The sequence below is a fragment of the Papio anubis genome, chromosome 4 (assembly GCF_008728515.1).
Source record: "Papio anubis isolate 15944 chromosome 4, Panubis1.0, whole genome shotgun sequence".
Classification (NCBI taxonomy): domain Eukaryota; kingdom Metazoa; phylum Chordata; class Mammalia; order Primates; family Cercopithecidae; genus Papio; species Papio anubis.
The window spans coordinates 161,747,866-162,036,223 of NC_044979.1; the positions used below are offsets into that span (position 1 = coordinate 161,747,866).

Below are 288,358 nucleotides of genomic sequence, written 5' to 3' on the forward strand. Positions count from 1 at the left end.
CACAACGCTTCTTGTCCCTATCCACTCTCCATAAAGTGAATGAAATCAGCAGTGAATCTTTGTGTAGTATCATATGGCTCATAAGCATCCAGAAGTGTAGACAGAACCATACAAAGAACCCAATTCTCCAGTCCAGGAAGTGGCAAACAGGCTAGTAGAAAGTCCAAAGAGAAGACCCAAGGATTTTTAAAAATGAAAATAAATTTTCGAGACCTAATCTTGTGCTGGGAAGTTTTATTTCTGGGTGTACTTTTGGTGGATAGGCTGAGAAGGGCTGCTTAGAGTTTTGCCAGCATTCTCCAGGCACAAGGAGACATTTTGAAGTAAAAAAATATCTCCAGGGAACCATAACACTCTACTTTGAATTACTCCTAATTTTATTCCAGTACCACCTCTCTAGCAGCCATCCCCAGCTGCTACTCAACAACCCAGCTACACCTCCAACTCCTTCAAGATCCATGGCAATGATATGATTTCCAAGATTTTCTTTTTTGTTTATCATTTGTACGTATCTACTAGAGATGTGCTAGAAGAAGCACTCTGCTGGGACGTTAATGTATGTTGTGATGGGACAGATAACCATGACCAAATTTGAAATGGTATCAGGCTGTGTATTTGCAAATGTGCCTTAATCCTATATCTTCGTTTTGCACCTCTCTCTCTCATGTGCCACCATCAAGCATCTGTAACAGGAGGATAAAAATGCAGTTAGAGAAATCAGAGCATTTTGGAATCTTAAGAGCAGTATATTAATACAAGTATTATATATTGCAGCAAAGAGATATATCTTACACAATTTTGTCATTTGAAACAAACACACATTATAGTAACTCTCTGTATATATATATACACACACACACATATATATATATATATGTTTAAGGTAAGCTAGGCTAAGGTATGAGGTTCGGTAGGTTAGGTGTATTAAATGCATTTTCTTTTTTTAAAATTTTTATTTTGCTTTAAGTTCTGGGATGCATGTGCAGAACGTGCAGGTTTGTTACGCAGGTATACGTGTGCCATGGTGGTCTTCTGCGCCCATCAACCCGTCATCTAGCTTTTAAGCCCTACATTTCAACTTAACAATATTTTCAACTTACAGTGGGTTTATCTGGATGTAGCTAGTATTAGAAGTTGATGAGCATCTATAAGTATGTACTATATATCTATATGTATACATCACTCTTTGCCTCAGTATCTTCCACTGACTTCCCAATTCATTCAGAATAAAATCCAAAATCCTTACCATGGCTTACAAGGCTTTACATGACCTGTGTTCTGACACTTATGTGACCTTATCTTCATCTTCTCTTCCTTTCACTCATGATGCTTCAGCCACAATGGCCTCCTTGCTCTTCCTCAAATGGGCTGAGTGTTACCCTACCTCAGAGGGTTAGCTTTTGCTGTTTCCTCTTCCAGGTATACCTTTGTCCTAGATACTGGCAAGTCTCATTTCCTTGCTTCTTTAAGTTCTCTGCTTAAATGGCACTGTATCAATAGTTCCTTGATCATCCTATCAAAAACCCAGGCTTTTGGTTTCCCAATCCTGTTACTGTCTTTCCTTTGAGCTTGCTCTTTTCTCTCAGAGCTTTTTCACAGTCGATGCACTATTTATTTGTTTATGTTTTCTTCTCCTCCATTACAATGAAACTCCAGGGAGTTATTTGTTCCCTGAAAAATCTCCAGCTTCTAGGACCACGGCTGACACATAGTAACGTGCTCAGTCAGTATGTGTTGAATGAATGAAGGAATATTAACAAAGTTAGGCCTATATAGCACAACTCATCTCCTTGTTTACTGAATTGATGATCTGTGTCTTTATAAAGGACTTTTACCACTGTGAAATAGTTGAGCCTTGCTACATCCAACCAACTAACCAATAGACAAGTGAGTAAAGGACAGATGTATAACTAATAGGTTTAATAAACAAAATGAAATGAAAACAATCATTATTGGTTACAGTAAAACAGGAAATGAAAGCCTCTCAGATTGTCAGACTTTGAAGATACATGTTCTTAAGGACAACTCTTTAGATGACATTATCTATGAGCCTGACTTTAGCCAAAGCAAATGTACAAATGAATTTTGCCTTTTGATCGTCTCGTCAACTTGATGTCTAGAGACGATTCCATCTACTTCATCTATGTTGACCAGTGTGACCAATGTGTCTGCTGTATTCTCTGTCTACATTCAGCTAAGACTTTTCACTTCCCACAATTTCAGTATTCTCACCTTTGAGATCACAGGGTCACGCTTAATGACCTCTAAGGTTGCATCCTGTGCTAATGTGTCTTCACAGCACTTCCTACAATTGAATTTGATGAATTAACTTTGTAGTGACCTTTTTTCATGTACCGTACATAGAGATTTACTGTATTCTCTATGAGTTAAAGGATCATGCCAATTTTCTTCATTGCTATACCCCCAGCATTTAGTGTCTGACACAGTAAGTTCCCAATAAAAATCTGTTGATTGAATAAATGCCGGCATGAATGAAATAAATGAATGAAAGCGATTCTAAAAAGGGTGTTCACAAACATACCAAGCTTACTTTTTGATAACTTGTGGGAAGAGGTTATCATCTTCTTCCTACGAAACCTACCAATCTTATTTTATTTATAAACTTGGGCTTTGAGATGTCATGATATCAATGGACCCATTTTAGTAATTTTCTGTTTCATTCTTCTTAAGTAGAAATCTTGCCTTTAATATTTTAATGTTAATGCTATCTTACAGGTACAGGGTCTAACTCACTTAAATCCATGCTCAGCACACGTAAAAAGCCAATGTTTTAATTTCCAAAGACACACTTCAAACCTGGTGACATGAAAACAGTGCTGCCTGATTGGATTTTCCCCATAACGAATGGAGGCCATAAAAAGGACTTATGTCTAGTATCAATTATTCATACTCCAACAACTTGTGCATCCACAAGTTACAGCTCAACCTCTTTACCAACAATAAAATGCATCTTTTCTCTGAACAGAATGCAGGTTGCTGTCAGGTAAAAATATATCTTGACTTGAACAATGGATATTTGCATCCATCCCTGGGAGTCATGGACACAAGGCCATTACTTGGGTGAAACAGAACTGTCAAAACAGAACTGCGGCAAGAGAGGCCAAAGCACAACTTGAGATATTCTTGCTATTGAAACACCAGTCTATAAAGTTTGAAGAAGAGAAGGGAAGTAGAACATTTCTTAAACCCACCTGCTCCTCAGATCAGCACAGTCAACTAAGCGATTCATTGCTAATAGCATGTTAGCATCATTAAATAATCAAAATATTTTAGAAGTAATGACCCCTCTGTAATTATAGGTTTTTTTTTTCTTTGGGGTTGATAGTGAGGTAACTGAGGAAGTGAAATCTTGAGAAAAATTTAGGGCAGGAAAATTCTTTTTTAATGCAATTGTCTATTGTGGTGCACTAAATACCAGTAGCATCTCCCTAGATGGTGCATCACCTGGGGTCCTACTGCACTGTTTCAAAAACTCCTTGGCCTGGGGTGACAGCGATGGTACCATTACTCATGGTGAATCATACCCATTTAAAAAGCCAGCATAGAAAAGGGGTAGAAGGGGAGGAGGAGAGCTGGTTCTTATAATCACTTCGAATTTGAGAACTTTGGACTTATATGCAACTTTGCCCTTATTAGAGTATTTGTGCAACTACATTCTACACCGTACATTATAGCTCTATAAAACACATTTGATAATTGATTCAACATATACTTCTTACTCAGTGCCTACTCTGGGTGCTAGGTATAGAGTCGTGCATTGAGCAGACTTACCCCTGTTCTCAGGGAGTTTACAGTCTAGTGGAAGAAGGGCACAGAGCAGAAAGAAGTAAACACACATTTGTTTAACTACATCTTGGGATAAGTGCTACGAAGGCAGCATATAGGGAATGTTGATTCAGAAAAATGAACAAGATTTTGTTGGAGACCTGCTCAGATCAGGTTGTCAGAGAAGGCTTATTTCATGGTTTGGCATTTAACATGCGATCTGGCCTACATAGCGGCTCTTGTCTGTAATCCTAGCACTTTGGAAGGCCTGGGCAGGGGTATCGCTTGGGGCCTGGAGTTGGAGACCAGCCTGGGAAACATTGTGAGATCCCAGCTCTACAAAAAATAAGTAAAAAATTAGCTAGCCATGGTGTTGAGCACCTATTGTCCTAGCTACTCCAGAGGCTGATGCAAAAGGATTGCTTGAGCTGAAGAGTTGGAAGCTGCAGTGAGTCACTATTGCATCACTGTCCTCCAGCTTAGGCAACAGAGTGAGACTGTGTCTCTAAAAAGAAAAATAAAAAAAAGTAAGACCTGAGGAATGAGAAACAGTCAGCTATGTTCCAGATAGGAATCAGAATGTGCAAAGGCCCTGAGTTTGGAAAGAGCATGTCAACAATAACCTGAACCAACAGTTGTGTAGAGAAGTGGCACAGCGCAATGGATAACAGCAAGGATGCTGTGGTCTCCCTGCTCAACTTTGCATGCCATGGTTAGATGTGTGACCTTGGAGAAGGTACTTAACCTCTCTAAAAATCAGTTTTTTCACCTGTTAAATGCAGATAACATTATAATTATATGAGGTAACATTTGTGAAGAGCTTAAAATAGTGCTTGATACACATTAAGTGCTATGTGTTTGTTAAATTAAAAAATAATATGTAGGAGAGTGGAAAGAAGTGTCAAGTAACTGGAGTCTATATCCAAGGATTGCTACCAAAAAGCTGTCCCATCAGCAGTAACTTTGAACAAGTCTCTCATCTCTTCTGTGTCTGTTTTCTCACTTAATAAGTGTTACACAAAAATGTCCTATGGTGTCTCTAAGAGTCTATATGATTCCTTTTTATTGGTTTGTTCATCCTTGACTGCTGCCATGCACATTTTATTCTTTTTTTAATTTTAATTTTTTATTATACTTTAAGTTCTGGGATACATGTGCAGAACATGCAAGTTTATTACACAGGTATACATGTGCCATGGTGGTTTGCTGCACCCATCAACCCATCATCTACATTAGTGTTTCTCCTAACGCTATCCCTCCCCTAACCCCCCCACCCCTCAACAGGCCCCAGTGTGTGATATTCCCCTTCCTATGTCCATGTGTTCTCATTGTGCAACTCCCACTATAAGTGAGAACATGCAGTGCTTGGTTTTCTGTTCCTGTGTTCATTTGCTGAGAATGATGGTTTCCAGCTTCATCCATGTCCCTGCAAAGGACATGAACTCATCCTTTTTTTATGACTGCATAGTATTCCATGGTGTGCCACATTTTTTCCATCCAGTCTATCATTGATGGGCATTTGGGTTGGTTCCAAGTCTTTGCTATTGTGAATAGTGCTGCAATAAACATATGCGTGCATGTGTCTTTGTTGTAGAATGATTTATCCTTTGGGTATATACCCAGTAATGGGCTTGCTGGGTCAAATGGTATTTCTGGTTGTAGATCCTTAAGGAATTGCCACACTGTCTTCCACAATGGTTGAACTAATTTATACTCCCACCAATAGTAGGAGCATCTGCTGTTTCCTGACTTTTAATGATCGCCATTCTAACTGATGTGAGATGCTATCTCATTGTGGTTTTGATTTGCATTTCTCCAGTGACCATTGATAACGAGCTTTTTTTCATATGTTTGTTGGCTGCTTAAATGTCTTTTTTTTTTTTTTTTTTTAAAGACAGAGTCTGGGTGCAATCATAACTCACGGCAACCTCCAACTCCTGAGCTTAAATAATCCTCCTGCCTCAGTCTCCAGAGTAGCTAGGGCTATAGTTGCTCACCACCATACCTGACTAGTTACAAACTTCGTGTGTGTGTGGAGATGGCATCCCACTATGTTGCCCAGACTAGTCTTTAACTCATGGCCTCAAGCAACCCTCTTGGCTCAGCTTCCCAAAATGTTGGGATTACAGGTGTGAGCTGCTGCACCTAGCCATTTTGTTCTTAAGAACACAGTGGCCTTGCAGAAGTTTTCATCATCTGAAAGTTGGTTAGTGGTAGAGTTGAGACTAGAACCCAGGTCTCCTGCTTGCTTTCTCAAATAAACACATAATGCAAACACAGAACAGTTGAGAAGAGATGCTGGTCTATTTTAATATATTGGTTGATATTAAAAGATATTTTAATATCGGATATTTTAAAATATTTTTAAAAGATATCTGAAAGTGTTGGATGAACAAAATGTCGAATAGAAACAAAAGATAAGTTGACCATTGACATTAAACCTTTTTTGTACTGTGTACACATCCCTTTTCCCTTTACAGATCCACTCTCCACACCCTCCCCTCTATTTCTGCCCAGGATTCTACACTGCTTGGACTGCATCAAGGACTTCCCTTGACACTTGTGCTTCTGGTTGGATATTTTTAAATATCCACATATTTTTAAAAGAATGAAAGTGTCTCAACCAGGGCCTTGGGAAGAAGTAGATGGCCACCCATACTGAGTAATTTGAAGAGAGTTCACGTGGATAGAGTGAAGTGAAACTATAAGCAGTAGTGCAGTACTCCATGACTAGCAGCAATAGGGAAACTTGGCAGCCCTGGGTCTAAAAGGGCAAAGAGAAACTAAGAAATATAGCTGTTTGGAGAAGGCATGTCATGGGAATTGGAGTTGTGTTTGAGAGGCACCATCCAAATAAGTACTTCAAATAAGTATTCCATCCTCACTCTCCTTTTTCCTTCTGCTCTCCTGAATGGCCTCCCCATTGGCCAAATTCAACCAGGAGCACAAGTGTCAAGGGAAGTCCTTGATGCAGTCCAAGCAGTGTAGACTCCTGGGCAGAAATAGAGGGGAGGGTGTGGAGAGTGGATTTGTAAAGGGAAAGGGGATATGTACACAGTACAAAAAAGGTTTAATGTCAATGATCTTCTTACCTTTTGTTTCTATTCAACATTTTGTTCATCCAACACTTTTAGATATCTTATGTCATGCCAGATATTTGCTCAAAAAATCATTATATAATGAAGTGATGTCTGGTCCTCATTTTTATTTCTGCTGACATATTGTAAAGAACTTGTGCCAATATGATGGTCAATTCACATAAAAATTAAATAATGAGTTCATCTAAATTGTTTGATAGAATTATTCTATTAATTCATTTGAGTTTGGCAAAATCAATAGTTTCAGGTAAGTACTACTTTATGGCTGCTTATGCTGTACTAGGAGAAAAGGGTTAGTCATTGAAATCATTGTATTCTGCATGTAACACGGAAGGCAGGAGCCCAGGCTGAGCTTAACTGCTCACTCTCAGTATTTGAAGGACTGAGCACGGGGAGCGGTTCTACCAAGATTTTCTTTGCATGAGAGAATAAGAAGTCTCTTAGGCAAGGTTCATCCTAGAGGAAGAAAAAGTTAGAATTATGTTCGCATAAAAATGTCCTGTTTTTCAGAATTGTTTTAATATAATAAAAGCACAATGCCTATCACTAGAATTTGCCTAAAGATTATGAATTGACATATTTACAGTATCCAAAGCTGCAAAATGGGGATAATAAGAATACCTATGCCATGGGTTTGAGAGAGTTAAATGTAAATTAAATGTAAATTGCTTAGATCAGTGCTTGGTGCACGTGCACACGCGCGCACACACACACACACACTTACTGTTGTTATTATTTAAGGTAACACATTTCTAGGGACTATTCCATTGAGAATCAACGTTTTTACAGTGGCATTACTGCTTTTCAGAACATGGATAAATGCACTATTTCTCTCCATACATATTAAATAATAATAGCACAAAAGCTGGATGCAATTTTATAACCCATTTTCAGCCAATTTTAGTGTTTTTGTTTCTTTTCAGAATATTCAGTAGTTTTTCAGCATACCCTGGAGAAATGGTAATGTGAAAACTATGGCATCTTATTTTAGTAAAATACCTTTAGTGTATCCTTTGGACATTGCTTCTGAAGTCTAAATTGCATTAGTATCTATTCTATGGAAATACAATTCGTGAAGCAATTATTTTCTGATATTTGGTTGGTATTCTTTTTATGTAAAAATGAGAAGCTTAATTTTGAGAATTATGAAAGTGCCTCTCCCAAACTGACATGTTGTCCTGTTCCCACTGAGTCATTCAAGATGAGCACATTCCTCTCATGAAGGGACATGTGTTAATACTGCACTTAAAGGCACGATCTAACTCTATCTGTACTGACATGTATCATCAATTAAAAACTATGAAACTACAGCCTTTGTTCAGTTGTCTGACTCATACCTTAGATTATGGACTACAGTTAGAATATGTTACTCTCTATAAACTCACTTCCTCTCATTCTTAAAGTTATTTTAATATTCCTTCATGTCAAATATTAGTTGCTTACTTAATATATTCAATCATTTTTACCATGTCCCAAATATCATGTAGGTACTCCCTGAGGACTACAAATACCCAAGGGACAGTCTTGGCTCTCAAAGAGCTTAGAATCTAATGGAGGAGACAGACATTTACACAAACCTATTACAAGGCTACAAGAGGGATATTGGATTAGGTACCAAAATGGCTGGAGGTGGGAAATGATTAATTCTGATTGAAAAATTTACCAGAGTCCTCTTCTCCAGATATCAGCTCTTTACCTAGATCTGGAAAGATGAGGAGGGTTTCTGCAGCATAAGTGAGGGTTTATCTATCCTCAGGCTAGGAGGTAAGGGAATTAGCACTGTGCCTTCAGGTGGTGGCAAGGGACACAGAGGGTGGTCTCCAAATTCATTTCACAGGTAAAGCAGGAGTTGAACTCTGAATGTTTTATCCCTTTGGATGGCTTTCAAGTTCCTTTCAGGTCAGTAGGGAAGATGATATGCAAAATGTGTGATAATCAAGACATTAACTGATAAGGTACAAAAATGGGGAATCAGATCTCTTGGATCTCTTCAGATTTTAGTCAGAAAAAATTATTCATCTTGCAGGGTATGGAAACAATGCAAGGTATCTTATTCATTTATCAGCCATGACCAAACGAGATTCAGAAAATGATTCCCTTGCTTCTTCCTCACGCTCAGAAATTGCAGGTACGGACCAGGTGTGGTGGCTTACACCTGTAATTTCAGCACTTTGGGAGGCCGTGGCAGGAGGATTGCTTGAGGCCAAAAGTTCGAGATCAGTCTGAGCAACATAGCAAGACCCTGTCTTTACAAAAAAATAAACAAATTCGCCAGGTTTCATGGCGCGCACCAGTATTCCCAGTTACTGGGGAGACTGAGGTGGGAGGATCATTTGAGCCCAGGAGTTGAGGCTGCAGTGAGTCAATGTCATTCCTCTGCACTCTAGCCTGGGCGACAGAATGAAACCCTGTCTCTAAAGAAAAAACAAACAACAATTAAAAAATAAATGACAGGTGATACACACTCAAAAGCTATTCATGACTGGGTTAGAAAAAGGAGAACAGAGGCTGGGCACGGTGACTCATGCCTGTAATCCCAGCACTTTGGGAGGCCAAGGCAGTTGGATCACCTGAGGGTCAGTAGTTTGAGACCAGTCTGGCCAAGATGGTGAAACACTGGCTCTACTAAAAATACAAAAATTAGCTGGGTGTGGTGGCTCGCGCCTGTAATCTCAGCTACTCGGGAGCCTGGGGCAGAAGAATTGCTTGAACCCGGGAGGTGGAGGTTGCAGTGAGCTGAGATCATGGCATTGCACTCCAGCCTGACCAACAAGAGCAAAACTCCATTAAAAAAAAAAAAAGAAAGAAAGAAAGAAAAAAAGAAAAGAAAAGTAAAAGGGGAGCAGAGCAGAAATAGAAATCAAAGTCTAATTTTTAAAAAACCAATTTCTCCTTCATGCATCCAGAGAAGGCAAATATTCCTAACACATCTTCCCACAGTTCCAAATATTTCCTTGGATTGGATGTTATTTTTAGGGAAGGCATTCAGGATTAGGTTAGGTAGCAACTTGATCCACTGAACACTCATCTGGGAACTTGTCTTGGAATTATTTTCTTGTTGAAGACTAAATATCTTGGAATGGAGTTGAAACAAAGGTTAGAACTGGCACTATTTTAAGACTCGTCCGTAAAGGTATGTGGTATGTGCTGTACTTCACTCCCTGCCTAATACGATGGGCCTTAGTCTAGCTCATAAATGAAGTTCATGAGAAACACAAGCCTTGTGTGTATCTTTTCAATATTTCTTAGGAATGTAGCACTTATCTAGTTAATGCAGCCCTTGAATGTTGCCAGCTCCATTCTGCTCTTGTCGGTTCAATGAAAGCAATTTGATCACAGTCAAGCATGGCCTTGGATTCTTTCAGCTGTTGAGTTGGTGCATTCTCATTAGAAGGAAGGTATTATTTTCTATGTTGCCTAAACTCTAAATAATCAATTTAAGGAGAAAAAGATAAAATATCTTTGCTATGGTACACCCACTACTAAGATGGCCCTCAAAGCTCTCTGCCTTTTGGTTTCCATGTCCTTGTGTAATTCCCTTCTCTTTTATGTGAGATGAACTTAGTGTCCTGGTTCTAAAGAATGGATTATGGCAAAAGTGATGGGATATCACTTCCAATATTAGATTTCAAAAGTCTGTGGCTTCTGTCTTCCTAGCATTCTCTTCCACTCCATGGTTCTTGTTTGATTGCTTGCTCTAGGGGAGCAAGTTGACATATTTAAAGTTGTCCTATGGAGAGGCCCATATGCCAAGGAATTGAGGGTGGTTTCTGGCCAATAGCTAGTGAGAAAATGAAGTCCCTAGCTCAAAGCTTGGAGGGACTGAATCCTGTCAGTGACCATGCGTGGGAGTGAGCTTGGAAGCAGATACTTTCTTAGTTGTACATTGAGATGACGGCAGCCTGTGACAGTCCCTGAGTCAGAAGACCCAGATAAGCCACTCTCAGATTCCTGATCCATAGAAACTGAGATAATACATGTTTCAAGCCACTAAGTTTTGAGTTAATTTGTCACACAGCAATGGATGATGAACGCACCTGTTTATAGAAGTGGTAAGGCTTAGGAGTGGGGCATAAAAGAAAGAGAATATGTCTATTCAGTTGCATCTGTCAGAGTCACCAACCCAGGTAGGATCTTTGTGACAGATGTTCTACATATACTGTTTATAATCATTGCAACCACCTGGCAAGGATGGTGTTATTCATACAGTTTGGATGAAACTGAGGTTATGGAAATGTTGTTATTTGGCTCAGAACATGTAGTTAGAAGATGACAGATGAGCGAGGAACCAAAGTCTCCCTTACTCTGAAGCCTTGGTTCTGTCCTCTGTATTAGAGGGGTGTTAGAGGCCTGAGTGGGGTTAAGTAGGCTGGAAATCAGAATCACCTGTGGGTCGTTTTATAGTTAATCATGTCACTTTCCTTTTCTGGAGGTCCTGACACTGTTTAAACTAACCATACTACACAGTACAGTTGCACCCGAAGAGTTTTGCCCTTGTACAAGTTCAGCCATATCCCATGCAGCTTGGGCCCCAAATCAGAGAACAAAAACTATGCATTGCAGATAGGTTTTGATTGAGAATATGGTAGTCTTTGGATGCCTCTATGGTGATTAACAAGGTGACCATATGACTTTGGCATTCTGGTGTTAGGTCATTTTAATTAAGTGAAAAATTAAAACAATAGTACCCACAGCTCCACTATTTGATGAGCTTCATATATAGTCTTATGTGTCCCAGTCCCTTCCTCACCTACAACCAAAAATTGACAAAATGAGTTTGGTTAAAGAAGGACAAGTTGGAAGTAGACTGGATGTATGATGAGTGCTGCCTTCATTTGGTTGTGGGAACAAGATTATGAAAAAACAGAAGGGTAGCCTACACCTTAGGAAGATGTAGGTAGCCCCAGATGCTCCTGTAGTGGCAATTTGCCTTCTGAAGCTGGGTAGGCAGCTGCAGAACTGATTGGACTCTGAGAACAGGCTGCGGCTCTGTTTCACCAGCTCTAACGTCAGGTCTAAGGTCTCTCTCCTATCATCAGCCCTTCAGCTCTTGCAACAGCTTTCCTGCCCATGGCTCTGGAGAGGGCCAGATAAGCCTCTGGCTGCTCATGGTTCTCACGCAAGTTATGGTCTTGCTTCCATGGGAGTGGACTCTCCACACACATAAGTGAAAGACATCACAATTAGCTGACAAAGTCCATAGTTTCTCCTGGAGGAGGCGATTGGAGTGGTCTCTTTTTCAATGACTTCCTACAATTTCACTGTGTTTTTGCATAGATTTCTCTAGAGCAGCAGTACCCAATAATGTAGGTAGCCCCTAGCCACATGAGGCTATGCAGCATTTGCAATGGGGTTAGTGAGATAGATGAAGTAAATTTTTCATTTAATTTCATTTCAATTAAATTAAACTTAAATGACCGTATGTAGCTGGTGACCGTTGTGTTGGATAATACAGTTCTAGAGGTTGTTCTCATTGTATTGTTGTTTTGTTAATTTATTTTGGGCTGATATTTACTGGACACTTTCTATGTGCCTGGCACTATACTTAGAATTTTCTATATATTCATCCAGTTTTTGCAGAATGCGATGAGATTGATAATATTATTTACATTTTCCAGAGCAGAAAGTTTAATCTCAGAGATGAAGTAGCCTGCTTCAGATCACACAGGCAGGAGACAGGATTCAACATAAAGTCTGTCTGGCTCCAGCCCTATGTTTCCTGTACAGAAGAATGAGGCAAAGTCGGCAGGAATAGAGGGTTAAAAAAATGGACACAAGACAATGAAAATATACTCTGCGTTATAATAGGTTCTTTCATTTTATTGCTTATTGTAAACACTTTGGCCACAGCAAATGTTAGTTTTTAAATAACCATAATTCAAAGCTTTCACATCCTATACTGTTTTTCCCCAAGCATCATCATCTATGAAAACACCCAGTGAACTCCAACAGTCTATACTTGTAATGTGCGCATTTATGCTATTATGCCACTTAATACAAATAGTAAAAATACTCATCTATTGTAGGCTTATGGGTTTGTAAAATGCCTTATGGGAGGCCATAAACAACTCAAAGAAGAGAGATGGTGTGGACTGAACTGGCTTCTATTTGGGGAAAATTTGCAGAACGTAGAAGGTATGCAATAAATGTTTATTGATGGTGAAGATGATAAAACTCTATTTCTGCTGGCCTTTCCTTTCCATTTTTCTGAAAGAATATATGGTATATTTGTATTCAGCATTCTCAGACTCATCACAGGGACCCTGGCACTTTGAGAGTCATAGCTGCAGTGTAATTGGGTCTGACCATATGCAGAAGAAAAATAAATTAAAGCATAGGTACTATTAAAATTGTGCTGAAAACTTTATGTAAGTCAGGGAGCCCCTCACTAGAACAGGCTGAAACTCCTGAATGCTTCGCATCCTCATGTATAAGAAAATAATCAGTGCTTAAAAATCAAGGAAGTCATTCAAAACAAATTCAGCTTTTGGACCTTACTGACAGGTAGATTATATTTCAGTCAGATCAATATCTTTCTAATATAGGTATTTGAAAGTAATATATACTACTTATAATAATGATGTAGTAAGCTTCTTATCTGCAAGTATAGGTACTATAACTTAAACCTTAAAATGCTTCATTTGATTCTTTCATTCAGCAAAATTCTTGGCACTTTTTGGGATTTCACTGAATTTTGATGATGACATTGGATTAAACATTTTAGATTTAATCGCAAAATGACATAAAAATCTAATCATCTATTTCCAATGTTCAATATATAATTTTTATAAATACCTGAAACAACTCATATAAAAATATAAAATGTTAAGGTCACTCACAGCAAAATACAGCACATTAGAATTATTTATTATACATATAAAGGTAGGCACTTCATAAAATTTGCATTTTGGCAAAAGGCAACAGTTTGATGTCAGTATCTTAATTTTGTTATTAACTTTTTTAAGAGAATAGATTATCAAAATTTTACAAAAAGAAAAAAATAATAGTTTCAAAGATTTCCACAGAAGGGAATCTGAACTTCATTTCCCACTCTTCCTTCTTTTTGCAAGCCTATTGTGTATCTTCATGGTCAAGTTCTGAGATTTTTGCTCCCTGACCTGAAATCCTGTGGGAATATTTGATTTCTCATCTTTTACTCAGAAGTGATGTGTCTGCTACCTGTGGAACGTGATACAATTTTTTTTTCTCCCCACAGTTGGAATAACCTTTATTCTGATCTACTACACAGTCAGATGATGTTTAGGTGGTAGTAGCTGGCATTGAAGAGTTCTTGGCTTCAAGTGGTTGTTCAGTCTTTTTGGTCTTGTTTTAACTCCGTAATTAAATAAATAAGATCCAACTCTTTCTGTTGTATTCACTATTGAACACATAGAAATTCACTTCACACCCACCTAAAACACAAGCAGAACTTCTGAGGCCCAATGAACCCATCTACTATTTGATTTTGTTATCCCTTCTGGAGCATGTCTCTACCAAGAGCTTCACAAAGCAATCTAGTCGTTGCTCTTTCTTGTACTAAAACCAGAGCACCCATCCTGTAACTTCCACCAGGACCTCAAATAGTGCTAGGCACATAGTAAGCTCTTAGGCATTTAAAATACATTTATTGATGAATGAAAGAATGAACAATTCTAGTTCTGACTTTTAAAGCTACGTAGAATAAAGTTGCTTCCTTGTGTAGGCCAAATCATTCTCCCATCCTACTTAGATCTCCTTTTTTCCAGGATCAATACTGAAACTTCCTTCACGTTGGCCTTAAACAACATGATTATCAGATATTTTGTCAATTACATTACTCTTCTCTGAATGTGCTTAGGTGGATCAGCGGATCTCTTAAAATATGGTTCCATAGAACCAAACATTAATACTCCAGATGAGGTCAGCTTTGAGCAGGGTAGAAACCCTTTATCTCCTAGCAGGGATATTCCACCTGACATATTATCTGACCCCAAAAAGTATTCCTTGGAGCAATTCTTTCCTGCCTGTTTCTGAGTAGATGCATTTTATTCCAGGCAAGATCACCCATTGGCACATGTTCCATTCTGGGAGATAGATTATTTCCTTGGGTTTCCAGGATAAGGAGGGGGTGGAGAATGCTGTGCTGAGCCCTGTGGGGTGGCAGAGTATGGAGGAGGCAAGTCTGCACAGTATTCCATCTCATGGTCGTAACCATAGGGAGGTGGTGCTGCTGAAAAAGAAGGGGAAGAGAACATCAGGGAGTTAGCAAGTATTTGCATTTCTACTGTGTTGAAGCCACTGGGCTAGACACTTTGGGAAGGGACATAAATTGTGGCTGCAAAAATCTTAGTTTTATTAGGTCAAGACCACATATGTATGAAAGGGTAAGTGCTCTAAAATGTGGTATCATGGGTCAAAGTGTTAAGAATTGGTTGTTTAGAGAAAGTTTCTTGAAAATATGATGCTGAAGGGGCAGAAAGAGAAGCTGAGGGACAATTCAGGTTGATCAAAAGCACTGAAGTGGGAGAGCCCTTCAGCTCAAGCAAAACGTGCATGAAAGGGAGAATGGGAAAAGACAATGAGGAGTCTAGTTGTATCACCATGGTGGGCTCTGAATGCAATGTAGAATGTATAACATGTAGTTATCAGAGATTCTTTGATCATGGTAGTGAATATGCTTTGGGAAGACCACTCAGCAGTTGACAGAGGCAGAGGTAGATGAAAGAAAAGCTGCAACAATGTAATGGCATATGTGAGGGATGATAAGGGACTCATGACAGTGAGGGGAAAAGCATCCTAACAGTCCTTGAGCAGCCAAGTCTTTAGGTGATGACTGGGTGTGTGGAGAAAGGGGAGAAAATGAAAGAAGGGGTTGAGGTATTGGGTACCCAGTACAGGACTCCTATAATTGGAGGGGGGTGGAACCATTACAGAAATATGAAGAAGAAGACAAAAAAGGAGAACAAATAGGTTAGGAAATAAAGATGAATAATTTAATTTTCTGCATCTTATTTGAACATTTTTCTTAAATTAACTTTTTACTGTACCATACGTCAGTGTTTTTAAAAAGTTTTTAAATTTTAAATTATTTTTTGAATCGACAAATAATAATTGTACATATTCATGGGGTATATAGTGATATTTTGATATGTATAATGTATGATAATCAGATCAGGGTAACTGGTATACCCATTGTCTAAAACAGTTATCATTTCTTTATGCTGGGAACATTTAGCATCTTCCTTCTACCCATTTGAAACTATATTATTATTGATTATAGTCATCCAGTGGTATAGAACACTGGAACTTATTCTTCCTATCTAGCTGTAATATTATATCCCTTAACAAATTTCTCCCTATCCATCCCTTTTTCCTACCGTTCTCAGCCTCTAGTATCCTCTGTTCTACCTTTTAATACACTTTATGACTATGCATAAATGTCTATTTTGTAGTGGTCTCAGTTCCTTTCTCTAGTGTTGATAGAGAAGTACTCCTGGAGCTGAAATTTATCCGTGCTTCCAAGAACTGAATCATTTTGCAACATCTGAGCAACTCCCTCAGCAACCAATCTGATGAATTGCCAGTTGCTGAATCATCCTCAGGATCCTGATTCTGCTTGGAAACGGACATGCCTTAATTGCCTACTGTGAATGTAACCCAACTCACAAGACCAGTGTCATAATAATGCAAATAAGTGGGCAAGCTTTTAATACTAGAATGGCAGAAAAGAACAGACAACATTTCAACAAACTTTTCTAAATGTCTTCTCTTAGGTTGATGCGAAAGTAATTGCGTTTTTTGCCATCAAAGTAATTGCAAAAACTGCAATTGCTTTTGCATGAACCTTAATTTGTACTCTTTCCAATAAGAATTTGACAGTGTTCTGATAAACAGACATAGACATACATAGCACTTCCACCGATATGCTGACAAAAACTATGTTTTTGATATGGTTTGGCTCTGTGTCCCCACCCAAACGTCATGTCAAATTGTAATTCCCAGTGTTGGGGGAAGGACTTGGTGGGAGGTGATTGGATCAGGGGGGTGGATTTCCCCCTTGCTGTTCTCAGGATAGTGAGTGAGGTTTTACAAGATCCAGTTGTTTCAAAGTGTGTAGCACTTCCCCCTTCTTTCTCTCTTCTCCTGGCCACGTGAAGATGTGCTTGCTTCCCCTTCACCTTCCGCCATGATTACAAATTTCCTGAGGACTCGCCAGCCATGCTTCCTGTACAGCCAGTGGTACTGTGAGTCAGTTAAACCTCTTTTCTCCATAAATTACCCAGACTCAGGTATGTCTTTATAGCAGCGTGAGAATGGACTAATACAATTTTCTTCTGGATCTTTTTAGTTTGCCTATCTTTACCAAGAGCTTGATGATTTGAACCGCTTACTGATTGCCCTGTACTTGGAGGATGTGAGGAAGCAGAATTGAGCCACTGAAGAGAAGAGGAAGACGGAACCACAGAACTGAGTGGGATGTCCCCTGAGCACTCCTTTGTGGACCAAAAGTCTTGCAAGTCTCTAGTGGGCTGGGCAGGCTGAGGGCGTTCGGCCGAGAACATAGCTCTGTAAATAAATCAGCAAGGATGCACACACAGTTTCCCCAATGCGCCCTCAGACCCTTGGAGGCTGGGCTACTCCAAACTCTGTTTCCTGCAACAAAATGGAGTAAGTCCTGTGGAGTCTAAATACACATTCCCTCTGCATTATACCCACTCCTTAACTTCATTATATCTAGGAGCACTGAGACAAAGAGATTTATAATAAACTTCATCCAAGCCAAGAATGAAACACTGCAGCCTCCATGGAAAATAGGAAGTTGCAGCAGGAAACCCTTTGAACTGTTTCATATAAGCATGTGGTTCTATGCTGCTTTTCTGCCAAAGCTTTTCCCTGCCTCCCACTTGAGGAGCACACACCAACTGATTCTGCAGATTGACTCTACATCATTCTCTGTCATGAAGCCATGGCATGTGTTTATGCATCTCTAACAAAGCGTTTATATTCTGCCATCTGCATAAAAACTGCTGGAGGACATTTCAGCAAGAATCCCTATGGTTTATGCAGCTGCATGTTGAACATGAAAATCTAAGATAGGACAGTGGTCTTTCATATAATCTTTGAACTTCGATAAAGTTCTGATGTAATATTAAAAAGTGGTATTTTGAGGACTAGCCACCAAGAAATAAACATGGCACATCTTTTCTAATAGCCACTGGAAGACGTTTGAAATAATGTTTGTATAACTGTTGGCTGTATTATCATTCGTTCTTGCACATAATAAAGTTTCACTGGAAGTAAACTTTTCAAAGTATCAATTTTAGAATTCCTGATTAATCCTAAGAGGTTTTGTTCTTTTTTTACAGTTCAAATCATACTTACAAGTTATATGGATGCAGCTGGAGATATGGTGCTTTTGAAATCCTTTCATAACCAATATTCTAATCTCCTATTTAAGTAGGGTAAATAGGCCATTTATCCTCAATGTCTGATACAGCTGTCTACAGTATTTAAAACATTTAGCAATGCCATGAAATTCGGAGAAGAAATGTAATGTTTTCTATCCACTCAGTCCAATATTTCTAAAGCTAATGTGATGGGAAGATGCATGGTGTTACCCAAACGCTTCACGATTATTTCAGAAAATTTGGAAGCAGAAGAAAATCATCCATAATTTTGTCACCCCAATTTAACAAATAATATCTTTGTATACTGTCTCTTAGTCATTTGTGTGTAGTTGCATCCTTGCAGTCACAGAGCATGGTCTATACTTTTTATTATATATTATATATAATATATATTATATATACTTTGTATAACATAAGTCTTTTCATTCTGCTGCATATTCTTCATAAGCTTTATTAATGGCTGCCTTAGAAGTTATTCCATCCACCATTCACTATTTTGAGGTTAATTTTTTATTATAATTAATGTAGTGATGAATATCTCCTTACACATAGACTTTTTTATTATTTTGATTTTTTTAAGAATAAAATTCCAGAAATTAATTAACTGGCTTAAATAACACATACATTTTATTGCTTAGAACACATTATAAAACTACTTTCAAAAAGAATTGTTTCAACTTGTAAGGGTATACAAGTACATTATCATTTAATATTTTAGTAAATTCAGTGAAAATTTTAGGTCTTTATTTTACTTGATAATTTCTTTGCTAATAGCTAGGTCTGACACTGTTTTACATCTTGTCCACTGTTTATTACTCATATTGAATGAATTTTGTGCTGTTGTTCTGGACTGGTGATAGTTTCTAAATGATGATCTTAATTTCAGTGAAGATATAAGTAAGATATTAAAAAGTACACAAAATTATATGTCTTTTAATAAAAACCCTTCGTCAAAATGGTTTATTCTATAATTTTTACCTTACTGACATTCTGAAGTTTAAAACCTATGCATAACAAAACATATGGTTATTCATTTAAAACATCTCTTCTGTGTTGTTTCCAAGTTTAAAAATTAGTCTTCTTTTTCAGATAGTTGATACATAACTATCCTGTTTCTGAGTTTACCTATTTAAATTTATATATTTAATGCTTCTCTATATCTGTTATTTTATTTGGCATATTTTTGCATCAAAGTTTATGTTTTCTAAGATTTAAATTTTGGTTAAGCCAAATTATCTAAATGTGGCTTATTAAATAATGCTCACATTTTGCATCCTTTGGCTATGTCTTCTTTAGAGAATATATAATTCTAAACTACCTATTCTGTTCCAATGACCAAGGTATATCTTTTTGTACCAGACACACCTCAGTTTAATTATTAATGATTTTAAATAGTTTTAATACCTGGTAGAACTGATGAATCTCATGCCTTATATTTAAAGACAATTTCTTATTGTAAACCTTCTCATCTACTCTCCCCCAAAGCCCACTACTCAACACTTTCCTAACCCTACCCAGAACAGAGGGTTTAAATAAAGGCCCACACAGCTCCTGGCAAGACCTCCATTACCCCCATCCCCAGCCACATAAACTCAATACTGCCCATTTATCCTCTACAATGGCCTAGTATGCAAAGATACAGTATAACCTATTGTTCCCCTTCCACTCAGATAGCATCAAGACAAATTCCATCAAGCCTCACATCCCTCTGTCATCATGAGAAAGACAGGTTTCCTTATTGCAGACCTTTAATTCTGGAAGGCTTTGCACATTGATTTATTACTTTTCCAGACGTTCCCCACCCGCTTCACTGTGCTCAGTGGAGCACAATCTGTCACTTCACCCTCTTTCACTGTCTCCACTGTGCAACTCCGGCTTTCAGAATGAGAGTTCTCTTCTGACCCTGTCTGTTTTCTTGAGAAATTAGATCTGCTGAGAAATAATCTACTGAGAGTGAGAAGGCTGAGGGGATTTTTGAGTTTTGAGATGAAAGAAGATGCATGAGACGGTTAACTCAGGAAGTGGAAAGGAACATTCACATCACCTTTTTACTCTAATTAAAATCTGATTTTCCAGGAGACGATGGCTTCCTCAGCAGCACTACCAAAGCAGAGCTATTCTTTTTCTCCCACATCCTACCACCTATAGGGCCAGGAGGTGCTCAGGCTCTTCATAATCTTCATATCCACTTTTCAAACTATTATTTATTCTTACTCTTTAAAACATTTTGTAGCATATAAGCCATGTTTTTTTGTTTCGTTTTGTTTTGTTTTTTTGATGGAGTCTCATTCTGTTGCCCAGGCTGGAGTGCAATGGCATGATCTTGGCTCACTGCAACCTCCGCCTCCCTGGTTCCAGTGATTCTCCTGCCTCAGCCTCCCGAGTAGCTGGGACTACAGGCACCTGCCACTATGCCTGGCTAAATTTTGTGTTTTTAGTAGAGACGGGGTTTCACCATGTTGGTCAGGCTGGTCTCAAACTCCTGATCTCATGATCCACCCAGCTCGACCTCCCAAAGTGCTGGGATTACAGGCGTGATCCACCATGCCCAGTCTGCCATGTGTTTTTTTGTAGTACATATGCCATGAAAAGAGAAGCATATACCATGCCTTTTTTTTTTTTGGATGGAGTAGGTGCCTTGCTATTTTGCCCAAGCCAGAATCAAACTTGAGATCTTCCTGCCTTAGCCTCAGTAGTAGCTGGGGCAATCTTATACTACTTCTTGTTATCAATATCTGTGGTCTGCCCTACCCCAAACCTTCATTCACTGAAGACTTAACATCTGGCCTATGGTCTCTCTTTCCTCCACAACTTCTCTTATCATTCTTGTGATTTCAACATCCACCTAGCCCTGCCTCTCAAGTCCCTTGACTATTTTTCCTTCAAAATCTCTTCACCCTTGTTGTTGGCAATAACAGTGCTATTTCGTAAATGTTAATTAATAAATCTGACCACCACCCTTTAGTATCTTTCTAGAATACTCATTCCACCGCATCTTGGACCTCACCTGCATTTCCAATTTACTAATGGCAGTTTTAAAGGAATTCAAACTGATGTCACCTCTTTCCTGTCATGGTGTCCTTTGTTATTCAGCACTGATTTATGGGCCATCACTAAAATTACTCTTTTGCACCTATTGTCAATGTTCTTATCTCTTTCTCCATTGCCTGGAAGAACCCCAACCCTTATTAAACCCAACACTTTGGTTATCCTGGATCAATAGCTAGGAGCTTAATGTGACTAGAGAAAAATGCACAATCATGCTGAATGATTTCACTTTGAGTAAATGACCATTTTCATAAGTGTTGTGGCCTTTGCCCTTGCTTGGAAGCTATACATTTCTTTGGGCATCTTATACTCTTCATTTTCTGAGATTCCCATTTCAGGCTTTTTTTTTCTTCTTAACCTCAAATACCTCCTCAGTTTTCCCCACTCTCAGCAGAAGACTTGCTTCTTATTTCACTGAGAAAATTGGCATGAGCAAAAGAGAACATCCTTTGACCACCAAATCTACAACTCATTGAAACTGTGTTTATGTTCTTACTGCCTTACATACGCTGTACATAATAAAGTGTCTCTGATCGCCCTGTACATAATGAATTGTCTCTGATCCCATCAAAGGCTAGCCCCTCTACTTGTGTAATGAATGCCTTTCTTCCTCAGACTTAAGGATGCTGATTTTCAACAATCCCTTCTATCTTCTGTATTTATGAGTTTCCTCTTTTATCTTTACCATCAGTGTACTTGCAAAATACAAGTCGCTACCATCTGGATTTCTCAATAAGAAAGAAACAAACAAACAAAAAACAAAACAAAACAAAAAAACCCTCTTGACTTAATGTCCATCTCAGTCTAACCATTTTATAGCAAAATTTTGTACTTTCTAGTTCTACTTCATCATATAATATACTCATACATTTTGTCTGCAGCATTAATTCTGTAGCCATAGTTAATATGACATCAAAGAGGGTTTTCTCAGTTCATGTTTGAATTCTCTGATTTGTACTAAAAACGTTTGCCTGGGCAAAGACTTGACCACATTAATGTATCCATTTTGTTTCATTCCAGTGTCTTCAAGGTGAAGCCATTTTCATAGTCACAATGTTATTATAGAGAATCTTTCCAGTATGCATTTTTGATGTGTAAAGAAGTTACACATCAGATGAAGGTTGTTTTTAATATTCAGTACAAACACAGACATTTTCTTTAGTATGAACATGAACTTGTGATCTCTAAAAAGGTTTGATGAGTACTCAAACTTCTTCTCATGTCACTGCACATACTAATAAGGTTTCTGTCATGTGTGAAATCAGTGATGCAAATGGGATATTTATTTCTTAATGAAGTATTTCCAAGAGACTTGGAAGACTATAGGCCAGTTGTTTTATTGAATGTTCCTCAACTTGGGTTTCTCAGATACTTTGTCATGCTGAGATTTAGGCTGTGATCTTCCAGGTGGAACCTACATACATGAAATTGTGTTGTCCTCAGAATAACACACTCAAAGGTGCATGATCTTTATCTGTCCTTTAGTAACTGTAAAGTTACTATTTTTCACCTGATAACTGACAAGAAATCTGGTGGACACTTTAAGACCTGCAAATATCCTTCTCAGCACATTCTCTTCTAGATTTAGCATCTGTTGATGATTTTTGACTAACTCTTTCTTTATGATGGTTTTAAAATAATTTTTTTTCAATTCTATAACTCCCTTCTACATTTATTCTTTGACATTCTTGTGTTAGGAAGAGCCCCCATTCCCCTCTCCAATTGTTTACCTATCCTATCTATCATCTGTCTGTCTATCTATCTATCTATCTATCTATCTATCTATCTGTCTGTCTGTCTGTCTGTCTGTCTGTCTATCTATCAATCAATCAATCAATCAATCATCTACCTACCTACCTATATCTATCATCTATCATCTTCAGAGGACTCAATAATATACCTCAAATCTCAATTTTCTTGATGGCACTGAATCTCTTGCTTTCCTTTTGTTAGCATTTGACTTTTATATCTTTGCCAAGCCTTTTGTTACAGTTTTACTGTATCATTTTCTTTCAGATGTGTAGATCCCAAACCTGCTGTAAGACAAGGGTTAATATGATCACTTTCCTTTGTTTACACTGAAGTTCTGAAAAGTAGTTGAAATGGAAAACTTGAAAATTCTTATCTTCATGTGGACAATTTAAAAAATAATTGCAATTAAAGAGGACATCTGTTCATTCTACCCAATATGGCAAGAATGAAAAACTTTTGGAAGGTCACTGTCCAACATAGGGTCAGGGATGACAGCTGAATGACACTGTTTTCACCTTGTGTAGAGTAATAATGTTCACTTTAGGGCTCCCCACTGTACACTTTCACCTTTGCTAAATTATGCTCTCTGCATTTATCTGACCTGTGGGCTGTAGGACTATACAATAAGTTGGGTTGTTATCTCAATTATCGTAGGGTTAATTAATTAGTGTGGGTAAAAGCATTTTGTGTTTCCATAGATAAAAGACTTGAAAAATATTCAATACTATTATGTGTTGCTTCCTAAACCTTTAAGCAAAAGCTTAATTAGCGACTTTGAGAAGGAGATGAGATGTAATAATGCACATTATGTTTTGAAGACCTAGTCTTTTTGGCTGTAAAAATGTTTTCAGCATGAGGTTCATTATGTTTCTTCCATTATTCAGTTCTGAGAAGAATGCATTTAATAAAAATGCAACATATTCCTGTGATCTGAAAGTATAAATGATGCTACTATAAAGTTTAAAAAACATGTTTCCATCTGCCAAGTGAAATTTCAAACCCAAGAAAACATGTGACCTTACATTACTATAGTGACATTTAGTATCTTCTAACTTTATTCAAAATTTGAACTTACAGAAAGGTAAAATAAAATATTAAACATTTTATAAAAATATTTAAACATTACTTTCAATTAAACTTTTTTGATCAAGCTAATGAGTATCTAGAACGTTATCTGCAAAGCAATTCTTTGTACCTTCTCTACAATTGATGTCTTTGCTTGACTTTCTTTTGTTTTTCTCTTGGGTTATGGGTAGACCAAGGGAAAAAAACTGACAGGTATAAATAATAATAAAAATAATTCCATCTATTTTTTCCCTTATATTCCAACATCTTTATAGTAACCCTATCAATATTCTTGCAAGTTGGGAATACTTGAAATTGCATGTTGCTTTTGTAGTGAGTACATTCCAGGGTGAAACTTAAAGTCAGTTCCCTAGGATATTGATATATGATTAAATCAGGTCTTTTCATAAGTTGTGTTCGTCATTCATTCAGCTGAGTGCCCATTATGTGCCAGGCCTGGTCTTACATGCTTGGAATAGAGTGTTGAACAAAATAGACCAAGATCTCTGCCTCATGGAGTTCATATTCTAGGAAGAGGAGATGAATGATAAACAGTCAACATAATGATTAGCTAAACTATACAATATCTTAGAAGATTAAAAGCACTCTGAATAAAAAGCAGAGCAGCACAAAGAGAATTGGGATGCTGTCAGGAGGGATGCATTACAATCCTAAATAAGGTGATCAGGGCAGACCTCATTCAGGAGGTGACCTTTGATTAAAGACTTCAAAGAAGTGAGGGAATCAGTATTCTAGGCAAAGCCCTATGGTGGGAGTGTAGCCTTGTGAGTTCATGGAACAGCAAGGGAAAAAATGTGGCTGGGGGCAGAGTATCCAGGGAGACAGTAGAAAAAAAGGAGGCCTGGGAAATAAAAAGAGCAGCCAATTCATGCAGTACCTTGAAGGCCTCAGTAAAGAATCTGCCTTTTACGTTGGATAAAATGAAGAACCACATGCTTTAGTGCCTCCTCTGCGGGAAATGGGGAACCACTGCAAGATTTTTGAGCACAGGAGTAATACGATCTGACATCTACTTTAAAAGGTTCACTCTGGCTACTGGATTGAGAATAGACCCCAGGGGGCAAAGGGCGGATGCTGGGAGAGCAGCCAGGATGTTATTAGAGTAAAGGAAGTGAGAGCTGAGGAAGTTCTCCAACTGGGGGAGTAACAACATCTACTTCTCACTGTGAGAAGTCGTCAAAATACTGTATTTTGAAGGTAGAGCCAAGAAGTTTTCCTGGTAGAGTACATGGTTTCTGGTCTGAGCAACTAGAAGGATAGAGATGTCATCAAGTGAAATGGTAAAGGCTGTGAGTGGAGAGGGATTTGGGGGGAAATCCAAAACTTGGATCAGAAATCCAAGTTTAGACATGTCAAATTTGGGATATTTATGAGACACTCAAATGGAGATGTTCAATAGGCACTGGGATAAAATGACTTGGTTTGGACTGAAGATACATAACTTTGGGAGGCATTAGCATATAAATGGCACTTACTACCCTGAGGTTGTAATACTCAATACAAGCAAAGAGGTAAGTGTCGATACAGTATGGAAGAAAAGACAAGACTGACCCATCAAGTACTCCAGTATGAAAATATTATAGAACAAGAACTGACAAAAGAGGAACAAGAGGAATTATCATACTCATATTGATCTGAAATTTGCTGCCTCAAGTTGAAGATGATAGAGGAAAAAAAAGTTGACAGAGCAAGGACAGTACAGGAAATACAAATACAAAGCACAGTTACATGTAGAAGGTACTCTGTTCTTTTCCTGTAGAGACAGAGAAAGAAAAGACATGAGTGTGGATGGGAAATTAACTTCCTCAGGGTGTGTTAAATTTAGAACTTGCCTGCCTTTTATATGTCAAATTGTACATGCACAGATTGACTTAGAAAGCATTATTGAAATCCTTTAATGCAAAATGCAATATTTTGTTTATGAAGTCACATGTACTCAATATCTTTTTATATACGGAACTTCTAGCATATTCTCAGTAAATATTTGTCAAATTATTAATATATTACCCGTGCTCTTTGTTGAACTTTTTTTTTCTTTTGTAGTTTTAGTAGAGACTGAGTTTCTCCAAGTTGGCCAGGCTAGTCATGAACCCTTGCCCTGAAGTGATCCAGCCACCTTGGCCTACCAAAGTGCTGGGATTACAGGCGTGAGCCACTGTGCCTGGCCTGTTGAGAATTTCAATATCATGTTTAAAGTTGTTCTCTTGACATAATGAAGATATATGAAAATTTTCTTCAATACTTTTTCTCAAGACATATGTATCTATTGGATCAGATGCCAGTTTATTGAGACATACATTATACTTTATAATTACTTGTCAGTACTCACAGCAGGTAGACACAGTGGGTGTGAATTGCCTATTTATCTTAATTCTGGCTGACTGGCAACTGTAGTCAATGAAACAAACATTGAAAATATGAATATCTTCAAAAAAAGAAATGGATTATATTACTTGGATCTAAATAATCTTGATTCAGCTAGAACTTCAATCTGTATGTACCTAGAAATACTCTATGAAATTGGAGGTGTTTTAGTGACCATGTAGAATATTTCCTTCTCTCTGTGAGGAGCAGAGGATAACTAACAAATCTGAACCTTCGAGAGTCAACAGTTTAGCTCACCAGGATAGGAGGAGACAGTGTTGATGTGAGTTGTCCTGAGGATGCCTACGCGGGTCGCCCTGTGGTTCTTCATGCACATGCAGATGCATATGGCAATCCCAGCAATGACTCCCATGATAAATACTATTCCAAAAACAATGCCCGCAATTGCAGTGCCCCTAAAAAGAAAAACAAGTACATTTACTCGGAAGGCTTGTAAGCATTCTTTGGACTTTCTAGTACCGCTCCATGATTATAGAACAAGTGTTTCCTTACAAATGTTCTTAAGGATAATTTTTTTTTTAACCCAGAAGTTCCCTGAATTGGTAAAGCAAATAGTCTGTATTTCAATAGATATGAAAAAGTTATAAAAATCCTCTTCTGGCACAGTTGACCAACTCACCATTCAGATTCTGGTTCTTAAAATTCATGGTTTGATACAAAGCACAATTCATTAGATATGCTCTCCAAAGTAACAATTTTAAAAACCATCTGCTGTGTATCTAAACAGTAAACAATTTATTTATTGGGCATAGCATGCATGTGTTTAATGAAAACAACTTGGTAGATGTCAGAAAATTAAGGGAAATTTAACACTCATTCCTGATTAACACTCTTCATAGAACAAGAATATTTGTTTCTTAATAAAAGAAAACCAAACCAAACTTCATATTTTTAAACTACCCAGAGAACATTATGACAAACAAGTATCCCATTAAATTCAGGAAGAATGTAAATAAAACTTCGATTTCTACTAATGTTAATGGTTTCTTTCCCCTAGAAAGTTTTAGCTCATGCAACAAAACCATAAATAGAAAAAAAGCCGAACAGCATAAAAGAGTCAACATTATGATTGTTTGTGGGGAATATAATTTGTAGGTATCTACATTTTTCCATTATTTTGAAAAGCAATGGGGGAATCTTTATCAAAATATAAATTTTGACCAAGAAGCATCATTTTTAGCAATGCTCCCTAAGGAAATATAGCATATGAGCATAAATATTATAACAAGGATGTTCATCACAGTGTTGTGGCTAATAGTAAAATAGAAGAAACATCCTAATGTCCGCAAAAAGAGGACTGACAGAAAAAAAATCATCAGAAAATGAATCTTACATATTGATTAAAAAGGTCAAGAGATCCACATGGATTGAAGTGAAATGTTTATGATACATGGTTAACTTAATAGTGATGCTATTACTATTGCTACTAATTCATATTCATTCAGTTAATTAGTGTTAGCTTCCAGCTCCATCCATGTGCCTGCAAAAGACATGATCTTGTTCTTTATGGCTGCATAATATTCCACGGTGCATACGTACTACATTTTCTTTTTCCAGTTTGTCGCTGATGGGCATTTAGGTTGATTGCACGTCTTTGCTATTGTGAACAGTGCTGCCATGAACATTCACATGCATGTGTCTTTATGGTAGAATGCTTTATTTTCCTCTGGGAATGAATTAGTATTAATTGAATACTAATTCAATTAATTAGTATTTTCAATACTTACTAGTGTTGAATGCTAGTAATTAGTATTGAATGGAAAAGCAAGTATTAACAGGATGCTACCAGTAATAACGGAATAATTGCCATGAGGTAAAACTGTATTTCTATGTATCAAGTTTTTTATTATCTATAGTGATCATCTTGTAAATATGGAAAAATAAAAATATTCACTTTCTCATTTGCATATTCACCAAAAGCAACCACTTCAACCCTTTCAGTTATTTTTTCTAATGCCGTTTCTCCTATTTCTCAATATTATTATTACATTCTTTAATTTTTTTGTTTTTACTTCTTACAGTATTTGGGAATGTAGATCTCTCAGACAAGCTTTATCGCTGGTTAAATCAGTCTTCAGTATTTACATTACCATAACTTTGCTATCTGTTGAGCCAAGCAATGAATCCTGGTTACCTTTTACAAATTATTATTGCATTTCTTTTACAACTTGTAATTTTTATTTTTTATTTTATTTTATTTATTTATTTATTTATTTATTTACTTATTTTTTTAATTTATTTATTATTATTATACTGTAAGTTGTAGGGTACATGTGCATAACGTGCAGGTTTGTTACATATGTATACTTGTGCGTTGTTGGTGTGCTGCACCCATCAACTCGTCATTTACATCAGGTATAACTCCCAATGCAATCCCTCCCCCCTCCCCCCTCCCCATGATAGGCCCCGGTGTGTGATGTTCCCCTTCCCCATCCATCATTCTTAGCAAACTATCACAAGAACAGAAAACCAAACACCGCATGTTCTCACTCATAGGTGGGAACTGAACAATGAGATCACTTGGACTCGGGAAGGGGAACAACTTGTAATTTTTAAACAATTTCCATGAATTTTAATTTTTCCACATACATATTGATATCCGCTCCTTGCAAAAATTCCTAGAAATCTTTCCCACATTATCAGTAGCTTTTTCTTACTCAAACACAGTAAAATAGCTTATCAGTTCTGTTCTGTTCCCATGACGATTTCCTTCTTACAGCAACTAACTGACTGGTTGTTCTGATCCTGGAACTGTTCCCCTTGATCCCTGTTTGGTGGTCCTCATATTTAGTTTCTGGACCCAATTCTTGCTAATTCTTGGTGAACTGCATTGTTTGTTGAAGCACATTCCTGAATGGCTTCTTAAAAATGGACTCAAAGGAAAGTAGATTTTTCAAGTCTTCGAATGCCTGAAAATGACTCAATGCTTCACTCTCACGTGACTGATAATTTATCTATGTATGAAATTCTAAACTGAAAGACATTATTTCTTAGAAATATGAGGGCATTGCTCATTGTCTTCTAGAATTTGGAGCGGCTGTAAAGAAGTCCCATGGCATTATAGTTACTTTTCTTTGTGTGATACTGTTTTTTCCTTTTCTGTCTTTCTGGAAGTTCTTAGCATTTTCTTTTTACTCTTGGCATTCTAAAATTTCATAATGTGCCTGGATTTAAAATATACATATTTTGCCAGGTCCTTTTGATTCTTTATGTTCAGAGGCTCATGTCCTTCACTTGTTGAAACTCTTCCATACAATGTTAAGTTTTTCTTCACTATTTTCTGTGTTCTTCTTTCTGGAAACTCATTCTGAAATAAGCTTCTGAACTTTCTGGATTGATTCTCTAACTGTTTTTTAAAATCCTTTTTAAAAAACTACTTTCTGAAGAATTTCATTGACTTTATCTTCCAAAGTTCTACTAAGCTTTAAATTACAGTTATCTTTTTTTTTTTTTTTTTTTTTTTTTGAGACGGAGTCTCGCTCTGTCACCCAGGCTGGAGTGCAGTGGCCGGATCTCAGCTCACTGCAAGCTCCGCCTCCCGGGTTCCCGCCATTCTCCTGCCTCAGCCTCCCGAGTAGCTGGGACTACAGGCGCCTGCCACCTCGCCCGGCTAAGTTTTTGTATTTTTAGTAGAGACGGGGTTTCACTGTGTTAGTCAGGATGGTCTCGATCTCCTGACCTCGTGATCCGCCCGTCTCGGCCTCCCAAAGTGCTGGGATTACAGGCTTGAGCCACCGCGCCCGGCAGTTATCTTATTTTTAATTTTCGGGTGCTTTATCTCATCCTCTATTGCACTCCCCTCCCTGTTTTCATTGCCTGTGTTTCTTCCATTCATGCAGTCTCTTAATCTTTGAAAGCACCAATGATATGTTCTTTGATACTGTCTCCACTGTTTGTATTTCCTCGTCCTGTCTAGGTTCTTTTTTATTGATTGTTCATTTGATCTCATTCACGTTTGATGTTTTCTTCAAATGTCTGGTGATCCTTGAATTCTCTCCTATTAAAAAAAAAATGCTTGAAGTAGCTACTTGGAAGTTTAGTGTGCAAGCCAGAATTTGACAGGTGAACTCCAAGGAACAGGACAAACTGGGATCAGTCCCCATAGATCTTTTCCTTGGGGCTATTCATTTTTCTCCATGAAAGGATTCTCCAATTTCATACTCGGGGAGCATCAGCCTCACTGCCGGTATCCCAGAGCTTGGAGTTTTACTTGTAAGGATACGAACTTTTATGAAATCCTTATGCTTTCATCTCAGAGACCCAGTCTCTGGCTCCACTTTGACTGCTGTCTTTTGGGTTACCCTGTGGAGGCTTACAGGTTTAAGTCTTCACAAACCATTCTTTGTGGTGTAAAAGCATGATCTCTAAAGGCAGATCACCTAGGTACCAACTCTAGCTGGGGAACCTTGGGCATGTTTCTCAACCTTTCTGCGCCTCAGTTTCCTCATTTATAAAGTGAACGTCAGTTTGGTGCTCATTTGACTCTCCTCCCAAATTTCTTGTCATGAGTCTTGTGCTCCTGGACTTATCTGTTGGACAAATAGGTCCTTATTCTCAGTGGTACCTGAACATCGATCCTATACTTTTCTGGGACTGGCCATAATTTCTTACCCCAAACCATTGGGGCCAGATCTGTCTCACAGTCAGAAATGTTCAGATTTTGTAAAGAAAATACGTACACTACACATCGTAAAATATACCCAGGGGCAGCTAGGACAGCATCTTGAGAACGTTTATATTCCTACAGTGAAGGTGGGAATATTAACGCTGTTAGATTATATGGGGACTAGACAAAAGCCCCAGGTTTGTTCAGGTCAAGTCTGGCCACCAACTGACCTTCATCTGCAATTCTGAAATCCTCAGAAAACTCTGAAAAGTGAAAGTGCACATAAGGGATTGTGAAGCTGTATTTATACTTTCCAGAGGATATTTTTCTCTCTAACACTTTTCCCCACTCACATACAAAAATACAATGCCATTAGGAGTATCAATAAACTTCTTTAAAATACTTCTATAGGAATTTTTACTTTGTTATTAAGATGGCAGAATGTGAGACATATTTGGATGTGTTGCTATTAGTAATTAAATAATAACAGAGTCTAGTAGTTTAATAAATAAGTCTTTTCAAGAAAAAAGATCTATGAAAGGAGATAATTTGAAGTAAGAAAACTAAAAGTAATCTGGAAATTTCCTTATTGTAAGTTTCAGGTCCAAATAAGATTAAACTGGAGGACTTAATTTATGTTCCAGAAATAATCAATGGCCCAGTTATTCAGGCACAGAGTTTCCAAACTGCGTTATGGAAGCTGTTAAGATATAAAATTGGGGCATATTTATATTCATTAATTCTTTTCTTAAATAGAGGAAAGTAGAAAATTAGTCACATTTTGTTTCCTTGTTGGCAGCTCCTGCAAAAGTGCCTGCTCTTGAGGTCAGTAATGAGGTTGCAACTAATGTATTAAATTAGTTTTTTTGATTAAATCATGATGTTGGTACCCTTGATCCTTTGATACCCATTAGCAATCATAAATTAGTTATTTAAGACATGGCAAGTATAAAATTTACAGCAATATTTACTTTGTAATTAATAAAAAGAAACAATAAACAAATAGTAACCTTCCTGCATATAAATAATTGGCTCAGTCAACTGTTGGAAAGTGAGAAGCTATTAATTTGAAAAATCTGGCATCATTAAAACCTTGAAAAAATTTCAGAGAATGTATTTCTTTTAAAGCAACGCTTTGCAAGGTTTGCACATTTTCCTCTCCTTTTAAACTTTTATTTTAAAATAATTATAATTTCACAGGAAGTGTAAAAAGAGTACAGAGAGAGCTCATGTACCCTTCACCCAGTCTCCCCAAATGGTTACATCTTAAGTAACAATGGCACAACATGAAAAGCAGGAAATTGACATTACTGTAAAGTGTATGTATAGTTCTATGTCATTTTAACACATGCACAGAGTCATATAACCACTACAGCAAGCAAGGTACAAAACTATTCCATCATCACAAAATATTTCCCTTGTGCTATTGCTTTGCTTTACGGTCATATCCAACATGCCTTCTCTCTGCCATCAATAACCCCAGGCATCACTAATCTGTTCTCCATTTCTGTAATTTAGTCATTTCAAGAAGATTATACAAATGGAATCATACAGCATGTGAGTTTTGGAGATAGTCTTTTTTCCCTCAGCATAATGCCTTTGGAATCCGTTCCAGTTTCTGCCATGTATCAGTAGTTCATTCCTAGATGAGTAGTAGTCCATGATATGGCTATAACACAGTTTGTTTAACCATTATTTATTGTAGGACATTTTGGTTTGACAAAGTTGCTATAAACAGTCGTGTACAGATTTTTGTGTGGACATAAGTATTCATTTCTCTGCAATAAATGCCCAGAAGTGCAATTACTGGGATGTACAATAAATGTATGTTTGAGTCGTAAAGAAACTGCCAAGTTATTTTCCACAGTGACTGTACTATCTTACATTCCTACCAGCAAGGTATGAGAGATCCTCTCTGCATCCTTGCCAGTATGTAGTTTCGTACATTTTTTTTAGCTGTTTTAATAGATAAAACATTACGTGTAGTGGTAGTTCGTCATGGTCTTAATTTGCATTCCTGTAATGGCTAGCAAGGTTGAACATCTTTTCGAAAGCTTATTTGCCATTCATCTTCTTCAGTGAAATGTCTACCCAAGTCTTTTACCCATATTCTAATTGGATGGCTTGGTTATTTTACTGTTGAGTTTTCGAGAATTATTTGAGTCCTTTATAAAATACATAGTTGGCAAATATTTTTACTGGTCTGGAGCACATCTTTTCATCCTCTCAACAGGGTCATTCACAGAGCAAAGGTTTTTAAATGAAGTCTAATTTACCATTTTTTTCTTTTATGGATTGTGCTTTGTGGTCATATGTGGGAACTTTTCACCAAGCCCTAGGTCCTGAAGACTTTCTCCTACGTTTCTTTCTAAAAGACTGATTGTTTTACATTTGATATTTAAACCTACGATCTATTTTTGTTTAATTTCTGTATGAGGTACTAGATTTAGGTTGAGGTTCATTATTAATAGATTATTTGGCCTGTGGAGAGCCAACTACTTCAGTACTATTTGTTAAAAGCAGTCCTCATTCCCCCATTGCATTGCTTTTGTACCATTGTCAAAAATCAGTTGGCTTGTATGGGACTGTTTCTAGGTTCTAATTTAGCTAATTTTTTTTCTTTTTTTGCGAAATGAGATTTTATAATCAAGATATTAAACATATCTGTGGTGGCTGAAATAATCATATGAAACTGTCTTTTATAACAAAGCTCAGAGATAATATATTTTATTCCACAAATAGTTTTTCATGAGTAAAACAAGATTCTGATAATGTTGCCATGTTACAGTAACACTTTTAGGCTTAGCACTGCTATACAGCAGCTTACTAGTTATCTTGATGTGGTTTTGCTATTAATATTAAATAATGTTTACAGAAAATAGCAGATATGAAAAGTACACCAGTGTAATATTTCTCTTCTTCTTGGATATGACCCAATTTACAAATGCATTTTATAAAACTGTAAATCAAAGGACTTATGAATATTCTATGTAATAATTTAGTAACAGCAGTCCCAATAAAATAGAAACATTAAAAAGGCCATGCAGATATTTGACATCTATATTTGATACCTATATAAAAAGTGGGGAAAATTCTAGAATATTTTTGTTAACAAACTTTCATAGGGAAATAAGAGTTTGAAATAAAATACCTTTACCTTTGAAATAAGTCAAAGGTAAATGTATCAGAAATTTCTGGAGAAAGTAACCATAACTTCAAAAGAATAAACTTAAAATGGGTTTATTTCTTATTAAAATAAAAAGATAAATTTTAAGTGAAGCTAAAACATTTTTATCTTTTGTTATAAGAAGGGAATATTTAGTAGACTTATTTATTTGTGATGATACACATGAGATGAATTAAGGCAATGATAAAAATCCTATTCCAACTATAGGGCTGAAAGTCGACTACATACATGAGAATAAATCTTGACAAAATTGTGTATCAGACCATCCTATTTCCTCAGTAATTCATTCTTTTGGCCAATTCATTAAAATATTATAATACCCTTGAATACAATATTTTATTATAAAATCGTTGGCAATTTTAGTAACACTTTGACTTGCTTAACTTAAAAATAATGCATTTTCTTCTCTGTTGCTTAAATAATTACAGAAAATAATAGAAAAGCAAACTCAATGGAGTATAATTTTCAGTATTAACAGTACTTATATTAATCATAAGATCTCAGAACTATCTCTATTTCTTTTTTTATCTCTGTGAATCTGGTTACATGTACATCTATGTATATGTGTATCAAATAAGAAGACTATAATTTTGAATAGTTAAATTGTTATTACATATTGTTACTACTGCATGTGTAAAATGCTTAGGAGAGTAGGAACACCAATCCGTGTAATTTTTCCAGTAAGTCTACATTACTTGCAAAAAAAAAAATTCTGTAAAATTCTTAATAACTTCACTCAACATATCCTCTTTCTTGGGGCTTCAGAGATAACTTCTTTCTGTTAGCCTCATGATAATAAAACTAGAAACTAATATCTCTTTGAATGAATAAATTTACATGATTTATTGACTCAAGCCCCATGACAGAGACAATTGTGTACTCCAATATTCATTTTCTACATTTTCCTTGATACAAGAAGTCTCAAGGTTGACTAAAATAAAGACTACATCTTTCCCTCCCTCCTTCCCTCCCTCCCTTCCACCCTTCCTGCCTTCCTTCCTTTCTCTCAGACAAGGTCTAACCGCGTCACACAAGCTGGAGTGCAGTGGCTCACTGAAGTCTCAACCTCTGGGCTCAAGTGATTCTCCCACCTCAGCCTCCCCAGTAGCTGGCACTATGGGCACACGTCATCATGGCCAGCTAATTTTGTAATTTGTCTAGAGACAGGATTTCGCCATGTTGCCAGCTGGTCTCCAACTCCTGAGGGAAAGCAATCTGCCTGCCTCAGCCTCCCAAAGTGCTGGGATTGCAGACGTAGCCACCATGCCTGGCCAATACTACATCTTCCAGGTAGCCTTACAGCTAGTGTTGTTTTTTTTTTTTTTTTTTTTTTTTTTTTACATGATAAGTTTTGGAAAATACGTTGTAATAAAATATTTTGTGTCAATTCTCAGGAAATCTCCTTAAAAGATGGCTGGAATGGGATTTTTCTCCCATTTTCTATCTTACCTTCCTTTCGGCTTTCTGAAATAGGAGTGTAATGGCTGAGCTCTAGTCTCCAAGGTAGACCATGAAGACAAGAGCCATATCCTAGGGATGGAAGAGGTATGAGTTTGATGGAGTTTGTATCTCTAATAACAACAGGGAGATGCTATATCAACTCTCATTTCCTTTGCGTGAGAAACAAACTAGTTTAAAAAAAGTATTAAAGTCTCTGTTATTCTAGTTTGAGTGAGAACATGTGTCTGTGTGATATGCTACCCAACTGAATCTTACCTAATACAACTCCTTTGCCAAAATTGCTCTACAGTTTAAATGAAAACAAATATTTAATGTGGAAATGACAGTTTAAAGGAGCATACAGGTACACTGCCATACTCCTTTGCCAAAATTGCTATACCGTTTAAACCAAAACAAGTATTTAATGTGGAACTGGCAGTTTTAAGGAACATACAGGTACACTGGGATCCTGTAGAAAAGTTTTAAAAATGCGTATCAGAACCAGGAAAGAAAGAGACTACTTTCAATTTCATTAATTGGGATTGTTCTTCATATCTTATGTAGAATTAAATTTTATGGCTCAGTGAGAGATCTTCAAGAAATCTATACATTACTTTGATGTCAAAGTAGTATACAAAATGAGACTAAAAAGTGGCCTTGAATATGTTGTAGATTGTAGCACGACCTACAGAATAACACTTTATCCCTAGAGTTCAATGGTAAATGCTTTGATGGATGAACAACAAGTACCCTTTAATAACTGCCTGGTTTGCACTTATTTGCACTGACTGAGTTTTCTGAACAAGTGCCCAATTACTACCTGATTTTGTGCCAATATAGATTTAATGAGAGTCAAATACATATGATTCAAAAATGGTCATATTAAAAAATCAAACACGATTTTTCAGTTTTCCATAAGGTTTGATTACATGCATACACATATTGTTTGTATACGTATAATATATATTATATATATAAGATATATATTTAACTGTGTGGATACCAAATGTCATTATTTGGTTAGTTGTCAGTACAGCTTTGAGACTGCACAACACAGCATACCACATGTCAAAATCTAAATGCAGTAAATCATAGTTACAGAAGTTTCTAGAACAGTTTAATGATATGTACATGAAAGTGATTCGTTTAACTGTTTATTTAACAGCAATATTTGGAAAAGCAGTACTGACTCAGTAGTACGGAAATAGGTATAATTGTATCCCTGATAACAACATGGAGATGCTATACCAACTCCAGTTTCCTTTGCATGAGGGAGAAACAAACTCGTTTTTGAAAAACAAAACACCTGATATGTTTGATTTATCCCTCAATAATTTTGCCTACAATTCTAAATGACTACTACTGGATAGCAACATTCACGACTTCGCTCATTATATATATATTGAGCGGCTGGGGGCAGTGGCTCACACCTGTAATCCCAGCACTTTGGGAGGCTGACGAGCACTGATCCCTTGAGCCAGGAGTTCAACACAAGCCTGGCCAACATAGTGAAACCCTGCCTCCACAAAAAATACAAAAATCAGCCAGTGTGTGACACACACCTGTAGTCTCATCTACTTGATAGGATGAGGCACGAGAATCGCTTGAACGCGAGAGGCAGAGGTTGCAGTGAGCCAAGATCGCCTCACTGCACTCCAACCTAGGTGACAGAACGAGACTCTGTCTCAAAAAAATAAAAAGGAAAAAAAGAAATATATATTGAGCATCAGTATGTGTTGGCAGTATTCTGCATACTATAATACAAAGTTGAATGATACATAATATTTGACTTTAAGGATTTTAGAACCATGCACTAGATAGTAAACAAAGAGATTTTGAAGGTCAACTATCTCCAGGCATAGAAGACTATGACAAAACAACAATGAAATTATTTGATCATACTCAGCAAAAGAGAATTGGTTTTCTTTTTAAAGTATAAATATAATACACTAAAGAGAGTAGTAATACTTTCTTAATGCTTTTTCTTGGTTACACGTAACAGGTTTTTGAACCAGAGAGTACTTTAGGGACACTGAATACAACTCACATGTTTTGATGGTAACAAAACCAAATATGTGAGGAGCTAAAATAAAATAGTTGCCAAAGTTCTTCCAGCTAGTTTTGTGCTACAGTTAAAACTGGAGCTTGGCAGTCCTAATTTCCACCACAGAGCTGAGTAGATTGCAATGGCCTACCTTGCTCTCATTTTCTTATCCACTCAACAAATGCTATGGAGTGCCAGACACTCTACTAAGCACTAGGCATGTAAAGATGAAAAAATTCTACTTGGGAAGTAGAGAAAGAGAGGAGAAAATAATTTCTGGAATGTCTGTGAAATTTAAGCTCTAAGACCTGATGACTGATCCAACGGGGCAGTGAGTGAAAGGCAAGAGTGTAAGAATGCCTTCCCTATGGGTGATTGCATTCTGCCACACAATACAGTCTATCAAAATGTGTTGAAAAGAAAAATATGAAACCTGCAATTACAAACTAGAGTCAAATAGACACAACTACTGCACACAGGCTTTCCTGCCTGTCTCATTCCAAACCTGAAAAATCCTCAATTGCTTCTAGATACAATACTCTCATTTATAATGCATTGGCATGGTTCACCCTTTTGAAGTAACCTTTGCCAAAACTTCCCACTAAGCTAATTACCTTAACTTGCTTATGATGATTACTTTAGACAGGACTTTCTTCTTTTTCTTTCTTTACCTTTTTGTCATGCTTTGAGTGGAAAAAAAAAAAAAGGTTACAAACTAGTTTTTTAATAGTGACTACAAGGATTTCTATTGAAAGGCCATTTGTTGAGATTTAAGTCCTGAGAGCATATAAGACTTAAAAGATTGAATGCGATTATGAAAATTCAGAGCTAATACTCTTTCATTTCCATTGATTCAAAGATGGAGAGTTTCAAATAAATATGGAGGCTCATGCAGTCAATGACCTGGCAGAACAGCATCTACTTTTTGGGGGCAGTTGGATATTTAAAGATTTAATAAGGTTCTAATAAAACTCAGGTTGATACTGGAGATTGTAAACCTTTCCAAAGTAACTGCTGAAGAAGGTAACAAACTGTGATGGCATAGTAGACCCCAGACAATGAGTCCACGTGCCTAACCCAGTGTCTTCTCCTGTGGCTCTACTGATTGCTTTTGTCTACACACTACAAGCTGGCCTGCCCACCCAGGCCACTGTGATCCTTTGCCTGGGTCCTCACAAGTTCCCATTCTCTGCTGAGACAAGCCTGTGATTGATCGCTGTCTGCCAGGGAGATCTCCTGTTCTGGGGCTGTCAGTGATTTGCCTGGTTCTGACATTTATTATCTACATACAACTCTCACAAGCCTGAGGCTGCCCAGACCCAACAGTTCCTGCCCAGTCACACCTTCTCAAATGTCTTGCTCACAACCTCACCTTTATCAGCCTGATGTGATTGATTGGCGCTGTCATACTTTGGCGTCCTTTTAGGGTCTAGGTTCATGCTCATTAAAATTCACAAGCAACCTATTTTCATCATAGCATCAATATCATTCTCTTTCACTATAGATGCTGCTAATACACAGCTCCAAATAGTTTCTGAGTTTTATGTCTATCCATTAGATCTCAATCTCATCTTATTCCAGTAGATACAATCCCAGAGAAGGAACGTGATTGGCCTAGCTAGAGTTGGGGACCTACCTTTATATCAATTCACGTGGCCAAGGCCAGAGATACTGTAATTGGCCTAGCTTTAATTAGATACCGGTCCCTAGACCTGTTATTTGTAACCACTGAGAAAGACATGAAGGAAATAGAGGTGCTCAATTTAGTAGCAGAAGCAGGGGAATTGGCAAACAATGACACAGACATTCATACACACTGCAGCTTTGTATGGTTGGCATTATTAGAATTCTAGGTTCAAGTTTGAGTCTACAGATGTGAGCTAGAATTATAAAGAATGCATGACAGAGACAAATGCCCCCAAATCTCAGTTCCATTTATCTTTCATCTAAACATATAAGTGGTACCACAAAGTCCTGGGCAAGTTTGCAGGAGTGAGGCTATGAGGAGTTCTAGTGGCCGTCTGTTCTGGCAGATCATATTTCAGAAAAAAAAAATTAATCTCAAGGTCAAAGAGAATAATAAATTATGCATCATGAAACAATTTTAAAAATCTCTAGCTGGAAATTTAAGGAAGACAAAGACTGGGAAAGACACATGCATATGCATGTAATGACAATGCATAGGATTAAATGCAAATGGGGAAATGCAAACTAGGTTCTGTGACAGCAGACAGTACAGCATCTATCAAATGTGTTAGCATGTGTGAGAGTGTGTGTGAGTAGAGATTGGTTGTGTGAGACAGAGGTTGTGTGTATATGCGTGTGATTGGGAGTTAACTGAGGGAGTTAACCCTTTCTGAATCCTAAAGGGTTGATGAAATTAGAGCAGAAGCACAGTGCAGATCAAAAGAACACAGAAATGCCACAGGAAAGTAATATATCATGATGTGCTTAAGGGACCATGAAAAGTTGACAGTTGCTGGAATAAAAAAGAGAGGTAAGGCTGGAGAATAAGCAGAGGTTTGGGTGGGGTCTTCTAGATAAGGAATGTCTTTAATGATACTGTAAAGAACCTGAACTTTTTATTGGAGTTCATGGGAAAACAAATGAAATGGTCTAAACATGGATAAGTTTAAGGGTAACATGGAGAGTGGATTTGATGGGTACCAGACTATATCCAGGCATTCTAATTAAAACACTGTTTTAAATATCTGGACAAAAGATGGTAAAAGACTTAACTTGGCAAAGGCAGTTGGACAGGAAAGAAGGTGGGGAGGAAAGAATTCAGGAAAAACCACTGAAGATAAAGTTAGTTGTGTCTTAAAGTTATCAAGTTCAAACTCTTAAAGGACTATTATAACTCTATCCTATCCCAAGTCACCCAAAGCTATTGGACACTCCTAGTATTTAAAAGTCACTTAAGTCTGGAGGAAGTTTATTCCATTGTGGAATAATACCCTGAATGTGTGTGACATTTTAAGGTAAATTTGGTCTACTAGATCTCTTACTGCTCCCAAAGGAGTGACCTCTGGAGAGGGAAGGTTCTGACACCTTGTAGGAAAGAAGGGATGGATCAGGCCTGGAAAGGTATCACAAGGAGTGCAGGAGATAAACTTTGCTTACTGTTGTTGCTTACTGGTCTGACTTTAACCACCTTTGTTTTCCAAAGATGAACATGTTTGTAAAAGGCATGTCTACTCTTTAATACTGCATTACACAAACTTTTAGCATAATGAGCATGCACAGATAGGAAGTTTGCTTTACTTGTCCTATCAATGGACTCTTAATTGTCCTTCTCTGAAACTAATGTTCTTAAACTTCTGTTAAACATAAATTAAAAATAACAATCTTTGAGTTATTCTTAGATTGCTTCCTGCAGTCTGATCTTTCCATCCAGGTCTTTGTGCAGTTGGAATCTAATTGGATCAGACAATGCCCAAGGTTCCCTCCAGCTCCCTAGTACCACAGCTAATTAGCAGAAATTCTACTTTAATAATACAGTTGCTGCAGGTCAAGAAAGAAAAGCAAAGCAGAAATGGAAATCTCAGCTTAGAGAACATTGAAAAAAGATTAGAAGTGAGTTAACTTTTGGTGTGATAATTAATTACAGTCCAACAAGAACAGAATTCTATGAATATTGACTAGCTGTAATTAACCCATATTTATTCACAGACTTATCTCCCCCAACATCACCTCCAATTCTGAGGAGGGGAGAAACAGAATATCTTCTTCCAAGAATTCTTATGTATTGCCAAGATAAGCAACAATCTCAAGTCTGTGGAGATGTAATAATCATCAAGGTAATATTAAATAATATAAGTAATTATAACTGCATGTACTCATTCATATTATCTAGCTAAATTTTAATTACTTATTTCTAATTTGGAAAGATATACCTTTGTCTCAAAAACCTTGGCAAAAGAGAGGGCTACACCAGGACACTGTAGTTGGTATGGAAGATATGTTATGTGAATTTTTTTTTCCCTTAAAATGGTAACAGTTTCAGAATATGTTATGCATGTATACACAAACTGGGACTCCACATTGTGCCCCATAAATATATGTAATTACTATTTGTCAATTTTAAAAGGAGAACAAAAAAGATTTAAAAATCAGATGTATTTTTAGAAGCAGTTCTTAAAATGTGTTTGAATGTTTCACTGTATTCTTTGAAATTCCCATAGGCCAGGGTGCTACTTACTCTTGTAAGAGTAACGTGTTACAGGGAACTTACCAGAGAGGAAATCTATGCCAGGGTTGAGCCATGGGAGTGATGGTTCTTACACCACAACTTTGTTTCTTTTCTATGTTCCAGAAGTCAGACAAACTGAATTTTGTTTCATGTACCAGGACAGGCAAAAGAAATGAGGAACAGCCTGAGAAATGAATGTTTTTCTACCAGAGGAGCAGAAAGTTAGTCAATATAAGCTGTGTAGACTTGGAGAACTAGGCAACCTGCAGTTATTCACATAACTTATATTGCCTATGTTGACAGGCAGAATAAGGAGAATTACGGTCTGGGCTATCACTTCAGATGGAGATTCTTCTGATCACATTAATGCAGATTGGACAGAGAGAGGTAGATCTAACAGCGACAGGAATTAAAGGGGTAATAATCTTTGAGTCCACAGATCCATCTAAATCAAGTGAGTGCTAGCAGCAAGCTTGCAACAGTTAAGACTTGCCAGTTATCTGCGCGAGGCTCCATTTCCCAGCTTGCCATGCATCTCAGAAGGGCCACGTAACTAACTTTTCCCGACAGACTTAAAGGAAGTGATGTTTACTTCCTGTCATTTCAGTAAAGTCACGTTTACTTCCTGTCACCTCCAACTGCATTGGAGCATTGTGTAACTGGGCATTGTGTGATCCAGTTAGACGCCAACTGCACAAAGACCTATTTCCACTTCAACCCTTGTGCTCCCTGAGCAGGTCTGTGTGACTGGGAGCAAAGGATTCTGGGAGGGCCAACCCACAATATGGAAGAAGGCGGAGTCACACAGTCTTAACTTGAAGGAGAGCCATACGGGTGAACTGTTGACGTGATCAAGAAATGAAGAGTATTGGGCTAAGCCACGGAGATTTCAGGGTTTATTTGTTTCAGCAGCATAATCTACTTCACGATTAAAAGAAGAGCATGTGGATTCCAGAATCTTGTTATCAAAATGGGATATCAAAGGGGTTTAAATTCAGGAAACAAAATGGAAGCATTACTGTGGTGAATCCCTGGAAATACCACATTAGAAGGCAGATGAAACTTCCAAGGACTTGGGTGTGGCTGTTAGACTTCCCCAGTTATTTAGCTGAATGGGCAGGGCAGGGCACCGGATTTGGTAAAGAATTGGAGGGCCAAACCCATTTTGTCTTGGAGTGAAGGCTGTGATCCTCAACTCTGGCTTCAAGTTAGGTTTCAGTTAAATCACAAAAATGCTGATGTCTCGGCCTTAAGCCAAATCAATTAAATCAGAATCTCTGGAGATGAGATCAAGATACTGTTATATTTTTAAAGGTACCCTAGTAGTGCTAATACATAGCTAGATTGGGAATCTCTGAGTTGATGTAACTAGAGGCAAATATTTTCACCAAGGAGTCTGAAGCTGCTTAAGAGCTTTGTCTCAATAGAAATTTGTTTAGGAAGCCTAGGACAGAGCCCAAGGGAAAGAAATATCAGGTAGATTCAGATGTGTGGAACTGGAAAAGAAGAATATTTTAGCATCAGTGTCTCAAGAACAAAAGAGATAGTGACTTAAGTTGAAGTATTTCCATCAACAGAGATTATATAAAAGAAATACTGTTAATGAATATTACTATTATTTTCTTCTCAGTCTACTAAATGCATTTAAAATATGGGAAGAAATTATGGATGTACAAAATGAATATTTAACATAGATTCATTTTTTTTCTGGTAAATATACAAAACTAGTAAACATTAACAAAATGTTATAGAAATAAGATGCTGAACAGTCTTTTCTGTTTATATATAGCCATTGAAGGATATGTTTGATTATATGAAAATAGACAGGTCAGTGCATCCCCAATGGGGAGAATAGTCTAGCAAGCTGGAAATTTTCAAATTTGTGTAGACCCAGATAAATAGAATATTTACTGATATTTATCCAATATTTATAGAATATTTATGCAATATCCTATTGCTGATCTAACCCGCATTCAGCAAGGAAGATCAGTTTCCCACCAGATGTGGGTGAATCTTAATGGAAAGGTATACATTAATTTCATTCAGTCATTTATAACTTTTACTAAAAAATTTTCCTTGTTTTTGGAACATTAACATCTAGTAAGATGACAAACTTGAAAATATCTGCTGGTAATGAAAGATATTTATTGAACAGTAACTTATTATTTAGTTTTAACAATTTAAAAAGGTTACCAAACAACACACAACTTTGCTACACTAAGTTGCACTTGTGCCAAAGTTTTAAAATTTTTTTTACTTGGAATCAAGGTCAACTTTCTAGTAACTTTGTTCCTTAAAACATCCTCATATTTGGTCAGATTTAATTCAAAAAGGGACCCTTTCCTACTAATGTACCCTCAGCAGGAAATCCAGATCATAAAAATTCCAGGGAACAGCATCAATAACTTGTTTTATAGAAACAGTTTTGGATTATGCCAATCAATTCACCAGTCCATGATTTCAAAGATTGTTTCATCAATCTTGTATCATTCATGTCATAGAACATAAAATAAGCCTTTTAACAAGAATTTGGATTTGATTCCACAAGAAAGACAAGGTCATTTTTAAAAAGCAAATCAGCTAGCAAGAGTGCTATGAGAAGAATACCTACAAAGAAAAATGGCTATAGAGCCTTCAGCCCTATTCCATAAATCTTGACTTTTATTTTTCCCTTCTGCGTCTAGGAGATAGTTTGCTTCTTATATTATTCCCTAAGGGAAGTTCCAGTACCACATGGGGCTAAGAAATATAATTTACTCTTTTACTATTTGAAATTCAAGTTATTAAAGTACCATGGACTCAGTGAAGTATAACTCATATCCATATGACCCACCTTAGAAGGAGTCATACACACTGCCTCGTACAATGATATCCTAATAATGTAAAACTAACAATTTTGGGGAGACTAATCAATTTAGAATCAAAGCCCCTCTATTATGTTGCAAAATGCTTACAGAATGCACATTCTTTTCTACATTGAAAGACAAGTGACCATTTCCCTTCAGCAGACTTGTAAGATCAATATGTATAAATATTGATCTTATGCCCTCTATTGAATTAAAGTTTGAACTATGTGTCTTATTCAGGTGACATATTTCATTTGTGTCATATGTTTTTATTTGGTTTGAAATTTCAAGAAGCTAAATTTGGTGTCAGCTTTCCAAGATTTCTACCTTTTACATTTGCTAAGTTCTTGCAAAAGAGTAAGGAACACATCTCTTCATGTATTCACTTACTACAGATGAAGTACCTAGTCAGTATTTTTCTAGGAGCTGTGGATTCAACAACGTGATCTAGAAGGTGTCATATTTGGCCTCTCCCAGGAAGAAAGACAGATAACAAAAATGACATCTTATTTGAAGGCCCTATAGCCATTTTTCTTTGTTGGCATGCTTCTCATAGCATTCTTGCTAGCAGATTTGCTTTTTAAAAATGACCTTGTCTTTCTTATAGGATCAAATCCAAATTGTAAAAATGTTAAGGAAGAAGTAATTAAAATGATATTTGAAAGATCAGTTAGTCAAGGAAGAAGAGAAAGAGTATTCAAGGAGAGGAAACAACTAGTAGGAAGGCAAAATAGCACAGGCCTGTTTTAAGAGAGAAAAGTTGAAGACAGCAAGTTCTGTATTCAGCTTTGGCGGTAGGAGGGTGTTTGACTAATGTGCTTGGAGAATGTGTGAATGTGCTTGGAGAATTAAGTCTAGCTTATGAAGGGTCTTATGAGCCATGCTAACATGAAAACTGGAACATAAGAATAACAGTGGCAAGAGTAGAGCTGTTGTTTTAGTCTATTCTCACGCTGCTATACCGACATACCCAAGACTGGGTAATTTATAAAGCAAAAAGGTTTAATTGACTCACACTTCTGCATTACTGGGGAGGCCTCAGGAAATTTACAATCATGGGGAAGGGGCAGCAAACACGTCCTTTTTCACATGGTGGCAGGAGACAGAAGTGCTGAGCAAAGAGGGAAAATCCCCTTATAAAACCCTCAGATCTTATGACAACTCACTCATTATCACGAGAACAGCATGGGAGTAGAACTGCCCCCCAAATTTAATCACCTCCCACTGGGTCCCGCCCACAACACATGGGGATTATGGGAACTACAATTCAAGATGAGATTTGGGTGGGGACACAGTGAAACTATATCAGGTGTGTTTCAAAATGATATTTGTAGAATGAAAAATAGATAATGAACGTCAAGAATGGAGACAGGGACACCAATTGGGAGGCTGCTATGGTAACTGATGTGAGGAAAGGAATGGTCCCCAAAAAGATATGTCCGTGTCCTAATTCCCAGAACCTGTAAATGTTAACCATGTTTGGAAAGAGTCTTTGCAGGTGTAATTATATTGAGAATCTTGAGGTGTAGAGTTCATACTGGATTACCTGGGTCGGCACTAAATACAATGATGAGTATTTTTGTAAGAGATACACAGGCGAGATGTGACAGACAGAAAAAGAGAAGGCCATGTGACTGTAGAGGCAGAGATTTCAGCATGAGCTGAGGAATGTTGACAGCACCAGAAACTGGGAGAGGTAAGGAAGGTTTTTCCTCTAGTGATTCCAGAGGAAGTATGACTCTGCTGACACATTATTTTCAGACTTCTGGTCCCCAGAATGTCAAGAGAACAAATTTCTGTTGTTTTAAGTTAAAATTTTTTGGTAATTTGTTATGGCAGCCACAGGTAACTAATACAGCAAGGCAAAAGCAAAACACAGTCAGAAGGAAAGGAGAAAACCTGGTGCATTTGGGTCACTGCACAAGTCCAGTAGTGCAGGACCTAACAATATTTGTGAGTGAGAAGCTAGAAATGAGGTTGGACAGTGAAGCAGGAGGTTATGTTTGTGGAAGACTGCTGGGTCTGAATGCACATGGAATGCCAGAAGATCAGTGAGTGGATCAGACTAGCTGGAGGAGGATTACATTTTTGAGCAGTGGCAAGGAAAACTGGGAAGGGAAAGGGAGGAACAATGAACAGAACCCTTTTTTTTTTTTTTTTTTTTTTTTTCAGAGAAGGGATCTATGGTAGTGCGGGGAGAGAACTGGAAAGGGCTTGTGTGGGGAAGTTTATACCCCACCCAAAATAGGGCAATGTCTTAGTTACCTTGGGCTGCTATGACAAATACCACAGGCTAGGTGGTTCAAACAATAGAAATTTGTTTCTCATAGTTCTGGAGGCTGGGAAGTCCAAGACCAAGGTGCTGGCAAATTTGGTTCTTGGTGAGGACCTACTTTCTGGCCACCATCTTGCCGTGTCTTCACATGGCAGAGAAGAAGCTTTGGTGGTTCTTCCTCTTTTTATAAGGATCCTAATCCCATCATGGTGGGGGATCCACCCTCCTAACCTCATCTGAACCTTATTCTCTGTTAAAGTCCCCATCATCCTAATGCCATCATTTTGGGGATTAGGGCCGCAATATATGAATTTTATGGTGGCACAAACATTGAGTCCATAACAGGCAAGAAATTAAACTATCCATGCATCAGATGTGGGCCACATAGGATAGAGGATCAGCTTGGAGCTCTTCTAGGTCCTGAAAGTACCCCCTGGAAGGGCAATGGGCTACAACAGGAGAGTCTGAGTCTTTGTGGAGCGGATGATGGAAGGCCAGGAATTGGTGCAAGGAGGAAGGGAAAGCAGACACTTGTAGCAGATGCCAGCAAGGCTTCCAGGCCAGCAGGGGAGAAGCTGTGTCTAAGTACTGGAGGCTGCTATTAGAGAGGCCCAGTGACTTAGGACAGTACTTATCAGGAGCTGAAAAAGAACTTTCCTCTTTTCTCTTTTTCTCTCTCCCCAACCACAGCTCCCACATTGGTGGGCCTACACTGGGGGTGGGGAGGACTTCTGAGTGGGAAATGAATGGGAAGAGACAGCAATTGGCCACACCCCTCTCCCCAAGGGCAGGTGACCCAGTGACTGCTGACCTCAGCTGGAAGATGGGGATAAGCCTTGCATAAAGTCTAAGATGTTTACTGACATCTTACATTAGACATTTAAAATTTCTGAATTAGAGTGTTTTGAGACATAGAAGACTTGAGGACTAAGAGTAAGCAGGAAAGTCGTAGATGTGCCAAACTTTCAGCCAGCAGAGTAGAAAGTTTCCTTTAAAACAGTAGTGGGGCAGAGTTGTGTTTTGCGTATCTGTTAAGCATCATAGTTGTACCATGTACCATTTAGATTTTCAAAGAAAAGGATGGACATTTCATCTAAGAAATCATATGAGTGACATATTTCCTTAGAATAAAATCAGTAAGGGTGGGTGCAGTGGCTTACGTCTGTAATCCCAGCACTTTGGGAGGCCAAGGCGGGCAGATCATGAAGTCAGGAGATTGAGACCATCCTGGCCAACATGGTGAAACCCCATCTCTGCTAAAAATACAAAAATTAGCTGGGCGTGGTGGCACATGCCTGTAATCCTAGCTACTTGGGAGGCTGAAGCAGGAGAATCACTTGAACCAGGGATTTGGAGGTTGCAGTGAGCCGAGATCACGCCACTGCACTCCAGCCTGGTGACAGAGTGAGACCTCATCTAAATAAATAAATAAACAAATAAAATAAAATCAGTAAGATGGCGAAGGCCTGTTCTGAATAGATGCTTCCCTAGTTCTCTAGTGCTAAACTTAAGACAGACAAATCATGTTGTGCAGTGTATTTGGTTAATGTTATCACTTCTAATTCTTACAGAAGGTTGTATACAGAAATTTCTAAAGCATCACATTCACATTCCATTTGTTTTCCCTAGCCAAGAGAGGTCTGTAACATGGTAAACACAAAAGACTCAGAATTGAAACCTGGAATTGAAAAGACTTTTCTACTCTGTTCACAAGGACTTTCTTTTCCCCCTTCGTTTGCCACTTAATCTTTTGGTCTCATTTTCGTCATCTGTACAGTGAGGATAATGGGACCCAATTTCGTTTTATGTTATCTTGATGGAAGGATTCCCACAGTTAGACTGAATGAAAACCTGACCAGTAATACCCACTTATCTACCTCTCTGAAGCGTTGTAAGAATTAAAGACAGCCTGCAAAGTGTACTGACGATGAAGAGCACACCATGAGAGAAACAGAGGTGATGAGTATTATTAAAAGTGTCAAAGGATAAGTATATCTTAATGAAAGTGGACAAAAACATACACCAAAGGATCTTGGCTTGCTTGCCCTAGTGCCTCAATGACTTACGGTAGAAAGAAATATGTATGATATCTGAGTAGAAAAATAAAAGCAGTAAAAAAAAAAAAAAAAAAAATCTCTCCAGGAACATTAGTACCGAAATCATTTTTACATCCTAAAATATTTCATCCTCAATTTTAAAAATAAAGTACTGATTTATGCACCTCAAGTCTAATGAAATAAAGCAATATGTCTTAGAAATTTAGAACAGTCTATATAGGAAGGCAAAGGACTAAAGACAAAGATGTTCAGAAATTAAGTCAAGCCAAACAGACCAAAGATATTCTGCTCCCCAATGCAAAAGGCAGCATGGGCAGAATTTATTTGCTATGTATAGAATTGAGAACTGCTTTTTTTTTTTTTTTGATCTTGCAAAGGAGATGAAATGGATATATTTATATTGCTTGCTTAGGAGGACAGTCAGGGAGCAGGCAAAAATGTATAGCAAATTTGACACGAAAAGTAATAATTACTTCGGTTAGTTACATTTACAAAGCAATGAGAGAAGAATAAGTCACTTATGAAGTTAAATAAATTTAAAGAAAATTAAGGTAATTGTTTCCTTCCTGTACACAAATTCTTTCAGGCTGTGAACTCTCCAGCAAGTAAATAATACATTATTTTGGCTTTTACAATTTATCTTGGTCTTGACGCACACAAGGGCAAGATATTACAGTGTCTATTTCTTCCAGAGGACTCCGATTCTTTGCATATATAAGCAGGTGTCCATAAGTCTCATTCTATAATATGCTTAACTCCACATATATTTTCTGTTTTCTGTTGTTGGTCTCTATGTTGTAATATGCCAGCGAGCTAATGTTGGAGAAGAGACTTTTTTAAAGATCTCTTATCTTTCATACCATATGTGAAACAGGTGGTAGTCTGCTCTCATAGATGAATATTTCTGTGATGAATTTTTTTCTTTTTATTATTCACATGAGCTAATTTATTTTTGCCAAAGTGTTTACATTCTGCACTATAGATGTGGTCTGAGTGTATTTGCTGTAGTCAAAAGTCTCTGTTTTATGCTTGATTTTGGAGCTAGGTGGGACAAGGAAAATGCAAGTAGATGGAACTCATGCAAGTAGATGGAACCTTAATCTTATCATTTCTTTTTCACAAGAGGCTCAATTTTAGAGCTGTGCTGTAGTCCACAAAACAATCAGTCTCTATGACAATAATTCTAATTTTGGTAGAATAATTTTAACACCACTAAAAGAACTTGGAGAGACTTCATTTATGGAGGACATTAGTGAGATAATTTGGAACCTGTTCCTGAGTGGGGGACATAATTGCAAATATTTAAATCCTGCCTTCTTTAGTCACCTGTTTCATTCTTTAAAAAAAGAAAATAGTGCTCTTCCGGGGACGTTGTCTGCAGGCACTCAGAATGGTCCAGCGTTTGACATACCGACGTAGGCTTTCCTACAATACAGCCTCTAACAAAACTAGGCTGTCCCGAACCCCTGGTAATAGAATTGTTGACCTTTATACCAAGAAGGTTGGGAAAGCACCAAAATCTGCATGTGGTGTGTGCCCAGGCAGACTTCGAGGGGTTTGTGCTGTAAGACCTAAAGTTCTTATGAGATTGTCCAAAACAAAGAAACATGTCAGCAGGGCCTATGGTGGTTCCATGTGTGCTAAATGTGTTCGTGACAGGATCAAGTGTGCTTTCCTTATCGAGGAGCAGAAAATCGTTGTGAAAGTGTTGAAGGCACAAGCACAGAGTCAGAAAGCTAAATAAAAAATGAAACTTTTTTGAGTAATAAAAATGAAAAGACTTGCTGGAAAAAAAAAGAGAAAATAGTAATTTGAGGTATGTGATCAAAGTTAAATAAAAATTCAATTTAAAGAAGATAATACTGAGTATTGTATTTTCTTGGTAAAAATTAAAGTATTATGAAACAAATCTTGAATAAATAACTACAAATCCCATATTTAATAAATTACTTGTAGAGTGAAAATTTTCCTTTGGAATCCTTTCTTCAAGACACTATAATATTTGTATGTATGTGAAATTCTTCCCTATTCTAAATTTACCATCTCATTTCTGTTCACTTTTGTGTCCACAGAGTATCTGCCTGGAAACCCTGTTGCCTGGAGACCACTTTTGAAGAACATCCACTGCTGTGGCCTCTTAAAGATTTAAGACATCTAATGAAGAGCTGACAGAAATCATCAATTTGCTCCTCAGCAAGTAATATTTTTAAGTCACAATAAAACACTTACCTGGATATTATGTATTCAGATAATCATAATAGCTCAAGTATAGGATGCAAAGGGGAAAAATACCTTCAAAAAATTTGAATTGTACAAATCCATACAAAAGAGAGATGGGACAAAAAATAAAATCCGCATTTTCTTCATGGAAGATGCTGTCAGGTCCTCCTATTAATTATTTATTCTGATTTTAAAAACTATTCAAAAAGGCTTTATTTATATTTTGAACTCTATTGTATATTATCGTTCTCTGTAGCCCAAAGGAATTTTGAAGCAGAAATTCAATGAATGGCATAAGGATACTGGAAAAGTGGATGAAAGGAGACATGATGCAGCCAAAAGAATTCCATATCAACTTGAAGCATTCTGGAGAGGGTTCAAGAATCCAGCATATCTTAACAAGGTCCAAGTATCTCACAGTATGATGGCAGAATTTGTCACCAGTAACAAACACCAAGTACAAATGATTATTATTTTATTTTACTCTTTGTTATTTATTTATTTATTTATTTTTGAGACAGGGTCTTGCCCTGTCACATTTATTTATTTATTTATTTTTGAGACAGAATCTCACCCTGTCACCCAGGCTGGAGTGCAGTGGTGCAATCTCGGCTCACTGCATCCTCTGTCTCCCGGGTTCAAGAGATTCTCCTGCCTCAGCCTCCTGAGTAGCTGGGATTACAGGCGCGTGCCACCATGCCTGGCTAATTTTTTGTATCTTTAGTAGAGATGGGGTTTCACCATATCGGCCAGGCCAAAATTATTATTATTTTAAAAATTTAGTTAAAGATTTTTTGTGGGTACATAGTAGCTGTATATATTCATGGAGTACATGAGGTGTTTTGATATAGGCATGCAATGTGAAATAAGTGCATCATGAAGAATGAAGTATCCATCCCCTCAAGCATTTATCCTTTCAGTTACAAATAATGCAAGTACATTCTTTAAGTTATTTTTAAATGTATGATTAAGTTATTATTGACTGTAGTCACCATATTGTGCTATCAAATAGTAGGTCTTATTCATTCTTTCTTTTTTATTTATTTATTTTTTATTTATTTTTAATTTTTATGTATTTATTTATTTTTATTATTATACTTTAAGTTCTAGGGTACATGTGCATAACGTGCAGGTTTGTTACATATGTATACTTGTGCCATGTTGCTGTGCTGCACCCATCAACTCGTCAGCACCCATCAACTCGTCATTTACATCAGGTATAACTCCCAGTGCAATCCCTGCCCCCTCCCCGCTCCCCATGATAGGCCCCGGTGTATGATGTTCCCCTTCCCGAGTTCAAGTGATCTCATTGTTCAGTTCCCACCTATGAGTGAGAACATGCGGTGTTTGGTTTTCTGTTCTTGTGATAGTTTGCTGAGAATGATGGTTTCCAACTGCATTCATGTCCCTACAAAGGACACAAACTCATCCTTTTTTATGGCTGCATAGTATTCCATGGTGTATATGTGCCACATTTTCTTAATCCAGTCTGTCACTGATGGACATTTGGGTTGATTCCAAGTCTTTGCTATTGTGAATAGTGCCACAATGAACATACGTGTGCATGTGTCTTTATAGCAGCATGATTTATAATCCTTTAGGTATATACCCAGTAATGGGATGGCTGGGTCATATGGTACATCTAGTTCTAGATTCTTGAGGAATCGCCATACTGTTTTCCATAATGGTTGAACTAGTTTACAGTCCCACCAACAGTGTAAAAGTGTTCCTATTTCTCCACATCCTCTCCAGCCCCTGTTGTTTCCTGACTTTTTAATGATTGCCATTCTAACTGGTGTGAGATGGTATCTCATTGTGGTTTTGATTTGCATTTCTCTGATGGCCAGTGATGATGAGCACTTTTTCATGTGTCTTTTGGCTGTATGAATGTCTTCTTTTGAGAACTGTCTGTTCATATCCTTTGCCCACTTTTTGATGGGGTTGTTTGTTTTTTTCTTGTAAATTTGTTTGAGTTCTTTGTAGGTTCTGGATATTAGCCCTTTGTCAGATGAGTAGATTGCAAAAATTTTCTCCCATTCTGTAGGTTGCCTGTTCACTCTGATGGTAGTTTCTTTTGCTGTGCAGAAGCTCTTTAGTTTAATTAGATCCCATTTGTCAATTTTGGCTTTTGTTGCTGTTGCTTTTGGTGTTTTAGACATGAAGTCCTTGCCCATGCCTATGTCCTGAATGGTATTACCTAGGTTTTCTTCTAGAGTTTTTATGGTATTAGGTCTAACATTTAAGTCTCTAATCCATCTTGAATTAATTTTCGTATAAGGAGTAAGGAAAGGATCCAGTTTCAGCTTTCTACTTATGGCTAGCCAATTTTCCCAGCACCATTTATTAATCTCCTTAAGCTGATAAGAAACTTCAGCAAAGTCTCAGGATACAAAATTAATGTGCAAAAATCACAAGCATTCTTATACACCAGTAACAGACAAACAGAGAGCCAAATCATGAATGAACTTCCATTCACAATTGCTTCAAAGAGAATAAAATACCCAGGAATCCAACTTACAAGGGATATAAAGGACCTCTTCAAGGAGAACTACAAACCACTGCTCAGTGAAATAAAAGAGGACACAAACAAATGGAAGAACATACTATGCTCATGGATAGGAAGAATCAATATTGTGAAAATGGCCATACTGCCCAAGGTAATTTATAGATTCAATGCAATCCCCATCAAGCTACCAATGAGTTTCTTCACAGAATTGGAAAAAACTGCTTTAAAGTTCATATGGAACCAAAAAAGAGCCCGCATTGCCAAGACAATCCTAAGTCAAAAGAACAAAGCTGGAGGCATCACGCTACCTGACTTCAAACTATACTACAAGGCTACAGTAACCAAAACAGCATGGTACTGGTACCAAAACAGAGATATAGACCAATGGAACATAACAGAGTCCTCAGAAATAATACCACACATCTACAGCTATCTGATCTTTGACAAACCTGAGAGAAACAAGAAATGGGGAAAGGATTCCCTATTTAATAAACGGTGTTGGGAAAATTGGCTTATTCATTCTTTCTATTGTTTTGTACCCATTAACCATCCTCACCTTCATCCGATTCCCCGACTACCCTTCCCAGCCTCTGGTAACCACCCTTCTACTTTCTATGTCCATGAGTTCAATTGATTTGATTTTAGATCCCACAAAAAGTGAGAATATGCAAAGTTTGTCTTTCTGTGCCTGGCTCATTTCACTGGACATAATGATCTCCAGTTCCATTCACATCCCCGAATACAAATTAATACATGGTAGAAGCTGTGTTCTGTTGAAGAAGTTAGGAACATATTCAGGCTATATTTTGCATTTTTGAAAGATGGTTAAAATATTTTTAAAATGTTTATGCTGAAAGGAGAAAGTTCTGTGAACTAGAAAATTTGTATGAATTTAAACATAACTCAGAGATGAAATCTGAAAGAAAACAAGGCCCCTCTTTGGTTAATTTTATAGTTTTGATGCTGTTAATCACATTTGATGCCTCATGGTCACCAAAGTAAAGTAAATTATTTTGAATTAACATTCCCTCCAAAACTTGTTATCCCCAAGCATGTAAAAAGTAAAAAGCAATAAAAGCCCAAGTTGCAAAGAAAGATGTGCTTCTACAAGAGAATGTGGAGGCTGCTGGAAGGTGGTGCATTCCAGAGAGCTTAAGATTGAGCTCTGATAACAGACAGACCTAAATTTCTGCCACATTTCACAATGTGGCTATACATTGGCTGCTCAACCTTGCTAAGCTTCAATATTTTTGTGTAAGAAAAATATACGTATTTATTGTACCTAAAGGTTGTTACGAGAATTAAATGAGTGTGTGTATATAACCAGAGTGCCTGGAACATTAAATGCCTAATGCACATTAGCTATTACCCTTATCATTATTATCAAGTTAAATTAAGCCAATATAATCATAAAGTTGGAGACTGAGTTTACGAGGGCAGTGGCAGAGCCACATAGCTAATCATGAGCTGCTGTTTAACAAAATGAAAGGAAGTTACTGTTTACATAACACCAGACAAAGAGGACATTTTGGAGAAACTAGGTTAATATAAAAAAACAAAAAAAGGTTTTTAATGCTTATCGTAAGTGCGAGAGAAGAAATTGAGATAACATGGCATTAAGGAACTATTTAGTCTTGGGAGATACATAAAATCAAGGTACTGCCCCACTTTTACCCTTTTTCTGCTTTGTTAATCCTTTATTGAGACATAATTCACAGCAGTACAATATATACATATTAAATATGCTGCATGATGAATTTTATGATTTTATGTATATGCCCATGGAACCATGACCACACCAACATATAGCATGCATCCAGCGTCTCAATAGGCCCCTGGTGCCCATTACAGTCAATCGACCACCCATTTCCCAAAGGTAATCACTCTTCTGTTGATGATAGGAAGGTTTGGATTTCCCTCTTAATCTAGAAAAGGGGCCCTTGAGAAATTTGATGTCCTCTTTCTTTTCCCTAGCTAGACTTTAATTCTCACCCATTAATTTTACTTTAATTCTAGGTCATCATGCCTCTAGCCTACAGTCATGCTCTCATCGACATGCCCCTGCTTACTTTATCTGCACTGTGACGTTCTTCTGACATGTAGGGGGTTTTCTCTTCACTATTATGTTCATGAGGTTTCGTTGCACTTTTGGATCCATGAATCCCATAAATACTATTATTTTTGACTGTCATTGTATTGTGTTTTCTAACGCATCCTGGGCCAAGGCTAAGTAAGGAGACACAGGAGCTTTAAGGAGACCTGAAGGTGAACTCTAGGGGCAGCTACACTCTCAAACTCAACTTCCCTGAAGAAGGTTTTCTGGTTCTAGTCTCAGTGTCAAATCATGATGCAACAGTAGAGTGAACTCAGTGTTTTTGGTATGAAGAAGATCTCCATGTGTTACCATCATCAACATCTCCTGTGCTGTTAATCTTACCCTAGATACCTGACCCAGGTGCCCATGCTGTGAATTCTTTCACTGTAGGAAAGAGAAACAGGTACAAAAGATGCACAGACCTCTCATGGGGGTCCCTGGTCAATCGAGGTGGGTGCCCACTTGCTAAAATGACCCTGATCCCTCATTTGGCCACTTGACCACTGGTAACTCTAAAGGCAAATGAAGCCCTTAGTGACCAGAAACACAGGATCCCTGGTTTAAAAAGCTGATCACAGAGAAAGTAGAAAAATCCATAATATCATCCTTTTCATAGCAGTACTTATAAGCTTTGAGCTTGTATTTTCCCACACTGCATGAAAATACCAACAGTGTAATAACGCAACTTCGAAAAAATCAAATAGTAGCTACGAAAGCCCTCAGCCCACAGGTTGCTGTGATTTTCACTTGAGTATGTTCAAGGGTTCATTTTATTTTTGACTTTAAAATTCACACTCAATTTTGACACATGAGACATATGTCTCAGCTCCTTACAGTAACAATCCTGTAAAAACAGATGACTCAGCCACCAGTTACAACAGCATATTATTGCAGTATTCAACAAAACATGCCTTATGCTGACTACAGAGAGGTTTCAAGTTGATGAGGCAAAAACAGCAATGTCCCATCTCAGAACATATGCTATACTATAGTAAGGAAAAAAGAGCCAAATATAAATACTAAACAATGTTGCATTGCTGAAATGTAATCCCTTTAAAACATTAGATGTCTTTACATTTCTCATTATTCTATTATTAATTTTAGAATATGCTCTCTTTAATGCAATCTATCTTTACACAAATTTTAAAATTCAGATTTCCAGATGAACCAAGAAACCAGGGGCTGATTTTTCTCAATGGATTTCTCTTTTATACTCATAGCATCTGATGAGGTCAGCATTAAGAAGAAAGGCAATTATTTAATAGCAATAGCTGTGAGCCAAAGAAGAATTACAAAGATAAATCAATCTGGGGTGATAAAATGCCGAAAAAGAGGCAGCCACTTCAAGTAAAAACAAGCTCAATATTAAAATACTGTTTTATTTTCAAGTTACCCAACAAACTGCTGAAAGAAATTACATTTTCCCTCATGAAGGAAATGATAATAAATGCCATTTTCTACCCGCTGGGTATCACAGGATGGGTGTTGAGATACAGACATGAAATCCTCCCAATTATGGTAATACCAGGCATTGGAGCCAGAATGGTATTTAGAGTTATTAATTCATTCAACACATATGAACACCTATTATGTGTGTGCCTTTGTTTTGGGGGTGTGACATATAGAGAGTTGTCTTGTGGAGATGACAGATGTAAGCTCAAAGTCACCACTGAAATAAAGTTACCTATGAGGGATCTTGAAGGTGAGGTCAAGGGAGACTATAAATGACAATGTATAAACAGAGGCTGAAAGCAAGAGAAAGTTGCCAGTTAGACAAGGCAAGAAAATATCCCATGAGAGGGCATGGCATTTGCAAAGTCACAGATGTGTGAAATCGCTTAGGATGCTTGGAAAACAACAAGCAGCTTTGTGTGGCTGCAGCAAATGTTGTAATACATAAGTGGCAAGGGTTGTTGCTAAAAATGCAGGCAGGAACTTGATTATGAGGGGTCTTTAAGCCCAAAGAGTTTAGCACATTCTTGCGGAAAGAGGAGTGACACAACCAGAAGGCCAGAGAGACCTGTGAGGTTTGTTCTAGCAATTCGCATGAAAGGGAATAAGGACTAGATTTGAGGTTGGGTTGGCTTGTGGGAAAGCTGAATTTGAGGGGGTATGTAAAAGAAAAAGCTTTTAGAAATGGTTACCAATCTCTGGGGCTTCTGACTTAAGCTATTGTGGTAATGGGAGCTTTCTGAATGGAGTAAAGGAATACAATGGGCACAAGTTCTGGAATAGGTAGATAGGGATGAAGAATGATTTCACTTTTTGGAGATGCTGAGTGAAAGCTGTCTTTTGGGTACTGAAGTGGAAATGACAAAGTAAATAGTTTGTAAGATCAACACATTCATTCTGTCATTACTTAGGACACTCCAAGTGATGGTTTCATATGCTATGAAATTACATCCAACTATTTTTGATGATTTACTATGGAGATTCTGGAGAATAAAGATCCTTGCAGGGATCCATTTCATAACTTTATGGCGAGTGTTTCAAATCAGAGGATTGCAGCTTAAGGTATTAAGAAACTTAGATAGAAGCCTGATTATCATCAACATAATGTGCACTGTGAACTAAGACCACCAGCATTGGTTTACTGAGGATTAGCCCATGTATCAAAATAACACATGATCGAATCCACATTATATTGCAACACCCTCCATTGTAAATAACTGTTCAATGCCATAAATCTGCTTTTAGAAAACGGTCCTCTAAAAATAGAAATCAAACCATATTGCTACACTGCACCACACTCAAAGGCTTCTGATTTCACTCAGAGTAAAAGGCAAAGTCCTTACAATAACCTCCATGATATCCCTTGTTCTCCTTGTCTCTCTAACCTCATTGCTCTTTACACTCCTTCCTCTCAGTCACTGTATTCAGCTATACTGACCTCTTGGCTGCTCCTAAAACATCAAATGCTTGACAATTCCCTTTTTCCTAGAATGTATTTCTTGCAGATGTCCATATGGTGTTAAGTCATTGGTCAAATGTTACATTTTATGTGAGTTCTTTCTTGACCACTGATTTAAAATTGTGGCACCTAAACCTTAATAACTTCCTATCCCTTTTTACTATTTTATTTTCTCCACAGCACCAAAGATCAGTTTTTGCATTTCCTTTAACATCTTAACTGGAGATGATATATTAGGAGATAATAATGGTATAAACTGATAGTAGCTGTAGAAAGGATGTGGATGAGTTTTATTAGAATAAGCTGAGCTTATGCTGCAGTGACCACTGACCCTCAGATCTCAGTGGCTTTACTGAAAAAGTTTATTTCTTCCTCAATCAAAGCCTGCTTAAGTCAGATGACTCTCCAGGGTAGCTCTCCTCTATGCAGTGACTCAGTGATCCAGGATTTTGCATCCTATAGCTCCACCATTTCAATCTTATAGCTTCCATGTTTGCTGCCGAGGATCTCATGAAGGCTTTTATCCAACTCCTTCCAGAAGTGACACGGCTCATTCCTGCTCATAGCCTACTGGTCAGAGCTAGTACCATGATTCCACCCAACTAGGGTTTAGGGCTGACTGGGAAGTATGGTCTTCTAAGTGCTCTGGAAGGAGAGGAGACCTGGCTATTGGTGATCACTCCTCAGGTTGACACAGCAACCAACTCTGGAATGATCTTCTTAAGATGCAGTGTGATGCAATGTAGGGAGCACAGAATAGGATTCAGCAGGGCTGGATGTAAGATCTCATTGAACCAGTCACTATTCACGTGGCTTCAATTTAGGTATCCGCTCTGGAACTCTATTTTCAAACTCACGAAATGGGGGAAAATACTTACCCTGCTTATATCAGAAAGGTTTGTAAGTCCCAAATATAAAAGTTTGTAAACAGAATTTCCAAATGTAGGCAACCGTTCAAATGCCAGTACATGAATAATGCAGTACGGAGCATAGAAAACCTGCCCAGATAAGATAAAATGAATTACATTCCTATTTTACATCAATATTTATAAAGTTATCTCATTGTTAGAGCCATAGAGAATGGTATCATTTCCAGACCTGCTGGCTTAACAGCTGTGATACTTAGCCAGTGAAGTAGGGAGCTGTTTATGTATCAGCGTTGGTTTATTTTCTATGTATGGAGCATTAAGAAAATGCCAAGGAAATTCAGATATATAACAAACACTTAAGATTAGTGAAAGCAAAATTCATTCAACAGTGAACGAATCCAATACTGGTAGCTTGTGTGATATCTTCTGTTCTGTTGCTGGAGGACATTGGCTATTGTGCAACGTCGTCTATTGTTCCAGGGATTCATGTGTACTTAGCACAAGGTATGATACTGACAAAATATCAGCTATTTGAAAAATCTCATTAGAATGTATTTAAAGATATATTAAAATCTTTTGATAACATTAGATTTTATAGATTTGAGTACTGAGTACATTTGTTGTCAGACTTCAAAAAGATACTGAATTTATATATAATAATTTTGTTAGTCACTTCAAGTTTGTTAAGGATGGTAAAATATTAACGTTAATAATGATATCCTATAGTGTTATCTATTCAAAGAAGTATCATAAAAAATCTAATCTTTTAAATACATTTAATACAAAATACTCAAATATGTGGATTTTTCTATTATTTTACTAGTGATTTGGGTCTTCTAGAATTCCTCAGCAGACTTTTACAACATTAGGGTAAAAGGAATCCAAATTATCTGTTTCAATTCCCTGCCAAATGAACACATTATCCGTATGGGGAATTTCTTGCTAACTGACGTTATTGTGGCATGCCATTTATTATCTGTGAGAAAGTTTACCCTTTGTGTGTATCCATTTGTGATAGATAAGTATTTCATATAGTAAGCAGATATTTGCCTCAGTAGAAACTTCACCCATTATTTTAGATTGGAAGATGTTTCTTGCTGCTCGTGTCTGTATTGTACACACATACTAAATATTAGTAACATCTTTACAGTCATTTAAAAGTAACACATTCAAAGACTAAAGTATTAAAGATGATAAACCAGTTAGTACTATAGTAGCAAACACATAAAAATCCAGATGATAATTTCCTAATTGAATCTTGTCATGGAATTTTCCTGCCTAGTCATTGGCCCACATAGCTCTACTGTGATGAACAAAAGAAGATGGATCCAATAAGGCCAGACGCAAATAGATACCCATAGTCACATGCTGGAATGCAGACAGCATATCAACAATGAGATAAAGCTTTGTACAACAGAAGTTCACTGAATCAATATTCTGAAACATTCCCAAGTTGCTGGCTTTTAAAATGGAGGGTAACAGAAAGCACAATGAATTTTCTAAGATGTTTCATATGATCTTGTGATAAAAAGAGGAGCAAGTTATTGCAAAGTGAAAGCTTCTTTGTTTTATTTTGCTGACAATTTATACTACTGCCTCCACTCAAGGGTTTGAGTTTCTTCCCCTTTTCCCCCTCAAAGATTATAACCTTGAGAATGATTGCTTTTCTCCTTTTATTCTTTTAAGACACGTCTGCCATTCACTTTCATAAAAGACATCCTGCGAGCGGGTCACAGTGCCAAGTTGATGGTACATTGTGTAGACAATTTGGAGGAAAAAGTATAGAAAAATAGCTGTATTTAAATAGAAAGCCTAGCTCAAATGTCACTTTCTACATGGCAGTTCAGAAATACGTCAACAATATCACACACTCTCTCTCTCTCTCTCTCTCTCACTCTCACTCTCTGTCTCTCTCTCTCTCTCTCTCTACTTGAACTACGGCAGTACCATCAGAATGGGATTCCCTTTTTACATCTCTCTTCCCTCTTGTCTATTTCTTATACAGACAAAACTGCATCATGCTGGTCTTTAACAAACACCATCAATGTGTCTCACAACTTAGTATCATTCACATTGAGTCTTTTTTTTTTTCTTTTTCTTTTTTCTTTTTGAGACAGAGTCTCACTCTGTCACTCAGGCTGGAGTGCAATGGTGCGATCTTGGCTCACTGCAACCTCCATCTCCAGGGTCCAGGTGATTCTCCTGCCTCAGCCTCCCAAGTAGCTGGGATTACAGGTGCATGCCACCATGCCTGGCTAATTTTTTGGTACTTTTAGTAGAAATGGGGTTTCACTGTGTTGGCCTGGCTGATCTTGAACTTCTGATCTCAAGTGATCCACCTGCCTTGGCCTCTCAAAGTGCTGGGATTACAGGCGTGAGCTACCGCGCCCAGCCCACACTGAGTCTTTATCAGGTGTCAGCACACTACATCCTGGGGGCCAGGTCTGGTCTGCCGCCTGTTTCTGTATGACCTGTTAGCTAAGAACATTCTGTTTTTACATTCTTAAGTGACTTAAAAAGTGAAAAGAGTAACATTTTGTGAAATTCAAATTTCAGTGTCTATAAATAAAATTTTATTGGGCTACATCCAAATTCATGTGTTTACGCATTGTCTATAACTTTTTTGGCCCTCCAAAGGCAGAGTTGAGTAGTTGCAACATAGACCACGTGGCCTGCAAAGCCTAAAATATTTACTATCAGGCTAGATAGAACAGAAAAGGTTTGCCAACCCCTAATGCATATGAATGGGACCCCTGGAGTTGGCCGTGCATAGCCTGTGTGGCTGTATACTATAGCCCTGGTCTGGAATAGTCATCATAGTAAGTGCTTTTCTCCTAGCCAGGCATTTAACATTTTTCACAATCTGGATGCAGACCAGATTCTCTCCAGCTCCCCCACCTACTACTTATTCTTCCCTTGGTATCATTTAGCTACCTCTGTGTCTTTGTTCATATTGCTTCCCTGTCCTAGCCATGTCTTTTCGTTTATCTGTCCGTTGATATCTATCATTGAAAGGCTAGCTCCAATGTTGCTTTCACCATGGCAGTTCAACAATGTGATTGAAATCTTGCTTCTGTGAATTCACAGGGTGCTTTGTACTTCCCTGACACACCTACCATATTCTGCCTTGCACGGTCCTTAGTCTTGCACTCATTTCATATTGCCTACTATATTATATGATCCTTAAGTCTAAGAACTGGGCTTGGTCATCTTTGTACCTTTAAGAATGCTACAGACGTGGGCAGGCCTGGCACAGATCCCTGGAGGCTGAGACTAGGACCAGGAGCCATGCCAACCCTCAATGCACACACAGTCACTTCCTTAGTTGCAGGGTCCAGGGGAAATTCCAGTGGTGTGGCAAAAGATCCAAGTTAGTGCTCCCACAAAGCTGCTGTGGGGAGAGGTGGCTCAGTTCCATAAAAAGCAAGGGTTTTGAAAGATACAAGCCCAGGACCCAATCCAGAAGTAGGCAATACTGTGGAGACTAGTCAGACCCTAAATATCAGTGAAGTTCATCAGTAACAAAAACCTATTGACCAGACCAAGTTCCAGGGCAGCGTAGCCAGTAAGAAAAGGGGATAAAATGGGAGTTGTGGAGTTTAGCAAGGAGAGGACAGAGGTTTGGTCTTAGAAAGACCAGGGCTCTAAAAGGGTGACTGGGCAAAAGTCCAAAGAGGAAAAACACCAGGCCCAAGGTAAGAGAGAAACTACTATAGAGAGGATGACCTGAGTTGAGTCCCAGACGTTGGGTGGGGGCTCCAGAAATTATTCTCGCTTACGTTTAGATGTAATCCTAGGGTCTGCAGAATAGAGAAAATGATCGCTCTCATTTGGTTTGTTTGACCCCCCTCGAAATCTCATGTTGAAATTTGATCCCCAGTGTCGGAGGTGGCGCCTAATGGGAGGTGTTTTGGTTGTGGGGGAAGATGGTTCAGGAATGCCTTGGTACTCACAGTAATTCGTTTTTACTCTGTTAGTTCTCCCAACACCTGGTTGTCAAAAAGAGCCTTGCACCCTCCCTGCGCTTGCTTTCTCTATCACCATGTGATCTCTGTACATACCAGCTCCTTTCTGCCTTCCACTGTAAATGGAGGCAGCCAGAGGCCCTCATCAGAAACAGATGCTGGTGTCATGTTTCTTTTATCGCCTGCCGAACCGTGAGTCGAATAAACCTATTTTCTTTATAAATTACTCAGCCTCAGCTATTCCTTTAGAGCAACACAAAAGGGGCCCTAGTTTCCTAGTGTAGGGAGACAATAGACTGGAGGAAGAGACAGAGTGTATAAAAAAGGGCCAGAGTGAGAGGGAACTAACTTATTTGAGCACTAACCACGTGTCAGGTCATGTAATAAGGCTTTTACTCACAGTATCTCACTTAATGTGCACAGTAACTCTGCAAGGAAGCAGCATTATGCCCGTTTAACTGATGAGAAAATTGAGGCTTAGACTAAGCAGTTGATGGACATGAGATCTGAAGTCAGGCCTAAGTGAACCCAAACCAATTCCTCCACATGTTCCCCACCACTATATCACACTTCTTCAATAAATATTTATTAAATGAATAATGAAGATAGAAAAATTATAACTGGACATGTTTTTCACAACTCAATGTGGTATGCATGATAGTACTAATCTTTTTTCCCCATGTTTTCTCTAGTTTTTCCTTGTAAGTTAAAGAGCTTTTGTCTCTTTTATCACTGGTTCAGTGAACTAATAACTCTTGCATACTCTGTGTCCTATGTGCCAATATGCACGTTAAGTAATCTAAGAACATACCGGTTGCCCTAGGGAATTGCTTTGGATCTCTGGCCTTCAATGCCTTCCACACACTAGTCCAAACTTCCTTTCCAGGCTTATTTTATTTTGTTCAGCCCTCTTAGATCACTTACTGTTTTCCAATCAACTCTTGTACACCTTGTCTCCTCCATATTAAATGCTACTCCTTCAGTAAAATCCACCCTGATCTCCTTTTCTTTCTTTTCCTTTCCTTTTCTTTTCCTTCTTTTTTTTTTTTTTTTTTTTTTTTTGCTTTATTTTGTTTTGTTTTGGTTTTGTTTTTTTGAGAGGGTCTCACTTTGTCACCCAGGTTGGAGTGCAGTTGCACAATCTTGGCTCACTGCAGCCTCAACCACTGGCGTTCAAGTGATCCTCCTGCCTCAGTTCCCCAGGTAGCTGGAAACCATAGGAACACACCATCATGCCCAGCTAATTTTTTGTGTTTTTTTGTAGATATGGAGTTCCGTCATGTTGCCCGGGCTGGTCCTGAACTCCTGAGTTCAAGTGATCCACCCGTGTCAGTCTCCCTGATCTCTTTATTCACAACTGATCTCTTTCTCCCCAACCCGTGGAGCATTTATATGATTCTATGCTTGCTCTGAAGTAATACTAAGAACTCCAATAACTCTACTATAAATCTCCAAAAGAGTTTGCACTTATCCTTTTTCTCCCACAATGCTTCTAGCGTCATTCACACAAAAGACATGCTTAAAATATGTTTTAAGTACTAAAAAAAAGGCTAAGTGAAATTTCACTTTCTTAGGCTCCTTCATATGGTCAATTTTTCCCTCAGAAGTTTGTTTCCACACTAGCCCTCCCCACCTTTTTTGACTTGGTTCTTTCCAGTTAATGCAATTCTTTCTGGTCCCTGAAATTCGACAGAATGAAGCAGTTGTATGAAATGTAAGAAGCTGCCATATTTAAGGTAGACTCTGGCTCTTTGCTTTATACCACTTGCAAAGCCAACGTGAGTACCCGAGTCTAAAAATACTTTTCACTGCCAATCATATGTACAGAGTAGGCTTTTTGCTGTATAATCTGATTGCCAGTATTTAATGAAAAATACTGATTGCATCCTAGGACCATGCATCCTTCCAAGAAGTTCTATTTAAATCACTGTATAATTTCTTTTACTATGTAATTTGCATTGTGACAGTTTGATAGTTTATAAGGGCCCTTTGAAAGCGAACTTGAACTGTAGGGCAAAATGTATTTAGCACATTTTAAAAGCACATTAAAAAAGACTTGTCATTTGATAAATATTAATGCATTTATTAATAGATGACCAATGGTTGCTAAATTGTGAAAAAAGTTTGAGATTTCAGTGACTACAAGCAAATCCACTGCTATTAAAGTTAAAAGTCTGAAATACATTCTTCTGAAAGTTGCACTTTAAAAATATTGATTGCAGAATATCAAGCTGAACGATTCTGTTACATGACAAGTTCTCTAGTTTTGATAAGTTTACAGAGATCTCCCAAAATATAATCAATTTTTAATTGTCTGTTTAAATAGGCAATAGTATCTGCACATATTATGTATGATAATGGTCAAACTCAAGATTCACTTATATTGGCCTCTAGAATGTTTGATATATTTTAAGGAATGTATGATAATTGATTTGCTTCAAAATCCTTTGCTTAACTGAATATTAAACTTCAACTATAAGCTAGCAAGTAATGAAAGGATTCTAGGGAATAATAAAAGCAATGTTTAGCCAGGATTTAAGAATTCACTGGGATAATCTATCCAATTAAAATTTTGACTATAATCAAGGTTAAAAATAATGTACCTATCAATAAAGTGAGTTACTGTGAAAGAAATAGAGCAGCTCTATAGTAGGATTAGTCAAGCCCGTCCTTCTACAATCCATTGTTTACTTCATATTATTAGACAGTTTTAATATGGTATTACTTCTAATCTTTCAAGTATCTTGTCAGATAAATGTAATTATTTCCAAGAAGTGGCTTGCAACTGAAAGAAAAATGTAGCAGAAAACTTATTTATCTATCGAGCTATATTTAGTTTGTAAAAAAAAAAAAATCCTCCTTTTTCTTCTGTCGAAAAGAGGACTCAGATGGGGAATGGGGTACATTAAAACTTCCTGGAATGGGGAGGAGAATTCCAAAATTCAAGAGAGCCTAGACGATTCTTTTTTGGAGACAGAGTCTTGCTTCGTTGCCCAGGCTGTAGTGCAGTGGCATGGTCTCAGCTCGCTGCAACCTCCATCTCCTGGATTCAAGCGATTTTCCTGCCTCAGCCTCCTGAGTAGCTGGGATTACAGGCACACACCACCATGCCTGGCTAATTTTTGTATTTTTAGTAGAGACAGAGTTTCACCATGTTGCCCAGGCTGGTCTCGAACTCCTGAGTTCAGGCTATCCTCCCACCTCTGCTTCCCAAAGTGCTAGGATTACAGGCGTGAGACCGCACCCAGCCCCAGACAATTCTTTATTAAACCTATAAGAGATGCCAGAAGATTTCCACACAAGAACATACGGGTATTTCTTGGGGGACCTCAGCGCTTGTCTGTGACTTGAAGGCTTATCAGTGTTCCTCTCACCTGACCCTGAGGTCTTCACCCACAGTATCAACGAACCTTTGTGTCTCAGCACTCACACGGATTTACGGAACATGTCTCATGTTGAAGAGGTTGGGTTGTTAAGAAAGGACAGATTTCAAACTTGGCTGCTATCACTCCCTGAGGATTTGGGAAGGCAATGCAGAGACAGTGTCTTGGTTATGAAAGTAGAATTCAGCAGCTATGTGTATGTGACCACCTGAATTTCCAAACTTAGACCACTGACGTGGTTGTCTAAGACACTAACATCTTTGCCCTATGTGTTCCGGTTTGAACGTCTGTTCCACAACTCATGTTGAAATTTAATTGGCAATATAATGGTATTGGGAGGTTGGAGCTGTAAGAGATGAGGAGGTCAGGAAGGTCCTGCTCTGATGAATGAATTAAAGCTATTATCCCAGGTGTGGATTAGTTATTGCAGCAGTGAGCTCTTGATAAAAGGATGAGTTTGACCTGATTTCTCTCTCTGTCTCGTGTGCTCACTTCTGCCTCCTGCCTTCTGCCACAGGATGACCCTTGCCAGATGTTGGCATCATGCTCTTGGACTTCCCAGCTTCCAGAATCATGAGCCAAATGAACCTCTTTTCTTTATAAATTACCCAGTCTGTGGTATTGTTATAGCTGCAACAGACAGACTAAGACACTGCTGCTTTAATCTCCTCATTTGTGAAATGCAGAAATTATGCTACTTTTATTGATGGTAGCTCCATCATTTATGATGCTGCCTGACCAATATCATCCTAAATAAAGCTCAGCCTTCTGACACTTAACAAATGCTTCCATTAATTTAGATCCCATTTCTTTAACAATTGACTACCTTAAGAAAGGGATGGGGCTCAAGATCAGGGTATCACTCTGACTTCTGAAATTAGGCAGTAATTTACATTTTTGGAGTATCACTGGAATCCTTACAACTTTTTTCCTGAAGTAGAATAGCTTTGGGAAAACCATCCTTGCTCCTTCCCTCAGGCCTGTTTGTGATCCATTGCAAACAATTTAATATAGTTCCTAAGGTTAGAGGTGGTTTTTTGGAAGATAGTTCCAAGTCTTATACATTTTTGTATCCCTAGAATGAATTAATAAGAAAATCTTAGGCTGTATAGCCAATCCATTCATTCATTTGATTCAACAAATATTTATTGAGAGCTTACTATGTGCCAAATACTATTTTAGATGTTTGGAATATATCATTAAGTAAGATAACTGTCCTTGAAGAGATTACATCCTGGAGGGCCAGGGGAACAGGCAATGCACATAATAAATAAGTATAAATATTGTCAGAAGCTATAAAATTGTACAAGGTATAAAAGAATGAGCCAGTCAGGATCAGGGGAAGGGATGTAGAAGAATTGGGAAACAAAGACTTGAAAGTGGTGAAGGAGTTGGCCAAGGAGACATCTGGGTAACAGCATTCCAGACAGATGGCACAGCTAGGATAGGGACCTGAAGGGAATCTGACATACTCAAGCAGTGAAGTCAATGTGGCTGAAGGAAAGTGCATATGGGAAAAATGGCAGGACATAAGGTCAGAGGTTAAGGGGCCAGGTCATGGAGTAACTTGTAGGCCATTTAAGACTTTGGCTCTTACTCTATGTGAAAAAGGAAAAATACTGAAGAGTTTTGAGCAGAGCAGTGGCATAATCCTACCTCAGGTTTTTGAAAGAAATAACCCTGGTTGCTGGGCTGAGAACAGACTATCTAAATTGAGAATAAAGTAGGGATATTAAAAACAAGCAACAGATGCTGGTGAGGGCTGTGGAGAAATAAGAATGCTTTTACACTGTTGGTGGAGATGTAAATTAGTTCAACCATTGTGGAAAATAGTATGGTGATTCCTCAAGGATCTAGAATGAAGGATCATTTCACCCAGCAATCCCATTACTAGGTATATACCCAAAGTAATATAAATCATTCTGTTATAAAGATACATGCCCGTGTATGTTCATTGCAGCACTGTTCACAATAGCAGACATGGAATCAACCCAAATGTCCATCAGTGATGGACTGGAAAAAGAAAATGCAGTACATATACACCAAGGAATACTATGAAGCCATAAAAAGGAATGAAATTGTCTTTTTTTTCTTTATTTCTTCTTATAAAAAAACCCAGGATGTGTGTGTGTGTGTGTGTATATATACACACACACACACACACACATATATATATATATGCAGAAAGCGTAGGTTTGTTACACGGATATCCTTGTGCCATGGTGGTTTGCCGCACCTATTGACCTATCCTCTAAGTTCCCTCCCCTCAACTCCCACCCCCCAACAGGTCCTGGTATGTGCTGTTCCCCTCTCTGTGTCCATGAGTTTTTAATGTTCAGCTCCCACTTACAGATGAGAACATGTGTTGTTTGGTTTTCTGTTCCTGTGTTAGTTTGCTGATGATGATGGCTTCCAGCTTCATCCATGTCCCTGCAAAGGACATGATCTCATTCCTTTTTATGGCTGCATAGTATTCCATGGTGTATATGGACCACATTTTCTTTATCCAGCCTATCATTGATGAGCATTTGGGTTGGTTCCATGTCTTTGCTATCGTAAATAGTGCTGCAATAAACATATGTGTGCATGTGTCTTTATAGTAGAATGATTCATGTTCCTTTGGGTATATACCCAGTAATAGGATTGCTGAGTGAAATGGTATTTCTGGTTCTAGATCCTTGAGGAATCAACAAACTGTCTTCCACAATGTTTGAACTAATGTACATTCCCACCAACAGTGTAAAAGCCTTCCTCTTTCTCCACAGCCTCGCCAGCATTTATTGTTTCCTGATTTTTTTAATAATTGCCGCTCTGACTGGCATGAGATGGTATCTCCTTGTGTTTTTGATTTGTATTTCTCTGATGACCAGTGATGTTGAGCTTTCTGCAGCCAACAAACGTATGAGATCATGTCTTTTGCAGGGACATGCATGGAGCTGAAAGCCATTATTCTCAGCAAACTGATGCAGGAACAGAAAGCCAAACACTGTGTTTTCTCGCTTGTAAGTGGGAAGTGAACAATGAGAACAAATGAACAAAAGGAGGGGAACAACACACACTGGGGCCTGTCAGGGGGTGCGGAGAGAGGGAGAGCATCAGGATAAATAGCTAATGCATGCAGGGCTTACTACCTAGGTGATGGGTTGATAGGTTCAGCAAACCACCATGGCACACGTTTACCTGTTTACCTATGTACAAACCTGCATGCACATCCTGCATGTGTATCTTGGAACTTAAAATAAAATTAAAAAATTTTAAAAGAGAATAAAGTAGGAAGATGAATTAAGAGGCAGTTGCAGTAATCCAGGTGAAACAGTTTTAAGAGATTAAACCAGCAACCTTGGTTTCCCCATCAATTAACCTATCATGTTAACTAGCCCAGACTGATATTGCTCTATATGTATACTAAAGACATCTGGTTAAATTAAATAGCACTGCCAATCAGTTTTCACCTAGAGATAACGCTCAGGTATTTTATTAGTTCTTACATTTTGTAAACAGGTGGTACACTGAATGGACATCAAATTCAATAACAAATTCCAATAAGAAACATCAGAACTAATTTACCCAAAAGGAACATTCAAATTAACATCAATCAGTATTAGCAAATAATGACCTACTTTATCTTGTACTGATCTTGACTAAGGAATGATATTTCCAGGTCTTTCTTTTAAAGAATTCATGATGCACTGCTACGTCTATTGAACTCTTGAGTATATCTCATTCCAAAGAGAATGGTCAGCAAAATATTGTTTCATTTGGGACATGCATACATACTGTACATTCCAGTCCACTCACCCATAGGTTACTCATGACAGGGCCTCTAGAGGCAGGACAATTAGATATCAAAGAAGAAAATGTGAAAAGACAGATAAAATATTTGCTGATGTTTTATAAAGAAAATTCAGTCCACTTCTTTAGCCGTCAAAGGTAGTATTTTCAATGTTTTTTCTCTTTGGTTTGGAGTCGTACTGTCTCCTTGTTAGCTGTTTTGTCCTTCAAGAGAGGACCTGTGGTGGTATGGATTGAAAAGTTGACTCTGTCATTGCCTTACAAATGAATTCTATCTGAAGCGAAAAGTCACCAACAGTTTTACATTGATGTTGTATTGTTCCATGTGGTATTCTGTCAAAACTCTGTGCCTTCTTGAACAAAGATTTCACCTTTATTTTTAGGCACATTTCAACCAACCACAGTATCAGACACTTTCACTAGGAGGTTAATGAAAATTGGCAATACGGACAATATTCCCACCATAGAGAAGATTTACCATATATTTTTTAGAACCTTACAGAAGATACCTTGACCTAGTCTTGATCTACCCCATAAATGGGTTTAAGTGGACTTGAAAGTCCCTAAAATTATTCGCAAAGTTGTGAATCTGTTAAATGATCCAGTAGCTTTTATCAGAACTTCAAAGGCATCTGTAATGGCACTTCTCCTCAACATTTTTATTAAAAATTTAAAAAAATGCTGGCACAGAAATATGCAAAGATGGTATTTTTAAGGATTATTTATGTTTAGGGAGAATGCTCTCCCAACTTACAGACAGTTTGATTGCTTGCAAAATTTAGTTCTGTTTTGATTAAAATGGACTTTTTGCTTTCACATCTTAAATTTCCCGAGAAAATATTTCATTTTACCAGTTATGATGTTCCATAGCAGGATAAACCTTAATTTATTTCCACCACATTTATGAGCACTCACTCTGCACTGGAGGATATGATGATGCCACAAAGATAAAACACCAGGTTCCTGCCCTTGAAAATCTATAGTCTATCAGGAGAGATGGAGACACAGCTAATGATCATACACAGTGAAAAAACCCAACGAGGGAAATTAATTCAAGGGCAGTTTTGTTCTCAGGATAATTGAATTCTGCCAGAGGTTATTAAGACTGGAAAGGTGAATAAGTTTTTCCAGACACAGGAAGAAATCAAGAGTGTTCTGAGCACAACAAACAATAGGCATGAAAGTGTGAATGGTCAGCTTGGCGGGAGCACAGGCTTTGAGGAAGGCTTGGCTGAAGGGAAGCCGAAACTTCGTCAGGAGGCAAAGGATGTTGTGCATGTTAGGTGACAAGGAAGTATTGAAAATGGTGAGGTAGAGGAAAGATATAATCTGAATTATTTTAGAAGTTTAACTGTGGTGAACGAGATGAGGACAGACTGAAAATATAATAGGAAGCTGCCAGAAAAAGAAATCTGTTGAATTAATAACACAATATAGTTCTGGCCTCTTTTCTAGAAGTTATCCTGCTTTTCTTTGTCTAACTTTGTCCTTCTAATCTATCAGCAACTATTATTGATGCTACCTCCAAAACATATTCTGAATCTACTCATTTGTCTTTATGCCTGTGCTATTATCTGAGGAAAAGCCCCCTTTCTCTTTCTCTTGCTCCCTAAGATAATTCCACAGTTGTGTCTCTGCTTCTTTTCTTACCCTTCACAATCTGTTCACCACATGGCAGCAAGTGACCTTTTAAAATAAAATACAGATCAGATCATTCCACTCCCTTATTTAAAACTCCCATGGCTTTTTGCTATGCTTAGGAGTCACATCCAACCTCTGCATTGTGGTCTGCCAGACTCTGTGTCATCTGACCTGTGTCAACTTCTTTCTGCCTACTATCTCATTTTCTACCACTCATTCACTCAGTTATGATGCTCCAGCCACACCAGTGTTCTTCCTGTTATTGGACCACCTCAAATTATTTCCTGTCCTAAATCTCTGGCCTGAAATCCTCTTCTCCTTCATTTCTGGGACCTTTTCAGGCTCTAGATCAAACGTCACCTTGTCACGAAGACGCCTTCATGACCACTCAACCTAATGTAGACTGCCCAAACTCAAACTCATCACACCATCTTGCCTTCAATACATTTCCTGAGCCACAAACTCCTTTCTGGAGTAATGATCAAAAGTAGGGAAGATTAGAGTAGATGGGCATTTGGCCCAATTTCACCAACTGGAACTGGGACTATTTCCCCATACGAACAAAGTAAAAATTCAGTTTTGATAAATTTGTGGCTCAATGAACAAGCTTTTGTGAGATAGTTAGCATCCTGGCCACCAGAGATTACATCATTTAAGATCCAGGTTTATCGTTAAGACAAATATATGCATATGTGTATGTATTTCATTTGTAGGTTAGGGGTAGCCTATACTTGCTACGTTTAAACATTTCATATGCTGGGGGTTGTTTTGCATTTTGGTATTAGAGCTCGAATCATGTGTGTATATGTATTTAGATATTTGTATTTCTTATTCTTCAACTATTTTATTTCTCAAAATGTATGTTTGCTCTGACGTTAAGTGCATTCCATATCATTAAAAAGCGCTTACTCTCATCTTAAATCCCCTAGGCTATCCAAATTTGCTAGTCTTGAATTTAATCCAACAATTTCAAACACTGTTGGATTAAATTGCTTACATTGAAGGTTTTGGCCACTCCAATCAAAGTTGATGTTGTGGAAAGCAGGAAAATATATTTGGCCTGTACGTCTGAAATCTTAATTTTCTTTCCTCAGCAACAAACTGTGCAAGACATTTAAAAACAAATTACCTTGTGGTAGAGAAATAAAGGCTTAGCCTTGCTTTAGGCAGTTTTGTTGGATTCAGATGCCTGGAAGCTGAACATGCTCGGTCATCAACCTGGAAGCCAACAACTCAGTAATGCCCTGCCCTTCTCTCTCTAATTGATTTTTTAAAAAGTTTTTGTTAATTTAACATTTTTGTGTAAACATATAAAAGATCACTTAGCAAATAAACATGTACCCATTATCAAGAATAAACTGCCATGAGCATTTTGTCACTTTGCTCCACATATTTTGTTTTTTAAGAAAATAAATGACTATAAGTAAAGATGATGTTTGTAATATTCCCCTCTACAGCCTTTTTTCCAGTGCTCTTGACTGAGAAATGTCAATGTCATGCTCACTTTATAAGAGAAATGCTGAAAGGAATCCATCTGTTCTCACAGAGCATGTATTGAAGGGTGAATTTGGAGCTAAGAGGCAATAAATTGATTATTAGACTAGGAGTCGCGAAACATTGCGTCCGTCATCCCCTTTCTGACGCCCTACATGAAATCCTCATCTTCCAGTTCATTACATCTCTCTACAGATCTAGTTCTGTCGCCCAGGCTGGAGGGCAGTGGCCGGATCTCAGCTCACTGCAAGCTCCGCCTCCCGGGTTCACGCCATTCTCCTGCCTCAGCCTCCCAAGTAGCTGGGACTACAGGCGCCCGCCACCACGCCCGGCTAGTTTTTTTTTGTATTTTTAGTAGAGACGGGGTTTCACCGTGTTAGCCAGGATGGTCTCGATCTCCTGACTTCGTGATCCGCCCGTCTCGGCCTCCCAAAGTGCTGGGATTACAGGCTTGAGCCACCGTGCCCGGTCCATTGTATTATTTTATTGCAGTCATTTCATCCTCTCGAATACATGGGTGAGCTGACCTCAGCCCTATAATAGCTCAAAGGTCCAAGCAGTGAGCCTGGTTCCAGCCTCCAACTATGAGGATCCCCCACCTTGAGCTCAGGACTTTGGAATTTAGTTCCTGCTGCCCCTGCCGTCTTCCTTCTCCAGAGGCTTCAGCACTAACACCTTTAGATTTCTAGTCCTATTTTTGGTCCATGGAGATATTTATCTTATTTTTGATCCCTGTAACTTCATAACTAAAAAGATGTTATTCTTATGTGTGTACAGGATATTTAATAAGTAAATTTATAGCACGATGTTTAATGGAAGTTTATCTGTTTTCTGAAAGGATCCACTTATTAAATAAAGGTATGCTGGGTTATCTGACCCCCCGAATCCCTGTAATAATTGCCTACATATCAATCATTTTACTGTGCTTTGTGGATGGTTCCCATTGACTAAAGAATTATTGGGTTTTTGTTTGTTTGTTTGTTTTTAGCTTGCTCAAAGTTAGTTACAGGCAGCTCCTAATTTACTGACATGGATGGAGTCAGAGGCCATTATCGTTAGCAAACTAGCAAGGAACAATAAACCAAATACTGCATGTTCTCACTTACAAATGGAAGCTAATTGATGAGAACACATGGAACACAAAGACAGGAATAGTGGACACTGGGGCCTTTTGGAGGGTGGAGGGGGTGATGAGGGAGAGATCAGGAAAAATAACTAATGGGTACTAGGCTTAATACCTGGATGAGGAAATAACCTGTACAACAAACCCCCATGGCACAAGTTTACTTATGTAACCAACCTAAACATGTACCCCTGAACTTCAAAAAGGCTGGGCGCAGTGGCTCATGCCTATAATCCCAGAACTTTGGGAAGCCGAGATGGGGGGATCACCTGAGGTCAGGAATTTGAAACCAGCATGGCCAACATGGTGAAACCCCATCTCTACTAAAAATAAAAAAATTAGCTGGGAGTGGCAGCAGGTGCCTATAATCCCACCTACCTAGGATGCTGAGGCAGGAGAATCCTTGAACCCAGGAGGCAGAGCTTGCAGTGAGCTGAGATGGCGCCACTGCACTCCAGCCTGGGCGACCAAGCAAAAGTCTGTCTCAAAAAAAAAAAAGAAAAAAGAAAAGAAAAAGAAAAAAGCTTAAAAAAAATTAACCATTTTACAAAAGTTCCATTTTAAACCTCTTACTTGTAAAGTAGAAGCTATTTCCACGTTAAGATTATGACAACCATTTGAATTATTTTATAAATATGATAATTTCAAAGGTATTTAAAATAATTAACTGTTTCAGATGAAATAATGAATGAATTCTTATGCTGAATAAGGATTCCAGGAACACATCTGTCTTCTACCTTGGTATCCTGCTGTAATATTCAGAAAATCCAAGTTCCAATCTCAGGTCAACCAGGTATTAGCTAAGTGACTTTGTGAATGCTGTGTAAGCCTCTTTACCTCTTTAACTTTTGGTGAAAAGCTTTTTTTAATCTTTAAAGTTGTACAATAATTTCTGCTGTTACTTCAGGGTTTTAGGTGTCAAAGGAAATAAGGAAGGTGAAAGCATTTAGAAATTCGAGAACCCCACTTAGGAGTACATGGTGTGTCCTCCAAACACTGTGGTCTTATTAATTCTCAACACGGAACTCAGAGCAGGCAAAAGCTATTTTAAGCACTCATAATGAATTTGAAAATAAAGTTGACCCCAAAGGTGAAAAGGCTCTGGACCTTTTTTTCTTCCCAATATGCAAGTGTGTTCACAACATGAGTGATCAGAAGTTAGGGGATGCCGGGCTATCCCACGTAACTCTATTCTGCACGAGAAAAACATATAAAGGCATTTGGACATTTGGAACAAATCAGAGCTACAGCAAAGGCCAGAAACATTGCCAGTTTCCCTCTTGCTTTCTCCCCAGACCAAAGTATTACCAAAATAAGTAGTCTCATCAATAAACTAGGGTTTGGAATTTGGAATTAACCAGGCATAATTTCTCAAGTATTATGGCCTCTTTTTTTAAAGGCATGAAGTTGTGTAAAATTGATATATTTTAATTATGTAAAATATAACCCAACTTACATAACCAAATAAAGTCAAATCACTTTTAATTTTACTTAGTGAATGCTGTACAAACCTCAAAAGTTAGAAAGCCAACCAAAAAAAAAAAAAAAATGCAGAATAGGCAACTTTTTATATTTTTCCTGAATGTAGAAATCTTTCATTATGTGGACAATTATTATTGAATAGATGTGTTTTCATCATCAAGTAAAAATGGCTTATGTTGGCATGAATATACTCCATTTCATTGCTGCTTTTGTACATTTCTTTTATTTTGCCCGAATATGGCCAGATGAATCATATATAAAGAAAGCTCAGCTCCTCCAGAACACTGCTATTGTATAAAGAGTACTGCTGCCAAATTCAAAGCTAAATTCAGGTTTGAGGTATCAGAATCTTTTATAGGTCCTGGGAGAATATTTTGTTCAAATAATAGTCCAGTGATCTGAGGGTGTGTGCACCTGTTGATTTTCTAGAAATATAATATTCTGCAAAATCAGAGATAATGAAGGCTAAGGCATCATTACCTTTTTTAAAAAGACAAAGGAATGAACTGTTTCATAAAAGTGTCATATAGAAATTTCAAAAATGAACTATAGAAATTCTACAAATAAAGGGTAAAGGAAAAAAATTCAGCAACACTTAAAATGAATAAAAATCCAGAGACATCCTGGTAGAAATCTTGGTCCACAGTCAATCAAAAAGAAGCAAACATCACTATAGAAAAACGATTTTGACAGAATAGAAATAAAACTATTCATTGTATTCCCAAAATAACATCATTTTTGTTAATAGCTGAATATCTTCTTTTAGTTCAAATGGTTTACATTTTAAAGCTTTGATTTCTTTTAGAAATTCCTATTGAATACTATTTTCCAGAAATTTGTTAATGCAACCGATATGATTTGGATATGTGTCCCCTCCAAATCTCATGTTGAAATGTGATCCAGTGTTGGAGGTGGACCTAGTGAGAGGTGTTTGGATCATGGAGCAGGTCCCTCGGGAATGGCTTGGTACCATTCTCATGCTAAGGAGGGAGTTCTTGTTCTGGTAGTTCAAGAGAGAGCTGGTTGTTTAAAGGAGACTGGCTGTAATATTCTCACTCATAAGTGGGAGGTTTGTTACATACGTATATACGCGCCATGGTGGTTTGCTGCACCCATCAACCTGTCATTTACATTAGATATTTCTCCTAATGCTATCCCTCCCCTATCCCCCAACGCCCCAACAGGCCCTGGTGTGTTCCCTCCCTGTTCCCCTCCCTGTGCCCATGTGTTCTCATTGTTCAACTTCCACTTGTTTTCTCTCTTTTGCCCCTTCTCTCACCATGTGATGTGCCTGCCTTTTGCCATGAGTGGAAGTTTCCTGAGGCCCTTGCCGGAACCAGATGCCAGTGCTATGCTTCCTGTACAGCCTGTAGAACCATGAGCCAAAATAAATTCCTTTTCTTCATAAATTATCCCGCCTCAAGTCTTTACAGAAATGAAAGAATGGACTAACATAGCAACTTTGTAAGCACTTAAAATGAGGGAAAAGGAAAGTCTAAGACTCAGTTCGATCTATTGGATGATACCATCATTTATATATTTAAAGAGGAGCAACTTCTTGATCAGAAATCAATTTGACCTACTGTTACGGGAGCTTAGTTACTGATTATATGTGACCGTCAGAGAAGAAAACATGTAAGAAATGGAGGAACATTCAAATAAAGCTCTTATAAGCCTTTTCAACAAAGATCTCTCTGGAACAGGTGGGCGAACGCTACAAAATTCTGTTGATTTAGTATGTTTCATGCAAACACAGTCCATTATTAGAAGCAAACAAAGGGCCCCAGGTGAGAATAAAATAATTATTCAGTTCTTCCTTGTGATGGCACGTACATTGATACTTTATATATAGTACTTATTAGTCACAACCATCCAGTGGATGTGTATTATCACTGTTTCCTAACATATAATGAAAGTGAGGGTCAGAGGAGGTTAGTAACTTGCCTAAGGTCACTCAGTAAGTGACATTTAGGGGTGGCAGTTTGAATAGAAGCACGTCTAGCTCAAAGTCCATTCTATGTTTATCACATTAGATAATCTTACATATGTTTCTTTTGTATCTTTTTTAGAATGACGTACAGAGTTTTATGAAATAATTGCATTTCTGATAAACTGGCTATAAATTACCTTTTATAAACAGAATCACATATTAATATATATCAGAAGCACTCACTCATTCAACAAATGCCATGCAATGCATTTGTAAAGTAATTCATGAAGAAAACATGTAACCACAATTTTATATAAATTTCAGCTACAAATGATAACTCTTAGCTTTGCCTAAAATGGATTAAATCTGTACAAAGTGTGGTTTGTACAGATCCAGCAGCACTCATTAGCGTGGTTTGGGAATAGGTGCCCTCTTGCAGATTTTAAGGCTAACTGAACCAGTAGCATAGTGCATATAAATGCAGATCCTGAAAACATAGGGGAGCGTGGTTTGCAACAGCCAAGAATGATATCATCAGTCTCTGTTTCATTTAATTAAAAATTATCAGCTGTACATAGTGCTATTTTTGACACAGGTCACTGTGGTTCAGTGCTATTGGATTTTATCTTATTAAGCACTTAGCTGTTTGCTGGAATGATTGAGGGGCAGAGCTGTGTATTCAGAGAGGTTACAGAGTTAGCCCTTAGACCTTTGGTAATGTTGAATAGTTTATCTTCAAAACCTCCTTTCTTGAAAACTTTATGTTATGGCTACCCATCCCATCTTTTCTAGTGACAATGAGGAAATGTGTTAAAACATATATCAACAGAAATACTGACATGTGTTGACATACATAAGTGTTGGTAAGCAACTCTACAACTACAGTAAATAAATAAACCATTCTTCTATCAGAGACTAGGGCAAAACTAAGCTATATGATTTGGGATATTACTGTGAAGCTTAGTTTTATCAGCCAATTTTGCTTGTATTTGTATGTTCTCAAAGCTAACAGAGTTGAGAAACTACTTAGAGAATTCAGTCTGCTCCAGCAGCCTGAATTATTGTTTTGCCCATAATAAAATTATTTTTATTCATAAATATATACTTTTTAATTTTGAAGCAATCCTAAACTTAAAGAGAATGTTGTAAGTATAATATAAATAACTATAAAAATCATTTTCATCTGTAGCATTTTCTGCAAATGTTGCCTCCAGTTATAGTTTTTCTTTTAATTGTTAGGATTTTGTTTTAAATTTAGCCTTAAAATGTGAGTTTATTGGATATTTTAAAATTAAAATTTAATTTTTTTTTATACTTTAAGTTCTGGGATACATGTGCAGAATGTGCAGGTTTGTTACATATGTATACACGTGCCATGGTGGTTTGCTGCACCCATCAACCTGTCATCTACATTAGGTATTTCTCCTAATGCTATCCCTCCCCTAGTCCCCAACCCCCAACAGGCCCTAGTGTGTTCCCTCTCTGTTCCCCTCCCTGTCGCCCTCCCTGTGCCCCTCCCTGTGCCTAAGTGTTCTCATTGTTCAACTCCCACTTATGAGTGAGAACATGCAGTGTTTGGTTTTCTGTTCTTGTGTTAGTTTGCTGAGAAGGATTGTTTCCAGCTTCATCCATGTCCCTGCAAAGGACATGAACTCATCCTTTTTCATGGCCACATAGTATTCCATGGTGTATATGTGCCACGTTTTCTTTATCCAGTCTATCAGAGAAATTCATTGACAAGTTTGCCAAGGTCATCACTGATAAAAATCTGATACTAGGAGAAGTCTATAATGATGATGCAACATCACTGTTTTAGTGTTAGTGTTCCAGAAAGACACTGACTACAGCCAATCAGACAGCTCCTACAGGAATTAAGGATGCCAAAGAGAGAATAACTGTGCTGAGATGTGCTAATGCAGCAGGCATGCATAAGTGTAAACTTGCTATAATAGGCAAAAGCTTGCATTCTCCTTGTTTTCAAGGAGTAATTTTTTTTAACCAGTCCATTATTATGCTAATAAAAAGACATGGATCACCAGGGACATATCTTCGCATGTCTTCACATGGTGGCAGGAGAGAGAGAGCGATAGGGGAGTTGCTACACACTTTCAAAACAACCAGATCTCATGAGAACTCTATCATGAGAACAGCAAGGGCAACATCCACCCGCATGATTCAATCATCTCCCACCAGGCCCCTTCCCTGACACATGGGGATTACAATTTGACATGATATTTGGGTGGGGACACAGAGCAAAACCATATCAAGAGGGTAGACATAACTTACTGTTGAAAGCTACGCAGGCATTAAGCCCTGCTTTTCCATGAGATGCTTTATTATGCTTTTAATAAGTGGGTATGTTTATAGTCTGTGTGATTTAAGAAATGGTGTATCAAAAGGAGGTGATGTCAAATTATAACATTTCAAAATCAGGTAAGGCAGGAACTTGAGACTTTTTTTGGAAGGTCTAAGAAATCACCTGAGTACATTTTAAACAGCATTTCCTCTATTCTTCAGAGGTTTTCATTTCAGGAAAGCATAACAAGAGTCATTCTAATGTGATTATAAAGGGCCTGGAGCTTTGCTTTTAAAATTCAATACTTAGGTAGAAAGAAAATGATAACTTTTTCCCTTTGATTTTTATTCACTATTTTTATAACACTAGGAGCCCTGAGACACCAGATTGGAAATATCTATGCCTCTTGATGTTACCCGAGCACCACTGCATCACAGTCCTTTAACTGGGTCTGTTTTCGTCTGTTCCTTGATCTTCTGCACTCTCCCCCAGCAAGCGACATCAATTTCTATACTCTTTAGACTTATTCTCAGCTTTCTGGATGCTAAATTTGCTTGTTCATTGATTCAATAAACATCTACTGAGCACCTACTGTGTGCCAGGCCCAGACAGAGATCCTGCACTCATGGATATTCCAGTCATATAAAATGGCCAAGAATGTGCAATTGTAAATACTGGTATGTTTTGTGATGGAAAAGCATTAACTGCAGCGGCATGAGGTAGGGAATCTTATCTGGTGTGTGGGTTCAGAATTTTCCTAGGTTATGATGTTGGAGGAGAGTTGTGATTGATAAGCCTTGGTTAATTAACTGAGGAGCATAGGAGTAGGTATAGGAAAGGGTTTAGATAGAAAGCATGGCATATGCAGGGACTCAGAGACTGTGTGGTGCTGAAATCAGGTATGGATTTGACTTAAACCACTGTACTCCAATGAACTCATGCATAAGGTGAAAACTCAGACATTAAGGGATCCATGTTTGCTTTATCTTTCCTGTTCTTTTGTGTTAACAATTCTCTTTTGCTTCACAACTCATAACTTAGAACACATAAAGGGCAGATGGAGGGAGGTAGATGGTAGAGATTCTACTTTTATTGCAATACTAACAGTCTCAAGCTCTCAGTGCTTGGGCCAATCAAGGTTTATCTATTGCTCAAGTTTTATGCACACTTTGGCTAGGCAGAAAGGCAGCTTTCATTCTTTATTGGTACTCAGTGATTCTGGCTGGCAGAGGCTTTACTGTTACAGGGAAGAGCACATACCAAATAATTAACCAGCTCTGAGAACCTCTCTCTAGAAGTGTTGCACCTATCATTGGCCAAAGCAAGTCAAAGGCAATGCTTAACCTCCAACTACAGCAGGGTGGAGCAAGCCTAACATCAGGCTGTAAGTAGAAGGCTAGAAATAATTGGTGAGTGCTATAGTCCAAATATCTGGGTCCCCCTAAAATTCATATGTTGACCACTATTCACCCATTTGATGGTATCAGGAGGTGGGGTCTGTTGCGAGATGATTAGAATGGGATTAGCACCCTTATAAAATAGGCCTCAACAAACTGCCTTATCCCTCTTCCGCCATGTGAGGAGAAGCCACCATCTTTAAGAAAAAGGAATCTCCCAAGATAGCAGATCTGCCCATGCCTTGATCTTGGACTTCTCAGCTTAGGGAACTGCAAGAAGGACATTTCTATTATTTATAAGCAATCAGTCTATGTTGTTTTATTATAGCAGCCTGGATGGACTAAGACAGTGAGCAAGAGTAGTGATCACCAGAGAAATGAATCTTCATCAGGTATCGCAGTCTATGGCAAGAGCACATTACTGGAGCTCTGACCGCAACCAACTTGTTTCTAACCTTCTCTTAATTCCAACAACTTGTCACTGCACAGGTGAATGTGTGTGGGTGGTGACACTGTAGTGGAGTCATAGTTTGCAGAAGTGGAAATAGGAAGGTATTTACTAAGAGTTGGTATAGTGGATAAAATTCCATTTCCAATCTTTGAGTTTTTTATTTACTTTCTGGAAGAAAGAAAAGGGGAATGGGTCCTTAATATTACTTTCTAATTATCTTTTGAATTTTTAATTGAATCTATCTTAATTTAATTTCCAAGAGCTCCTTATCCTTTGGTCTTCTGTATGTAGTGGACTGGTCTTGTTTTATGAAGGTGATATAGTCTTTTATTTCTCTCAATACATTAATGATGGTGTTTCTTTCATGTGCTTATTTCTCCACCACTTTGTTTTTACCACTCTTTTTTTCTTTATTTGATTCTATTTTGTTTTGCTCTGTCTCTATCTTCCATAACAGAGGCTTTCATCAAATATCAGGTCTTCTTTGGCTGTCATATATATTTAAAAGTGAGACTCAGAAAAACCCCATTTGGAAGCATGAGTGTGGGTTATTAATTTGTGAATCTCACTGTAGGTTTGCTACTGTGAAATTATATTTTTAATGGGGGAAATATCCAAATACATGTGTCTCTAGTTCAGAAGTTCTTAAACTTTTTGGTGTCATGGCAGCCTGGTGAAGTCTAGGATCCTGTTTTAGAATTATGTCTTATGCATGAAACCAATTATATCACAATCTGGTTATCAAACCATTAAACCAATAAATTTGTGATATAATAATATGTCCTTTTTATGAATGCACCATCTAATAAACTTTAGAGTTGTATCTAATAACTACTGTAATTTTGAAATAATGATGAGTGAAAATGCAATTTGGAGGTATAGGCTGAATAATGTGATAAGAAAACAATTGCGATTTTTATTGGTCACAAAGTCACAGGTACCGATTATACTATGAGGGTTTGTTGCCTATATTCAAAGATGACAGAAATGCTAACTTTCAGAGGTTAGTTTAAAATAAAAATGAACTATTGTTCTCGTTCAAGTTCACAGACTCGCTGGTTAAAAATTTCTGCTGTTGGTCTTTACTTCTGGGTGAATGGATTTTTCTAGAAAGTACTTCACCCATCTCCAACCGTAAGTATGTAAGTGCGGCTGTGAGCCTTTCACGAACCAAGCAGGGGACAAATCTCTCTTCACTGGGAAGATTTTCCCATAATCCCTCTGATTTCAACACAGTAACTGACACTCCAACCTCAAATGTATTTATTTGCTGTCTTCCAAATTCAAAGACTGTCTGATAAAACCTCTCCAAAAATAGACCCTAGGTTTTCTCTTGATGTATCAGGGTTGGAGAGAGAATATGAGAAGTCTAACTCCTATTTTAAAGATATGTAATCCATACTCCAGTTTTCATTCCCACTTTTGCACACCTGCCTTTAAAGCAGCAGTTGTCTCCAATCCCTGAGGATTTCTGTAGCTTTGTGTTGAAATGATTAGCTTTTTGACATTCTGCCTCAACATACTTAGATCTCTATGTTCTGTAGTCTAAAACGGCTCCCAGTGGTTAAACTATTTTCCAGATTTCAAAATGTTGCTTCTTTTGTCTGGTATCTTCTTTTTGAGGTGTTTTTTTTTTTTCCCGTTAAGTTCCTTTACTGTCATTGCTTTGTGAAGACTCGGGAGGAAGTACAGATAGACATTTGCATTCAACCTATGTTATTTAACCAGAAGCTTTGATGCATTCATAAGTAGCATTTTAATATGTTTGAGTTTACATCTTTTTCCCTCTCATAATAGCATATCTCCTTTTCTCTGATTTAATATAAAAGTAAGAGGAGAAACAAGGTTGATGTGCAATGTCACTTTAAGGAAGCCATCTTTTTTTGTGTTTTAAGGAAACCATTTCTTAAAAGAACTTTTCTCAGACTCTCTCTAAATGCTTTTAGCATTTTTGTTTAAGACATTAGACTGTGAGTTCCTCAAAAGGATGTATGTAGTTTTTTATTTTGGTAGAATGGTAGAAGTGGAATAGCTCTTATTGGTATAAACCCTACCACAGATCACAACTGCAAACTCTTCAGAAAGTATAAAAACTCCCTGAAATCACTGGAGAGAAACGCAAAGCCACCATAAACTGGAAATGAATCAAAACTGGGAAGAAGGAAATGGAACTAAGTGTTCCATCGATAAGGCTTTTTGGCTAACGGCATGCCCCAATCAGAATGAGCTAGTTAGCTAAATCCTGAACAGAAACCCTTGCAGAGTACTGCTTTTAAAAACCAGCGGACAGAGTTTAGAACTACGAAAACAGATGAAAAGTGAGAGGGGAAATCATGCAAAGGAGAAACTATACAGGGTGGAGCATCACATTTCGCATATAAACTCTGCGGAAAATCTTAGGATGCCCTCTACACTATGCATGCATGGGGCATACTCCCAGCAGCCCATCTAAAGCTAAAAAGAACCAAACAAAGATTTTAGAAGTTACCCACTGCAGGAGTGACAAAAAAAATGGGTATGAGTTCTTCAAAATTAACTACAAATAAAACAGACAAATAAAAATCAACATTCAGAGAAATAACAGAATCCAGTCTCTACAGTGTATTCTTTTAAAAGAATGTCCAGGGTGTAATTCCAAATTATTCCATACATAGTCGAGAGGAAAGGCAATTAAATAAACTGATCCTGAAATGAACCAGATGTTAGAATTGGCTGGCAAGGATTTTAACATAGCTACTATAACTATGCTCAAGGGTATAAGGTAAAATATGTTTGTGATGAATGGATATACAGAAAATCTCAGCAGAGAGATTGCAACTTTAAGAAAGAACCAAATGGAAATTCTAGAAATGAGGAATAAAATATCTGAAACAAAAGAAAATTAATTGTATGGGTTTAACAAGATGTTAGGGATGAAAGAAAAGTCAGTGACGTGAAGGTATCTCAATCAAAACTATACAATCTAGAAAGCAGAGAGAAAAATATTTAAAAAATTAGAATCTCAGTGATTGTGGGACTATATCAAAATCTAATTTTGTGGAGTTTTAGAAGGAGATAAGAGGCAGGAATAGGTAAAACCCAACATCTGAAGAAAGAATGTATAAAATTTCCCCCCATTTTACAGACTCAAAAACCTCACATATCCTGTGTAGTATAGAGAAAAGACACCTTGAAAATATCACAATTCAATTGATAAAAATAAAAGATAAAGAGAATCTTGAAAGCATCCAGAGAATAAAGACAGATTACATATATAAGAGCAAAAATACAAATCACCACTGACATCTCAAAAGAAACAATGAGGCCGGAATACAGTGTAATGAAATCTTTAAAAGTGCCAAGTGAAAGCAATACACTGAAACCTAAAATGCTATGTGAAGCAAAAATAGCTTTCAGAAATAAAGATGATATAAAGGCATTTCAGATGAACAAAAACAGTGGTAACTCTTCTCAAGTAGACTTGCCCTACAACAAAAGCTAACAGAAGTTCTTCAAGCAAAAGGGAAATGAGATCAGATAAAAATTCAGATTTTAATTTCCTTCAAATACTTATGATTGTTTAAAATAAAAATAATAGTAATCATAGCATCTTATGTAATGAATATGAAAACACAGAATAAATTACAGGAGGCAAAAGACCTATAGGATTGCAAAGTTATTACATTTTATGAGAAGGAGTGCTTAACTTTCAATAGAAAAATTAAGGGTGCATATTGCAATCTTTAGAGCACCACTGAAATAATAAAACGAAGAGGTAAGCTAACAATCCAAGAGAAATTAAAATGGAATTCTAAAAACAATTTCAATTAACTCAAAAGTAGCAGGAGAGGAGCATGAAGGAAACACAAAACAAGTGGGCCAAAAAAAAAGATAACAGTAAACCAAAAGACTAAATCCCACCCCATCAGTAGGAGATGAAGGATTTTAAAAGGCAGAGATGGTCAGAATTGCTTAAAAAGCTGAACTATTTGTTGTCTACATGAAAGGTGCTTTGAATACAAAAATTCAAGTAGATGCCCTATGAATACAGAGGCTCCCTTAAGGGCCAGGAAGATACACTATTATACCACACCATGCAACATAAGCAGCATCAGAAGGTGGGGGCCCGGGGGCAGGGGTGGGGGGGAACAGGGGGAGAAAGAGAGAGAGAGAGAGAGACTATGTGTGTGTAATAGAGAGAGAGAGACATGTTTTCCCGGGAATGCAAGCATGGTTTAAATTTTGAAAATTTATCAATATATTTCACCTTACACGACAGCTAAACATGGGATCATTGCAAAAGATACAAAAAGTGTTCGATGAAATTCAACCTCCATTCATTACAGAACTCTCAGCGAATTAGGAACAGAAAGAAATTTCCTCAATCTGATAAAAAGAATCAGTGAAAAACATTACAATTATCGTCATGTTTAATTGTTCTTTTCCTATGTTCCAGAACAAGACAAAGATACCTACTCCAACAACTTCTATTAAATATTTCCAGGGAAATAAAGTAAAAACAAAAAAGAATTAAAAGGCATACAGATCAGAAAGAAGTAAAACTCTATTTGCAGATAAGTTTCTTTTACATAGAAAGTCCTAATCAATGTATAAAATAATTACTAGAAGTACAAAGTGAATTTAGCAATGTTGTTATATATACGATCAATACACTAACACCAATTGTGTTTTCATACTCTATAGCAACAAACAACTAGAAAACAAAATTTACAACAATTCCATGTAGTAGGGTGTTAAGAAACAAATTACTGTTTAGAAATACATTTAACAAAGGCAAGGACTGAATCTCATTTACCTTCATTTTTACAATGTTTAGCACAATGCCTAAAAAATGATATATTCAATACAATTTTTTGAAGAGCTAAAGAACGTTTGTCTGCTATAAAAAGATTCAAGTTAAAGTTTTTAAAAATTCCTCAGCAAACTAACACAGGAACAGAAAACCAAACACTGCATGTTCTCACTTATAAGTCAGAGCTGAACAACGAGAACACAGGGACACAGGGAGGGGAACAGCACATACTGGAGCCTGTTGTAGGGGGTTGTGGGGAGGAAGAGCAGTAGGAAAAATAGCTAATGCATGCTGGGCTTAATACCTAAGTGATGAGTTGACAGGTGCAGCAAACCACCGTGGCACATGTTTACCTATGTAACAAACCTGCACATGTACTCCAGAACTTAAAGTAAAAATAAAATTAAAAAAATTATGATACTCAATTCAATGTAGAAAGATACAGTAAAATAATCTTTTTCAAAAAAAAAAATTATAGCTTGTTTTTTTCCTTCATCTATCTGTCCAGGTTTAAGTGCAGCAGGGTTCAAAGGATGGCACCCACATGTCAGGGGCCTGTGCTCCTTTCCTTCTGCACTGGGACCTGTGCTACTTTGGCATCCCGGCCAAAGCATGTACTGAAGCTGTACATAATCATCTCTGCTCACACACCATTGGCTGAAGTTAGTTAAATGGTCACATATAGCTGGACGTGGTGGCTCACGCCTGCAATGCCAGCATTTTGGGAGGCCGAGGCGGGTGGATCACCTGAGGTCCGGAGTTTGAGATCAGCCTGACCAAAGTAAAACGCCGTCTCTACTAAAAAATACAAAAATTAGGGGGGCGTGGTCGCGGACGCCTGTAATCCCAGCTACTCAGGAGGCTGAGGCAGGAGAATCGCTTGAACCCAGGAGGCGGAGTTTGCAGTGAACCGAAATCGCGGCACTGCGCTCCAGCCTGGGCTACATAGTGAGACTCCATCTCAAAAAATAGTAATAATAATAAATAACTAAAATAAAATAAATGGTCACACATAGCTGCAAGGAGGGCTGGGATTGTAGTGCTTACCCTGGAAAGCCACTGTGCTCTATTAAATTTATAACAATATTAGATGAGGGAGATGGGATATTAGAAGAAAACTTGTTATCACTAACATACCATTTCTAACTGACAGATACAGTCAAGAAGAATTTTAATTTTGATATTTTACCGTTCTTAAGCCTAAAACATTTTGAGATCATTAATGAATTTAAAGCTCACTTCTACTAATCTACCCACCAGAATACAAGAAAACTGTTCAGCTGCTGTTTTTATTTACTTGAATTCTGTATGAATAATCACTTTTAGTCATCAAAATCCTAAAATCTGAACTCACGAGACTTGCTGTTAAATGCAGAGCACTTAGAAAACCAAACACAGACACTGACCAGGATTTATGAATCATATGTTAAAACAGAAGTTGTTGAATAAGATTTATGCCTGATCAAATTATAGATTTTAGCATACTGACTCATAAATCAGTCACCTGAATCCCAAAGGCAATAAAAGGATTTATAAATCAAAACTTATTTAGGATTTATTAGCTAAATGTCTACTATAAGAATGCCATGTTTATAAATCTCTTTTGACTTACAGAACTAAATTTCATAAACTCTACAGTCAGGCTCCATCTCTAATGGTACTTCTGAAGGGTATACACTGATGCATCCTGGTGACACTGAGGAGACATTGATTAATGATAATGTCAGAGGAAAGACGATTGTATTAAAATGATTAAACATTATTGAAATAAAGTCCAAAGGATGATCTTGTAAGTAAAAATAACATTTTTGAATTGTGAATATATGGGTTTAAATATGTAAATAATAAGAAAGGCCAAGAGCGGTGGCTCATGCCTGTAATCCCAGCACTTTGGGAGGTTGAGGTGGAGACTAGGAATTCCAGACCAGCCTGGGCAAAAAAACTGTGATGACACCACTGCCCTCCAGCCTGGGCAACAGAGTGAGACCCTATCTCAACAAAAACAAAAACAAAAAAGAAGAAGATAAATTTAAATTATTATTTGCGTATAAAATGACATGTAAAGGATAATTTACCTGAACACCCAAATCATTTCAGAGTAGGTTAAATGTTTCAGAACACATTAAATGACAAAATTTCTCCACTAGATATACCAGTCCCTTTTTAATTCCTAATTTGACAAACATATTAATTTTTAATTAAAATTATATAATGTATTTTATTATAAATGCAAAATATTTGTGTTAATTTGAACTATTTTCTTTTTAAGGTTCAATTTTCTCATTTATCATGACCTGTTTAGAGTCTCTGGATTTGCCTCCCACTTGGTAGAATGGAATTGTTCTAAATATTCACGTGGCTGACTTAGTCATTTTGTTCTGTTCTCTACTCAGATGTCACCTCCTCAGGGCCTCTTCTGCGTTCATCCCCAACCATTCAGTGGGAGCCGCATCCCCGTCACCCTATCCTTCAGGCTTCTTCGTCTTCTTTTCTCATAGAAAGATAATAATAAGCAACCTGAAAGTTTAATTCCAAGGTGGCAAGGTTAATGAGTGATAGCACAGGCTGACAGTTGCACTGTGTAATGGTTTCTACCTTCCGGTTAATAAGATGCTTATTCTTAATTAAATAAGATAGTTTACATTACCCACTTCTCAATAATTGAGAGATTAAACAGATAATTTAAACTAATTTAAATCAGCACTTAAATAGGGTGTTTTCTTCAGTGAGACATGGACCTGGCTGTCCAGGTTGAATACCAGAGATTTCTGAAGCAAAATAAATGAAGAATAAAATAACTTTATTTTTTGAGCTCCTTTTCATAGGACTACAACTTTGTGCTATCTTTTTCCAAACAGAGAAGAGAAAGATAACACAGCATTTCCTCTAACATGATGAACTGTAGTTGGCTTTTGGCTATTCTTGGTTTAAAAAATTATTTTAGCCTCACAGCATGTGAGTGGTAATGTGTAAATATTTAGAATTGTTAGTGAATTTGAGAAAACTTCTCTTAGATTTCTTTCAAATACAAGTAGTAATATTGTATTTGGAAGAATTGTGCCACAGATTCTCTTCTGACTTCTATTTTGAAACTTTGCTTCTTCATCACCACCTAATCACTTCCATTTTGCTTAGTCATAGGAGTCACTTTGATCACACATTCATATTGGCATCTGACCTTGCTTTGCCCCTAGGCATCAGAATACTGAATAAGTTGGTGTGGTGGGCTGTTGATCATGCTTGGGAGCTATTCCTATATTGGAATGTCTAGCAATAATTTAAGTATACATGGAAGTGATTATGACCTATGTACTAAACGCAGGCTAAATTTACTCACAATTCTACTTCCCCCAAATGGAACCCCCAAATGGTGAAGTCATTTTAAAGCCTCTAGGGAGAGGAAACTGAAGTAGAAAGAGATCATAGTCTTGAAAGAGATAATTTAAATATCTTACTTTTGCAACTGCTGCAAAATGCATGACCATGGGAATGCAGAGTCTTAGGTGTAAGGAAGAAGCCCATGCAAGACAGGAACCCGAGAGAGAAAGCTTTATTAACGTCGCAATAGATTCTACTCTGCTTACAGCCCTACAGCAACAATAGTGGATACGTCAGGAAATAACTTACCCAGCTCAGGGAGGAAGTTCATTGACATTTAAAAGGCACAAAAACAACCCAGTGGAAATGCCAGCTTCCCAGCATCTAGACAATGAAGGCGGAAGTGGCTCCTGAGCACAGGAGGAAGTGCAACTTGCCAGGAGTCAAGAGCTGAGCAAGGCTGAAGGTGCATTTTTCTAGTTAGGGAGCCAGGGTGCAAGGACTTATTTTTATTTTCCTTAAAATCAAGCACAGAGGAGTCCAGATTGTGCAATGTTCAGGCTCAGAAACGGATCATCTAAAATATGGTGTTTTGACATACTCAAAGAGCCTCAATGTTTGATCAAAGCCTCAAGTTTTGACATACTCAAGAAGCCTCAAGGTCACTCTGATCTTCTTCCCACTCCTGTCTCTCAATTCCCTGTCTCTCTCCAAGCACAGGATGAAGTTGCTACCTGAAGTTCCTCATCTGGCTAAAGTCCAGACTCGCCAAAGAAAAAAAAACAATTACCTATGATCCCTTCCCTGATTTTTCATTAACTCAAGTCGGTCAATACACCTGGACAGACTTTTGTCACAAACCACTGTCTGTTCTGTGAGCCCAAGAAACTTTGTCCCAGGCCATTGTATGTTCTTCAAGCCCATTTAATTTGCCTAAAACCCATTTACTATCCCCCTAAGATCATCCACACTTCCCCATCTCCCTTTCCCTGAAAATAAGGGTACATAGCCATTCGTACCCCAATGTGTGGTGGGGCAATCACCCTATGATTCTCTCCCATTCGCATTAATAATTTTGTATGCCACCTATTAACGTGACTTTTGTCAGATGATTTTCAACGAACCTTCAGAGGGCAAAGGAAAAAGTTTTCCTTGGCACCTAGAGCAGCATTCAGGTTAAGGGTTTTGTCCCTTTCTGCTGAAAGTTGTAATTCTATTTCTCCTTTTTTTTTTTTTTTTTGGCTCCCATTGCCAAGGAAAACTCGTTTTCAACCAATACAACTTCCCTGTTATACTAATACCATTCCCTGGTTTACCCATCATGTATGAGTAATGGAAGCATACATTAGAGAAGAGTAGAAGGCAGCTAAACATTACTGAGTACCAGCTGATGTTCTAGGTGGTTCGTAAGTATTAATTCATTTAACCCTTGTAGCAACCTATGGGCAGATTCTACTATCATCACTATTTTACATCTATTCCATTACGCTATTTTATCACTTGCTTTTGGCAGAGGCAAAGCTTTGTAAATTTGTTTGGGGTCTTACCGAGAACTCATGGGTCTCTGTTAGCTATTCAATCACTTTGATCAAACAAAAACGAATTTTATAGCATTTTACTTGTAATACTTCTGAATATGTTTACCATGGTAATTTAAAATAACCCTTTATGTAGCTCTATATAAGTGTGAAGAAGTTACAGTTTATGAAATGATGGTTTGATTAAATCCCTTAATTGATAATTACATAGGATAATAGGAGTAGACAACGAAACGTTTTTTGGTAAGATTTATTTATTTGTCTAATGATTATTATTTTTAAGAGACAGGGTTGTGCTCTGTGCCCAGGATGCAGTACAGTGGCATGAGCATGGCTCATTACAGCCTCGAACTCCTGGGCTCAAGCAATTCTCCTGTCTCGCCTCCTGGGTAGCTGAGATTAGTGTGTCATGACATCTGGCTAATTTTCTCATTTTTCATAGAGATGAAGTCTTGCTATGTTGTCCAGGTTGGTCTTAAAAACTTCTAGCCTCTAGCTATCCTCCCATCTCAGCATCCCAAAGTGCTTGGATTACAGGCATGTGCCACCGAGCCCAGCTGGTATGGGCTATTTAGACCAGTGTGGTCTAGGGCCATTTGTTACAGAATCTCCTAGTGAAGGAGAATTAATAATAATATAGATTTTCTACCCTAATTTTCTACCCAGTGGATCTGAATTTCTAGATTAGATTCTGGAAAAGTGTTATTTTTAGAAAGCACTCCTAGGTGATTTTAGTGCATACTAAAGTTTGAGAATCTCTAATTTAAACTAATTTAAATTCTGTGAAATCTCTACTTTTCACTGAATAGGCATAATTAAGGTATAGTGTTTATAACTGCAAGGCATTTAAAGCTTGAATGTGATTTAAGACAGGAATACATATGATAAATATGTTTTTGTTCCTTGTGTGCATATGTAGGCTTAAAAGTGTTGTTTGAAACAAATGATGCAGTAAAGGAAAAAAAAAAAAAGAAACTACAAGTTTTACAGATCTTTAAATCAGACCGTTGACTAATTGAAACACATAAGGGTTAGTCTTCCTACAGGCATAATCTGAAAAATAGAGCAGGTTTTACTGGCTTAGGATAAATCGTTCCAGGATAAGCCCTTCTCTCTCATGTACTACTTTCTTCCTGTACCCAGAAAACAATAAACTGTGGAGTTCTGTAGTTCTATGTGAGCACTCCCTTCTCATAAATATTTAGACTAGAAGGAAAGAGCCAGGATCTTTCTTCCAAAGAGTTTAATGAATTTTTTAAAATGTATGAATATGGTTGGGAAGCCTGCCAGTGATTAAAGAGTGTTCATTTTAATATTACATTCTTTTCCCTTCCCAAATGCTTTCCCACACCTCATCGGACTGTACATTTCTCTTAATAACCCTAATTTAAAATGAATTATTTTAGTCATTTTCATCACAAAATTTAATGATCAACATTCTTAATTTTCTATTTCTGTGTCTTTGTTTTCATGTCATGTCACCTACAGGGCATATTCTGTAAGCTGTACGTTAAATTAATATTTCTACCGAGGCTGCAATGGGTATCTGATGCACTACAGAAAAGTGTAGAGTGTGGGCCAGAGCCTCAAAGATCTCAAATCCGAATTGAGGTGTTTATACATGTACGAAATGCCAGGGACTGTCAGGCTTTTAAATGATTTGGAATTACAGTAAAGTAAATCTAAACTTCCATGGTATTATTTGTAATCCACTGACATGCCTCATAAATAAAATTTAAAAAGAATAAGAAAAAAATGCAAATAACTTCATTTTACCCTCTATATAAGTCAGTATAAACAGATAGTTCATTTTCCCTTGTCAGGTGAGTTTCAAGAAACTACAGGCATACCTCATTTTACTGTATTTTCTTTATTGAGTCTCACATATATTATGTTACTTATAAATTGAAGATCTGTGGCAACCCTTCATTGAGCAAGTCTATTGGCACAATTTTTCCAACAGCATATGCTCACTTTGTGTTTCTGTGTCACATTTTGGTAATTTTCACAATATTTCAAAGTTTTTCATTATATCTCTTTTTCACTATGTCTTTTTCATTATAACTGTGATGGTGATTGTGATCAGTGATCTTTGATGATACTACTATTGTAATTATTTTCAGGCACCACAAACTGCACCTGTGTAGATGGTGAACTTAATTGATAAATGTTGTGTGTGTTCTGACTGCTCCATTGACCAGCCGTTCCCAAACTTTCTCTCTCCCCTCAGGCCTCCCTCTTCCCTGAAACACAAAAATATTGAAATTAGGCCAATTAATGACTCTACAATGGCCTCTAAGTGTTAAAATGAAAGGAAGTGTAAAATGTTTCTCACTTTAAATCAAAAGCTAGAAATGATTAAGCTTAGTGAGGAAGGCAAGTTGAAAGCTGAGACAGGCCAAAAGCTGACTCCTGCACCAGGGAGCCAAGTTGTGCAAGCAAAGGGAAAGTTCTCGAAGGAAATTAAAAGTGCTGCTCCAGTGAACACATGAGTGATAAGAAAGCAAAAGTGATCTGGATAGAAGATCAAACCAGCCACGACATGCCCTTAAGTCAAAGCCTAATCCAGAGCAGCAAATGCTGATGCAGAAGCTGTGGCAAGTTTTCTGTAAGATCTAACTCAGGTCATTGATAATGGTGGCTACATTAAACAACATATTTTCAGTGTGGATGAAACAGAGTTCTGTTGGAAGAAGGCACCATCCAGGACTTTCATAGCTACAGAGAAAAGTCAATGTCTGGCTTCAGAGCTTCAAAGGACAGGGTGACTCTCTTGTCAGAGACTAATGCAGCTGCTGACTTGAAGTTGAAGCCAGAGCTTACTGAACATTCTGAAAACTTAAGGATCCTTAGGAACTGTGCTCAATCTACTCTGCCTATGCCCAACAAAGCCCATGTGGCAGCATGTCTGTTTACAATATCATTTACTGAATATTTGAAGCCTACTACTGAGAACTACTGCTCAGGAAAAAAGATACTTTTCAAAATATTACTGCTCTTTGACAATGGACCTGGTCACCCAAGAGCGCTGATGGAGATGTTCAAGGAGATTAACGCTGTGTTCATGCCTGCTAACACAACATCCATTCTGTACTCCATGGATCACAGAGTAATTTTGACTTTCGCGTCTTATTATTTAAGAAATAAATTTTGTAAGGCTATAGCTGCCACACACAGTTATTCCTGTGATGGACCTGGGCAAAGTAAATCGAAAACCTAGAAAAGATTCGCCATTCTAGGTGTCACTAAGAACATTTGTGATTCACAGCAGGAGGTTAAATGATCAACGTTAATAGAAGTTTGAAAGAAATTTATTCTAGCCCTCACGGATGACTTGGATGGGTTCAAGACTTTGGTAGAGGAAGTAACTGCAGGTATAGCCTGAAGATGTGACTGAATTGCTTCAGTCTCATGACAAAACTTGAATAGATCAGGAGTTAATTCTTATGGATTAGCAAAAAAGTGGTTGTGGGAGATGGAATCTACTCCCGGTGAAAATGCTGTGAACACTGTGGAAATGACAGCAAAGGATTTAGAATATTACGTACACTTAGTTGATAAAGCAGCAGTAGGATTTAGAAGGATTGACTCCAATTTTGAAAGAAGTTCTACCCTGGGTCAAACGCTACCAAAGAGCTTTGCACGCTGTCGAGAAATCTTTCATGAAAGGAGGAGTCAACTGATGTAGCAGACTTCATTGTTGCCTTTTTTTTTTAAATTTAAGGCGGAGTCTCGCTCTGTCGCCCACGCTGACGTGCAGTGGCGCGATCTCCGCTCACTGCAAGCTCCGCCTCCCGGGTTCCCGCCATTCTCCTGCCTCAGCCTCCTGAGTAGCTGGGACTACAGGCGCCATCACCACGCCCAGCTAATTTTTTGTATTTTTAGTACAGACGGGATTTCACCGTGTTAGCCAGGATAGTCTCAATCTCCTGACCTCGTGATCCACCCGCCTTGGCTTTCCCAAGTGCTGGGATTACAGGCGTGAGCCACCGCGCCCGGCCTGTCTTATTTTTAAGAACTTCCACAGCCACCCCAATTTTCAGCAGCCACCACCTTGATCATTCAGCAGCCACCACCTTGATCATTCAGCAGCCACCAGCATCAAAGCAAGACCCTCTTCCAGCAAAAAATTACAACAACTTGCTGAAGGCTCAGATGATTTTTAGCAAATTTTGGCAACAAGCTGTTTTAAAATTAAGGTATGTACATTGTTTTTTGGGTGTAATGCTACTGTGCCCTTAATAGACTACAGTATAAACAACTTTTATATATACCAAGAAACCAAAACATTCACTTTGTTGTCATATGTGCCTTATTTTGGTGGTCCAGAATGGAACCGACAGTGTCTGCAAGGTATAACTGTACTTTGTCCGCCACTCCAGCTTTCTTTTGGTTAATATTTTCATGGTATATCTTTTTCCATCCTTTTACTTAACTTACCTATTTCAGTAGAATTGAAATGAATGACATATATTTGAGTAAGTTCAAAACAAAATCCATTTGCTGTTTTTACTGGAATGTTTAGACCATTAATGTAACTATTGATATGTTTGAATTTAGGTATATCATTTTATGATTTGCTTTCTGTTTGTTCCCTCTGTTTTTCATTCCTTTGACTCCCCTTTTCTGCCTTCTTTTCAGTTATAAGATTATTTATTAGTATCCATTTTAATTTATCTACTATGATTTTGACTATATTACTCTGTAGTTTTTCATTGTTCTTTTTAGTGGGTGCTCTAGGGATTACAGGATATATACTTAACTCTTCACCATCACCTAGAATCAATTTTATATCACTTTTGTTGGAATATAGAAACCTTATCATCTTATTGATCCATTAACCTTTCCCCTCCTATGCTAGTCATGTTAATTATTACATCTAAACTATTGAATGCGCTATCATACATATCATATGTTTTCACATTAAATAGTCGATTGCATTTTAACAAACTCAAGAGGAGAAAAACAGCCTACCATATTTACCAACTAGTACTGCTAGTTGGGCAGGACTTTGATTTTTTACTCTTCTTTTTCCTTTATGATATTCCAAGTTTTCTCCGGTATCATTTGCTTTCCTTCTGAAGTACTTTTACATCAGGTCTGCTGGATTAATATTTTCTTAAGTTTTCTTAATTTAAGAACGTCTTTATTTTATCTCTATTCTTGGATAATATTTTTTACTGGATATAGAGGTTGACAATTCTATTCTTTTGGCACTTAAAAAAATATGCCACTTTGCTTGCCTCTAAGGTTTCTGGTAAGAAAATGAAGTCATTCAAATCACAGCTCCCCTATAGGTAATGTATTGTCTTTCTCTGGCTGCTTCCAATTTTTTTTTTTTTTCTTTAGCTTTTAACCAATTTGATTATGATGTATCTGGGTGTGAATTTAATTGAGTTTATCCAGTTTGGAATTTCCTCAGCTTCTTAGATCTGTAATTTATGTCTTTCACCAAACTTGGGATTTTTTTAGCTCCACACTTTTTCTCCTTTCTTCTGGGATTCTGATGGCACAGATGCTAAACGCTGTCCACATTATGCTTGCTTACTTAGAACTAGAGGGCTTCTCCGGCAGCTCTCTTTGTCCATGTCCTGAAGCCTACTTCTATGTTTTGGTCTGTGTGTAGTCCAGAGTTGGGTAACAGAGGGAAACAACTGGTAAACTTATGGCTAGTTGGGCAGTATTTCAAATTTTGGTCTGGTTCGCCAATCCACCTGCTAGTGTTTACTTTCCACAGTCCTGAAGTAGCTGCTTCATGCATTTTGTCCACGCTCCACAGGTGAGCTCAGTGGGAGGCAGAGCGTGGAGCTTGTTTTCTTCATCTTACTCAGAACTGGAACCAACTCTCTCAACTAAATATAATGAGACAAAAGCTATTTTACCACAAGCACTAAACAAAATATATAACATGTATATTAAGCTGGCGGTGTAAAGCCAACAGGCTGAATAAAAAGAAACTCATCTTAGAATTGATAGACCTCAGCTGATCCTCACGATGATCAATGACTTTTTATTTGGCATGGCACCTGGCATTTATTTGCTTCCACTGAAAATACATTCAATCTGGAGATTGTTCCAAATGTAGGCTGTGCACAGTATCATCAGAGGCAACTTGTTGCGCTTTTTGTTCTTTTAAGTCTTATAAGTCTTGACTTAAATGGAGAGAACTGCTGATTAACACAATTTTTAAAAGAGCTTAATCAGGGAAATTCTCAACTGTTACATACAAAGAACACTCAATCTATACAGCACTATGATCACTCTGCCAAAAGAGCTGGCAGTTAGAACACCATTGTGTGCATTAATTATTGACATATCAATGGAGATGAGCCAATGGAATTCTTTAATGAATCATTTTTTAAAGCAAATCATTACCCACTGATTTTTGATATTATACATGTATTTTTTTCTATAAATCAGGTTTATATATTTTTATTCAGATTTGATTTCCTAGTTTCTGAGTGGGTTTCTCACTCTAATTCACAAGCCAGCCTAGGGTAAAATGGTAGACTTGTGTATCTAATGTACGTGTATCTAATGTACTTTTCAGGCAGTATTATGCCTTCAGCAACCACTGGGCAGCAGGACACCGTACTTAATTAGCTGCCTTTGCAGTTATCAGACTCCAATCACCTTTGATTAAGGGCACCATTTATTTCACTCAAGGCCGAGAGTGCTCTCCTGGGGAGAGGCAGGTGGTACTCTCCTGTTGATGAAGTCCAGAGAGCCAGAGAGAGAGCCTGTCACCAGAAGTGACACTCTGCAGCTCAGTCACAGACTTTCCAAATGACCTTGCAGAAGCCATTTTTCTCCCCAACACATTTTATTTATTTTATTTTTTAAATTATTATGATTCTTTTTGATCACTATGTTGCTCAAACTGGACTCAGACTCCTGGACTCAAACAATCTTCCCACCTCAACCTTCCAAGTAGCTGGGATGACAGGCATGCATTTTCCATGCCCGGCTTAAAACCTAGATATTTTCAAAGCCCAGTGTTTTCATTAATGACAGGAAAAATTTGTAAAGCCCTTCTAAGTACTTCTTTGTATGAATATATATGTCAGAGGGGCGAGTTACTATTCCCTCTTTACACCTGAACAAACTGAAGCTTGGTGATATTAGGAGATCTAAGTTCAGACAGCATCAGGAACCCAAGCCCGATTTTTCTGAATCCAAACATTTGTGGTCGTTCTCCTACAACTTCCTATCACTAAAACTACTGTTAATCAAGAATAGAATTACAAAGCATTGTTTCCTGTTTAATTCTACTTGGCAAAGGCCACGAGGGTCTATTTACTTAATGTAAGAATGAATATTACTTGAGACTGCAACCTCAAAGTAGAGTTTTCAGCATTTATTTGATAAACTTAAATTCTAATATATTTCTATGTGTAATACTTCAGAGGCTGATCCTACATTATGCCTGATGTTTGTTAAAAAAAAAAAAAATGTCGTATCCACACAGTAGAGTTGGCTATTTGCAACCACAGGTAGCTCTTATTTTTTGCAAAATGCAGCATAGAGAGATAATCGTTTTGCTTATGTTTTTGACAGTGTGAATTTATAAGGAAATATGTTTAAAGTAATTTGTCATGTTTTTCTCTATTTTTGTCAGATTTGTGCAAAGGCATAAAAATTTTTTTATTACCTGTAGGGTCTTTTTCTTCCTCTCCTTTCTGTAACCATGAATATTAAAATTAAAAATTCTCTTTGTTTCTCAGTCACAGAGTTACTACCGGCTAAATAGCTGAGGCTTTCACCCACAGCACTTTCAGATGGAATCCTATTACACTTTATAAGGTTATCATCACCCTCTGAAATTTTCATTAGTTATGGGTGTGTACATCCTAACATTTTGCAGTGGGGAGACAGCTGGGAGATATTGTGTTCTGTGTTGCAGCTGCCCATCAGAATTCTTCCAATATAATGGAGTAAAAATCACTGGGTGTATGTAGTTCTTCCCTCCTCAATTTTATCCATAAAACATTTTATCTCCAAAAATTATGAAGGTGAGTTGCACAGGAGCCTGTTGTCTTAACAGTCATAGGCTGGCAGATCATATTACTTAATTGATAGAGCACATTCAATCCAGAAACATGACAGGAGGTTAAATTATTATAATCAAATTGGCTTTTCAGTTCTAGTCTCCATCATCTGATTATAATTTATCATAAACAGTGTGATTAGAAAGTGACAATTGATTCTATTATTCCTTTTACTCTGTAATGACACCTAATCTGTATTCCATGAAAAAATATTCTTTGAAACCAATAACACATTCAAATGATGGTTTGATTTTGCTAAGCAAATATTTTTCCAGATGATGCATATTAATTTAGAACCCACGAAATGTCAGGTTTTTCATGTTTAAACGAAGAATTGATCTGCGTTTAAATAATCTATTCTGGATCCTTCAATCTATTAGGCCCTGTGGCTTCGATAGTGAGTTGGCAAACTGGCTTCATGTCCTCTTAGGTCTGGGGTGTGGAAGGGCAGACAGATAATTAAAGAACATAAATAAACTGATAAATAGTAACAGGAGAGTGTGTTAGTCTGTCTTCACACTGCTAGGAAGAAATACCTGAGACTGGGTCATTTACAAAGAAAAGAGGCTTCATTGACTCATGGTTCCACAGGCTGTACAGGTAGCATGAATGGGGAGACCTGAGAAAACTTTCAATCATGGCAGAAGGTGAAGGGAAATCAGGCACGTCCTCACATGGCTGGAGCAGGAAAGAGAGTGAAGGCGGAAGGGCTACACACTTTTAAACAACCAGATCTCGTGAGGACTCACTCACTGCCACAAGAACAGCAAGGGAGAAATCCACGCCTATGACCCATTCACCTCCCACCAGGCCCCTCCTACAACATTGGGGATTACAATTCGACCAAATCCAAACCATATCAAATAGAGAAGGGATAATGCTACAGCAGCGTACAACAGGGACTCAAATCCAGATATAGTGGGTAAGAAGAGGTTCCCTCCAAAATATAGTGTTTAGGTCTTCATAAGGATAGCAATGAATCATTTTCACTCATTGCATCTTGAAACCTTCTTCAGATCTTCAGGAACCAGTGAGGAGTAGCAGAAACAGGTCAAGTATGTCTCATTTTAAATGCCAGCCCTTTACACAGTAGCTATATGAAATGACTTTACTCTGAGCCTCATCCTCTTCATCTGAACAGACAGGAATAATACGTAGGTCACAAGGACTATTCTGAAGGTTAATTAACTTATATGTTTTAAGCATCGGTGACAGAGAGCGCATTCAATAAATGGTAGCTCTCTTTCTTCCAACAATTCCTGCTGCCACCAAACACACTTTCTTTTATAATATCCAACTGTGATTTCTGTCTAATTAAGGCAGCTCCTAAACCTAGATTATATGAACAGATATGAGGTAATCTGATTTGGACACAATCCAAGTCAATAAAAATGGACGCTCACATAGACTGCTTTGTTATGGTAACATATTCAATTCAGAATGAACTGAAATATCACAAATCCTACATTTTATATAACATAAAACATAACAAGCAAATAGAAGAAAATAAAGGCATTCATTGTTCCCACCACCACAAGGAGTGTATTCAGGTTGATTAGAGAAGGACAGGTCAGTTTTGACAGAGGTAAAAAGGGCTAAAATAGCATCCGAATGTAAAGAGGGGAGAAATCTCAGTGTATTCCCGAATTTCCCTGAGGCGCCGTTGTTGGCTTGCTGTTCTATTTCTTATACCTCTCTTCAGAATATCTCATTCATTCCCACACACCTTTCAACCCCAGTATCTCCAGGCCTTTTACTCCCAGACCTATATGTGATGCTTCATGCTCTCCACTGAACTTCAGAATGGAACATTCCACCATCTGAAGCTCACTGAGTTTGGTTCATACCCTGTAGGCTTTTCCTTGTTTAATGTACTAAAAGTAGAATTCATCCCCCTTTCTGAACCTTCCTGAATATTCCCCATTAGTTCCCAGCACACCATCCAGCCTTTTATCCAAAGCAGAAACTTCAGAATTAATTCAGACATATTACTCTTATTTAGCCCCAATCCTTATGCTCACATCCCATCAGTCGTCAAGTCCTAATCTCTTCTGTCCTTTTATCCCGTAGCACAAAACACTGTCAAATAGCACCAACCTTTGCTTTCCAGGTGTACTGGGAAGATAGGTAGTGGCAGTAATGCCTGGGAGTTGGTTACAAATGCAGAATTTCAGGCCGCATCCAGACCTACCAAATCCGAATCGGCATGTTAAAAAGGTGTCTAGGCAACTCCATTACAACTATGATCAAACTTTTACATTATCTTTTTTTTAATTATAAGAATTTTCAGGGCTGGGCGCGGAGGCTCAAGCCTGTAATCCCAGCACTTCGGGAGGCCGAGACGGGGGGATCACGAGGTCAGGAGATCGAGACCATCCTGACTAACACGGTGAAATCCCATCTCTACTAAAAAAAATACAAAAAACTAGCCGGGCGAGGTGACGGGCGCCTGTAGTCCCAGCTACACAGGAGGCTGAGGCAGGAGAATGGCGGGAACTTGGGAGGCGGAGCTTGCAGTGAGCTGAGATCACACCACTGCACTCCACCCCAGGCGACAGAGCGAGACTCCGTCTCAAAAAAAAAAAAAGGAAAAGAATTTTCAAACATATAAGAATCATAGATAATATAAAACACTCATATGCCACTACCCATGTTAATAATTATACTTTCTTGAGATATTTAATTTAAAACAATTTTTAGGGACAGGGTCTTGCTATGTTGTCCAGGCTGGTCTCAAATTCCTGGGCACAGGCAATCCTCCCACCTTAGCCTCCTGTGTAGCTGTGATTGCAGATGCACTCCACCATGATTAAGCAATGATATCAGAGTTAAAAGCCACTTCCCAACACTCCTCCCTAGGGTGACCAATGTGTCTCAGTTTGCCACAGACCATCCAGATTGCTGTACTGAAAGTCTTGAATCCCTGGAAACTTCTCAGTCCTGGGGAAATTCATGGGTACTCTTCTCTCCCTCACACATTTACACATTCACGACATGTGCTTGTTTTCATAAATAATACACAGAATGATTTTATGTGTTTAACTTGATGCAAATAGCATCATGTTGCACACGTTGCTCTTCAGTTAGCTCTTCACATAGCATTATTAATTTTGAGATTACTCTAATGGTATGTTAATATGAATTGAGTTATTTTAATTGCTGTATCGTTTGCATGAATATACTCTATCCACTGTCTTCTGATGCAGGTGCGGGTTGCTTCTAATGTTGTTATTTTTTAAATAATACATCAACCAACAGTATAAATGTCTCCTTGCTCAGATTTGGAAATTTCCTAGGGAATATATCTTGAAGAGGTGTTACTGCTAAATCCTAAAGTATGTCTATCTTCAGCTTTACTACATGGGGTCTGATTGCTCTCTACATGGAGCAGTTCATGTTCTCCCATCAACAACGTGAGAGCCCTTTTATCTTTGCCAGCACTGCTTGGCACTATCAGACTTACAGAGTATTGCGAGCCTGATGAGTGTGAAATGTTATTTCAATGTCTTAAGTTGGTTTTTCCTGCTTTAGTTAGCCAGGTGGAGTATCTTTCACTTGTTTCTGGGCCATCCAGTTTTCTGCTCTATGACTTTTTTTGTGCACACACACACGTTGCCTGTTATCTTATTGAGGTATTCTGGATACTAACCTTTTGTGAATCATACGAATTGCAAACATCTTCTCCAAGTGAGGGTTTGCCTTACATTTTTATCTAGGAATTCTGTTGCTCTCTGTATTAAAATTTTTTTTAATCAAGATATAATTCACGCCCCATAAAACTCACCATTTTAAAGTGTACAGTTGAGTGTTTTTTAGTGATCTTTTGTGTTTTTTAATCTTTTATTTTAGACATCTTTTCTATCCTGATACCATAAATGCCATTCTCCTCCCATTTTAAAAAAAAGTAATTGTTTGCTTTTTGTTTTTATGTATTTAGTCTGATTAGAGTGGATTTTTGATTGTGGAGTGATGAATTGATCTCATTTAACATTTATGCATATGGATAGCTAGTTGTTTTAGCAACATTTGTTACATAATCTATCCACCTCCACTAGTTGATAATGTCATTTCTGTTATCTATCAAGTTTCCATATACACATCAGTCAATTTCTAAGCTCCACATTCTTTTGGTTTATCTGTGAACCAATATCACACAATTTGTTTTTCATAACTTTATAATAAATCTTGATGTCTGTAAGGCATATCTTCTGACCTTGGTCTTTTTCATAGCTCTCTTCTCCACGACCTTTACTGTCCCACATAAATTTTAGGCCCATTCTTTCAAATTCAACAAAAAATGATCTTGTGGATTTTGATTGGAATTGCACTGAATTTACAGATAGTTCAGGAAGAACTGCCATATTCAAATATTAACATCTTTACAATACTTGCATCCACAATTTGATATGTCTCTTAATTTCATTAGGTCTCCCTTTATCCCTTGTAATTTTTACATGGTTATAATACTCACTAAATGCATATATTATTACTGAATTTCTTACTGGATACATTATTGTTTTAAATATTGTATTTCAGATTTATTTATGTACATATCTATTACATTTTCATATTGATTGTTGATGGTATCTAGGAATAAACCACTTTTGTACACTGATCTTATATCCTGCAATTTTGGTGAATTCCATGTTTTATAGTCTGAGGAATACTGACAATCATCTCATTTGTAAATGAGAGCAATTTACTTTCTTCCTTTCCAATTTTTATTACCTTTTTAAAAATGTGTCTCGCTGATTGCGCTGGCCAGGACTTCCAGTACAATGCTGACTAGAAGTGGTAGAAGGCACTAGTTTGTCATATTTTTGCCTTTAAAGGCAAGGGTTAAAACAACATACCATTGATTATGGTGCCTGATTTAGGGTGGTGGTTTTTAAAATACATATTTACTAGGTTAAACATTTTTCTTCTATATCCCTAGCTTGCTAAGCATTTTAACTCTGAGTGATGATTTTAATTGCTTTTCCTTTTAAAACTGATCTTAGAATTACTCTTCTTTAAGAGACCTTTCCAGCACTGTAAAGTTGGAATCAAAGCTCCTTGTCTCTGATCCCACTGTATTTTGTGCTTCCCGCAGCAAGTTCATCTGCTGATGTGTCTATGCTTCTCAGTAGCTTCTAAGCAACTCAAGGGCAGGAACCTCATGTTTGATTCATGGCTATATCCTCCAGCACCTGATGTAGATCACGAAAAACTGTACATAGCTGTAGGATAAATTGTGGAAAACATGTTCTAGAAACTTTATTTTTCCTTCCTCAAAACCAATTCTGTTTCTGACAATTAGGCTTAATTTACAAAGACAATAATAACAGCATAGAAATTGGACTGAGAGAAGTTTTAGTTATCTACACATGTATATTTTCTTTTAATATAATAACTCATAGAATGCAAATATACATTTGAATATCATTGACTTCCTTCTTACAGCAAACCTAAGTTGTTGCTACATTCTAAATCAAGTTCATATTTATTTTAACATCATATTAGTTACTTATCTTTGTGTCATTATTAAAACAAAAATAAGGCTCCCACAAACTTTGATTTGTTCAGTATGTACTTTCTAGAGGTCTTTTCATATCTAGTTACTAAGATTATTTTAACTTAATTAATTTAAATGATTTTTTTTTTTTTTACCAATGCCAAAGGCCTTTTTAAATGCATTATGTTTGTCAGTGTTTGAATAGCCTTACCTGTTTATTCCAGAACACTAAGATACTTAATGATCATAGGACCTCAAATGCCATTTGAAAATATGAAACCTTTATCTTTTAAGTCAGTTTTGCTTTCATGCATAGCATGGCTCTCAAATCACAGTTGTAATATTTATTAGCTGTCTTTGCCAAACTGCGGGTAATACATCTTTCACATTTCATTGAGAAGAAAAGAAATTTAATCTCACTAGGATCTCCATTATTAGTTCTCCCTCTTGGTTTTTTTTTTTTTCCTGTGGGGATTTTATGTTGGCCAGATGGGCTCTGAAGAATCCACAGACGGATCAGTATTTTACAATGGCAAAGCGGAAAAGCAAAATCTATTTTTGAGTTAGGAAATTAAATGCGATATATTGTCATCTAGCTCACTATGTCCAAACTAGTCAATATTTTGTTCATATTCGATATTGTACAATTATTCTCTTACAAAACAGAATACCTTCATTTTCCTCAACTTTACTTCAGTTCTGTGTTTATCTTGTTCCACTGGATAACAGTAATTAGCCACTCAATTACACCCTCTATTCCCTTGAATTCTACCAACTCTAAAGAGGACTCTATAAACCACATTTTTACGCTGGATCTACTTTCTGGGGAATGGCAATTAAATTTCATTAGCAGCAAAAAGTTAAACATCTTTTTCCATATTCATCACAGAATAATCTGTCTTCCATGAAGCAGAGTTGCTGAATGAAATGTTTGAGAATCAATCTGGTGGGAAATTGTTTATTTCTCAAATTGGCCCAATTCTCATTTTTAAATATTCTGACACTTCTCTCTTCAGGTGGTTGCCCTCATGGTCAAAAATCTCTTAAATGGAGAAATAATTATAAGGTCACATAGTTTGTCATAAATGGTTTCAAATGGTGTAACATCTCAAAGTGTACATTCCAAATATTTCATGTATGGAATAAATAAAAAGAAGCTTCATTTGGAGCCTTCTCATCTTTGTCTATCGTCTTAATGATGTCTAAGAACATATCTGTTCTACATAAAACCAGATACCTGATTTCCAGAAAAGTACTATATTATTTCATTTAGTTTTGCAAGGCATGACCAATAAAAGCACTTTATTAAAGGATCTTTTGCCTGACCCACTTATTCCTATATTATATTCAAAGTTTACCCTTCCCCCTCTAGCCACACTGAACAGTAGGGACTTTCTCAACTGGACCATTTTCTTTCTTGTATCTTTGACTTTGTATGCAAGAGTCTTTCCAAAAAGCATGTCCCTTTCTTCACTATTTATGTAAATATCTACTTTTCCTTCAAAACTCTGATCAGATTCCTTGTTGATGATGTGTTCCCTAATCATCTCCTCCTAAACACACACACACAAACACACACACATAGACTTAGCTTTCCAGTCCTCCAATAATACTTCATAGACTAGCTCTTTGAATTAGAATTATTTGTCTATGCTCTCTTTTCTTATCAGATTTTGAGGTCTTAGAAGTCAGAGTCCATCATTTTTTCATCTTTGGATCCCAGGACCTAGGCCCGCACTGCCATGGTAACAGGCACTCAGTGTGCATTTATAAATAATCGATTCAACTAAACATGCTGAACACTGTAAAAATTATTCTTAAATTCTGAATAATACGGACTCTCCTACGCTGAAGTCAGTATCTGTGACTATAATGACCAGAAGTAGATAGGCTATCTTTTAAGTTCAATTTTTAAAGTTTTTCATAAGACAGAAGTAAATCGTAAAATTCCTAACAGAAATAAGAAAGAAAAAGGGCACCTGAATTTATCTGCCAAAATTAACTCATATTTAGAATAGAAAGAATCTTAAAAAAAAAAAAAACAATGAGAGGGCGGGGCACAGTGGCTCTTGCCTGTCAGCACTTTGAGAAGCCGAGTTGGGCAGATCTCTTGAGGCCAGGAGTCCAACACCAGCCTGGACAACATGGTAAATACAAAAAGTAGCCAGGCATGGTGGCGCCTGCCTGTAATCCCAGCTACTTGGGAGGTTGAGACCTGAGAATTGCTTGAACTCAGGAGGCAGAGGCTGCAGTGAGCTGAGATTGTGCCACAGCACTCCAGTCTGGGCAACAGAATGAGACTCTGTCTGAAATAAATAAATAAAATAAATAAGTAAATAAAATAAAAAGGAGAGCAAATTGAGTAAAATAAGACTTTTCAACTAAATTAGCTCCTGTGACTGTTTTATAAACAAATCTTAATGGTTAGTTTGCAAAAGAGCAAGGGCAATTGAAGTTAGCAGAATTAAGGGCTGAAAAGCAACATTGATTATTTCAGTGGGTGACTAGGGGAAGACCTCAGCAAGGGAAGTCAAGAGGCCCTAACCCAACCAATTTACAAACACTCTAAAATGCCCACATTATGTTTTGCTCTCTTTTTAGCTCATTTTAAACTGAGCAAGCATTTTTATTTTAAAAACAAACAAAAATATAAACCAAATTATAAAAATCTTCATTGAAGTTACCTAATATTTCATTGTGCTACTGCTTTCTTGCTTATTACTTTTCTAATAACCACGAGGGTTTAACTTTCTGTTATGACTATTAAAATGATTTCACTAAGAATGTGCCTGGATGCTTGAAAAAGAGGAAACATCATTTGTGAGTTTCAAAACAGAAATATTTGACAAGTATATGAAGGAACGCTTGTAAGCATTCTTGGAATTAATTTTTTTCCTATCTCCTGCATCCCCAACCACCAATTTAAAAAAAAAAAAAAAAAAAGCACTTTGGGTGGAGTTAAGAACTCTTTTCAAATGTTAAACAATAACTGGAAATCCTGAAAATGTATTCCCTTTTATCAAGTAGGAAAATGCTTTAAAGTCTCCCCCCACCACTGCCACCTTTCTTTTTGCTAAGAATTGTTTCACATGATATTTACTCACTGGTTTCTATTTTGAACAGAAAGTTCAGTTATAACTGTCTGAAATATAATGCCATCTGTGTTTATTTTCCCTTCTGAAACATGATTTTTTTCCCCCCAAACATAACAAGTACCTGGTCCTAATAACCTAGATACATGTATCAACTCAGCTAATTCTTCACTGTAACCAGTGATGAAATTAAAGATTTAGAACGTGTACCATAAAAATGTGAACTTCATTGCAAATGTAAATCATATCAAGTACATCTATACATTCAAATATTTAAAAATATTCTGATTCATAAGTAGTTATGAGTTATATGTATTTACCTGGGTGGAGGTAGCTATGGAATGAGAAAGAGTGCACAACACACCTCATGATATAGTTAGTGAATCAAGAAATAAGCCAGGAGCCAGATGACCAAAGTCACAGAATCACTTTGACTTCACATTTTCCAAATCTATACTCACACCTCTACCTGGGACAGCAGCATCTAGCATGTGGAGACCGTTTGAGGAAAAAAAAATTAAATGTATTAATAATATATTTTAAGTTACTTTAAATACTGTGAAGTAATATGCCACCGTGAACATCATTATATATTTATATTTGAGCTGATAAGTTACTGTAAAAAATCATACTGACAGTTTTTTAATGTAAAAAGTGGGCTTAATCTCTTTTCTACCAAACCACCCATGAAGAAAAATTCAGACATTTTATTTGGAGCTTATTTGCATTTCAAAGAAGGCTTAAATTCCACACATGGTTTTTTATTATAGCTTGACATTTCTTTCACATTTATTATAGTGTTCAAGAGTATCCCGAAGTATGATTTTTTTTTTTTTTTGTATTCTCAGAGTCATTATCTCTAATATCAGCCTCAACACTGATTCTAGAAAGTTTATGTGGTGCCAGGTTTTCTATTCTCGGGAAATGGAGGATGTGTAACAAGCCGTCTCAATGGACACGTCCCTAAAATAGCCTGGCACATATGACTTAGCACCTAATGTTTCCCGTTTCCACTTGAGCCTTTGTAGGGCATGAGTTAAACAGAACATTTCCCAAATCACCATGATGCTGACTTGAAAAACAAGAACAGAAGACAGAGGCACAACCACTGCTGCTAACTGAAAGCCATGGGGATTTTGACTCAAGAAATTCTTATGTTCCTAATTCTCAACCTTTTATTTCTCAGTTGTGGATGCCTCTCTTGAGGAACTGACAAGTACAGACTTTTCCTGCCATACAGCCCTGGAGGCAGGTCCAGATTCTGTATTTCCCTTTGTCCAGAAGCGGCTCTAAAATAAATTTCTAATTTGTTACAAGGAAATGCTTCACAGAGTCTACATGTATATATTTCATTTGTGTTTTTGTGCCTTGTTGTTTATCACTTTGCATTACCCGTGCCTAGCTTGTCCTAGGCTCTAAACCTGTTTCCTGAAGTTGCTGTATATGTATTATGTGAGAACTGACATTTCATGTCTCATCTGTTTTTTATTCATAACCTCTCTTTTTCCTGACATCTACTGGGTATATTAAATTCATACATGATGACAAAATAAACTGGCTATAATTAAATAACAAATTTTAACTTGCACAAAACAGACAAAACCATATCACTGACGATGTTACAAAATTATCAATAAAATGATGCCTATGTAAAACATTATTAGAGTACACAAAATAAAACAATAAAAGAATAACTCTTTTTAGTTCCTTTATAGTGAAGGCAATTTATTTTGTATATTATTTTGCGTATTTTGTCAAACAACATAGTCCATTAGATAGTGATGTGTTAATATCTCCAGTAAAGATCTCAGGTCAGTAACCAGTCTTGAAATCTCTTGCCCACAACTATCACTTAGTACTTTTAAAAGACATAACTGGACAACTGGACAAGAGGAAGAGTATCAGTATTGCCAAATTTGACTAATACTCACGAGAGGATATTCCCAATATAAGCGTAGTAGGAGCAACAGTAGGGTGTGGTTCCATCACAGCAGTAAGATTTGCAATCTTTGCCACACTGAGCAAGGCAATCATCTACAAAACAAAAACCATTTGTGAGCAGTTATAGTTGTAAAATCACAGTTTCAGGAAAAATTATGCTATTTCACATCTTAATCAGCCAATGACCACTCTTTAGTGGTTTTAAATCTTCATTTTTGTCCTCAGAATTCAAAAACATTTGTAAGGATCTAAATTAGCCTCCCTTCCCCATTAGACTCTAACCTGTAAAGACAGAGACAATTCTTGAATCTTCTACACCAAGCACCATAATTGCTAGTCAGGGTTAGTTGAATGAGATAATGAAGGAAGGAATTAAAGAACAATTAAACTACTCAGTCATTGGATTTGTCCATAGAGTTTTTATAATAAATTTTAAATGATAAAGTCTTCTTGGCCAAGCAAAATGGCTCATGCATGTAATCCTAGCACTTTGGGAGGCTGAGGCGGGTGGATAACTTAAGGTCAGGAGTTCGAGACCAGCCTGGCCAACATAGTAAAATCCAGTGTCTACTAAAAATACAAAAAGTAGCTGGGTGTGGTGGTACACACCTGTAATCCCAGCTACTCAGGAAGCTGAGGCAGGAAAATTGCTTGAACCTAGGAAATGGAGGTTACAATGAGCCGAGATCATGCCACTGCACTCCAGCCTGGGCGACACAGTGAGGCTCTGCCTCAAAAAAAAAAAAAAAAAAAAAAAAATCTTCTAACTTTAGGGTCTTGTATTCTCAACTGAACTCAATCAATAGAAGGTTTAGTGGTATGAATAACACCAAAAAGGAATAATTTCAAAATGATGTATATTTTCCATGATACTACATTGTATGCTTTCCTTTTTGTGCCATTTTTTACCTGTATAATTAGTTTGCATACATGTGGTAACACAATGAGTCTGCATCCTGTAAATTCATTTGGATTAAAAGATGATTGGTTATAGGAAGAAATCCCCATAGACAATATTTTGTAAACAATTAAGAGTTTACTTAATGTCAGATTGAGGAATCAGTAAGATATAAAACAGTACTATGTGAAGGAGGAAAAGTTATTTTCTGAATAAAGGATCAGAAATTACTATTTTTTCCATATATTTTGCAGCAAGAAAAATTATACTAAAAATGTTGGATAAAAATTACTCTAGCTTTTAAGTATTCTTTATTCCACCTAAATGATTTATGTTTAACAAGCTAAGATTGTCACCGAGTTAGTCATATAAGTTATGATGGATATGTAAGTTTCAGATACATGATTAGGAAAACATTAAGTACAGTCTGATAATTTAGGTTGTACATTTAAGAGTCACAAAATAATCCATTTCCAACTCAATTCCTGAAGGTAATATTAATTATTATATAAATTATATAAAACTTTTGCTTCCCTATCAAAGCCATAACATTAAAAGTACAAAATATTATATTTATGTCTACATGTCCATGTAACTGATTTATCCAGAAAGGAAATTTTACGTTGCTTTTAAATCACTTCTGCTAAAGTATCATCTGCTAAGATGATACTTTACAAAGAGATGTGATTAGAAGATAGCAAAGTTCAGTCACACCATTAACAATTATGCATGGCTTTTGTGGAACAAATGGAAAAATTCATGTTTCCTTCCCCTCAGTTTTATTTTTACATTATAGGTAGTCAAACATGACCCTTGAGGCTTACCTCTGGATTGTGGTAAGAAGGAATGAAAACGAAAAATAATTACCTTTGTGAGATTCAGTAAGTACTTAAGTCCACTTCTAAAATTTGAAAACAGAAACATGATCTAATGATTTAGATACAAGGGAGAAGCCAATATATTGACAATAAATGCTTTTTGCAGAGTACAACACACTTTTAAAGGCTATTTATTTTACAGTTTTCTTGGTGAATTTCCATAGCTCTCATTTTTAGTGCTGTTTAATTTATTACTGGTCAGTTATCTGAAGGGCTTAGTGGGGATGTTTTGCTTCATGTTCTTAAAAGCCATTCAACGTACACCTACAGCCATCTGATCTTTGACAAAGTCAGCAAAAATAAGCAATGGGGAAAGGACTCCCTATTCAATAAATGGTGCTGGATAACCAATTAACCATACACAGAAGAATGAAAATGGACCCCTATCTTTTACCACATACAAAAATTAACTGAAATTGATTAAAGATTTAAATGAAAGACCTCAAACTATAAGACTCCTGGAAGAAAAGCTAGGAAACACCATTCCTGACATCAGCCTTGGGAAGGAATTTATAACTAAGTCCTCAATAGCAATTGCAACAAAAGCAATTGACAAGCGGGATTTAATTAAACTAAAGAGCTTCTGCACAGCAAAATAAACTATCAACAGAGTAAGCAAACAATCTACAGAATGGGAGAAAATATGTGTAAGCTATGCATCTGACAAAAGCCTAATACCCAGAATCTATAAGGAACTTAAATAATTGAACAAGCAAAAACTAAATAATCCCATTAAAAAATGGGCAAAGGACATGAACCAGACACTTCTCAAAAGAAGACATACAAGCAGCCAACACACACAACAAAAAAATGTTCAGCAAGTCACCAATCATCAGAGAAATGCAAATCAAAATAGAGCGCTATTATTGAAAAGTCAAAAAAACAACAGATGCTGATGAGCCCGTGGAGAAAAGGGAACACTTATACACTGTTACTGGAAATGTTAATTAGTTCAACCACTATGAAAAGCAGTTTGGAGATTTCTCAAAGAACTTAAATCGAAACTACCATTTGACTCAGTAATCTCATTGCTGGGGTATATATCCAAAGGGAAATAAATCATTCTATCAAAAAGAGAAATGCATTTGTACATTCATCACAGCACTATTTGAAATAGTAAGGACACTGATTCTTCCTAAGTGTTCACTAATAGTGGACTCAGTAAAGAAAATGTGGTACATATACACCATGGAATACTATGCAGGCAGGAAAAAAAAGATTAAAATCATGTCCTTTGCAGCAACATGGATGAAGCTAGAGGCCATCATCCTATGCAAATTAATTCAGGAACAGAAAACCAAATACTGCATGTTCTCACTTACAAGTGAGAGCTAAACCCTGGGTACTCACGGACATAAAGATAGCAACAGTAGACACTGGGGACTTCTAGAGTGGGAAGGAAAGGGAGTGGGGAGGGGTTGAAAAACGAACTATTGGGTGCTATATTCAATACTTGGGTGACGGGATCAATTGTACCTCAAACCTCAGCATCACAAAATATACTCATGTAACAAATCTGCACATGTACTCCCTGAGTCTAAAATTAAAGACGTTGAAATTATTTAAAAAATAAATAAAAGCCACTCCGATTGTGAAAGAGCTAATGTCCCCACTATTCTGTCAGAGTAGGACAACCAATGTGTAAGTAACTTCATGGGTGCCCTTTGAACCGTGTCCAGGACAGTGACATCTCATTAAACTCTCCATCAATATCAAAGATTCCATTGCTACCATTGTATTCCGGTGAGTACTCTTATAAAGACATGGTGTTATCAAAATATTTTGAGCCAACGTTACAGGAAACCAAGCCCAAAATCTTGTAGCCAAGCAGCTGGATTATACCTGAGCAAACATCTGGATCATGTTACACATTGGTCATTGTTTTTATGGCATTTTCCAGTGCTCTTGTCTACTTCCCAGAATTAAACTACCCAAAAGGGGAGATTTAACAGGATGGCAAATACATTTACAATCACAGCCTCTCCAAAATGAAATTTCAACCACACCTCAAAGCCTTTTTTGTGTTAGTTGCTTTCTCTGGGATATTTGAGAATAATTTGGCAAAGATCAGTGTTGGTGCCATACAGGAGCTTTTTCTCACTGGAGAAAGAACAGACCATTCCAATTTGTCTTCAGAAGATAAATAATATTACATCTAATGTCCAAGTTAGTATCCCTGAAAATCAGCCAATTTAAACTTTCTTCAATGACTTTTTGCTGAAAGGTGTGGTCTGGAAGAAGGTTCCCCAGCTCACCCGTGCCTCCCAACTCACCCTGCCTCCCACCTTAAGGAAAGTGCAGAACAGGAAAAGCAGTATCTGGCTTGAAGCGCTTGCTTAGAAATGGCCCTTGCAAACTATAGCTAAGATAAGAGAGGAAGGAAAGGGAAGGGACAGAAGTTACTGGCTGAGGCCCGGAAGGTAAAACCTTGACCAAATCCTGTCTTTGTAGCCTGCAGTGGGAGTCAGACAATAATATTGACACTTCACTGGGTCTCCTTCCAAAAGTAACTCTATAGTACAACATGATGCTTCAGGTATAGAAACTTTGTTCTTATTTGTTTAGCCAAATAAAATGTGAATCTAATGCATTTGCTTTGGGGAAAATAATTTAGATTATGAGTAGTGCATCTACATAGATTTTTGTCCCATAAAGCTGGCAATTCATTTAATAGTATGAACTCGTTCGATTTCTGGGGTGTTCCAGCATCTAACCTCCGCCCTTACTTCCAGCCATACCTCTTAGTTGCAACCAAACTGAAATATCCTTTGTTGCATGTACAGATCTTGATTTTTGCCTTTGATCCCACGATATCCTGCTATATCCTACTCCATCTCGTTTGGTTCAGGGCGTCTCCATTTTTCAAAGGTCTAGTTCCTTCAAGTCTTCCTCAATTCAGTTTTCCTGAGCAAATATTGATTGATCTTTTTGCTGAACAAAATAGACATTGTCCTCATGAAGTTTACTCTTTTAAGCCAGCAATAAGGTTTCTTCTTTGAACATCTATAGCACATGATTTTACCTCTCCTATGACACAACCTTTTATACCTTAAAGTAATTTATGATCATACCATATTTCCCAGAGAAGACTGATAAGAACATGACCTCTTATGGCTCAACATATCTCAGTAAGTAATAGTTGAATGAATATGAAAAGCATAAAAAGGCCTGTGAATAAGAAGTCCAGGAATTGACACCAAAGAACTTATTAGCTTAACACTTCTTAGCAAAGATAATAAGTCAACTTAGCACTGGCTTACAACGACTTTGTAGCTTACAAGAGAGGGATTCCAAAGAAGAGAAATGAATGGACTGAAAACTTTCTAAACTAACCACCCTTGTTGCTGGCCAGCTTTGCTGATTTCCTGAGCCCTGAGGAGCTGGGCATCTGCACTGGGGAAACAGGTGGAGGGGGGAGATGTGTAAAGCAGAAGCTTTCAGTTTACCAGAAGGAATATAATAAACAAACAAACAAACAAACAAACAAAATTGTGGTTCAAAGGAGTGGTTGAGTAAGTGTGAGTGAAAGTATTAAACACTGTCGAGCAGAGGCGGTGAAAAGCATAATTGCTTCGAAAGAACTAATAAAGAGATTTTTTCAATAGAAAACGAGTATTAATGCAATTGACTCTGTTAATCCCTCCAATTCTGAAAACCTTATATAAGTTTAATAAAAGAAATAAATGTTGTAAACAGATTAAATGGAAATTCTCTTCATTTAATAGGAAGAACTTATCCTACTTTTATGAATTTCCATATTAGAAAGTCAGCGTTTTTTCCTGCCATAAAACATCTTTAAAAGGGTAACTCCTAGACAGCCACTAATTTGCATTTCAATAAACAAACTGAAAATGTCCACAGAAGTTATGGTGACTCTTTTCTAGCAAGGTTGAATGAGAAATTCAATTCTTTTAATGCTCAGGTCCAACGTTGAAGAAAATCATTTCAGTTGCAATATATTTTTGAGTATCAAAGGTAAACTTCAGTGCTATGTATACATTTAGTATTGGAGGCTCATGGATGAGCCTGCGATTTTTGTCACAGGACGTTAGAGACACAAAAACATTGTACAAATAACTTTGCTTTTAGCTTGCATTGTTTTGTGAATATGAACGAATGCAAAGACCACATGTGTAAGACACTTTATACCTGAATAACCAATGAAAGGCCATTTGGGGCTCCATATTAATCACAGAACAAGAAAACTCACTTTGCTTAATTATTAGCAGTTCTTACTACAAATAATTAGAAGGGAAATGAGATGTCCTTCTCTTATAAACAAGTGTTTATCCAAATCAACTAACACAGATTAGACCCTGGGTGAATTCAGGCTTCTCAAAAACCTGTGTTTGACTTCAATCCTATAGCTCAGTCTACTGCACTTGTAAATCTCCCAAAGAACAAAAACAAAGCTCTAAGGTTTTTTTATTCGTAAGAGGGAAAACCAGGAATATTAAGAAAGCAGAAGATGGAGAGTCCACTGCCTACCCTATCCAGATAAGTTTATTTGGATGTAGTTTACTCTATCCAGAGTCAAATCCCCTAAACACGAGACTGCTATTTCCAAGGTGGAAAGGGAAAGAAAAGAAATACAAAAAGTAAAAGGAACAAAACAAAAACCGCGTGAGGGTGGAAGTCCGCGGGTTTCTGCCATCGCTTCGCAGAAAAGGCAGAGGCGTCTGCAAAGGTCCTTCTGCAAAGGTCCCAGTCCGTCCAGCTCAACCCAACTTGGCCCGGATCGTGACCCAAGCCCTGCCCCGAGCCTCTGACCCTCTCCGCCGCCCTCTGTCACTGACCTGCGTAGACAAAGAGCAGGACCAACTTCGGAAGCAAGACCCCTGGACGCACGGGCAGCCTCGGAGCGTCCATCCAAGCCGGTGACCTGAGGTTGCGCGCCAGAGAGAGGCTTGGAGCGAAGGGAGAGCCCGGAACCGGAGGGAATGGGTAGGATGGAGGACGATCAGATGGAGGGAGCAGCGCTCCTGAGAGCCGGGTGGAGCGGAGACCCGGCCATTGCCTAGGGAGCCTTCCAAGGGAGCCCGGGCCGGGCGCGTCCCGGGCCAGCGAGTGCGGGACTCCGCGGAGCTGGGGCGCGCGTGGCCCGAGACGGGCTGCGCTGGGGGCCCAGGTCTCTTTGTCTCGCCCCACTGCGCTCAGGCGCGGGGAAGGCTGCCACTCCGGCGTCCTTGGCCACCCAGGCTCACATTTCATCTCCGCGGGTGGCAACGACTCCGGGCAGGGGGCGGGGGTGGCCCCGACTCCTCCCCAAGCTCGGGTTCTTCCTTCTAAAGAGTGACTAGAGGACCAAGAAACTTTTTCTAACCCCTTGCTTTGGCGATTGCTGTGGAGTTCAACCTGCTCCTTTTTAGCCCTGCCCTCCACTACAGTTTTTCCTTTCAAAGCAATGGATGAACAACTTTGTTTTTTATCTTTAAACAAAGGGAAGGAATTTTCAGGACTGAAGGTATTGGACAAAGAGTGACAGCGACGAAAACTCAGGATTGGGAAGTACAGAAAGTGTATGGCATCTCTGCTGAAAGCTGATAAAATGTTTATTATTTTTTCCTGTAAATTCAGGAAAAAAACCCCAAACAAACAGTGCACATTGTCGTTATGATTTTGACAATGTTTTGGAGTTACTGACCTATGCAATTAAACAAGAGAAAGAAAAAGATTTATAAAAAATGAAAGCTAAATTGTCATTAGCAAATGAAATCTGTGTATACATGGAAAATCAAAGTTAATCAACAATGAAGTTCTTGTTTAGAAAACCAATAGTTTTCTTTCCTGCAAACAAAAATCAGTTAGAAAGTTCTCAATGTCATGCATGAAGAAAAAAACAAAGATGTGAATAAGTAAAGAGATACTTTTTTTCACTAAGAAATGTTAGTAGCATAAAGACAAGATTCCCCAAATTATTCTATACATTTAGAAATAAAATTGATCTCAATTTAAAAAATAACATGATTTTTTTCAAACCAATCTGATTCTAAAGTTTATGTGGAAAATAAATATGTAAGATTATCTATTTAAATGAGAGTAATGCATGGGAATAATGAATGGGATATTACATATAATATCACCATAATTAAAACAGTTTAAATTAACATTGGAATAGATAGGCTCAATGAAAGAGAAAAGGGAACCCAAAAGTAGACATGAGTGTGTACAGCAATTTAATTTATGGTTTAAAGAAGTATCAATATAAAGTAGTAGGGGAAATGATGAGTTACTCAGTGAAAAGTGTTGAGACCATGAATAGCCATCTGTGGAGTCTTATCTTTTTACATCAAAATCAGTTCTATATGAATTACATATTTAAGATAGAACTATGCAAATGTTAGATTAAAGAAAAAGAGCATAATATTCAAATATTTGTGAAATAGGGAAGCCTTGTCTAAACATTATAAAAAACTCAGAAACCGTAAAATATTGACCAACTTGACTAAATAAGAATTAAAACTTCCAGTTGGCAAACATTTAACTGGCAAAAACATTTGCAATGCAAAGATGCAAAGTCCTAATCTCATTATTATACTGAGCGTAAAAAAATCAATAGGAAAAACAACCAAGAGATAACTGAGGAAGGGTATTAATAGATACTTCATACAAACAAATAAATATAAATATAGAAATCAAATTGACAGTGAGACATCACTTTTCATGTCTCAAACCAACCAAACACAAAACCAAATGAACTCTTAAGGGAAACAATGTGTTTACATGTACGAAAATTCAAATACACAATGTACTTAATTTAGTCAGTTCTCTTCCGGGAATTATGTCCTATAAATGCACTGCTGCAAGGGCATAAGAGAGTGGGAGGAAACATCACCCCCAAAATAAACATAAGCTAAGCTCTTTACTGTGTTTTACACCTTGGTGAAGGCCCAATCATCTACCACGTTCAAAAGAAGCCTGATCAGTTCCACCTGTTTTCTCATCCTCACTGGCCAATCTGTCACCGAGTTCACCTAATCTGTCCACCTAAACGCCACTCAAATGCATTTTAAATTATCCTCTATTTCTGCCCTAATCTAGACTTTTATAGTCTTTATTATATTCAGTCTCCCTGCCTTCAGAGATGTTTGCCAGGCTGAAGCTGGAATATTTCTTCTTAAACTACAGATTTAATCATGTTTACTCACCTGGTTAAAACTCAGTAGCATCCTGTCGCCCTTAGGTTAAAATTCAAACATTTAATCCAGGGTGTTCAAGGACTTCTTCACTAGGTCCTGTCGTTCTTATATCCTGATCAAAACATTCCACTGGGAAGCACAATTTCTAAATAACTGGGACAATGGTTGGAACCTAGAGAAAATCCCAGGCATACAAGCCCTTTGAGTCTTGAAGGAAGAAGATACAGACGGAAGTCAGTGTTTGCAGAGCTGAAGAATGATATCCAGCCTGCTTGGAATAGAAAAATGATTGTCTTTGCAGATGAGACTGAATACAGATCCTTGAGGGAGACTGGTAGCTGTGATAGAAGAGGGACTTCTGCCGCCCACTCGTTGACACAGATCCGGAAGAGGCTGGCTGTTGCCTTTGAGCCCCATAGGAAGTTGCAGTGTTGGTCAGGATAGTCTCTTTCAGCTTACTTTTGAGAATAGAAAGACTTCTCATACAGTTCAACAGATTGGTCGAGCAAGCTTGCCTGCAGGTCTACCTTCTAGAGTTGCTACCTTGAAGTATGCAGATGCTCAGGAAACCAAACTCAATTGACATGGAAAGGCAAAGAAAGATGGCAAGCCATTAAAGAAATTGTGGGAGTTAAAAGAAAGGCTTTGAAGGAAAAAAATATGTATATACAAATATGTATGGAGAAACCTTAAGAATACAACATCAGAGGAATTAAAAGAGTTTCTGGAAATTAAAATAAATGTGATTTGAGGTTTTAAAATATACAGAAAAAAATTATAAAATAGTCACATTAAAACAAAAAAACAAAAAAAAAAAACAAAAAAACACTTAGATTGTTAGATCAGGCCAGGCATGATGGATAATGCCTGTAATCCCTGCACTTTGGGAGGCTGAGGTGGGTATCACTTGAGGCTAGGAGTTCAAGAACAGCCTAGCCAACATGGTGAAACCTCGTCTGTACTAAAAATACAAAAAATTAACTGGGCGTGGTGGTGCGCGCTAGTAGTCTCAGCTCTCAGCTATTCCGGAAGCTGAGGCAGGAGAATCGGGAGGCAGAGGTTACGGTGAGCTGAGATCATGCCACTGCACTCCAGAGTGAGACTCTGTCTCAAAAAAAGAAAAAAAAATTGTTAGATCAAATAAAGAGCATTTTTCATATAACAGAGAAAAAAACACAAAGAAATAGAAACCACAAATAAAAATATAAAAACCCAAAGAATGGGAATAATGTGCAGGCTAATAGTTTTCAAAGAAACAAAAAGTGAAAAAGCAAACGTCAAAGAAATAATGTTTTAAAAATTCTGAGCTGTAATAAAATTTGAATTTTCAGATTTAAAATGGTGAGTTAGTTCCGAGAAATTTTTTGGAGACGAAGCACAAATATGTACATATCTTAGAGACCAATTTCAGCACGTATAAATTTAAAATCATATACATTTTCATATATAATTTTTATGTTTGCTTGAAAAAGAGAATCTGACAGGCATCAGACTTCCCATTTGCAACCTTGGAATTTAAGAGAGTGAAACTATTTTTAACCCACTGAAAGATAAAGAATGCAATCCAAGAACCCTCTTCTAAATCAGATTTTATTAATATTTCTGTCCACTATGACATCTAGAACAATGTTTATTACAATTTAAAAAATAGTTTACATGTACAACAGAGGTAAAACAGTTAAGTAAATTAGGGTATATGTACATTATGAACTGATATCTAATGTTTAAAATTATTGAAAAGATCTTTAAGATATATAGTTAAATAAGAAACGGAGTACAAAATGATCTCAACGGTGGAAAAATGCAGATAATGTTTTCATCTTCTATTGAACTTTCTTTTTCCCCACTTTCTTCCTGGGTATCTCTTTTTTAAAAAAAGTATCTGTGAATGATGTATATGCTGACATTTTAAATGCTTGAAGATGATTAAAAAGCTATAGGTGAAATACGACAAGTAAGTAGTTTTAACTTACAGTTTCACTTAGGGCCAAAAAGTTAGAATAGGACAGGACTCCACAGATTGTCTAGGTCAGTTTCCCAGTTTCTTATGTAAGAAGACTAAGGCCAAATTACCAAGTCAGTTAGAGGCAGGCTAGATCCCATGGCAAGAGGCCACATACCAGATTTTGCCATGATGTGGTAGTGTGTGTTCAGGTTTGATGATAATCCCCTTTTGAGTTCCCTGACCCACATTTCTCTCTTCCAATAATGTATTTCACCATATAGTCAAACAGATTAGTATAATATCTTATCATTAATTACCTATTAATAAATACAACAAAAACATTTTATATACACGCAAGGGCTCTACTTGCATGTCTGTTCTTCATCTTCATTTAATGACATGTGAATGCCAAGGAAAAAAAGTACTTATATGGAAATATGCAAAAAACTCAGAAGAAAACAGGAAGAAAAACTGTGAAGAAAAGGGGAGATGATTTAAGTGTCGCATTTAAGGTGTAGAAGGAATATCAAATGCTTATTATGCACCAAGTCTATTTCTAAGTTCTTTAAATTTATTCATGAGTACTCTCTCAGTGAGGTAGATACTATTATTATCACCCCTATTTGAATGAATAAAGGTATTGAGACTGAGAGTGGCTAAGTAACTCTGCCCAAGGTCACACATCTAAGTGCCATGAGAGTGTGTCTCCAGAGCAGACCTTCTACCCCTAACCATCAAATGTAAACTGCCTTTCAAAACAGCTTGCTTGGTTTTGGTGAAATTTAACATTCTCACTTTGACTATGTAAAAAACAGAAGATAACACGTTCCTATGACCTTTCTCAACAGCAATGATTTTATTAGCATCAATAATGCTTTACTGAGGCACCTCCTCTGTGCAAGACCTACCATCAAGTGTAGGATGGTTTGAGGAAACAACTTTCTTTTTTTTTTTTTTTTTTGAGACGGAATTTCACTCTTGTTGCCCAGGCTGGAGTGCAATGGCGCGATCTCAGCTCACAGCAACCTCCGCTTCCTTAGCTCAAGCGATTCTCCTGCCTCAGCCTTCCAAGTAGCTGGGATTACAGGCATGCACCACCATGCCCGGCTAATTTTGTATTTTTTTAGTAGAGACAGGGTTTCTCCATGTTGGTCAGGCTGGTCTTGAACTCCCGACCTCAGGTGATCTGCCCGCCTCGGCCTCCCAAAGTGCTGGGATTACAGGCATGAGCCACCATGCCTGGTGGAAACAACTTTCTTTTTAAAAAACGATTTCAACTTTTATTTTAGATTCAGTGGGTACATCTGCAGGTTTGTTAAATGGGTATATTATATGGTGCTGAGGTTTGGGATTTGAGTGATCCCATCACCCAGGTAGTAATGAACATAGTACTCATATTTTTCATCCCTTGCCTTCCCCTTCTAAAGTCCCCAGTGTCCATTGTTGCCATCTTTATGTTCATGAGTACCCAATATTTAGCTCCCACTTTTAAGTGAGACTATGTGGTATTTGGTTTTTTATTCCTGCATTAATTCATTTTTAATTATGGCCTCCAGAGACATCCATGTTGCTGCAAAGGACATGATTTTGTTGTTTTTAAATTTTTTACGGCTGTGTAATATTCTGTGGTGTATAAGTTCCACATTTTCTTTTTCCAATCCTCCACTGAAGGGCACCTATGTTTATTTCATGTCTTTGCTATGGTGAATAATGCTGCAATGAACATATGAATGCATGTGTCTTTTGGTAGAATGGCTTGTTATATTTTGACATGGATATATTCCCAGTAATGGGATTGCTGGGTCAATGGTAGTTATGTTTTAAGTCTTTTTTTTTTTTTCTTTTGAAACAGAGTCTTGCTCTTGTTGCCCAGGCTGCAGTGCAGTGGCACAATCTCAACTCACTGCAACCTCTGCGATTTTCCTGCCTCAGCCTCCAGAGTAGCTGGGACTACAGGTGCCTATCACCACGCCAGGCTAATTTTTGTATTTTTAGTAGAGACAAGGTTTCACCATGTTGGCCAGGCTGACCTCAGTTGATCTGCTTGCCTTGGCCTCCCAAAGTGCTGGGATTACAGGTGTGAGCCATCACACCTGGTTTATTTTTTAAGTCCTTTGAGAAATCTCCAGTTCGCTTTCCACAGGGACTGAACTAATTTCATTCCCATCAACAGCGTGTAAGTGTTCCTTTTTCTCTGCAGTCTCATCAGCGTCTGTTGTTTTTTGATTTTTCAGTAATAGCCCTTCTGACTGGTGTGAGATGATATCTCATTATGGTGTTAACTTGCATTTCTGTGATGATTAGTGATGTTGAGCATTTTTTATATGCTTGTTTACTGCTTGTATGTCATCTTTTGAGAAGTGTCTGTTCATGTCTTCTGCATATGGCTAGCCAGTTATCCCAGCCCCATATATTGAATAGGGAGTCATTTCCCCATTGCCTGTTTGTGTTGACTTTGTCAACGATCAGATGACTGTAGCTATGCAGCTTTATTTCTGGGTACTCTATTCGGTTTCATTGGTCTATGTGTCTGTCTTTGTACCAGTACCATGCTGTTTTGGCTACTGGTAGCCTTACAGTATAGTTTGAAGTTCGGTAATGTGAGGCCTCTGGCTTTGTTCTTTTTGCTTAGAATGACTTTGGCTGTTTGGATTCTTTGTTGGTTCCATAGGAATTTGAGAATAGTTTCTTTCTAATTCGACGAAAAATGACATTGGTAGTTTGATAGAAATAGGATTAAATCTGCAAATTGCATTGGGCAGAATGGTCATTTTAATGGTATTGAGTCTTCCAATCCATGAACATAGAATGTGTTCCTATTTGCTTGTGTCATCTATGATTTCTTTCAGCAATGTTTTGTAGTTCTCCTTGTAGAGATTCTTAACCTCCTTAGTTAGATGTATTCCTAGACATTCTATTCCTTTTGTCACTATTGTAAATTGGATTATGTTCTTGATTTGGCTCTCAGCTCGAACTTAATTGGTGTATAGAAATGCTACTGATTTTCGTACATTGATTTTGTATCCTGAAACTTTACTGAAGTCATTTATCAGTTAGTTCTAGGAACCTTTTGGTAGAGTCTTTAGGCTTTTTATAGTATAGAATCACATCATCAGTGAGGAGAGATAATTTGACTTTCTTCTTTTTCTCTTTGGATGCCTTTTATTTCTTTTTCTTGCTTGATTGCTCTGGCAAGGACTTCCAACACTGTGTTGGATAAGAGTGGTGAGAATGGGCATCCTTGCCTTGTTTCAGTTCTCAAGGGGTATGCTTCCAACTTTTGCCAATTCAGGGATATTGGCCATGGATTGGTCATAGATGGCTCCTATTTTGAGATATATTCCCTTGATCCCTAGTTTGTTGAGGGTTTTTGTCACAAAGGGATGTTGGATTTCATTGAAGACTTTTTTCACCCCTGTTGAACTGATCATATGGTTTTGTTTTTAATTCTGTTTATGCAGTGAATCATATTTATTGATTTGCATACATAGACCCATCCTTGCTTCCCAGGAATGAAGCCTACTTGATTGTGGTGAATTAACTTTTTGATGTGCTGCTCCACATGGTTTGCTAGTATTTTGGTGTGGATTCTTGTGTCTGTGTTCATCAGAGATAGTGACCTACAGTTTTCTTTTTGCACTGTGTCTTTGCCTGGTTTTAGTATCAGGGTGATGTTGGCTTCATAGAATGAGTTAGGGAGGAGTCCCTCCTACTGGATTTTTTGCAATTGTTTCAGTACAATTGATACCAATTCTTCTTTTCACATCTGGTAGAATTTGGCTGTGAATTCCTCTGATCCAGGTGACATGGTTTGGTTGCTTCCCCACTCAAATCTCACTTTGAATTGTAATAATCCCCATGTGTCAAGGGCAGGTGGGGCCTAGTGGAGATAATTGAATCATGGGGGCAGTTTTCCTCATACCATTCTCATGGTAGTGAGTAAGTCTCATGAGATCTGATGGTTTTAGAAATGGGAGTTCCCTTGCACAAGCTCTCTTGCCAGCCACCACATAAGATATGCTTTTGCTTCTCCTTTGCCTTCCACTATGATTGTGAGATCCCCCTGCCCCCAGCCATGTGGAACTGTGAGTCCATTAGACCTGTTTCTTTTATAAGTTACCCAATCTTGGGTATGTCTTTATTAGGGGCGTGAGAACAGACTAATACACCAGGATTTTTTTGTTTGTTTGTTTGGCAAACTTTTTATTACTGATTCAATTTCAGAACTTGATATAGGTTTGTTCAGGGTTTTGATTTCTTCCTAATTGAATCTTGGGTGGTTGTGTGTTTCCAGAAGTTTATCCATTTTTGTTCATAATAGTCTCTGAGAATCTTTTGTATTTCTGTGAGATCAGTTGTAATGTTACCTTTGTCATTTCTGATTGTGCTTATTTGGACCTTCTCTTTTTCTTTAACTTAGCTAGTGGTCTATTGATCTTATTTATCCTTTCAAAAAACCAACTTTTGGTTTCATTGATTCTTTGTATGGATTTTTGTGTTTCAGTTTCATTTAGTCCTGTTCTGATTTTAGTTATTTCTTTTTCTTCTGCTAACCTTGGGTTGGTTGGTTCTTGCTTTTCTACTTCCTCTAAGTGTGATGTTAGATCGTTAATTTGAGATCGCTCTAACTTTTTGAGGTAGGTATTTAGTGCTATATATGTTCCTCTTAATGCTGCTTTTGCTGCATCCAGGAGATTTTGTTGTGTAGTGTCTCTTTTTTCATTTGAAATAACCTTCTTTAAAGTTTCTTTGAAGATGGTTTTGATAAAATCACAAAGTAACTATTGATCTAGCATTTTTCTCCCACAACTCGATGTCACACAACAGTAATCTACCATTAACAATAATTTTTAAAATACAGTTTAGAAAAATCATCTTCACATGTGTAATACACTTAATCATTCTAACAATACTGAAATGTGCTATATTACCATTGTTGTTACACTATGGTTGGAAGTATCATTCTGAAAGTTTAGTGTGCATCAGAATCACCTGCAGGGTGTGTTAAAATAGAGATCACCAGACACTGTCCCTGATTCAGTTGGCACCAAATAATTTGCATTTCTAACAAGTTATCAGTTGATGCAGATGCTGCTGGCAAGTACCATAATGAGAACCACTGATTTAGAAAATTCTGAATTTAGGAATATTATCCCTTGTCTCTAGCTACAGCTAAGAGGAAAAAGCAACTTTTAAATCCAGGTTTTACTTACTTATTTATTTATTTAGATCTCATGTCCACTTTAGTATACCACTGTTTCTCACCTTTGCCTTTTCTCCAAGGTTTTGCTCTTAAGGCCTCAAAATCGTTCTTAAAATTATCCTCTCAATGTCCTCAGCCTAACAAGGATTTATCATGATGATCTTAAAATTAAAAGTTGGCTTTGAGTTTGTGGCTATTTTTTCCTTTAAATATGGCCATATTAGCTTTTCAAAGGAAATTTGGGAGGGAGTTCATATTCAAACCATGTGCTTTGATATACTAATTTTGTTGAAAAATCTATCTATAGGGAAATAATTTTGTTTTCATTATCAATCTTGGTGGCATAAATGCTCCTAAAGATTTTAGCTTAAGAAGTTCATATTTTTTCAGGAAATATACTACAATTACTACTAAGTACATGATGTGTCCTATTTTATTTAATTATTTTAATCAGCTGCTTCATCATTTTTTGTTTGTTTGCTTCTGGAAAAACACTCCAAAATCTGTCCCTAATTCAAAGAAAAAGGACAAGATGGAAGCTTCACTGTTAGAATATTCTTCTATGTATCCTATTAATTGTGACATTTGCATTCACTCCGAGGACAGTGAAACAATGGCATTTGTATAAGCCTGTTTTTTTATTTTGTTTATTACTTTTTATTTGGAAATCTCAAATACAAAATGTAAAAGAGTTGTATAAAGCACTTACATGTTTTTTACTCAGTTTCACCTATTAGCGTTTTGTCTCTTTTGCCATTTGTTCTTTTTCTATATCTGTGCACATATTATTGTTTTTCTGAATCATTCAAGAGTAAGTTGCACACATCATAGCTCTTTCCCCCTAAATACTTCAGTGTGTGTGTTAATCTGTTGGAAACTTCCAACCTATATTTGCTAATTTTTCCTTTCCTACCAATATGCAATCTGCAGGGAGACATTAAGCCATGCAAATATCCGGATCTTCAGCAAATTTTCCTCCTTTAGGTTTAACACACATTAGTAATTTCTGCTTGAAGCAGTCTTTATTGTTATGGTTGCAAAATTATCATGTTTTAAACTGCAGCTTTCCCTGTCTCTATTCACCAATTGTTGTTCATCATTCAAACTAAGAATGCCTCGCCGTCATTGATTGATTGATTGTGAGTATGGATTTAAGAATTCCTACTTTTTCAAGAGTGTCTAATTCATTAATCTTAAAATGTCCCATTTTGGGCCAGTGGAGCATCTTCAAGCCAGCTAGTGTGTCCTTGTGACACAACCTCACAAGTGTTTTGGGAATTTTTTAACTTTTGACATAAAATATATTCCAGGTTCATTTTGAATCTTCTCTGCTTCAGCCCTGAAATCAGTCATTTCTCTGAGGAGTTCTGGCTCCTTTTAGTGGATAATGGTCTTAGAAATCAAAGTGCCCTAGAACTTAAAGTATAATAGTAATTAAAAAAAGAATGAGGGAAAAAAAAAGAAATCAAAGTGCATGTTACTGATGGAGTGCCTTTGTATCTTGTCCCTTTCAGTATAAGAGCTAGGAAATATATGCATGTTTTTACACACACACACACACACACACACACGGGCGCATATATATATAAAAAAAATCATAGGGCTGTTCCTTGACTTCTCTCACTCCATATTTCTAACGATTTTTACACTTGCTATTTCTTCACTCACTCCTATAATACACCTAAAACAGTTTCAGAATTGAATTGCTCTGTCCATACCACAACATAAAATAACAATACAAAACAACAACAACAAAAAACCACTAAAAAGAATTTAGGTGGTGCTTTCAATTCATTCTCTCCCCAACTTCACCCAAGACTGAGGACATATAGTCAATTACTGTGTTCATCACTTACTTGACTTAATGCTCCCCTACCCCTGCCAACTTTAATTCACTTGAAAGGCATTTGGGCTCATTTATTTCCATTTGCTTTGGGTTTTACTTAGGTTGCTGCTATTGGTGCTGCTATTGTTTGCTTTGTTTTCTCTTCCCATCGTTGTTGATTTGTTTTTTGAACATGTAGAACATTAGAGAGCTTCTAAAAGTAAAAAAAATAAAAAAATAAATACCAAAGGCTATATTCAGGAAAGTGTTAATCCTTTCTGTATGCCTCCATTCCAGTCTCCCCATTTCTCTAACATAACCGGTGGTCATGATTTTCTAGTTTTTCTCTCATATATTTCTTTTTAAATAAAGATAAGTAGATTTTTTAGTAGCTGTTTTGTGGTGATATATGAAAAGCAATTCTGAAATTATTTTAGATGTATTATAGGATTGTGGAATGGGTAACAGCAAGGAAGAAACTCGTGGTGATGGATTGAAATTAGAGTTATTAGTATAGATTTCATTATTTCCCTTTCCTTCTTACACGGAAGATAGCATACTGTATATGTTCTTTTGCACTATTTTTGTGTTTTGTTTGTACTGAATGATATATCCAGGAGATCATTCCATATCAGTTCCTAGAGATTGTCCTCTTTCATCTCCATAGCATTACGTGAAATGTGTACCATTATTTTCTCATGTGTTTGAATATTTACTTATCAGTATTTGCCATAGCAAATAATGCTGCAATGAATAACCTTGAAAATATGTATTTTCTTATTGTTGGAGCTATATCTCAGGGTAAATTTGCTGAAGTGGTAATGCATTTTGCCAAATGTTGCCAAATCCTGCTCTAGAGGGACTGTGACAGTTTTCATTTCCAGCAATAATGTATTCCTTACAACTTTGCCTACATAATATATTGCTGAGCTTTTGTTTGTTTTCTTTATTGCCAGTTTGATGGAAGAGTTGATTTTTCTTGCATTTCTCTTATCATGAGTGAAATTGAACATCATGGGACTGTTCGTTATAATCTTTTTGTGAGTTACTTATTCAAATCTTTGCCCATTTTTCTTTAGGATTTTGGTGTTTTCCCCTCAATTTAAAAAATTTCTTTGTATATTAGGGATGTTAGATTTTTTAAAGAGGCATATGTTGCAATTTATTTTTCTTATGGTGTTCCTGCCATACAAAGGATTTAATTTTAAAGAGGTCAAATGTAATAATTTTCTTTTTGTGGTGTCTGGGTTTTGAAGTCTTGGGCAGAAAGTCTTTTTCTATTCTCAGATTGTAGAGGAACTTACCCTCAATAATAATACTTATGCAGTTTCATATTATACATTTAGATCTCTGTGTTGTTAGATGCATAGTTCATTAGGGTAGCAGGAGATACATTAGCACGTTGCAATAAATACCGTTTAAATAGATGAATTATAACTAGGTAAAGATGTTTCTTTTGTTGGTGAGAGGTTCTATGTGGAGACTTGAAATCTGATGACTGTCATTGTTCTCCAATTGAAGGTCTGATACATTGATTTTAATATAGCTGGAAATTCTTCAAGTGGATGATATCTTATTTGTGCTTGCAGTACAGAGAATGAATGAACAGAACAACTAATGGAATGCCTGTTTGTTTAAAAAATGGAAATGTATTCCTTAGTGATAAACACAAATATAAATGTCATTCATATTATGACAAGTTTGTCTTCTTGGATTATACAAATATTTCACCATACAAAGAGAAAAAAAATGGGACAAATTCTTTGTTTAATTAAAGCAAGTCTCCCACTCTATGTGCTTGTAAAATAATACTATATTAATTTGAATTTTGCAAAAGAAAATGTATCATCCATCTTAGCACTATTTTTCTTTTCTTCTTTGAGGGAGATGGGTTACTTTCTCATTTAGACTTTGTATGCATACATAACTTCACATAATTGAAGCTTACATAATATTTGTATAATTGTATCTTCTTTTTAAAGTTAATATTGTATCCTAAGCATTTCCTATATCTGTGAAGTCTCCATAGTTGCTATTTTCCGTAGCCGCTTAGTATTCCACCAGGTCGTTTTAGCATATTTTACTTAGCTCTCCCTTCATTGTTGGAATAGCCTTCTCACTTATCTCTCAATTTTCATTCTTGCTCATATCCAAAGACATTAGTTGTGTAATCTTTTAAAAATGAAAATGTATTCCAATCCTCCACTGACTGAAACTTTTTCAGGCATTCCCATTAGACTTTGAATAAAATTCAAACTTTTTACCAAGGCCTAAAGAGTCACACATGATTTGGTTCCCATCTGCCTTTCTAAGTTCTTTTACCTCTAAATCTGACCACAAGAGCCTTTCAGAGGTACTGATCATTTCCTTGCCACATGCTATTTCATTTCTCTGTAGCAATGCTCCCCACAAATCTTTACCTTTAGATCTCACCTTAATTATCACTTTTTCTCAGAGATCACTTCCTGGCTCACGCTCTCTCATTCTCAATCAAAACATTATATTGGTTTAACGTGACTTCTAGGTAATTCTGATGAGAATTTGAGAACCACTAGTCTAGGAAATTGCTGTCTAATAAAAATATGTGTGCCACATAGGTAATTTAAAGTTTTTCATAGCCACGTTAAAAGGGTAAAATAAAAGAAGTGAAGTTAATTTAACAATGTCTTGTATTTACCTTGATTAATATGAAATATTTCAACATGTAATTAATTTTTTTCTTTCTTTTTTTACTAATCCAATGAGGAACAAGTTTCAACATGTGATTAATATAATTATTGATGAAATATATTACATGCTTTTTAACACAAAGTCTTCAAAATCCTGTGGTTTTTTGTTTGTTTTTGTTTTGTTTTTGAGGCAGTGTCTCGCTTTCCTGCCCAGGCTGGAGTGCAGTGGTACAATCTGGGATCACCGCAAGCTCCACCTCCCGGGTTCACGGCATTCTCCTGCCTCAGCCTCCCGAGTAGCTGGGACTACAGACGCCTGCCACCACACCTGGCTAATTTTTTGTGTTTTTAGTAGAGATGGGGTTTCACTGTGTTAGCCAGGATGGTCTCGATCTCCTGATCTCGTGATCCACGAGCCTCCCAAAGTGCTGGGACTACAGGCATGAGCCACTGAGTCCGGCCCTCCTGTGTGATTTTTCCACTTACAACCCACCTCAACTTGGGCACTAAGTGTTTATCAAAGATACCTGACCTATATTTACATTTCAAAAAATGTACAGTTGAAAAAGTAGATTGACGTATCAAAATTGTACTTCAGTTGTACTTCAGTTTTCCAGTAACTGAAGTATTTTTAAATTAAAATTTAAATTAATTAAAATGAAATAAAATGAAAAATTTAGTTTATTAGTTACACTAATCATATTTTAAGTAGCCATGATTTAAGCCATATTTTAAGATGCATGTGGCTAGTAGTGACCATATTGGACACTACAAATCTAGGTAATACTCAGAGTATGCAATGAGGCTGCCCAAGTGAGGACTCCACATCTTAGGTACCAAGGATCATTACAGGAATGCCTATCGCTGCTCTCTCTTGGGCCTGGATGACTTTTCGCCATGCCACTCCATGCTTACAAAAAGTAGACTCTTTGTGCTTTCATCTTTGTGGCCCTTTCATTTGCACTTAATATTGTAACAATGCGTCAGATAGGAAGAGCCAAAATCATGCCTGAGCTTTAGTTGGAACTCTGAGATGTGGAGCTTCTGGAGTCTTCACGAGGGTGGCAGTCCTCTTTACATGGAAAATTTGCAAAACATGGGAAAAACACTCAAAAAGAGATGGATACTCAGAGACAGATTTCCTGTATCCACTGTATGTGCCTACTATTTTGTAAGCCTTCAAAAGCGGGGACTGGATTCATTCTGTTCATGGCTGTTTTATCGAGAGTTTTAAACATGGTTTGGCTTCTATGAGTGTACAATGATTTTTGCTTTAATAAATGAATTTATGATTTACACCAGGGAAAGTGAACTAAGTAATATAAAACATATGTTCGTTTCAGTGTCTGGGGAAAATTAGTTTCAATCTTATACTGTTGTGGAGAAGACATATACTCATCTATGTGCTTTTAACCTCTGCTACTGCCGAGACTATTTTTCTGATATCTTCCAGGGATTTCTCTGGAAGATAAATTAAAAATGAAACATGAATGATAGCAGAGCTGAAGGGCAGAATGACCTTGAGTACATAGCAAAGGATAATTCAGCTGGTGATTTCACAAGATATGTCAATCAGGACGCTTGCTTACCCTCGATCTTTAAAGGAAAACTGACTTGACTGCAGTCATACCCAAGGGAAACTGCAGACAGATGTTTTGGTACCAAATGACCTTTTTCTCTTGTAGCCTTGTTGATTAGATTAGGAAAGGGCATGTGATCCCAGAGTAGTCAATCCTTAGACTAGCAAGCAGTTTACAGCATTACTTGGAACAAAAAGATGAGCTTGGCCCATTGGATGAGAAGAATTGAGAATTAAAATTAGGAAACAACAAAATAATGAGGCAGGTGACAGTGGGAGCTGAAAATGCAGCGTATGAGAGAGGGGAGAGCATGCAACTGTACTGAGCCATTGTAGGCCTAAATTAATGAAGGAGGGGTGATGATGGATAAACAGAAACAAGGAAGTAGAGAAAAATGTCAATTTAAATGTATATATGTATCCATACACATGCACACACATATATGTATACACACACACAGAGCACTGAATGTTCCCTTTTCCTGGAGTTGTATTTCTAAATTTTCATATGTGAAACCTTTAATTACATCTTCTACTTGTGTTTTGGGTTTTGAGTCAGATGTCTCCTTTTTAGTGAGTCTTCCCTAACTTGCTAGTCTAATCTTGCCTTCTCTGCCTCTTCCCCTCCATCCTTTATTACTTTGGGTGGAGTGCAGTGGTGTGATCTCGGCTCACTGCAACCCCTGCCTCCTGGGTTCAAGGAATTCTCCTGCCTTAGCCTTCTGAGTAGCTGGGACTACAGGCACCCACAACCATGCTGAGCTAATTTTTGCACTTTTAGTAGAGGCGGGTTTCACCATGTTGACCAGGCTGGTCTTGAACTCCCACCTACCTTGGCCTCCCAAAGTGCTGGGATTACAGGCATAAGCCACTGCACCTGGCCCCATCCCTCATTTCTAACACAATATATTCTTATTGTCTATATAGCACTTATCACTATCTGAGTTAACTTTGTATTGATTGGTTTACGATTTACTATCAATTGCTCCCACATGAATATAAACAGCATGAAATTAGAAGAGTATATCTCACATACATCACTCTATGTGCAGTGTCTCCAGTGGTGCCTGATGTACTCTCGGTGGGAAATATCTGTTAAAAGAATATATGATACGTATAAATTTGCAGATGACATATGTAACAGAAAATTGGCAGATTGAAGAAAAATACCAAGAGCTGCAGAGCCGCTGAGCACTGTAAACAGTTACAGAAATGGAATGAAGATTGTGTGCAGATCACAGAATTCTACTACTGATTTCCTTAGCACCACCTTGGCTCACTCCATTTTCCAATTGTCCTGGGAGTATGATTTCTTTTTCCTGGGATTATGTAGTAATTCAGGGTCAAAAGTATTAGGCTATATCTTGCTGCAAGGTTTTACAAGTTATGTTTTTGTTGATCAAATAAAATAGAGACCTTTCCTGCATTTGCCACCTGCCCCCCTCCTTACTCTGGTAACGATACTCTCAAGTTCTAAATCACTGGTTCTCAACCCGGGGCAGTTTCTCCCCAGGACATGATTAACAATGTCTGCGGATGTTTTGGTTGTTACAGCTTGGGCAGGGAAGAGGAGGTAGGGACCAAGGATGCCGCTGAATATTCTACAATGCACAGCAAAGCTCCCCACAATGAGGAGTTTTGCAGTCCCAAACTCTTCAGTTTGATGCAGTCCCAAACATCAATAGCGCCGAGGTTGAGAAAGCTTGCTTTAAAGTGTCATGCTGTCTAAACTGACTAACCTATCATTGTTCTTAAGCAGATGATATAATATCAGATGTAGGATTTCATATAAGATTTGCCCTCAAGTCCCAGGGTTTTCTGCAACTTATAATAGAAGAGTTGGGAGAAATCCTAGGGATGTGCTATGGGTTGAATGTTTGGGTCCCCTCTAAAATTTGTGTTAAAACTGCATCCCAAAGGCAACAGTATTAAGAGGTTGGGCCTTCAGAAGTTGATTAAGACATGAGGGCTCTGCTCTCAGGGATGGAATTAGCGCCTTTTAAAAGAGCTAGGGCAGGCCAAGCATGGTGGTTTACTTCTGTAAACCCAGCACTCTGGGAGGCTAAGACAGAATGACGGCTTGAGGCCAGGAATTCGAGGCCAACCTGGGCAACATAGTGAGACATCATCTCTGCAAAAAAATAATTTAAAAAAAAAAATAGCCGAGCTAAAAAATTAGTGGTGGCATGCGCCTATAATCCTAACTACTTGGGAGACTGAGACGTGAGGATCACTTGAGACCAGGAGTTTGAGGTTACAGTGAGCTATGATCTTGCCACTGCACACCAGCCTGGGTGACAGAGTGAGACCCTGTCTAAAAAAAGAAGAGTTAGAGGGAGCTAGCTAGGCTTGTTTGCTCTTTCTTTCCTTCCACCATGTGAAGACACAATGTTTTTCCTATCCAGGGGATGCAGCAATAAAGTGCCATCTTGGAAGAAGAGACAGAGTGTCCTGGCCAGACACAGAACCTCCTGGCAAATTGATGTTAGATTTCTCAGCCTTGAAAACTGCAAAAAATACATGTCTTCTCTTTGTAAATTACATAGTCTTAGGTATTTTGTTATCACAGCATGAATGATCTAAGACAGGATACTTCCCATTAACTGGGCTAATCGACCATATACATATATCTACTCTCCCAAACTTCACTGAAGAAGAATGAATAATTAAAAATGTATCAGTTCATAAGGTCAAAGAAATAGGAGAGAAAAAGGAAACTATTGACAAGAGGTTGCTGTGAATTTTGGAAGCTAGAAAGTCAGTTAAGGGATAGTACCTGACCTAGAAAAAAGAATGGACAATTTAACCTGAGTACTTGTGAAAGGTATTTCAATTGCAATGCTCAGAGCTTGTAGGTACCAGGTAACATGGAACGCAGCAGTAAGAACTGGGGCTGAAAAGAGGACTGATTTTAAATGGGTATATAAAAGTGGGCAGATTCCAGAGCTCCTCTGCCATGAAATGCCAGTTGCGATGCTTGCCTTTTCCTCTCCCTCCTTCTCCACTCCTAATTCTCCCTGACCACCACGAGTACCTCATGTTTAGACTCTGGATAATTTGAACAAGAGACTCTCTGGAATCAGTGACTGGAAGCATGACTGCACTAATGTAAGCAAGGGGAGCTGTGGTATGAGACGGTGGTATTGCACTAAAGCCTTGTTAGTCCTGGTAGACCATGATGAAAACTCAAATTTCATTTCAACTATGGCAGGAAGATACTGAGAGTTTCAAGAAGAATTTCATGATCATAAATAATGAATGGTTCAGCACTATTGCCTTGGTGCTGTCCTTGCCATAGTCAGTGAATTCTCATAAGATCTGGTTGCTTAAAAGTGTGTGGCATCTCCCCGCAACCTCCAGTCTCTCTATTGCTCCCACCCTTACCAGGACCCTGGCTTCCCCGTTACCTTCAGCCACAAGTAAAAGCTCCCTGAGGCCATCCCAGAAGCTGAGCAGATGTTGGTGCCATGCTTGTACAGCCTGCAAAACCATTAAGTCAACTAAACCTATTTTCTTTATAACTTATCCAGTCTCAGGTATTCCTTCCTAGCAATGCACAAATGGTTTAACACACCTGGTACTGTCCTTGTGCTTATGTCTTTTACACTGACTCATACCAGTGCTGCCTTACAAAGAGAAGAGATAGCAAGGACAGCAGACTTGTGAGGCGCTGCTTGTATTACTATCTTACTAAACGGGATTATAGACTTGTCTACTCATAGCTAATAAACAGTGGAGCCCGAATTTTAAGCAAGATCAGAGGACTTCAAAACTTACTCTCTTTCCACTGCAACCCATCGTGCCAATTCTGCGATATGGCAGCCTTTACAAATGAATGTTACAGATGTGGCGGTATTCTGCTTTAGTGGATGAATAGCCTCTCATTCATAACATTTGATACAATCGATGTTTCATATCATAGGACTAATGACCAACTTACCTTCAATACAAGACATTCAAGCTGATAAGGAAGAACTCACCTCCTGTCTACTGAAATTAATGTCTCTGCTCCATAATTATCACGTAAACATATAAATCTTCTACTATATATCTCATCTTGATTATGAACAAGATATTATATAATTTAATGTGAGTTTGCCATTTTCTATTTCTCTGTGATCACACGTTTTATATTTCTATATCCTGAAGTGAGAAGTAAGCAGGAATGCGATACTTCCCTCTTACAAAGTAAATTCAAACATAGAGATGTAAAGAGACTTATTTACTAACCACTTAGGAGTTAACTGTGAAACTGAAGTAAATTTAATGTATTAGGTCGGGCGTGGTGGCTCATGCCTATAATCCCAGCACTTTGGGAGGCTGGGGAGGGTGGATCGCCAGGGGTCAGGAGTTTGAGACCAGTCTGGCCAACATGGTGAAACCCATCTCTACTAAAAATAAAAAAAAATTATCCGGGCATGGCGGCATGTGCCTGTAATCCCAGCTACTCGGGAGGCTGAGAAAGAAGAATAGCTTGAAGCCAGGAGGCGGAGGTTGTAGTGAGCCAAGATCACGCCATTGCACTCCAATCTGGGCAACAAGAGCAAAACTCTGTCTCAAAAAAAAAAAATTAACGTATTATCCTGCCTATTTCCCACATCTTACTAGAGATTTCAATTTTAGTGTAGAATATTGTCTCGGGTTTCTACTCCCAAGCCAAGATCAGCTTTTTTTCTGATCCAAGGTTGGTCTATACACTTGTGTTTTGACTTCTACCTCCTTTTATCTCTTAATTATTATCCTCTAAAAGATATTTTTCCCTATATGTATCTCTTATTCCATATTTTAGACTTTTTTCCTTCTTTGGCTCTTTTCCTCAGTATGTAAACATGATTGCAGATGTTATAAACTGAGAAGTTATGTAGTATCTTTGGTAATTTTAACTGTTGTGCATAAGTTTTTGGCAAAGTTATATCTCCACAGATTTTGTTGCTTCTTTGAGAGATGTGTTTCTGTTTTATGAATATACTTATAATGTAGTCTGCTTGTATACTGTACTTTATTCTTTGAGATTGTATGTATTCTTGCTTGAGCAGCTATTTTCTGGAATGGGGATCTCAAAAGAAGAGGGCTTTAATAAAGAGATATAGGCACAGTTTTAAATTGATACAGAAAAGAACCCATAAAAGGACAGACATTTTTATATGTGTATGAACATTTTGGGGAATTCTTGATTTCTTACCAGTGGCATTGTCTAAGATGAAATGACCTAGCTGCTGGGAAATGACTTTGTTGAGAACTATTGTATTCAGATATGACTGTCCTGGTGGGGCCAGAGGAAAAGCCACATCTCTGTGAAGGCGAGGTCTCTCTTTAAGGGAGAAGATATTTCTTCAGCTAATCAACTAGAAAAAATGAAGATCCTGTAACAAGAAGTCAAAGCTCACGGTATAGTGAAAGGAAGATTTTTTTCCCCATTTAGGGTCTTGGGACAGTGAAGGTTAAACTCAAGGGTACAATATAGTTAGGGCACTCTGTAGAGGTATGAGCTGGCACTCTGTAGAGGTGTGAGCTGGCATTGTCATGTTTCTTATTGAAGATAGGTTAAAAGTCTTTACATCTATGATATGAGACATGGATTTTATGATGAAGAGGCTATAAGTCCATGTATCCCATATGGCTAGCAAGATTGTATGACCCTGAGAATGGGCCTGAACCTGGGGACTCTGAGATCATCTATATACAGCAGAAGTTGACAGTTAATCTCTGTGTTGTAATTTCATTGAATCTCCAGTAAGGCCTTAAAATATTCAGTCTTTTTTTGGCTCTGTGACCAAAAATATAGGCAGATGTGCCTCAGATGATGATAGCAGTGATGGGCACCAGTCCAGGTAGGCTGGGCCTGGCAGAATGTAAATCTTATGCCAGAGCAGCAGTGACCAACTCCATGAGAAGGCCAGTACATGTGAAAAAGTCTCCTGGGAAACTTAGAGATATAATTGGAAGATTAGTAAATGGACTCAGAGTCATGGCATTCACAAGCACGTTACCTTTTAGATTAGAGAACACAACAGTATCTTCAATAGTCCTTCATTTCCCCTCCTGTCTCACAACAAAAAAATATCTCTTGCCTCTAGCCCTGAAAATATGCAGTGAAAAAATAATTATCGCACTCTTTGTAACCTCTGAGGGATAATGAAATTGCCAGAGGAATGGCAGGGAAAGAGTGATCAATTAAAACATAAACCCAGGAATTATAAGTGGTAAGTTGGATGTTGATTTTTGACCACATTTGGGAAAGCAATTTTTAGGTAAGTTTTGGTTAGAATGAAAGTGGAAAAAAATAGTGAGTCAGGTTACAATAATGGGAAACAGTAGAGTAGACATCAGAAAGTTAAAATTATAATCCTGATTAATGTTTACTGATGTTGGATTCTTATATTACTTTACCATTCTGAGTTTTTATTTCTTTGATATGCAAGGAGAACACTTATATCTTCTGTGCTTGTATCATAGTAAGAATAATTAAATGATATATGCAAAAGCTATACACACCTTTGTTATTATTTCTACCATTCAATGGCCTCTTACATCCCTTTAAATCATGATTCCCTGACTCTGTGAAAGCTAGACATATATAGAAATATTTAAAACTATTAATAGTAATTAATATGCCATTTTCCATATTATATTGAGATACTAGAATAAAAATATTTTCAATTGTCCGTTTGGTTTCTAAAATCCAGAGTTAAAACTTTATGCAATCAATATTATTATCCTGGAGAATTTAGACAAAATAATAATAAGCATTGTCATCTATCGAAAGAAGCATTTTCAGTGCATAAATTGCTGCAGCTCCATATTCCTTTATTGGATTTTCTTAGCCCTCTATAATAAAGTGTATATGGAGTCATCTGTCTGCCACAAGGTAAAATTTCAGAGCAAAGAATTTTTGTTTGGAAGATAGTTGCAAATATATGAAAATAGCCATCTGTATTAGCCTGCTAGGGCTGCTGTAACAAATGCTGTAGACTGAGTAGCTTAAATAACACAAATGTATTTACTTTCACAGTTCTGGATGCTGGAAGTCCATGATTTAGATGCTGGCAGGGTTGGGCTCTCCTGAGGCCTCTCTCCTTGGCTTGCAGATGGCTGCCCTCTCACTGTGTCCTCTCATGGCCTTTCCACCATGTGCACATCTCCAGCGTCTCTTTCTCTTCTTATAAGGACACAAGTCATATTGAATTAAGATCCCATGCTATGACCTGATTTAATTTTAGCTACTCTTTAAAGGCCATATCTCCAAATACAATCACATTGGGGGTTAGGCCTTCGACACAAAAATTTTGGAGGGGACACCATTTGGTCCATAACAACATCATAAGACTATTTTATAAGGCTGAACAAATTAGCAAAACCTAAAGTATATCAACAATGTATAGTGACAATTCAAAAACCTAATGCCAGCTAATGGCACCCAAAAGAATAATTAGCCCATTCATTCATTTTCTTTCTGGGTGTGGTATAATTAAAGAAAATTATTGATTCATAAAAAATACTTAGTTTCAGTCTAGGTATGAACATGTTAACCATGATTCATTCTCTATTATAAAGGCATAATTCATGACATTAAAATATGAAATATTAAAAACATTGATTCATTTATTATAATCAAAGTCCAAGAGTTTATTTGAACCCACATAAAGAGAGAACAGTTTAGGAATATTTAGGTTGTGATATAAAGTACTGTAGAAATGACTACCTGTGTGTTAATATGAGATTATACTGGTAGAAAAGAGCTGTACCTTTGGGGATGTTGCTTAGTCTCTTTGACTGTCAGTATCCTCAATGGCAAAAGGAAGAAGATTTTTAGTGAAAACCACATTTCTCTTCATCTCAAAAGCATAAATGGTTCTCTGCTGGGTGCCAGCCCTGAGTGAGGTTAAGAGGTTTTTTTGAGTTGAGGGTGGTGGGGATGGAGAGGAAGCTTCTTCCTCACTCAAGGAAGATGGACTATTAATATGAGACCTTACCTGAGGGCACCTTCTGCAAGGGGGCAGGTGACCTTGTGCACAGATGGGTGCACAGATGGTCATGGCTCTGTCTTCCGTCCCTTATCCCCAGTGGTGAAAAGAGATGCACTACGATCGATTCATGCCTACAGGAGGAGCTTCTTCATCCAGCTCAACTGATTTTCTTTTCTCCTTGAAATCTTTTGGTAAATTCAGTTGTGTTTGTTCTCCACTGAGACTGGACTGGCCATCGCTCTGGAACTCTGGCCCTGTCATCTTTTGGGTCTGTTTTTCTCCTATGTGGTCAGTGGTAAGATTCAAGTTTGAGATTTAGGAAATGACCAGGCCTAGTTTATCAGTAATCCCTTCATTAGAGTTTCTGACATAAAACCGTCATCAAATAAGCAAATAGCGACCCTAACTGAAAGTCAAAACGCCTATGAGTATAACAAGAAAGATGATCTCTAAATCATTAATATGTTGATCGTTAAAATGTCAAGAAAAGCATATTTACTTTATTTGAATAAACTTGGTAACATCTTTCTCTGTAAACACTCTATTCCTCCGTTAATTTATATTAAACATAAAGAATTAGGTTTGAAAGGAAGATATTTGACAGAAAGATCTACAGTGCAACCCTGTGTGATGGAAGACTCAATCTATTTCCATGGTAGTTGTAATTATTTTCATGGTAGTTGACATCTCACCAACGGAAGTAACTCACCACTCCCACAAATTAAAAAAACAAAAACCAAAAAACAATAAAATAAAGTGAGGCAGGGAGAAAGAGAGAGGTGATTTTTCTCTGGGCATAAGCTGGTTTGGGATAAAACATTTTGTGAAAGGATACGTTTTATAAATCAGCAAAGAGAATATAAGAAGCGCTCATGGAAAATTCAGACGATCAATCACTGTGGCGATTCACAAAAACATGCTGAAGATCCACTTGGGGCAAGTGATCATTACTGCAAATTCATTAAAAGTCTGTGACCTGCATTTGTTTGTTTGTTGTTTTTTAATAAGAGATTTTCACATCAAACCAATGGTGCAAAATTAATGTGTAGGGATATGCATATTTTAATCTGTCAAATAACAGGACAGAGGGATAACGCATTTTGCGTACATTGCTGACTACGTTCGTGCTTTTGCCACCATTCTAGGAAACAAAACTGGCTTAGATGAGTCATTCCTTGCATTTACATTTTTCTGTGACTATTTTGCTCTGGATTCAAGTTATGTGCCTTTTGTTCAGTAAATGCACTTAGAATAAACATTACCCTTAATGATCATCTTGATTCCAAGAATCATAACTGACTGTTATTGGTTCTTAAGATCGCTGAGATTTTATCAGTTCATTTTAGTGGCCCTGTATAAATTTAAATTAATTGACATTGTAGGCAAGTATGGGTTTGCCAACGTCCATCCTTGTGGATATGTTTTTAAGCACCCATTCCACTTTTAGACTGCGTCTCCCCATTCTCTCCATCAGAAAGTGAACAGGGAATTAAAACTAATTTTAATATTATGCAAGGCCAAACATAATTAAGAAAATGTGTAAAAAATTAAAAAGCTGAAATCCTCTTAATGCAGTTCAAAGCTAAATAGAAAATGATTTTTTAATTATATGCTCATTTGAGTTATGTGCCACAGCCTCCCAAGAGAGACGCCTAAATCCAAGTACTGACCTCCGTGCTTCATTATTACACCATGGAGTGGTATAAAAGGAAGTAAAATTTTTCTCCCTTCTCCCCCTCCCTCCGTCTTGTCTGGGTCTGGGAGAGAATATGGTAAGAATATGGTTCTCACTATTCCCAATCCAACATTCACTCATCTTCTCAAAGATGTGCTCAATACTGGGGCATTGGTTTGGGGAAAGATTGATTATTAAATTGCTTCTTACAGGGAATCTCAAGCATCCTTCATGTTTGGAGCTCAATCTGCCCATCACGTTCAATTCCTTAACTTTTTTAGTAGTTCAGCAGGGCCAGCAGGTTTGCTTTCTGGGCAGTCAGGTAGCTTTCATCTTTCTTTGGCCAGCTAAATCCATTATTACTCATCTGTCTGTTCTCCAGCTTCTAAAATTGTGTTGACCTGTCTGCACTTGTCTCTTTACTGCTCTCTTTATCTATGTGAGATTCTGACTTTTACCTTTTTTTTAAATCTCTTTGCTGTCATTGTGGTTAGATTTCTGAAGGCAGCATGGGAAAATATATCTGTGCAATCTGCCATTCTTAAACAGATGTCCCTAAGACAGTATTTTGAATTAGAGTTCAGACTTTGGAAACAATACATTTTAAAAAGCATTTTAGTTGAGGGCATAAAAATGAGAAAAATTACTAAGGCAGCTCTCTTTTGAATTACTATTTGCATTAAACATGCCTTATAGCCTTGATAGCTGGGGAGATCCTGGAACCAACATAAGAAATAAATTCTTGAATGTGTTTATACATCCTTGAAAAAATAATTCACAAGTATATTATTTCTTCATAAAGTAGGCAGAAAATGAAACAAACCCCAAATCCCAAGGAAAAAATAAGCAGTAATTAAAAATCTATTATTAAACAGTGAGAACAGCAAAATTTATTTTTATGGCACTGTGGCAATAATGGAAGTTTTTCAAAAAGCCATATATGTAACAATATTTACCACTAGCCAGCTACAAAACACTCCCAAATGAAAATTTTAGCAACTTATCTGATATTAATTCTTTAACAAAGAAGCTGACATAGTAATGTTCTTGGTAAGAACATGGTCCCTTAAGTTCTCAATCCAACATTCACTCCTCTTCCCAAGGATGTCTTCAGTGCTGGGGCATTGGGTTGGAAAAGGATCTTGTAAAACTACATGGTACAGGCTTTCATCCTGTTTTACTTAAAAAAAAGAAAGTTAGGATCCTCTTTCTAGATCTGAGCTGAGGTTAAAGAAAAAGTTTGCATATTAAACACCATCATTTAATGACTGTAGGTTGTTGGTGTGCTAAGCTAAAGGTAATGAGACACAAGACAAAAACTGGTTTAATCACGGTATTTTCCATGTTATTGAAAATTTTAATCTTATCACAAAGTGTTTCTTAATCTGTCTTAAGGAGTAAAACTCAAGCAGGCCTTAAACTTGGAAGGGTTTAGGAAAGAGCCCAGAATATTGACCGTTGCCTGTCAGGAAACATTAGAAACATTTTGTGGGTTGCTTTACACTTGATTTATGCACTAGTTGGGCTTGAAGACTCTTTCCAAAAGTCTGAATTTTTCCAGCAATTCAGTGATGGGAAGAAGGGGTGATGTGTGTGTGTGTGTGAGAGAGAGAGAGAGAGACCTAAAACCTCTAGATAAATGCATGGGAAACTTCTTGCATCTGGTTGCATTCTTTCTCTTCTCAGATGGAAAGCACGAACAGCTGTGTTTCCCTAGCTCTTTCCATGATATTTCTGGGAACTGAGAAACTGTACCTCTGTGTAATCTTCTCCTTATGTGACTAAATCCATACATTCCTGTATTTTTTGCTGTCAGCTGAGCTCTTTTAACTGTGTTTGTTGACCTCTTTCCCTCAAGAACATTACCATTTTAGTGTGCTAACAATACACCACCACCACCATCACCACCACCACCAATTTAGAGTTTTCACGGCATTTGGAACATCTCATTGGGAATAGATCTGCTTTCCAAAAACGTAAAGCCTTAGCCTACGAAATCCAAGAAAAGTTACAAACCCGTACTTTTAGGTTCACGTGGGAAGTAGTAAACTTTTCTATTAAGATTCTGCCCTTTTATACTTTCTTCATTGTATTTTTTGAGTCATTTTGCATTCGTTTGAGTATTGGGAATATCCCAGTATCATCTTGGACAGTGGGTGACTTACACAGTGCCAGACAGCTCGACTCTCTCGGGGAGGTCTTCTGTGACACCTCTGGTCTGCTGCAGTCAAGTGCAGGCTCATGCCATCTGACTGTGCTCATCTCCTCCCAACTTTGCATTTGTCAGAGAGAAGTTGGTAACATAGATCAAGCGTGGTGGGAGTAATTACACCACTGGAATTTTCCATCGCTACAAATCAGGGCTTTTATTGTCCTCCTCTCCCCCAAGCAGGTTGTTAAACATTTACCAGCATACCACTGTTCCCAATTATCTACACATTAATATACATTCCGATATATTTAAATGTGTTATGTTATAGCATAAATAATAATAATAAATTGAAATGTCTTTTCACAGCAACTGCTCCAGTCTTAAAAAAATACTACATGCTCTTAGTATACCCAGTACATAAAAATAGTTACCCAATATAAATAGTAAATTGTTATCCAGTCCCTTACACATTGTATTTAGCTGTTTGTAATACTGATTCACATCATCAAGGGTCTGGAAGTTCAGCTATGATATGGTTAGGCTTTGTGTCTCCACCAAAATCTCATCTTGAATTGCAACCCCCATCATCTCCATAATCCCCACCTGTCAAGGGAGCGACCAGGTGGGGGTAATTGAATCATGGGGGCGGTTCTCCCATGTTGTTCTCGTGACAGTGAGGGTGTTATCACAAGATTTGATGGTTTTATAAGGACCTTTTCCCCCTTCACTCAGCACTTCTCCTTCCTGCCACCTTATGAGGAAGACGCCTTGCTTCCCCTTCGCCTTCCACTGTGATTGTAAGTTTCCTGAGGCTTCCGCAGCCATGCTGAACTGTGAGTCAGTTAAACCTCTTTCTTTTATAAATTACCCAATCTCGGAGAGTTCTTTATAGCAGTATGAGAATTGATTAATACAAGCTACTTCTGTGTCTCCCAAGCATTGTAGCTTCAACTCTTTTCACTTTACTATGCTTTCTAAAGGATCCTCTTAGGAATTTGTCGAATCACATGTTAACTTCTGAGTGCGTTAGTACCATAAAAGAAAATTTGTTATTATTGTAAAATATTTCAGTCATAATACAAGACACAAAAGCTGTTATAATAACCTCTCATGTACTCACAGCCCAACTTAAAGAAAATTAACGGATGGCCGGCCTCAGTGACTCACGTCTGTAATCCCAGCACTTTGGGAGGCCAAGACGGGTGGATCACCTGAGGTCAGGAGTTTGAGATCAGCCTGGCCAACATGGCGGAACCCTGTCTCTACTAAAAATACAAAAATTAGCTGGGCGTGATGGCAAGCCCCTATAATCCCAGCTACTTGGGAGGCTGAGGCGGGAGAATTGCTTGAACCTGGAAGGTGGTGGTGGCAGTGAGCCGAGATTGTGCCGCTGCACTCCAGCCTGGGTGACAGAGCAAGACTCCGTCTCAAAAAAAAAAAAAAAGTAAAAAGGAAAATTAATGAAAAATTCCCATCTCTTAGCCCCCTTCCATTTGTGCAGAGGTAACTATTATCCTCTATTTGATGTTTTCATTCTTATATATTTCCTGATACATTTTCTACACCTGTGGTGTTATTTTTATTACTTTGTTTGAATAAATAGTATAACATTCTTTTAAAATGTTATACTAAAATTATTTTAGTATGTTATTAAATGTTATTTTAAAAATTTGCTTTTTTTCTTTGCTCAATATTATATTTGTGAGAATTATCCAAGTAGATAACAAGGAGCCCATATTTAGCCATTCCATTGCCATATCCTGTTCATTTTAAGGTTGTATCATAATGTATTCATTCTTCTGTTTACAAGACATTTTGCTGTTTTGACTATTTCATAAACATGTTACTTATGAACATTTTTGTATATATGTTATGCATGTATCTAAGAGTTTCTTAAAACATATAATTATGGGTAGAATTACTAGAGAGTGGAGAATGCCTCTCTAGCTTTCTTAGATATTGCCACATTGTTCTCTAAAGTGATAATAATATACCTTACATCTAGTAGAATATAAGAGTTCTAGTTGCTTTATAATCTTCTAATGTAGTACTGTTAGACTTAAATTTGAGCTGGTATGATGGATGCGAAATTAACAAAGTGGTTCTAAGTAAAAACACTTAATGTATTATTAAACGCAAAGTAGCAGGAGAATAAAAAATGGAAAAACTCAAATGTACTTCAACAATAGAATGTATAAACAGGCAATCCTGTATGCATACAATAGAATATCACTTGGCAATAAAATGAATGAAATACTGATACATGAGAAATATGGATAAATCATAAAATGGTGATAGAAATCATTACACTGATCAGCTCTGTTAATTGTGGGGAACTGCCTGACAAGGGTGCTAATGAACTTTCTGGGTTAATGTAAATGATGTAAATGTTCTTTTTTATTATTATCTTTTATTTTTTATTATACTTTAAGTTCTAGGGTACATGTGCACAACGTGCAGGTTTGTTACATATGTATACATGTACCATGTTGCTGTGCTGCACCTATTAACTTGTCATTTACATTAGGTATATCTCCTAATGCTATCCCACCCCCCTCCCCACAATAGGCCCCGATGTGTGATATTCCCCTTCCTGTGTCCAAGTGATCTCATTGTTCAGTTCCCACCTATGAGTGAGAACATGCGGTGTTTGGTTTTCTGTTCTTGCAATAGTTTGCTGAGAATGATGGTTTCCAGCTGCATCCATGTCCCTACAAAGGACACGCACTCATCCTTTTTTATGGCTGCATAGTATTCCATGGTGTATATGTGCCACAATTTCTTAATCCAGTCTGTCACTGATGGATATTTGGGTTGATTCCAAGTCTTTGCTATTGTGAATAGTGCTGCTATAAACATATGTGTGCTTGTGTCTTTATAGCAGCATGATTTATAATCCTTTGGGTATATACCCAGTAATGGGATGGCTGGGTCAAATGGTATTTCTAGTTCTAGATCCTTGAGGAATCGCCACACTGTTTTCCACAATGGTTGAACTAGTTTACAGTCCCACCAACAGTGTAAAAGTGTTCCTATTTCTCCACATCCTCTCCAGCACCTGTTGTTTCCTGACTTTTTAATGATCGCCATTCTAACTGGTGTGAGACGGTATCTCATTGTGGTTTTGATTTGCATTTCTCTGATGGCCAGTGATGATGAGCATTTTTTCATGTGTCTGTTGGCTGTATAAATGTCTTCTTTTGAGAAGTGTCTGTTCATATCCTTTGCCCACTTTTTGTTGGGGTTGTTTGTTTTTTTCTTGTAAATTTGTTTGAGTTCTTTGTACGTTCTAGATATTAGCCCTTTGTCAGATGAGTAGATTGCAAAATTTTTCTCCCATTCTATAGGTTGTCTGTTCACTCTGATGGTAGTTTCTTTTGCTGTGCAGAAGCTCTCATTTTAATTAGATCCCATTTGTCAATTTTGACTTTTGCTGCCGTTGCTTTTGGTGTTTTAGACATGAAGTCCTTGCCCATGCCTATGTCCTGAATGGTATTACCTAGGTTTTCTTCTAGGGTTTTTATGGTATTAGGTCTAACATTTAAGTCTCTAATCCATCTTGAATTAATTTTCGTATAAGGAGTAAGGAAAGGATCCAGTTTCAGCTTTCTGCTTATGGCTAGCCAATTTTCCCAGCACCATTTATTAAATAGGGAATCCTTTCCCCATTTCTTGTTTTTGTCAGCTTGAAAGTTGGGTATTGTTAGCAGGTGTATATATTTGTCAAAATTCATTAAACAGTACATTTGAGGGTATGTACATTTTACAGAATGTAAATTACACATCAATTTTTTAACAAAAGAGTACTAGAAGAAAGTGAAATTGTGAGATCAAAGAAAAAGCATTGAATATGAATATCCACAATTTTTCTTCCCACTCCCATGTTAAAAGAAAAACTCCTTTACTGCTTAATAGCTTTCAGGACTTTTTTTCTATTTCTTATTTTTTTTTTTCTTTTTCCTTTCTTTTTTCTTTTTTGAGACGGAGTCTTGCTCTGTCGCTCAGGCTAGAGTGCAGTGGCATGATCTCGGCTCACTGCAACCTCCACCTCCCGGGTTCAAGAGATTCTCTGCTTCAGCCTCCTGAGTAGCTGGGATTACAGGCACCCGCCACCATACCTGGCTAAGTTTTTTGTGTTTTTAGTAAAGATGGGGTTTCACCATCTTGACCAGGCTGGTCTTGAAGTCCTGACTTTGTGATCTGCCCGCCTCGGCCTTCCAAAGTGTTGGGATTACAGGTGTGAGCCACCACACCCAGCCAATTTGTTAGTTTTTAATAAATGAATTTTTAATTTTTAATTTTTGTAGGTATGTAGTAGGTGTATATATTTATGGGGGACATGAGATATTTTGATACAGGCATGCAATGCATAATAATCATATCAGGATAAGTGGGATATCCATCAGCTCAAGCATTTATTCTTTATTTGTTATACAAACAATTCAATTACAGTATTTCTTGCTATTTTAAGAATTACAATAAATTATTGTTAACTGTAGTCACCCTGTTGTGCTATCAAATACTAGATTTTGTTCATTCTATCTAACTGTTTTTGTACCCATAATGATCCTCACTTCCACCATCCCTTCCCTCTCTGACTACCTTTCCCAGGCAATAGTAATCATCATTCTACTCTCTATCTCCATGAATTCAGTTGTTTTAATTTTTAGCTCCCACAAATAAGTGAGAATATGTGAAGTTCCTCTTTCTGTGCCTGGCTTATTTCACTTAACATAATGACTTCCAGTTCCATCTATATTGTTGCAAATGATTGGATCTCATTCTTTATATGGCTGAATAGTACTCCATTGCGTATATGTACCACATTTTCTTGATCCATTTATCTGTTGATAGACACTTGCTCCCAAACCTTGGCTATTGTAAATAATGCGCAATAAACATGGAATGCAGATATCTCTTCAATATACTCATTTATTTTGGGTATATACCAGCAGTGTGATTGCTGGATGATACAGTAGCTCTACTTTTAATTTTCTGAGGAACCTCCAAATTGTCCTCCACAGTGATTGTACTAATTTACTTTCCCATCAACAGTGTATGAGGGTTCTCTTTTCCCCACATCCTTGCCACCATTTGTTATTGCCTGTCTTTTGGATAAAAGCCATTTTAACTCGGGTGAGATGATATCTTATAGCAGTTTTGATTTACATTTCTCTGATGATCAATGATGTTGAACACTTTTTTCATATGATTGCCGGTTGTATGTCTTCTTTTGAGAAATGTCTATTCAGATCCTTTGCCAATTTTTTTAATTGGTTTATTAGATTTTTAACTCTGCATATATTCTGGTTATTAATCCCTTGTCAGATGGACAGTGTGCAAGTATTTTCTCCCATTCACTGGGTTGTCTCTTCATTTTGTTGATTGTTTTCTTTGCTGTGCAAAAGCTTTATAACTTGGTATGATCCCAATTGTCAATTTTTGCTTTGGTTGTCTGTGCTTCTGGGTGTCGTTTAAGAAATATTTGCCCAGACCAATGTCCTGGAGGGTCTCCAATGTTTTCTTTTAGTAGTTTCATAGTTTAAGGTCTTAAATTTAAGTCTTTAATCCATTCTGATTTGATTTCTATATATGGTGAGAGATAGAGGTCTATTTTCTTTCTTCTGTATATAGGTATTCAGTTTTCCCAGTGCCATTTATTGAAGAAACTGTCCTTTGCTCAATATATGCTCCTGGCAACTTTGTTGAAAATGAGTTCACTTTAGATGTATGGATTTGTCTCTGGGTTCTCTACTGTGTTTCATTGGTCTATGTGTCTGCTTTTATGCCAGTACCATACTGTTTTGGTTACTATAGCTCTGTAGTATAATTTGAAGTCAGGCAATGTGATTTCTCCTGTTTTGGTATTTTTGCTCAGGATAGCTTTGGATATTCTGAGTATTTTGTGGTCTCATATAAATTTTAGAATTTTTGTTTCTATTTCTGTGAAGAATGCCATTGGTATTTTGATAGGAATTGCATTGAATCCACAGATTGTTTTGGGTAGTGTGGACATTTTAACGATATTGATTCTTTCAATCCATGAATATAATTTTTTTTTTCACATTTTGTGTTCTTTTGTATTTCTTTCATCAATATTTTAAAGTTTTCATTGCAGATATCTTTTGCTTCTTTGGTTAGGTTAATTCTTAGGTATTTGATTTTATGTGTAGCTATTGTAAATAAGATTACTTTCTTGATTATTTTTCAAATTGTTTGCTGTTGGCATATAGAAATGCTATTGATTAAAAAATTACTTTTTATTTCAGCACTTTTAAGGTACAAGCAGTTTTTGGTTACATGAATAAATTGTGTAGTGGTGAAGTCTGAGATTTTAGTGAAGCCATGACCTGAGCTACTGATTTTTATATGTTGATTTTCTATTCCTTATCTTTACTGAATTTATTTATCAATTCTAATAGTTTTTTGGTGGAGTCCTACAGACTAGAATAATTTGACTTCTTCCTTTCCAATTTGGAAGCCCTCCATTTCTTTCATTTGTCTAATTGCTCTAGCTAGAACTATGTTGAATCATAGTGGTGAAAGTGGGCATCTTAGTCTTTTTCTAGATCTTAGAGGAAAGGCTTTCAATTTTTCCCCATTCAGTATGACACTAGTAACAGGTCTGTCATTTATGGCTTTCACTGTGTTGGGGTATGTTTCTTCTATACCCAGTTTTTTGAGGATTTTTTTTTGTCATGAAGGGGTGTTGAATTTTATCCAATGCTTTTCAGCATCAATTGAAATGATCATATGCTTTTTATCTTTCATTCTATTGATATGCTCTATCACATTAATTGATTTACGTATGTTGAATTATCCTTGTGTCCCTGGGATAAATACCACTTGGTCATGATGAGTGATCTTTTAAAAGTGTTGTTGAATTTGATTTGCTAGTATTTTGTTGATGATTTTGCATTGATATTTATTAGGGATATTGACCTGCAGTTTTCTCTTTTTGATATATCACTGTCTAGTTTTGGTATCAGGATTAAACTGGACTCACAGAATATGTTTGGAAGTATTCCTGCCTCCTTTACTTTTTGGAATAGTATGAGTAGGAGTGATATTAGTTCTTCTTTAAATTGGTAAAATTCAGCAGTGAAGTCATTAGGTCCTGGGTTTTTCTTTGCTCAGAAAATTTTTATTGCATCTTCAATCTAGTCAGTCGTTATTGGTCTGTTCAGGTTTGGGATTTAATGGTTCAATCTTGGTAAGTTGTATAAGAAAATCCACCTCTTACAGATTTTCCAATTTATTGGAATATAGTTGCTCGTAGTAGCCTCTAATGATCCTTTAAATGTCTGTGGTATTGGCTGTAATGTTTCCTTTTTCATCTTTGATTTAATTTATTTGGGTCTTCTCTCTTTTTCTTAGTCTGACTAAAGGTTTGCCAATTTTCTTTATCTTTTCAAAGAACTAACTTTTCATTTGGTTAATTTTTTTGTATTGCTTTCTTTTTTTCAACTTCATTAATTTCTGCTTTGATCTTTATTATTTCTTTTCTCCTACTAATTTTGGGTTTGATTTACTCTTGCTTTTCTAGTTCTTTAAGATGCATTGTTAAGTTGTTTGAAGTTTTTTTACTTTTTGATGTAGGTGCTTATTGCTATAAACTCTCTTAGTACTGCTTTCCCTGTATCCCATAGGTTTTGGTATGCTGTGTTCCCATCATAATTTGTTTAAGAAATTTTGGGCCGGGCGCGGTGGCTCAAGCCTGTAACCCCAGCACTTTGGGAGGCCGAGGCGGGTGGATCACGAGGTCAGGAGATCGAGACCATCCGGGCTAATATGGTGAAACCTCGCTCTACTAAAAATACAAAACTAGCCGGGCGTGGTGGCGGGCTTCGTAGTCCCAGCTACTGGAGGCTGAGGCAGGAGAATGGCGTGAACCTGGGAGGCGGAGCTGCAGTGAGTCGGTGATCGCCGCCACTGCACTCCAGCCTGTAAGTATATTGGAAGCACAGACCTCGTCTCCCCAAAAAAAAAAAAAAAAGAAATTTTTTAAATTCCTTCTTAATTTCTTCATTGACCCACTGGTCATTCAGGAGCATATTATTTAAATTTTCATGTGTTGTAGAGTTTCCAAAAATCCTCTTGTTTTTGACTTCAAGTTTTATTCCACTGTGGTTGAAGAGGATATTTGATATGATTTCAACTTTTTTGAATTTTTTAACATTTATTTTGTGGCCTAACATATGGTTTATTCTTGAGAATGATCCATGTGTTGAGAAGAATGCATATTCTGCTGCTATTGGATAAAATGTTCTGTAAATATCTATGAGGTCTATTGGGTCTATAGTGTAGATTAAGCCTAATGTTCCTTTATTGATTTTCTGTTTGGAAGATCTGTCCAGTGCTGAAAGTGAGGTGTTGAAGTCTCCAGTTATTACTGTATTGAGGTATATCTCTCTCTTTAGGTCTAATAATATTTGATTTATATATCTGGGTGCTCCAGTGTTGGGTGCGTATATATTTCAAATTGTTATAACCTCTTGCTGAATTAACCCCTTTAACATTATATAATGACTTTCTTTGTCTTCTATTATTATTTTTAAATTATGTGTTTCTCACCACAATGGAAGCAACTGCAACAATATAGAGAGAAAGAGGCTGAGAGAGCTGGACAGAGAGAGAAGGAACATTGATAGCCACTATCTTGTTACGCTGTGTCAGATTAAAAGAGAGTCTCAGATAAAGAGATTTTAACACATTTTGCTCACTGTTAAAAATGCAGTTCCTCTTTAATGCTTTCCAAAAGCAGCAGTAAAGATTTAAATTGCCTCCCAATTTCTCCTGCACATTGCACTAGTGTTTCACTTAAAGGTATTCTCTTTGCTGAGGTAGACCAGGAAACACTGTGTGTGTCCTGAGGCATACTAGCATCATATGTTAAATCCTAATGTATTTTTATTGTCATTCTTAAGACACATCAGACAAATTTTAGCTTTTTGTCTAATGTGTGGCATCCTTTGCTTAATTCATTTTAATAAGCGACAGCCTTTGGTTAATTTATTTTAAATGAGTTATACAAGAAAGGTGATTTAAAAATAAATCAATAACAATGAAATATTTTATTTTAGAATATTAAGTAATGTGTTTTAATAAAACATGCAAAAGGAACTTTCATTATCTGGTATGGAAAATCTTGCAATTTGTATTTTTTCATGATTTCGTGTTTTGTTTCTAGATTAGAGAAATAGGCCATTTAAAGTTGTTATTTCAATTATGCTTTGTAAATTAGCTTTGTGCGTTGAGGCAATCATTGTCAAAGAGGCAAATTAGATTAGAGGTACTCCATTGCTATATTTTGTCTTTTTCACATTGATTTTCAAAGTTGAAGTATCCTTTAAATGCTAGTTATGAGTTTTGATCAGCTGGATAGAGTAACAATTACTCTGAAACAAAATTTCAGGTTTTTATGTGCTTCTCATTATCTGTAGTCCAAAATCATTGTTCCTTATGCTACCTGCTTTTAATGAAGGGTTCTATATGGGTATACAGGTTGAATATCCCTACTGTGAAAATCCAAAATTCAAAATGCTCCAAATTCTGAAATATTTTGAGCACTAAAAAGATGGCACAAGTGGAAAATTCCACACCTGCCCTCATGTGATGGCTCACAGTGAAAATGTGGTCAAAGCTTTGGAGCCAGGCTCTATTGCGGCCACAACCAGCCTCTAGCGATCTGTAGTTGGAGCTGGATGGCTCTTCAGAGGTGTGCCAAATATGGCGAAGGCATCCAGGCCCTCATGGCCTTACATCAACCATTCTCTGGATGCCAGCAGACCCTGGGAAGGGAGATGACTTCCGTCAAGGATCAAGATGGCTCTCTTCAATGGAGGGTTATCACAGGGAGGGAGAGGTGAATGGGAAAATTGGGAGGAAGAGGAAGCATTCAGCATGAGGAAGAAGCTCCTCAGTCTAGAAGGAGAATTCCTGGGCTAAACCAGAGCATCTACTATAGAGGGGAGGTACACTATTTAGAGGTTGAAAAAAGATGCAAAGTACGATAAGAACGAAGGAGATGAATGAATTGGAGGTAGGTAATAATGTTACCTTTAGGAAGAAGGAAAAGTGTGGATTAGAACCTAGGACTATTATTTATGAGACTGAAAAGAAGTTTGCTTAAATGAGATTTTATACTCAAGTCCTTATTTAATGTTGTAATGTTAATCTAAAATATTATTGTCTATGAACCTTGAATAGGATCCAATATCGAACCTGAATATGGTTTAATACATGTCAGATATATTATTTTTGAAACAAAGGCCATTTTATATAAAATCTATTACTTTAGTGCAACTTTCTGCCTTTAAACCTGTTAAATATTTCCTATTGTTATCATTATCTATCTTCCTTACGTATGTTTTACTTGTGTATTGCAGGTTCTTAATGAAAAATTTTCTTTCCCCTCTGCTCTCCTCTTGGAGGTCATAATGACAATTACATATCCTTCGTGCTCATACATAATACATGAATACTGCAGAAGTAGGTTACTGAAGTATTTCACTTATCTCCTGTATCACCTTTTCATCTGATGTGTACTGAGGAGAAATTTAATATACAGATGTTCTCTTCCACTTTTAAGCACTAATTGTAAATTTAGATTGCATATACATGAAAGAGAGTTTAAAGAAGTTTGTTAATTTGGGGAACAAATAGTGTACTAGACCTATATTCCAGTCCTAGCTAGATCTGTATTCCACTCCATGCTCTGCTGTGAACTTTGTGTGGAACCTTGACCAAGCAGTTTTATATCTCTAGTCTCATTTATTATTTGTACAGTGCAGTTTTGCATTGTGTGATTTATAATGATATCTTTCTGTGAAATTGAAACTGGGTTAAGACTCTGTAGGGTCCCGCATTTCTTTGACTGTTGAATACATCTTAAATTTTCTAATCATTCACAGTATTTTTTTCAGAGACGTTTTTCTTTCTTTTTGCACTGTAGCTCAACATAGGTAATTTAGTACACAACTCAATTTCACGTTAAATATTACACTTTCACTTGGTTTCATAAATTTAAATCTAGTTCAAAGCTGTAGTAGGATCACTTACATATACCTCTAGACTCATATGCTATAAAATCTAATAGTTTAATTATTTTTCATAATTGTTCAAAAACTCCTAGGAACCTTCCATTGCCACTGAAAGCAAGGAAAATTCAAATTCCCTTTCAGGCCTCTTTCTTTGTTTCCCATCCTAAGTCCCGAATGGAAGGACACTTCGTAAGGCTAGGGTCTCAGACCTATGTGTGAATTGTGAGTCATCAGGACTCCTCCCATCTCTCTTCTCGCTGGCTACGGGCACCAGTGCCTATTGTGGTACAGCTGGCTCTTCTGGTTATGTTGTGGTTCATATTTCCTCCCCTGCTGAAGTCTGGGGCTGCTGAATCTTTTCTGCGGATTCTACTTTATAGGTTCAGACTCTGTTCTTGTCCATGGAGCAATAACTTCTGGCTGCTGTTTCCTTGTGTGGCCTAATCGATGGTCTTCAGGCACTAGCTAGGCATCTCCTCCATAGCTTCCTGGCATATGGGAACCAGTGGAAACTTGATGGCTACTTCTACCGAGGATCTTCTGGGGACAAAATCCCACTGCTTTCGAGTTCCAAATTTTCTTTCTGTGTGTGTGTGTGTGTGTTTTTTTTTTTTTTTTAAATACCCACTGCATAAATCTGAACACAAACATCGGAACATCTCCTGTATAGTCGCCTCCCAGCCCAGCCCCCTCGGCACTCAGAGAAGTGAGCGAGGTCTCTCTCACTCCTCTTCCCATCTGGTAGAGACGTCTTTGTCAGTTCCATCCTCCAACTTTCCAAAGTGGGATGCAACTTTCATCTTTCTTGGAGGCATGTTGATCCTCAACAATTAAGGTGCCTTGGGTTTTTGAAATCACAACATTCCCACTCCTAAGGCACGTAATCTCAAAAGTGAAATCTGCCTTGCTGCGTCTGGTGCGTTGGAGAAGGAAATGTGCTTGGTGGGCCCCTTTAAATCTGATAGGAATGGGGAGGACATTAGGGGTTACTGCTCAGACCCACTTGCCAGGGGACTCTGTGGGCCTCTAGGCCTAAGTGTGACCCAGAGAAACTTCTTCAGCACGTCCTACAGGGCAAGTATTTGGACCTTTTGAAGCAGCAGAATCAATTTGGCTTGAACTTTCTGTAGCTCACTGCATTGTTCTGTGGTTCCTCTAGCAAATCCCAGTAGGAGAATTACTGTGAGCCCTCTAGGGCAGCATGTTTCAAACTGTGTGTTGTGACCCATTACTGAGTTGTGAAATCCATTTAACAGGTCTGGAGCAGCATTTTTTAAAAATGTGAAAGAGGATAGACTAGGAAGGAAAATACCAGCTTTCATAGCCTGTAGTAAGGGCAACATTTATTGAAACTTGTTTATTTTGTTCAAGATCTTCTAAGTGTCTTGTACTGGCTTAGAAATTAAAATACATTTCTTACAGAGTCCTCAGGCCATAAATTTCAAAAACTGCTTCTCTAAGATATACGAGCAAAGTCATGCCTGCCTGATCAAGGAACTTGTTTCCTTTGAAGGAACAGCTCTTGCCTTGGTACTGGGATCTGGAAGATGGAGACTGGGTCTGACACTAGAAGGCCACATTGCTCTTCATGAACTGGGTCTTATCTGACCTCCTAATCCATAAAGTTGGACCTGCCCAGCATCACTTAATCATCACACGGAAATGGCATATATGGTATTAGACACTAGTCAGTCCAGAGCACACAAATAATAGAAATAAGTTGTTCTCACTGCCAGCATACATCCTGATATATAAAGTGTCACCTACCCACAACTAGAGTCACATGGGGAGTTCCATTTGATGTGTTGACTGAGGGGAAAAATTGAATGGATTCCAGGAACAAATCGTTCCTCTCAGAGTTCTAAAATCAGCTGTGAGTAGGTGTGCAGCGTTGCATCTCCGTGAGGGTGATTCAGAAGGACAGTGGACAGAGTTTGCCACTGGATTGTCCACTTTCCTGGAGGAAGAGATAATCTAAATAAATGTTAATATGATTTTCTTGGTTGGTTGGTTGGTCTGGGATTTGAGGAGTAGGGACAATGTTTGGGGAAGATGTACGTGGGTGATTCTAGAGTATGGGGTTATTTGTGTTTCTTGTGAAACTTAATTCTGAAGAGACAACTTTTAATTAATAATCAAGTGAACAAGATGACCGTCTCTGTGACTATCAGGCAGCCTCATCTTCCAATCAAGCACTTGTTCAGTGGTTAAAGTGGCAAAGGCAGTAAAAACGAGAGTTTAATACTTCTTTTTACCAAGGCTTATCTGAACATTGAAGGCCTTGTATGCCATCAGCAGAAACCAAACCTGAGAGTCTGTAGGAGATTGTATTGATTGTCCACTCAACAGGTGTACCCTAAGAGAAGAGAGATATACATAGAAATAAAGACCTGCCATTTCTTGCTACCTTTGGATGTTGTTACAGCACGGCATGAAGCTCAGGGCTGGACAGTCGTTTCACCACCTGGAGAGAAGATCCAAGAGATTCTTAAAAATTTTGGCTTAGAGTCCCAGACTTCTCAGAGATCCTGAACTTACCGATCCAAAATTATTGTGATGTGAGAAGATAAACCTTCATTGTTTAAACCATGCCTTATTTGGTGTATTAACTTTATGTGGCTGCTATAACAAATTACCGCAAACTTGGTGACTTAAAATAGCACACATTTATTCACTTACCATTCTGGAGATCAGAATTCCAAAATCAGTTTCACTGGACTGAAATCAAGGTGTCAGCAATGCTGTGCTTTCTCCAGATACTCTAGGGAAAATTCTGTTTCCTTGTCTTTTCCAGCTTCTAGAGCTGCATTTCTTGCATTCCTTGGCATGTAGCCCTTTCCCCCATCTTCAAAGCCAGACTTGTGGCACTTTCAAAATGTTCTCTCCTTCATCACATTGCCTTCTGTGTCTGTAACTGCATCTCCTTTCATAATTATAGTATGGGATAACCCGAACAGTTCAAAATAATATCCCATGTTAAAATCCTAAACTTAATCACATCTGCAAAGTCAGATAAATTAGCATTCACAGGTTCTAGAGATTAGAACCTAGGTATCTTTGGGGGCCATTATGAAGCCAACCGTATTGGATATTCTATCATCACTTGCAGGTAAAAGCTTTCTTAATAATAGTCCCTCCAATATGGAAGTATACCTGGGGTGTGGGGGACTACCAGCAATTTTCTAAGGCTCTAGGTTGATTCCTCTGGATTCCTTCCATCACAAATGGAAATAATTGATCCTCCCTGACTTATCTCATCCTGGATTTGTATTTTCTATTGCTTCCTACCACGCCATAAGTACCTTTATCCTTGAACTTATTGCTTGTCTAAAGGTTTTCAGCATGTGCAACATTGTGGGAGCTGACACTCACAGGATTCATTAGTATTATCATGTCCCCTGTAAGTTAGAAGCTTCTGGTCTTCCAGAATAAAGAAAAACCTTATTGTCACCTAGTTATAACTCATCTAGGAGACTATTTTTGCAGGATATAGTAAGAACCAGAAGTCAGTATGTGCTGTTGATTCTCCCACTGTGAGAATATATTGATTCTCAAAATAGGGAGTAGAGGTGAGGGTGGCAATTCTCATATTACGTGAAATGTGGGTTCAATCCCCCAACTCTGGGATGTTTGGGCTTAGAAATTTTAGGGACTAAGGAATAAGTAGACACAATTTATACTGGTCATTGCAGGCTTTTCAACTGCTAGATAAAAATTCACCAAAAGAGAAAAAAGACAAGAGAATGAGAAGAATATTCCTATTAAAGAGAAATGAGAAATAAGATTGCAATATTCATCAGTATCGCTTTACCTGTGGTGTAATGTATATTTCTATATATTTTATGCACAACCCCCCCCCCCATCTCTGTGGTTAAAACACAAGTTAAACTATGCATTGAGGAATGCCAAAATTGAACAGCGACACAACTAGAGAAAGACTGCAGCACCCCAGCGATTCTGCAGAATGTGCGGTTTGGTGAAAAACAATCACTCTGACACATTTTATTGAAGTTACATTTTGGTTGATAAGTCCAAAGGACAAATTTGCAGCAAAGCATAAGACATTAAGCTGGAGGATATTAAGCTGGAGCATGTTCAGTGATCATGACCCTTTTTAATCTGTTCAGGTCTTCATTGGAGAAGATCCTGTCATAGTGTTCTGTCTGACCACGGGAAGGTTCTACCAAGTTGCGAGACACCATGGTAGGGACTAACCTAGTGGCTCATCCCTCTGCCAAGTCACATTTAAATAACTACCTCATGTGGAAGCAAACTTGTATTTACTGTATCACTTTATTTGGCTCTCGCATCCAGGTTCCAGGTACAATTTCTAAGTATGCCTCTCAACATCACCCACTCCATTGTCACAAGTTGTATTATAATGACCAGGCACCTCACATGTGTCCTTTTACAACTACATAACTACTGATGTCTCCTGGACAACGAGATCTGCAAGGGATACACTTCTACTTGAAAATATTTCACATGAAGTAGATTGAGTGGACTTCTGAAAGAACATATGAAAGTGAATTCTCCTGAGCATATGCTACTGTGGAAACTATTTCATGCTAATGTCATTGAATATAAGATTTCTGCGTGTTAGCTTTAGTTCAGGAGTTCTCATCCTTTACTAAACCATGAACTGCTTTGGCTGTTGGCTGAAGCCTGTGGAGTCCTGCTCAGTATATTACTCCTAAATTTACAAAATAAAAATACATAGAATCACAAAAGGACGTGGATAATATTGAAATACAATTATCAGAATAATAAAATTCATGTTTTAAAAAATAGTAATATATGTGCTTCTTAAGGAATGTACAAAATAATAAGCACTAGCAGTGGACTGAAATCTGCTATAATTTCAAGCTAGTTTTGAACACTAATGATATTCTGTAACAACTGTAATATCATATGACATTGGCAGTAATTTCTTGAAAGCACAGATATTGCTAACACTTCTCTGGATTATTACCTATATTTTTAATTGGAAAAATGCTAATTTATAGTTAGTGGTTAATGAAAAAACAATTACATTTTTTCTATTCAAGTTCAAATATCTCTGAATTTTATACAGAAATCCCTTGTTTAAGGGACGCTACATAAATTCTGAAGATTGTGATAGATATCTATAGACAGTTCTTCATAAGAAGGGTACCACTATAACAAATATTACATTTTATATCTTAAGATCAATAATTTAAGAGATACATTTTACATTTGTTTTGTGGGTATGTTTCTTATCCACTTATATACACTGTTTCATCAAAATCCTTACTTTTGTGGATTCTCCTAAGATTTTTGTGTTCCTGAAGTTCCTTCCTCAGTTACATTTATCATCAACAGGATTCTCAAGTTCCCTCTTCTTTCCTCCTTATTTCATCATCTCGAGTCTATCTAAGGAAGAGTATTTTTTTCTTTTTCTTCTAACAGTGAAAGAGAAAGTTGATCTACAGATTGTATATTCAACTAAAGATTTTGGTCCATAATTCATGTGACAGTCAAACATAACCTGGTCAAACATAAACTTTTAACAGTAATCATTTTTGCATAATCGCATTGTTCATTGGACGTAACTTCATTTGTAAATCCAGTCATTAAATTACGTAGTATATTCATTTCAGTCTTCAGCCATTTTTTGGAAAATTTGAAAATGCTTTATAAATCTGAGGTTTCACAGTGACTCACAGGCATTATACTTGTCAGAAATCATATCATATACAAGATATATTTATTATCCCAGTCCTCTAGAATTAATGATATGAAGGAAAAGTAAAGGCATGCATGAAGTCTAAAGAAACATAGAAGTTCAATCATTATAGAAATCCATAGAGGGCTAATCTGCTTGTAAGTTAAAGAAAGAGTGCGGTTGTGTGTGAAAAGTTTTTCGGCAGATTTAAGATTTGTACTGTGGTGTGAAAGAAGAGAGAGCTGAAACCTGGGAACAGGTTGAAGAAAACTGTGTCCCATGATCCAGGGTTCAGAGGCACACTAACGTGGTAGGTGGAAGACTGGGAAAGATGTATAGGAAATTCATAAGGAGTTAAGATGGTACTTGTGATTTGTGCATTAGAAAAATGTTAAATATTGAAAAAAATGAGTAAAATGGAAAATATCAGTATAGAGCATAAATGCAATAATTTAGTATCTGTGTGATACAATTAAAGTTTCTATCTTTTTTTTTAAATTTATTTATTATTATTATACTGTAAGTTGTAGGGTACATGTGCATAACGTGCAGGTTTGTTACATATGTATACTTGTGCCTTGTTGGTGTGCTGCACCCATCAGCTCGTCATTTACATCAGGTATAACTCCCAATGCAATCCCTCCCCCCTCCCCCCTCCCCATGATAGGCCCCGGTGTGTGATGTTCCCCTTCCTGAGTCCAAGTGATCTCATTGTTCAGTTCCCACCTATGAGTGAGAACATGCGGTGTTTGGTTTTCTGTTCTTGTGATAGTTTGCTAAGAATGATGGATTCCAGCTGCATCCATGTCCCTACAAAGGACACAAACTCATCCTTTTTTATGGCTGCATAGTATTCCATGGTGTATATGTGCCACATTTTCTTAATCCAATCTGTCACTGATGGACATTTGGGTTGATTCCTAAAGTTTCTATCTTTTCAATGATATAAAAGTTAAGAAAGTGCTTAGAGGCCAGTTGAGGTGGTTCATGCCTGTAATCCCAACAATTTGGGAGATTGAGGCGGGCAGATTGCTTGAGCCAAGGAGTTCAAGACCACCCTGGGCAACATGGTGACACCCCACCCTCTACAAAAGATACAAAAATTAGCTAGGTGTGGTGGTGTGTGCCTGTAGTCTTAGCTACTTGGGAGGCTGAGGTGGGAGGATCACTTGAGCCTGGAAGGTTGAGTTTGCACTGAACCAAAATTGCAGCACTGCACTCCAGCCTAGGCAATAGAGTGAGACCCTGTCTCAAAAAGGAAGGAAGGAAGGAAGGAAGGAAGGAAGGAAGGAAGGAAGGAAAAAAGTGCTTACAGGATTTTAAATAGCAATCATATATTAAAGTAAAAGAAAAATTAGAATTATTAACAGAGTATTCTTGAACCATATATGGTAACCGTAAAATTATACTACAATGATATGTGCAATAGACAGACTATATTCATTCAATGTATATATTAAGATAAATAATATTTGATTATTGTTGATCCTTTAATACAATAGAAAAATAATTTATATTCAAATGAGGATAATATCAAAATTAGATATTGATATGTTTGTTTAACATATTTCATAATCTTTAAGACTGGTTTATATTTAGGGACTCAATTTACACAAATGCCTTTGGATCCATTTAGAATTTTTAGTCATTTGCCAACTTTCCTGTATTTCATTCAAGTTGGCTATTTCTTGACCCCAAATTCTTCCCCAGCAACCAAAGTTCTTTGTGGACAAGTATATTCAACTCTTCTTAGAAAGTGTAAACCTTAACCTAAAAAGCTGTATTTTATGTTCAGGAGCAATACAGTTGATATTACACATTTAAAAATGTATAAAAGTTCATTTCTATAGCTATTGCATAGTTTCCTTTTAACTACTTTAGTTCCATTATTATGAAGCAAGTAACAGAAGGAAAAACACATTGTACTGGAGGGTCTATTAAGATCTATGCTACGTATATACTTGAATTTCATAGCTTCATCTGCATTTCTGTAATTGTAATTGATACAAATTAATTTTGGGAATCCTTTTATATAGAATGGATATATTACAAAAGAATTATTTGTTTAACTGATACCATAAAATTTTTTCATTAGCTTCACTCTGGTTTGCCTGATGCATGATGTGATTGGTTTAAAAACAACTTCAGAAAATGTCTCACCTAATTATGCATTTAGTCAATGGACCATGAAAGCTTTAAAGAGACTCATTCTAGTTTATTGAGTAAATAGGTATTTATTCATGATGGAATTTTATCAGTCTCTGGGGTTAAAAGTTATTTTAGATTTTCCTCCCACCAAAATGCACTTACATAATTACAATAAAATTATAATCTTGAAAATGCGGTTTAACATGAAAACCAAATAGATATTAGATAGCCAATATTTGAATACTGAGAAGAGACAATGTAAAAATAATGAGAAATTTTACTTGTTCTAGGAATAATCCTTTAAATAATATTGTAAGTGAAAAATTATTTCCAGTCATCTTATCCATTTCTTCTTCCACCATTCTCTTTCATGAAGAAAAAAAGTGTTTTTGAAGCAACAGTATCTAGAAGGATAATATAAATACATTCAAAAATTACTAAAACTATAACCACCCTCTTTCTAAACTTCATCCTTAAAGCAAGTGAAAAAGAAGAAAAAGGCCAAATGATTCCCTAAGCTGTTTAATCATGCAAACTGGATTTTAGTTGACTCTTAAAGGACTGCCTTTGTTGGATTTACACAGTCATGTTTAAATCTAGCTTCCGAGTTCTCAGAGTGAAGGTCAAGTAATATGTTTTTTAATTTCAGGAGTAGTTTCTCTCAGATTTATCGCAAATCCTCTAATGCTGTATGTTTCTTTAAGAAACTCAGTGAAGAGTATTATTCCACTTAAATACTGAGCCATCTTTTATGTCCATAAAGTTCCTTTTCAATGCAATCAGACCTGTGTGAGGACAGAGGATAAATGGTACATGGAGAAAAAGTGATAATCTGATCCTCAGCTTTTCCATTAAAAAATAAAATAAAATGCAGCATTTCTGTGCCTTGTGAAAATGATGTTGCTATGGAGACTGCCTTTATGAATCCCAATGAAATTGATATTAGCAACATTCTTCTGATTTTGACTGCCTGTGAGCTAAGACTGCTTCTAGTTCTCCAAACCTTTTTATCCTTTGTTGAATATGCATTTCTAGGGCAGCAGAGCAAGACATGAAAATCTGTAGGACAGTCATATTTTTTCATAACAAAGTAGAAAATATGGAGATAAGATATTGACGTTTCAAGAAAAAGAAGCATTTACTCACAGTATGTAGAATGTTCATAAAAATAGCTTTTTGTACTTGCTTTGTACATAGAGCAAAGGAGAAAATACATAAGAAGTTTGAAAGTAATTTTTCTGTGTTTTTTTACAACTTTTTATGTAGAAATACTCCATATTTTTAAACATGTTAATTTGATCTCCATTGATTTATAAGAGATAAAGCATACACGGAATTACATTTTCTCAGCAACATTTTTGCTTTTCAATTTTACAACAATTACTGATGTTCTGTTATTTCCTTTCGTAAACAAACACCAACTTCTCTTTCTAAATGTCACTGCAATCCTGGTTGCATTATTTAGGAAGATGAGAGCCAAGCTCAAACCTACTCAAACCAAACCAAAATGAAAACCTGTTTATTAAATGGAAAGACACAAATGACCAAGCTGAGAATGAGTAAAATATATTTTCTTGATAAGGAATTTGTGTATAGTGTGTTACTTTAATTTATGAAGCATAAATTGCTGATATATTGTCCTGTTTAAAGCTGGTAATTGGATTAATATCAAAATATGACTTTGGCATTTTTTTCCCCTGAGCACCCATAGCACTTTGTACATGCCTCTGTGAATGGTAATAATTTGCTTCCTCCTCCCCAGTCTGTGGGACATTGGAATGCTGAACGTGTGTTGTCCCCATCCTCTGTTCCCAGCAGACATCAGCATAGTCCCTGGCAAAAGGAAGGCACTCAGTCTCTATTCAACAGACATCACGACCTGTTAAAGATTTGGTAAATTCTTCCCATTCCTTTTATAAAGAGTCTTTTAAAAATGTTCATTTCTGGTCTTCAGTTGAATGTATACTTTAAACTCTGAGATTCTTTCCTTATGCACAGAATGAATTTATATTCCATGTGAGGCTACACACATAATTTTCTACAAGATTTTGGGGACTGGATAGGTATTAGGAGAGCATTTCACTGAAGTTTTACTTCTATAAGAAAGTTAAAAATAGTGTAGCCAGGCTCAGTGGCTCACGCCTGTAATCCCAGCACTTTGGGAGACTGAGGCAGGAGGATCACTTGAGCTCAGGAGATTGAGGCCATTCTGGTTAATATGGTGAAACCCCGTCTCTACGAAAAATGTAAAAACTTAGCCGGGCATCGTGGTGTGCGCCTGTAGTCCCAGCTGCTCGGGAGGCTGAGGCAGGAGAATCGCTTGAACCCGGGAGGCAGAGGTTGCAGTGAGCCAAGATCGCACCACTGCACTCCAGCCTGGGCAAGAGAGCGAGACTAGTCCCCCCACAACCTAAAAAAAAAAAAAAAAAGTTTAAAAAATATTTTCAGGGTACAGAAAGTGCTTTGTATTTTTAATATGCTGCTATTCATGCTCTTGAAGATAGGAATGAAAAGATAGATAAATACTGTTCATCTTCAGATAAATTAAAATGACATTAGAAAATCTATGAAAAAGTGGAGATACTGTGTATTGTTTTAGAGTGAAGCGTCATTAAACATATGACTGTTGATTGCTTAAAATTCTCTTTTCTAGGATTTATAAGAGGACTCTGCTTCTCTTCTCTGTTTTTTCTTGACCTACTTTTACGTGCTATTTTTTTCGCAGCACATACTTTCTCCAGAATTCTGCTCAAACCACTTTCCCTTTGAACCCCTTCTTACTCTGAATTCTCTAAGTACAACATCCATTTTTCTTTGTTTTTTAAAGCTGAGCACATGCTGATGACCTCAAAATCTGCCATCCTGATTTTCCCATGGCTCCTAAAACTTAACTCATCTTTTTTTGCCCAAATCTTTCTCTATCTCTGCCTCTCTCTTTCATCTTCAATCCAGGTCTGTGCTTAGGTGATCTTCATCTGCCCAGCCACCCGATAAGAAACCTTAGTTGCCTTAGCCTTCTCGCTTAATCTACACATCCTAGTCCTTACAATTTAACTTCCTAAATATTCCTGATATCTCACTGTTACTCACCATCCCTCCTCCTTGAGACTCTCATTGTCTCTCACTTGAACTTGTATAACAAAATAGCTCCCTAACTGGTCTCTCATTTGATAGGCTTGACCTTTTTGAAATCCATCCACCAGCCAGAAAAAGCTTTCCAAAATAAATCTGACCTTAGAAAAAAATCCATCTAACAGTGCTCGTTTTCTGACCATATCATATGAGGTCCCTATGTCCTAGCCCTTGCCCATCTCAAGAGTTTCGTCTCCACAGTCTGTGCCTGACAAATTTTATGCCTTGTACTTGTTACCCAATTAAAGAATTTATATTTCTCAAACATAAGCTTAAGCTTGTTCTCTCTGTTAAAAAAAATACTTTCTCAGTTAAAAAAAATACTGACTCATTCTTATTCATCCTTTGATACTCAGCTTGTTGAGTGTTAATCTTCTTTTTAAAATTTTCCATCTATCATTTTGTTGGATTAAGTTTCTCTGCTCTTGGAAATTCCTATATCTTATCATTAATTGTATTATATTACATAAAATTATGTCTATTTGTTTCTTGCCTATTAGACATTGTTTTTCTTGATGGCTCAAACTATTTCCTTTCTTTTCTTTTCTTTTCTTTTCTTTTTTGAGATAGGCTTTCACTCTGTTTTCTAGGCTGGAGTGTAGTGGCTTGATCTCAGCTCACCGCAGCCTTGACCTCCCGGGCTCAAGCAATCCTCCCACATCAGCCTCTGAGTAGCTGGGACTACAGGCATGCACCAACAAACCTGGCTAATTTTTGCATAATTTTGTAGAGATGGGGTTTTGCCATGTTGCCCAGGCTGGTCTTGAACTCCTGGGACTACAGGCATGCACCAACAAACCTGGCTAATTTTTGCCACAAACTATTTCTTATTCACTTATCATAATGCCTAATACATAGTCAGAGTTAAGTAATGTTATTAAACTAAACTGGGATTAAGAGACAGAAGAAATGTTTGGTTAATATTTATCATTTTAAGTTAGTGTTTTGTGCAAGCCCTATCAAAAAATGCTCTCATCTTTTCAAGCATGTAATACTGCTTGCCTCTGTGCTAGATGAAATACATAAAACTTACAAGGGATGTAAAGGACCTCTTCAAGGAGAACTACAAACACTGCTCAGAATAAAAGAGGGACACAAACAAATGGAAGAACATACCATGCTCATGGATAGGAAGAATCAATAATATCGTGAAAATGGCCATACTGCCCAAAGGTAAATTTATAGATTTAATGCCATCCCCATCAAGCTACCGTGACACTTCGCAGAATTGGGAAAAAACTGCTTTAAAAGTTCATATGGAACCAGGCACATCTCAAGACAATCCTAAGTCAGAGGGCAAGCTGGAGGCATCATGCTACACAGAGCTTCAAACTATACTACAAGCTACAGTAGCAAAACGGCATGGTGCTGGTACCAAAACAAGAGATATAAGACCAATGGAACAGAACAGAGTCCTCCAGAAATAATACCACACATCTACAGCCATCCTGATCTTTATTAGTGAAACCCTGGGAAAACAAGAAATGGGGAAAGGATTCCTATTTAATAAATGGTGCTGGGGAAAATTGGCTGGCCATAAAATTAGAAAGCTGAAACTGGATCCTTTCCTTACTCCTTATAGAAAATTAATTCAAGATGGATTAGAGACTTAAATGTTAAGGCTAATACCATAAAAATCCTAGAGGAAAACCTAGGTAGTACCATTCAGGACATAGGCATGGGCAAAGACTTCGTATCTAAAACACCAAAAGCAACGAAGCGGCAAGAAGCTAAAATTGACAAATGGGATCTAAAAAATTGCTTCAAAGAGCTTCTGCACAGCAAAAGAAACTATATCAGGTGACGGTAGCCACAGAATGGGAGAGAGAAAATTTTTGCAATCTACTCACATCTGACAAAGGGCTGTATCCAGAACCTACGAAACCAACAAATTTACAAGAAAAAACAAACAACCCATCAAAAAGTGGGCAAAGGATATGAACAGACATTTCTCAAAGAGGACATTCAGCATACAGCCAACAGATTTATATGAAAAAATGCTCATCATCACTTTGGCCATCGAAATGCAAATCAAAACCACAATGAGATACCATCTCACACCAGTTAGAATGGCGATCATTAAGGTCAGGAAACAGCTGGTGGAGAGGATGTGGAGAAATAGGAACACTGTTGGTGGGATTGTAAACTAGTTCAGCGCCCGTGCATGGAACAATTAGCGTTCCTCAAAGGATCTGGAACTAAGATGGCCTGCCATATGACCCAACCATCCATTACTGGGGACCCAAAAAGGATTATAAATTATGCTGCTATAAAGACACATGCACACGTATGTTTATTGCAGCACTATTCTAATAGCAAAAGACTTTAAGTTAGCCCAAATGTCCATCAGTGACAAGATTGGATTAAGAAAATGTAAGCACATATACACCATGATTATGCAGCCATAAAAAGGATGAGTTTGCGTCCTTTGTAGGGACATGGATGCAGCTGGAAACCATCATTCTTAGCAAACTATCCACAAGACAGAAAACCAGTACATGTTCTCACTCACTTGGGGTGGGGCAGAACAACAGATCCTTGGACTCAGGAGGAGACATCACACCCGGGGCCTATCGCTGGGAGGGGAGGGAGGAGTTGCATTGGGAGTTATACCTGATGTAAATGACGAGAGTTGATGGGTTGCAGCCAAAGACTAACAGCACAAATATACATATGTAACAAACCATGTTATGCACATGCCCTACAACTAAAAGTATAATAATAATAATAAATAAATTAAAAAAAAAAAAAAGAAATACATAAAACGTTAGTTAGGTACTATACTCTGAAACCTAGAAGTGGTAGTGACTTTTGCTCTCATTTCTGAATTAAGAGAAAAAAATGGTTTAATATCACACACCTAATAAAGCAAAGCTTTGAACTAGGTACAGAGATAATTTTTTCCAATCCTGCCTTAAATAGGATAAGAGAATCTTGTGCTCAAGCTTTAAGCTGAGCATCTTCCAGGAGGTGTGTGCGTGTGCATGTGTGTGTGTATGTGCACATGGGTGTACACGTATGCTTGTGGTGATAATAGTGCTTCTTTGTTTACCTAACAGAGTTTGAAAAAAATATATATCATCTTTTCTCCAAAGGTCAGTTTTCTGAAGTATTGCTATAATATGTAGGAAAGTGGTCAATTGGGATCATGCAAAATACCAAGCTAAATTGGCATGTGCTTCTGTGGTCATTTAAATAATTTCTACATGACTGCTTATCCTTCTGTGGAAGTCGGCTATAATGACCTTGGATAAATGACCTTTTATGCTTGTTAAAGCACCAAGCTAAAGATGTGTCTGGCAGTTTTGGAACTTAAAAACCTCAGGAAAGAAGACACTGTGCAAATTATCCTGCTCTTTCCATCTTAAATAAACATTTTAATTTTTATTATATATGTAGGAAAATGTATACTGAAAAAGAATATCATTAGTTTATATGCTATACTTTTAAAAAGCATTTTGAAAAGTAATCATAGTCTTATCTATTGAAGATAATGGACTTTTTCTGTAGTGCATTTTTCTAATCAATTTTGTGTTTATAATCTATGCAATTGTGCTTCTGAATATAAAATCACACAGAAATCATTATGGAAGCAAACAGAATGCTAATGACATGGAAGTAATTCAGGTCATCTCTTGTTAAAATTTTGGTGGTAGACACTCAACTGAATACCAAATTTTGGTAATGCTCTTAGGTTTGGGAGCTTTGATTTTTAAGACTTCAAAATAAAGTGGAAAAGTAAAATGTATGCATGTACAAATTTTCTCTCTTCCTCAGTCTTAGAAGTAAGTTACCACCCAATAAACTTGGTTAGTGGCTGCCCATTTTGTCCTGCTGTTCTGAAGCAGTAAAATAGAATCAAGATGCTTCGTCTTACAAAACACTAACATTGCAATGATCATTGTTAACTTTAAGAAAGTGTGGTTACATTTTCACAATTATCCATATTGATATGTGTACATCCAGTACACATGTAGTGCATGTGTTTTTAATGGTTGTTTTACATTATTTTATTCTGTAAGCACAACACAATTTATTTACTCACTTGCCAGTGAAATATTTTGGGCTTTCTTTTTTTGCCTGCTAAAAACAATAATGCAATGAGCAATCTTGTAATATGGTATATGTGTTTCCTTATGCATGAGTGTCACAGTTCCTCCAAGTAATATTGAATTAAAATTGCTGGACAATAGGGTAGGCTATTTGAATGTTCAATATTACAAGATATTGCCAAGTTATATTCCAAATTGGTTGAGGTTATTTGCACTTTCATCAACAGTGTATGTGCATTCTAGTTTCTCTACAGTCTTGCCAAAAACTTTGATGGTCAGATATTCGTCTTTTAAATTTTGCTTATCTGAACACGTTAAATATTATCTTCTTGTTCAAAAATGAATTTCTCAATTTTGTGAGATTAAGCATATTTTTACATGCATGTTTTGTGATTACACAGTTTGAAATTGCTTTTTCACATGGATCTATTTTTCTGTTGTGTTGCTTGTACATTTCTTACTTACCTAATTTTTTGACATATTCTGTATTCAAATGCCTTTATCAATTATATGCCCTGCAAATATAATCTTCAGTAATTGGCTTGCAATTTGACTTTTTAAATGACATCTTTTCATATATCGAAGTTTTTAGCTTTGATGTAGTCTAATTCTCCCTCTCATGGTTCCTAACTTATCATCTTTCATAACAAAAATGCATCCATACCTTGATTTCAAATATATCTTTTTATATTTTCTTTTAACATTTTTTATGACCTGCTTTTCCAATTTACATTTTAACCCATCTGGAGGGGTGTGTTTGTGTGTGTGTGCGTGTGTGCATGTGCACATGTTTGCATGCACACATGTATGAACACTCTCATTTCTGTAAAGTATTACGGAAATTTACTTTATACCATTTGAATAATTTTTCCTGTACCATAGTTGAATGGTCCCATCATTTCTTTCTCATTTGTAATTTTAATACAGCCTCTGGTTTATATCAAGTTACAGTATTTATGTGATACTTTTTTTCCTGGAATCTCCGTTTTGTGTAGTTGATCCCTTTGTTCATTCCTGTGTCAACACTATACTGTCTTTTTTTTTTTTTTTTTTTTTTTTGCCATAGTTTCATCATGACCCTCGGTAGGCAGTACGAAAACTCCTCGTGTACCAATCAAAATTAGTATTTCTTCCAAATAGTCTTGGATATATTTGATCCTTTGCTCTTAAATATTTTTTAAAATCAGTTTGTTACCCTCATCTGAAATACTATTAGAAATCTTATTTTAATTATATTCAATACATTAACATCTTTATGATGTTAATCTTATCTATGACTGTATTTTACGTTTAATTTATAATGTTTCAAAAATGTTTTTAATAAAGTTTTACAGCATTTTCCATGCAGTTCTACTAGATATTTGGGAATACTTATTCCTAGAAACTTTATATTATTTGTTGCAATTATTTAAAAGTATCTTTTTAAAACAAAGTTTTCTACTGATTATTAATTGTGAAATAAGTAATTTTGTGTTAGAATTGTATTTTTAGCAAACTAACTGATTCTTATTACTTCTAATAATTTTCTATTTTTCTTCAATTTTTGATGTACCTAATCATATCATTTGTGAAATTGATTTCTTCATGTCTAATCTTTATTTCACCTTGTTTTAGTGCAGAAGCTGACAATGGTAAAAATATTATTTGTAAACAGTAAAATATTATGTATTCAGTCAGATTTAACATGTTTTTTAAAGAAATATTGCAATTCATTTAAGTTTTCAAATGTATGGAATAGAGGATGTCAGCAGGATGATGGGTTTTTCTAGACGAATTACCTTTGAGAGAACTGGTTGACAAACTCATACACACCATGCAACTGAGAAAATATCCACACGACATGGGTAGGAAAGCTGAAATACACCTCTACTACAAACCTCACTCCAGGCACAGAACCTTACAATTGAAAGGAAACCCTCAATTCCACACTTCTCTCTGAGGAGTGAAGAGTTGGACCACCCATGTAGCACCTCAACTTTTAAATCCCAACCAAAAGAGTAGCTACTAAATCCCCTACCCCTATGAGCTGGCAGGGCATGGCATTTGTGAGTTCCCCAGGACCACAAAAACAAATAAGTGGTTTTATTAGCCGGCTAAAACATTCAGCTCCAAATTTCTCAATGGAAGGGATTTGGCTGATATGTAATAGCTCAACTTTCCCCGTTACCACCCATGGTTCAGGCTTTTAATTAGCTTGCATCTAAGAGCTGACCAAGAAGGTAATCCCACTACCAGGGGATTTCCAGCAGAAACCTGTGATGTCAGAAGGGAAAGGGATGACATGTTCAAGATGCTGAAAGAGAAATGCCTGCCAACATGAGTAGTATACCCAGCAAACTTGTCCTGCAAAAATGAAAGGGAGATAAAGACATTCTCAGACAAACAAAAGCTGAAGAAATTTATCACCACGAGACCTGCTTTATCCCTTGGTGACCTCAAAGAAAATATCTATGGAAGTTACACAAAAGGAAAATAGAAATAAAAAAAACTATCGATACAAAAAAGAAGTGCAAAAGAAGACAGCAAAGGGAAAAATGAAGGACAAAAAAACTAGAAGATAAACACAAAAATGACAATAGTTAATTCTTCCTTACTGACGACTTAAAATTGAAATAAACTAAATTCCTTAATAAAAAGATCTTAATATATCTGTATCTAACACCAAGACACCCAAGTATATAAAATAAACCTGAAAGAAGAAATTTACAAAAATACAAAATAGCAGGAGACTTCAATATCCCACTTTCAATAATAGACAGAATTTCCAGACAAAGTTAATAAGGAAACAGTGGACTTGAGTAACACTACAGACCAAATGAATCAAACAGACATATATAAAGCATTCTATCCAACAGCAGGAAATACATTTTTTTCCAGCACATACAGACCACTCTCCACTATAGATCACATGTTGGATCACAAAACAAATCTTAACCAACTTAAGAAGATCCAATTCATACCAAGTATCTTTTCCAATGGTCACAGGATCTTTGGGGTGTTGCTTTTCTAGCTGGAAGCCTCTGTGGCCAGTGGAGCCTTTGCTTGAGTTTTGCTCAGGCCCACTGAGCTCATTCCCACTTGGCCTGGCAGGCTGTGCTAGGTTCATCCTACCAGCCCAGACCCCATGCCTGCCAAGGGTTAGCCTGGCGCAGAGTGGCGAAGCGTGTGTGAGCAAGTGAGCACGGGGTCCAGCCACTGTGCACAGCCAGGAATGTCAGCTGCTGAGGAGTGGGCAGCTCCAGGTGCCATCACAGACGCTGGTTCCCTGCGAGGCTGTGGCTAGACCAGGCATACCACAAGCAGCATCCACTGAAGGCAACAGGAATCTGGAAGCAGCTGGAAGCTTGCAGATACCAGTAGCCACAGAGCCCCAAAGAGGATGTCACAGCCCTTGCTCCAGGAGCTCCTAGGTCTGGGCTCCCCGAAGGGCTGCAGCTCTTCTCTCCTCTCTCTTCTCTTCTTCTCATCACCTGCAATGTGGTAAGTGGGAGGTGTGTTTCAGCTCTGGTTGTGTTACAGCGCTTTTACTCTCACCAGTTGATGGGTCTGAGTTCTTGTCCCATGTCCAGGAAGAAAGAGGTATGTGGACAACTGGAGGGTGAGCAAGGTGAAGAGGTGCTTTATTGAGTGACAGTACAGCTCTAAGGAGACCTAGAGTGGGTAGCTCCTATCCACAGGCAGGTAGTTCCAATGAGTGGGCAGCTGTTAGCAGAGAGCGGACCCAGAGTGAGTAGCTTCTATTCACAGGCAGGCTATCCCAATGTCTACGCAGCCCTCAATGGAGAAAAGACCTGGAATGGGCAGCTCCTATCCACAGGCAAGTTGTCCTGTCATTTGCTCGAGTCTGGCTGAGTGTGGGGTTTTAATGGTCTTCAGAGGGGATTAAGTGCATGCTGATTGGTCCATGGGCAGCCATGGGCGGGCAGAAAAAGCGCCATAAATTCTCATTCCAGTCTGCAGAACTGACAGCCCCACCCCCAGGCTTCAGACCATCCCTGGCTTGAAGGTGGTGCTTCATTGGGGGCCTGCCCCTTTCCACCCAGGAGCCTGTCTGCTTCCTGCCACCATCTATATGTCATTCATGGCACTTTGGCTGTTTACAACTTTGGACACCTACCTGCAGGTCCGTGCCAAACTGCTCTTAGCTCCCCCTTGGCCTCCCTCCTATGCTCTTTGGCAACCAAAGTCTACAGGGGGCTGAAGTGGCAGGAGGCTGGCATGTCAGCATCACCCCAAGCGTGTGCACACCCAGCCAGGTCATGACAGCGCCTGCATTCTGCCACAACTTTTCTCCGAAATCGGAGTGGCTGCCAGGAGCAGAAAGAGGCCAGGCAGCAGAAGTAGGCACTTCTGAGACTGGGGGCGGAGGAGGCTTCCTGGGCCGGGAGAGCACAGAGACGCCCGGGTCCGCAGCCATGGCTGGTTGCAGCTGCACCCGGGAGTGTGGGCCTCCCACCCCAGCAACTCAGAAGGGGGCAAGGCTCTTCTGCCTGTTCGTGTCTCCCACAGTCTCTGAGGAGTGTGCAGCCCCGACCGCACCTCCCCTGCTGCAGCCAGCATCTTTGCAGTAGCCACTCCAGATGGGCCCCTGATGCATCACAACCAGTATGGAATAAAACTAAATAAATAACAATAAGAAAATGAAAAAATTACAAATATGTGGAAACTAACACACTCTTGAACAATCATTGAGTCAAAGAAAAAAATCAAAAGGGAATTTAAAGAATATCAGTAAGTTGTGTTTTCAAACAAATATGAAAACACAACTTACTGAAACTTATGGGGTGCAGTAAAGTTATAATAGTATTAAGTGGGAAGTTTCTAGCAATAGGAAGATAGAAATTCTGGCAGAGTATAAGCAAGTAGTCCAGGAAAGAGATCTATTGTGATCCATTCACATTAGCAAAAACATTCCAACTCATGATTTTAAAAATGGAAATGTGAAGCTGGCATGCCATTCTTTATCTATTAGAGTGGAGAGATTAAAGTAATTTATATTACCTACTGTTGTCACACGAGAGAGTGGGGAATAGGCATAAATAGGGTCAGGCTTCTTGTAACACAATTTGGCAATATTTTTCAAAATAAATATAACCATGATATTCGATTAAATTATTTCATATTTATAAAATTACCCTATAGATTCTTTTGCAAATGTGCATCTAAGATATGGATACAAAGATCAGCATTATATAAAAGTGTAAAAAAAAAGGAAACTGACTATCTATTAATAGGTACCAATTAAATACATTATAGTATAGCGTATTAACAGAATAAAGGCAATGATAATACAGAATGAGATAAATTACAAATGACTTGGAAAAATATTTATGTCAAAAAATTAAACAGGAAAAAGTCAAGTCTCAAATTGTAAATCTACTTTTATCTCTCTTTACATATACAATATGCAAGTGTCTTTTCTTTGTGGTAGGAAGAATACACCTTGGCATATGAACAGTAGTTATTACTTAAAAATGGGATGAGGGACATGAGAAAACAGTAACTTTATCACACTTTTTAATACAACTCTACAGTTTGATTTTCTATGGCTAGAACAAATTCCTTCTAATTACAGTTTTCAAAGTATAGACGTGTGGAGGATTGGGAGACACAAAGGTGATTGAGTAAGTCTGCGCTAGTCATGCATTAGTTTTAGAAGGCTAAGCTAGTTTATTGAACACTAGGAATGTCTATAGGTTTTTGAGCAAGAATTGAGTGTGCTCAGTTTTGTGGTGGTATTGGTTAGCAAGATTAATGCTGCAGTCCTGGGAGCATTAGATCTAGGAGGTCTTTAGTATCATCCAGAGGAGATGAAAAGTGTGCCTGAACTAGGTGAAAATGCTGGAAATAGACAGAAAATGTATACTGGAAGGTGTTTGAAAGAATGATTACAAGAAATAACCACGTATTGAATGAAACTTTTGCCATACAGAGCCTCTCAAAGGAGGACCTCCCAGAGCTGAACGAAGGAAGGATAACTTTCATGGAATTTATTTTGCTGTCTACTTCTATTTTAAGAAGTTTTCATTTGCATATTTTCCCTTAAACATAATAATTCAATAAGGATGACATATATTCCTTCTTTTCATGAATCTTTTTTTGTTGTTGTTGACATCTACTTTCAGGAGGTGTATATTCTACAGGGCTTGTTACCAGAGCAATATTAGGATGAGTACATTTAATATCATAAAATGTGAACAGGGGATAAGGATTTTTTCCATTTATCTTGAAGTTGATAGGGTTGAAATGATTACTTTTCTTTGTACAAAAAGCCTCCATATAAATGGGCTTCTTAGAACAAGTATAAGATAATAACAAGATAAAATGGTTCCTTTTCCATTTAAGTTTATTAAGCATTCAGTTCATAGAAAGTTACTGGAGCAGTTAAATTAACAATTCTTATCTTGTGATTTTAGTCTAGCCCAAAGGAAGCAGCTTTATTTTGCATGGGTGCAGTCAACAGAAAAGCTAGATTTTTGTGTTTGGTAACTTCCCTGCAGTGTGTGTTATCTGAGATTGAGGGATAAAAAGAGTTGCCTTTTGGAAAAACAAAAGGAAAAAAGATCTCCCATTATACAATAGATACTGAATCATCCCTTTCATTCTACATGCACACACGCACACACACACACAGCCCCCTCAGAATAAAATTAATAGCAGAAGTAATCAATAAAATCATAAATATGGAAATAATTGAGTCATGTTTAACATAAGAACATAAGAAAGTGCTTGCTATACATACTTGTTTTACATATTAGAGGGATGCCATAGATTTGTAAAGCAAAGAGGGACGTACAACTGAGTCAGAGTGTGCAGAAATTTTTTTGCCATTTTTTTCTGCCAGCTTTATTAAGGCATATTCACAAATATAATATATATATTTATGGGGTATACCATAATGTTGTAATATTTGTATACATTAAAAATTGATTAAGCTAGCATCATATGCATCAACTCTCATAGTTATTATTTGTGCTGAGAACATTTAAGATCCACTCTTTTAGCAATATTCAAATATATAATATGTTATTATCAACTATAGTCACCATGCTGATAGATCTTCAGAAATTATTCTTCCTATATACTTGAATTTTTGTACCCTTTAGTCAACATGTCCCCATCTCCTGCCCCTCCCCATAACCATCATTCTACTTTCCGCTTGTGTGAGTTCAACTTTTTTTTTAAGGTTACACATATAAGCAAGATCGTGAGTTGTTTGTTTTTCTGTACTTGGCTTATTTCATTTGCGTAATGGTTTCCAGTTTCATCAGTGTTGTCACATATCTTGGCTATTGTCCATATCTTGGCTATTGTCAATAATGCTGCAATGAACATGGGAGTGCGGCTCTATTTTTGTTATACAGTACTGATTGCGATGAACATGGGAGTCCGCATATATTTTTGTTATACAGTACTGATTGCAATGAACATGGGAGTGCATCTATATTTTTGTTATATGGTACTGATTGCAATGAACATGGTAGTGCGGCTATATTGTTGTTATACAGTACTGATTGCAACGAACATGGTAGTGTGGCTATATTTTTGTTATACAGTACTGATTTCCATTCATTTGGGTATATACATAAGAGGGATTGTTGAGTCACGTGGCAGTTCTATTTTTAATTTTTTGAGGAATGCCTGAATTGTTTTCCACCAAACATAATACTTTCCCTGAAAGAGGAATATTGGAGTCCATTATTATTAGTGTATTTCTATTTTTCTCTTTAGTTCTGTTTATATTTATATATTTAGGAGCTCCAATTTGAGTGCATATATATTTATAATTGTTCTGTCTTCTAGATGAATTGACCCCTTTATCATAAGTCAGTGATTGTTTTTGTCTTTCTTTACAGTTTTTGACTTAAAAATCAATTTTTTTCTGATGTAAGTATAGCCACTCCAGCTCTCTTTTGGTTACTATTTTCATGGAATACCTTTTTCCATCTGTCTGTTTCTGCTGCTGTAACAAAAATACCACAGAGTCAGTAATTTATAAATAATATAAATTTATTTCTGACAGTTGTAGAAACTAGAAGTCTAAAGATCAAAGTCTTAGTAGATTTGGCTTCTGACGAAGGCTTTCCCTCTGCTTCCATGATGGCTGTGTTCTCACATGGTGAAAGGTGGAAGGGAAAAAGGGATGGAAGGGGCAAACTCACTCCCTCAAGCCCTTTTAAAAGGCACTAGTCCCTTCTAGGGGAGCTTTGCCCTCATAGTCAAATCACTCCTTAGGCCTCACCTCTTCATACTGTTGCATTGGAGATCAAGTTTCAAAATGAATTTTGAAGCAGACACAAACACTTAAACCATAGCATCAACTAAAATCAGTTTATTGTAGGCAGTATTTAGTTGAGTTTCTGTTTTTTAAAAATCTACCCAGCCAATGTGTGTGTATGTATGTGTTTACACACATATATATTTACATTTTTAAAAATTATTTGTAACATTATTTTCTTTTTTTTCCCTGCTTTTCCTGAGCTGTATTTTTTTTACTGGAGAATTTAATCCACTTAACATTTAAGGTAATTGTTGATAGGTAAGGATTTACCACTTCCATTTTAAAAACGTTTTCTAACTCTTTTGTAGTTCCTTTATTCCATTCTCCCTCTTTTGCTGTCTTTTGTCATGATTTGTTAATTTTTTTAGTGCCATGATTTCATTATTTTTTTCTTATCTTTTGTGTGTCATCTACAGGCTTTTTTCCTTGTGGTTGCCATGGGGCTTACATAAACATCTAATTGTTATAGCAGTCTATTTTAAGCTGATAACTTATATTGAATACAAAAACTCTGTATTTTAACTTTTCACCTCCTTATACTTTATGTTATTGATGTAACAATTCATGTTTTTAAATATATTTTGTATCAAATTAACAGATTGTTATAGCTATAGTTACTTTTAATTCTTTGTATTTTAACTTACATGAGTTAAAAGTGATTTATAAACCATGATTACAGTATTCTGGCTATATTACAGTTTAGTAGAGTATCTAAACTTGACAGTAGGGTATCAAAACTTTACAGGAAGTTTTACATTTTTGTATGTTCTCATGTTGTCAGCATATGTTTGTTTCAACCTGAGAAACTTTATTTTACATTTCTTGTAAGGCAAATCTAGTGTGATTAACTCCCTCAGTTTTTGTTTGTCTGAAAAAATTTATCTTTTTTAACAAATATTTTTGAAGGGCAACCTTGTTGGGTATGGTATTTTTGGTTGAAAGTTTTTTTCTTTTACTATTTTGAATACATTATCCCATTTTCTCCTGGCCTACAAAATTTCTGCTGAGAAATACACTAACAGTTGTATGGGGGTTCCTTGAATGTGACAAACTGATTTTTTCTTGTTGCTTACAAAATTCCATTTGTCACTGACTTTTGAGAATTTGATAATAATGGATCTTGGTGAAGATCTTCTGGTATTTAATATATTTGAAGTTCTTTGGGCTTCATGGATCTAGGGGTTCATTTCCCTTTCCAGATTTGAAAAGTCTTCTGTCGTTTTTTACTGAAAGCAAGCATTCTGTCCCCTTCTCTTTCTCCTCCTTCTGATACCCTGAAATGTGTATATTGGTTTGCTTTATGATGTCCCATAAATCCTATAATCTTCCTTAACTTTTAAAAATTCTCTTTCCTTTTGTTCCCCTGACTGAATAATTAAAGTCATCTGGCTTAAAGCTCACAGATTCTTTCTTATGATTGATTGGGTCTGCTGTTGAATAGCTCTCTATGAAATTTTTCAGTACATTCATTGTGTTCTTTAGTTCCAGAATTTCTGTTTGGTTCTTTTTTATGGTTTCTATCTCTTCTTTGAACTTCTCACTTTGTTCATTTATTGTTTTTCTAATATCATTTAGTTATCTTAATATCTAATAGCATTTAGTTATTTCTTATAGCTCAATGAGCTGCTTTTTTTTTTGGACAAGTGTCTCACTCTTGTTGTCCAGGCCAGAGTGCAATGGCATGATCTTGGCTCACTGCAACCTCTGCCTCCTGGGTTCAAGTGATTCTCCTGCCTCAGCCTCCCGAGTAGCTGGGATTACAGGTGCTCACCACCATGCCTGGCTAATTTTTCTATTTTTAGTAGGGATGAAGTTTCACTATGTTGGTCAGGCTGGTCTCAAACTCCTGGCCTCAAGTGATCAACCTGCCTTGGCCTCCTAAAGTGCTAGGATAACAGGTATGAGCCACTGTGCCGAACATCAATGAGCTTATTTAAGATGATTATTTTGAATTCTTTGTCAAGCAGTTAATAGATCTTCATTTCTTTAGGGTTCATTACTGGTGCTTTATTTTGCTCCTTTTGTGGTGTCATGTTTCTCTAATTATTCATGATTTTTGTGGCCTCGTGCTGATATCTACACATTTTAGGAAGTAAGCATCTTTCCAGCCTTTACAGAATGGCTTTGGCAGGAAGAGCTCTTCATAAATTAGCCTGTCTAGAAATTCTAGGCAGCCTGACTTAGATACCATGTGTAGGCTTGCTGCTGGAGTCCTTGGGCAGAGTAACCTGGTACCTGGGTCAACAAGTGAGTAGGCCTGGAATTGGCTCCACATGGGATGGCCTGGAGTTTGGGTTTGCTGGGGGCAGACCTGTAGCCTGAGTTCACATGGGCCATCTGAGTGTCAGGGCCCACTAAGGTGGGCTTGTAAACTGACTGTTCAGGGATAGGCCTTGAGTCTGCCCACAGAGGCCAGCCTAGGACTGGGGTTTACTCAGGTGAACTGGATCCCTAGATTTTCTGGGGCAGCCTGGACACTGGGTCCAGTGAAACCTGGGACTGCAGGCACCAGTCTGGTGCTGAGGCAGTCCTGGAGCCTGCATCCACCAGAGTGGTCCTAGAGCCTTGGTCCATGGGTTCCAGCCTGGCACTAGGGCCTACTAAGGCAGGCCTGGACTCTTGGTCTGCTGGAGCACTGGGTCATGGGGGCAAACCTGATGCCAAGGCCTGGTGGTAGGATAGGCATGGAGTCTGTGGCTATGGGAATCAGCCTGGCAATAGGATGGGCCTGATGCCTTGGGTCATAGAGGCTAGCCTGAAGCCTGAGCTATGAAGAATAGCCTGATCTGGATTTTACTGGGGCAGGCCTGGTGCTAAGATCTGTAGCAAAGTCAAGAACTCATTCTTTTTCTCAGGCAGAAAGTGTCTCTCTCCTTGCTACGCTATACAGGCTTGAGGGAGAGATGATGCCAGTAATGTGAGACTTTATTGCTCTCTTCAATGTGTCTTTCCTTATTTCTATGCTACACTGAGATATTGTAATCTCTTACCTGGACTCCTTAGCTCTTGTATATTTTTGTGCATGGATAGTTCCAGGTAAGTTTCCTGAGAGAGGACAAGTGCAGAAAAGTTTTATTCCACCATCTTCCAGATATCACGCTGTTTTTATAAACTTGAAGTAGAAATTACATACTGTGAAATGCATAGATATTAGGGATTAAATTCAATGAATTTTGATAAATGGATGCAAATATTACGACATAAAACATTATTACCCTAGAAATTATCTTATGTCTCCATTCAGATAATTCCCCATAGATAGCCATCGTTCTGATTTCCATAACCATAGGTTGGTTTTGCCTGTTTTAAATTGTATAAAGATGGGCATTCTCACAAAAATGTATTCTTTGATGTACATGTTTTTGAAAGTAAATTTTTTGACACTCAGGTACATTGTTGCAGGTATCATCATTCATGTTTTTAAATCAGTGGGTATAATTTTGTTGGATAACTATTACACCATTTATTTATCCATTCTGTTTTGATGGACATTGTAGGTTATTCCCTGCTTGGGACTGGCATAAGCCTTTTTATGGACATATATTAATATAAGTTTATGTGACCAGTCCTATGCGTCTATAACCTCAGGAAAGTGGAGAGGAACTGGAAATGTGAGCAGTTTGAACATCTGGCACTACACCAGAGAACATTAATATCTTCCATTCAAGCTAACCTGGAGGGTCTGTCTTCTCCCTTCTTGGCACAAAGGTGACAAAAAACAGAAGAATGCATGAAAATTTTGGGAGGTGTTGGATATGTTAATTATCTTGATTATGTTGATACTCTCATGGGTATTTGCATGTGTCCAAACTCATCAAATTGTATACATTATACCTCAATTAAAGCTGTTAAATAAATATAAATGAGTAGCTAAATACATGTAAAAAAAATGGTGACACTTGCTTTCTCAGCTGAGGTCTTGCTACCTCAGGAAACAGCCCTGCTGCCACTGACTGTCATTGCCGTGGCCACACATGCCCTCTCACGGCTTCCCTTTCCTACTGCTTTGATTCCCAGTGGGAAGGAGACCCCACAGGCATTCTCTTCCACTAAACTGTCAGCTACCCTAATCGCCAGCGTTTTCTCCTCAATGTTTTAGGAAGTTGCTGTAGTTCTGCCATAATTTCCTGTAGGTATTTTCTTACTACCTTGCTTTCTTGGGAAAGAGGGTTATGAGTTGACTCTTGGGCAAATTAATTATTCTAGCTTCAGCTGGATTATTTTTGCTAGAAGTTCCACTAATTTCATAGCATGTCATTGTACACTTCTGCCATCTCTGATGTGGATGTAGTTTTTTCTTTTTAAGCCTTATAACTTAGATTCTAGAAGGAAGCAGTTGAATATCAGTATTCTAGTCATGGTTATACTCAGGCATATTCTTTACTCAGAGGTTTTTATCTTTAATATTTCTTTGGAAGTTTAGAATGTAAGCATCAATATTTTTAAGTTAACAAAGAGTGAAGGCAAAAGAGACTGGATAGATTTTGTGTGATTTCAAATTCTGGGTAGCAGTCTTGTTCTGAAATGTTGCTCTGTTATGGATTCCTGACTGTAGTTAAATCTGAGCAATACATTTTAGAAGGGATTACATAGAGTCCCTTCCTTTCAAATGGCATGCTTTGCATGCGACATTTGATGTTATATTATGCTGTTAGGCCTTAGAAATTTCACAAGAATTTTGTCAAGGAAAGATTTTTAAAAAGCTTCAGCTTAAGAATTGTACTTTTCTAGATGTAATGTATCAGAAAATGAAGAATCACGACTTTCAGTTAGATAATTAGAAAATAGGCAAGATTTAGGTAAGAGAAAACATCTATATAATCAGGTTGCTCATTCTTATTAGTAATGTAATCTGTGTTTTCTAATAATCTTGGGATTCAAAAGGTAAATTAACATCAATAATTTTGGCCTGCTTTGAAATTTCCACAGTTAAAAAACCACCAAAATCCTCTCTGTCTCTCCTATATCCTCCACCTACTTATGAGAAACTCAAGTCCTTGCAGCCTTTACAAAAATTGTCTCTTATGGTCTGTCAAAATGCATAAAGGACTTTACCCATGGCCCAAGGGTCCATTGTTGAGTCACTTCCAGTGGCTGCTATTTCCTATGGCAGCTGAAGCTGTGGTCACCCTCCAAGGTCAGGAGATGTCAAACTGCAGCAGTGTCTAGCATTGGCTGGTGTTCTGGGGAGTGCTAATGATAGGCCACCAGCTATGCTTATGATGGTGCTGTTTCCTTCTTTCCTGGTTTCACATGTTTACAGCATGCCACTGCCTCTGTTTTAAAGCAGGAGAAATTTCTCCCCACTGACATCATAGAGTCATGTTGCTCCGGAAACAGGGCAACTTATTGTGTGTGTTTGAGTGTTTATTCAGTTTTTGCTTCTGTCCCATTTTTATTGGGGCTTGTCCAGTCATCTTAGGAGTGGGGGACACAGAGCCAGAAGAAAATATATTTGTGTGAGATATTTGCATTAATAGTCTCTTTAGTTAGATTGTGATTCTTAGGAAGATCCTCTGGTTCTGTAATGGCCTCTCTCAACCATTATTCCAGGAAGACCAACATATATTTTAATTCAGGTAGTAGCCACAATTTAGACTCAAGCTGTTAATTACCCCATCCCACTCCAAGCATATTGCTTTTAAAATTAAAATGCTGTTTCTTTTTCCAGAGTTGCTGACTGCAAATCTTGTTTTCAAGCCATTGAAATTTAAATAGTTTTGTGGGCCCAAACTTCAGCTCTTGTTCTTGCTGCCAGCAATTGCCAGATAAGATCACATCTGCAATATTATTTGCATAAAGGCACATATATTTTATGATATAGAACCTTACTCTATTCTACACACATTTAGGGCTAGCCTAGAGAAATAATTTTTAATATAGTTTGTATAATTGACAGGTTTTTTGCCCATCAGTTCAAAAAATTGAACTAAGATGATATTTTTAAAATACTTTAAAAATGTGAAATATAACACACCCATACACAATATTCAAAAAATTAATATGTATTCAAAAATTCATATACTTTAAAACAATTATTAATAAATGTCTATTAAAATATATGTTAAAATTCTCACAAATCATAGTGAAAGAATTAATGCAAACATGATTCAGGCCCTGTAACAACATTACAACAGCATCCTTAATGCCCCCTTCAGACCTGCTCCCCAGCACTGCCCAGGACACTCTTCAAAGGTAATTGCTATTCTAATTTGTAACACCATAGATGAATTTTGCATGTTTAAAAATGTTTTAAATAAACATTGACTTAAGATACACATACAGAAAGGGCACAAATTGTAAACTTTCACAAAGTGACCAAATCTATGGAAATGGCATACCAGAAGTACTCTCATGCCTCCTCCCAGCAACTTTTCTCCCAACCAGAAGATAACTGCTATATTTACTTCTCACGCCATAATTCAATGTTGACTTTTTTGAATAGCACATAAGTGGAATCACACTCTATGTTATCTTTTGTGTTTGGGATTTTTCGTCAATATTATGTTTGTGAGATTCATTCTTGGTGAATGCGTAGTTACTCATTTGTTTTTCATTGCTTAATGATACTTAGTTCTGTGAATATTCCAAAATTCATAGGTATTTGCATTGCTGAACATTTGCATTACTTTCAGTTTGGATTCTTGCAAATAGGACTGCAATGAACATTTAAGGATGAGAATAGACACTTCAACGGTGTTGTGATAAACATTCCTTTACAGGTCTTTGGGTGTGCATAAGTACAGAATTCTGTTGGTTATATACTGAGTTGCTTAATTGCTGGGTCACAAAGCCTACATTTGTTGAGCTTTAGTAGCTACTGCCAGTTTTCCAAAGTGGTTATATCAAGCTACATCTCCATCAACAGGATATGATGATTTCTGTTGCTCCACGTCCTATCCTAACCAACACTTGGTATTGCTAGTTTGTTTACTTTTGGTGAGCATAATGTATACTTCATGTGTATTTCCTTGGTATTTTGAGGCCAACAAACTCTTTGTATGTTTATTGGTCATTTAAGAAGTCTTGTTCAAGTCTTTTGCTCATTTATTTTTTATTTTATTCTCAACTTTCATCTCTTATTTATTTATTTATTTATTTATTTATGTATTTCAATAAGTCTTTGGGGAACAGGCGGTGTTGGTTACATAAATAAGTTCTTTAGTGGTGATTTCTGAGATTTTGGTGTACCATCCGAGCAGTGGACACTGTACCTGATGTGTAGTGTTTTATTCCAAGCCACCCCACGCCCTTTCCCCTGAGTCCCTAAAGTCCGATATATTGTTCTTATGCTTTTGTATCTTCTTAACTTAGTTTCCACAAATGAGTGAGAATATACAATGTTTGGTTTTTCCGTTCCTGAGTTACTTCACTTAGAATAATAGTCTCCAGTTCCATCCAGGTTGCTGTGAATGCCATTATTTTGTTCGTTTTTATGGCTGAGTAGTATTCCATGGTATTTATATATATATGTATAAATATCACGTTTTCTTTGTCCACTCATTGATTGATGGGCATTTGGCCTGGTTCCATATTTTTGCATTTGCAAATTGTACTGCTATAAACATATATCTGCTATTTGTGTGTGTGTGTGTGTGTATGTGTATGTGTGTGTGTATATATATATATATGCAAGTATCTTTTTTGTATAATGACTTCTTTTCCTCTGGGTAGATACCTAGTAGTGGGATTGTTGGATCAAATGGTAGATCTACTTTTAGTTATTTAAGGAATATCCACACTGTTTTCCATAATGGTTATACTAGTTTACTTTCCTATCAACAGTGTAAAAATATTCCCTTTTCACCGCATCTATGCCAATATCTATTATTTTTTGATATTTTCATTGTGGCCATGCTTGCAGGAGTGAGGTGGTATTGCATTGTGCTTTGATATGCATTTCCCTGATAATTAGTAATGTTGAGCATTTTTCCATATGTTTGTTGGCCATTTGTATATCTTCTTTTGAGAATTGTCTATTCATATCCTTAGCCCACTTTTTGATGGGATTATTTGTTTTTCTCTTGCTGATTTGTTTGAGTTCTTCATAGATTCTAGATATTACTCTTTTGTTGGATGGACAGATTGTGAAGATTTTCTACCACTCTGTGGGTTGTCTATTAACTCTACTGATTATTTCTTTTGCTGTGCAGAAGCTTTTTAGCACATTTAAGTCCCATCTATTTAATCTTTGTTTTTGTTGCATTTGCTTTTGGATTCTTGTTCATGAAGTCTTTGCCTAAGTCAATGTCTAGAAGGGTTTTTTCAATGTTATCTTCTAGAATCTTTATGGTTTCAGGTCTTAGATTTAAGTCTTTGATCCATTTTGAGTTGATTTTCGTATAAGGTGAAAGATGAGGATCCAGTTTTATTCTTCTACACATGGCTTGCCGATTACCCCAGCACCGTTTGTTGAATAGGGTGTCTTTTCCTCACTTTATGTTTTTGTTTGCTTTGTCAAAGATCAGTTGGCTGTAAGTATTTGGCTTTATTTCTGGATTCTTTATTCTGTTCCATTGGTCTATGTGTCTATTTTTATTTTTAAAGTTGAAAAATATTCCAGATATAAGCCCTGGTTATATCTGTGGTTGTAGATATTAGAAATGTCTTTTTGCCATTTGGTAATTTGTGTTTTCACTCTATTAATGCTGTCTTTTGGGTAACATGTATTTCTCATTTTATTGTACTCCATTTTTATTAAACTTTAATGGTTCATGCTACCATGGGAAGAAATCTCTTTCATCCCCAAGGCCAAAAAAAAATTTTAATCAGAAACTTTATTTCTCTTTTATACTTAGATTTACCATCTACTGGTATTGATATTTTTGTATGCAGTGTGGTAAAGGGCAGGGATTATTTCTTTCCATGTAGATATTCAATTGATCCAACACAATTTGTTGAAAAGACAGTATTTTTCCCTGTGCTCTTTCTGTCATTCTCATATTCCAGTGTTTATATATATATATGGGTCCATTTCTAGATTATCTATTCTGTGTTACTTGTTTATTTCTGTTATTGTGTCCATATTCATATCTTAACTACTACAAACTCAAAAATTTTGGTAATTGAGAATGCAAGTCACCCAACTCTGTTCTTTTTTTCCTTCAAGATCTTCTTGGTTATTTTTATAGTTCTAAACAAATGTTAGAATCAGGTTTCCATTTTCCAAAAATTATCTCCTGGGATTTTGATTGGAATTTTACTGAGTGAAATTACTTTATCACCATTTGACAGATAATTGCAAATTGCATTTTAAAATATTCAGTCTTTCAATTCCATGAACAGAGTATATCCCCCTATTTGTTTAGGTAATCTTTAATTTTGTCAGTAATGTTTCATAGTTTTGTTTGTTTGTTTGTTTTTTACAGAGTTCTTACACACTTTAAAAGTATTTATTTCTAGCACTTTGCAGTTTGGATGCTATCATTAATAGTACATTTTGACTTTTTTAACTTGTTTTTTGCACCTATACAAAAATGTAAATATTTTTTCTATATTGACCTTGTAGACAGTGATCTTATAAATCTCTTTATTATAATAACTCAAATAGTTTATCTGTAGGTTATATTGAATTTTCTACATATACAATACTTACAGTGCCAGTAAAAGTCCCTTACTTTCATTTTCAGCAATTTTTTTTTGTTTGGCTATACAATTCTGGTTTGAAATTATTTTGTGCAATTTGAAGATGTCATTCCTTTTTTTCTAGTTTCCATTATTAATTTTAAGTAGTCATCTGTCATTCTTCTTTGCTCTTTTGATATCAAGATGCCTAGTTTTTTCTCTGGCTGCTTTTAAAATTAATTAATTACTTCCATTTTCTGCACTATTACGATAAGGTGCCTACATTTTGTTTAGATTTATTTGAGATTCCTAAAACTTGTTGAATCTGTGACTTGATGTATTTTGTGAGTTTTGAAATGTTTTTGGCCATTCTCTTCCTATTATTATCTCATTTCCTTTTTACTGAGACTCTAACCTTCATGTACAGTTGGCTTTTTCTTTGTGTTTCATATATAATTTATACTCTTTGAGTGTGTGTTTTCCATTCCTTTTCTCTCTGTGCTTCAGTATAGATATTCAGTATAAATATTAAACTTCTCTATTGAATTCCTAATTTTAGTCATTGTATTTTTCATTTCTATGATTTCCTTTTTTTTAAAGTAGTTTACGGTTTTCTGAAATTCTACATTGTGTCTTTTAGTTTAGTAATAATTTTGTTGGATATAGAATTTTGGTTTTATATGAAGTTATTTTAAATAATATATAATACTTATTTAAAATCCATGCCTGGTAACTGCAACATCAGAATCTCTTATAATTCTGATTCTATTTTTTCCTGGTTCTTTGAAATATTTTATAGGCCTAGTTGTTTTAGGTTGATGACAAATTTTGTGCATAAAAATGTCAACATAATTTGAGTTTCTGAATTTTTATCTCCGTCTCTAGAGGACTTAAATTTGCTACTGCCAGGCTTTTGAGCTATTGGTTGATTAGTGTAATCTACTTAATCTAATTAGAGCTTGAGCAAGTTGGAATCTGTAATCTGAAGGCCTTAACAAGTGGTGGTCAATTTCTGGCATATTCTTACTCCCCGACTGTATGTAGCCTTTTGGTATTCAAACTAAAAGCTTTGGGTATTTACTTGGGTCTCTTTTCCTTAACAAGTTTAGGATTCTAGTTTTAGTACCCCTCATTCCTGTGATGCTGCAATACTCCCTGCTCACCTGCTTATTCCCTCAACTGCTATTTTCAAAAAGGTAAATGCTTGAGGAGCAGAGGAGCACTAAATATCAGGCTCAACCCTGTGCACATTCTCCCAGCTCCACAAGTCTTTGGTGGTTTGGTTGCTCTCTAATGTCTTCAAGTATATATTTCTATCTAAATCATCTTCAGTTTTTCTCATTGTTCTCAGTGGAAGTATTGACCTGAAACAAGCAAATCTATTGTTGCTTGAAGAAAACATGTAATTTTTATTCTGTTGTTACATTCAAGAACCTTGCTAGCACCTAGACACTTGTTAAAAATTAAATATAAATAGTATTGAATTGGCGAAAATGATTAGCAGTATGCTATGTCTCAGATTAAAAATACATGCAAGGCAGCAAATAACATTCCACAAATATTAAGAATTAAGTACCCTTCATATATACTATGCACAAATGGGTATGATGAGAAAGCAGATGAGATCAGACTAATAAGGAAGAGGCTATGACACATTGTTTTGAAAGTAATACTATGAAGACTATGATACTACAAATATTATTAATGGCAATGTCAGGTTGATAATTTTCTGAATTTGTGTGTGTATGTGCAGAAAACTGTGCTATGCAGATTATCCAGATGTAGTTCTGCACACTTAAAAGAAAATTGCAAATAATAAAAGGAAACAATAAAATCAGAACATTTTTCCCTAAGGAAGCAGATGCCTAAGGTCAACATGCATTCTGTTCATTGACTTTAACTTCTATAGCCATAGAACATCATAAAAATTGAGGCAATATATCAGCAGTGTTTACATTATGTTTCATATGGGAAAATACACAATCACTTTTAAAAGTTATCAAACAAAAATTAAGTTGGAAAAAGGGATAACCAGTTTCAAACTTCTGTATAGCTAGCCAGTTATCCCAACATCACTTATTAAATAGGGAGTCCTTTTTCCATTGATTGTTTTTGTCAATTTTGTTGAAGATCAGATGGTTGTAGGTGTACAGCATTATTTCTGGATTCTCTATTCTGTTCCGTTGGTCTATGTGTGTGTCTGTTTTTGTAGCAGTATCATGCTATTTTGGTTACTGTATTCCTGTGACACAGTTTGAAGCTGGGTAATGTGATGCCTCTAGCTTTGTTCCTTTTGCTTAGGATTCAGTTGGCTATTTGGGCTCCCTTTGGATTTCATATGAATTCTAAAATAGTTTTTTTCTAGTTCTGTGAATAATGTCATTGGTAGTTTGATAGAAAGAGCAGATTCCCGAATCTGTAAATTGCTTTGGGCAGTATACTCATTTTAATGACATTGAGTCTTCCTATGCATGAGCAAGGAATGTTTTTCCATTTGTTTGTGTCATTTTTTGAGCCATGGTTTGTAGTTCTCCTTGTAGAGATCTTTCACCTCCTTGATTAGCTGTTTTCCTATTTGTGTGTGTGTGTCTGCGTCTGTGTGTGTGTGTGCGTGTGGCAGTTGTGAATGGGGTGTCATTTCTGAATTGGCTCTCAGCTTGGATATTTGTGTATAGGAATGCTAGTGATTTTTGCACATTAATTTTGTATCCTGAGACTTTACAGAAGTTGTTATCAACTGAAGGATTTGGGCTGGGACTATGGGGTTTTCTAAACATAGAATCATGTTGTCTGCAAACAGGGAAAGTTGGACTTAACTCTCTTCCTATTTGAACGCTCTTAATTTCTTTCTCTTGCCTGAGTGCTCTAGCCAGAACTTCTAACACCATGTTCAATAGGAGTGGTGAGAGAAGGCATCCTTGTCTTGTGCTAGTTTTCAAGGGGTATGCTTCCAGCTTTTGCCTATTTTAGTATGATGTTGGTTGTGGATTTGTCACAGATGGCACTTATTATTTTGAAGTATGTTCCTTCAATACCTAGTTTAATGAGTGTTTTTAACATAAAGCGATGTTGTGTTTTATCAAAAGCCTTTTCTGCATCTATTGAGATAATCGTGTTTTTTGTGTTTAGTTCTGTTTATATGATGAATCACATTTATTAATTTGCATATGTGGAATCAACCTCGCATCCCAGGGATAAAGGCTACTAGATCATGGTGGATTAGGTTCTTGATGTGCTGTGGGATTCAATTTGCTAGTATTTTGTTGAGGATTTTTGTATCTATGTTCATCAAGGATATTGGTCCACTGGCTATTTCTTATGGGACTTCTTTGCTGCACCTTCTCTTCTTTCAGATCCATAGTAAATAGAAAACCTACAGAATGAGAGAAAGGACTTGCAAACTATGCATCTGATGAGGGTCTAATATCCAGCATCTATAAGGAACTTAAATTTGCAACAAACAAACAACCTCATTAAACATTAGGCAAAGAACATGAACAGTCATGTTTAAAAAGAAGACATACATGCAGCTCACAAGCATATGGAAAGAAGATCAATATCACTGATCATTAGATAAATGCAAATGAAAACCACAATGAGATATCATCTTACACCAGTCAGAATGGTTATTATTAAAAAGTCAAAACTAACAGACGCTGGAGAGGTGGTGGAGAAATGGGAATGCTTATATACTGTTTTTGGGAGTGTATATTATTTCAATGAACATGGAAAGCAGTGTGGAAACTCCTCAAAAATCTAAAAACAGACCTACCATTCAGTAATGGGATTACTGGGTATATACCCAAAGGAATAGAAATCATTCTATTATAAAGACACATGCACATGTATATTCATTGCAGTACTATTCACAATAGCAGAGACATGGAATCAGCCTAAATGCCCATCAATGGTAGACTGAATAAAGAAAATGTGGTACATATACACCAAGGAATACTATGCAGCCATAAAAAAATTACATGATCATGTCCTTTGCAGGAACATGAATGGAGCTGGAGGCTATTATCCTTAGAAAACTAATGCAGGAACAGAAAATCAGATACCACATGTTCTCACTTGTAAATGGCAGCTAAATGATGAGAACACATGGATAAATAGAGGGGAACCACAGACACTAGGGCCTACCTGATGGTGCAGGGCAGGAGGACAGAGAGGATCAGAAAAAATAACTCTTGGATACTAAGCTTAGTACTTGGGTGATGAAATAATCCATACAGCAAACCCCTGTGACACAAGTTTACCTATATAAAAAACCTGTACATGTACCCCTGAATGTAAAATAAAAGTTAAAAGAAGTGATATTCCAACCATTTGTGTAATTTAGTTATCTAAAATGATGCACTTCCCTAGATAACTGGATAGATGGGATTTTATTCATGCATTCAATATTTTGTCATTTGATGAAGAGCATTTGTGTTGAGGTTTTATGAAGGATCTGAAAAAATACATATTAGCTTATTTTACTGCAAATAGTAATTGCCAACAGTGAAGATATGTACTACCACCAAATTCCATGTTATTTATGAACAAAAGATATACACAGACACTTGAAAAGTGATTTCTACCTTACATATGGGGAAAATACCTCATTTTTCTCAGCTGTCCATTATTTTTGAGATATTGTGTGCAGTGATAGTAAGAACAAGTAGATTTGGAACACTGCAGCAATAATTGTTTTCAATCGGAGTCCTGCTAAAATGAAATAATTTGACAGCGTCCGGCACCCTGTACTCGTGCGTGGCTTCCGTAGAAACGGTGGCTTGCAAGGGCAGCTGGTTACTGTGATTTGGTACCTCATTCTTTAAACGTATAATGGTAATCTGGTTGGTTCAGACAAACCCTTGCCTACTTATTAGTACTCTGTTTTTTAGAGTTGTTGCTGCAATTGATTAGATGACATTTAGGCCCACTGCACTCTTATGCCAGACTCTTTTGTACAGGTAAATTCTAATCCTTGATGGAGTAACAGAATGCTGCTGCGGAGAAAATGCAGTAACCAGCCAATTACTCTTTAATTCCAGAACCTCCAGCAGTTGTAAGGAGGACTGGATAAATGGCATTTGGTGGGTTACTTGACAGCTGATTTGCACATGGGGTGCTATGGACTATGGTAAAATAATGTGTTCTACTTGTGGCAAGTGTGCTTAGAATAAAAACACTAACGCTGTATTCTCAATAAGTCAAAGTAGGAAATAGGACACAAGGTAAATGGAATAACTCTCTTAGCCTTTTTCATTTTTTGAGATGGAATCTAGCTTCGTTGCTCAGGCTGGAATGGAGTGGTGTGATCTCAACTCACTGCAACCTCCTCCTCCTAGGTTCAAGTGATTCTCCTGCCTCAGCCTCCCGAGTAGCTGGGATTACAGGCACCGGCCACCATGCATGGCTAAATTTTGTATTGTTGGTAGAGACAGGGTTTCACCATGTTGGTCAGCCTGGTCTCAAACTCCTGACCTCAAGTGATCTACCTGCCTTGGCCTCCAAACGTGCTGGGATTACAGGCATAAGCCACTGCGCCTGGCCTCTTGGCCTTTTAACATACATTCAGTAATGCATGTAAAGAATTGCTTCACGTGGAGGAAGCTTCTTTTTAAGAGGGTTTTGGAGGTATTTATAAGACAATATGGGGATGTTGTATTTGTGTCTAACTACAACAAAATGTATTATTACAAGGTTTATTTTTGCCTTATTATATAAGAAAAACATATTTAAGAAAGATATAAAAACAAAAAAGAAAATAAAAATAGCGTACCATTCCAGAAATAATTTAACATAATTTTTCCACATTATTATATATGTAATTTTTATACATACATTTTTGTATATAGATTATTTTAAAATAAGACTCTACTGGATTGGAATCCGGTTTTTTTGGTTGTTGTTCATTTAACAACAACCAAATATTTTCCCATGTTAATAAAAGTATCCTATACTAGTCATTTGAATGTTTGCTGAGAATTAATTAATTTTACTGATGGATCCTAATTATATAATTATTCCCTTGGTATATTAGTCTGTTCTCATGCTACTGATAAAGACATACACGAGGCTGGGTAATTTATAAAGGAAAGAGGTTTAATGGAATTACAGTTTCACATGGCTGGGGAGCCTTACAATCATGGCTGAAGACAAAGGAAGAACAAAGGGACCTCTTACATGGCAGCAGGCTAAAAGAGCTTGTGCAGGGGAAGTCCTATTCATAAAACCACCAGATCTCGTGAGACTTATTCACTATCACGAGAACAGCATTGGAAAGGCCCACCCCTATGATTTAATTACCTCCCACCAGGTCCCTCCTACAACACGTGGGAATTGTGGGAGTTACAATTCAAGGCTGGATTTGGGTGGGCCATGATCAAACCATATCACTTGGTGATAGACATTGAAATCTTTTCCTTCCTTCCTTCCTTCCTTCCTTCCTTCCTTCCTTCCTTCCTTCCTTCCTTCCTTCCTTCCTTCCTTCTTTCTCCTTTCCCTCTTTCTCTCTTTCATTCTTTTCTTGTTTCTCTTTGGTATAAGCCATGTTACCATAAAAACCTTAATAGCTACAAATGTGAGCATACATAATTGTCTCCTTATGTTAAATAGCTAGAAATGTAAATGATGAATCAAAGGGTATGTGCCATGATATTAGAGATCAGCTGAATTCAATAAAGTACCAGCAGAAAGCATCTTTATTCTTTCCATTATTATTCTTTTAAACTTCTGTTTTGAACTATAGTTCTTTTCTCCTACAACTAAAAAAAAAATCTCAGGCAGGTTTCATAGTTTTCCATGACACTCCTAAATAATAAATGGATAATTTAGTTAGTATTTTATGAATTGTCCAAAATCTGGAAGAATTTCATAGCCTAACATGGTTTGGTAGGTGCTCCATTTGGAAATAATTACTATTCCTGATAAAATTCTCCAGCGATTTTCTGATTGACATTAATGAACTGAAAAACCAAAACTTCTAAAATCCTAACAGTGTTCAGTCTTAGGAAAAATCTAATGCCGTTTAACAAACCTCATGAAGAGTCTGTAATTTTTAACCGCTATTGCATTATAGTTTATCCAATCTAGCAATCATACTACAGCCATTTCCCTCCATGAAATGTGTCTCTCAGAGGAATTATTTGAATTGTCATGTTCATAAGCTCCTTCCTTTGTGAAAAATTTTAAGAAATACTTTGATGTGTTCATAATCAATGTGTCTGTGAAGTTGCTTAACAGACATTAGAAAGTTCTATCTACAAGACTAAGCGGGGTTTATTCCAGGTAGATAAGGATAGTTAAATAAACAACATTATTCACTACATTATCAAATAAAAAATAATGGTCATAAAATCATGTTGATTGACACAAAAAATAATTTCGTAAAATTCAGTGTTAAGTTATGATTAAAACAGACAAACAAAAAATTTTTTGCAAATTAGAAACAGAAAGCAAGTTCCTTACTCTGACAAAAAATATCAGTAAATAACCTACAGGAAAAATCATACACTATAGTGAAATATTAAAACTATCCACTCAACATTAACAACAAGATGATTATGTTCAGCTGTTTAATACAATATTTTAATTCAGTATGTAACCAATAAACTAAGACAAGGAAAAAGTCTAAGGATGGTTAAAAGAGAAATAAATGTGTCAGTATTTATAGAACAAGATGATCATGTATGTAGAAATTCCAAAATCATCCACAAATGTAAATTAATAGTGAATTGTGCAATATCACTATATAAAGGTCATAAACAAAATGTATAAGGCACAATGAATTTTTAAAAGTTGCAAAAATATCATTTATAATATTAAAAAAATCATATACCTGGGAATAAATCTAACTAATAATGTGAAACATCTCTTTACCAAAATTAAATAACTATATAAATGAAAAGATATTTCATGAGGTTTTGGAAGCCTCATTGTAAATATTTTATTTATTTTCACACTAATTTTTTTTTTTTTTTTTTTTGAGATGGAGTTTAGCTCTGTCGCATAGACTGAAGTACAGTGGCGCGATCTCAGCTCACTGCGATCTTGCCTCCTGGGTTCAAGTGATTCTCCTGCCTCAGGCTCCCGAGTAGCTGGGATTACTGGAGCCTGCCACCGCACCCAGCTAATTTTTGTATTTTTAGTTGCGATGTGGTTTCACCATATTGACCAGGCTGGTCTCAAACTTCTGACCTCAAGTGATCCACTTGCCTCAGCCTCCCAAAGTGCTGGGACTACAGGTGTGAGCCACTGTGTCCAACGTTTCACACTAATCTGAGATCCAATGAGATTGCAATAAAAATACCATTAGGATTTCGGTATTTATTTATTTCAAAAGTCACCAAGCTGAATTTAAAGTGCATTAGGAAATGCAAAGGTCCAATCTTGAAAAAAAAAAAAAAAAAAAAAAAAAGTCTGAAAGACATTTACTCTCTTTACAGATTATTATAGAGCTAGAGTAATCAAGACAGTGTGATATTGGTACAAAAATAAACAAATAGATTAATGAAACAGAATAGAGTGTGCCAAAATAAACCAGCATATATATTGCCACATTATTTGTAATGGGAAACATGGCCATTCATTAATAGAAGAAGGGAGTTGTTAATAAATAGTCCTAGGCCATTTGCATATTCACATGGAAAAAAATTATCTTGATCCCTAATCACACACACACACAAATAGTTTCCATATCATTTGCAAACTAATTGTTAAAAGTAAAAGAATAAAGATATTAGAGGAAAATATAAGTGATTATCTTCATGATTTTGATGTAAATAAGACAAAAAGCACTAACCACAAAAGAAAAAATAATCTATTAAACTGTTTTTCAAAATACATATCAAGTCTTCTGTTATAATTATGGTAGAATAATTGGATAAAAAGTTTTCCTCCTGTTAGAAGACCGGACAAAGTCACAATGGTTTTCAGATTTTAGAATGCAGATCACATAGAACTTTGATCCATGAAACAAGAGAGACTAAAGAGGAGAGGTGAAAGAAGACCTTGGCTATCTGTAGGAAAACCCCTTTCTGGACTATGGCAGGGAACGGAATCACAAGGAGAACATAGTTGTCCTCCTGACTTGAGGAGACTGAGTCTCGTTTTAGAAAAATGAGGCAGCTACAATATTCAAGGAAGAGTACCAGGGAGGAGAGAATTGCAGAGAAAGAGCTCCAGAAACCCACATAGGGGGCCGGACATGGTGGCTCATGCCTGTAATCCCAGCACTTTGGGAGGCTGAGGCAGGTGGATCACCTGAGGTCAGGAGTTCAAGACCAGCCCGGCCAACATGTTGAAACTCCATCTCTACTAAAAATACAAAAATTAGCTAGGCATGGTGGCGGGCACCTGTAATCCCAGCTACTCAGGAGGCTGATGCAGGAGAATGACTTGAACCCAGGTGGCGGAGGTTGCAGTGAGCCGAGATCATGCCACTGCACTCCAGCCTGGGCAACAGAGTGAGATTCTGTCTCAAAACAGACAAACAAAAAACGAACGAACAAACAAACAAACAAACAAAAAAACAAACCTACATAGGGATAACTTCGATTCTGTTGCTGAATATCATGCTACATATGTGTAAGGTAAAATGTCATGAGGTTGGGAAAAGAGCATCCAGGTAGATATATTCTGAACAGGTCCCAGACCTCACAAAGGGCTACAAGGCATTTTCTGTTTCAGAGAGAGGAAGTGTCCTCATCGAACACCTGGGGCATCCCGTGAGGACAACAGAGAGGCTGTCCTTCAGTAAGGCGGCTAAAAACCGAAGGTGACTCCAAACTCACGCTAAGAAAGCTTAAAAGCAAGCTATGAAAACTTTAAACTGCTCTGCAATTAACTTAAATACCTGACAGAACAAAGTTTAACTTCCTCAAAAGGAAGACTACAAAACCAAGCACTCAATAACATAAATTCACCATGTCCAGAATTACTGAACATGCACAATATACGACGAATAAAAATGTAACTCATTAACAGGAGAAAAATTAGGCAGTGGAAAAAGACATGCTTCTCCTGACAGGATCAATAAAAGCAAAAGTTCCAAGTTTGTGGTATAGAATATATTTGATATGACAGTTTAATATGGCAGCCTCAGGAAATTAATATATATGCAAAAAATCTCAAACAAACAAAACCCCCCAAACAAAAAAACAAAAACTGTCATTTGAACAAGTGATCAGAAACAAATTCGTTAGCAGAGCATGCTAGGATTAGGTAAAGCACAGGTGGAACAAATATGTATGTTAACAGAGATAGTGACTAAAAAAAGGCTACAATGGATGAAAAACTTTAAAAAAAATCCTTATTTTAAAAAACAAGGTGTTATGGTTGCATGATAAAAGCAGTTTAAATTACCTTTGCTTGGCATTGGTTTTTGAATAAAGAGCGCTGTTAAAATATCGTATTGAGATACAAAGGGCACCACTTGGAGGAAAATGTGAAGCATAGAAATGTAGTTTATTATTAATTGGATTTTACTGTTAGCATCTTGCATTTTTCTGGCTCAAAGACAGCGAGATACTACATTTCAAAAGGTTTAAACTTAGCTCAAAATATCTTTAAATTGTAGGAAGAGGAGCTGTGTAATTCAAATTTTCTCTTTGTACTTGTCTCATCTTTAAGACTAATGGAATTGGTTGGCGAATTATTGTTAAAACATCCTTCAAGTTTGAGGCATTTCCCAGCAAGTTATTCAGAATGCTGATTGTTATCCTTTTACCAGCTTTCATTTGTACTTTATGGGTCAGTGACTAAAATGTAGGATGCTCTCTAAGTCAGAGTGACTTCAATATAAAAGATGTTAGGGAAGCAAAATTGCATGCCAAGCAAATCTTTATCTTAATTAGCCGCTAGAACATGAAGAGTTTGCTTCTGTGCCTAAAACGTATTACAGCTGCATACTTATGTGCGGCCTTTATTGCACCATCCAATACAGATTTTTTTCCCCCCAGAATCACTGAGATTTGAAATTTTAAAGGAGAAAAATAAATTCTTTTCTTGGATGCAGTATATTCTGCAGAAGAGTGAAGAAGTGTGAACATTTCCATTAGAACAATATTTTCCTGCTTTTAAAAATACCATATTAAAGCTGAAAATTTAGGCCAAAATTTTCAAATGGTAATTGTTACAGGCAATTCATCTTTGTGGTCAGAAAAGGGTGTTCCTGCATCTTTTTCTGCCTGAAACTGGGTGGCACTACTACTTTTTTTTTTTTTTTAACTGAGCAGATGTTTTCCTTACAGTAAAATTGAGAAAAAGAGAAGTTTCTAAATTTCCATTGAACAGTTCCATTCACATCATTTTAACTCTGTGAGACAGTGTCACATTGAAACGACACACTACATCATGAAGCTTTTCTAAATGACAGAGGTGGCTTGCAGCTGCTGACCTCACTTCTCTTGGACTTGGCAGTAATCCACACTGCCTTGATCATGGCAGTGAAAATAAGGTAGTATCCTGTATTATTTGTCCAAATCTGGCATATCAATGCCTGTGGATACATAAATGTTCTTGGGACTTGAAAACATTGCTGATGGAAACTCAAACAAGATAAAGGGCTAATGACAATGATAGGAAACCTGAGAAGAAAGTTATTCCATGACTTCACAAGAGTTGACAGAATTTATTATGCATGTGACAATAGGGGAAGTACAAAGAGAAGTTGTTTCAGAAATTAATGTAAGGGTATGATGATACATTGAGAAAGTTGACTCTCAATGAGACTATTTGTAGCATTCCACTTCTGGAATGCCATATTCTAGAGCTCAAATTGGACTGAAAGATCTGTCCTGGTGTGCCTGCCCTGTTGTTTCACATGGTTACGATTTTCAGGTGTAGTGATTGTGTAGATTATTTTCTATTTAATCCTTCTAGACTCACTTTCTACCCGTTTCCATCCTGCTTTATGTCCCAGCATGCTGCTACATTATGGATTCCTTATTCTCTGGATTCTGGAGGGGAAGACGGAAGAGTGAGATTAGGATTGACAATTCACCCTTGAACAACACAGATTTGAAGGGTGCGGGTCTCTGTTCACTTACATGTGGATATTTTTCAATAAATACATTGGATTTTTTTGGAGATTTATGACAATTTGAAAAACCAGATGAACTGCATGGCCTGAAAATGTGGGAAAAAATAAGATAATTTTGTCATAGGTACATAAAATGACATAAAATGTTTGTAGATATTAGTCTGTTTTATCATTTACTACAATAAAATATACACAAATCCATTTTAAAAAGTTGAAATTTATTAAAACGTTGCACACAAACACAGACCATACATGATGCCATTTGTAGTGGAAAGAAATATAAACAAATCTAGAAATGCAGTATTAAAACTGCACAAGATTAACTGTAGTACATACTGTACTATTGTAATAATTTTGTAGCCACCTCCTGTCATTATTGTGGTGACCTCATGTGTTGAAAGTATTTGCTTAAAATGCCATGTGATGCTGATCATCTCTGCATGAGCAGTTCATCTCTCCCGCAATTTGTGTATCACAGTAAAAAGTGACTTGTGATTCTCACGTATTTTTCATCATGAAAAACACTATGGGATCCATATGAAGTGCCATAAGTGATGCCAAAAGTGCTCTCAAGAAGCAGATAGAAGTCATGACATTACAAGAAAAAGTTGAATTGCTTGATAGGTACCATAGGTTGAGGTCTGCATCTGTGGTTGCCACCATTTCAAGATAAATGAGTTCAATGTAAGGACCACTGTAAAAAGAAAAAGAAAAAGAAATTTGTGAAGCTGTTGCTGCAGCTGTGCCAGCAGCAAGAAAAACTTGCATTTTGGGGGAAATACCTTTTTATCTTATATTGAGAATGCAGCTTTCACGTGGGAGCAGGATTGCTCTAAGAAAGGCATATCTATAGATCCTAACATGAGTCAAGAAAAAGCAAAAAATATTATATGACATTTTAAAGCAAATGGAAGGTGGAGAGTCTAAAGCTTAAGAATTTAATGCCAGCAAAAGACGGCTTGATAATTTCAGAAAGAAGCTTGGGTTTTCAAATTTCCCGATAACAGGAGAAGCATCTTTTGCTAATCAAGAGGCAGCAAACAAGTTCCTAGATGTCATTAAGAAAATCATTGAAGAGAAAGGCTATTTTCCTGAACAGATTTCTATTGCAGATGAAAGTGCCCTATTCCAAAAATAAAATGACACAAAAGATGTTTATTAGCAAGGAAGAGAAGGGAGCACCAGGTTTTAAGGTAGGAAGTGATGGGCTAACTCCACTGTTTTGTGCAAATACAGTCAATTTTATACTGAGGGCATCTCTTTCTATAAAGCTTCTAACCCCTGAGGCTTAAAGAGAAAAGATAAACAGCAGACATCAGTTCTTTGGGTTGTATAACAAGAAGATTTGGACAACAACAACCCTTTTTTCTGGATTGGTCCCATTGTTGCTTTGTCCCTGAAGTCAGGAAGTACCCTTGCCAGTAAGAGACTGCCTTTTAAAGTTCTTTTGATATGGGACAGTGCCTTGGGCAATGCCCCAAATCCAATGAATTCAATGCTGAAGGCTTTGAAGTGGTCTGCTTGCCCGCAAATACAACATTCTAACTCAACCTCTGTATTAGGAGGTCATAAGAACCTGTAAAGGCTCATCACACATGGTACTCTATGGAAACGATCATCAATACTATCGAAGAGAATCTGATAGAACATCATGGAAGTCTGGAGGGACCACACCATTGAAGATGTCATTGTTGTTATAGAAAAAGCTGTGAAAGCCATGAAGCTTAGAACAATGCATTCCTTCTGAAGAAAACTGTACAGATGTTGTACATGAATTCACAGGAGCCAATCAAGGAAATTATGACAGAGATTGTAGATATGGCAAATCAGGTGAGAGTGAAAGGTTTTCAGATATAGACATTGAAGACATTCAAGAGCTAATAGGACACCACACCAGAGGAATTAACAGAAGATGATTTGATGGAGATAAGTGTTTCCAAATCAGTGCCAGATGATGAGGAAGAAGACATAGAAGATGCAGTGTCAGAAAACAAATTGACATTAGAAAATATGGTAATTGGGTTCTGATTATTTAAGACTACTTCTGACTTCTTCAATAGCATGAACCCTTCTATGATATGGGCATTGGAATAAGGTTTGGAACTATATAGAATCATTTTTAAAGAAATGAAAACTCAAAACGTCAGAGAAAAATCACAACATATTTCCGTAAAGTCACGCTGACTGTGCCTTCCTCTCCTGCCTTCCATTTACCTCCTCCACCTCTGGCACCTTTCAGACAGCAAGATCAACCCCTTCTTTTCTTTCTCCTCTGCCTCCTCAGTGTGAAGACTATGAGGATGAAGACCTTTATGATGATCACTGTCACTTAATAATTGGGAAATGTTATGATTTTCTTAATAACATTTTCTTTTCTCTAGCTTGCTTTATTGTAAGAATGCAGTATATAATTCACACAACATACAAAATATGTGTTATGGATTGTTTATGCTATTGGCGTGGCTTCTGATCAACAGTAGTCTATGAGTAGTTAAATTTTGGGGGAGTCAAAAGTTGTAACTGAATTTTCAACTACGCAGAGGGTCAGCCTTCCAATTTCTGTGTTGTTCAAGGGTCAACTGTACATATTCCGCAGGCTCCCTCCCTGAGTGTTGGCTGCCTTCCTCTACATAAGGCCAGTTTCTCTCAAAAAGCTCTCTTCAGACAGATACCTTTTTCAAGTTCCAGTCACCAGCTTCCTACTTTTCCTTATCTGACTTAGGGGTAACAACTCACTGTGGTTGCTAGTCCTAGTTTCAACAACATCCTTGTTAGTTTCCCTAAACCCTGTCTGCACCTTTGTAAATTACCCTTTTATTACACTTTCTTCAAATTACTTAGTTTGTGCATGCCATCTTTTCCTGCCAGGACCCTGGCTGATACACAAACTAAACCTATGCTTTGGATATGTGTCTATAAAGCACATACTTTCAAGTAGTCGTGTATTGTATTAGTATAAATACAAGGATTCCATGATTTTAAAACATGTGGAAATGTGACTGTTTGATTTGGAGATAGTTCATGGATCTTTGAACACTTGATTACTGCAGAAAAGAGCTAGGCTGCTATTGTTCACATTTTCCCTAATTAGCAGGGATATATCTCAAAAAGATTGGGATGATAGGCTTACTTTGTGGTTCCATTTCTGCAACTGCTTCCTGGAGTTATGCAATCGTAGTAGAATAAGTGTTTAAAAAGATGATTTACCATATAAATATGTAACAATTTTACGAGTTTTAAAGATGGAAGATGAGAAGTGTGTGCGTGCAGGGGTGTGTGTGTGTGTGTGTGTGTGTGTGTAGGCAGGGCAGACAAGGTTTAAGAACCAGTTATTGGCATGAAAACATAAACAATTATAGTAACATGCAGATATATACTTTGCTTGTGTTTGACATCTTCACCAAAATATTTTTCAGCTCCTGGTGCTATGAGAACAGATTAGATCATCTGTTTGAGCATAAAGTGAAAAGGTGTAAAGTTTACTTCTTCGCAACTCATTAGCAAACACGGTAACTTGTTAGACAAAAAGAAAAAATATAAAATTCATGAAACACATTAAAAAGAATGTTTTTGAGAAAGCAAAGTACTATCCAGCATTATCGAGATGTCAGTAAGTGGAAAAATATGATGCTCAAAAGAAAAATTGTAAGTTCTATACAACTCTAAGTAAGGCAACAGGTAAAACTTTTTTTAAGAAGGGGTGATTCCAGAACTGCTTAAGCAGTAGTACTACATGATACATGGAACAATAAGGGCAATTTGATAGGGGGAAAAAGGCTAATTCTGATCTCTCAAGAAAGAAAGGGCTATAGTTATTGATGATTGTCTGAAGAATGGTGGAAAATGGGCTAAACATTCTTCATAGATGACCCATATTCTCACCATAAGTATCTGATATGTCTCAAGAAACTTTTGAGATCTAACAAACTCCATGTCTACTGATTGATGTGGAAGCAAGTTCTATGATGAGAATAATGTGAAATATTAAGGAAATTGAAATCTTGTGCAAACAACTAAAGACTCGGGCCACAAGGAATTGAAAGGAGTTAGCCAGCTTGCTTTAGGCAGACAGCAAGGGAAGGGTACCTGGAGAACCTCTGACCTGCCCTACAAATGCTTACACCAGATGTTTTATGCAGATAAGGAAACTTGCACAGGGGGCTTGGCTAAACATGTCCACAGCTGACTAAGGGCTCACATGTGCACTAGGGAAATGGGGGTGGAGCCACCAGGAATTCACACCTTATACAAATAGGGAATCCAGTCCCATTAGCATATATATTCATGCTGCTGATAAAGACATACCCAAGACTGGGAAGAAAAATAGGTTTAACGGACTCATAGTTCCATGTGGCTGGGGAGGCCTCACAATCATGGCAGAAGGTGAAAGGCACTTCTTACATGGCAGCAGCAAGAGAGAATGAGAGTGAAGTGAAAGTGGAAACTCCATATAAAACCATGAGATCTTGTGAGACTTATTCACTACCACGAGAACAGTATGGAGGAAACAGCCCCATGATTCAATTATCTCCCACTGGATCCTTCTCATAATGTGTGGGAATTATGGGAGCTACAATTTAAGATGAGATTTGGGTGGGAACATGGAGCCAAACTATATCAAGAGCCTTTGTATTCAACTGGGAGGGGGCAACCGACGACCTGCTTTCAGGACCCCTCTCCTTGCTGATAACTATCCTTTTGCTTAATAAATTATACTCCACTCACTCTTCAACTGTCTGTATGTCTAAATCTTCCTGGTCATGAGACAAGAACTCAGACCTAGCTGAGCTAAGGAGTGAACAATTCTGCATTAGAATCTTTAACCTTTATTTGATCTCTCATGGAAAAAAAGAAATTCTATCAGGTTTACATAAGGAATGGAATTTGATTTTCTGGTCTGTGATTGATGATTCTAACTTGAGTGTCTTTTGCATGCAGTGGTCTCTCTCATGGGTTCTGGGAAGAATGTTTTTCATAGGAAATGTACTTCCCTGATCAAAAGAACTTTTGAAATAAAATATGACAGAAAATAAACATCGTTAAAAAATAAAAATATACTCAACATGAGTCTAGAGCCTTTCAAAAGCAACAGCTAAGACATGAAAAAGCAACTGTATGATTTGGGTATGGTGTTGTATGCCTGTCATCCCAGCTACTCAGGAAGCCAAGATCGTGTTACTGAAACGTAAGTGGTTTGGTCTAGGTCCTGCTGATTAGGGCACAGAAAGCCAATCACTGAGACAATGAGTTTTGCCAGGGGAGGAAGCTTCATTTGGAGGTTATGGCTGAGGAACTGGGAAATGAACCTCAAATCCATCTCCTTGACCTGCAAATATTAGGGAGTTATGCAGCAGGGAAGAAATGTAACTACATGCATGTAAACATGAAGTAGAGAGGGGTAAGGAAGAAGAGTTGGTCAACAGGAAGCAGGTGGTCAGTAAGGCAATCATGATGGGTGAGGGGTCTGGTGTCTCGTTGTTCAGATTCAGTTATTTGGTAAATTTCAGTTCCTTGATACTATCAGGGAACTTGAGGCTTAATGGTTGATTTCCTGAGATAAGAACTCAGATAAAAAAAATGTAATTTTCCCAAGTTTCAAGATTGGGAGAGTCGATTTCTATGTTTATTCAAAAGAAATCATACACATCAGTTCTATGAGACAACTGAGCCAGTTTCAGTACCCCCCAACTCTTTCTAATAAATCAATATTTATCAGTTCCTCAATCATTGGGAATCTGGTTGTCTGTCTTTCTGGTTGCTGCATGTTGAGGAGGGGTGTTGTGGGCAACTCTATATCATGGGTGACCATGTGGCCACCCAGGAATCAAAAGTTAACCTAATTTTATTTTTTTTTCTTGAAATACAATCATTTTCTCTCCATTTCCCCACTTTGATCAAAGACAAATCACAGCAGGACCAATCTACCTGCAGAATAAGCTTCATTCCCACGATACTTGGCCTGATTGCTAACACAAAGTGGAACAAGAATCATTGTCCATATTGGCTCTCCTAAATTGGCTTTGTTGGAACTTCTAACAAAGCCATTTCAGTCAAAGCTCTGGGAAAATAAGGAATTTATCCAACTATGCTCTGTCATAAAAGAAAACAGAATCTTATTGAATTTATGCAAACAACCACACTGCTCTGAATAAAGAACATTCAGTTTATGAATTCCAGAGAAATTAGGCAGAGAAAGTGAAATATTTCTCAATTTCTGTATACTTTATTCAATTGGATGTAAGTAGCTCAAAGATAAAAATGTTCTATTTCTGAAAAACAAAACAAAAAGAATCACAAATGTTCAAACAAAAAGCCCATAAATTATTCCAGTCCTCCATCACTTGTTCAATTAATGCAATTAATTGCAATTAACATGCAATTAATACCTACTTTGCTTCATATTGGGTTAGTAATTTTCATGAACACATCAGCCTTTTTATTAGAGTCATGGAAGTTTTTCTCTAGTTCAATGGTACAGTCTCCAAAGTTATCAGAAACCTGCATTTAAGAGTCCTTTTCATGAACTCCCCCCAAAGAGCAAGCCTTAGACTGTAGCTGATTATAAGCTACTTTTTGAAAAAAATCGACGCAAAAACAATTGTGGATGACAAGTCTAAGGACAGACACACTTGTCAAGAAAATGGTTATTATTGTGGCATACCAAAATTTAATATAATCGACCAGGTGCAGTGGCTTAAACCTGTAATCCTAGCACTTCGGGAGGCCAAGGAAGGCAGATCGCTTGAGCTCGTTCAAAACCAACCTGGGCAATATGGTAAAACCCAGTCTCTATAAAAAATAATGATAAATTAGCAAGGAGTGGTGGGCACACACCTGTAGTCCCAACCACTCAGGAAGCTGAGGTGGGAGGATTGCCTGAGCCTGGGAGGTAGAGGTTGCAGTGAGCCAAAATTTCACCACAGCACTCCAGCCTGGTTGACTGAGTGAGACCCTGTCTCAAAAACAAAAACAAAAAAATCATAATAATCATTATTATTTCTGACAACATATATTGACATATCAGAATTTTGGGAATCTTATACAATCCTGGAACACACATTAACAACACAGCTGTATAAACATAACCCAAATAAAATTAAACACTATCTCACATTTGAAATTAGTTTGACCATTAAGTAAGCTTTTTATGAACCTTTTATAAACTTTTACAATTGTTTTAAATTAAAGATTAGGTCATTGCTTGAAGAGAACCCTATTATTCTGACACTGGGGCGTCAGTAGTGATATCCCCTTTATCATTTTTATTATGTCTATTTGATTATTCTTTCTCTTCTTCTTTATTAGTCTAGCTAATGGCCTAGGTATATTGTTAATTAAAAAAAAAAAAAAAAAAGCTCCTGGATTCATTGATTATTTTGGAAGGTTTTTCCTGTCTCTATCTCCCTCAATTCTTCTCCAATCTTAGTTATTTCTTATTGTCTGCTAGCTTTTGGATTAGTTTGCTCTTGCTTCTCCAGCTCTTTTATTTATGATGTTAGAGTGTCAATTTGAGATCTTTCTAGCTTTCTGATGTGGGTGTTTAGTGCTATAAATTTCCCTCTCAACACTGCTTTAGCTGTGTCCTAGAGATTCTGGTACATTTTCTCTTTGTTCTCATTGGTTTCAAATAAATTCTTGATTTCTGCCTTAATTTTATTATTTCTCCAGGAGCCATTCAGGAGCAGGTTGTTCAATTTCCATGTAATTGTGTGGTTTTGAGTGAGTTTCTTAATACTGAATTCTAATTTGACTGCACTGTGGTCTGAAAGACCGTTATAATTTCAGTTCTTTTGCATTTGCTGAGGAATGTTTTACTTCCAGTTATGTGGTCAATTTTAGAGTAAGTGCCATGTAGCACTGAGAAGAATGTATATTCTGTTGATTTGGGGTAGAGAGTACTGTAGATGTCTACTAGGTCCACTTCATCCAGAGCTGAGTTCAAGTCTTGAATATCCTTGTTAATTTTCTTTCTCATTGATCTGTCAAATACTGACAGTGGGGTGTTAAAGACTCCCACTATTATTGTGTGGGAGTCTAAGTCTCTTTGTAGGTCTCTAAGTACTTGTTTTATGAATCTTGTTGCCCCTGTATTGGGTGCATATATATTTAGAATAGTGAGCTCTTCTTGTTGAATTGTTCTCTTTACCATTACATAATACCTGTCTTTGTCTTCTTTGATCCTTGTTGGTTTAAAGTCTGTTTTGCAATTTTGTCAGAATTGCAACCTCTGCTTTTTCGTTTGTTTGTTTTCTTTTTATTTCCTCAGTAAATGTTCCTCCATCCCTTTATTTTGAGCCTATGTGTGTCTTTGCATATAAGATGGGTCTCCTGAATACAGCACACTGATGGGTCTTGACTTCTTATCCAATTTGCCAGTCTGTGTCTTTTAATGGGGGCATTTAGCCAATTTACATTTAAGGTTAGTATTGTTATGTATAAATCTGATCTTGTCATCATGATGCTATTTGGTTATTTTGCACACTAGTTGATGCAGTTTCTTCATGGTGTCATTGATCTTTCCATTTTGGTGTGTTTTTGCAGTGGCTGGTATGGGTTTTTCCTTTCCATTTTTAGTGCTTCTTTCAGGAGATCTTGCAGGGCCAGGCTGGTGGTAATGAAATCCCTCAGCATTTGCTTATCTGGAAAGGATTTCATTTCTTCTTTGCTTATGAAGCTTAGTTTGGCTGGATGTGAAATTCTGGGTTGAAAATTCTTTTCTTGAAGAATGTCGAATATTGGCTCCCAATCTCTTCTGGCTTCAAGTTTGGGCTGACAGGTCTGCTGTTAGTCTGAGGGGATTCCTTTTTTTAGGTGACCCAGCATTTCTCTGTGGCTGCCCTTAACAGTTTTTCCTTCATTTCGACCTTGGAGAATCTGATGATTATATGTCTTGGGGTTGATCTTCTCATGGAGTGTCTTAATGGTGTTCTCTGTATTTCCTGAATGTTCATGTTGGCCTGTCTTGCTAGGTTGGGGAAATTCTCCTGGATAATATCCTGAAGTGCGTTTTCCAGCTTGTTTCCATTCTCCCCATCTCCTTCAGGTACTCCAATCAATAGTACGTTTGATCTTTTCATGTAGTCCCATGTTTCTTGGAGGCTTTGTTCATTCCTTTTTATTATTTTTCCTCTAATCTTGTCTGCAAGCCTTATTTCAGCAAGGTGGTCTTCCAACTCTGATATTCTTTCTTCTGCTTGGTTGATTTGGCTATTGATACTTGGGTATGCTTCATGAAGTTCTTATGCTGTGTTTTTCAGCTCCATCAGGTCATTTATGTTACTCTCTAAACTGGTTACTCTAGTTAGCAGCTCCTCTAACCTTTTATCATAGTTCTTAGCTTCTTTGCATTTGGTTAGAACATGTTTTTTCAGTTCAATGGAGTTTTTTTTTTTTTTTTATTACCATCTTCTGAAGCCTACTTCTGTCAATTCATCCATCTCATTTTCCCTACACTTCTGTGCCCTTGCTGGAGAGGCATTTGATCATTTGGAGGAGAAGAGGCATTCTGGCATTTTGGGTTTTCAGTGTGTTTTCACTGATTCTTCCTCATCTTTATGAGTTTGTTTAGTTTGGATCTCTGAGGTTGCTTACTCTTTGATGGACTTTTTGTGGGTACTTCTTTTTTGTTGTTGATGTTGTTGTTGTTACTGTTTGTTTGGTTTTCTTTCAGTGATCAGGTCCCTCTTCTGTAGGGCTGTTGTGGTTTGCTAGGGGTTTACTTCAGGCACTATTCATCTGATTCACTCCAATGCCTGGAGATGTCACTGAAGGAGGCTGGAGAACAACAAAGATGTTCCTGTTCCTTCTTCTGGGACCTCTGACCTCAAGGGGCACCAACCTGATGCCAGGAGGATCGCTCCTGCATAGGGTGTCTGACAGTTCCTGTTGGAGGGTCTCACTCAGTTGGATGGCACAGGGAACAGGACCCATTTATGAATTTTTGTCCCTTGGTGGAGGAGGTGTGCTTCACTGGGTAAAACCCACTTGTCTAGGCTGCCCGGATTCCTCAGAACTACCAGGAGGAGAGGCTAAGTCTGCTGGTCCGCAGAGACTGCTGCTACCCCTCCCACTAGGGGCACAGGCCCAGGGATATCCAGGTTCTGTCCCTGAGCCTCTGGCTGGGAAGCCCCACCCAGCGAGGAAGGCTGGGTCAGGATCAGGCCTGAAGAGGGACTCTGGCCACAGACTACCACAGCTGGTGTGTTGGGCTGTGGGGACAAGTCTTGGGACCAAGCCGTCCAGCCTCCCTGGCTCCAGAAGGAGTAAAGTGCAGCCTGAAGCTATAGAGATGGGTGCCACCCTTCCCCTACCCAGGGAGCTTAGCATGTTAGGCAGTTGCAAGTCCCAGTGCTGGCTGCTGCCCCTTCCCTAAGGAGCTCAAATGGCTTAGACAGCAGGCAGCCACAGCCGGTGCTGGTCGGCTCTTCCCCAGGAGTTGGGTAGGCTTAAGCAGATTCCAGCTGAGAGGCTGTAAAAATTTGCACATTCCAGGGTTGAGACGCTAGGCCCCGGTGGCTTGGGTTCATGAGTAGGATCTTCCAATCCATGGGTTGCACACTTCCATGGAAAAAGCACAGTTTTCTTGGCTGAGTAGCATGCTTACTCACCACTTCCCTTGGCCGGGGGAAGGGGGTTCCCCTGCCCCATGTGTCTCTTAGGTGGGCCACTACACCACACCGTTCTCCCTTCTCTCTATGGGTCAAGCCAGCCTTCTAGTCAATTTTGATGAGAGAACCTGGATACCTTGGTTGCCAGTGAAGGATTCACATGCTTATTATGGTTTTCTTCCATTGGAGCCTCTGAATGCTGCTGCTTCTAGGCGGCCATCTTGGCCCTGCCCTGACATTTCTATTTTTATCTCATCAATCATTTTAAAGTCAGCTTGATTATTAAAGATTTACTTAAGTCATGTGAACTTGAAGAATACTTTGAACTTATTTACTTAATTTGTGAGACAATATAACATAAATACACATACACATAAACACATCTAAACATATATGCACACACAAAGATCCAGTGGCTTTTACCTTGGAACTCTAGCAGTAAGATAGCAATACAAACTCACCAGTCTACAGACATGTTCACATGTCTAAACTTTGTTTGCCTAAGTAGGTAATCTAGTGAAGGGCATGAACCAAAATTTTGGGGAAAGCATTCTCCATGGCAGTTTGATTTTTAAAGGCAAAACTTCTTCAGATTCCAAAGGACAACAGGGCCAAACAGCACCACAGAAGAACATCATGTACTGACCAGGCCTACTCCTGTTTACATAAAAGACTGGATACATGAAATTCCATCCCACTTTCTCATTCAACAGCAAAATGAGACTATAGAGAGGCCAAACTTCTCCAGATTCCAAAAAATAATGAGGCCAAACTATATTTCAAAAGAATACCAGTTTATCAAATTCTGATTTTCCATCACTATACTAAAACACACACCTAAACAATCATCAAAACACAATCCAACTGCTGCAGCAACAAACAAACCCCAAGAGTGTCCAAGCAGAAACAGTCAGGGTGCTTTGCTCTGTTCATTAGTTAGGCTTGTTCCATCTGCAAATGGAAGTTCTTTCAGAATTCCCCAAATTGAGAAGAGAAGATACCATTGTCTGGTACCCACAAAAGATACTCGCCCATCTGGACACCGATGACAAATTTCAAAGGCTGTTTTTCCTAAGCAACCAGGAACACAGTTGGGGCCAGCAGCGGTGGGACCAGAGAGAGATCAAAACCCACCTCTGGCCAAAAAATGGGGCAGGCAGCTTCTTAGGAGGGCTTTTGAAACTCCCAACCCATTTCAGCTGAGCCAGGAGCAACACGTTCCTGGTCAGGGAGACAAAATTTGTTTCCAAAACACCAGAAGTTTGGTCTAGGCTCTACTGCTCATTGCACAGAAAGCCAATCACTGAGACAATGAGTATTGCCAGGGAAGAAGGCTTGAACGGGGTGCTGCAGCCGAGGAGATGTGAGATTAGTCTCAAATCCATCTCCCTGACTGATTAAAAACAGGGGTTTATACAGCAGTGAAGAAATGTAATTGTGTATGGAACAGCAAGAACTACAGAGGGATAGAGAAGAGGAGCTGGTCAAGAGGAATCAGGTGGTCAGTTAGGCAGTCATGACAGGTGAGAGGTCTGGTGTTTTACTCAGATGTGGTGATCTGGTAAGTTTTACATTTTTCACACTACCTAGGAGGTCTGATGGTTAATTTTCTGAGAAAGAAACTCAGGTAAAGCAAATGTAAGTTTCTCAAGTTTTAAGATTGGAAAGGTCAATTTATCCAAAGAAACCATAAACATCAGTTGTATGGAACAATTGAACCAGATTCAGTAGGAGGATTGCTTGAGTCCAGGAATTCGAGTCTGCAATACACTATGATCATGTCTGTAAATAGCCACTGCACTCCAGCCTGGGCAACAGAGAGACCCCATCTCTTAAAATAAATAAAGTAACACTGCTGCTGATTTGAATCAATCTCTTAGTAGAATGAGAATGTTGAGCTTCTCAGAGATCAAAGCTAAAGGCTTTCTGCGTTCATTAACCTGTGATGTTTTCACAATCAATAACTGGACAACCTTCTCTCCATCTATGTCACATTAGTGAGTTTGCCCTCAGATGGTAAGGATCTAATTAAAGCTGTATCTCCCTTTCTATAAATTTCTTAGTCATCTTTTGAAGGCACAATAGACCATATTCAAAAAATAGCTAAAGAAACAGAGTTTAAAGGAGTAAATTTGGCTTATTTCTAAAGTGCTATATTCTTTAGATGATCATTATCTGCCACCAGACTTATTCACTAATCTTTCAGACTGTTGGTGTCCTTTACACCTTCAGATACTCCCATATACCTCAGACTTTTCCCCTTAAAATAATGAGATTTCAAGTTTCAGCAGACAAATGATATTGTGGGACAGCGATTTTACTACCTACTGTGACTTTATCTGAAATTTCCTGAAATGTACTGGTATAATTATAGTAAAGCAGGAATTTATTTATATTTGTGTTTTCAGTTATAACTTTACAAAAGATCTATTTATAGTTTTGCGAAACAAAACTCTACTTAATTTGTTTCTTTTTAGGTTCTGACAGACATATGGTCAGAAAAGAGCAACAACATCAAGCTGATTTTATTTATAATTTCTTTGGAGAGGTGCCATTTCTTTAAGAAAACAGTTTATTAATTTTGTCAGAAAGTATTGATTGCTTTTGTGAGCAATTGGCTTATCTTTATTTTATTGTTACTGTTATCCATGTAACTAATGACCAAGTTACTTGATCCACACTGATATGACCATGTTTCTTACTTTCTTGAGTAGAAATCTCAGATCTTAATGAATGTCTCATCTTTAATCAGTGGAAAAGTCCCGTACCAAGTATTTTTGTCCATTAACCTTAACCATGGCTTCACTTTTTCCCCCAAATTTATGTTTTTCTTTCACTTTGTGTATTAAATGTTTATAATCTCATTGTGTTGTGTCTATTTATGTAAGACAACTGAAATCCTTTTTGAAGCAGACTGGGGTATAAATAAATGATACAGATAAAAAATAGGTAGTTGAATAGATGGATCATAAGTAGGTAATTTAGAACCTAGTCTATATTAAATAGCACAACTAAAAAGAACTGTGGTGCAGGTCTTTGAAAGGCCATTCCCATCTCCCTTCTGTACATAACGGGAGAACGGATGCTTTATTCCTATTCCCCTCTTAATTGGTCTCAAAATTTTGGAAAAGTCATTACATTTCTCTTGGCTTCAGCATTCTTATTTGTCAGTGCGGGAGTGATTGAATGACATTTGGAATCCATTCCAACTTTAATAACATTTGGGGATGAAAAATTCCACCAGTGAAAGCTTATAGAGAGTTTCTATGCAGAAGCATGCCTTTAACAATCACTACTGTGTAAAAATTACTGCTACTTTCTTATTGCAAATAAGTTTGTTACTTTATTTAATGTTTTCTTATTTTATTTTTAATTATTATTATTTTTTACAGAGACAGGGTCTCACTATGTTGGCCAGGCTGGCCTTAAACTCCTGAACTCAAGTGATCTGCCCACCTTGGCCTCCCAATGTGCTGGTACTACAGGAGTACATAACTACACCTGGCCTTCTTTTTAAATTTAGTTTAATTTTATTGTATTAATTTATTTTTGAGACTGGATCTCACTCTGTCACCTCACTTGGAGTGCAGTGGCATGTTCATGGTTCACTATAGCCTTGACATCTTGGGCTGTCACCTCAGCCTCCCAAGTAGCTAGGACTATAGGCATGCACCATCCTACCCAGCTAATATTTAAATTTTCTGTAGAGACAGGGTCTCCTTATGTTGCTCAGGCTGGTCTCAAATTCCTAGGTCCAAGCAATCCTCCTGCCTTGGCCTCCCATAGTGCTGGGATAATAGTCATGAACCATCACACCTGGCTAAGTAGTTTTCTTAAGAAGAGGATGGAGTTACCATATGAATAATGAGATTGTCTTCTAGGACATTAGAAGACAATCCTAGACTCTAAGATTGAGTCTAGAAGACATGTCCTAGACTCTAGGACATTAGTCTGAATTGTCTTGTTGAAGTTATGGCACCGAGGGTGGAGGTGAGTTCCATTTTAAGTCACCCCAGGTAGGAAGAGGTTGGTCATAGATCAGGGATGATATCCAACAGAAATGATAGGAAAAACCTTAGAAGTTCAAATTATTCCCAAAGACTAGTTTTTAAGGGAAGTTTTGGTTGTTCTTCTAGAATAGAAGCAATCTATCTTTAAGATACAAATGCTTATTTTAATGTAAATTTTTATATTTAGAGTTTTCTTAATATTTGGTATTGTCTTCTCCTTTTTACAAAATTTGAAATTTCAAGACTAAGAAATGTACAGATGCCAGCAGGTGCCATTACTAATATATGCTCCCATCTATAAGCTTCCAATGCCACTTTAGGGTAGGAAGGTAGTGGATAGGTTTTGTTTTAAGGAGCCAGTGCCCTCATATCTCAGTTGTGAGTGTTGTCTACTAACAGCTCACAGACTCACCCTTCTGAGAATTCACCTAGGTTGATAGGAGCCACCTCACTATCTGGGGCACTGTCTGGGATGATAGGCCCTCTCCCAGGGGGCAGCAGCTGGCAAAGATCAACAGATACCAGGAATGAAAAAGGCCAGCCTCCTTGCCTTAAAAAGGAATAAGTCATTAATGTCCCAGAGCTCCTCAGAGGCTCAAGGTGGGGCTAGACATCAAATGAACTATCTTCTCCACTGCTGGGCCTGGGTGCCTGCAAAATACATTTCCCATATTACCCTGCTAGCTGTATCCCTGTTAAATTCAGCCAATGGGAGACACTGGGGACAAGTTAGCAGGAAGATAAATGAAACATTTAGTTATTGACTCCAACAGTTGCTATCAGTGATGAATCCATATGGGTCAGCAGCAAACTCTGCAGCAAATGCCTGGCCAACATGGTGAAACCTCGTCTCCACTTAAAATACACAAATTAGCCCTGGGTGTGGTGGCGCACGCCTGTAATCCCAGCTAGTCTGGAGTCTGAGGCAGGACATTGGTTTGAACCCGGGAGGCAGAGGTTGCAGTGAGCTGAGATCTTGCCACTGCACTCCAGCCTGGGGAATAGAGTGAGACTCCATTTTAAAAAAGATAAAAAAAGAATATTTTAAAACTTTTAGCTGTTAAAATCCATTAAAATATGTTAGGGTGTTTGCTTCACTGACAGAAAAAGAGCATTTAGAAATTTCTCAACATATCAACAATTTGCTTCTTTGTTTTTCACTGCCAGCTCACTGTCTGCCATGTTATATATGTTCTGCCCTTTCTGCAGCATTTTAAAATACGTGCATATTTAGATAGTGCTAAGCATGATTAGTATTTATGCGGTCACTGGCAATAAACCAAGATGAAAAACATTATAAAATAAGTGTCAATAAATTTTCCCTCCCTCTTTGCATTTTATTTTGATGTAAAATTTCTGGTTACATAAAAGTTATGATAATTAGCCATATTTGTTGGGTTTAGGTAGATAGCTCGTAACAACTGTCTGCAGTCCCACTGCCTCTGAATGGATGACCTCATTCTCAACATGGAATACCAGAAAAAAGTTATCAAATCCTAAAGTTTGTGTGGAAAATCACTCCAAAAAACTGGGACAATAGAAACCTTCCCTATGTGGGCAGCACTTCAAAATCTCGTGTGAATTTTCCAATTCAGTAGGTATACCTGTCAAAAAACCCATCACTGACTTTGGAAATCAAGGCTGCTGGCATCACTCTGGTTATGAGACTAGAAAGATGCATGGTTTCGTGTGATATGTATTTGGGAACTAGACTGGTGAAGTCTATATGCCATGTAGTAGCTACTGGCATCCCTCATCCTCCTTAAGTCCAACAAACCTCCATTTTAGACCTAACCTAATGTACTCAAGATAGCACTGGTCAAGCCTTCAGCCAACTCCAACTAAAAAACACTTGGGAATTACTGACCTCATGAATTTGCACACCTCCTGCAACTTCCATTTGTGAGATCCAAATACCCCTCAAGCTTGGCTATCATACAGTATCATTGATTTCATTGTTTTGCTGTTTTAGTACCCCTGTTTGCCAGCAAATATCATAGGAACATTCACACTGTAAGAGCTGGGCAATGGAATGATAATGGAATATTATTTCCCCAAGTTCCAGGATGGCTAAAGTATGAAGTGTTCCACACAAGCAAGTACTAGAGAGCATTTTGTTAGAGGATTGCCAGGGTGAGTGTACAGCTATCCAAATACTCAAGCCTGTTTTTGCTCAAATCTCTAAGGAATATAGTTTTCCTTCCTCAGTCTACAAGAAGGCACAGACAACTTTATTGTACCTGTATATTAAAAAGGGCATAAATGAAAGCAGGATCAAGCAGTTTAAAAATCACCACAATGAGAGCATAAAAGTGTAGAGGACTCATTCAACCTTAAATCGCAAAACCTTCATACTGTAGATCATTGATGATAAGGCTGAGCATATCCTCCCTTCGGGGAGAAAAGCCCAGCGAAGCTTATGTCAGGATAAAAATTGTATTTCTTTACTTAGTTCTCATAAGCATATTTGACTGATAATTTAAATTAATGAGGCAGTGGGAAAACTTCACTTTGCATTGCAAATGGAGCAGAGAAAAACATGATTCAGTAGGAAACAGATTTAATAGCTGTGAACATAGATCATATTGCTATAAAGGTCAATATAGTGTTTTCTTCTACAGCAAATAAAATAAAACTAACAGTAAAGGCATTCTTTTGATATACCTAGATTATACTATAAATAGGAAAAAACTTTGGCAATAAATACTAATTTTCAAAAAGTCATCCTTGACCCTGACCTGGAAAGTAAAAAAGGTTTAATATTACTTATACAGATATTTAATTTGCACACAAGGGGAACTTTAGTTCTGTGACTTTTTAAATTGACAGTGTGTATTATATTAAAATAATATGAAACTTAAAAAGAAAACATATTCAAATTTGCTTAGGCTCATTTGTATTAACCATTTTATTGAGTGTTTCTAAACTTTTTCCATTGAGTATGCTAAAGAGAAGTATTTGGAACATAGAAGGTTGGTTTGACACAAAAGAAAACTATAATCTATATAATTTAAATAATTAGCATATTTTGTGCAGGGGAAGTTATCTTCAATATTCATCACATAGGCAAAATTGACAATAATTAGAAACATCATTTAAAGATCATTTTAGTAACCTGAAATGTGAAAAAGGTTTTCTCAAATTGGGCCAAAATTTAAGCTGCTTTAAAACTCTTTTCCTTCCATAATATTAAATTTCACATCCAATTTAATTAAATAAAAAGAAATAAAAATGAGCTAGATTCTGCTTCAGTAATCTTAAAAGTCAGCCAGTTGTGCATAACCCATCTTAGAGATTCAATCAGCACACATATTTGATCAGAGTCTCCTGAACAGAAGACCTACATTTAACTAAGACAGTGAAAGAGTGAAATGCAAAGAAAGGTGAAATATAAGCCTCTTGTCTGGTTTTGAATAGTAAATTAATAGTTCCACTAGAACTTAGACATTTTTTCTATTAGAAGCACCCGAAAATTTTTCAGTAATTATCCAAACATCAGCTAAATAGAACTCATCCATTAATATAAGGCAGTTTACAGTGTCCCAGGGGATACTGACTAGTAACAAAAGGCAGAAGTTTATCAACCATACAAAGCTAGAATAGATTATCCTCAACTATACCTTATTTTAATTAGTGTGGATCAACTACTTGTTATGTGTTTTTACCTTTAATAATGACTAACCCTAATCTTCTGAATCATAGGATAGTAAACACTAAATTTCTTACTTTATTTCCACCATTTCCTAACTTGTGGGAAAAATTATGCAGTGTATCTTAGTGCTCATCCTTTAAAAGGTAAGAGCTTTGATTCGTTGATTGATTCTCTCTCTCCCTCTCTAGCTTACCTCTCTGTTCTTTACTTTAGGTCTACTGTTTCCTTTTTTTTTTTTTTTCTTCTTCTCAATAGCCAAAGTGTATTTCTCAATTTCTGCCTCAGTCATTTTGGCTTCAGTTCAGAAATACAGAGGATTTGGTAAGTTTTTTTTCTTTGAGCCATGGTTCTTCTTTTTGCTTTAACATTCAACCACACCGACAAAGAGAACACCATTGTTCCCTGCATTATGATTTAGAAATGACAAACATCGGCTGGCACAGTGGCTCACGCCTGTAATCCTAGAAATTTGTGAGGCCCAGGCAGGAGGATTACCTGAGGTCAGGAGTTCGAGACCAGCCTGGCCAACATGGTGAAACCCCGTCTCTACTGAAAATGCTAGCTAGGCATGGTGGTGCACACCTGTAGTCCCAGCTACTTGGGAGCCTGAGGCAGGAGACTTGCTTGACGTCGAGAGGCAGAGGTTGCAGTGTGCCAAGGTGACGCCACCGCACTCCAGCCTGGGTGACAGAGGCTAGCCTCCATCTGAAAAAAAAAAAGAAAGAAAGAAAGAAAGAAGGAGGGAAGGAGGGAGGGAGGGAAGGAAGGAAGGAAGGAGGGAGGGAGGGAGGGAGGGAGGGAAGGAAGGAAGGAAGGAAGGGCAAACATCATCCTCTTTAAGCCACTTCAGGTGACTTGACTTCATGCAGAATCACCTCCGGATTTTTATCTTCCCTGCAGTCTTTCATGTTCCTTTAAGTGAAATGAGTCTTTGCTTTGTTCTCTCTTATTCTCTCCTTAATTTCTGCTTTCATGTTCAAAATATCTTTTCTGTTATTATCTGTCTTTGTTCCCAATCAGACTCAGCTCAAACTCTATCAACTATTAGAAAACTATGCAAATAGATTAAGAAAAGCTTTTATTGTTGCCCTCAAAGGGATGGCAATCTAATCTTTCCATATATGGAATAGCATACAAGCAACTATGTAAAAGGCATGAGAAAGAAAAGAAACTTTTTATCTGAGGAATGTCAGCCCCTGCCCCGCAGGCATCCCACCTAAGGTAGGTAATCATTTAGAAGCCACCTGCTCTATGGACTCTAGACTCAGTATCACCACCAATAGCTAAAAATTAACCTAACACTGCCATATGCTGGACACAATAACTCATAGTTCCACAATACATAGCCAATCACTAATCAATGTTATCTCTGTAAACCAATAAGAATTCCTGAGAAACAGCTTTTGTAATTGCCTCTCTACTGATTTGTCCTTTTTTCTTTAAGAACTCAAGACTCTTTTTTGTTCACAGGAGCAATTCCCAAGGTAACTTAAAAGCGCTTCCCGGGCTGCAGTCCTCAGCCCTAGCCCAAATAAACTCTTTACCTTTGTCTATATTTATTTTGTCTCAGTTTCATTCTTTGGGTCGATGGTCACATTAACTCTGTGTATGGCATGAACAATGGTATAGGGAAGCAAATATGAACCTAGCTTGAGGTGTTTTGTTACTCCCTGAACTGTGTGGCCCTGAGTAACTTAAAGACTTCTATACATTTAAGCTAATCCATACATAGCATTGAAAGTAGTTTTGAGAATTGAGTTATATAAGGCATCTGAAAGTAATTTATAAACTATAAAAACTACACAAATGCTCATTTTATCATTTGCTTTGTTTCTTTAAATTGTGTGTACAAACACAGCAGGGAGCTTCTTCTGTTAGCTCTTTAATAGCCCCTAGCAAATTCACAGGCAGAATTCAATAAATTTTCAGTCATGAAAGTTAGCAGATGTTAAAGAAGATCATTTGAATCATTCCTCTAGTTACAAAAATACACATTCCAGTGTGCTTAGCTTTCTGTAAAATTACAGTAGCAGTGGTTATGAAATAGCAAAGAATGGCTTTATACATCTGTGTTTAGAATATAAAGGCTGAGAAGGCATATTAGGGGTAACAGAGCAGTATTGAATGGAAATGCATAGTGAGAGGGAGAAATGATGATGTTGTCATACTCTTCTGGCCTCATTACTCTGAAGGAACTTTCTTTTCCTTAATGCATATATGCAGCTCCCTGAATGTTAATGAAAGTGGCATGTGCCCAATGAGGAGAGAAGAGATCTAAGATTAAAAACCAACCCCAGTGATGCACATTTAATAAGCTGATCTTACTGTTCCATGCACTACTTCTTTAAAATTCTGGTTTTTTCTTTTTTTCTTTTTTAGGCACATTAGCAGTGTCTACTTGAGGCCTAGAAAAATTTCAAATGGAAGAAAAGATTTGTTTGAAAAATTAAGGGGTGAACAGTTTCCACTGCAAACATAAGCTTCTGGTCTTAGAACTGTTTTTGAAGATACATAATTTTGATAGTTTTTACAGAAAGGTAGGGGTGTAACTAACAGTTGTTTGTCCAAGACACTGTCATGTGCACCAAGCATTTTGGTCCTCCTTGTCTAATCACCATTTTTTGTTGATGTTGTTGTTGCATTCTTATGGTTGAAGAGTGGATCAAGTGTATCTGGATGCCGTTTTAGTTAATTTTAAGATCATTTGTATGTCCTTCCATTGTCATCTGGAATCTTTTTACCGCTTGGAAAATTCCACTCAATATGTCATTGTCCAATATCAGTACGTTAAGGCCAAGAGCCCTACTCCCACATTTAAAAATATTGTAATAATCTATCACATTTGGAAAGATTATAATAGAGAACCATCACTGGATCTCTTCCCAACAATTCAGCATATCTTTAGGACATCTTTTCTTATATGCTACCCAGAAGGTGGCTGGACTTCACTTTAAAGTTGTCTTGAATTAAGCAAAACTAGGAAAGTGAATACCGTATATGGGAATCAGTGATCAAATCTTATGTTATCTACTCTCTTTGATAAATTATATCACTGTCCCTTCAATTACAATAGATACTTGACAGATAAGCGTCACCACCCTTATACCAAAATGTGAATTTTTTTAAAAAAGGTTAACGCTAGCTTCCATGAATTCATGATTATTTAAAACACTCTTTATTAAAGTATAATCTTAAACCATGTACATCAGAATTACCTGGATGCTTTAAAAATGTTTCCTGGTCACCAGTTCTGGAATTCTATGAAGTAGACAAAAGGATTGTTTAGGTATTACTGCATTATTTTCCGTGAAGCATGAAACTCATAAGTAGCCATAAAAAGAAAGAAACATTCATGGAATATATGACCATCACTGAGCACCAGAACTTGTTTATTTATTAATTTGTAATTTATGTGTGTATTGGAAAGGACACCATGATAGAATATGGTTTACAACATATGTAGTACATATTAAATTTTTAATAGTTGCCTAAGCAAGTTTTCCAGCTGAAGTATTTTGAGAAAACAAATGGCTTAGTATCAAGTTTAAAATAATTAGTTCTCCATTTGAAGTAAATTTTGTAATGATAGCTTACTATTGGCTCCTGAATACACTTTAGACAATAATTCTGCTAACATAATATTCTTTTTCCAGCAAGATATGTTCTTCTAACTCCATGTTGTTTTTGTCATCCAGATTCTTGGAATTCCACTCTTATAGAAAATAGATAACCATTTTATTTGTCTTCTTGGTGTTGAATCTTCTAATGCTTTCATCACTTAAATCAACAGTCATAATGTCTTTGACTTTATTATTTTTAGCAGTTATAATTTTATTTTACTCTCAGAAACATGCTCCAAAGCACTGATCTTTCATTTTAATAAGAAGTTAAAGTGCGACTAATGTAGATGTCTGTGACTTTAAAACAAGTGGCAGAAAATAAAATAACTTTAATTTTTATTAGTTCAAGTTGTATATATTTTTTGCTTTGTTTTCAGTCCTCACAATAAAAATGAAGAGTGGGAGAAAGAGATCTTAGGAAGAGAGGAAGATAATATTTTAAAAAGTGTATTCAGAGTACATGTTCTATGTTTCCTGCAAGCCCTGTGACTCATCATTTATGGCGTCTAGTCAAGTTGATTAGCTTCTAAGGACAGATGGAAATGAAGCCCTTCCTCACTATAATGCGGTCATTAGATGATTATCTAGTCCATTCAGTTCTAAGTGCAAATTCACTATCATTTTATTTCTAATCTATCTACCTTTAACTGATGAGGAGAGCAATTTGACTTTACCTGGCTTAGTATTGTGTTTCTGTCAGAAAGTAATGTGATGCACATACCTAATACGAAACTTTTACAAAAGAGAAAGAGATTTTAATTTAAAATAGCTTTCTTACTAGAGCTTGGATCAAGTTCACTTTAAAAAGTTATTAACAAGATGATACAGGTATCAACATAAAAGTGCGAGGGTAGTTGGTCATTTGATTTTGCATTCAGATCATATATTTTATTTTCATTGTAAAATATTTGAACTATTCAGGATCCAGTTTATGAGGGTTCTTTTGTGTGACTGTTACAAGTAGAAACCCATAATAATATAACCAAGGATGTGAAATTGCTTTATGCTAATATTTTAACCTGTGGGAGTGTACTTTCTCCTACTCTTTTTTTGAAATGTACAGCCTCATAGAGATGCATAATTTTTACCTACTCATTCTTAGTAGCAGAAAATGAGATTATCACTATAGTAAGAAACTTTTAGTAAATTAAGGAATTAAGAGGATAGTAGTTCCTTTATCAAACACCAGGATTATAACTATGTCTACCTCCTCTTCCAATTTTTTTTCCCATTGAGGTTTTATAAGTGATTTGCTTCACAGTACATATGTTTTTATAGATCATCACCTGCATATTTATGCTCGTTTGAGTCTATATTTATGTGACAGCTGTCAGTCTGAAATCAAAGCTGTATGAATCATAAATTCAGATAAGCTCAATTAACTACATCAAGAATGTTTGATAGCAAAAGTGCTCCAGAAACATTTCGTCATGAAGATGGCAGAAGTCATTGAGTCCCTATACACAATCCTTACATTTAAAGTAACAGTTGTTAGGTTTAAGGCAGAAAGTAATAGATGTAGTAGTTACGTGAAATAAAAGGCTAAAATAGAACCTTTGTCCTAAATGCTTTTGTAAACTGATCAAGGATTCAAAGCCCACGTGGCACATCCATTTTTCACACAGTTATTGAAAAGGAGTCAGTGTTGACTCGTGCAATTGGAGAAGTCTTCTTGCAAAAGTAGAGTGAATAGTGAGTACTGACTGATAAAGAGGAGGCAAATACATGGAGGAAAAAGAGAAAGATAATTTTAGACTGTAAATTCCCTGAAGGTAGAACATATATCTCTTCACTATTATCTGTCAAGCATCTACCCCACAGGTTGGCTGAATTATTTTGAAGGAAGTTTGGGATAGCACAGGAAGAAAAATTATGAAGTGTGCAGGAAGTGGCAAAAATTGACCTATGTTGAGTGGAGGGTATATTCTGGAACGATTAATGTGGATGCAGAGGGAAGATCATGACATTGGCTGTACTATAAAAGCTGAAACGGCAGTAAAGAATAATCATAAGAGATGAAGAAGTAGCGATTACTGGGCGTCTTTTCAATGAAATGATGAGTTTATCTGGTTTCATAGAAAGGTGCACCTTAGATTGTTTTCCTGTTGATTGAGCTATATTGCAACTGAGTAGAGGTAGAGGTTAGGTTGCAGAAAATTCATGACTATGCAAATAAATTTTGATTGTTTGAGAAAAAATGAGTTCCTTCTCTGTAGAAAAGATGAGTCCAAAGGTTACATTTTATTGTATTATATGATATTAACCAGTTTTGCATTTACTAGCAACTGCAGTTCAGCATTCCTGATTTTATATACACAGCACACACACGTATACCTATATATGCATTTATGCATATATATTGTGTTCTCTCTTGAGCTGCTTTTAACATCTTACTGATTGCCTCAGCCATTAATTTCCTCACTTTAATGCTTGTTCATTTCATATTTGAACAAGAGTCATGAGTTTGCCTTTTTGAAAATTTAACATTAGCAGCAGGATAGATTGTCTGGGGAAGAAGTTTCTAAGTCTAGAGATAAATCAAGACTGTTTCAAGAAATTCTATCCCTCAGTACTCAAGGTAGGAGGTTGAGGTCCTACATTTGGGTAACCAGCATATTTTGGAAAATAATGGAAAACCTGAGACATTTTGAAAGCAAAACCAGAACAGAATTTTTTTGGGTGTAGGTATGGACAAGTCAGAGGTAAAGTTGTAGTTCATAAGCCACTTGATGGAAAGCAAATATCTGGGCCACCCTTGATCTTTTTTCTAAGACACGGTCTAATACTTTATGAAATGTCTACCCAGGAGGCTTAGGTGACTTGCTTCATTCTCTCCTCTGGGAGCATTCCTTGCATTATATTGTGCCAGGGAGTTGCTGCCAGGTCTTAGAAGTTGCTTGGATAGTTTACAAACGGGGAAATACATATTGATAAAGCTGGAAAAAACCTCAGAAAAAATAAACAGGTTAAAATACCTCAGTAACAACGTACTGTTAAAAATTTCTATTTACCTCTTGTCAACAAATACATCTTTAAATACACAAATATTTTTAAATATTTAAATACAAATACTTTTAAACATATTACTGTGATGGGAAGAATGTAAGCAACCTGTGTTCAATGAAAGTAAAAAGTGATGTAATTTATGACATTCATTCAATGGAGTATTACTTATTCATGGAAAAGTATGCTTGTGAAATTGGTATTTTAACAGTCATTTATGGTATAATTTATACAGCAGATTGTTAAATTGCAAATAAAATTTGACTTCAACTAAGTAAAACAGACAAACAAACAAAAATATGTATCTGCTGATTGAGACTCCCCGGTGTTGGCCCCAGAAATTTGTATTTATGAATTTCTTTCAGATAATTCTGTTCAACAGTAAGATTCGGGGATCATTAGTCAAATTCAACAGATTCTGATTCACAATAAGTTATTTAGCAATCTGCTGTCTTCCCGTCCACTGATACATTTATCGTTTCGGAAGAGAGAGCAACTTGCATGCTTTTAATACAGGAAATTTTTGGAAAATTTTGATTTCTTAGAAATGTATTCAGTAAATATGATTGAGCATCTGCCATGTGTCAGACATGATCAGAGACACTGAGGATACATCAACAAACTCCAAACTTGGTAAACATAATAAGTAATACTCACCTTTTATTTAAACTGAGTTACTAGAATATAAATTACTATACGCACATTCCAGTGGCTTAAATTCTAATGACTCAGTGTAAATAAATAAAGAGATAACTTTACATGTTAATGTCCTTTATCTAAAGGAATAATGTGTATGTGTGACAGAGTAGCTTCTCTACATTTTTGCCCAAGCACAGCAGCTTTAGCAAACATGTAAATAAGACTGCCTATGTGTCCAGCACTATTCTAAGCATTTCATATGCATCAGGATATTTAATCACATTTTATTATAGCAGATTAAAAGATGACAGGATAGTATATTCTGTCTTTACCAGCCCCTCACCCAACACTCAGCTGCTCACTCACTTACAGATAAGAATGCCTGAGGAAGCCCTGGTCATTTCACTCAACATTCCCTGTACTTTGACTGTGCTGGGAAGTCTTTACCTCTTTTCCACTATCAGCAATCACCCCCTCTTTCTTTCCAATTTTCTTATTTTCCAGTCAACAGCTACATGCCCACTAAAGGAGGGCTCTAAGAAGTGGTCCTTCACCTGCAATATCTCATATAAAATCTGCTGTAGGTCTATGGTGGAGGAATTCATACAGTGTTTAAAAATGAGAAATACAAGGCTTAGAATGCTGTAAGGTTCATAACTAGCTTCAAACTCTGTATTATGGTTAATTTCCCTGCGTGATTTACAAGTAATACTAATATGCTCTTGATTTGTTTTCTAAAATTAGGATCTTAAGAACCACTGGGCTGGTGACGGAAATATTGAATGAATCTGTGTTTTCCAAATTCATCCAACTTAGACAAATATAGTAGATGCAAGTTATTAGTAAGGTTCTAGTTATTTGCTTGGATAAAAGCCTCGTAAGTGTTCATTATCTTGTTATGCTTTATAACAGACATATATTACTGTAATATTATATACGTTATCTGTAAGATATATATAATGTTATATATATATCAATTAAAATAGGTCAAGAGAGAAAGGAAAACAACAATACAAATATGCCCATTTAAAAATCTGGATAGAGTAAATAACACAATTGAATAATAACCTAACATATGTTAGAAAATACACAAATTCTAAGCTTCAGTTTATCCCTTCCTCATTTCCTAGATCACTGTGGTTGGAACACTAGTTTTTTTTTTTTTTTTTTTTTAATTTATTATTATACTTTGAGTTCTAGGGTACATGTGCATAACGTGCAGGTTTGTTACATATGTATACTTCTGCCATGTTGGTGTGCTGCAGCCATCAACTCGTCAGCACCCATCAACTCGTCATTTACATCAGGTATAACTCCCAATGCAATCCCTCCCCTCTCCCCCCTCCCCATGATAGGCCCCGGTGTGTGATGTTCCCCTTCCCGAGTCCAAGTGATCTCATTGTTCAGTTCCCACCTATGAGTGAGAACATGCGGTGTTTGGTTTTCTGTTCTTGTGATAGTTTGCTAAGAATGATGGTTTCCAGCTGCATCCACGTCCCTACAAAGGACACAAACTCATCCTTTTTTATGGCTACATAGTATTCCATGGTGTATATGTGCCACATTTTCTTAATCCAGTCTGTCACTGATGGACATTTGGGTTGATTCCAAGTCTTTGCTATTGTGAATAGTGCCGCAGTAAACATATGTGTGCATGTGTCTTTATAGCAGCATGATTTATAATCCTTTGGGTATATACCCAGTAATGGGATGGCTGGGTCATATGGTACATCTAGTTCTAGATCCTTGAGGAATCGCCATACTGTTTTCCATAATGGTTGAACTAGTTTACAATCCCACCAACAGTGTAAAAGTGTTCCTATTTCTCCACATCCTCTCCAGCACCTGTTGTTTCCTGACTTTTTAATGATCACCATTCTAACTGGTGTGAGATGGTATCTCATTGTGGTTTTGATTTGCATATCTCTGATGGCCAGTGATGATGAGCATTTTTTCATGTGTCTGTTGGCTGTATGAATGTCTTCTTTTGAGAAATGTCTGTTCATATCCTTTGCCCACTTTTTGATGGGGTTGTTTGTTTTTTTCTTGTAAATTTGTTTGAGTTCTTTGTAGGTTCTGGATATTAGCCCTTTGTCAGATGAGTAGATTGCAAAAATTTTCTCCATTCTGTAGGTTGCCTGTTCACTCTGATGGTAGTTTCTTTTGCTGTGCTGAAGCTCTTTAGTTTAATGAGATCCCATTTGTCAATTTTGGCTTTTGCTGCCGTTGCTTTTGGTGTTTTAGACATGAAGTCTTTGCCCATGCCTCTGTCCTGAATGGTACTACCTAGGTTTTCCTCTAGGGTTTTTATGGTATTAGGTCTAACATTTAAGTCTCTAATCCATCTTGAATTAATTTTCGTATAAGGAGCAAGGAAAGGATCCAGTTTCAACTTTCTACTTATGGCTAGCCAATTTTCCCAGCACCATTTATTAAATAGGGAATCCTTTCTCCATTTCTTGTTTCTCTCAGGTTTGTCAAAGATCAGATGGCTGTAGATGTGTGGTATTATTTCTGAGGACTCTGTTCTGTTCCATTGGTCTATATCTCTGTTTTGGTAGCAGTACCATGCTGTTTTGGTTACTGTAGCCTTGTAGTATAGTTTGAAGTCAGGTAGCGTGATGCCTCCAGCTTTGTTCTTTTGACTTAGGATTGTCTTGGAGATGCGGGCTCTTTTTTGGTTCCATATGAACTTTAAGGCAGTTTTTTTCCAATTCTGTGAAGAAACTCATTGGTAGCTTGATGGGGATGGCATTGAATCTATAAATAACCTTGGGCAGTGTGGCCATTTTCACGATATTGATTCTTCCTATCCATGAGCATGGTATGTTCTTCCATTTGTTTGTGTCCTCTTTTATTTCACTGAGCAGTGGTTTGTAGTTCTCCTTGAAGAGGTCCTTTACATCCCTTGTTAGTTGCATTCCTAGGTATTTTATTCTCTTTGAAGCAATTGTGAATGGAAGTTCATTCATGATTTGGCTCTGTGTTTGTCTGTTACTGGTGTATAAGAATGCTTGTGATTTTTGCACATTAATTTTGTATCCTGAGACTTTGCTGAAGTTGCTTATCAGCTTAAGGAGATTTTGGGCTGAGACAATGGGGTTTTCTAAATATACAATCATGTCATCTGCAAAGAGGGACAATTTGACTTCTTCTTTTCCTAACTGAATACCCTTGATTTCTTTCTCTTGCCTAATTGCCCTAGCCAGAACTTCCAACACTATGTTGAATAGGAGTGGTGAGAGAGGGCATCCCTGTCTTGTGCCAGTTTTCAAAGGGAATTTTTCCAGTTTTTGCCCATTCAGTATGATATTGGCTGTGGGTTTGTCATAAATAGCTCTTATTATTTTGAGGTACGTTCCATCAATACCGAATTTATTGAGCGTTTTTAGCATGAAGGGCTGTTGAATTTTGTCAAAAGCCTTTTCTGCATCTATTGAGATAATCATGTGATTCTTGTCTTTGGTTCTGTTTATATGCTGGATTATGTTTATTGATTTGCGAATGTGGAACCACCCTTGCATCCCAGGGATGAAGCCCACTTGATCATGGTGGATAAGCTTTTTGATGTGTTGCTGAATCCGGTTTGCCAGTATTTTATTGAGGATTTTTGCATCAATGTTCATCAGGGATATTGGTCTAAAATTCTCTTTTTTTGTTGTGTCTCTGCCAGGCTTTGGTATCAGGATGATGTTGGCCTCAAAAAATGAGTTAGGGAGGATTCCCTCTTTTTCTATTGATTGGAATAGTTTCAGAAGGAATGATACCAGCTCCTCCTTGTACCTCTGGTAGAATTCGGCTGTGAATCCATCTGGTCCTGGACTTTTTTTGGTTGGTAGACTATTAATTATTGCCTCAATTTCAGAGCCTGCTATTGGTCTATTCAGGGATTCAACTTCTTCCTGGTTTAGTCTTGGAAGAGTGTAAGTGTCCAGGAAATTATCCATTTCCTCTAGATTTTCCAGTTTATTTGCATGGAGGTGTTTATAGTATTCTCTGATGGTAGTTTGTATTTCTGTGGGGTCGGTGGTGATATCCCCTTTATCATTTTTAATTGCATCGATTTGATTCTTCTCCCTTTTCTTCTTTATTAGTCTTGCTAGCAGTCTGTCAATTTTGTTGATCTTTTCAAAAAACCAACTCCTGGATTCATTGATTTTTTGGAGGGTTTTTTGTGTTTCTATCTCCTTCAGTTCTGCTCTGATCTTAGTTATTTCTTGCCTTCTGCTAGCTTTCGAATGTGTTTGCTCTTGCTTCTCTAGTTCTTTTAATTGTGATGTTAGAGTGTAGAACTTATATTTCTATCATTGTAAGTTTTGGTTGCATAAGGTTATTAATAGTTAAACAGGTTTCTTTACTGCTTGATATATTTATTATTTAAGGTGCAGCTTTAGCTAAGCTGCAAAACTATAGTGGCTTAAATAAGATGTAAATGTATTTCTCTTGCATATTTGGTCCAGTGTTGAGCAGAATATCTAGGGCAGGTAGGAGGGTCTAGATTTCATCTCTGAGTGTAAGTTAGCTCCTAAATTGTTACTTCTTCCTGACTTCAGAAAGGGGGAATGTGAAGTGAAAGTAAGCAGCTTTCTTTCCAAAGAAGTGATTCACAGGTGCACATATCACTTCCTCTCATGTCCCATTAGCCGCTTGACCACAACGAGATGCAAGGAAGGCTGGGAATTATAGTTGATAGATGGGGCAGTGGAAGTGAAGGGGGGACCCTAGGGATTCTGATTACAATGAAGGAGGAAAAAAAAGGAATATTGGGCAGATAATATTGAATCCTGAAAAACAAACTCTAAATATGGAAAAAGTGAAGCAGCCTTTAAGTCCTTTAATTAGAAGTAGAATCTGCTCTTCAATGGTCCTAATGAAGCAGGGCTTTGTTTTTCATTGTCCTTTTCATTCATAAAAGATACTCATTTTGGTGTGTGTTTGTGTATGTGCGTGTGTTTGCATGCGTGCATGTTCATGTATGCTCTCAATGGCTTTAATTTGGTTGAAGATAAAATTAAACTAATACTAGGAACTGAAATACTTTCGAGATAGGCTGTGCACAGTATGAGGTCACCACTTTAGCTGTCTCATCAAATTCAGAGCATACAATTCATGTAATCCCTGTTTCCCCTCCACACTGACCAAGGTAAGATAATTCCAAACATAGCTTAAAGAAATGTCTTATACTAAGCTTCAGAAAATATCAGAAAGTTGCATTATTAGCAATGCTAATGTAGCAAAAAGCAGGTGGGCTCATGCCAATGTTCTCCTAAGAGATGGTTATGGAAGTAGATTGTGGTAATTAATGAGTGAGCAGTTGAAGAGTAATAAAAAAGAAAAAGTTTAATTAGGAGTAAATGGTGAGGGACTTTAAGCGTTGGAGGAATAATATTAACATTGTGGGAAGTAGATTGAATTATGTTTAAGATCCAAAAATATTTGAAGCTATCATCCTATTTCCCTCTTTATGTCACCCCTAAGTAGGAATCTATATGAAGCTACTTTTACATCATATAGTTTATTTCTTTATTATTAGTGAATTGCTTTAGACTAACGCTATTATACCTCCAGTTTTCTTATCTACATGATTTCATTGTCCTTTGACAAATCTACTTTTCCTAGATTGTGAGCAAAATTTAGCTAACATAAAATCTTAATTAATTAATTAATTAATTAATTTTTTGAGACAGAGTCTTGCCCTGTTGCCCAGGCTGGAGTGCAATGGCGTGATCTCAGCTCATTGCAGCTTCTCCCTCCCCGGTTCAAGTGATTCTCGCCTCAGCACCCCTGCCGAGCCGCTGGAATTATAGGTATATGCCATCACGCCTGGATAATTTTTGTATTTTTAGTAGAGAGGGGGTTTCACCATGTTGTCCAGGTTGGCCTCGAACTCCTGAACTCAAGTGATCCTCCTGCCTGAGCCTCCCAAAGTGCTGGGATTACGGGCGTAAGCCACTGCACCTGATCAACATAAAATCTTTAAGGCATTATTTGTGTTTAAAGTAGGATGGGGAATTTCTGCGTCCAAAATTAGTCAATTGACAGTGTTGTACAGCATGGAGTATCAGAAAGGATATCTGTTTCTCCAACTAATGATAGCATACATATATAGTTTTGCCTGGAAGAGGGAGGGATATGAAAAAAGATTTGAGAAGAGAATGAAGAATCTGAACTTTTGTGCAGGACTCATGTATAAAATGGCTGAAATTTTTGTTTGTTCCTTTGCTGAAAGTTAGTCCTGCACAGAGTAAATTGTGGTACCGTTGAATCTCCTGGGCACCCTGAGTTCAGTAAAACTTATTAAGATTCTTTAAATCATATTATCCTTTCTCTTCTTTATATTGATAACCTTGATAATTGCAGCAGCTAGGCCTACTGTGAGAAGTGGGAAATTAAGTAGGCTTGTTAGAGACACTGAGGGCATCTCAAGAATTCTGGATAGGAATGTATCAGCTCTAGGATACAGCTATGTTTGTTGAGGTTTTTGGCTTGTCCACAACTGAAGATATTTGTAAAGATTTCAGTAACTTCAAGACCCAACATCATCCATTCTATTAAAAAATTTAAGATTACACTTGCTTAGGACATCTTCAGTCTCAGCATAATTCTTTGTAAAAAAATCTCCTCCACTTTAAAACACGACTCTCGACCGTGTTGTCTTTACTATTATTTTCTTTTGGAAAAACACACAATTTTTCTTAAGAAAAAAATCATTTCCCTGTGTATTTGTTCTCAAATCAATGGTATATGAAATAAAAATGACTCATTTATTGCCTCTCTAATAATGAGCCACTTTCCTAAACTGTGGTTGATAAAATAACTTTTGGAACTACTTGCATATTTTACCAGTAACATTTCATCTAGAACATTAAAACATTTAAGGTTTTTGGAGGTATTCAAAGGAGTGATATGTATTCATATTGCATGGGTTCACAATAGTGTACTCTTTCTTTTTCTTTTACATCCTCAGTTTTATTGAACTAGATAGAGGAAACATCCCCCATTCAGATACAATACCCGTTTTTATAAAACATTTAGGCAAAGAAGTCACAACTACCTTACATAAAGTCTGTTTAAACCTCTCAAATTTCATAATCCTATCAACCTTTACATTCTTATATTCTGGTCACACGAACTTTTATTCCCTACCCCCAGACCATTTTAGCTTTTCTGGTGAAAGAAAATTTAGGTTCCCATCAGAAAGTGCAGTCAAGGGACTCAGGCCTTTTGGTCAATGTTTGTCTTAATTTGCCTTATCATTGCCCCAGGCAATGTCAGCTTTCTCATTATAATCTTTGCCTTTTAGTTTTCCTTAAATTTCCCCAGTGTGGGGCAGATGCAGAAAACTGGTGCGGGGGCCCTTTAAGGGGCGGCGGGGCGTGGGGGACCCGCAGGGTTTCCCTTTGGTTCACCCAACCTTTAATAGTGTTGTTAAGACCTTTGTTTTAACCCCATACATGTTCATTTTATTTACTTCATTTCTTAATAACCATCTAAAGATTTTCACCGCCCTTCTGGGGCTAGTCCTTTGAGTCCCTTTGACCTTTCCAATTTTTTATTGTTGTTAATTACCTTAATGTTTTATTAAGCATCTGTAAGACCCATGAAGGATAGCAAATTCGATAAGGCTTCTCAAACGGTTGTATGATTCTGCAGAGTAATGTCACCTGGGATGCCCATGGAAAAGGGGCCCCTTTAACCCCAACATCTATTATGACCTGGGTAATAGGCATATTCAGTGGGAGAATACCCCAGTCATCATAAAGCCAGTCCCACATGGCTTGTATATGAAGCATATCAGTTGCTTCTTCTGGGAATAGTTGTAATCTTATTCTTGAGAAGAATTAGAAACGTATTTCTCAATAGTGACACTGGCGGAATAGAATAATTTTGTGATAAAGCATAGTGACATATTTTCAGACTCTGCCATTTGCTATACAGCTGGGATTAAAAACCTCATTTATCCAAGAGCACCATGAGTGGTTCCATTATGTAGTTAGGACAATTTGTAAATAAAGCTACAAAAGATCCACTCGGCATAGCATTATGCTTTTTGCAGGACAGTTTTCTGGGTGGACGTGGACTAACCCAGTTTTCCACACTTTCTCACTTGAACTTCTAAAGAATAAACGTAGAATGTGCTGGAAATGTAACGTTCTGAGATAGGGAGGGACTGGCCAGAACAGCCTGGCCTTTGTTCCAGTTCCCACCTAAAAACAGGATGTATTTCAATGCTTTAGCCCAGCCAGTCTTATGCCTTGGGGTATAAAACCCAGAGTGGGCTGCCAGCCGCGGTGGCTCACGCCTGTAATCCCAGCATTTTGGGAGGCTGAGGCGGGCAGGTCACCTGAGGTGAGGAGTTTGAGATCAGCCTGGCCAGCAGGTGAAACCCTGTCTGTACTAAAAATACAAAAATTAGCCAGGCGTGGTGGGGGGTGCCTGTAATCCCAGCTACTCGGGAGGCTGAGGCAGGAGAATTGCTTGAACCCAGGAGGTGGAGGTTGCAGTGAGCTGAGATCGCGCCACTGCACTCCAGCCTCGGCGACAGAGCGGCGGGCTACTTTCTGGGATCTTTCAGCTGTGCTGCAAGTGGCGCACACATAGTCAAGACTTTATCAAACCTGGGGCAGATTTTCTTCCTCTTGGGGGACCAGCTCATAGTGAATCCTAAGCTTCTGCCTATCTATAAATGTATTAGTCCGTCTTCACACTGCTGATAAAGACATACCCGAGACTGGGCAATTTACAAAAAAAAAGGACTTGCAGTTCCACGTGGCTGGTGAAGGTCTCACAATTATGGCAGAGGGTGAAGGGCACTCCTTAGGTACCTGCTGCCAGAGAGAATGAGAAAGAAGCAAAAACAGAAACCCCGGATAAGCTGGTCAGATCTCGTGAGACTTATTAACTATCATGAGAATAGCCCGGGAAAGACCAACCCCCATGATTCAATTACCTCCGCCTGGGACCCTCGACAGCACATGGGAATTCTGGGAGATAGAATTCAAGTTGAGATTTGGGTGGGGACACAGCCAAACCATATCAATAGGTAATAAACCTGCTTCATGTAACTTGTGTGCATGGGTGTTCTATCTCACCAGACTCATACAAGTTGGTAACTAGTGCAGGTTAAGCCTGCTTCACACTCTTTAGCATGCTTTGCTGAAAAGTTTTTGTGAAGTTAATTTTTTAACATTGCATGAATTTGTGGATATAAAAATGAGAAAGCTTACTGAAGACACTCTACACTTGTGTCATACTCCATATAATATTTCTTTTTTAATATAATAAACTACATAGCATATAAGTTAATATATTTGGATAAAAAACAACTTAAAAACTTAGCTACATTTCTATGCAAACTAATCTTTCATCAAAGCTAATTAGTGATTTAAAAACACCATGTTATCTTGTGTAAGATTTTAAAATTTGGAAGGCCAGCTCAAAATCAATTTAGGTTAATTCAAATTACATCTCAGAAACTAGAGAATTAAAATATTTCTTGAAAGGAACTTTATATATTGCCTTAACACTTTGTGAATAAAAATCTTTTATGTTTTTCTCCCTTTTATTTATGATCCTTGGATATCATTTGAGTTCTTGCTAAAAGCTGCCATTTTCATTTCTATAGCTTAATTGCTTACAATTTAATGATTCATAATATTTCACAATTTTCACTTACATAGTCTGGCATATATTCCTATTGTAATCATGTTCATAAAATTAAGGGGACACTGCATGCCTTGCAGGGTCTGATATAGGCAAATTCATTCTTTCTTGTGCAATGACTTCCTATAACATTTAGAGTTAAATCTAAATTTTTAGTCTAAGCAGAAATTACATGTGTTTTTCCCATACATGTGTCTAAGCAGAAATTACATATGTTTTTCCCAAATATGTGTTTTCTTGTGCTCCTAATCTGTGAAATAGGAGCTTATAAACTATTCTTTTAAAGGCAAGCACATCAATTTAGATGTCTTCCCTTGCAGAGAAAATCAGATACAAATAATCCTATGAAAATATAGTTGCATAAGAGTGAACCATCTTATTGTTTTCTTTCAGATTTGTTCATACCAGCTTGTGTATATTGTTGAGACAGCTCATTGAATGGCATTATTCAATGGTTTCTCTTTGCGGCTCATCACCTTTGAGACCATGCTTATAAAGTACACTTAACGGAAGGATCTTAGAGCCTTCTTAAAGTGTTTTGCTGAGCTAGGAGAGAAACTGAATTATAGATCAAAAGAACTAACATGCTTCACTTGGCAAAAGGTTGTCTTACTCTTCACAGACTTGCCAATCTCTTCTTCCACCAATGAAGTATTTCACTCAGATAGCTATAGGACAGCATTTGTTTGTTATGAACAAATTACTTTAAATTAAGCTCCTGACTTATTGCTGAAAATGTAATTTTCCTATGCACACACATACACACATACACGTACACACATGCACACAAAATAAACTCTGTCCTAATTTATTTTCTCAGCAGTTTTTTTGTTTTGTTTTGTTTTTGTTTTTAACTGAACCGGGGCTGGTAGAAAAAAGCAACAGAAACTGGAGAAAAATTAAAAGAGAAGCAATATAAAGAATTTGGTATAGGAATGACTAAGCTTACCTGAATGAATTGTGAGATATAAACTTGTCAATATGATTTTGGTTGCAGAAGATTGCATATTACATAAGCTTCACAGATGACATGCATATCCAGAAACTACAGTAATTTACAGGGGCAAACTCTGCAACTAGGAAAAGGAAACAACTGTTTCCGTTCAGTGCATTCCTCCATCAAAGAATAAGGTAGCAAAATGGTTGAGAATTGGGCATTTGGCAAGACACTGCCTATCTTTAACGCCTGTGTATGCCCCTTGCTACCTAACTTTGAACAAGTGACTACTTCTCTGTGTTACATTTGTTTCATCTGTAAAATGGGGGTAACATTGATGTCTAGTATAAAATGCTATTGGAGGTTTACATGAGATAATCGATGTAAAATCTCTAGTGCAATGCCAGTCACATAGTAAATTCTCTGTAAGTGTTGGTTCTGACTATGCTTATAAGCACTTCATCTTCAAATGTGGAATTTTTGAGTATTACAATGGGAAGGTATTGATTCATTATTTATTCGATAAAGATGCATATTGTGTCGTCAAAAATAAGACCATAAAGGATGGTGAATTAAAAATAAAATGCAGGAAAGAATTTTTTTTTCTAATGTTATATGATGGTTAGCACTGTAGAGAAAAACAGACTCAACCCTCTAAATCAGTTGTCTGTTTTATTAAGGACATATCATTTTCACAAGGGAATATTGATAAATACAAATTTATCACTCCACTCATTCATTCGTTCATCCACTAAACGGTCCTTTACTTCTTACCTTCCACACATCAGGCTAATGCTAAGAATTGTACAAAGACTCAACCACACATGATCTGACTTCAAGAACATAGAGATCTTATGGTACAAAAGATATGTAAAGATAAATTACAATTAATTGACACAGCATGTGCTACTTTGAGAGAATAAACCCAAAGCTGAATTTTAATACAACTGTTAGGTTTGAATAGGCAGAAAAGCAGGGAAAAGCATCTCTGGAATGGGAACACATGGCTCAGAGAAGAAAAAAATGGAAGCAGATGCCAGGTTTGGAAATGGAGAGGAGCTTAGTGCTTAGCCAAACTTGGGAAGGGGCTTCAGTGTCAACCTAAGAAATTGAGCTTCCTAAAACTGTAGTAACAATGGGAAATTTTAAGCAGGGAGATGACTTTGTGGTAGAAAAGAAAATGAACTAGAGTAGGAAGGAAACTGGAGATACCAATGTTAAAGAGACTGTTCAGAGGTGGCTGGAATATTCAAGATGAGAAATAATTGAGCCTTAAATGCTGTAGGGAGATGAAGCTACCAAACAAACAAACAAAACACACACACACACACACACACACACAAAAACACACACAAAAATTATGGAAGAGAGTTGCTAGTTAGAATCTTCAGGAGTGAAGGACTAAATATATTTCAGTGGAAGAAGCAATATATCTTGTGATTTAGTGATTCTCACATTTTAAAATTGAGGTAACTACTCTCTGACATGAAACTATAAGTGCAAAGTTTTGATGCAGATACTTAGAATTTGCCTTAGTTGTGAAATAGCCTGTAATGTAAAGGATTTACCTGAGAAACAAAAGTGGATTTTTCCTTTTAGTCAGAGTTTCTTGAAACCCACATGTGAAAGATGCCTTGATATAAAACATGTATGTTTTAACTTTGGGCTCAGCGTTGGAGGAATGTATCTGAGATGGAAAACCAGATGGCTATATTTCAATGTATTTTCTATTCCATTTTATGGAAAATGACCCATGACCTATTTTGGCTTACATGAGATTTACTTATAAATCTATATGAGGATAATGCCTTGCAGCTCCTGTTTAATGGAAAAAAGAAAAAATTTTCACTTTCTGGGATGCTTTTCATTCAGGGCAGCTGCCTAGAAACACTTATGATCTCCGAGGAGAAGCTTTGAACGTGCACAGGCATTTTTAAAAATTGTATGTTGGTAGGCAACTAAAAATCATAAGCTCAACATGGTGGCATTATCTTTTGTCAGAGGTGTAAACTGGCTCTTCCATATTCAGGCTTTCAACACTTGGAAAAATTTTTTTTCTGAGTACTTATTTCCTCATCTGTAAAATAGGGGGGTTCTATTCTGATTTCATTAAGTTATGATAAAAGAAAAGCATAGAGTAGGTAAATAACCAATTACAGTGATATTTCTTCCTTTTCACTCCTTTTGCTACCCAAGTGACATATCATACAGCAAGCTAACACTTGGCAGAATGCCAATTTAGTATGATACTGGTTTCCAGCTAATTTAGAACTATAAAAAGAGTTGGCAATGCCCAACTCAGACTTACGCTTGAATTGGCTTTTTAAATTGCTGTATGTCATAAAGACCAGTTGATAGGCCGGGTGTGGTGGCTCACACCTGTAATCCCAGCACTTTGGGAGGCCAAGGAGGGTGGATCACAAGGTCAGGAGTTCAAAACCAGCCTGGACAACATGGTGAAACCCAGTCTCTACTAAAAATACAAAAATTAGCTAGGCGTGGTGGCGCATACCTGTAATCCCAGCTAGTTGGGAGGCTGAGGCAGGAGAATTGCTTGAACTCAGGCGGTGGAGGTTGCATTGAGCTGAGATCATGCCACTGCACTCCAGCCTGGGTGTCAGAGTAAGATTCCGTCTCAAAAAAAAAAACAAAACAAAAAACAATTGACAAAAGAACCTAAAATTATAATTTAGAGTTCTTGACATTATTTATCTGTAACCTAGGGGAATTCAACTGGTCATGGTGACTATTCATATCATAAAAGAGTATGTGATGAGCAACAGTGAAATGAGATAGGTCAAACAGAGCTTTTCCAAGTGCAGATGCGTCCAGCCATGGACAATCTGGCTGGTAGGCAAACATGGAATCTAAGGACTTCAAGCATCTCCACTCATGATCCATTTTGGGAGGAGGCAAGATGGCAAGATGAAGTAACAGATGTTTGGGGACAGATAAATTCCAAAGAAAATGATTACAGAGAGTCAGTTAACCAGGCTGTCAGTTTCTGCAAACTCTGTCATAAGTCAGTTGATTCCAGACTGCAAACTGGTGCTTAGGAATACCAATGATTTCCTCTAAAGGCAGAAAGTAAATGCTTTGTACTGGGCACTGCCAACCTTAAGTTCCCTGGTGCACTTGGGTACCACCATCTGGATGCTCTGAGCTTGAGGTGTCAAAGCGCCCTTGTATTTTCTGTAGTTCTCAATGGTTTAGATGTCATACTCGGCTCCCTGAAGGGAATGTCTCTCTCCCAGTCCTGTGGACATCTTATCAAATTTATGATCATCAAGATTCAGCCTCAAGTTTCTTCCCCTCTAAGGGTACTGTTCAGAGCCTCTAAGCTTTCTGCTTTCAGAAAGCTACATATTCACTAGAGAGAATGGTTATCTATGCTGAATTTTCTCTAGTATGACGAGATTACTGTCTATATAGTTCTTTATTTCTTCTTAAGTGTCAGCCTTATCTCCCCAAGGAGATTGTAAGCACCTTGAAGTCAGGGATCATGTTTTATATTCCTGGGGCCTCACATCATTTGAATAAACAGTTGAGCAGATATTAAGTGATACTTAGTAATTGATTCGTTGAACTCAAAATCCGAAACTGCTAATTCTAGGATTGTTACCATACATTTGTTTATTTTTGGGGAGTTTTGAGCAAAAATACTGGAGGTAACTATATCCTTTTCACCTGCTCCCATAATGTATCAAAGTTTATGTTTCACATATTTAGTTCTATCAGATATTGAGTTAATCGGTTATTTTAGCAAGAAAGATTTTGGAGAAAGAAAGTTGGCTTCTTTACTCCATCTTCCTATTTTATATATTTGGAATTTCTCATTAGACATGACTAAAGTAGTAGAAGGAGAAACAAAAATCTAACATTTAAATTATTCACTAGGCCCACACAGGTTTGGGATGCAGATTAGCTCAACAGATAGAGGTAGATCTACATGACAAATTAAAACTAATATCTAAGGTTTGATTCACATGTTGTATGACAGTCTCACTCTTCTATGTCAACCATGGACCTCTACCTTAGAATGTATTGTCTCTGCTCTTCCAAATTCTTTTCCTTCCAAATCCTTGGCCAGATAGATATCTAGGACATTGGCCACTGAAGGGAAACCTATACATATTATCACGTTGGACTACTTCTCTTTCCACAAAAAGTGATTACTTAAATTCACTGCTCATAGTTCTGCCCATTGGGAAGAATTCCCCTTTTTGCTCTTTTTCAAGGCCACTCCTATATGTGTCTGCAGTGCAGCCACCATCCATTTCAGCCTGGGTAATGAGCCAACCAATCCATTACCTGTGCTTGGACTTTGCCCTCATCCTTTAGTTGTTTCAATGGTGCCCTTCATAGAACCATGATTGCAAGTCAGTCCCAGCTCCTCTTATCACCCGTGTTATCAGACCACATCTATTAACACTTGTTTTAGTTAGCTCAGGTCCTCCAAGAAGCCCCTTCAAATATTTTACTATGGAAAATGCCTGTGAGAAAAAATGGGGAGGAAGAACAGAGAGGCTGGGAGAGTCATCCCCTTCAAATATTTTACTATGGAAAATGCCTGTGAGAAAAAATGGGGAGGAAGAACAGAGAGGCTGGGAGAGTCATCATACCCCATGCAAGTCTGACCATGAGGGAAGGAAAGAGAAAATGAAGGTTGGGTGGAAGCATCATAGACCAGTGTGCAGTCTCATGGAAGTCCAGCAAGAGACCACTGGGGAGTCCATGAGGCAGAGTTGCATGAAAAGAGAAGATATCTGTATCCTAAAGTCAAAACTGCCTTAGCATCACTGTGCCTATGGGAAGCATGATGTCAGCTTAAACATGGTGATGGATTTCAAAGGACAGCCAGAGCCCTCTGTCAATTACACTTCGTCTAGTTCAAATTCTTCAAGGTACATTGTCATGGCCATCAAATTAATGTTTCTAAAAACACACAAATTCTAAGCAATCTCAATTCACAATTCAGAATAGAATGTTCTGTACCAACTCAGGAGTTCTATTCTTATGATATGAGATTCATGGGTAGAAATTAAAATCGACAATTTTATCTAACCACTATTAGCCAAAACTATAATTGGAACAAAATCTTCTCACCTCTTGCTCTCATGGACGTTTGAGTTTTTCAAATGTCTTTGTCATTACTTGTGATTCACCTGCTTAGCACATTCCTGTTCATCCTTTAAGCCTCTGGCTTACTTGCCTTCTTCCAGGGAAGCTCCATAGTATTGCACTCTTAACTGTGTTATGTCCCACTAGAATGTAATGTTTTTGAGGTCGGGAATTGTGCCTGTATGGTTTGTTGTTGTATATAACGTGCAGTATAATACCTGGTGCTTATTATGCATTCAGTTCATATTTGTTAAACAAATGCATGGATTCACTGTCTATAGGCACTACCTTACTCATAACAAATTGAAGAAATGATAAAATCCATTGTTATTACAGCTATTTGTATGGTATAGAACAGACCTAATTTTCTATTACGTGATTTGCCTTCTGAAAATTTATTTACTCAATTCCTTTCTGTAGTTAGGTTCACATGAACCCATATTGCATGAATATATTCAGGCCATCTCAGAGATCCTTAGGATGACCAAAAAAAAAAAAAAAAACAAACACAACACATAATGGCTATCAATTTTCCCCCCAAAAACCAGCAGGCATAAGCAGTTGTTATTCACATTGTTCATTTTATAAGCAATGTAGGAACTCTGCATTTAAATAGGAAAATCGAGTGATTTCTAAAACAAGAAGCTAATATATTTTGGACTATTATTTTAGAAAGTTTAAAGGATACATGTATACATCTGTAGGTTTCCTGGAGCCTCTAAATCAGGGATGCCAGGCATCCTAGAGTGTCACTAAAGTGACAGGCAGCATGAACTTGGCTCAGATGTGTCGGCATGATTTAGGAGTGGATAGGGATGGTAGAAAAAGAGTGATCCAGTATTTTAAAATATTTTCTTCTGACATAGTAATTACTGCATCCATGACATCATGATTTTTTCCTCTTGACTCATTCTTAGCCTGTGGCACTAAACTCTCCTGCTAGGGAATCAGCACCAGGACTACTTCTGAAGTGGTCTGCTGCTGGGATGCATTCACTTGGCCTCTGTCTCTATACTGTCTTTGGTCACCTTTCCCATCTTTCTCTTACTATTCCCAATTCTTGTCCATATGCCAGCCTGCGGGCTATGCAGAATTCTCACTCTGGCATTCTTCTAATACTTGGCATCCGTGGCTGGAGCTCTGGTGCTGCATGCTTCTTGCTGCTCTCTGGAGGCCTTATTCTACGGGAGCTGCTCTCAGCAAGCTGTCAAGTTAGAAAGGAAATAATGAATCATTAGCTGAAGAGTCAATATCTGATAGAGCTTAATGTGCCAACCCTAATGATAGTTTGCATTTTCTTCTGGGAATAATTACTTGAAAACTGAAAGAAAAAATAGTACCAGGATCCCCCTCCTTTCCCACCCACCCCACCACCATGAATGCCAAAATCCACAGATGCTCAGGTATCTTATATATAATGGTATCATATTTGCATGTTATTAGATAAACTTCAAATCACATCTAGATTGTTTATAATACTGAATATCATGTAAATGCCATAAAAATTATTGTTGTGTTGCATGGTTTCTTTAAATTTATTTTTTCATTTCTTTTAAAAATATTTTTGATCCACACTTGGTTGAATCTGTGGAGCCAGAACCTGTAGATACCAAGAGTTATCTGAGGACTGTATTTAAGGTCTAAGGTACAGGATAGTGTAGATTTGGGGGATGAGCAGAGTTTTCTGATATAAAGAAGGCTATCATCTAAGACCATCAGTGAATTGTTATTATAATCAGATTTTAAAAATCAAATAAAAATGAGTGAATATTTTTAAAAATTACGTGACTCATTCCTTTTGAGTGACTTGACAGCTATGGTCACATTAATTGTGCACATAGATATAGCTTTAGCTGTTTCTTAGGAAATTTGAATTTAATTAAACATGAATAAAAAGCCAAAAAGATTTTGGTTTTATTGGTGCTTCCCCTTCAATTATCATAACGAAGAGATAATCTCCTAGCAAAAACAAAACTAAAAAACTTCTACAATTAAAGCATACATGTCCAATTTCCAACATTATAAACTATCATTAAAACATTTATTTTTTTCTCCTTTATTGCCCGCTGCAAGGAGTTATTTAAAACTAAACCCAAAATATCCAACCCGTAGCTCATCTAACCTGCATATGAATAGAGAATATATGTCAACTTTCAACTTACAGATTCACCAAGTAAAGGATAAACTTTTAATGATTTCAACTCTAGGAAGGAAATGTCTTAATCACAATAAAAATAGTGTCATTGGAAAAACAGTCTATTTTATATCTTAATATTAGTAGCATTATTTGCACTGGTATTATAGTTTTTCATAAGCCTAAGAAAGTGACTTGTTTAACCTTATCATTGGATGCAAATAAACATGTTTTTAAGGTACAGTATAGTTTACTGTGTCATGTGCATCAAGAATGAAGGCAAGAGAAGAAAATAACTCATTAAAAGTGTCACTTGTTACTGCAGCAATAATCAATAGAGCATTAAGCATCACATTTTATTGCAATGAATGGGGAATAAACATGAAGACCACAGTGCACTCTTGTAAATGGTATGACTTGTAAATGTCAGTGAGGACTTATTTAATACTAAAAGGCTCTAAGAATTTGCAAAGGGAGTTTTAAAATTCATCCAAGATAGCTGAAGGTTACATGAAGAAAGGGCAGCTATATATAGCATGCACACACTCAGGTAATGTAAAATATGAATGGATGAAAAGAAACCAAACCTAATTCTAATTGGAGGGTTCATTATATTTGATATTCTAGAAAGAGCATGTATTGAGTCCTGGGAGTTTGGCATTATGAATATTTTATTGCATATCTTGCTTTATATTCATATACAGCAGGCTTTCTTTTCCAATGTAAGCAGTGTATATGTATAGGTAGAGAGCAAAGAAAAATCTTACAGATTAATGCAGTTGAGAATACATCATTCAGGTAAATTGTATTCTCTTTCTGGAAACTTTCTTTTAAAATTTATAATCTGCAACATTTCGTTGCACAAGATTTCCATCTCTTCATCCAAGCAAGTTAAATTTGTTTTGATTTATCTGCATGTTGATCTATAAACCTAATTGATAGGGAAGATTCTTGGAAATTTCTAAAGTCCCTCATTGTTATAGATGCAGAGTTTCATGTAGCACAGTCAGAACATTCTGACATAGAAAAAAAATAATCAATGTGTATGATATAGTTTGGCTGTGTCCCCACGGAAATGTCGCCTTGAATTGTAATAATTCCCACATGTAAAAGGTGGGGTCACATGCAAATAATTGAATCATGGGGGCAGTTTCCCTCATGCAGTTCTTGTGATACTGAATGAATTTTCATAAGATCTGATGGTTTTATTAATATAAGGGGCTTCCCCCTTAGTACATCTCTCTCCTGCTGCCATATGAAGAAGGATGTGTTTGCTTCCCCTTCTGCCATGAATGCATTTCGTGAGGCCTCCCCAACCATGCAGAATGGTGAGTCGATCAAATCTCTTCCCATTGTAAATTACCCAGTCTCCAGTATGCCTGTCTAGCAGTGTGAGAATGGACTAATATAGTATATTAACAGGAACCCTGGTGGTTTAACTCATTGTGGAAATGGACAGCATTGGTTACAAAACTCACATCTGAGAGAGGTTTGGCCATTATCAAAGCAAAATTCTCTTTCATAGGACTAGTTTTAGTTTCTCTCCATGGACTTATTTTGAGGTGAAAACAGTAGTGAAACTCCATGGAAAATTTAGGTCTTTTGTCTTGAATATGCTATAGAGTTAAAAATGCAGTATTACCCTTTTTACAAGTTTAATTTAGCATTCCTCATAGTAGTTTATATTTCAAACAAAAAATTATCATAATGTATTAGTCCATTTTCATATTGCTATAAAGAAATACTCAAGACTGGGTAATTTATAAAGAAAAGAAGTTTAATGGACTCACAGTTCCACATGGCTGGGGAGGCCTCACAGTCATGGTGGAAAGCAAAGGAAGAGCAAAGACACATCTTACATGGCAGCAGGCAAGAGAGCACGTGCATAGAAACTGCCCTTTATAAAACCATCAGATCTCATGAGACTTACTCACTATCATGAGAACAGCATGGGAAAATCTTGCTCCCATGATTCAATTACCTCCCATCTGGCCCCTCTCATGACACATGGGGATTATGGGAGCTGTAACTCAAGATGAGATTTGGGTGGGGACACAACCAAACCACATAATTCCACCTCTAGCCCCTCCCAAATCTCATGTCCTCATATTTCAAAACCAATCATGCCTTCCAAACAGTTTCCCAAAGTCTTAACTTATTTTAGCATTAACTCAAAAATTCATAGTCCAGCCTCGTCTGAGACAAGGCAAATCCCTTCCACCTATGAGCCTGTAAAATCAAAAGCAAGTTGGTTACTCCCTAGATACAATGGGCATACAGGCATTCGGTAAATACACCCTTTCCAAATGGGAGAAATTGGTCAAAACAAAGGGGTTACAGGCCCCATGCAAGTCCAAAAACAAATAGGACAGTCATTAAACTTTAAAGCTCCAAAATGATCTCCTTTGACTCCATGTCTCACATACAGGATCACTCTGATACAAGAGGTAGGCTCCCATGGCCTTGGGCAGCTCTGTCCCTGTGGCTTTGCAGGGTACAGCTCCCCTCCTAGCTGCTTTCACAGGCATTGATTGTCTGCGGCTTTTCCAGGCACACAGTGTAAGATGTCAGTGGATCTACCATTCTAGAGTCTGGGTAGTCCTCTTCTCACAGCTCCACTAGGCAGTACCCCAGTGGGGACTCTCTGTGGGGGCTCCAACCCCACATTTCCCTTCTGCACTTCTCTAGCAGAGGTTGTCCATAAGGGCCCTGCCCCTGCAGCAAAATTCTGTCTGGACACCCAGGCATTTTCATATATACTCTGAAATCAAGGTGGAGATTCCCAAACCTCAATTCTTAACTTCTGTGTACCTGCAGGCTCAACATCACATGGAAGCACCCATGGTGTGGGGCTTGCACCCTCTGAAGCAATGGCCTGAACTGTACCTTGGCACATTTTAGCCATGGCTGGAGTGGCTAGGACACAGGGCAGTAAGTCCCTAGGCTGCACACAGCAGGAGGGCCAGGGTCCAGCCCAGGAAACCATTTTTTTCTCCTAGGGCTCTGGGCCTGTGATGGGAGGGGCTACAGTGAAGGTCTCAAACATGCCCTTGAGACATTTTCCCCATTGCCTTGGTAATTAACATTTGGCTTCTCATAACTTATGGAAATTTCTGCAGCCAGCTTGAATTTCTCCTCAGAAAGTGGGTTTTTCTTTTTTATTGCATCATCAGGCTGCAAATTTTCCAAACTTTTATCCTCTGCTTCCCTTTTAAATATTAAGTTCCATTTCTATATCATATCTTTGTGAATACATAAAACTGAATGCTTTTTACCAGCACCCAAGTCACTCTTGAACTCTTTGCTGCTTGGACATTTCTTCTGCCAGATACTCTAAATCATCGCTCCCAAGTTTAAAGTCCCACAATCTCCAGGGAGGGGAAAATACCGTCAGTCTCTCTGCTAAAAAGTATAGCAAGAACCGCCTTAGCTCCACTTCCCAGTAAGTTCCTTATCTTCATCTGAGACTACTTCAGCCTGGAATTTTGGGTCAAAGCCATTCAACAAGTCTCTAGCAAGCTCCAAACTTTTCCACATCTTCCCATCTTCTTCTGAGCCCTCCAAACTGTTCCAACCTCTTCCTGTTACCCAGTTCCAAAGTCACTTCCACATTTTTGGGTATCTTTACAGCAGTGCCCACTACCAGTACCAATTTACTATATTAGTCAATTTTCATACTGCCATGAAAAAATACCTGGGGCTGAGTAATTTATACAGAAAAGGAAGTTTAATGGACTAACAGTTCCACATGGCTGGGGAGGTCTCACAAGCATGGTAGAAGGCAAAGGAGGAGCAGAAGCCTACACAGCTGCATGCAAGAGAGTTTGTCCAGGGGAACTGCCATTTATAAAACCATCAGATCTCATGAGACTTATTTACTGTTATGAGAACAGCACGAAAAAAACCTGCCTCTGTGATTCAATTACCTCCCACTGGGTCCCCCCACGACACATGGGGATTATGGAAGCTACAATTCAAAATGAGATTTGAGTGGGGACACAGCCAAACCATATCACATAATATTCAGGCTTGTCTTAGGAGTTAGAAAAAGAGGAAGAGGAAACTGATATGTATGTTGTCAGCTCAGCTCTCAAGAAGCACAGTTCTGCAGAAGCTTCCAAATACATCACAAGGTTAGCAGTTCAATTCCTCATACAAATGGATGCAATAATTTAGCACCTTTTAGTAACTGGCCAGTAAAAATTGTCACTTGCAACACAAGGACAATCTTCAAGGCATGCAGTTACCTTCTATTTCTAATAATTTCTGAAACATGGTAGTGTATTCAGGATTTTATTTCAGATTCCATAACTGAAAATCATAACAACAGAACAGAAAGTTCATTTTCACACAATGCCTAGAATTAAATAAGGGCAAATTAACTAAATATATAGAGCAAGCCCAAAGAAGAGTAAGAAAAATACTAGATGATAACAATAATGAAAACAGTGCTATGTGTGATGCATTGTGTTAAGATCTTTATACATGTTGTATGGATTTCCCATTGCTGGTGTGTAACAAATTACTACAAATTTGATAGCTTAAAATGAAATGAATTTATTGTCTTACAGTTCTGGGAGTTAGAAGTCTATAATGATTACAGGGTTGTGTTCCTTCTGGAGGATCTAGCGGGGAATCTGTTCCCTTGCCTTATTCAGCCCCTCAAAGCTACCCCGATTCCATGGCTCATAGGCCCTTACACACTCTGATCTCTGCTTTAATCATCACACCTCATTCTCTGAACTTGACCCTCCAACCTCCCTTTTATAAGGAAGGGTCAAGTTCAGAGACCTTTTATAATTCATATTGAAGTTGTGAATTCAAAGGACTCACCTAGATAATCCAGGATACTTTCCCCATCTCAAGATCCTTACCTTAGTGCCAAAGTCCCCTTTTTCCTATAAGGTAACATATCCGCAGGTCTGGGGATTGTGACATGGATGTCTGTGGAGACCATTATTTTATCTAACACACATGGATATTGTGGAAATGATGTATTATTTCTGGCCCTGCTGTATATCCATTATAACCTTTGTTACCTATTGCTTTGAAACTCCCTTTTCAATATGAGGGGAGGGAAGTAAGCCAACTTAATTACTTGATATTCAGGCAACAGGAATTATACTATTTTACCAAGATCTTTGAACTCCATCCCAACAAATCTTTCTTCCATGAATCTAACACATCGCAACACTGATTCCAACATAAAAGGATTAAGTTTAATTTCTTTTTCCATTCAATTCCAACATGCATGTTTCTTACAAAGGTGCAAATGAGCTGTGAAATGGTTGGATTAGTAGAAAACATTTCTGAGAGAAGCAACATTCTGAAGAATTGATTCACAGGAAAGATAATAAAATTATAGCTACTTAGGGGGAATATATTTCTACTTGAGAGACAATGGGATTGTAACTATTGAATTATCTCTGAGAACAAAGATCATTACAGGGAAATCATGACAAGATGATGTCTTTCACCATTCTGCCCACCATCTTACATTGGTACAGCTGTGCTTTAACTTAGAGAGAGATATGGTATTCATGCTGCTTTTGGGGAAAAATAAAGCATAAAATTACCTAGAATCCTTTGTTATGAGGTGTCATTTTCTATTATACTTTGTACACTGACATTTCACAATAATAAAATTCTAAGTAGTCATGCCTCTGCCTTCAGGGTAGCTAAACCATGATCGAATGAAATTTACCTACTAAAGTCTGGTTTTATGAATAAAAGAGGTCAGTACATAGACCCGTACTCTCCAAATTTCATGTTCTAGTAAAATTCTTTAGGTAAGATGTAGTTGTAACATATGAAAATAACTCCATGTTTCCATTTTGTACTACAACAATGGATTTTGAATCTTATATTTCAGACCTCATCACAAAAATAATTTTACACATTTTTGTAATTATGACTGGGACCTTGCCCAGGTTAATTATCTTCATTTCTCTTCTACTAAAGGCCAGATCTTCACATGTGTCCTGGGCCACTCTGCCTCTCCTCTCCTCAGGGACTTTAACTCTTGAGTTATTATGTCTTGATCATGCATCTTTAAATTCTCCCTCTCTGCTGGATACTTTTCTTTAGGAGGTAAATAACCTGTGCTATCACCAACATTAATAATCAAAACAAAACTAAAAGATAAACTTTCCTTTGATGCCTATCTTTCCAATACAAATTTTCTCCATTCCTTTATAGCCAAATGCTATCAAAAGATTGTCTATACCCACGGTGTCTACTCTCTTTTGTTCCATTCAGTATTTCTTTGTCACTATTATACCCACTTTAGACGATAAGAAAAATATAGAGAAAATTTAATAATAATTCGTGTAATTCCTATCTACTTTTGTCAAATCCCCAAACTTTGGGAAATTTGTTTCTCAATTTTTAAAAGTAACTGGTTAAAATAAACCCCTCTCTATCCCCCAAATCCCATTCCAAGGTATCCATGATATTCTGAATTTGTATTTACTGCTTATTATCAAGGTATTAATAAATAAGACATAGGGTATATTAGGCCATTCTTGCATTGCTATGAAGAAATACCTGAGATTGGATAATTTACATTTTTTACAAAAGAGGTTTAATTGGCTCATAGTTCTGTAGGCTGTGCAAGCATGGCGCTAACATCACTTGGCTGCTGGGGAGGTCTCAGGGAGCATTTACTCATGGCGGAAGGTGAAGCAGGAACAGGCACATCACATGGCAAAAGAAGGAGCAAGAGAGAGCGAGAGCGAGGTGCTCCATACTTTTAAGCAACCAGATCTCTCAACAAGTCATTCACCATTGTGAGGAGAGCACCAAGGAGCTGGTGCTAAACCACTTATGAGAAATCCACCCACAGGATCCAGTCACCTCCCACCAGGCCTCACCTCCAATACTGGAGATTGCAATTCAACATGCGATTTTGTTGGGGACACATATCCAAACTATATCAACTGTATTGTAGGGATATTACACAGTTCTTAAATCTCATGTAAATCGCACCCTTCTGCAGCTTCCTTTGTTCACTTAACAATATGTTTTTGTGATTTTTTTCCATGATGGTATAACTATATGTATAAATATATAATACATAAATATACACACACACACACACACACATATGTAGCTCTGGCTTACTCACTTTCCACTGCTATATAGTTTTCCATTGTTTGAATTTGTGATAATGTACTTATGCTTCCTCTCTAGAATAATATTCAGGTTGTTAATAATTTTGCTGTATGGAAACAAACCATGCTGCAAAAAAATTTCTTGTAAATTTTCTCAGGCATTACTCTAGTGAGAAGAATTGCCAGATTGTAGAATATGTGTGCATTGAAGTTTACTAATCAACTTAACATGACATTGCAAAGTACCTTTCCAAGGTGTAAACACTTAGGTTATTGTCTTCCTTGAGTCTGAAAAACTCACTGTGGTTCCTCTGGTATTTTTAATTTTGGAGTGAGAAATTATCTTCATCCTGGCTTTATCAGTGAGAATTCTCTGCTGCCAGAATGGAGGGTGTGTCAGGTACTTAAGTGTATCATCTGCCAGAAACACTTTTTATGTTAATTTCTCAAATCTGTGAGTTTTTAGTAAATTCATACCCCTAAAAATCCATGATATAGTGATTATAAACTCTCAGATGAGATCCCTCCCTCCCCCAAGACCCAGTAGAGACGGGCAAGATTTCTTGTTGTTAGATACTTTTCTCCCAATCCACATGTTCCATGAGAGGAAGCTTTTTGAGGATCATTGCATTATGCAATTTTGGGTTTTATTTTCAACTCATTTTATTATCTTCATAGCCTTCTATCTTGTTCCTGTGTGGTTTTCCAAACTAAGCCCTTTTGTTACTGAGACTGGCAAGCTCACTGTCAGGGCAGCGACAGGATGCATCTGTGTTTGCCCCCTAGGTATTTCCCTGGCCTTCTCAGAAATTAGCCCTTCTTTTCAACAATATTTGTCATATTTTATTCAGCATTTTGTAGCACAAGTGAGACTCATCTATTACAGACTTTGTAGCACAAGGTAGACTCATCTATTGTCAGAGAGTACATATGATCAAAAAAGATGTCAAGTCCTAATTTTTCTCTCTAGCTACCTTTCTCTTTTAAATTCTACCTGACTTACCCATTTAGATGAGAGAATGTTTTATCTAAGTGAAAAAGTTTAACATGTTGAGTTTAACTTATCCACAAGTAGACTCTTCCAACGTGTCAAGCTTAACATATGCACAGCTCGTCTCTTGGCTCTCACAAGGTGTGTACTAGTTAGGGTGCTCCAGGAAATCAGAACCAATAGGGAGGATAGATGATTGATTGATAGATAGATAGATAGATAGATAGATAGATAGATAGATAGATAGATAGATAGATAGATTGATAGATAGATGGATTGATAGATTGATTGATAGATTGATAGATAGATGGATGGATGGATGGATGGATGGATGGATGGATGGATGGATAGATAGATAGATAGATAGATAGATAGATAGATAGATAGATAGATAGAGACTTATTACGGAAATTGACTCATGTGATTGTAGAGGAGGAGAGGTCCCACAACATGCTGTCTATAAGTTGGAGCTCCAGGAAAGCCAGTGGTTCTATTCCTCCCAAGTCTGAAGGTCCAAGAACCAGGAACACTAAAGTCCAAGGGCAAGAGAGAATTGATGTCCCAGCTCAAAAAGAGAGATAATTGATCTTTCACTGTCTTCTCATTCTACTGGGACCCCGCAACAGATTGGATGATGCCTGTCCGTATTGGTGAGGTCTTCTTTGTTCAGTCCACTTATGCAAATACTAATCTCTGCTGGAAACATCAAGAAATAATGTTGTATCTGCTCTCTGGGATATCCCTTAGCCCATTCAAGCCGACATCTTGCTTCTCTTTTTCTTTGTCACTTCTAAGTCAATGTTATCACAACCTACCTAGTTTTTTAGGCCAGAAACATGAGTGTCTTTTTGACTGTACACTTCTTCTTATCTCTATACTTGATATGTTACCAGTTGTACTGGATTCTATCTTAAAAACATACATGCCGGTTCCTGGTCTGTCTGAATTTTTCAGGCCTCAATGTAAGCTGGCTTCCAGTGGGATTTTGTCAGTGGGAATCACCGTAGGGTGATCCACAGTGGGAGAGACCTATACATCTCTTGTCCTGAGCGGCATTCTTTGCAATAGCTTCATCACCGCCCTGGCTTCAGCTCCCTCTGGACTGGCCCATCCCACTTCTACCAGATGACTCAGCCTTGGATTCTGCTAGTAACACTTCCTACCTTTAGTCCTCCAGCCTTAGGGGGTGGTTTCTTGATGTTATTTCATTGTCTCATCACCAACTATGTTTAACTTCTTTTCCATTCCACTGTAGGGAAAACCAATTCTTTGTATTAATTTTTCTCATTTTAAGATACTTAGAGTGGATTCTGCTTTTTTGGTTAGACTGTAACTGGTACAATATATTTTCCGCCCTGGATTATTGCCAGGGAGCATTCCAACTTGTATCCTTGCTTTCATTCTCAACTCTCCAATCTACTTGTTTTACTGTAAATTAGCTCATGTCATTGGATTTTCACTGTATTTAGAATGAAATATGAATTGCCTAACAAGAATTATAGGTGCACCTACAACTTTTCAATCTCAGTCTGTACCACACATCCCCGCTTAATATTTGGTAGCTCTGCTGTTGCTGGTCCTTTTTCTTCTACTGAAAATGACAAGCACTTTTCTACTTCTGAAAAGTAGAAAACTTTGTACTAGGCACATGTAATTCCCTCTGCTTAAAATGCTATTCCCCTCTGAGTCCTAACTGAGGGTGATCTATCTTTTGAGCCTCAGTTTTGAGTCACCACCTCACAAACATCTTTTTTTTTTCTTTTTCTTGAGATGGAGTCTCGCTCTGTCACCCAGACTGAAGTGCACTGGTGCAATCTTGGCTCACTGCGGCCTCCGCCTCCCAGTTTCAAGAGATTCTCCTGCCTGAGCTTCCTGAGTAGTTGGAACTACTGGCACGTGCCACCACACCCAGCTAATTTTTGTATTTTTTTTTTTAAATAGCAGAGATGGGGTTTCACTATGCTGGCCAGGCTGGTCTCGAACTCCTGACCTCAAATGATCCACCTGCCTCGGCCTCCCAAAGTGCTTGGCCTCCCAAACAGCTGTGAGCCACTGCGCCCCGTCCCTCACAAATATTTGATCACTGAAACCAAAGTCCACCCGCTTGTTACTGGCTTTTAGAGCACCTTTTGCTTCCTTGAGTGTTATCACAGTTTGAAATTACCTACTCACTTATGAATTCATTGGTTCAGTGTCTTCCTCCACAAGTCTGGGAACTCTGTGCATTTGGACTCAGGATGGGTCTGTTCCCCACTGTATCCTCAATGTCCCCAGCAGTGTCTGACACACAGAAGATACTCCATCAATATTCAGGAATACATGTTAAATGCAACAATAAAGGGATTCTTAAAGTTTATTTTTTCAAGTACTTTAATAAATAATTAGTTTGAATTTGAAATTGAACACACTGGAGAATAGTTCATAATGGTGCCCAAACTGTATGGCATTCTTCTCACCGACCTGAGGCAGGATTTGATTTGCCTTCAGGTTGCCTAAGCACCACGCTTTGCTCTTTTGCCTGGGTGCTCTTCATGAACTCTTACATTTGATACTGTCAGAAAGTAAAGTAAAACAAGAGAAGCACTGGAGCGAGCTCTCTTTAAATGCGAAAGGATTTTCTGGGTCAAAAAAGATGCCCTTTTCAAGAAATCCCCAGGAAAGCGTGGTTTCCTTACCCATTTCCATGATTCTTCTTCTCAGCAGGCTCTCCTAAAAATAGTTGCCATCTGTGGCTAAGAGCACCGCAGACTGCAGGGCCCGAGGCGGAGCAAAGGTGGGTGTTCAAGGGAGGGGCTGGCATGCAGGTCTGGCTGGAAGGAAGAAACCATCAGTAGGCTGAACATCAAACAAAACGAGCTGTGACTTAGTTAAGAAATTCCATTTAAACATCAGACACAGGCAATGACATCTTCAGGACTCATATAAAATTTTATTTCTTACCGATATCCTTCCTTGAGCACAGAAGACCAAATATACCATGATCTATAATTATCTACCTTTCTTTCTGTCTGAACAATGCCTTGTTGCCTAGGAACTGGAGTGACACAGGTATGCCATAAATACATGCTCAAATCAGCTTTCTTTCTTTCTTTTTTTTTTTTTGCTGGATCAATTTTTTTTCATACTGCTTTGTTGTTATGAAGGTTCATTAAAATACATTCCTATTCTGAATTTGTTTGTTTGGAATAATACAAACTGTGTATGCCCAATTAAGTATGAATAAAATATTCCAGTTTCCATTTGCCTTTCAATTCGTTATCTGACATAACTTGCCTTCTATGGAAAACAACTATTTGTGTATCATGGAAGAGTACACAGTTAAAAAGTGATTTATCTAGCACTCTATCAGCTGGAACTCTTCTAACTGATAATTTCTCCCACATGTAGTGCAATGAAAACTAGTATTTGTAATGATGATATTAAAAAACAAGGAATTATCACCAAATTAGTGAATTAATACAATCCCATAATTTTATGTACCTGAGAACTGAGCCTCTGACAGATGATCTGCCCCCAAATTTCGTGGTGAGTGGTAGCCCTGGGACTGGAATTGGAATCTTCTGATACCCACACTAATGTACTCACCATCTTATCCCCTTGCCTGAAATTTCCTTCCATCTAAAAATTTGTTGATTCTAAACCTATAGATCTGTCAGTGCCAGAAAATGATCTCTGTGGTCTTTATTTTTTTTTTTTCTTTCTTTCTTTCTTTTTTTTTTTTTTTTGAGACAGAGTCTCGCTCTGTCACCAGGCTGGAGTGCAGTGGCGCCATCTTGGCTCACTGCAACCTCTGCCTCCTGGGTTCAAGCCATTCTCCTGCCTCAGCCTCCCGAGTAGCTGGGACTACAGGCGTGTGTCACCACGCCCAGCTAATTTTTGTATTTTTGGTAGAGACGGGGTTTCACCATGTTGGCCAGGATGGTCTCCATCTCTTGACCTCGTTATCCTGCCACCTCAGCCTCCCAAAGTGCTGGGATTACAGGTGTGAGCCACTGCGCCCCACCCTCTGTGATTTTTTTAATGTCAAAAGCACTTTAAAAATTTTTTAATTTTTAAAATTTACATTTCAATAGGTTTTGGGGGAACAGGTGGTGTTTGGTTACATGAATAAGTTCTTTAGTGGTGATTTCTGAGATTTTGGTGCACCCGTCACCTGAGCAGTGTACACTGTACCCAGTGTATAGTCTTTTATTCCTCACCCCACTCCCACCATTTCCCCTGAGTCCCCAAAGTCCATTGTATCATTCTTATGTCTTTGTGTCCTCATAGCTTAACTCCCACTTATGAATGAGAACATACAATGTTTTATTTTCCATTCCTGAGTTACTTCACTTAGAATAATGGTCTGCAATTCTATCCAGATTGCTGCAAATGCCATTATTTCATTCCTTTCTATGGTTGAGTAGTATTCCAGGGTGTATATATATATATATCACATTTTCTTTATCCACCTGTTGACTGACGATGGGCGTTTGGGCTGGTTCTATATTTTTGCAATTGCAAATTGTGCTGTTATAAGCATGCATGTACAAGTGTCTTTTTTGTATAATGTGAATGTCAAAAGCATTTTAATATCTCAGTCCTTTATCTTGATAGTCACAGTGATTGTTCATTTAATAAACTCTGATGACAAATCCCTTTCAAGTCTTCTACATAATCAGAAATCAGGTATACTGAATATTAGTTATATTTTTTAAACCTTCATTATGTTACAGTTGTCCACAAACAGAATATATAAAAGCGTATGAAGTCAGGAAGTGTAGTAATCAAACACTCATGCATTCACCATATCAGGTAAGAACTAGCATATAGTATTTGTTGACACTACCTTTATGTTCCTCCTCCCCTTTACTGTTAAGCAAATTTGTCATTCTTGAGTCTTCAAAAATGTCGATAAGTATAGGGTACATAGTAACTCTACCCAGTGTAATTAAACAGAAAATAGTCCTCCATTACACTGTACTCATGCACTAATTTATGCACTGAAACCCTCATTCATTTATTCAATCCTTAATTCCAATGTTAAACCAAGTGCCGCTTCAGAAGATATGGAGAGAGATTATACTACATTAAGTAATATAATGTTATGCCTTATAGGATAGAGTATGTATACATATAATCAATACCTATATTTTTTCTCAAGATATTTTAACTATTATCAAAGGCTAGATGTTCAACAGGACATTATACATTTCTTTGATTTTTAAGTACTAACATTAATAATATCCATCAATTACTGGACGCTTACTCCATGCTAGGCACTCTATGATTACTGTCTCTTTTAATATTATGACAACCTTCTGAAGTAGTTTATCATTTGGACCATGTTGGACCATGTGAATGACTGTAACAAGCATTGCAAAATCTCAGCAGCTTAACAAAGAGAGATTTGTTTCTTACTCATCTTTCAGTCCCTTTTCTTTAAGTAGTGATTCAGGGATCCAGGCTTCTTCTTCCATTGGACCATTGGAGCCAAAGGGCTCATGGGACATTTTAGAGGCCAGGTCTGGAAATAACATGCACCTGTTCTGCTCACATGCCATTGACCTGAATTAATAACAGCATCCATTTGATTCAAGGTAAGCTGGGAAGTGTAGACTACCTGTGTGCCCAAATAGAAAATAAAATTGTTTGGAAAACTCATAGTATTTTCTCTGCCACATAAATAAAATTAGGTGCTGTTTTTATTATTAATATTTTCAATTTATATTTGAGAAAGTCAAGGCTTAGAAAGATAAAATAACTTGCTCATGGTAGGTAAATTGTTGAGCTAAGATTCTCAGAAGACACATCCTTCCTTACTACACAATACTGTCTCCTAGCTCTCTCTTGAACAAATCAATGTTCATTATACCAGTGGTCTATATTGTTGTAACATGTTACAACTAATAAGAAAAACATGCATGGATTTCCTTTAGAAATTAAATGATTGCTTTAAGTATTTTTCTAAAATAAACCAGCATACCTACTTCTTGCATATTTTATTTTCTGAGTCATTGGCTTCGAGTAAATGATTTTGAGTGCTCGTAAATCAGATGGAAACTAATTATTTGTTTTACTGCATCAGGGACAATTCATTATTGGACAATTTGAGCTTTTTAAAATTTTGCTTTGTGGAATTTAGACTCAGAGTTAAATATAACTTCCCTTAGTGATGACTAAATTAAACAAAATTACGACTGTCTCATCTACGTGGATAATTGGGCCATCCACATGAGGCACTTCCAATTTTGAATTAATCATCTATTGCTTTTTTTCATAAACTATGTTGATATTTTACCACAACTTAGGACTAAGGTGATAAATTAAAAATCTGTTTTTTCGTTTTGATGATAGCTCCACACAATTTCTATATTGGTGCAAATGTTGAGTTCTTACATTTAGTTGAAGATATTTTTAAAATAACTTCATATGTAAATGTTAAATGGAACAATTCTCCTTCCCCTAGGAACTATATGGAATGTCCCAACTCCTTAATATTCTCAACATTTTGGCACTAAGAAAGAATAATCAGAAACTGAAACAAAATGTTGAGGTAAAACTCAAGTAAGCACTATGTCCCTGTTCTCTCTTTTAGTGGAATTGTTCAAGGTATCATGGTATTTGATAAGCCCAAATTCATGATGTAACTTTTGAAATAATTGTCAGCGAACAGCATTGTTCTCTGTTACGATTTATAGAGTTGCTCTGAAGTTTTTGTTTTGTTTTGTTTTGTTTGGAAGGGAGTGTGATAAAGAGAGCACTTTTGTCCCTAACTTGATGTAGAGTTTTCCAAAAATTGATAGATGTCTTGTAGGATCCTTTGTTGGCAAGTGTGAGATAACTATATTGACTTGTGTGCCTCAACTCTAGAGAAAACAAAATTAGTTTACTGGAGCAAAAAAATGCTTTGAAAATTGATATAAATGCTACAAAGAATTGTCTAAAAACATCTGATTTTGCACTGGACACCTCTCAGCCAAAATGGTAGAATGGTCAGGGACCCCCAAAAAGATACGTTGAAGACCTATCCCACGTACCTGAGAATGTGACCTTATTTGGAAATAGGGTCTTTGCAGATGTAATCAAGTTAAGATGAGGTCATTAGGATGGGCTCTAATCCAATACGACTGATGTCATTATAAGAAGAGGGAAGACTATATAAAGACAAACACACAAGGAGAGAGCACCAGGTGGGCACAGATGTAGAGACTGAAGCCATGCAGCTGCGAGCCAAGGATTGGGCAGGATTTATGGCCCCCATCAGAAGCTAGGAAGAGGCAAGGAAATACTCTGTGACTGTAAAGGAGTCTGGATCCAGACCCCAAAAGAGGGTTCTTGGATCTCTTGCAAGGAAGAATTCATGGCAAGTTCATAGAGTAAAGTGAAAACAAGTTTATTAAGAAAGTGAAAGAATAAAGAATGGCCATTCCATAGGCAGCACAGTCCCTAGGGCTGCTGGTTGCCCATTTTTATGGTTATTTCTTGATTACACGCTAAACAAGGGGTGGATTGTTCATGCTTTACCTCCTTAGACCATTTAGGGTATCTTCCTGACATTGCCATGGCATTTGTTAACTGTCATGGGAGTGTAGCAGTGAGGACGACCAGAGGTCACTCTCGTCGCCATCTTGGTTTTGGTGGATTTTAGTTGGCTTCTTTACTGCAAACTGTTTTTATCAGCAAGGTCTTTGTGGCTTGTGTCTTGTGCTGACCTCCTATCTCATCCTGTGACCTTCCAATGCCCAGCCTCCTGCAAATGCAGCCCAGTAGGTCTCAGCTTCACTTTACCCAGCCCCTATTCAAGATGGAGTCGCTCTGATTCAAAAGCCTCTCATATTTCTATACAAAGACTCAGAGGGAGCTTGCCCCTTAAGTTTTGTCTTCTAGCCTTCAGAACTGTGCAAAAGTACATTTCTGTTGTTTTAAACCACCCAGTTTGTGGTACATTGTTACAGGAGGTCTAGGAAACACATAGAGATGGCTGCAAGTCAAACATGCAAAAGGGAAACCTCTTTTTACTTATTTGCTTCTCTTTTCTCTTGGGGTTGAAGGAGAATCCTTGCCATGGAGCCAGCGACCACAGCTGTCAGGATAACCTGGGGTCTGACAGTGTGGCTTTAGGCCCTTGTGGTGGTGCCTTAAGTAACTCCAAGGAAGTCACAAAAATCAAGTAGATTAAAGACCTGAGTGTCCCCATCCCCTCCCCATGTTCTTATGATAATGGGAGTGGGGGTGGAATTGGTGATCAGGTGGGCTGTTTGTTACAACAAAGTCTTTGCAGAGGATAAAAGGTTTGAAAAACTAAGCAATACATCTGCTCCTTTCTTCAACAAACCCTGTCTCACTTTCTGTTATGTGCCTGTGGTCCTCTCTCCTGCCCAGGAAGCTGGGTCATTCCACTTTCTCCGACCCAAGAGAAATTGCCCAGATGAAAGAGAGCTTGGCAGTTCGGGGACTAGCAGCCTTGTGGTCAGTATCAGAACCAGTACCATCGAAAAACTGCAATGATAGTTACCAACACTAGGTGGCACCACAGCAAAGCCTGCAGACGCCCCAGTCTCCAAGGAGTGCCATGTATCCCTGTGCCGGGAAGTTACAGGAATTCTCCTTCATCTATGCGTGCCTCTTGCTTTCAGTAACCTACACCTTTCCTTTCTAACAGAAGTGATGCCCTCTTGTGGACTAAGGCAGGGTTCAGCCTTAGAATGGGCTCGTATTTCCTAGAGAATCATGATCCTATAGAAGCAGGTGAAAGCAAAGACACCTGGATGAAGTGTTGAGTGAGTAGAAAAGACAGCACCAATACCTGTGCTTTCAGTCACTTCGTGATGTCCCCACCGCCTCCCTAGCTAAGACAGCCCTGCCACTTTCCCTGCCCTCCCCACTTTTCTATGTCCAATTGAACCCTTTCTACAAAAGTCCCTTGAGAATGCCTGTTGCTCTTCTGATGCTGTTGATACTCATTTTAGACATCTCCAGGAGGCACCCAGTGTGGTTGGCTCCATCTCACAAAATGTGACTTCTGCGATCCCCATCCTGCCCTGTATTTCTGGAAAGGCATGAACTGTACGTTGAGTTGGTAAGATCCTTCCTGGAACTTACTGCTGACCACATTATCAAAGCCTTGTGTAGTTTTCATGGCATAAGGCAACAAGTCTTACGTAAATCTATCATTTCTTAATAAATGATTATGAAGAGAACAGGTCAGTTGCAACCTGTGTTTTAAGCACATTCAAAATACATTATAATTTGTTTTCATTTAACTGTCATCAACTTAGGTGAAAGTCATCCTTTTTAAAGACCTTTGATTTGGAAGAAGTTTTCTCATTTGTGTGACATATTATACCTTGCCTTTAAAGATAGTCTTCAAACAAATATAATAATGAAAATTGGTTTGTATTAATGTAACCGTAAAAATTTAGGTCTAAGGAGACACATGAATTAGGTTTCTTGAGTTGCAATTCTAATGCAACAAAAAAAATCTAGGTTTCTTATAATATTTATAACTCCTGCATTTCACAAATCTATTCATTTGAAACTGTGGGCTTACATAAATCTGTCAGTTGGTACATCAAATAATCTGGGATTGCTTACAGTTTGACCGTTAAGATCTTTTTAAATGCAGCTCATTTTTTAGAAAATTGTATTCAAGCATAGATTGCTGGGTTTTATTTAAAATTAAGATTTTTAAGACACAATATTCTCTTTTATTTCAGCTTTAGATTCCTTCCCCAAACAGTAAAAATGCTCGCATAAAAATAAAATATTATGAACAGATTTAGTGGCAGCTGATTCTGGGTTAAATGCTCCACCTTGTGGTTGAATAAGGAAGTTTACTTTTTAACTTTTTATTTAATGGTGTTGATATGACAGTTGTCTTCTTTTGTCCTCGGAAGACAGAAGAGACTGCTGATGTTGAAATTATCCATAATATGTATATAGATTCACCACGAAGACATGATTTGGTGGTTTCAGAAGCCATATTTTGGGGTACTCCAGAGACTTAGCTATTGACATTGGTGCCATCTAGTAAAATGTGACCAAAATGAACACCAAGTTAGCAGCCTGAAGGTTTTACCTTTTGTGAAGAAATGTTTGCTAAGTCATTCTACACAATGAATGAATGCGACACAATTAATACTTGCACAAATAGTCCAGAAGTAAATGAAATGGACAGGTGCCTGTGTGAGCGCCTGTGGGGTGTGTGTGTGTGTGTGTGTGTGTGTGTGTGTGTGTGTAGGTGGGGTAAGGGGATAGGAAATTACAGCTCTGAGGGCGAAACTAATTTAGTTCTATGTTCAGAAGCCTCAAATCTCCACCCCCACTTCTCTTGCAGTATGCAGGAAGGAGGCTGGATCCCATCAATACCTAAGGAAAGCTCACTATTACTTGCTGTGGAACATGGAAAGTTCCATTCTCATCAGCTTTCTGCAGAACCTGGAGCCATCTCAGCCGACCAGAGTTCTTTCATTGAGATGGGCCCGATAGATGCTTTCTCCTTTCTTTTCGTCCTAAAGAAATGCCACCCTCACGTCTGTTTCTACTTCCACAAGCTTATTTTTCTTTTTGTCACAGAACTTCATAGGTACATTTTAGGGCACATTACATTTTAGCTAATACTTATTGCTTCTGAAATGATATCTGTTCTGGTTTTCAACTGGCCATTGTTGCATTGCTATAAAAAATACCTGAGACTGGGTAATTTATAAAAGAGGTTTAATTGGCCCATGGTTTTGTAGGCAGTACAGGAAGTATGGTGCTGGCATCTACTTGGCTTCTGTGGAGGCCTCAGGAATCTTACAGTCACGGCAGAAGGCAAAGCAGGAGCAGACACATCACATGGCCAGAACAGGAGCGCGCGAGAGAGGAGGGGGGTTGAGGTTCCACACACCCTTAAACAACCAGATTTCATAAGAACTCACTCAGCATCTCAACAAGAGCACCAAGGGGCTGGTGCTAAGCCATTCATGAGAAATCCACACCCATGATCCAAACACCTCCCACGGGGCCCCACCTCCAACACTGGGGATTACAATTCAACGTGAGATTTGGGAGGGAACAAGTATGCAAATTATATCACCATTGCCATTTTATTGTTTTCTACCTTCAGTGAAATAGCTTCTGATAGGAAAATGAGTCACACTAGACCTCCTGAATTCAAGGAGAAAGGTGTGTGGTTTATTAACATTTGTGTATTTTGTTGTCATTTCCTTGAAAGTAGAAGATTCAGAAGGAAGTCCCAGGCCTTGTAGTCCCTTCCCCTGTCTTCGCAAAAAGGATGAAGACCGTAATGCCCCATCTCAGGAAACACATTCCTAACAGCCAGTTTAAAACCTTCAGCACAGAAAGAGAAAGAAATAGTTTTGCTGAATTCATTTACTAGTAATATTTTAAAAGTGGTGTTTAGGTCGGGCGCGGTGGCTAACGCCTATAATCCCAGCACTTTGGGAGGCTGAGGTGGGCAGATCACAAGGTCAGGAGTTCGAGACTAGCCTGACCAACATGGTGAAACCCCATCTCTACTAAAAATACAAAAAAAAAAAAAAAAAAAAAAAATTAGCCAGGTGTGGTGGCATGCACCTGTAATCCCAGCTACTCAGGAGGCTGAGGCAGGAGAATTGCTTGAACCCAGGAGGCACAGGTTGCAGTGAGCCGAGATCACGCCACTGTACTCCAGCCTGGGCAACAGGGCGAGACTGTGTCTCAAAACAAGAAAAAAAATGGTGTTTAAGATTATGTCACATGTGTAGAACATCAGATTGAGAAAGCGATGATAGTGGGGAGGCTGGCGGGAAATTGCAGATGAAATGTGGTGATTATGAAAAGTGTAGCATTTCTAGTGCCTTAGCCGCATGCCTGGTGATGCATTAAGAGCTATTCAAGAATAAGCTATTCTAGTAATCACAACTCTATAAGATAGGGCTGCTAGTGTCCCCATATAATATAAGAAAACTGAGACCTTGGGTCATTGTCACACTTGCCTAATGTCATACAGCCGGAAGGTGGCAAAGTCAGAATTTGAACCCAGGGTCCGTCTGCCTCCAGCATTCATGTTCTTCCTCTCAACACTCTCCCAGATTTTGTGGGAACAGTAGAAAATCAATATTGCCCTAAAGCACTGTTATTTCAACAAAGATCTATGAGCGCCTATCATGTGTCAGGCCTGTGGTGAACTCTGAGGGTACCGAGATGGATGACCTGGTCCCAGCTGTCCAGCCTCTGGTAAGTCTTTTTCAGCCTGTGAACACAGCTGTGGGAAACCTGCAACACCACACACAGCTTTCACCCACCGGGCAAACCCAACAAATGGTGTCTAGACACCACATACCATCGAGCCGCTGCCTTGCCAGCCATGAGGTCACACAACGCACTAGTCCACAGCACGCAAGCTGCCTTGGCGGCGTCTCAGGCCTGCTAATTGGGACAGGTGCAGAGTGATGACAGCAGGCCACCCACGGAGCTCTGGCACACTGGCAAAGGCATGAGGAACGGGAGGACAGGAGGAAGAGAAAGCCTGAACTGCAGCCTGGGCAATGGTGGCTGGCAGATAAAAACATCCCTTATGTACCAAGAACTTGGCTAATTTAAAAATGGGCATTCCCTAATCTCTAAAGCAAACGGTAAAGCCTCAGGAAATGAGAGCCTATGAAAATATATACCTATATGCAACCACCAGCCTTTCAAACTGGAAAGATAATTTGCACATCGACACACATACACACATGCACATACACACGTGCACACACACACTCTCTGATAATTCTAGTAGAAGCTGTGGATCTTTCCAGGGTGTAAAGGGAGATGCTATTTCAGGGAAGACTCTGAACAGGTTCATTTCAAATGGGTAGGTAAGAATTAGAAGTAAAAATAAAAGAAAGACCATCTCAGTTATCGGTTAACAGTTGGTTAGGAGACACCGTAACAATGCTAAAGGAAAAGGAGCAGATTTGGAAGAAGCATGTAAAGAATTAAAGTTAACCTTTCTAGATTCTGAAGTTACCAGCAGAATTGATCTAATGTTGTTAGTATTGGCAGGAATATTGTAGGAAGACATCAGGAGGAATGAGATAAGATCACTTGATTGCAGGAATTTACAGTATAACAGGGCAAATCATTAAGAAGTGTCTAAAGTTTTGGTGGAAAGATGCTCATTTTTATGTGAACGAATGGATGCTAATTTTCTTTCAAATTTGTAACTGATATTGAATTTAAGTGCTCAACTACATGTAACATGCATTTCTGTTACACTCTGTTAGGATCTCAGTGGGACTTTAAGAAATAATAAGACATAGAAACATGACTTGTAATGAGAAGCTAAACACAAAAATAGCGTATATGATTTATATTATGCAATTTTTTTTAAAGTTAGGAGGCAATCACAATTGTTTACTTAATCTGGGTACTTGCAATTAAACCATGAGTTGAGCATCAGATAGTTATTCATTTTCTCCACATCAAAAGTTATCTGTAGGCCAGGTGCGGTGTTTCACACCTGTAATTCCAGCATTTTGGGAGGCTGAGGTGGGTGGATCACCTGAGGACAGGAGTTCGAGACCAGCCTGGCCAACATGGTGAAACCCTGTCTCTACTAAAAGTACAAAAATTAGCTGGGCCTGGTGGTGTGTGGCTGTAATCCCAGCTACTCAGCAGGCTGAGGCAGGAGAATCGCTTAAATCTGGGAGGTGGAGGTTGCATTGAGCCAAGATCACGGCATTGCACTCCAGCCTGCACGACAGAGCGAGACTCTATCTCAAAAAAAAAAAAAAAAGTTATCTGTAAATCAGATATTCTTAGAACATTTTAATAAGTCAACTCCTTTATTTCAAATCTTATGCTTTGTAATGTATTTATCACAAAATACCTGAGAACTGCACTTCTGTTTAGATGTTGCAGGAACAAAATTAAGATAATATTCATGAAATCTTCTGAGGCCCTTATTATAGATATTTTAGATAAATGTTTCATTGTTACTAGAAGCTAAAGCAATCTATTAGTGCCCATGGCATTTATTTTTTAATTGTGAAAACTTGGAAGTTATTTGGTTTCTGTTGTAATTTTAATAGTTAGTTTTGTAACACGAAAGATAAATTAAAGAAAAATTTTTTGTTAATGTTTGCTTGTGTGTGTGTGTGTGTGTGTGTGTGTGGTGCAGGATGACTTATGCCCCACATGCATATTCAGCTCTTAGACCCCGTATCCCTGTGTAAGTTACCTTACAGCAATAGGGATTTTGCAGATGTGATTAAGTTACAGATCTTGAGATGGGAATATTGTTTTGAATTATTCCAGTGGGCCCAGTGTAATCACAGAGGTCTTTATAAGAGGGAGAATTAGAGTCTGCAGCAGACAGGACCATGGAAGCAAGAGGTTGAAGTGATGTTAAGAAGGGGTCATGAGCTAAGGAATGCAGGCAGCTGCTAGAAACTGAACAAGACAGAAGAATAGCTTCTCCCCTAGAACCTGCAAGAGGAACCAGCCCTGACTGCACCTTGACCTTCATCTGGGGAGACTGATTGTGAACTTCCAGCCTCCAGAGCTATAAGAAAATAAATTTGTGCTGTCTTAAGCCACTTAGTGGCAATTTGTTATACAGAGAGCCTCAAGAAACTCATACTTCGTGTGTGTATACATTTATATACTCAATGATGTCTCACAATAAGAAGGTGAATCAGATCACCTGTCCCTTTGATTGATTTCAAAGTCAGTTTTTTTTCAATAATTCTTTTTTTTAAGGGACTTTGACATACCATAGTATGGTTTCTATAACGAACTAAACAAAACAAGGGTCAGCTCTTCTTCTCAAGGACATTATTATTTGCTGAATCTTCCACCATTACTGTACTTTAGAGACCATCTGGAAATATTTTTCACTGGGAGAAGGGGAGTTTACTTATTTAGGGTAATACTGGTGTAAAAGAATGTAGATACAAGCAAGCAGTTACTCAATCTACAATTGTAAAGAAGGCTGCTAATGTCACCATAAAGTGGCTGGGTCCTGGATTCTTTCAGCCAGCACACAAAATGAGGACAGGCAACTCTCAAGGCAAATTGAAAGCTGGCAAGGTTTGTCTTCAAGACCCTCCCAGACACCTTTTCTCTATATATCTTTTAAGAACAAGGCCTGCACGTTTCTTGGTTCTAATATGCTACTCCTTTTCTGTTAAAATGGAGAGTATGATATTATGTTTGCATTCGTACAGAAACTAACTCACAATGAGAGAATAGGTTAAACTTCAATTTGCATTTATAATTCTTAATTATGGAGTATTTTTAGGCTATGATTAGCAATAGAAGAAAGCTGGGGGCCTTCATGTGGTCATGTTGGGCGTAAGACTGGTTCTGAAGTCTGTTCATGCCATTTTTAGGGTACTTTGGTGCTTCTGCTCAAAAGATGCAAAATATTCTAAAGAGTGACAACAATCCTTTTCCCGTGGTATATTGATGCAGGCTAGCAAAAGCTGATTGTGATATATCCAAGAATTTAAAAATCCAGTTGTTAGACAACTGGTAGCTTAAAATTAGCTATAGGAAGAAAATTTACACCACAGAAATTGGCAAAAGCTCTAAGTCAGGGCTTTTTTTCCCCCTCCCCTCCTGGGATGGCTTATCTGCTCATTATAGTTTACTTCCTGTTCTCTCTTAAAATAATCTTTCTTCTGTTCTCCCTGAGCTGCAGGATTTTTCACCAGGGACTTTGAGTCTACCTTCACTATGATTTCTTTTCTGATCACTGCTATTTCTTGGTCAGGGTTGGCTCAACCAATAGATGCAGTAGACACAAGTGTCTAGGGCCCATGAAACTTTCAGGGACCCAAGAAATATTTAATTTCTTTCCAAATTATATGAGAAATATAAATATATATATGCACATACACATATATAATATAACATATATGTGTATATAGGTAAAATGTTTAATGTATAATGAATCTAGCCCATATTATATTCATCTACATAACCAACACATTCATAAAGTACCATTTCTAGTATTTTGTTATAGAGGAAGGAGATCACAAAGACAAGGTGCCTAGGGCCCACAGAAGTTATAATATGGCCTCCCATGGGCCCTTTTCAGTCCCATAGTCCAGAGCTGACATTAAAATAGGTCTTGTTTTTTCAGGACCCACTTTTATAAAATTGACATATATGCTGTAATGTATATTGGCAGTACCACTTCAGATGCCTGGGAGATGGGCACTGCATTACCCTTAGAAACCTGAGTTAAGCTCATGTTTGCACGTGCTTTTAAATATGTCTGGTTTTCGTTAATACCATCTTGTATTTGTGATTTTTTCAAAACATGGAACAAACAGCAAAACCAATATATGGATTCCAATGAATGGAACATCTGCTGCCTTTGTTATACATTTCATATTTGATACGGCTTGGCTCTGTGTCCCCACCCAAATATCATCTTGAATTGTAATCCCCATGTGCTGAAGGAGGGACCTGGTGGGAGGTGAGTGGATCATGGGGGTTCTCATGATAGTGGGTGGGTTCTCACAAGATCTGATAATTTAAAGGTGTTTGGCAGTTTCTCTCTTGGCCCAGTCTCTCTCTCTCTCTCTTGCTACCATGTAAGATGTGCCTTGCTTCCCCTTATGCCATGATTGTAAGTTTTCTGAGGCCTCCCCAGCCATGCAGATCTGTGAGTCAATTAAACCTCCTTTCTTTATGAATTACCCAGTCTCAGGTGGTATCTTTGTAGCAGTTTGAAAACAGACTATACAACAATATTCATGCTCAGTTTCCTACTTGCTTGTAATCATTCAATCCAATAGTAAGAATTTTAATGAAATATTCTTCCTTTGCTATCTTCTAGTTTATTCACATGTTCCTTCAGAGGTTTAGGTGTTTTTTTGTTTTTGTCTTTTGGTCTTTTCTTTTTATTTTTTTTTTCATTCTTACTTTTTATTTATTTTTATTTATTTATTTTTAGAGAGACAATAGAGAATATATACTTTTTTAAAATTTCATTTCAATAGCTTTAGGGGTATTAGTGGTTTTTGGTTACATGGATAAATCGAATAGTGTTGAAGTCTAGGAATTTTAGTGCACCTGTCACATGAATAGTGTACATTGTACCCAACAGGTAGCTTTTCATCCCTCACCTTCCTCTAGTCCTCCCCACTTCTGAGTCTCCATAGTCCATTATACCACTCTGAATGCCTTTGTGTATCTACAGCTCAGCTTCCACTTATAAGTGAGAACATGCTGTATTTGGTTTTCGATTCCCAAGTTACTTTATTTAGAATAATGGCCTCAAGTTCCATCCAGGTTGCTGCAAAAGACATTATTTCATTCTTTTTTTATGACTGAGTAGCTTTCCTTGGTATATATGCATAACACGTTTTCTTTATCCACTCATTGCTTAATAGGCACTTAGGATGTTCCCATATCTTAGAATTGTGAATTGTGCTGATAAGCATACACATACAGGTGTCTTTTGGATATAGTGACTTCTTTTCCTTTGGGTGGATACCCAGCACTGGGAGCGCTGGATCAAATATTAGATCTACTTTTAGTTCTCTGAGAAATCTCCATACTGTTTTCTACAGAGGTTGTACTAATTTACAATTTACTAATATACAATTTACTTGTATAAGAATTCCTTTTCACGGCTGGGCACAGTGGCTCACGACTGTAATCCCAGCACTTTGGGAGGCCGAGGCAGGCTGAACACTAGGTCAGGAGATCGAGGCTATCCTGGTTAACACGGTGAAACCTCGCCTCTACTAAAAATACAAAAAATTAGCTGGGCATGGTGGCAGGTGCCTGTTGTCCCAGCTACTGGGGAGGCTGAGGCCGGAGAATGGCGTGAACCCGGGAGGCGGAGCTTTCAGTGAGCCGAGATGTCGCCACTGCACTCCAGCCTGGGTGACAGAGCAAGACTCCATCTCAAAAAAAAAAAAAAAAAAAAAAGGGAATTCCTTTTTCACCACATCCATGCCAAAGTTTATTGCTTTTGACTTTTTAGTAATGGCCATTCTGGCTAGGGTAATGTGGAGCCTCATTGTGGTTTTAATTTGCATTTTCCTGATGATTAGTGATTTTTTTCATACCTTTGTTGGCCATTGGTATTTCTTTTATTGAGAAATGTACATTCATGTTATTTGCCCATTTTAAATGGGATTATTTGTTTTTTTCTTGCTGATTTGTTTCAATTCCATATAGATTCCGGATGTTAGTCCTTTGTTGGATGCATAATTGCAAATATTCTCTCCCATTCTACAGGTTATCTGTTTACTCTGATGATTATTTCTTTTGCTGTGCAGAAGCTTTTTGATTTAGTTAGGTCTCACTCACTTCTTTTTGTTTTTGTTGCATTTGTTATTGGGCCACAGTCATGAATTCTTTGCCTAGGTCAATATTCAAAGGAATTTTTCCTAGGTTATCTTCTATAATTTTTATGGTTTCAGTACTTAGGTTAAAATCTTTAATCCATCTTGAGTGAATTTTTGTGTATGGTGAAAGATAGATAGAGATTCAGCTTTAATTGTCTACATGTGGCCATCCAATTTTCCCAACACCATTTATTGAATAGGGTGTCTTTTTCCCAATTTATGTTTTTGTACGCCTTGTCAAAAATTAGTTTGTTGTAAGTATTTGACTTAATTTCTGGGTCCTCTATTCTGTTCCACTGGTCTATGTATCCGCTTTTACACCAATACCATGCTATTTTGGTTACGACAGCCTTGTATAATTTGCAGTCAGGTAATGTAATGCCTCTGGATTTGTTCCTTTTGCTTCAGATTGCTTTGACTATTTGGGCTGTTAATTTGGTTCCCTGTGAATTTTAGGATTGTTTTTTCTAATTCTGCATTAGATCTGTAGATTGCTTTGAGAAGTACTGTCATTTTCATGATATCGATTTTTCTAATTTATGAGCATGGAAGGTATTTCCATTTGTTTGTGTCACCTATGATCACTTTCAGCAGTGTTTTGTAGTTCTCCTTGTAGCGATCTTTCACCTCCTCAGTTAAGTGTATTCCTAGGTATTTTATTTTTATTTTATTAGCTATTGCGAAGGGGATTGAGTTCTTGATTTAATTCTCTGCTTGTCTTGCCAGTATATAGCAGTGCTACTGATTTGGGTACATTGATTTTGTAACATAAGACATTTCTGAATTTGTTATTCAGATCTAGCAGTCTTTTGGAGGTATTTTTAGAGTTTTCTAGATATAAGACAATATTATCAATAAACAGAGACAGTCTGACTTCCTCTTTTCCAATTCGGATTCATTTTATTTCTTTCTCTTGTCTAATTGTTCTGGCTAAGACTTCCAGTACAATGTTGATTAGAAGTGGTGAAAGTGAGCATTTTTGTCTTGGTCCCATTCTTAGGGGGAATGCTTTCAATTTTCCCCATGTAGTATGATGTTGTCTGTGGGTTTGTCATACATAGCTTTTATTATTTTGAGGTATGTTGCTTGTATGCCTAGGTTTTGAGGGTTTTTATTGAAATGGGATGCTGGATTTTAAGTAATCGTTTTTCTGCCTCTATTGAAATTATCATGTTGTTTTTGTTTTAGTTCTGTTTATGTGATGAATTACATTTATTGACTTGTGTACATTGACCCAATCTGCATCCCTGGGATGAAATCCACTTGATCATGATGATTATTTGTTAGAATGTGCTTTTGGATTTTGTTTGCTAGTATTTTATTGAGAATTTTTGCATCTATATTCATCAAGTACATTGGTTTGCAGTTTTCCTTTTTTGTTGTTGTTGTTGTTATGTCCTGGCTTTTGTATCAGGGCAATATTGACTTCATAGAGTAAGTTAGGGAGGATTCTTTCTCAATATTTTGGAATATTTTCAGTAAAATTGGCACTAATTCTTCTTTGACTGTCTTGTAGAATTCGGTTGTGAATCAATCTTGCCCTGGGATTTTTTTTTTTTTTTTTTTAAGTGGAATCTCGCTCTGTCACCCAAGCTGGAGTGCAGTGGCATGATCTCGGCTCACTGCGACCTCCACCTCCTGGGTTCAAGCAATTGTCTTGTCTCAGCCTTCCGAGTAGCTGGGACTACAGGTGCACGCCACCATGCCTGGCTAATTTTTGTATTTTTAGTAGAGACGGGGTTTCAACATGTTGGTCAGGCTGGTCTCGAACTCCTGACCTCAGGTAATCCACCTGCCTCAGTTTCCCAAAGTGCTGGGATTACAAGCGTGAACCACCGTGCCCAGCCAAGCTTATTTTTGTTGTTGTTGGCAGTTTTTCCATTGATTCAATCTCACTGCTTGTTATTGGTCTGTTCAGGATTTCAATTTATTTCTGATTCAAGCTAGAGGAGTTATACCTTTTTAGTAATTTATTCATTTCCTCTAGGTTTTCTAGTATTTGTGCATAGAGGTATTCATGATAGACTCAAATGACCTTTTTTATTTCTGTGGTGTAGTTGTAATGCCTCCATTTTCATTTCTAATTGAGCTTATTTGAATCTTTGCTTTATTTTCTTGGTTAATCTAGCTAGTGGTCTATTAAGTTTATTTTTTTAGAGAACAAACTTTTTGTTTCTATAATCTTCTGTATTTTTTTGTTTCAATTTTATTTGGTTTTGCTCTGATCTTTGTTATATATTTTCTTCTGCCAGCTTTGGGTTTGGTTTATTCTTTTTCTCTATTTCCTTGTGGTGTGACATTATGTTGTTAATTTGTGATCTTTTAGACTGTTTGACACAGGCATTTAGTGCTACAAACTTTCCTCTTTAGTGCTACAAACTTTCCTCACTTCTTTTGCTTTATTCCAAAGATTTTGATAACGTGTCACTTGTCATTCATTTTGAAAATTATTTACATTCCCATATTAATTTCATTGTTAACCTAACAATCATTCAAGAATGGATTTTTTCAATTTCATGTATTTGTATAGTTTTGTGCGTTACTTTTTGAATTGATTTCCAATTTTATTCTGCTGGGGTATAAGAAGATACTTGATATGATTTCGATTTTCAAGATGTATTGAGACTTTTTTATGGGCCACTATATGGTCTATCTTGGAGAAAGTTCCGTGTGCTAATGAGAAGGATGTATATTCTGCAGTTCTTGGATAGAATGCTCTGTAAATGACTCTTACATTTACTTGTTCTCGAGTTCAGTTTAAGTCCTGTGTTTCTTTGTTAAGTTTCTGCAATGATGATCTGTCTAGTGCTGTCAATGGAGTGTTGAAGTACCCCACTATTATTGTGTTGCTGTCTATCTCTTTTCTCAGGTCTAGCAGTAATAATATTATGAATCTGGGAGCTCCAGAGTAAGGTAAGGTGCATATATATTTAGGATTGTTACATCTCCTTGTCAAATTGATCCTTTTATCATTATAACTTTCTTTGTCTTCTTTTAACTGTTGTTGCTTTAATGTTTGTTTTATACGATATAAGAATAGCTACTCCTGCTCATTTTTAGTTTCCATTTGTGGGAAATACCTTTCCCCAATCTATTAACTTGAGTCTATAAGAATCCTTACATGTTAGGTGTGTCTCCTGAAGACAGCAGATATTTGGTTTGTAATTTTTTCTATCCATTCTGCCAATTTGTATCTTTTAAGCAGAGCATTTAGACCATATACTTTCAACACTAATATTGAGATGTGACATACTGTTCCAGTCATCACATTGATTATTACCTAGTGATTTTGTTTTCTTTTTTGTGTTATTATTTTATAAGCCCTGTGAGTTTTATGCTCTCAGGAGTTTCTATTCTGGTGAGCATCAACCTTTTGTTTCAAGACATAGAACTGATTTTAGCATTTCTTGTTGGGCTGATCTACTATAGACAAATTTCCACATCATTTGCTAGTCTGAGAAAGTCTGTTTCTCCTTTACTTATGAAAGTTAGTTTTTTAAATTTTTAAAACTTTTATTTTAGTTTCAAGTGTACATATGCAGGTTTTTTCTATAGATAAATTGCATGTTGTGGAGGTTTGGTGTACATATTATTTCATCACCCACGTAATAAGCATGGTACCCAAGAGGCAGTTTTTCAATCCTCCCTCTCTGCCATCTATGCTCAAGTAGGCCCCAGTGTCTATTGTGAAACTTAGTTTTGCTGGGTACAAAATTCTAGGCTGATAGTTATTCTGTTTACGGAGACTAAAGATAGGACCCCAATCCCGTTTTGCTTGTAAGGTTTCTACAGATAAATCTGCTGTTAGTCTGATATATTTTCCTTTATAGGTTACCTGATGGTTTTGTCCCACTGCTCTTAGAATTCTTTCCTTCATGTTGAATTTAGATAGTCTGATGAATATATGCCTTGGCAGTTTCCTTCTTGCCATGAATGTCCCAGTAGTTCTTTGAGCTTCTTGTATTTGGATGTCTAAGTCTCTAGCAAGGTCAGGGAAGTTTTCCTCAATTATTCCTTCAAATAGGATTTCCAAACATTTTGCTTTTTATTCTCTTTCAGGAAACCAGTGATTCTTAGGTTTGGCTATGTTACATAATCCTATATTTCTTGGAGACATTTTCACTTCTGATTCTTTTCTCCTTATTTTTGTCTGATTATGTTAATTGAAAAATCTTTCCTTTGAGTTCTGAAATGTTTTCTTCTACTTGGTGTAGTCTATTGCTAAAATTTTCCACTGCATTTCATAGTTCCCTAAATGTGTCTTTCATTTCCAGAAATTATAATTGGTTTTTCCTGAAATATCTCTTTAGAAAATTTTTCTTTCATATCCTGAATTGTATTTTTAAATTTGTTTATGTTGTTTTTCACCGTTCTCTTGTATTCCCTTGAATAACTTGATAATCAACCTTTTGAATTCTGTATCTCATATTTCAAAGATATCATCTTGGTTTGGCTCCACTGTTGGAGAGTTAACGTGATCTTTGGGGCTGATATAGACCCCAATTTTTTCATATTGCCAGAATCATTTTTCTGGTTCCTTCTCATTTAAGTACTTTTTTTCTAATTATTTTGGAATTTACTTTTTATTTGACTGGGTTTTTAATTTTTTTCCCCCTTGAGGATGTGACCCTAACATTTGTAAGTTACTGTCATCTACCACCTACCTTTGGCTGTGGGTGTTTTCAGTGGTGAAGACTTTGTGTGAGTTTTCGGTTGTAGAAAATCTTTGTGTGATGAATTTCTCTGATGAGGATTTAGTAATGATGTGCTGGATGTGTGAGCAGATTCACTGTCTCCTGTGGGGCTGAAATGGCAGAGGTCTCAGGAAGCTCATCTTGTTTCCCAGTGGTGTGCACTTTTATAAATGTGTTCCCCACTATTTTACTCACTGGGTTGAACAGTTCAGCCTTTGGGCCATTAGCAGGTGCCCATGAGTAAAAACTGGCCAAGGATAAAGCAGGTGGGTAAGTTCAACACCCCAGTGGGGTCCCAGCTGGGGAATCTCTCAGTGAAATGCACTGGGGTCTTTTCAGAAGGAAGGGAGAAAGCCACCATACCTCCCTTCAGGAAATCGATCCCAGTCACACTCTTGACCCTATGTTCCAGCTCCTCAGATCAGACAAGCACCTCTTTATTGGCTTCATGTAAAGAGGGATTGTGACTCTACCTCTTGTGCAAGCCAAGCCTGAATCTGGAGTGCGCTCCTACTGTGGGAGGCATCCTGAACTGTTCCAGAAAGGCTGTCTACAGATGCACCCATGCTGAGCTCCCATGGGAGACATTCAGCTGTGTCTGGAGTGGCAGATGAGGGGGAGAAGAAATCGGTATTAGTCAGGGTTCTCTAAAGAAACAGAACTAATAGGATATATGTATATAAGAAAGGGAGTTTATTAGGGAGAATTGACCCACATGATCCCAAGGTAAAGCCCTATGATAGGTCATCTACAAGCTGAGGAGCAAGGAAGCCGGTGGTGGATCAGTCCAAGTCCCAAAACCTCAAAAGTAGGGAAGCCGACAGTGCGGCCTTCAGTCTGATTGTTGGAGGCCTGAGGGCCCCTGGCAAACCACTAGTGTAAGTCCAAGAGTCCAAAAGCCAAAGAACTTGCAGTCTAATGTTTGAGGGGCAGGAAGCATCCAGCACAGGAGAAAGATGAAGACCGGGAGACTCAGCAAGTCAGCTCCTTCCACCTTCTCCTGCCTCCTTTATTCTAGCTGCATTGGCAGCTGATTAGATGGTGCCCACCCAGATTGAGGGTGGGGCTGCCTCTCCCAGTCCACTGACTCAAACGTTAATCTCTTAAGGCAACACCCTCACAGACACAGACACCCAGGAACAATACTTTGCATCCTTCAGTCCAATCAAGTTGGCACACGGTATTAATCATCACAAAGTCCCCTTCTCCAAGACCCTTCATGCACCAGGGATGCCTAACCGTTGGGGTAGACCCCACAAACTTTCCACACTGAGTCCAGCACTGCTCCTGTGACTCTGCTGAAAGAAACTTTCCACAGTGAAAAGGTAAGGACTCAAACCCTGCATGGGACAAAACCTTTTGTTCCATGGAATGCTCCCTTAATGTGGTACATTCCCACTTTTTCTGGGAGTAACAGTCCCTGAGCACCAGTCTACTGTGACTCCTGCTGCTCTTCTGGGTCTAACCACCAGGTGGGGCTGCCGTACTATGGTGCTGGGAGTGTCTACAAGGGATCGAGTGATGTGACCTGTCCTTCAAGTCTCCCAGCACCAGATCTGATAGGGGTGAGAGAGGAGTCATGTAAATTCTGTGAGATTCCTTGGTTATAAATAGCCCTAGTGTTGTGGCCTTCACAAATGCCAGCCATACTGGTCATGTAGACAGATTCAAGACCTCCTGGTTAGCCAGTGTGATCACAGTCATGTTAGTCTCTGTTCCAACTGGGGTTGCAAAAAAGTTTTCTCCTTTGTCAGCGTGGTGTTATGGAACGGGCTGATATTGTATTGGGTTGTGTCATTTAACCTCTAGCCAAGAGGTGGTGCTTGCAAAAGACCACAAGCTATGATAGTAGCAGTGGAACTTTTGCTTGCCTTTTGTTACCCAAGGAGATGCTCTGCTGTCTGAAGCAACATGTGGGGCCATAGAACTTTCAAATGTCTCTGTCCATTGTGTTACCCTACCGGGACAGGAGGAGGAGCAAAGCCAGGCGGGGGCTGGGTCAGGCAGTCTGTGCTCTGGCTTCCCATGTGGAGTCACGGGCAGCTGCCCCAGTAGAAATCAGAGGTCAGTTCCCTGGCCCCTGGGGTAATGTTCCACAGAGGAGCACAGCTGCTTCTGTTGCACAAAAGAATCCACATGGGGAGTAGAGTATAGCAGGTGGCGGTAAGCCCCGCTCTGCTCTCACACACTTGGCAAGGCAGGTCTCACACCAGCAGTGTTCTGCTAGCAGCAGTTAGCTGTGTTCCAGGCAGTCTGCAGTCAGTACTTCAAATTGCCTCAAGCCATAAGTTTTCCTGACCAAGACAGGAACTGGGCTTTCCGGTCACACTCATGAAGCAGAGGCCCTAAGCTTCTGTGCTTGTGGCTATAGCACGCTTCCCACTTACCCCTCAGTTCTGGCCAATGGGGTTCATCCCCACTGAAGATTATATCACAGATCTCAGTTGGGAGCTTCTCTCGACCTGTGACTGCCGCCTGAGTTAGCTGGCAGACTTCTGCAATCTTCCCTGTGAGATAGGATCAGAAATGGCTTCCCTCCGTCCCTGCTGGAGTCTGGGAGAGCATGCAAAGCTTTCCAAATGCTGCTCCTTCTCATATGTTCCCCAACACCCACTAAATCAGTTCCAACTCTGGATAGAGTTAAGGCCTCCCCTCATGGCCTGGATTCCACGATCTTCCATGGCAGTGTGTGTCATGGTGGCATTCTCTCCCCCCTCACACTCTGGAGGCTCCCAGTTTTCCACCTGGATCATGGTATAGGCTGCTGCCCAGCACTTCTTTCAAAGGGTCTGTGATTTCATTCAGCTTTCTAAGTTCCTGTGTTGCTTCTTGGAGAAAAGTTCACAGCGTGAATCTCTATACTCTATTTTGTCTTCCCACGTGGGAGAGGCATGCTAACAAAGCCTCCAATTTGCTATGTGGGGGAAAAAACTAATTTTGTTATTTTTAATGAGCACATAACAATTGTACATATTTGTGGGGAACAGTGTTATATTTCAACACATGTATACATTGTGTAGTTATCAAACCAGGATATTTGACTGTTCATCACCTCCGACATTTATCACTTCTTTTTGGTGTAAACATACAAAACCCTTTCTTCTGGCTATTTTGATATATACAATGCCTTATTGAGAACTATAGTCACCCTACTATGTAATATGACAACAGAATATATTCCTTCTTTGGGAGTTACTTCTTTTTTAAAAAAAATATAAGTTGAATTTAATATTTATTAAAGTCTTTTTTTTGTTTTTTGAGATGGAGTCTCGCTCTGTGCAGTGGCTGGAGGGCAGTGGCATGGTCTCGGCTCCCTGCAAACTGCGCCTCCTGTGTTTACACGATTCTCCTGCCTCAGCCTCCCAAGTAGCTGGGACTACAGGCACCCGCCACCACGCCCGGCTAATTTTTTTTGTATTTGTAATAGAGACAGGGTTTCACTGTGTTAGCCAGGATGGTCTTGATCTCCTGACCTCGTGATCCTCCCGCCTCAGCCTCCCAAAGTGCTGGGATTATAGATGTGAGCCACCGCACCCGGCCAGTAGAACACTTATTAGGGATGCCAACCAGAGCTGGTAACTCTGTGGTAGGGTTTGAGGGAAGGTGTAAAGTCCCTCTTTCTCAGTAATATCTGAATCACAGGCACTTGAAATTTCCCAATAAGAATATTTTCTTTTTTTTTTGGTCACAGTCATGCTAGTCTCTATTCAAATTCTTCCTTCTCTATCCTTCCTTCCTGCCCCTTCATCCTGCCATCCCTTCATCCCATATGGAGATGACATCACAAATTTTAATGTGCATAGGAATCAGTGGGGCAGTTTATTAAAATGCACGTATCTGGGCCTCAGCTCTAAGGATTCCAGCTCTGTAGGCTTAGGGTGGGACTTGAAATCTGCATTTTTACTAGACCTTATCTCATGCTAATGCAGGCTTAAATTCTTCGTGGCTTATACAAAAGTATTTTCCAGATACTTTTCAAATCATGAAAAGTCCAGAACCAGGATATAAGAAATTTAGAAGACTATTGATGAAGACAATGGAATATAATATAAAGAGCTGCCATCAACTGATAGCATAAAATATGCTGACATTTAACACATGTTAATTTTCATCATTATACCAGTCCTGGAAGATAGGTGCTATTATCACCATTTTACAATGAGAAAAACGAGGCTGAAGGAAGAGTAATTGCCCATCTTCTCACACAGTGAATAGTAAGAATGATATCTGAATACAAATGCAATCCCAAAGTCCTTCCTTTGAGGAAGAGAGAAAGTTTATCTACTGACTCTGATAACAATTAGTGACTAAGACCATTTCTTGAATCAGTAATTCTTAGCCCTTTATAGAACCTAGAAGACACCCCAAGTCTAGTCAAAGTAACAAGGTGAGAATCCATGCTTCCTCATTTCTGTTTGGCAGCGGGATTTCATAAGCCCCTAACTCTGTGTTGACATGTAGTTTTTTGGAGGGATGCTTTGTAGATAAAATAGGATAGAATGCAAAGACTTTCATGTCTCTTGACTGAGTCACTATATTCCTTAAAAATAAATGAGCCGGGCGCGGTGGCTCACGCCTGTAATCCCAGCACTTTGGGAGGCCAAGTGGGGTGGATCACGAGGTCAGGAGTCCGAGTTCAGTCTGGCCAAGATGGTGAAACCCTGTCTCTACTAAAAATAGAAAAATTAGCCCGGTGCAGTGGCAGGCGCCTGTAATCCCAGTTACTCAGGAGGCTGAGGCAGGATAATCACTTGAACCCATGAGGCAGAGGTTGCAGTGAGCCAAGATCGTGCCACTGAACTCTAGAATCTGTAAGGAGATGTACTGTATAGTCCTCAGTAAGACTGTGGGTTTTTCTCAACTTTTATTTTAGTTTCAGGGTTACATGCGCAGGTTTGTTCTATAGATAAATTGCATGTCGTGGAGGTTTGATGTACATATTATTTCATCACCGAGACAATAAGCATAGTACCCAATGGGTAGTTTTTCAATCCTCTACTTCCTCCCCTCCTACACCCTCTAGTAGTTCCTGATGTCGGTTGTTCCCTTGTTTCCATGTGTATTCAGTGTTTAGCTCCCACTTATAAATAAGAACATGTGTTTAGTTTTCTGTTCCTGCTCTAGTTCACGTAGGATAACGGCCTCCAGCTCCATCCATGTTGCAGCAAAGGACACGATCTCATTCTTTTTCTCATTTTCTTTATTTGATTCATTTATCTAATGATTAATGATGTTGAGCATTTTTCTTTAATTTTGAAAAGCTTGATTTTTTTCTTTGTCGATATTCATTTGATATGTGAGATGAAAATGAGATCCTAAACCCCCCAGACGACTGAAACCCCTCTTTGCCAAGAAGACGGCTGAGAAACCTTAAAAGCTACATTTCCCACCAGGACAGGATGAGAGGTATGACACATCTCATTACAACCCCTCTCTCAATAATTACCACTGGACTTTGTTCCCTAAGGGCTAAACAGAAACAAACCCAGTTGACAGCCTTGTTCTGCTGCTGATTTCAATCAACTGACTGGTACCACAGCCAGACTCCCCTTCCTCCTTGTGGTTTCCACACGCAGCTGATCAGTTTAACAGCACATCCCTTCCTGACTTTTGACTACTGACCACAGACTGGTTCTGGCCAGTGGACAGAGCACAGGTTTCCTCTTTGTCCTCTATTTCATGTTTTGACACATAGAGCCTAATTTTAATGCATTTACACGTTAAGTCTCTGCCCCAAAGTGAACATTGGAAATACGGAACATGCATGCTTGCTTAATGCCCCCTGCCCCGTAAGAATATTCGTAACTCCTTCTACAACCTGTTAAATATGTATACTTAGCCAACCCATTTAGCATAAATTTCTGCCTCACCCTTCTTCCTTCAAAGTGCCTGTTTTTGGTCTCTAATGGAGGCTACACTTCCCAGCCTGTAGGACGGCCATTTTGCAGGCTTCAACTCTTTATAAGGAATAAATCTCTCTTCTCCAAATTTATGGATCTTGTGATTCTCCAGTTGACAGATTGTTCTCCAGTGCTTTCAGTTAAGAAGTTTTGAGTTCCTTCTTGTTTTTATTTGACCCCAAGTGAGTATGTTCTTGCTTGGGTTCATAGAAAAGGCAAGTTCCTGTTCTACTGGGCATAGATGTGATTAAATTGATCTGGATACTGGACACGTTCTGTTCAGCCACCTCCAAGCAACATATAAGCAGTCACTGTGTCTTGCTTAGGCTACTGCTATAGCTCCTAAACTAAATTGCTGTAATCTACTCTGTGCGCCTCTCGGTGCAGCCAGCATGGGGTTTTCAAAATGTAAACATGATCATGTTACTATTGTTCTCTCCAACTCCGTCTCTTCCTCCTGTATGATTTGTTGTAAATTGCTTTTATGATTAAAAAAATGAAGTTCACTATCATAGTCTACCAGTTTCTCAGTACCCCCACCCACCTTTTATCCTCTCTGCTGTGTGACTTTATGCCATCTTTAACAACTGCTTCAGCAAACTGTGGCTTTCACTTACATGTCCCATTCCCTTCCTAGAGCAGGGCTTTACACTTGCTTTTGTGGAGGCCTGAGATATGCTTCTTTCCCCTCATTGCTTAGCTATGCCCACTTCCTCCGATAGATCCCAATTCATACATCACTTCCCTGATTTTGATAACTCAATTGAATGCCTCTTCACGGCTACCAGGAGCACCATGCTGTCTTCCTTGTAGCCCTTTCTCAGTGGTATGTCCACATTTGCTGGTGTGATGACTTCATTTTATTTGTTTTCTTTTTGTTTGTTTGTTTTGTTTCAAGATGGGGTCTCACTCTGTCACCCAGGCTGGAGTGCAATGGTGAGATCTCAGCTCACTGGAACCTCCACCTCCTGGGCTCAAACAATTCTCCTGCTTCAGCTTCCCAAGTATCTGAGATTACAGGCACATGCCACCATGGCCAGCTAATTTTTGTGTTTTTAGTAGAGACAGGGATTCACCACGTTGACCAGGCTGGTGTCGAGCTCCTGACCTGAAATGATCTTCCTGCCTCGGCCTCCCAAAGTTCTGGGATTACAGGTGTGAGCCACCGCACCTGGCCTATAGCTGTCTTCTGTATGTGACCATAAGCTCCTTGGGGAAGGTACAGCATCTGTTTTTAGTCATCATTCTATCTTGAGCATCTAGAACTGGCATATATTAGGTGATTAATATTTATTATGTGAGTAAATGAAAGAATGAAATTGGTATATATGAACTTGTACATTATGGGTAATATTGGTTAATTATATAAATGTACATATGTATAAAATACTACATTTGGGCAGGTTTTAGGAAGCCATCAGCAGTACATGAGGTCAGTTGCTTCTGAATGGACAAAGGAATGTCATGGGTCACTCCTGTACTACTTCACTATGAAAATGTTTTTCTGATTGATGTCTGTGGAGTGTGGAATTTCGTGGCTGTAAATCATGTATCCTATAATCCCCCAAATAGGAGTGCTGGCTGAACTGCTGCTCAGGAAAGGCAAACCACTTATTTATTGCCATGTATTAGTTTGGCACAACAGTAATTGCAGTTTTTGCCATTAAAAGTAATTGGAAAAACTGCCAAAACTTTTAATGGCAAAACTTGCAATTACTTTTGCAGCAACCTAATAGTAAGATGGCAAATTATATATAATATATACCTTGTTTAACATCCTGATATGTTAGCTACATTTTGAAGGTACAGCTAAATGCTTTAAATGTACCACCTATTTGTATATTTATATGTTTGTGTATGCCTAAAGCATACAAATGTATATAAATAAATTTTTACCACAAATCGTTAAGTGAATAATGTACAAAAGGCATAAAATTCAAATTTGTGTTTTTTCCATATAATGACTAAGTTAATTTATACCCAGGTTAGCAGGGGTTCCTTGTGTTTCCTAAATATTCTGTTAATGTTTGTGTTTAAGTGTGGTATAACAGATGAATATAAGAAGATTTTGTTCTAGGATTTTTTGACTTATAAAACTCCTTCATTTTTATTTGTGGGAAGCCCAGACAGGTCATTGGGGTACTGACTCAATACACTGAAATCATCTGAGGCCCATTGCCCATTTCAGTCTTTCATTTGATCCAGCAGTCAATACAGAACCACATCATCCGGAAGCTATAGAAGCAGTAGCATATCTTATGGAAGTAGCAACTCATTTATTTCTAGGGTTTCTTCTAAAGTTAATGATTTCCCATGCAGACTCTTCTACTGACAAGCACTCAGCATTTCTCAGCTAGTCGCATTCCTTCCCCTTCACACACGTTACTATCCATTGCTACAACACCCTTTAGAGCCAGCCACTCTCTAGAAGACTGTAATTGCTTACCTCTCTTAGGAGACTATCCAAGCCCCAAGTCCTACCAGGAGTTATTAGAAATTTCCTTGGCTATTCACAAAATTTGTTTGTTGATGGCTTAACCTCAAAAGAAAAACAGATTTTCCAAGCAAGTTATAACAAACCTGAATAGGCTCTTGAAATATATAAGCCACATCCAGAAATGAAATCAGTTCAAAATCAATTGTTCTTGCCCAGATCTGCCAGCTAGCAAAAGATAAAAGATCAAATGTTCATACTAAAAGTAGATATGATTTTGAACTACTACATGACTTCAAACACCATAGCACTTCCTAACTCCCACAGAAAATCCTATGAAGACAAATGAAAAATTTTGTATATGCTTTGCTGTTACGTAAGGGAATAGACACAACAGTAATGGAGTTTAACAAAAATATTTCAGGATTTTATCCACAATAGCAGAGATAAATTGGCAGTGATATTGATTCAACAATAGTGGGTAATTTAAAGAGTATTTCCGAGGATGTTTGCATGTTTTGCTATCTTAGTCAATGTGGGCTGCTACGATAAAACATCAAAGACTGGGTGACATCTAACCAACGGAAACTTCTTTCTCACAGTCCTAGAGTCTGAAAGTGTGAGATCAGGCTGCCAGCATAGTCGGATTCTGGTGAGGGCCTTCCTCTGAGTTGCACCATTGTCTTCTTGTATCCTCATACGGTGAGAAGGGGGTGAGTGAGCTCTCTGGGGTGCTTTATACAAGAGCACTAATCCCATTCATGAGGGCTTCATCCTCATGACATAATCACCTCCGAAAGGCCCTACCTCCTAGCTACCATCAAAACAAAGGTTAGGATTTCAACATCTGAATTTTGGGAGGACAACAAATGTTTACTCCATTGCACCTACCTACCGACAACCTAATTCTTAAGCAGGTAGGATCCACATGGGTTATGAGTATGTTCTGGTAATTGTTTATTTTCAGGATGGATTGAGGCTTTTCCTGCAGTCTCTGTTATAATAGGTACACTTTGTCCTAAAGGATGGCGAAAATAGTAACTTCTGAGTTGGGGCTTCTGTTGCCCTTTTGGAAGGCCATTCCAGTATTGCACAAGGCCAGTTGCTTCTGAATGGGCAGAGAAATGTCATGGGCCACTCCTGGACTCCTTCACTATGAGAAGTGTTTCCTGATTGGTGTCTGTGCTGTATGGAATTCCACAGCTGTAAGTCGGGCATTCTATAAGCCCCCAAATAGGAGCTCTGGCTGCACTTCTGCTCAGGAAAGGCAAACCCATAACCCAAAGATGCCTATCTTGGTGAGAACAAATATTGATTCTCCATGACGGAAAGTGACTTGTTGATTTCTTTTGAGGAACAGTGCTATCTCAAGGCTTTTTGTTGGTTTCCTTTGCTGATCGGTTGGACTTTCAGATGCAGCAGTAGCTACATCTGTGTTGGTCAATGAAAATCCATGTTGTAGGCCCCAAATGCAGCCCATATCTTTGTCACTATGACCACTCTGGCCATCATACTGTACTGGAGTGGCCAATGACAAAGGCAGGCTGATATCTCCTGGCTAAGTTGTTCCATCTGTTTGGTTGCTCTGTGCCTTTTCCATGGTGAATGTTTTAGAGGATGTTAACACTGAATTCACATGTTGAATGATAATCTCACTCTCATGTATCAACCATGGACCTCTACCTTAGAATTTCTTATCTTTGTTCTTCCAGTTCTTTTCCTTCCAAGTCCTTGGCCAGATATCCAGGCCAGTGGCCACTTCAGGGAAATCTATACATATTCTCACCTTGGGCCACTTCTCCTTCCATACAAAGTGAATGACTAAGAGCACTACTCACAGCTCTGCCCATTGGAAAGAATTTCCCCTTTTTTTCTTTTGCATGGCCCCTCCTATGTGTCTATAGTGCAGCCGCTATCCATGTTGGCCCATATACTGAGCCGACCACTCTATCAGCCACTTTTTCCTCATCTTTCAGCTGTTGGAATGGTACTGTTCATACACCATTGCAAGTCAGTCCCAAGTGTCCCTCTTACCACCTGTTTACTCAGATCACATCTGGTACCACTTGTGATAGTTAGTTCAGACCCTCCAAGATGCCCCCTCAAATCTTTTACTGGGAGAAATTCCAATGATAAAAAATACGGAAGAAGAGCAGAGAGGCTGGGAGAGTCATCATACCCCATGCAAGTCTGAGCCTGAGGGAAGGGAAGAGAAAAGGAAGGTTGGGTAGAAGCATCACAGACCAGTGTGCAGTTTAATGGAAGTCCAGCAGGAGACCAGTGGGGAGTCCATGAGGCAGAGTTGCCAGAAAGAGTTCGCTGTATCCTAGGGTCAAAACTGCCTTAGCATCACTGAATCTATAGGAAGCATGGTGTCAGCTCAAACATGGTGATGGATTTTAAAGAACAGCCAGGGACCTCAGTCAGTTACACTGCCTCTAGTTAGAGTTCTGCAAGGTGGATTCTCATGACCACCAAAATATCTTTATATAGGTTCCTCCTGATGATTGCCTCATATAATTAACCCAGATTTCAGTCTTATAAAAATGAGCCTGGGATGGGTGCAGTGGCTCATGCCTGTAATCCGAGCACTTTGGGCCAAGGCAGGTGGATCACGAGGTCAGGAGATTGAGACCATCCTGGCCAACATGGTGAAACCCTGTCTCTAATAAAAATAGAAAAATTAGCTGGGAGTGGTGCTGGGCACCTGTAATCCCAGTTACTCGGGAGGCTGAGGCAGGAGAATTGCTTGAACCCGGGAGGTGGAGGTTGCAGTGAGCCGAGATTGTGCCACTGCACTTCAGCCTCGGCGACAGAGCAAGACTCTGTCAAAAAAAAAAAAAAAAAAAAAAAAGAGCCTGAGTGCAGTATCGATAAACACTTCTACCAAAGTTATTCAACCATTCATTGGCATGTGACTTGTGCAGTCTCACATAGCCCTGCTCTTACAAGGGCTCCGTACTTGAGATTTAATGCTTTGGGTTAAATGCTTTGGGTTTAATACTGTGCTGTTGTCATCTTAAAATTCTGAATAATTTTTTTAATGAATGCCCCTCTATTTTTTTTCCCTGGGCCCCACAAATTCTGTAGTCAGACCTGTCAATCCTACCAGCAAAACCTAACCCATCAGGAATGAGGACAAATATTAGGATTATCACTGCTGAAATATTCAGTTTGTTCTCTTTAGAGATTTTCCAGCCAGCTTTGCAACTGCTATTTAACTCGACTCTAAAATATTTCTTATTTTAAGAGACAAATCATCAGCTCATTGCTATTGAGATGTTCAGTGCTTGTATTCCCAGTGACTTCTATACCCCTTTAAATCACTGCTTGTTTATAAGAACACAACTTCTGCAACAAAACAGTTTAAATTCATTAGCCAGGGTTGTCATGGTCAATTGCAGAGTGTTTTATTTCCTTTTAGCTAGCTACAGGGCAGTTTATAATAAACACATCTGACTATGCCTAAATAAATATTGCATATGATAGTTCAAGGAAAAAATTCATGACTGAGGGGAAAAGCTAACCAGATCTCTGGAAAGAACCAAGATGAATGTTGAGATATATTTTCGCCTTGGTCATTTAGACTCTTGTCTTGAGGTACTCTTTCAAGAACTAATAACTACTTTTTTTTTTTTTTTTACCCGGTGATTGCCTGAGTTACATTGGGCCAGGGGATGATTTCCAGCGTCTTAAGTGCTATTGCACGACCACTGTCACATCAGACGATTCAACACTTTCTTCTCTAACAAAAGGAGCAAAAAGGACTAACCCAAATCCAATTCCAATTTTCTCTAGATGAACTCTTGATTGGAAAAATTATGGGAATGCTAATGACCTGGATATTGTACATACATATTCTTCATAGTGATTGTCTCTACCCTTGGCCAAAAGAGGGTATTGAGAGAGACAAAAGTACTCTTGATGGCTGTCTGCTGAGCCAGCCTGGCTCTAACCATTCGGCCAGGGTGTTCTGCTGAACATAAAAAATGTCACATAACACTGCATCAGGCAAGGCCACTCTGCCTACGATAGTGCAAGACAAAAACAAACCACTCCATATTTATGTCTGATTGAGCACAGCCAAAATCAAGAACAGAGTGCAAACTAAGAAATAATCAGACATCCCTCTCCCTTCACTAATACGAGTAACTAGTACTTCCTTACCAATTCTAGTGTGGCTCTAGTTTATTTCTCCTGCCTTTATGTAAAAATAATTAATACACCTCAAACGTGGAACAGCCCTTACTTTGACAGCACTTAATTCAGAGCAAAGCCATGTGTCCTCAAATCTTCTACAAAATCTTCTAACATAAGCTCCTGTTCTCTAACCTCCCACTACCACTCTCAACACAGAGACGCCTCATGGCTCACTGTGTGTTCTTCCTCACAGCAAGAAGCAATTAAACTCACCTTTGTTTGACTACCAGCTTGTTTCTAGTAGACTCTGACTAGAGGACATTGATAGTTCTTATCTCAATTCTTTATTTTAATTATATCTTTCTTTTTTTAGTTATTTGTTAACATTGGATTCCTTATAGATGATAACAGCAAGAATTGTGTTGATTTCATTCACTTTGCATTTGCAAAGCCTGGTATATTGCAACCTGTTAATAAATACTTATAGAATGAATGGGGGTTAAAGGAAATCTGAGAATAGGAAAAACACAATATATTTGACT

At 37.6% G+C, this 288,358-nt stretch overlaps 1 protein-coding gene, 2 long non-coding RNA genes and 1 pseudogene across 8 annotated transcripts; 2 read left to right on the forward strand and 2 right to left on the reverse strand.

The window, feature by feature from the left end:
- Window positions 1-219: 219 nt before the first annotated feature.
- Window positions 220-118,089, reverse strand: CYYR1 (cysteine and tyrosine rich 1). Of its 4 annotated transcripts, none has more exons than XM_017956494.3 (4): window positions 117,540-118,089; window positions 110,958-111,060; window positions 26,780-26,937; window positions 220-683 (listed from the first exon to the last, which is right to left on the reverse strand). In XM_017956494.3, exons 1-4 carry the CDS (start codon window positions 117,952-117,954, stop codon window positions 676-678), a joined length of 684 nt encoding a protein of 227 aa, XP_017811983.2. In that variant the 5' UTR covers window positions 117,955-118,089; the 3' UTR covers window positions 220-675. The 4 variants fall into 4 exon arrangements, with proteins under 4 accessions (XP_017811983.2, XP_003895630.2, XP_009200670.2 ...); XM_003895581.5 differs by lacking the exon at window positions 220-683 and adding an exon at window positions 12,673-15,090; XM_009202406.4 differs by lacking the exon at window positions 220-683 and adding an exon at window positions 12,673-15,093.
- On the forward strand, window positions 41,171-51,936 carry LOC116274579. The gene is made up of 3 exons (XR_004183355.1): window positions 41,171-41,619; window positions 51,262-51,386; window positions 51,666-51,936. It is a non-coding gene; the product is annotated as an uncharacterized LOC116274579 (long non-coding RNA).
- Window positions 50,511-50,988, forward strand: LOC101003341 (annotated as a pseudogene). The gene has a single exon (XR_644566.4). The product of XR_644566.4 is annotated as a 60S ribosomal protein L34 pseudogene (transcript).
- A 51,603-nt stretch (window positions 118,090-169,692) lies between the features above and the next one.
- On the reverse strand, window positions 169,693-184,538 carry LOC103882662. 2 transcript variants are annotated; one of them, XR_004183356.1, is made up of 3 exons: window positions 184,294-184,538; window positions 182,229-182,370; window positions 169,693-169,728 (listed from the first exon to the last, which is right to left on the reverse strand). It is a non-coding gene; the product is annotated as an uncharacterized LOC103882662 (long non-coding RNA). The 2 variants fall into 2 exon arrangements; XR_001900340.3 differs by lacking the exon at window positions 169,693-169,728 and adding an exon at window positions 179,065-179,208.
- Window positions 184,539-288,358: the final 103,820 nt, after the last annotated feature.

Bases quoted from the DNA above. Each gene is read 5' to 3' on its own strand.
- CYYR1 (XM_017956493.3), bottom strand. From the start codon at position 117,954: ATGAAATGTGAGCCTGGGTGGCCAAGGACGCCGGAGTGGCAGCCTTCC. The intron at 111,061-117,539 runs GTCAGTGACAGA...TTTGTTTTGTAG, and splicing joins CCTGCTCTTTGTCTACGCAG to ATGATTGCCTTGCTCAGTGT. The intron at 26,938-110,957 runs GTGAGTATTAGT...TTTTCTTTTTAG, and splicing joins TATATTGGGAATATCCTCTC to GGGCACTGCAATTGCGGGCA.